At 30.1% G+C, this 276,159-nt stretch overlaps 5 protein-coding genes and 1 long non-coding RNA gene across 8 annotated transcripts; 5 read left to right on the top strand and 1 right to left on the bottom strand.

Annotated features, from left to right (window-relative positions):
* Window positions 1-328: 328 nt before the first annotated feature.
* Window positions 329-4,534, top strand: LOC136987599 (uncharacterized). Its single transcript, XR_010882631.1, has 3 exons — window positions 329-490; window positions 4,177-4,253; window positions 4,324-4,534. It is a non-coding gene; the product is annotated as an uncharacterized lncRNA (long non-coding RNA).
* Window positions 4,535-23,357: 18,823 nt separating this feature from the next.
* On the top strand, window positions 23,358-27,431 carry LOC136987583 (epidermal growth factor receptor-like). The gene is made up of 8 exons (XM_067285345.1): window positions 23,358-23,944; window positions 24,508-24,632; window positions 24,725-24,935; window positions 25,009-25,146; window positions 26,536-26,726; window positions 26,823-27,066; window positions 27,173-27,234; window positions 27,321-27,431. The coding sequence occupies exons 1-8, from the start codon at window positions 23,740-23,742 to the stop codon at window positions 27,429-27,431; spliced, it is 1,287 nt and encodes a 428-aa protein (XP_067141446.1). The 5' UTR covers window positions 23,358-23,739.
* An 8,045-nt stretch (window positions 27,432-35,476) lies between these two features.
* Window positions 35,477-62,570, top strand: LOC136987576 (DDB1- and CUL4-associated factor 7-like). Its single transcript, XM_067285334.1, is given in 8 exon segments — window positions 35,477-35,770; window positions 40,163-40,363; window positions 41,367-41,480; window positions 53,891-54,023; window positions 59,019-59,170; window positions 61,742-61,823; window positions 61,826-61,858; window positions 61,931-62,570. Coding segments are annotated over 8 exon segments (1,035 nt in total). The 5' UTR covers window positions 35,477-35,623; the 3' UTR covers window positions 62,104-62,570.
* A 3,558-nt stretch (window positions 62,571-66,128) lies between these two features.
* mRpL42 (mitochondrial ribosomal protein L42) lies at window positions 66,129-69,746 on the bottom strand. Its single transcript, XM_067285356.1, has 6 exons — window positions 69,589-69,746; window positions 69,445-69,517; window positions 69,295-69,379; window positions 66,518-66,550; window positions 66,324-66,445; window positions 66,129-66,256 (listed from the first exon to the last, which is right to left on the bottom strand). The coding sequence occupies exons 1-6, from the start codon at window positions 69,653-69,655 to the stop codon at window positions 66,202-66,204; spliced, it is 435 nt and encodes a 144-aa protein (XP_067141457.1). The 5' UTR covers window positions 69,656-69,746; the 3' UTR covers window positions 66,129-66,201.
* A 3,325-nt stretch (window positions 69,747-73,071) lies between these two features.
* On the top strand, window positions 73,072-222,444 carry Sec16 (Secretory 16). 3 transcript variants are annotated; one of them, XM_067285298.1, is made up of 35 exons: window positions 73,072-73,208; window positions 100,468-100,511; window positions 104,065-104,089; window positions 105,324-105,426; window positions 105,671-105,784; window positions 108,959-109,940; window positions 110,094-110,176; window positions 113,223-113,439; window positions 113,935-114,377; window positions 114,460-114,567; window positions 120,347-121,070; window positions 140,014-140,137; window positions 144,591-144,725; window positions 144,795-144,910; window positions 152,621-152,769; window positions 152,878-152,942; window positions 153,015-153,150; window positions 153,280-153,552; window positions 153,620-153,799; window positions 153,970-154,087; window positions 160,442-160,553; window positions 166,325-166,430; window positions 166,509-166,562; window positions 166,632-166,718; window positions 173,647-173,760; window positions 173,846-173,945; window positions 174,054-174,170; window positions 177,358-177,542; window positions 209,764-209,964; window positions 212,632-212,721; window positions 215,469-215,571; window positions 215,684-215,761; window positions 218,254-218,376; window positions 221,712-221,824; window positions 221,903-222,444. In XM_067285298.1, exons 2-35 carry the CDS (start codon window positions 100,472-100,474, stop codon window positions 222,014-222,016), a joined length of 5,832 nt encoding a protein of 1,943 aa, XP_067141399.1. In that variant the 5' UTR covers window positions 73,072-73,208; window positions 100,468-100,471; the 3' UTR covers window positions 222,017-222,444. The 3 variants fall into 3 exon arrangements, with proteins under 3 accessions (XP_067141399.1, XP_067141403.1, XP_067141411.1); XM_067285302.1 differs by lacking the exons at window positions 113,223-113,439; window positions 113,935-114,377; XM_067285310.1 differs by lacking the exons at window positions 209,764-209,964; window positions 212,632-212,721; window positions 215,469-215,571; ... (2 more) ...; window positions 221,712-221,824; window positions 221,903-222,444 and adding an exon at window positions 181,341-181,597.
* A 30,858-nt stretch (window positions 222,445-253,302) lies between these two features.
* Window positions 253,303-262,946, top strand: LOC136987568 (nose resistant to fluoxetine protein 6-like). The gene is made up of 15 exons (XM_067285321.1): window positions 253,303-253,960; window positions 257,289-257,521; window positions 257,598-257,712; window positions 257,814-257,904; window positions 257,985-258,091; window positions 258,167-258,337; window positions 258,410-258,503; window positions 258,576-258,662; window positions 258,769-258,937; window positions 259,394-259,470; window positions 261,547-261,669; window positions 261,801-261,921; window positions 261,995-262,181; window positions 262,256-262,398; window positions 262,462-262,946. Exons 1-15 carry the CDS (start codon window positions 253,693-253,695, stop codon window positions 262,747-262,749), a joined length of 2,274 nt encoding a protein of 757 aa, XP_067141422.1. The 5' UTR covers window positions 253,303-253,692; the 3' UTR covers window positions 262,750-262,946.
* The last annotated feature ends 13,213 nt before the right edge of the window (window positions 262,947-276,159 follow it).

Raw genomic sequence — 276,159 nt, 5'->3', positions numbered from 1 at the left:
AAAGTAGAGTATCGTCGAACTCGTCTCGGTCCCCTGAGTTCAGATATATACCCAAACACACGAAATTCCCATAGGGAGTAATCTATAGTATACCCAAAAAAATTTTTGATTTTTTCTGACGTTCGTCGTTATATCTCGAAAACTTACTAAAGGAGAATAATAATTTATATGTCACCGCATTCGGTACGATACTCTAATTGCAAAGGTAGCAAGGATTTCATTATAGATATGCAAATTTGTTTCGTAGACGCGATCGACCCCAGAAAAGCAGAGAAAAAGATATCCAGATTTTACTTCTTGTGGTAATCGTGGTCTGATAAAAAAATAACTGAATTGTATTAATTTTTAAGATTGATGAGTTTTTGATATTTGATTAACAGATTCTTATATTTCAGTCACGTTTCTGCTCCAATCTGGGACTTCCAGCCTCTGTACAGAGGGCAGCCACTCACATTGCTAGAAAAGCGATTGAAACAGACATCGTTCCAGGGTAAGTTATGTATTTATGTTTGGTCTCATTTTGCCTTTTTAATTAAATTTATTTACTATTACTTGCCCGCCATTCCAAAATCCATCCGTAACATTGCCTGTCGCCATTTCTTACGGAACTTACGACCAATTGGGAACTTTATTTGTATCGCAAAAATATCGTGGTTATAGAACCATAAGCGACTAACTATAAATTTTGCAGACTTTCAATAATAAAATAATCGTATTATATTGAACAATTTCTGCTTAAGCCCATAAGCAGATATTTAAAGTTTCAAATGTTTGGATAACATAGAAAATTAGTAGTGTGCAATAGCCAAATTTCCTATTTCTGGTTGGTCCAGTTTTTAAATTCCTATTTCTTGAAAGTTAGTTTTACAGCTACAGTTTATGCCATTATATTATTAGTTTGGTTTGCCCAAGCTGTCAATATGATTACTTTTTAGTTGATATTTTCATGTATTTCAGTTTAGTTTATTAATTCAAATGTAATCCTTGCTCTACCTCTGTTAGAAAATATAAAATGCAGTGTTACACATTGTTGTTCAATACATTATATCAAAGTAAATTTTTCTTGGGCTATTTGGTTACAGAAATAATGCATCTTACATTTTCATTTTAAGTTGTAATTTTTCTGCTAATGACAAATAAGCTGTAAAGTAAAATCAAATGAAAACATCATGTGTGATGTTTCTTTCCATTCATTTTTTTGTTTATACTAAGAAATAAAACGGTCGAACATTAAACTTGTTTTCCTGAATGCTGAAAGGTAAGCATAATATTGGCTGGGAGTGTAAAGCAGCATCAGCTAATAATAATCAATAAAGCTGATCTGGCAATTTATTGGCATACCAACTTTTTTAAAGAAAAATGTTAAGGCAGTGTGATTGCTGTCAGAATATTCAACACTGCTTATAAGATGTCTGACTAATTACCCATGCATAGATATGGATAATGGAAATTTAAATTAAAAATAATATATTATAAAATAATCATTAGCCAAACAATTGTTTTGTAAACACAGACTACCATTGTTAGAAAGATAGATGTTGTTACATTTACAATGTCAATCTTAAAAAGTCTCAGTAGTGTAATTTATGCTGTTTTGCTTTGCCACATCAGAATCGAAAATTTCTGATCTTTATTCCATCACCTTTGGCATTAAAACTGGTAGCACAGTGGACCCCCGATATAACGCGCATGTCGGGCGGGAAACAACACCCGCGTTATAAGGTGAACCACGTTATACTATGGCGACACAATAAATTTACTCAGAACGATTTGTGCTACATACTGCTGAAACATCCCATCAACTACGTTACGTACTGTACATATTATGTATTTTAATAAAAAACCAATTTATTTATTAAGTGCTTTATTAAAATTCACACAACATAGTTATACTTCTTAATAAGTACAGTACATACAGTATATGTATTATTTTATTTACGTACATAAGGTACGCTTGAAAATACAGTACTGTATGTAAAAACAAACACTATCTATAACTTGACTAAAATCTATGTATTCGACATCATTTCAATTAACAAAACATCACTTTAAAAACTGAGTAAATTTTGTTTGTTTGCGTTTTGATAACTTCTGTATCATTTCTCTTTTGAAAGATGCTAATTGAAACAATCTGACACTGTTAATATTTTCTTGTGATTCAGCCCATTTTATAACAGTTACCATGGCTGTTATTGCTTCTTTGGTTGGTGGCGGTATATCAGCTATCTCACTGGAACTTTCATCATCATCATCTGTTTCTTCTTGACAATCTTCGTCACTGAAAATGGATTCGATAATCATTTCATCAGTTATATTCTGACAAATATCTTCTCTAGCGTCCAAATCTAACCAATTAGTCAAAGAATCATTAGTTATGTCTGGCTCATTCAATATTTCCCGGATACGAGAAATTTCAGCCTCAGTGAAGATATTATCTGAAGCTGAATCTGAATGTGTTGTGGTTTGGTCGAGATCAACTTGATAATTAGATGTATTTAATTTTCTCCAACAGTTTCTAATTGTCTCTGATGTGGTTGCCTGCCAGGCAAGTCCAATACTGTAGGACACGTCTTTGAAATCCATTTTTTGTAAAAATATGTTGACGTCAATGTCTGATGCTAATAATGACTTCATCATTTCGCTTCGGTAATTTGTTTTGAAAGCACTAATAATGCCTTGATCTAAGGGTTGTATAAGAGCAGTAGTATTTTTAGAAGATACATTACTTTTATTTTACCATCGTCAGACACAAGGTTATCAGCAGGTGGATGAGCTGGGCAATTATCTAAGAGAAGCAAAGCTTTTGAATCTAGACTCAATCCTCTCAGAAATTTTCGCACAGACGGAACAAAGGAATTGTGAAACCAGTCATGAAATATTTTAGAAGTCATCCAAGCGTTTATGCTGTTTTTATAAACAACTAGCAGAGATTTTATATTGACTGACTTGAAACATTGTGGGTTTTGACTTTTACCTATGAGTGGCGTCAATTTGTTATTACCAGCTTTATTTACACAAAATAAAGCTGTTATCCTTTCCTTATTTAGTTTTAATCCAGATCCTTACCTTTCTTTGCTTAGTTTTAATGTCTTTTGTGGGTTACTTTTTAGATCTAAGGTTTTACTTGGCAACATTCTGTTATATAATGTAGTCTTATCAGTTATAAACTTGTGCATCAGTATACCCTTCTTTCTTAATGGAAATTGTGAACTGTTTGGAAAATTCTGCAGCGCCTTCAATATCACTAGACTTTGCTTCACCATAAATGGAAATTTGGAAGATGCCATGTCGTTTTTGCCAACGCCACAACCAACCGTCAGAAGCCTTAAAATCTCCTTCTGCTTTTAAGCATATATGAAATTTTTCAGCCTGCAACTTTAAAGCAGTTTCAGATACGGAAATACCTTCACTTCTTTTTGCACAAACCATGCATAGAGGCAATCGACAACATTTTGATTTTTTCCAAGTCTTGTCTTTTTTCGAGTAAGCCCAGCATCTTGGTCAAGCTTATCAACAAATGATTTGTTTTGTCTCCTCTGCCATCCAACCCCTTACAGTTGCTTCAGATATGCTTCAGATATGCTCTTCTTATGTTTGCTTTCGGAACTCCGCTCTTTACTTTAGCAATAATGTCAAGCTTTTCTTTCACACTGTAAGGTTTTCTTTTACTCATCATGCATACAATAATTAAACACTATTCAAAATATATGCAGGAACTCAATACATACACAATTACTCAGTACGCAGTAACAATAAAATGCGCTACTCACTAACGCCTCACGGACCTGTATAAACGTGTTTGAGCTTATGGCGTCGTGAACATCGCCCGCGCTATAACCGAGTGCGCGGTATAGCAAGCAGCGCTATAACGAGGGTCCACTTTAATTTTATATTTTAGTCTATAGTTTCGACGTAAGTACTTTAGTTTTTACTTAATAATCATCATCTTATATAAGACTTTTATATCAAGAAGTTTCTGTAACTTAACCAGGTCCTTAATTGCCAAAAGTCTGTAATTACTGTTTATAAATTTGGACTCATCTGATTCATTTAGAAATCACTCCAAATTTATCTATTATATTTAAAATTGTAAATATTATAAATATATTTATATTTGGAATTAAATTTATATCCAAACAAGCTTTCCTCTCAACAGTTGTGTGTGTGCTTTTTTAGACGCAGTCCCATTTCTGTAGCGGCGGCGGCCATCTACCTGGCCAGTCAGGCCTCTGGAGACAAGAAGACTCAAAAAGGTAATTATTTTTTTTTCTTTCAAATTAAGAAAAAGAAACAGAAACAACTTTTGTATTTTTTATTCTTTAGAAATTGGTGACGTTGCTGGAGTGGCTGCAATTACCATTCGTCAGTCTTACAAATTGATGTATCCTCGGGCTGCTGATCTCTTACCAAAAGACTTCAGATTTCATACACCCATTGAACAATTACCTAAAGCATGAGACTACGTGTATGATATATAGATATAATAATTAATAATAAATTTTTTTGAAGTATAAAAAACATATAATACCTTGCTTTACTGTTGAGCGTTTCTTGATTTTTACTTGATATATACTTACTGTAATTACAAAATAATGCGATATTTTAAATCTTACAGTCTGTGATATATATATATATATACATATAATATAATTTCTCTACAGTTTCGTTTTATTTGTTATTTTTTCAAAACAAAGAAAACATTTACGATTTTTTATTTTTTTAGTATTGTTTTAATTTTTGGTACACTACTCTTTTAAACATCAAATAAAATAATATCTTTTCAACATACTGAAGACTTTTATAATTTCAACAGAAAGTAACACTGCCGTTCTGCTAATTTTATGTCATATTAACAATTTTTTCTATAATAAATCATCATTATATAATTTTGTATTGTCTATTGTTTATATATAATATATAATTCAGCGTTTATTGCTACAATAAACAATATATTAATGTTCAATGATCCCAATATTTTATTATTAAATATATTGTGCAATTATATTAAACGAATGCACTGTACAGAACAGTGGCGTGCCGTGACATTTGATGATAGGAAAGCTGTGTTTCTGTAAAAAGCCGACATCCAGGGGCAATCACAGTTAATTGTGCGTTAGTAACGGTCTAGGGTCCATTCGTACGTGCGAGGTGGCGGAAGAGAAAGACAAGTATCTGACAAAAACCGTTTATTTTAATATAAAATAAACATGCACTATGTACAAAATAGTTTGCTTTAGGACAATCAGCCGTTCGGACGTCCTGGGCGTCGATGTAGTTATTTGATAGTCGATCGAAGGTGGCCCTGGGACATTGGCGTTGACAAGTCTGTAAGGCACGGGGAGATTTTTTCCATTGGCGTCGGGGACACGGTCTAAGTCCGAAGTGGCACGGGTTGCGGGTTGGCACAATAGACGAGAAATTGTTCTTTTATTGCGCGTTGACACACGGCGTTTTGGTTATTCGGAACGTTAAACGAGCGCCAGGCCTCCTCGATTGTCGGAGATTATATCAATCTCTGTTCTTTCTTTCATCCATTTTGATTGGTCGTTCTTTCTCAATCACGCTTCCCGAGTGGTTGGTCCCTGGTTACTAAACGTAAGGAGACACTTACTTGGAGCGCGAGAAAAGTCAAAATCGAAGACGAATTCGATTTTCCACCGATCATAGGACGACTTCCTTTCGCGATTTATGGTTTCTGCCCGGCAGTTTGATATAAACAATGGGTGTCCGACTACAAACGACTTTTACCTATGTTTTTTTAAAGTAGTAAATTTTTCTGTAAAATAACAGTTTTTTCGCGTTTTTCGTGACGGGTCAGACCTGTCCGGAACCTCACGTTTCCATAAAAGTTTTAAACAAATACTGGAAATAACAAAAATAAACAATTTATGTATTTTAGTTCTAAAATACAAATAATACATACATAATACAAATTGATATGATACAAACAATAATAGAAAAACTTGTTTTTTTAATTTTTTATAAACTAATTCTATTCGGCGAGTTTTTCCACAAAGTCGTTAGTTACTTTATCATAAAAGTCGCTGGTCGTCGACTCCATCAACGTATTTGAAAGCTCTTTTTCTATCGAAAGCAACGCTAGCGACCACAATTTTTCCTCTGACCGAGTGGACGTTCCTGGCCAATGTATGAATTTGCTTCGTGGTCGAAAAACTGCGCTCAGCAGACCCACTGGTAGATGGTACCGTAAAAATTAATGACATTAAATCATATAATTCTTTCAGTACGTCTTTGTTCGAATCGTCATTAATTATAATACTATTTATGTCTAAGAGTTACTTGTCAATATTGTCCGGACACGAATATAAATATTGCGATTCGCTACGTAATTTAGATAAATCAAAAAATTTCGCATAAAATTTATTTAATTTAAATAATTAAAACACGCTTGGAAAAATTGTTTTTCATAATATTAAAATCATTAACATATTATTACGAATTTAGTCTCTGTAATCCAAAAAGTTATTGGTAGACCAATCTCACAGCAATATCATTGGCAAATTGATTTTATTTAGAATTACATCATATGCATTTCGGGTTGGTCTAATTTATTCCAACCCCTCTTCAGTGCTAAAACAAGAAAATTTTTTAGAACACGACATCAATGTATGACGACAACTAGTTTTAAAAAGGAGAGAACTTACAATAAACGTTGGTGTAAATTACAACATTATATTTATATGGGTTGGAGGACACCCCTTCCTCACATTGACTGCTATCCTAAAATTACAACTTTTTGTATATATCTTATTAATGTATGGCTAATTTAAATAAAAATTGCAAACAACACCTATACTCACAAATTAAAAAATTGTTTTCACCACAGATGTATAATAAACACTCTAAAAACAACAAATGATTAAATAAACTGGCAAACAAATGTATAGGTATAATGCATTCACGAAGCATAAATTACTTTAACAAATTAACCACACTATTAGTTCATGTATACCACATTGAATTCTATTACAATAGTAATCACGTGACGACTTCCTATTACAGTAGAGCATCGATTATCCGACTTAATTGGGGACTGGGGTTGGTCGGATAACCGAAAAGTATGAAAAAATACATTATTAGTATAGTGTATTAGGCCTGGTTTAAATACTAGCCTCCCTTTCATGGTCGAGCCGTGTTGCCAGCTAAAACATGCAAAAATTTAACAAAAATAATATTAAAGTAGCCAAGACATAGCCAAATATTGTAGCGCCACATCACTAGCGGACATTTGAATTTGCCGACTAGAACGCGGTCGGTTAACCGATAAGTCGGTTAATCGGGGGTCGGATAATCGATGCTCTACTGTACTTATTAATTTATTTTAGCGCCATCTATTACATTGTACCAGTGGTAATCAATTTCTATACATTTCGAATTATTAATTAAATTATTATTTTTTTGATTTCTTATTTCTATATGTTCTTTGAATTTTCTTTTATACATGTCTTTTTCAACATGCAAAATTTTAATATTATTTCGATTAATGTTACAATTATTATTATTGTGGTTAAACCATGGAGAATTACTGTACTTGAGTCGGATGGCAGATTCATGTTCTTTGAATCTTACTTCTAACACACTCCAGGTTTCACCAATATACACACACGGATTATGACAATTACATTCAAGTTTATATACAACACCAGCTTTTTTTAAAAAAATCTAACTTATTATTACTACTATTATTAATATATCTACAAATATTTTGTGAAAGTTTATTAGTCAAGGATGAGGCCAAACAAATGTTATGATTATTAATACTATTATTACAATTCTCAAAAGATATTTTTAACATATGGAAACCTTTTATATGTTTTGTCAGCTTTAAACTTAGTATTATACCTATTCTTTAAATAATATGTTTTCCATTTTGTAAGAATGAATTTCGGATAATCGTTCATTATAAATATTAAACTCAAAGAATTGGAAACAAAATTTATGTTATAATCATCAGATATTCTTGTATATATGTTTTTTAATTCAATAAGGTAAGAATTCTTTTTAATGTAATCAGGGATATATGAATGATAATTAATAGTTTTGTTAACGTTACATGATTTTGTAAGTTATAAAATCAAATTTTTTAGGGTTGTTAACTATGGTAATATCTAAATAATTAATTTTCGTATTCGTTTCCTCTTCAATGTCAAACTGTATATCCCTGTATGTATTATTTATTGAATTATATATGGTTTCTTTATTAGTCAAGTTTCCATTATATACTATCAGATAGTCATCCACAAACCTCATTATTAACTTTATGCCCCAAATTTCACTAATTTGTGTATCGATATCAATCATGACCAATTCAGCTAATTTTGGCTCCATCTCTGACCCCATGTTGATACCATCTTTCTGTCTATAAAACATGCCATCAACCTCAAAATAATTATTTTTGTAAGCAAATTTTATTAAATTTATCAAATTCTTATGGATACTAAGATCTTTTAAACTGTTTTCTATCAAAATCCAATTTATGCTAAGATACATATTTTTTATGTCTAAACTCATTAATCTGAATTCTGAATTCTCCTTTTTTAATTTCCGTAATCTATTAATAACGGTATCCGTATTTTTTATACTGTAGACTGAATTATCAATATTATTTCAAAGCATCATTTTCGGCATATTTTGCTTTTTTATAACTAAAACATCAAAATATGCCGAAAAGGATGCTTTCGCTTTTCCATATTTGATGGGTCACCGAAAACAAACAATTCTACAGAATCAAACAAAATTTTTTACAAATAAGCCTTAAAATGTCAGCTGTCGAAGTATATAATGAAAATGTGGTTTAAAATAAAATTGGCTGGTAAAAATACATGTAATTCCTCTAGTAATAAAAAAACGAAATTGCTTTCCGAACAACCCAATACTTAGTTACTGTCTATTACAAAAACTATTGTTGTTACTTTAAATATGTAAGGGGTTATAAAGCGATTTTTAATCGTAATATGAGAATTCAGTGTTTTAGTTTTACACTTTTTAATCTTGTTTTATGGCGAATAATTTCATCTGCGTGATCGAACTCTGTCATAAAATACATACAGCGCATAATATCCTTGTGTACTTCAAGTAATACAGTATCGAATAATATTTCGAAACTGTCTTTTGATTGAATTTAGTTTAGAATGATTGATATATTAATAATTTATGAATTTTGTTATTACAATTGTTGAATATTTCTGTGGAATATGTTTATATTATTTTGTAAGATTATGTATACTTATGTTTCTGTTTTTTTGTTCTATCCCCACATCAGGGTCTTTTGTACCAGAATGCTAAATAAATAAATAAATATTTCAAAACTGTTTCACACTTGATCTCTTCTGGTTCCTTACAAAGCTTAATTTACTTCTGACGCCTGTGGGTAGCACTTTCTTAAATAATTTATAACGGTAACAAAAACATTGTTAGCGTGTTAAGGTTAAATATAAAAATTCCATAAAGTTCTCGAAGGATTTTGCACACTCACATTTTATATTAAATGGGTCGTGTCGAAACCATGTGTGCCGTTCAACATTAAATCGTTCACTTTATTCATCAAACAACAAAATTTATATTTTTAAATTAAATATTAATTCCGTACCAACAATGGCTGGGCAAGCGATCTTTGTCTAGTGACGCCGAAAGAATGAAATGTATAAATATTGAAAATAATTTACGTATTTAATTCTCAAGAAAACTCAAAACATATCTAATTTTTGCAGTGTCATTATGAACAGTAGAACAAGTACGAACGATGAATTTCCATCACTATTGTTAATTGTCTACTTGGACTTTACTTATTAACAGGACTTTATACTGGTGTTTAAAGGTTGGCACAGTAATGAAAGTAATGAGTCCGAAAAGAAAAATGAAATTATAACAGAATTAATACAAGGAGGTGGATATAAATTATTAGGAAATGACCCAAGAAAAAGTATGCAAAAGGACTTAAACAAAGAATTAGAAGATATAAAAAAACGCAATCTGATAACCGATGAAGAACTTAAAAAAATTAAAAGTGAAAACAATCGTATACCTAAATTTAATATTAGGGTAAAAACGCATAAAAATCCAGTTAAGTACAGACCGTTAACTGATGTTAAAAATTATGTGTATTACAATTTAAAAAAATTTTTAAAAAATAAGCTTGATACGTTAGAAATTTCTGATTATAGTTTTAAAAATGTTGATTTCTTATTAAATAGATTAAAACACGATAATATTATAATTAATAAACATAGGAAATTGTTATCTTTAGATGTAAAAAGTATGTACCCTAGTATAACAAAAAGGAACATTGAAAAATCTTTACAGAAAATTAACGCACCAAATTGGATTATAAAATTGTGTTTGTTAGTAATGGAAAACAATCATTTCAAGTATGGTGATAACTTTTATAGTCAAACTGAAGAGATACTAATAGGAACATGCATAGGCCCAAGACTTGCCGAAATCTTTATGATAGACATAGATAAAAAAAAAATTAAAGCTATAAAAGGAATAATATTTTATAATAGGTATGTAGACGATTGTATTATTTTATTTGACTAGTGAAGATATAATTTTAAAACAGGCAAACTCAATAGAAACAAACATACAATTTGAGGCCGAAAAAGAATGTAATAATAGTTTAAATTACTTAGATATAACCATCAATAGAACTGACAGTAAATTAGAATTCAAAAAATTTATAAAACCTATGCAAATTCCAAAAGAACTACATTACAAAACCATTGTTCCTTAAGCTATGAAATTTAACATTTTTAAAATGTACATAGAAAAAATTAAAAACAACTAGTAAATTAGAAAATCAAGAAATAGAAATAGAACAAGTCATTAAAATGTTCTTACTGAATAGTTACCCCCAAAAAAAACATTAGAAAAATGGTTAAACTGGACTACTAATAATGGTAATAAAAATAGAAATTTTGAAAAAGATAAAAAATGTGTAAATTTGATGTTGTACCTAAGATATTTGAAAGAGTTAAAAATATACTAAACGGAAAAGCGAATTTAATACCCGAAAAAAATAATTTATTTAAAAGATATTTATATCATAGGTCAGATAAAAAATTAGATTTAATGGAAGAAAAAGAAATTGTGTATTCATTCAATTGCAGTTGTGATCCGGCCAAAACTTATATAGGAGAAACAAAAAGAAAATTAAGCACAAGAATGAAAGCGCACATACGTGCAATAAGGAGTAATTATGCAAATTCTGCAGTCGCAGAACACTGCAATAGTTATGGGTGCCAAATCGACAAAAATACTATAAAAATTAAGAAAAAAGAATCGAATAATCACAAACGTCAATTATACGAACATTTAAACATAAAGAAAAAAAATAGAACAAACAATAATTTAGGTCGTATAAACCACCAATCCTGGAGCACCATACTCGGTGACGTTTATAAAAAAGCATAATGTGAAAATAGTTAATAGGCCACTCTTTAACTCCGACGGAAATACGGAGGCTCAACCGGGACAACATAGTGTTCATCCTCATGAAAGCCCTCCGGCTCAAGGGGAGGGACCACCTCCGTCCGTTTTCCCCTTGGCGTTACCATCTTGCCTCCTCGCGAAGCGCGGAGTCGCTACTGGCGAGGTTGACGACTAACACGGCTCCATTGCAATAATTTCTTCATTCTCGGAAATTAAACCTTTCACCGGACTGCCAGCATTGCGGTTCGGAGGAATCCCCCGAACTCTTTTGGCTGGCATGTCCAGAGTACGAAGAGGCCCGTAGGGAATTGGGCCACGCGCTTTCTTTGGATCTACAAGTGATCCGTAATCTAGACCAACTTTACTGGCCGAACGCAGGCATTAACCCTCGCATCCATATTTTATCCCTAGAGAGGTACTGTACATTCACAGAACTGGCCGCTTCGCCTAGTCGCTAGGCGGCGCGTCAGAGGAGAAGCCGACAACGGCCATAACCTCCAATATAAACCCAGGAAGAAGAAGAAGAAAAATAGTTAATTGACTCTTCTTATAATGCTTTTGAATGGTGACAAAGGAAGCCTTCATGTGAGTTTTTTTAATAAAATTTTACATGATATTGTTAGATTTTAATAATTACAGTCTTTATTTATTTTACTTATTTAATTTTTATTATACAGTGAAATGTTAAATAATTGTAAAGCAAGAAATATTATCTTGTACTCGGGATTGGAATATGTATTTACAGTAAGTTTTAAAATTGTATTTTACTGCTGAGAAATTTTAAGATATACAGTAACTTATTTGTTTTGTTATTGTTACTTTTTTACTGTTTGGTAGTAATACTGCTGATAAGGGGCATGCTAGCCCGAAACACGTATAATATGTGTACAGAAATTATTACTACAGGTGATATAATAAAGAAATTTTGTTTTTTCCTGAACTAACTTTCATTACTGTGCCAACATTTAAACACCAGTATAAAGTCCTATTAATAAGTAAAGTCCAAGTAGACAATTAACAATAATAATAGAATTAAGGACAAAGGCTTTTACAATTTCCATCATCTTCGCTATTCCGAAGCGAAGTTGGATATATATTAGGAAATATGATCGACGTAGTTCAACCTATCCTTCAATATTTAGGAGACGACGAGTGTATGTTTTGTGGAAGGATATAGTCAGACAGAACATGGCAAAAAGAGTGAGACTCGTTAATAACGTAAAATTATCAATAGGTGCATTCTTAAAGTAATTATTTGTATTTAATATTTAAAATGCCCGTTCTTATAATAAATTTTCCTGGAATGTGACTATGGACTCCATTCTTCATCCGTCCGTTTTGTATTCTCGAATTAAAATAAACAACGACGAACACCTCGTAGCAGAAATTCACAGGAAGGATATGCTAACATGTCATAGGTGTCTGAACGCAAGATATGAGTCTTGTAAATCAATGCGTGGTAAGTATACATCAATTAGGTACGAAGTTTTTCTATTTATTTATAAATTTTCTGAAAATTTTAATTATTGCTTTTTACAGGACGAGAGTATATAGAAAAAATATTTAAGTATTTGTATACATTCACAAGCGTAGCGATAATTCCACCCTATCGAGGCTTTCGATTGCATCGTGTTCAATTCAGTTCTATAGAACTTGAAAAGTACACAGCAAATGGAATGAAGAATTGGTCAGATATCATACATATATCTAAATATCAATTAAAGTGCGTTTTGTGGTTTGTGGAAGGGAGTGTGGAGAAATTCTGGAAAATTACGCGATCGTATGCTACAGCTGGAATATCTGGCTTTCGTACAAGCCCAGCAAAATACAAAGGATTGGCTTTTGCGGGGGACGGTGTCCATGCTCTGTCCTACGTGTTTTCGCGAAAGCCAAGTTTAACTAAAAATGCCTTAGCGGAGCAATCGGACAGAATTTTTATAACAATAAAACTGCACCACGAAATCGATCCAACCAAATGTTTGTTTCATGTTTTCTTCGCACTCGTGCAAATGTCACATGAAATAGATTTTGATAAAATTTAGAAAGTATTTTCCGAAGTTTCCTGTATTATTTAATTCTGACTTTTATTCTTTCGGTACAAAGTACGTCCATAAAGTATGCAAGGAATCACGCTACATTATCATGCCTTCTGGTTATTCGTAGCTGATAGGGACACTGGTAATAGTATGGTTTAACCGAAAAGAATAATTTGTATTTTGTGTATACAGTATAGTGATGTAAATTATGTATAAAGAATGAATTTTATTTAAAAAGTAGACGAGTCACTTATTTTTATTTTATCGAATGTAATTAAATTTACTTATAATTAACCATTGGCAAAGCTAAACTAATGTTCAACGTTATCCACTGAACATCTATTGTAGAATTTTCCCAGAGTTGAAACAATAGCACAACCACCTGCAGAGAAAAGCCTTTCTTGGACAGCAGTCTCAGAATCAATTTAACCACTTAGGACAATAAACAGGAACAGCTGGGGTAAATGGACCGAAAGAATCCCTGTCTGTTCTGTTGTGCCTACTGTCAGTCAATTCGATGGATGCCATCTGGTGACAACAGTCTAATTTACAGGACAATGTAAAGCTGGATGCACACATGCGGCGCGGCAAGGAAAAGCGGCAGAATGACGTCACTTTTTCTCGCCGCAGAGGTCTATTTCGTGCCGCTTTTCTCAGAATTCGACCAACTTCGCGGCATATCTTTCGCGGCGGCCGCCGCCAAGACGCGTTTCTATCAGCCAATAACAATTCGTCTGGCAGTCACGTGAGAAAATTGAATCACGGGAGAACACGTAGTGTTTTAATGGCGGATAGTTCAACACCGTACATTGTGAAAAATAGAAAGAGAGGAAATAAATATGGCATTCGACACGGAAGCTTTTATTCGAATGATCGAAAGTTATCCTTTTTTATATGATAAAAGTAGAAAGGAGTTTAAAGATGTTTCCTTTAAGCAATCGTGTGCTCGAAAGGCACTCCATGGCAGGCATCCTTATGATCTGGCCCAGGATTTTGTTGACAAAACTGCGTCAAACAGCTGGTTAGTTCGGGGATGCCGCTGGGGAGACCGAAGGATTCATGATCGCCATACAGGATCAGGTCATAAATACTAAAAACTACAGAAAATACATACTCAAAGATACAACACTCACAAATGACACATGCAGAAAATGTCACATCATGCCAGAAACTATACAACACATCACCTCTGGTTGCAAGCTCTTGGCACAGATAGATTATTTACACAGACATAATGAAGTAGCAAATATAATACACCAAGAGCTTGCAAAGAAACACAAATTAGTAGACATCCACGAACCATACTACAAATACATTCCATAGACAGTATTGGAAAACAACACGCACAAAATGTACTACGACAGAGCCATAATCACAGATAAAACAATTTACCACAACAGACCAGACATCACACTCATTGACAAACACAATAAAATCATATACATTATAGACATATCCATTCCAACACACAATATACAAAACGTATGCACTGAAAAAATTAGCAAGTACACAGAACTCACCCAGGAAATAAGGCATCTGTGAAGGATGGATAGGGTGCTTATTGTACCTGTTGTTCTCTCCTCTACAGGTGTCATACCACACACACTACACAAAAGCCTGGGCACACTACAATTGAATAGAAACACATACATCACACTACAGAAGGCCACTATATTGAATACATGTCATATTGTGAGAAAATTCCTGAATACAGACACACACACTGATACACTTCTTTAATTTCTGTTTTAGTTACTATGCCTTGACTTTGGTCCGGCATAGTACACAGCCACCGGTGTTAACCGAGTATATCTCACTTAACCCAACGTAATAATAATAATAATACTGTTCTTCTAAACATAGTTTTTAAATTATAATTATGTTAGAGTCTTATTTAGAAGTTTGTTCATAATAAAAATACGAGTAATCATGTAAAAATAATTAATATGTTGCCTTATAAATACAATAAGTAGCATGATGCATGATCACTAAAATCTATTACCCTCATTGATCAAAAAGAAAAAACATACACCAATGAGGCAGCATTGAAATCGAATGAAACTTCAGCACACAGACGTATGCTATGTGCAACAGATTTTCCCACAGATGTTGTAACTGCCGCTCCGGATTCCTCCCACTCGTAGACGGTTGAAGCTGGTGTCCTATCTGATCACATGAATGCTTGATGAGTGACAAATTTGGAAACGGCAGGCCAAAAAAGCTTGTAACTTGACGAAGATATCCCTGCAAAACCGTAGCTGTGTCAAGCCGAGTATTGTCTTTCTGGAAAATGACTGTTTGTAGCCTGTCATAAAAGTTAGCATATGCAGTGGTTCGCTTCTAAATATGGCTCCTTAGGTTCACAATATGCAGGTGTCTCCCAAACTAATACTTTCACTTTTGTACAAAATAATTCTATTTTATAATTTTAATTCTACAATACTTCAATACAATACAATTCTACAATACATTTCTACAAAAATCTATAAAAATACAAGTTCAGTAAGACCCCGCTTAACGCGGGGGATGCGTTCCTAGATGACAGAGCGCTAAACGAAACAGCGTTAAACAGGGTCATCTTAACATGTAAATAAGGGGGATACGTGAAACAGAACAGAGAATAAGAAAATTTATCAGTTTTCTTTTGTAACATTTATTGTTAAATACGTTTTTATTACATTAATTATAGACTTATTTATTGCTAATATCGAAATTTATTCATAAAACATTCATGAAAATAAAAAAAAAGTTCGAGTAAAGAAGTTATGTTTGTGATGAGGAAGGTTCTTCCTCATTTGACATCTTTTGTTTCTTTGTGAAGAAGTCATCTAACGTTTGCCGTTTCCTGTTTCGTTCAGCAAGCAGTTGTCGATAGCAAGACATCGCATCCGTGACACTTCGTCTTGCCTTTGAACTTCTATCAAAATTGAAATCATTTTGTATAAACTGATCCATAATATCCGTTACACTGGCTAATCTTTTTTTTAGAAAATCCGTCGAAAGTTCCTTTTGTTCCTCAACTTCAGAAACGCTAATTTCGTTATCTTCATGCACTTGTTGTTCTAATTCTTTTAGATCGTCGTTGGAAAAACTTTCTCCAGTTGTAACTTGCAATAATTCTTCAATATTCTGCGCATTTATATTATCCAACCCTGTTTCATTAGCTAGCTTGATAATTTCGTCGGCATCAACAATGGATTCCCTTGTGTCAACATCCTCGCTTAGCTCCGGCCATACATTCTTCCATACTCCTTTCAAACATTTCTCGGTCACCTCATTCCAGGAAAGATTGATGTTGTCTACAGCATCCATGATATTCTAGTTTTTCCAAAAATCTCTAATGGATTGTTTATCTGCTCCATCTGTTTTATCAATCAGTTGTCGGAATGTCCGCCGCAGATAATAGGCTTTAAAATTCGATATTACGCCTTGATCCCAAAACTGCGTGCGATGTCGGGGAATTTCAATACTACCGGGTAATACCGAAACAGCGTTAAGCGGGGTCTTACTGTATTGTACTTTTATAGATTTTTAAATATCCAAAGGACGCTATTAAAAATTCATCACTAGTAAATTAATGAAACCTGATTAACTCGAAATCATTTTCTTACCTTGATCGTCAACTTATGTAAATATAAATACACACATACAGATACGAGTTTATATCATCAATACTCTATAAAACTTATTAAAATATTTAAATATTAAAAATTCTGTACAATCAAACCTCGATATAGCGCCAATCCTCAAAAGCCTCAATGTAAGTGTAGCTTATATGAAATAAATATTAAGTAGAGAATTCTTTAGTAACTACGAATTACGATTTTTCATTGCTTATCACACACAAATCACGTCATAACAATGTCACTCATTAATAAAATAGCCTCTTATTGTTTGAGCTTCGGTTTAGCACCACACTCGATTTAGCGCCAATATCAGTGGCGCTAAATCGAAGTTTAACTAAATATAAAATTTTAACAATACATTTTAAAACAAATAAAAATAGTTCCGAATTTTATTTCAATAGAAAAATGTTATCTTTTACGAATAAAAATTAATTGAGCATGAAAACATATTTAACAGCGGACAAATATAATAGAGGATTAAATATTAAAATTAATAAAACTCAAGGAGAATTTATTTTAATTATACTAAAAATATTCGTTTAATAGTATTACAGTAATATTGTTTAATTATTTCATTTGAATTATATTGTAGACTCCGCAAGCACGTGGTTTGCAGGTTTGAAAGAAAGTGGAAATGAATAGTCGGTATAAGCGTATAGATAAACAAACAAAGGTTTATTAATTACACACACACACAAAAAAAAAAAAAAAAAAAATGGGATTGATCGCCTGATTTAAACAGGCAAACAGCGTTCTTAACAAAAATGAGGATGACAATAACACTATGATTACAACAGGAATTAATCCCGAGACTAAAACTAATACGCGATTAAATCTTAAAAAACTATACAAACATTTACAAGATGGCAGATACCGTCGCCGTATTTCGTGGGACACGTTGTTACAAAATGAGATTCTTCTCACTGGTTCTTGTCCCTCTCTTCCTGATCGGCTGCTCTGCTTCGAATCCTTTCTCTCGCCTCTTCACCGCTCCAGATCCCCGATCCAAGAAAAAGAATGCCCTGACACGTGGAAGTTACCCGTTTTTATCTCCCACCATCCGGGAGCTTTTTCATTTCCTCCTACGTGATCCTCCACATAGCCAATCAAAAACCGCGGCACAGCAATGACGACAACAGACGGTACGGTACACAACAAAATGGCTGTGCGTTACATCTAAAACCCGATACAAAAAAATATACGCGACGCGACATAAACGAAAAAACAAACATATAAAATAGGACAATCGAACAAAAAAAAAATTCATAAAATATACATATAGTTAATAGCGGCGAAGCGCTACAATATTCTTATTTGTAAATTTAAATTCTTTGCATAACAAATAGTTTTTTAATTATTAAAGAGTCTCATTAAAACTAATTATCGAGCAATTATCGGCAGAAATAATTGCTTCAAGATCAAAACAGTCGAAACACTAAAAGTTAAGCGTCAATATTAATCCCGCTTCAATGAGAATCACGTGACTACCCGAGAAATGTCTATCCTTATTTCTATCGGATAAAAATAATAATACGAAAATCGATGAAAACGTGTAAAATATGTAATAAAATTACCTAATAAATGTTAAAAGTTATTAAAAAACGAAAATATAATCCTTAACCGCTTATATAATTAGTTATAAGAAGTTTTAAAAAACGACCAATGAGAGAAGAGAAGACGCTCAACTGGTGTCCAGTCAACAGTTGTTTGGCAAGAGTGACAGTCGAAACGGCGTGTGGCTTTGATTCATTCGAGTGTGTAAGGGTTTACTAAGTTCATTTGTTGACAAGTTGGTGATGAGAAATTAACTTAAGATGAACTCGAACGTTTTTCCTTCGTTGTGTATTTTGTTACTGTTATGTGTTACCTGCAATGGTGTACGGGATGAGAAAGGTAAGATGTCTTCTATAGAACTTTCACGGTTCCTTGCGCACAATGTACTACCTACCTGAAAATTCCGAACTGAATGTAATACAAATTAATAAGTGCACAAACTGAATTGTAGGAGGATAATTTGGGTGTTTAAATTATTAAAAACGATAAGAAATTTACTAAATTTGATATATTCCGATTTACGATATTCATCTATTGTGTTTCGAATAATTTCATAATTATAGATTCGCGTTAATGTGTCCTAATAATCATCATCAGCGAATAGGGGGAAGGAAGAAGGTCGCTGCGACTACGTACGAATTCCTATTTGGAGACATATGATAATGGCAGAATAAAAATTAGTTAATTTCTTAGTTGAAGATAAATTAGTCTAACAGTTATGATCCATTTATTTGTATTGCGTTTTGATATGATCCATTTATTTGTATTGCGTTACATGAGCGTTTTGTATTATTGTTGCTAAACGTATCGAAAATATTCTATTCAATAACTATTTTTCTATTATAAATTAACGACCCTGTGAGTAATTAGTCTAAAAAAACTCTCGAAGATAGCGTGGTCTTTAATTTAATAGCACTTTCACAATTTTTTTTCCCCCTTTTTATTTAGGCCTGTTGACCATTGAATCCGCGATCTTTCGAACATCTGTTAAGAGCATTTATAATTTTCGACGGACAGATTAGTATTGACTATAACTAATAGCATAATTCATTTAATCATTGCTTATCTGAAGCTCAGTTAAGTTTTATTTTCATTACCGTATTCTAAAATAAATACAGATTACCGATTTCTCATTTATATAAGTATACACGCAATAATAATTAATTAATCTTTACTGTTTGGCATATTTTTGGAAGGAAGAATTAGGGCATTAGAAATAATGTAAAAGATCTATAGTAATCTTTTACATTATAATGTAAAAGATCAAAAAATTTAATTGTATTTTGCCGTTATTTGTAAGTCCTATATTTAACACCGTAAATACGATTTTAAAATCCATTAATAATAATCATAATTTAATGCATAGTAAATTTCGAACAGGTTTAGAGAGATTTCTGATAACAATACTTTAAAAAATTATGATAAAGAAGCAGGAAATACTGTATCTTATACCGTCACACAAGCGTGTATCTTAATTTCGTTAATACTAGTGTATGTAGACTACACTATGATTTGATTTTTCAATGTTATGTCAGAGTTCGATATTATTCGTGTAAATACTAGGCTAATCGATTAAAATTATTAATATTTTCTAAATTAAAAATTGTAAAAGATATCAATATTTATGCTTGAATGAATTAAAGTGGCTTGTTTTCTACCGAGTACATCGAAGAATAAACGTTAGAGATTCATTGTATGCTTTATCTTAATTGCCGTTAACGATTAGATGTTAAAACCGGAAACGTTACTCATTATTCAAAGTTATTAATAACTTATTATACTGTATTTCAACTCGAGGGAAAAAACGAGTTTCTGAAGGTGTATAAAGTACTATAAAATTTAAAAATCCATGCGTGAAATAAAAGTATTCGCTGCGAGTCGAGTTTAAGAAATCAGCCGTCATTTTTAAGATTTCAAAGCAGATGTGGAACGAATCATATCTCATCTTACGGAAATTCATTAGAAATCAAACCCCCACTGTTATAATGCCCATGCCTTCCACTGAGAGGAGTCGATTATGCTAAGATTAATCTCTAGTAGCGAGACAAACGGAGGTACAGTACGCGCACGGGTGAATGTACTCGTACGTAAGATTTTCGTAAAAGTTTTGTAATATTCCACGAAAACCGTGGAATATTACAAAACATATCGACCTTTTTTTTACTAGAAATCGTGTCGGGAAATTCGTCACAAATATCAGCCATTTTCTATTTGCCAGCTATGGGCGCTAAGCTGATGACCCGAAAACTGCTCGGAGCTAATTCTCCTCCATTTATCTTTACCTGGACTAAACAAGCGATAAACTGGTCGATTCTATTATAGATTTTCCTTTGAATTCTTTTAAATTTCTGCAGTTTTTTTGTTTCGTAAAACACCAAAACGCTTTATAATCTAGGAACAATAACAAAACTTCTTAAAACAATAAAGTAATTCGAAAAAAATTTAAAAATTTGCCGTTAAACCCGAAAGAAACTCTTTCGACACTGTTTGTTTGTTTGTTTTTCTTAGTACTAATGTATTTTGATAGCAAACCGAAACATCGAAAGTCGATCCTCTGTTTTACTAGTTAAAAATCGAGACAATAAAAATATGTCTGCGGAAAATTAAAATAATGGAATTGTAAATTATTTTTTTTTTTTTTCGGATGTTTCACCACACGCAATTTCTTTCTCCTTTGTAACACGACCAAGTCGAAGAATTGGCCGCGTAACAAATTTTCCTCCGAGGCGACTATTTCACACTCGTATGCTAACGAGACAAAATCTTCGAATACAGAAAACAATGAAGAATGATTAACATTCAAAACAGAACAATAGCGTATTGAGAAAAACTATAGAAAAGTTTTAACAGTGTGGCTGTAAGGCTTTCGCACGATAGCTCGTAAACATCCTAGTATCCCACGTTCGGAAAGGAGGTTCAAAAAACTGAACCGACCACTTGGTTTATATAATTATAACCTGACTGGATGTAGTCTAGTGAATCGCGGCCACTTCCCCAACACGCCATAGTCACTTCAACGGAAATTGTATTTTATTCGTTTACAACTGTTCGTTATAATAATGAAGAGAAGCCCTTTTGTTATGCCCTTCCGATAATCCAGTTTTAACACTTTTTAACAGTTTTAAACTTTTATGTTTTTAACTGTTTTTTTTTTTTTCTTCTTCTTCTTTTTCTTCCTCTTTTCTTTCGTTTTTGTAAGAAGTTCATTTAAAAATCACTCTTCTTTCTGGGAATTGCAATCCTTTATTCCAAAGTTTTTGAAAGGCGGGGACCATCTACGATATTAAATTAGTCGGGATGCGGAGGTTTCGTCACACAAAATTGCAATTACCCGTGCGATAAATGAGGAGTTAATTATCATTTTTGATTATACTTACACATTATAAGTAAAAACTTGTCCAGATAAAAATCTGATAATGAAGCTAATAATTTTTTGTAGAAAATTGCGCCTGTGCGTAGGTTATCTGTTCCTGATAAACTGCCCCAGAGCCGTTCTAATAGTTTAAAACACTCGAGTTGTTTTACGAGACGACGCACCTGAAGGAAAATTCCATTCCTTTACTTTCTTAAAACAATAAAATAGACCACTGGTTCTCAAACTTATTTCGACCACCGCCCACTTTGAGATTAAAAAAATTCCTAGTGCCCCCATATTTTTTAACTTGCCTTTTTACATTACCATCTGTTGCGTATCTTAAAAACAGTAGCAAATATAATGTTTAAACATGCATTATTATATGGATAGGATAGATAGATGTGATCTATATCCTATTTCTGAGATCAAAGAATGTTTCAATGAGAGGAAATAAAACTCATACTTAATCATATTTAGAAGTATTTTTATTAACATCAAAAGAAAGCTTTGAATTTAAAACTTATCTAATGTGAAAGATGAATCTGATGTATTTCGACCAGTTTGTTAATATCCGGGTCGAATTCACTTAAAATCAGCCGTAAGTCGCCGCGTTTAGTAACTTGCAGCCGATTTCTGTTTTTAGTTAGCAACGTTGCTACAGCACTAAATCCACGTTCACACAAATACGACGATGGGAATGCTATCAGAAAGCGTTGAACAACTGACCATAACTCAGGGTACAGTTGAGAGATTTGCTTCTGCAGCCAAAATTCTTGGTAGCCGTTCTTGAACTTTCATTTTTAGCATATTTATGCAATAATGTTACTCTAATAAGTTCATTCATGCTATAATATAAGTCAACGTGTTAGAAATATTCAGGTTGTGATCTTCAATAAAAATTTAAAAATATATAGGTTGTCAGCATTTTATATATATTTTAGTAAAATTTTTATAGATAGAATTTGTCTGCCATCGCCCCTCTAGATTTCCTTAATGCCCCTTAATTTCCTTTGACCCTTCTACTGCCCCCCTGAAAGCCTCCAGTACCCACAAGGGGGCGTTATCGCCCACTTTGAGAAACGCTGAAATAGACGAACTACTCTAATTTTGACTTCTCGGAAGCAACCACCTCTGTAATGAACTCGTCCGGGTTGAATAAATCCAAGTTAAATGATTGCATGTCTGAAATCTAAATGGATTACTTCATTAGTACTTCTTCATATGCCGTCTATTATTGCCGTTAATGATTTATCTAAAAAAATCTTGCCATTCTGGATTTATCGCGTAGAATTATCTCGCATATGTGGGAAGGGCTCCTAATTTTTTTTTTTTTTTTTTTTGTATAATAGTGTGTTACCATCAGTTACTTGTTTTCCTATTAGTTATCTGAATTCTAATGATATCCCCGCAGTTTTTCTTACTATGATTTCGCACGAACGATATCTTCTGTACCATTGCATCAATCATTAAGTTAGGCAGCATTTATATTTAACTTTTTTTTCTTTTTTACAGAACTCGTTAAATCCATATTTCCAAAGTGGATATTTTATTCTACCTCATGTCAAGAACTAACTCAGTAATATGTACTGTACATACATCGAAAAATTAAATATGACTGCATAAACTGTCAAAAATTTGTGTTATCGAATAGTTCTCCATGCGAAAGCTTTCCAGGATATATTCTGGACCTGTGGTGCTTACTTAGGTGGTACAAAACATGCAATTCTGTACATATTTACAAAGTGCCTTATACAATGTTTCCTCATTGTTTTTGTTCCTAAATCCTAAATTGTATATGCTGTACATGATGAAGATGTGGACTTCATTGTTACTTATACATCTGTTGTGTGTTAATGGTGCTCTTCCTATCCCCTACTCCAATAAAGTAGCGGAACAAGAAAAATATTTTCCGAGAGGAAAAAGTTAGTTTTCATTTTTTAATATTATCTTAAATGTGGATTTGCATTCCACACGAGGCAGCTGTACGTCGAAGATGATTTAATTATTTTTTTTATGATAATTTTTGGAATTCTTTTCTTATATATATATATATTTAATATATAAAATAATATTGTGACTACCGTCATAATATTTTCATAAACGTTTCATGTGTTTTTTTATTTGTTATGAATCTTTTAATGAGGTGTGAATTTTAAAAACATTACATTCGTTTATTGTCATTATTATTACTGTTATTCATATGGAAAATTGATAATGCAAATACAGTTAGAAAATACTTTGTTAAAATTATTAACTGTTAAATTACAGCCAACAAAATTCTCCAGCAAATATTATGATTCTAATAGAAAATTTTATCATGGAATGGATTCTTTTGCCTAAAAATTATATGTGAATTATTTGAAAAGTTTCTTCATTCTGCAGCAGATTTATATAAATTTTTTAAAGTAATTTATCTGAATTAAAAACAGAACAGTTTGCGTTAAGAAAAAAAATGGAATGCTTTTTTTTTATATTTTATTTTCAGTATGTATTGGTACAAATGGAAGAATGTCTGTTCCTTCGAATCGCGAACATCACTATCAAAATTTACGAGACAGATATACGAACTGTACATACGTGGACGGAAATTTAGAATTAACATGGATACAGGTAAATTTTGAATAAAAAAAAACTGCGGTGAATTTCTAATTATACATTGTATAGCTATATGTGTTTATTATATATCTGCATGTTAATCTTAGGATGAAAGCTTGGATTTGTCCTTCTTAAAAGAGATAAGAGAAGTTACTGGATATGTTTTAATATCGCATGTTAATATTAAAAGAATTATACTTCCGAAACTTATGATTATCAGGGGTCGTACCTTATTTAAATTGAATGTCAGAGAAGAACAGTTTGCTCTTTTGGTCACTCTCAGCACAATGGATAATTTAGAAATGCCTTCTTTAAGAGGTTTGTTTTTTAGACACAGTTTTATTGTCAATTTATTTTAAACTCGTCAATAAAATCTTTTATATCTTTTCAGATATTTTGTCGGGAAGCGTGGGATTTTTCAACAATTATAACCTTTGTCATATGAGAACAATAAATTGGGAAGAAATTCTTACTGGATTGGGAGCCAAAATTATTTATGTTTATAATTTCACTCAACCAGAAAGAGAATGTAAGTTAAAAAAATATATATATATATATTACTAAATTGTTAGAATGACTTAAAGTATGACTTTATGTAAAATTAGGGGAAGTTTTTAATATAAAAATATTAAATTTAGGTATTCTTGAAACCGTGTTTTCTTATATGTTGAGCATCAAACACAAGACCGTGTTATTTATTAAACACTTGGCACTTTTCCACTTCTATTAGTTGATCAACTAATAGAAGTGGAAAAGTGCCAAGTGTTTAATAAATAACACGGTCTTGTGTTTGATGCTCAAAATAAAAATATTAAATATTTCTTTGTCACAGTTAAATAGTTTAAAAGTATTTTTGCTAACTAATTTAAAAACTTAAATCTCGTTTAGTGTTCTTAAAAATATAAAGAGTGTATTTTTGTTTATATTACATAAGAAAGAATAGTTTATGTTTGTATCAAATTAAATAGAACAAAATCTATAGGTAACTAAACTTACGTAAAATAAAGTTTAAAAAAATTGAATAATTATAATAACTTTAAAAATTTCAGTTTAATTTGGCGAAAAATTATCTCCCTAATCATGCAACATTGTTTGCCAATTTTTCATAGACAGGTGTAAATTATTTCAAGAAAGATCAGCGAGATAATGACCGTATGCAACAATAGCATCTACTTTAAAATTAAAATTAATCAGCATAATGTTGAATCTGGCATGGATTTCTTAAACCTAAACTTAGGATTACTTCTACTTAGCTCTTTATTTTGTAATGGAAAAATTTTTAAATATTCGCGTAGAAAATTACTCTTACGAAAAGAAAGAAAGTTTTTAAGTTTTAATTCTTATTTCAAAATTGAAATTTAATTTGTAATAAATTTTTTTGCTAATCGTAAACAATTATTTTGATTAAGATTCCTAAAACCTTCTGTACATACATAGATAATTCTGTATGTTGTTACTTCCTTATAATGATTTATTAATACGTATTTAATAAATCATACATTATATATTAATTATAAAACTAGTGGACTCTTACTTCTGTGAGAAGTTAAATACAGTAGAGCATCGATTATCCGACCCCGATTAACCGACTTATCGGTTAACCGACCGCGTTCTAGTCGGCAAATTCAAATGTCCGCTAGTGATGTGGCGCTACAATATTTGGTTATGTCTTGGCTACTTTAATATTATTTTTGTTAAATTTTTGCATGTTTTAGCTGGCAGCACTGGCTCGACCATGAAAGGGAGGCTAGTATTTAAACCATGCCTAATACACTATACTAATAATGTATTTTTTCATACTTTTCAGTTATCCGACCAACCCCGTCCCCAATTAAGTCGGATAATCGATGCTCTACTGTAATTCAAAATAATATATTTGAGAAACATTATTAAATTACTATAATATTTATTTTTGTAGGTCCTCCTTGTGATCAGTCTTGTCCTCATAAATCTTGCTGGGGAGAAGGGTCAGAAAATTGTCAACAATTTTCAAAAATTAACTGTTCCGCTCAATGTCATCAAGGGCGTTGTTTTGGTCCAAAACCAGAAGAATGCTGTCATTTATTTTGTGCAGGTGGTTGCACTGGACCAACTATGAGTGACTGTTTGGTACATATTTCCAAACTGTTTATGTCGTTATTTTTCTTTTGTAGATTTTGATGTACTTCATATACAAAAACTAAATAAATTTACTGAAAATTTTAGGCTTGCCGGAATTTCTACGACGACAGTGTTTGCAAACAAGAATGCCCTCCGATGAGAAGATATAATCCAGCAACTTATTCCTGGGAGAGTAATCCCGACGGGAAATATGCTTATGGAGCAACGTGTGTTAAGACATGTCCAGAACATTTGTTGAGAGACAGTGGCGCTTGTGTTCGATCTTGTCCCCCAAACAAGAAAGCAGAAGATGGTGAATGTGTACCATGTGATGGTCCTTGTCCTAAAAGTTAGTAATTTATTCAAACAATAATATGGAAAAATGCCCATATTAATATATAACATGAAAATGCTTATGTAAATGTTTTATAAATAAAAAAAATAATAATTTTCAGATTGTCAAGGAGTTGACGTTGTTCATGCAGATAATATTGATAGTTTTAGAAAATGTACTATTGTATATTGTACTGCGAATTGTATATTCATTATCATTTACATAAACCTGATCTCTCTTACAATACCAATGATACATTAATCTGATAGCATTTGGATAGTGACAAAGTATACCACGATCATGCAAATCTAATACATACTCCAGAGCATTTGCCAAACAAATTGAATTTTCTTCGCATTGTTGTTCCAGCTGTTCGATGAAAGTTTTCCAACCTTCTTTGGTTTGTTCTAATAAGACAAAACTTCTAGTAAGTATAACAAATAAATTATACGTGCAATCAAAATTACTCAGTTCAAAACTGGGCACATGAAAAACTTCTCTAGTAATTAATTCTATCGAACCATAGTGGATAGGCATTGCATTATTACATGAATGAAATCTACTAACTATTTCTTTCGCAAATTCTACATCTCGAATACGTAACGCCAAAACTGTTGATTTACCATGAATTTCTCTGTCCACAGAATAAAAAGTTAAAACTCTTTTTCCTTTAGAATGAGCAACAGGCGGATATTTGATATCTAAGAAAAGTGAAGCAGAGTTTCTTTTTATATTTAAAATAATTCTTCGTATAGAACTATATTTTATTGCCAATAAAGTATTGTTCTTATCAAAAATGTTTACGCGGTATTTTATCTTTAATATTCGTATGTCATGATAGAAATTTGCTGAGAGCAATCCTTTTACATTTCTGTGAAATCTGTGAATTACATACTGTGTTTGAGAGATCGCTAACGCATTCTACCTGGATAATATGCTCGTCAAATGAAGGTTTATCATCTTGCGTATCTGTCTTTTCCATTTAAACTCACTCCAGCACAGAGAATCCCCATTCCTGAAGACGATTCTCTAATGTCTGTCTAGAGATGACGGTAGTCGAATAACCTGATAATCTTGTAATTAGAAATTTCAGTCTCATATCTGGTTATCTGAAATATTAATAATAACAATATACAAAATATGTCTAAAACATATTGAAATAAACAGGCTACTTCAAGAAATGTTTTTATATTCACATTATTAAAGCAATGTCAATTTAAATGAAACAATAAATGCGAGTATTTGAGATAATTAATTCACAACTTATTATTAGATACAGTGGAACCTCGCTCAACGAGCATAATTCGTTCCAGAGTCTTACTCGTAATGCGAAACACTCGTTAAGCGAAACAATTTTCCCATAGAAATTAATGTAAAATACGATAATGCATTCCATGCCGAAAAAATACTCAAATAATTTATGTATAACATTTATGCCGGGCCTTCAACCTCTGCCGGACCCTCCTCTCCTCAGGTTATATAGTATATTATGCATCAAAAAGACCACTCACATTCAGTCAGGTAAATAAGACTAATATATAAATATCTTGTATACAGGTAAAAATAAATTTAGATAAAACAAATAACTAATTTAAAATAATCAGTAATATATCCTCGGACTCATATACATTTACAGAAAACAATGTATCGTGAATTATAAGGTCACCATAGAATTATCATCACAAAATACGATCCTGACATTCATATCAAAAAATAAACTAAAAATAGAGGAAAGAGCAAAAATATCCTGAGGGCAAAATCTGTAATAAAATTTCGTTTTGTACATTTTGCAAGATTTTTACTCAGCATTCAGTTTCATTTATTCAGTTATTCATTCACTTGGATAGATAATGAATGAATCAAAAAACAGATATAAAGTTTGAAGACCGGCAACAAAATGGCTTTTCTGGAAGAGGAAGGAAGCATGTAGGAGGAGACAGATTTGGAGATTTCTACTTGTCTATATAGCTCAAGGGAGGTCAGTCCATTGACAAATGTACTGTTTCTTACAGCCTAAAATGGCTGATAGGAAACAAATATCTTTTGATTTGATCAGTTTTACATTATTTTTGTGGTCCTCAGGTATGCACTCTCACAAAAGAATTACATTATGCTTCCTTTCAAGTATCAAGGAAGAGATTAAAACAAAATACGCTGGATATTCAAACACAAAATACACTGATATAGAGGTTATGCTCAAAATAAAATTAAATGGACATTTCTATAAATCAGATTTAGGAAAATTCAAAAATTACCTTAAAACTGATCAAACAAATTTGCTCAGATAGCATAAATGTAAATCAATAATTCTCAAACAATTTATATAAAATATTTTAGAGATTTTAATTTAATTTTTACATTTAATTGTATTGTTTGTTTATTAATTTAGAAAATGATTGATCTATTAAGTTCCCATCAGCACAATTTAATCTATCTTCTATATCAGGGGAGTTCGAACTTCTTGCCTCAAGGGCCAGAGTGAATTTAAATACATTTACATTTGAATTAAAAAATCTCATCATGACTAAGGTAGCATTGAATTTTATTTTTTACAGTTAATTACAGATTCGCCAATACTAAACAAACATGGCTAAATTATACATAATTATAAAATTATTTCATGAAACTTCAGACAACAGAAAGCAATCCCGACACCAACTATAGGGATGTCACCATATACAATGCAATGCTTACTGAATTGGAGTTCGTTGACATAGTTTCTTATTTACACCAGTCAGTCTGAGTTTGCAGATGTAAAGAGGTTCATATCTAAGTCAAGACATATTGTGGTGCAACTGCATGCCAAAAAGCCTTTCATATCTGGAACATAAATGTACATTAAAGATACTGTCTTTAAAAGATACTTTAAGAAAGTTATGATAAATGACCTCAAGATTGTACATACCGTATTTTACGGACTATAAGACGCACCTTAATTTTTAAGCAATTTTTAAAAAAATACCTATAAGGCGCATCTGAATTTTGGAGGCAATTTTTCGAAGAAAAAAGATTGAACTGAGCTCTCTCAATCATCAGTCTGAAAGGCATTAAAGCAGCTGAGCATCAAGTATACAAAGTAGGTGCAACATATTCTGACTGTGTAGAACAATAATAAAAATAAATTTTAATTTTCAATTTATCTTATTATTTAAAAAATGATATGTTATCATTTTAAATCAAATATAGTTTTAAAAATAAAACAAAAAAATTTGTTGTTCAAAAGAAATGCATTCTACTAATCAACATATTTTACTTTATCACGTATATAAACAATTTTTAAATCATGCACCAAAGGAGAATTACATAATTACCTTAGAATAAAAATCACTTTCTTTAACTTTAAATAAAAACAAATAAGTTTTATTATGAAACTTTTCTTGATGAGGGGATATTTCCTGATTAGGAATGTAATTGTTTGCGTTGTCCCTTCTCCTGCACGATGTTGTATCCACTCATGTCCATTAGGGCCAGAAGAGTGGCTTCCTTGCTCCCGTGCATGGCTTTTCTCCTGACAATCATCGGGCCAAGACCCATCTCCTCCAGTAGCACAGACGGCTTCCTTGCTCTTCGGATGATCCGCGGCCATAACGTTGCCCTGGCAAAGTGTAAATCCGTTAAAATTTGTTCGTAAATGCTTACAAAATAATCTCTTTTTGAATACTTCCACATGTACAATATTTAATGTTAAATTATTGTATCCTATAAAATCAGATTTTAAATTAGTTGTTAATAAGAGCATTTCTCTCTTCGCTCCTTCCACTCATAGTTTCCTTGTTTAAATTTATTTTTTGTAATTTATTTGTAATGTCTAGGAAATTTCTTTCTGTGTTTGTCTCCTTTTCAACTTAAACAAATTAAATGATAATATTACATTTAATTTTTTCTTCTATTTCTTCCATTTTTATTATTTCTTGGTCACAAATTAAAAAGTGTGTGTAACTATAATATATCATTTCAGATTACATTTTAGAAAGTAATCCAGTTAACTCATGTAAGCTATTACTTTTTGTCTTAGAGATTTTAATTTAATTTTTACATTTAATTGAATTATTTGTTCATTAATTTATAAACTGATTGATCTATTAAGTTCCCATCAGCACAATTTAATGCCTAAATGGATCTCCATTAAAATAAATAATTATATAAAATAGAAGTGACTATCGCTATTTATAATGTACTGCCATCTAAATAATATGAATCTAATCTTTCGCTTAATTTATCTCTAAATTTGATTTTGACATCTAACATTTCTATATGTTCCACGAAAGTAGTATTTTCAGTTTGAACTTTCTTCATAAAAACACACAGCGCCATCTTTCGTTTAAAATAAATAATTATCTATATATATAACCCATTGAACGCGTGCCTGTCCGTCCACATAACGGTATGCCAAAAATGGGCACTAGAGGCGCCCCTATCGTGTGTCATATTAATGAACTATTGTAAAAATTTACTAAAATTAAAATTAACATAATTTACATTAAATTTAATAAACTAATACTTTCATATAACAAATAATTAATAGTATACTATCAAATAGTACATTGATTAGACTTAAAATTTAATTACATTAGATAAAATTTCAATTACTTTACAAATCATTAACGTAAACGAAAAAATACGAATTTATTTTAGAAATAATACAAAATATAAGCAAATAAATAATATACTAAATAAAAGTACACATTCTTCCATATTAAAATTCTTTGTTTTTATACTTTTAATACAAACATTTCAATTTATAAGAATTTTTTACATAATGTAAGTACATTTAGTCCAATGACCTTGAGATTTCCCTGAGTACGGCTACACAGCAAGTGCGAAAAGCAAAGGGTTAATTCAAACAAAGTTAACTCGAATGGAATTTTGACACGGTATTTTCATAAACATTCCGAAATTTTAATTTTCCGTTAAATAAAATAAATAATGTTCATCTATCGCATGAACTAGTCAGAAACCTTATATAAAGTGCGGGAACCACATACGACTAAAAATGAACAGCGTGCGGGGGTGGAGGCTTCCAGTGTGTGTGACCTAGAAACGAACTGCCATTCGCACCTGCATTTTTCGAACTTTTTTTTTATTTGATCACTGATGAATTTCTCCAAATGTCTGATGTAATGACGTCCTTATCTCGAACAGTTTTTAAATGTATCGTTATGTATCCTTTTCAAATGTTTCAGCCGAGGCAGTTCTATCACACGGTGTGGTGGTCACATATGACAGAGCCCTCTGTCCCATCTATAAGGAGATAGAACGATGTAGCAGTGGCGTGAAGTCATTGAAAGCGGTGGAAGCGCCGCATCCACCTTCCAATGACCTTCCCTTGTATTTTCTAAAATATTAATTTTCGTATTTTAACGTACTTTGAATTAATTAAAATTAATATTTTATTATAACTGCATTATCTATCTTATTAAAATATTCTATACTATATGTCAAAAAAACCGATAAAATCGCTATTGAATATTCAAATGTCAGTAACAGAATGGAAGCGCTTCCGAGACAGCTTTCACGGCGAGAATAACTAAATGGTGTAATGCAGCCAGAGGGCATTGGCGCATGCGTTTTACAGAGCAAAACCTCAACCAGTTTAACTGGTGAAAACTACACACATGTAACACTTCCAACGATTCTATCCCTTAGCCACTGGTAGGGAGCTATCTGACTAAGTGAATTGTTTAAGATTTAAAAAGTAAAGAGTATTCAATGTTATTTTTATGTACGTTTTTTTGCAAAGTTATATTTAATTACAGTATAATTAAAAGAAAATTATAATTATATTGACAGATTTTCAGACATAAAATCTTTAGAATTTTTATCACTTTTAGATGTTTTTCATAATATTAAAATTATTAACAATTTTTTCAAGCGTGTTTTAATTCTTTAAATGAAGTAAATTTTATGGGAAATTTTTTGATTTATCTAAATTACGTAGCGAATCGCAATATTTATATTCGTATCCGGACTATATTGACAAGTAACTCTTAAACATTAAAACATATTATAATTAATGTCGATCCGAACAAAGACGTACTAAAAGAATTATATAATTTAATATCATTAATATTTACGGTACCATCTACCAGTGGGTCTGTTGAGCGCAGTTTCTCGACCACGGAGAGAATTCATACATTGGCCAGGAACACTGGGTCGGAGGAAAAATTGTCGTCGCTAGCGTTGCTTTCGATAGAAAAAGAGCTTTTAAATACGTTGATGGAGTCGCGACCAGCGACTTTTATGATAATAAAGTAATTAACGACTTTGCGGAAAAAATCGCCGAATAGAATTAGTTTATAAAAAATTTTAAAAAAAAACAAGTTTTCGATCATTGTTTGTATCATATCAATTTGTATTATGCATGTATTATTTGTATTTTACAACTAAAATACATAAATTGTTTATTTTTGTCATTTCCAGTATTTGTTTAAAACTTTTATGGAAATGTCATGTACCGGACAGGTCTGACCCGTTACGAAAGAGGCGAGAAAAACGGTTAATTTAGAGAAGAATTTATTAGTTTAAAAAGGACATAGGTAAAAGACGTTTGTAGTGGGACACCCATTGTTTATATCAAACTGCCAGGCAGAAACTATAAACCGCGGAAGGAAGTCGTCCTATGATCGGTGAAAGATCGAATTCATCTTCTATTTTGACTTTTCTCCGGCTCCAGGTAAGAGTCTCGTTACGCTTAGTAACCAGGGACCACTCGGGAAGCGTGATTGAGGGAGAGTGACCAATCAAATGGACGAAAGAAAGAACGGAGATTGATATAATCTTCGACAATCCTACCACGCACGTACGAATGGACCCTAGATCATTACTGACGCGCAATTAACTGATTGCCCGTGAAAGTCGGCTTCTTACAGAAACACAGCTTCCCTATCACCAAACGTTACGGCACGCCACTGCGATGTAGTATGCACAGAATTCTAAGGAAAGAGAAAATTGTAGTGTTTTAGAAGAACCGAACAATTTGTTCATTCCTTAGAAATGAAAAAGACGCCATCGAGAGAAAATAGTGTCTCGGCCGAAATTACTTGAAAGGTTAGAAATCTACAAAGCCTTCGGGAGATGGTCGGTAGTTAACTTCAATGAGACAGACTCTATTTCGTCAGACTGCAGAGTGTATAAAAAGTTTTAAGTAAAGGTTTCTTCTTCGAATAGTGAGACTAGTAATATTTATCACGTCTCTCTTAATTATGCAAAATTAACAGAGACCGAGATTAAAATAGTTTTTTTTATTTCGCCTATTTAACAATGCATTTCGAAATGGTAATTTTCTAATCTCTCTTCGGGCTGACAGCTTCAATGTCTAAAGTTGTTGTCTACAACTTAACGAACAAAATGTTAGTTCGGCTTAATATACTTTTGTTATCCATAATGATGGATATAGTGCACAATTTGTACACATCCTAATGGTGTAGTTTCTACATATCAGTCTCTTGCACTTACTGGAATGTTTTTTTTTTTTTTTTTTTTTTTTTCTATTTTTGATGGGCAAATGCAACGCTTGTTTCATTTCTCACAACTATTAACTTCTTATTACCTCTTAGAAAGATTTTACCTTCAAAATTGTGGTTTATAACATGACAAAAGTCAAAATGTGGTTTTCACAGGTTAAAACCAAAGTTTTCACGAACAAACTGTAACTACGATTGCAATTATTTATTGTGACATCATCATAATGCCGGGCTGCAATTTTTAATTGTAAAATAAATCTTGTAAAAATTTGATTGGTTTGATTCTATTCAACGCGGCACATGGGCGATCTGCCGGGGGAATGTCTCCCGGGAGGTCTTTCACGGGAAACTGTTTCCTATTTAGATAACTAACGTGAAGAAAACCCAGAAAATTCCACGTGTCCCGCCCGTTGATGAGTGCGTAAAGATTGGATGTTTGTATTGTATTACTGTTTATTAAAATTTTCCTTGGATATTCTCTTATTTGGGTATCTTCTTTTAATATCCTCTTCAGTTAAACTTCAGTTACAAGTGCATTAATCGAGTCAGAAAACACTATTAGGTCCATGTTTTACGGAACCAAGTAAAAAAATATAAATGTGGGGTTTGTAGTGAATTTCGAGACACTAATAGTTGAGTATTAAGTACGGATCCTCGCGCGAATTGCAAATAAACTCGTTCACGAAACCGACTATAATAGGAAATAATGTAATAATTAATTTTTCAAAATTATTGAATGTCAAAGTTTATAATTATATTTGACATTTTGTAATGAAAGCGTGCAAAATATTCTGCCTGAATTACCTGCTCTACTATTGCTTACTATTGTCGAAACTTTCACCAAAATGATTAAATTAAAATTTCAAATTAACCAGATTTGGCAAAGGGAAAGGAAACAATTACACAAGAAGGCTGCGGTCAAGGTCCTTGGGCTGCGGTAAATTTCTGATTTCTGTGGAACACGCAAGGGGGCGCAATAAGTAAAATCATTATTGACGGATTAGTCCTGTTGCGCGAAGTAAAATCGTTTTGAAAGTTGTAAATACTTAAGTTATTTTTCTAATATTTACTTATATTAATAAAACTGCGTTTAAGTTTTTTATTTAACAATGGCTGTTCATTCGGCTCCACCGAAACGTAAAGAAATTTATAAGTATGAAGCTCCTTGGACTGTATATTCAATGAATTGGAGCGTTAGACCAGATAGAAGATTTCGTTTGGCATTGGGAAGTTTTATTGAGGAATATAACAATAAAGTAAATATCTAATGAATATTTTACTACTGCATTAAATCAATGACAATATATATATGTATTTAAGCTTATTTATATATACTTTATTGTGAATCATGATTACTTGTTTGATATAACTTTCAAAAATAATTACAGTAAAAAATGTTGCAATTCAAAGGTTGGTGGGTATTTGGCTTTATTACAGTATGGTGAAATGCATTGTTATAGATGTGCATAATATTATAATGGATCTTTGGATTTGCATATTTGGATGAAAATTAATGCAACATAACACATACTTGGCAGAAAGATTAATTTGTCACTAAACACCTTTGGTGCCGAGAAACATTTATTTGCTTATACCGTATTTACTCACATATAAGACAATCTCACGTATAGGATGAGGTGTGACTTTAAAGATCAAAATAAAATTAGATTTATTAATACAATTTTAATTTTATTTTGTTTAATTCGCAAATAAAATATTATCAAATGCACGTAAATGCACACATTGTCCCGCAAAAATTACTGGCATTTTAAGCTCTAAGGAAAAATCTTGTAAAATTGACAACATAATTTGTTTGTGTAGAGCTGGACGGTCGGGAACTTTTTTGCCAATTCTTAACGGTCGAATCCACACTTACGAGTTTCTCCGAATTCTGATTTCCGAATAATCGTCTATTTTCATGGGAATGGATTAACACTTATATTGGGTTCTCGTGTGATTTTGGAATTTCAATTCGGAATTCAATTTAAAAGCTTTGCTTTTCCTATTGCTATTCGTCTTTACTTCTGACAATACACAAGAATGATTTAAATAATTGAGTTAAAATAGTTTTGTTTTTAAACACCAAAGGGTGAGCATTCGGTAAAAAATGCAAATCACGGTTTGCAAAAATTATTGCAAAAATGCAAAGAATCTTTTGCTCGCAAGTATAAGATGACCTAGGTTTTTGAAGCAGTGAAAAACAAATAAAAACCTCGTCTTATACATGAGTAAATACGGTATATTGATGATTTCGACCTAATGTGTGGGCCGTCCTCGGGTGACCGAATTTTGGAACATCAGTTACAAACTTCCAAAATAGAATGCATCATATCGCTACTTTGGAAGAACATCGGCACAACCCAAAAAAGTGCAATTTTTTGATTATGTCATAATCAAAACGAAAATGTAGTAAATTTTGATGTGTAAAAGTGTCATAAAAGTAACTTGTGTATTCGGCCACTAGGAAGCAGTTATGTCAGTGTTGAATTATGAAAACCTACTTTGGTTAAATCTTTGAATGGGATTTTCTCAAAACTAGTAATTTTGAGTTGTGCCGGTGTTCTTCCAAAGTAGCGATATACAGAACATTAGAACATCAAATTGTAAATATTTGAATATAAAGAACATAAAATTAACATAAGAAATTCTAAAAATAACATAAAGGTGATGTAAAATAAAGTTAAATATAAAAATAGAATAAGAACTGTAAATTTTAAACTCAAAAATATATCTTAGCAAATGGTAGTAACTAGGCATTTCTATAAAGAAGCTTATTTTTTACAATGAACTTTCATGCTTATGGTAAAATGTATGCATCTCTTGCATTAATACATTTATCCTCCAACCTACTCATATATTTCAATTTTTTTAGTGTTCAGTGCCAATGTTGGGAGTGTAAAGTCTAACTCTCACCACCACATCCCATTTTACTGTAGAGTCTTCAGTTTGTGACATCCCGGATAGTACTGTTTCAAAAAAAAACTGGAATTTGATGATAATACTAATTTCACACTGATATCTTTACATGCAGTATACCTTTAATTATACTTTAGCATTTTCAGTCATTTTCGATGACCTTTAAAGACAAAAAATACATTCTACATATAGAACAGTGCCGTCAGAGTAGAACTTGTTAACTGTATATGAAAATTAATGTTTAGAACATAATTTTACAAATTCAAATGTCTGTTGTTCATATAAAAATACAATAACTATCAAAAATTTACAGTAAAACACAGTTAAATAAAATAAATACAATAAAAACAACAAAATAGTATTAAATATGAATAAATAAATAAATCTTATATTCCTCTACATCAGCGATCGGGGAACCGGGTTAAAAATGAAATTATTGGGGGTAATAAGGAATTTCTCCAAAACCTAAAGAGTAAAAGTTTTCAATGAAATTATTGTGTTCCAAAATGATAATTTTATTTGGTTTGTCTATTATTTATTATTTTCAGTGTAAAATGATTCAATAAATAGTGTTTAATTTAAATTTGTATCGATTTTCTCCTTTTCAAAATGAGGGGAGGGTAATGTCGACTTACACAAATATATTTTGGGGTAATGGCTAAAAAAGTTTCCCGCCCGCTGCTCTACATCACAGCGGTAGTTTCCTTGCTCTCAATATTGCAGTCTCTGCAATTGATTGGTTGCCCCTTTGAGTTGCTTTATAAAATTGCCAAGCTTTGTAGTGTTTTATTTGCTGCTTCTGTGTTTTCTGTATTATAACTTTGGTTCCATGGAATCAGCAAGCACATATGTTGTGATTGCTGTATTAGGGTTGACTTTATTGATGTTGTCTTTATGCTCTTTAATTCTTGCTGCTAGTGATCTAATTTTCAAATTGAGTTAAATTCTACAATGACTATGTTATTCCATATTTAAAATGTATTTTTCTTGTTTGAAGGAAGTTTTTAAAAATATCTATAAGCACATAAAGTATAAATAAAAGTATACTGCATTTAAATGACAGTACTGTATTATAAATGTCCTTTTTTACACTATATTGATGTTCTTTGACTCTCAATTTTCTTTTGGTGACTCCAATATAAGTCTTCTTTATTCTTAATTGCATGTTGTTTTCATAAGATATTTTGTACATTTCTTTCTCCTTTTTTTTATTTTTAATGTTTCATTTCTCAATATACTGTAAATATTTGATGCTGTTTTGAAAATTAGTTTAGGTTCTTTATGGTCCGTCATTTCTTTCATAATGTTCATTTCCTTAAAAAAGATTAACTTTATGATTCTATGGAGTTTGCTGTTTTGAGTCTTCAGTCTGTTTCCTTCATAGCTTCTAATCAGTCCTGTTGTTATGCTAGTTTTGTATCCTAGGGTTTTGGCCATTTCTTTAATTTTACTAAGTTCCTTCAGTCTGTACTGCAATACAAATATGCTCTTCTAACGAGCACCCAGAAATTTGCCAATTTGTATTGATAAGAGTCATTTGAATTAAATGGGATGTAGAGTGGGCTATGTGTTGGTTTAACTTATATGCTGATCGCTAAATTTCTTCTTTTAAATTCAATGTTTATGTCTAAAAAATAAATCTTTAACAAACTTTTGTTTTGTCTTCAGTTTCACCCCATTCTTGTTAGTATTAACCTTATCCAGAAATTCATTAATTCTTTTTTAATGTTATAAACATTGTCCATGTAAAAATATCTTCCAACTTGTCAATGAAAGCATTCCGATTTTGGAATTCAATCGTACTCTAAATTAAAATCCCATGAAAACAGATGAAGCTAACTTCTGATACTGAAGCTATATTGAGGTAGTATATCGGACTATTGATTGACTTATCTAAAATGTATAGGGTGTCCCTAAAGTCAAGTGAACAAGGAGATCACTCCACATAACCATGTCTATGCATGTGGTCACATGGATATGAATGATATGAAGAAGTACCAGTCCAATTCTTTCTTCTTTCAACAAAGTCATATTTAATCTGGTGAGAGAAAAATTATAGAGATTTCCTGTGTGTCCAGACTTTAGGGACATCCTGTACATTTGCAAGAGCAATTCCATCTTGCAACAAATTGTTCAATTGGTTATTAATGCATTCTGCACAATATACTAGTGTCATCAAGTTAGGAAGTTGAGGATATTAAAAGCCTCTTACCTTTGTAAGTGACATTTGTTACATCTTGCCCTACCCATACATTCATGCATCCCACCAAGCATTTGGAAGACAGCGAGACATGAAACCCAAATGCAAGATTGTCCCACCTAAATTGGAACATATGGCCACATTAGTATATCAGATAAATTGTGATATTTTCTATAAAAAGTTGGATAAATGTCTTAAAAGAAGTTTATTAATTATATTAATGAATCTGAAATAACAATTCTAGCATTTTTTTTAAAACATTTTTATTTAAATTATATTATAGATCAGTTTTAGTATAATCATTTACAGTGAAATTAAAAGAAACAACAATCAAATGATATTAACTTAAGAAATTAAACCTGTAATTTCTATCATTTAATTTTTTTTTTTACATAAACAAATGTTTTCAACAAATTTAAATAGGTATCATCAAGTTGCAACTACTTGAACTATCAAATTCTGGAAGATTGATTAAAAAATGTAATGAATGAAAGGAATTGGTTTTACATTTGTGTTTGCTTTTGTTTTGTAGGTTCAAATAGTTTCTTTAGATGAAGAAACATCAGAATTTACTGCAAAAAGCACTTTTGATCATCCATATCCAACTACCAAAATTGTGTGGATTCCAGATACTAAAGGCATGTATCCGGACCTTCTTGCGACAAGTGGTGATTATCTAAGAATTTGGAGAGCTGGAGAAACTGATACAAGATTAGAGTGTTTATTGAATAATGTAAGTTGTAATTGTGCAAACATTTTTTGATAATTTTAATAAAAATTCAAACTTTAAATGGTGACTGATAAAGTTTACATATTTTAGTTTCAAATATTATGTGAATTTTAAATAATTTTCAAATAAATCAAATAATTTTAAAATTTATATAAAATTTAAATCTAATGTTATGTTCAAAACAAAATATACATTTTATTTATTGAGTTATTATATCATGTGTTTATCACTTTAATTTCAAATGAATAAACCAAACCATTTTCCCAAAAAAATTTTTTATATAAAGCAGTATTGGAAAAAGTATTTGAACAACAACAATACATGTTGAGATTCAAAAATCCAATCATCAATAATCTGGTTCCTTCAGATTTCTGGCATGGATTTTGGAGTGCATTTTCAAATTTACCGTTTTGGCGCACCACTGTTTTCTGGAGGCACCTAACTAAAATTCTGTAGAACTGTTTTATTTAGTTGATGAACATTAAAATTTCATTTGCTTTTCATTTAGTGTTTAATTTTCTTTCTTTAAAGGATTATACAGGTAGTCATTATCTGTTAACTATATACAGCATATATAACTATAAAAAATCTGGCACTCCTCAGGTTCAGAGATTGCCAAATTTTTGAATGTCAACCTGTAATAGTAAAAGGATCACATACAAAATAACAGGAGTTAATATTTTGTTGGTCTTCCTCTTGATCTTATTACAGTTTTTATTTATCTTGGCATTGTCAAAATTAATTAATTGAAGATGTCTGAAAGTTACTTTACTCCAGCTGATTGTAATGGCATCTTTAAGTTTGTCTTTATTAATTGGTGCCCCTTTTATCAACCAGCATTTTCAACTTTGCCCATAAATTTTCTATATGATTTAAATCTGGGCTATTTGCAGGCCAGGTTAATGTTTTCAAGCTCTTAGACATCAAAAATTCATTTGATTTTATTAATAAGAAATTTAGCAAACTTTGCCCACTTGAATAACAAATTGATTTTTTTTATTTCTAGAATAAAAACTCGGATTTTTGTGCTCCACTTACTTCTTTTGATTGGAATGAAGTTGATCCAAATTTATTGGGTACATCAAGTATCGATACTACCTGCACCATCTGGGGCTTAGAAGTAAGTAAAAATTATTTTAATTTAGATTCTAAAATCTAGCTTCAATATAAATTGTGTGTTAACATACTTTTCTTGGAAAGAATAGAAGTCATAAAACATCAAATTTTTTGTGTACAGGGCTTGTTATTGAAAACAGTAACAATTTAGCAAAAACTAGATTGTTACTTTTTTTGGTATGAGTTACTAAAAGTTACTTTATAGATTTGGTTACTGCTGTTACTTTTTTTGGTATATTTCAGGAAAACTGAACTGTTTTGTTTGCTGAAATAGTAATCATGACAGTTAAAGTTGTATATGCTATACATATATATATATATATACAGTAGAGCATCGTTTATCCGAATCAATTGGGGACTGGGGTTGTTCAGATAACTTATTTTTCGGATAATCGATTACAAAAAAATATATTAACTTACTTATCCCATGTTGAAATTTTTCTTTGTTGTGTGTCGCTTCGCATTGAATTTCCGTCAATGTTAAGCCTAACGTAAATTTTTTAAAATAATAATTGTAGCTATTGTATCGTTATAAATTATTTCTTTATTTTGTACAAATAAAATAAATATGTTGAAAAATATAAAAACAAAAAAAAATTATACTTTAGAAGTTAATCTAGTTGCAAATTTTTTAATGGCATCACTGTTCTTTTTAATGTCTGATATTGTGGCAATTCCAACTCCATAGTTCCAAGCTAAGCTTGATCCACTAGCACCACACTTCAACTGATCTATTATTTTAAGTTTATCAGAAACACTGAGAACAACACGTTTACGTTTAGTCGCTATTACAAACGGTACAACAACCACTGCACAATCTGTTCCAAGTATAAAATTCACAGATCTAAAATTAATGTCCCCGATGGAAACGGATTTCCCAGGACACACGTCCCAACATACAGTCCTCAGAAAAACACCACACAAAAGTACCAGTGCTGCCAGCTAAAACACACCAACAAAAAAAAAAATATTGGAGTAGCCCAAGACATAGCCAAAGATTGCAGCACCACAGCACTAGTGGAAATTTAAATTTGCCGACTGGAACACTTTTGGTTAACTGACATCTCGGTTGATCGGCTTTTGGATAAATGATGCTCTACTGCAGTGGTTCCCAACCTTTTCTAGGATGCGGAACACTTTTGTGAGCAATTTTCTTTAGTGGAACACTTACTTAAGTTAATATGAAATACATAAGCTTGTCATCAGTTATTTTATTAGAATTGAGTAGTTATAATTCAAAATCTCTACTCATATTATTAACGCCAATTCTAAGACAGGAAAAAATATACCTAAATAACTTTAATGGGAAACTTGTGCCTGATGTTTTTTTATATATTTCATTCAGTTTTTTTCATTGCCTTTACCTTATTCGAAGCAGTAGTACACTCCATAAGTACGAGTCATACATATATATTTAAGTTTATGAAAATTTTATGATTTTAATTTTTTTATATTTGGCGGCTCGAATACGATTGTACACTTTCCGATTTGCGACTAAATCTGCGGAACACTTGGAAGATGCTTATGGAACACCAGTGTTCTGCGGAACACCGGTTGGGAACCACTGCTCTACTGTATATATATACACAATATGTGCCAACTCACATTTCACAATTAGTCAATCAAAACATATACAGTACCGTGTATTGTATATAAATTGCAAATGTGCAATTATTTATTGTGACATTGTCACAATGCCAGGCTGCAAGTTTTCATTAGTGTTCTCAATTTTTTTAGTGGTGTCTTGCCCCTGTACATACTTTTCCTATTAGTGATAGAGTCATGCTGATCATCTATCTAACTTCATTCAGGAAAAAGTTTTTTAATTGTAATAATCTGACATCTGGTACAAACTGGAAGCTTGTATATAGTTAATCAGGCCTCCTGCCCCTAAGCTTTCCATATCTGTCCAACTTTCATCTATCTAACACTGTTCTCGAGATTAAGAAAGGACAGTCAGAAAGACACGAGATAACAGTTGGAATTTATAAGTCTGCAATTCTTTCAAACTGCAGCCCAATTATACATGACAATTACATATTGCATTATAACAAATGAACTTCTTAGCAAATACTGGAGGAAATATAATTCATCACACAAAACCTTTGAAACTCCAGTGATACGTGTTTACAAAACAGCGAACATAGTGCATTGCTTTTAAACTTATAGTAGTAATGCATTTAAATTACAGTACAGTAGACCCCCCCTATAACACGGTAGATATGTTCCGTGTTGTACGAGTCACTTAAATACATGAGTCAATCACAGCCCAGCACATGTGCAGTTTAGGGGCTATGGCTGTTTGAAAGGTTTTCTTCCATAAAATTAATCGATTCTAGAGTAATTTGACTCAACATTTCCAAATAACATATCATTTTTGGGAATAATCCATACAAATTATGCTATAAACAAAATTTGTAGGATTACTTACCGAGTGGGCACCGTTTGACGACGCCGTTGCTTAAGCTTGGCTTGTTTTCATCGCAGAGTGGCTCATTGAACGGCGGACACATGTTTCCTGATCAGTGAATTTTTCACAGAAAAAATAACTTAACTTTGGAGACATCATTAATAAAAATATAATTTTTATGGTTGTTGAATAATAAATGTTTTTTAGTAGGTCCAGTGCTCATTTAAACTCAATGGTTTGTACAATATCCACTATTTTTCAGATTCGACCAATCCTGTCGCGACACAAGTCTGCAATGACATTTTACCGTGTTATACGAGTCTCTTTTAGCGTGTTATATGAACCCGTGTTATAGGGGGGTCTACTGTACTGTATTAATATTAACTATTCTGATGATATCTATATTATTTATCTTATTGCTTAATAATTTTGTGCATTCAATATAATTTGAAAGCATGTCATGTTTCAATCCAATAAAGGCAGCAATAAAAGAGAATTTTCTGTTATCTAATACAGTAGAGACTCATTAATCAGAACCCCGGTAATCGGAACGATTTTCAGTCGGACTGTGTCGTGCTGAATCGAACGTTTTTGATACTAAATTTACTTCTAAAGTATAATTTTCATGTTTTTATATTCTTCAATATATTTATTTTGTTTGTACAAAATGCAGAAATAATTTTTAACGATACGATAGCCTCGATTATTATCATAAAAATTTTTGTTAGGCTTAAAATCGACGAAAATTCAACACAAAGCGACACGCAATGGAGAAAAATTTGAACATCGGACAGGTTAATGTATTTTTTTTGTACATAATCGGTAATCGGAACAAATCACTAATCTGAACAACCCCAGTCCCCAATTGATTCCGATTTTCGGTTCTCTACTGTAATATAAATATTGTCTTTTCTAATTCTAAATTAAGTTCCTATATTTTTATACTTTTCTATTAGATATATTTCCTTCAGCATTCTCAAGAAACTTTTAAACATCTTAAAAGCATAATCCAAAAAAATTTTAGAAGCATACTACATGCTTTTAAGATTTTTCTGGATTATGAAAAAATTAAATTTAGAAAATATAACCGATTGTTATATTAATAATTTTATATTTAATACAAAGTTATTTAATTATTATTAATCAATGTATTTTTAATTTTTTTATATACAGCATCTCTAACAAGAAATGGTTTTTGAAAATAGCTGAAATGCAGAAAACTTCTCTAATTGAAATATTAATTTTGATTAGAGAAATTTGCTGAATTGTTATTTTTTTGATATTTTAGCCCTTGCTCTATTTTTTTATTTTTTATTTATAATAAAGATATAATTTATTATTTATAATATTTTTATAATAAATAATCCAAAAAAACTTAGTAGTGACTTTCTAATCCACAAGTTTCCAGAGAAGGTTCATGTATTTTCTCATACTGTAATGCCACTATCACACTGCTATTAAGATACTACAAGAACTACGGAACTGCAGAACTATAGAATTTAGAATACAATTGATTTTGATATTACAAAATTTGTTCATAATGCCTACCTTGTTAGTAATTGTAAGGGTTTTTATATATTAAATTATAAAGAGAGTATTTTCAATCATTTTTGTTTGTTTGTTTTGTTAAGTTATAGCAACACAACACTTTGAGCAATCTGTCTAGAGGGGATGCCTTTTTTTTAATGGTAATTGACCCCTATTCAGGTGTTACAGACATGGAGAAAACTCCACCTGGCCAGCCTGTCCGGCACAAACCCATGACCGAACTCCCAGTGTTCAGGGAACAGCTTGGCCACTGGTGGGCCATTCAATTATTTTTACATAAGTTTAAATGTTTCTAATATAAAGAAAAAAAAACATACTACATGCATTATGGGAAAATATCTTTTAAAACTGATAAAAATTTAAAGTAAAATTAAGAAAATCTGAATCCTTTTTTTTAAATTTTTTTGTTTCTAGAAAATAATTGGCAAAGTGGCTTCTGTAATTTTACTAATATTCCACTATTATTTTCTATCAGGAAATATTTATATTGCCATTTAATTCATAAAGTAGTCCAAAATATTCACAGAATATCATAGAATTAAGTCTAATGCAAAATTTTCAGATTTTTGCATTTTTTCTTCTACAAACTTGTATTTTTAATTTATTTTCATCAATTAGTAGTATAAAATTGTGGAGTAATGACAAGAATGCTGCCTTATTAAAAGTAAAGCCTATGATTACCAAAAAATGCTCAATTATAAGAGTTGTGACACGTACTGTATATTTAGTTTTCATATGGTAAAGTAGATGAAATTTTAATTAATTAATAAATTGGCACAAAGCACTTGCCCTTAAGACAAATGTAGAGCCATCACAAACCCTATTTGCAAGTAATCATTCTGTATGGACTTTTATATTTTATGATGGCAAAGTTATTTATGTAGCTGGATGTACAGTACACACATGGCTAGTTAGCCATTTTGTTCTTAAATTTTTATCATGTGGAAGTGAATGTAACTAGAACGGTTGAATATATGGACAGTCTCAATGCATTATGTTTTCGTGTACATCGCATACAGCTTCAAATCACTTATAAAGAACACACTGGCCATTTTGGCCACCAACCACTGCACAATATCTATTTGAACTGGTTTTATAAATCATGTTGTCAATGAAAAACTAAAAATTGCAGACTTACACTAACAATTAGCAGTATCTTTGACTGCCAAGACATACACCCTTGTGTGACAGAATTCAAAATTCAAAGGAAATTTATTTTTATATAAAATATATAAAAATAAATTTCCTTTGAATTTTGTCATATTTTTAGGAAATAATTGGTCTTAATTTATGTGAATTTTTGTTTGTGTAATTGTTCCAAGAGCACAAGTTGCATATTAATCACAACTAATCTAGTTCAGTTTCACAGAGAATAATAAGATTTAAACAGTTTTTAATGGCGGAACTAATGTATTTCCTGTATTAATTCTTGGAGGGTTTATTTTTAAAACATGTATCTACTGGAGTTTATTACCTTGCAACAGGAGATGAGAGAGTAAAAATTGAAAGAAATAACTTAATTGTACATTTTCCAAACTATCAAAACCATTTATTGACAATGTTTGAGTTACAGCTACAACATTTGAAATAATTTCTATTTTCATAGTTAACTTAATTCAGCATCTTCCAATTTGGTTATTACATTGTCATTTGTGTCTGCTTCAGTGTTACAAGAATCAAGATTGGCCTTTACACTATTTAGTAAAAGTCAATCTTGATTTCCTGAAGTCTGACTTTTAAACACTTTCCAAAAGAGATGACTGAGTTTAACCAGTTTTCCTAATTATGCTTTAACTGTTCTAGACTTATGAACTCTATTGTGACTTTCCCTAATACAGTCAAACCTGTTTTTATGCGCTCTTTTTATGTGCGATTTTTATTTGTGCGATTTTTTTAATGCAAATTTTTAATTTGTGCGATTTTTTATTTGTGCGGTATAGTTGGCGACTAGTCTCGTGCGATTCGTCATGTCTCACGTTGACTTATTATAGCTAAATAAACTTATTATAGCATAAATGCACTTATTATAGTAATATTATTGCATGAATATGCGAAAAATGAAATAATTTACTTTTTAAGTCAACAAAACACTACCTGGACAAAAATATGTAAAACAGACGATAGACCAGACGATGCAGTCAAGTGCTGACATCTGTTGTCAATAAATTCTATTTCGTACGGTTTTGAGTTATTTTCTATGTGAGACTCTTTTTATGCGGTCCCTATTGACCGCATAAAAAAATATTTTTTTAATTGTGTTGCAAAAACTATTTTTTATAGCCCCTCGTGAAGTTTCGTGCGATTTTTTTTTTTTTTTTATGTGTTTTTTTTAATGCAGTCTCTATCCCCCGCATAAAAACAGGTTTGACTGTATTCAACAAAATTTATAATTTTATTTAGTGATGGGATGATTAATTGGAATCAGGAATTGGAAAATCAGGCATTTTCTGGTAATCTGAATCAAGTAAATCTCTTCGTGATTTCTAACTCTCAAAACAATATTTCCATATTTAATAAGAAAATTAATTATGTGTCAGTCAACAATTAAAAATGTTTAAAATTACAATATTAACAATTAAGTATTAGTTTATTGGAAACTTTCGCATTGATGAAGCAGAGACTGCACAACACTTCATATACGAGATAATGTCTGTCATGGCAGATTTTTTTTTTGTGTAATCAGAATAAGAGATTACACTTGGTCAGTACTGACTGTTCTCATTTCAGGGGAGATAGGGTGATATTAGGGTTGCCACTTGGCTGGTATTGGTTGGCTTGACTGCAAATTTCAAATTTTGAAACTGAGCAGTCAACAAAAATATTTAAATGTTGACAAAACAGTTTAAAATATAAACAAAATTATGTTTTAATTAAAAAAATATCTAAAATTATTTTTAATATTTAGTATGTTTACTTATAATGATAAAATGCTTGAACAATGCCTTAAATATTTTTTAGCAACACTTTAATTTATTTAAATGAAAGTTTTCAACCCCTTTTCATAGGTTTATAATCTTGCACCCGAAATGCATAGTGAATAAAGAATAATGAAGATAACGCTCAGAAGTTTTTTGTCTCTGATGAAATGTAGTCCAGACAAAAAACATCGATTAACTTCTTCGGATTTAACCTATAAAGTCTCATCAATTTTTTTGAAGAAATATTTAAGGAATTGATTTTTAAAGCAATATAAAGAAAACTGCACCATTGATATAATACATATCTATTCTTATAGAAAATTTGAACTGTTTAAAAAGACAGTTTGAATCTTGTTAAATCTGACACGTAATAATATGAAAATGGGGTCAAAATTTTTAAAATCATTTAAATAAATTGAAATGTTGCTGAAAAAAATATTTAAGCGGATGTTCAAGCTAAATTAGTTTCAGCTTATATAGTAGTTGTTTTGTTATGATTCACAGATGATGCTGTGATACATTAAATATTCAAATGCAATTTGTGTGATTCTAAGTAAAAATAATTGTTTGTGTTAAGTCTATGGCCATTCTGAGTTTTAAAAATTAATTTTTCATGATGAGTTAGGCTAAGCATTTGTTTGATTTTTCTTTTCTTCAAAAAAGTTTATGCAATTGTACATTTAGGAAAATCTGGCTCAAGTGAATGAATTCAGAATATGGTTAACTCATGATGATGATGATATAGACGATACAGATGATATATTTGTTCAACACTGCATCATCAAACCTCATTTAACATTAAATATGGTGGAATTAAAGCATTTACAAGTCATACCAATTGCGAGAAGCATGAAAAAAGAAGGGCATGTTCTTGTTTACTTTCCTCCCTGTACATTGTTGTGTCAGCCAACAATGCAGTTTCTAAAGATGACAACTCTAAATGACATGATGGGATAGTTCTTTGAGTAAAAGGGAATTAACTGTAATTTCTTTGAGGGTCGTGTTGTAATATTAACTTTATCTGAAAAAGATAAAAATGTACTTTGTAGTACACAATAAAAGCATACATATCCACATGTAAATGGAGAATTTTCAGGCTTCTTTCAAAAGATTGATTCTGGATTTTCCATTCTTTAGATTGATATTTGTTAATTTTTGAATGTACAGTACCATGCTCATAATGTAAATCATTAATTTTTTTTAAACTAAAATAAACTTTCTAAAGTATTTAAAAGAATCTGAATTGGGAGAAATTTTGGTATCATCCCATCAAAATTTCAATTTAATTTCAAAAAATATTCTCATGACCTTTGGAATAGAAAGAATGCCTACTAACTCTAGACAATTTGAAGAGATAGAATTTTAGTTAAACTTGTCACTCTGAAGTACAGTACATTACCTACACACTATACAATGCAATCTTCGTGTCTCCCATCCTTTTCAACTCTGTGTTTATTTTTAACAATAACTTTATTCCCTGGGTTTTATTTTAAGCCCAGAGCTTATTTGGAATTTAATTTAGGTACATGCTGTGTTGTCTTTATTAGAAGGTAATATTTACTTAATTGTAGAATTCTTATAAAGAATAACAACAAAGTAACTTTAGCATTATTATTTTTATTTTTTATTATTATGCCTTTGTCCACTTTGGACTTTCTTGTGAACTAGTACTTGTTATACCAAGGGAAGACAATTACACAATTTCAAACTAAAACATCTTTAATGTAACATAATCCTGCATGCCACTATATTTTAGTATTTTGGATTAAAGCCCCTTCTTAGCAGATGTTACATTTTCTAATTACAATTTTTAAAATTTGTACAGTGGAACCTCGCTTAACAAGCATAATTCATTCCAGAGTCTTACTCATAATGCAAAACACTCATTAAGCAAAACAATTTTTCCCATAGAAATTAATGTAAAATACGATAATCATTCCATGCCAAAAAAATGCTCATATGTTTTATGTATAACATGTATTCAAAAAAAATTGTACAATATACACTGTTAAGGAGCGTGAATCATCATCATCATCATTTCTTCTAGTGCAGAATGAACCATCCTGGAATGAGAATTCAATTTGCAGAAACAAAAGAAATATCGCAGCTAATATGTTTGATAAACACTCCAAACGATATGCCAAATTCTTGGGTTATGTAAAGACTATCATTAAATATTAGAAATCAATTAATTTGACTAGAGGTAGGCAATTATGTTTCCATCTTGTATTAAATTTAATAATTATAAATAGTTAATCTTTAATTCAGACATTTCTAAAATTTAATTTGGAATCAGTCATTAAATTTAATGAATTAAATTTGGCATATTGTTTGGCGTGTTTATTATATAATGAGCTATGGTTGTTGATGTTTATAAGTAATATGTGTAAACACAAGTTTTGAAAAATATGTGATCACAAGCGACACTAAGACGCTAGCGGAACGAGTGCTAAACACAGACTGATGGAGCGTGCTGCATGCACACAATTCGGGACTTTCCCTTTCCTCATCACTCATTATGCAAAACATTGCTCATTAAGCGAGGCAAATATTTACAATTTGTTTTGCTTGTTGTGCAAGTTGCTTGTTAAGCGAGGTTCCACTATATTTACAAGTTTATATTTTAATATACCCATATATTCCTTTCAACATTTTCAGAACAAACTTTTAAACCACTATTTTTAAATTCTTTCTGTACCAAAAACAGATCTGTTTAATTCTAAATTACTGATATTATTTCCATACTAATTATAAATCATCCTATCAGTAAAATTTCTTGAATGTTTTTATGTTTCTTACAATGCAATTTCATTCATTTAAACAGCACTTATTCTTTACACAAATTACCAACACACTACCCAACAGGGAAATTACCTTTCTAACACCACTTCACTCTACAGCAGGGGTTCCCAACCTTGTGCCCACGGGCACACATGCGCCCGTGGAGCTATTTACATGCGCCCGCATCAAAGTGTTGAAATAATGAAAAAAATTTGAGCAAATCCTCTATCACACAGATTGTTTAAAACCCTTGTAGAAAAAGATGAATCTTCCCAAGCTGACCTTATCTTAAATGCAGATATAAGATGGTTAAGTAAACGCAAAGCACTTGGCCAATTTTTTGATGTTTTGGAAGAGAGAGGAAAAAAAGTCAAACATTTGAACAATTAGATAACCTACAATGGTTGATGGACTTGGCTTTTTTAACAGATGCATGTGAAAAATTGAACAGTTTAAACCTGGATATCCAGGGGAAAAATAAACATTTAGTTGAAATGATTAGCTCTATAAAAGCATTCAGAGCCAAAATATAGTTTTGGATAAATAATACGTTGAAAAATTCTCTTGTACACTGATGAAAAAGTGACTGGTGAAGATAATTTTGACCTAACATTATTTATTACTCATCTTGAAATACTTTTGAAACAATTTGAAAGTAGATTTCAGCAATTTACCATTATCGAACCTGCGGCTATATTTTTTGTAATCTTTTTACTACAAAAATGTAGACATTTCTGAAACTGCTAAATCTATAGCAGAACTTCTTTAAGAAGAGACATTGATAATTGAAGAAGGGGATTTTAGATTTTCAAAATGACATCATATTAAAATCTCATGATACAATGAAAACTTCTGGAATTTAGTTGATCATAAAAAGTATAATCTTTTGAAAAAAGGAGCCTTCAAAATCAAATCCAATTTTGATTCCACATATTTGTGCAAATCTTTAGTTTCCACCATGAATATTATAAAATCAAAAATCAGATCTCAACTTAATAATCTTGAAGATTGTTTACGATTGGGATTATCATCTTACATTCCCAACTGTGAGAAATTAGCAAATGAAATAAACTGTCAAAGATCCCACTAATTCAACTTTTATAATAAATATATGTTACTGCATGTTATAATGAAAAACATGATATTTAATTTTGTTTTTTTGAAATCTAATTTGCGCCCACCACTATTTTTTGCAATCTCGAATACGCCCACAACACAAAGGTTGGGAACCTCTACTCTACAGTGTTAACTCCTCTTTAAGGTTCTTAAGTGCCCTCTATATTTAACAGACTGTACCAGGATTTATTTATCATTCTGTCCAACTTTCATTTATTTTTTTTCATCTTTAAAATAAATTATTTCCAAATGTTCAAACAACTGTCTTTTGTAGGTATTTTCCTCTCTGTTTTTCTATTTTCACTGTATTTTGATTTATTTCACTCCCAAATTTATTGCAATGAGCCACTACTGCCGAATTAGGATAATTATACTTTGTTGCTCTGACATGTTTGGTTATCCTTTTTCTTAACTTTTTTTTTTTTGTTTCTCCAATGTATCTGTATTTTTCTAAATACCTACATCGGAAAGAGTATACGATATTTGTTTTATCAAATGTACCAGTTGGTATTTCTTCTTTATTCAACGTTAGTAATTTGTTAAGTGTGTTCTGGAATTAATGTAAGGCCTCATTTTTGACGATTGTCTTTTATCATTTTGAATATTTTAGGAATGTAAAGTAACTTAACTTATTTATTATTCCTCTCAATTTCTGATTTATTACTTGTGTTTTCATTTAACCATTTACTTAATAATGAGTATGGATATTGATTTAACTTGAACATATCTATTACTGATTTGATCGCTTCATCTTTCATTGGTGTCAGTCTCACTACACTGTTAAAGTCTAGACCCAAACTCAAAAGTTTTTAATTTTCAATGGTATTTCTAGGTCTGACATGTTAACTATTAAACTATTTATCCATTTGTTCTTTTCTTCTAATGATGAATATCTACATTTCTTATTTATTATTTTCTCATACTTATTATTAAAATATGTATTTGGAATATTTGGTTGACTTACGTTGTGGTTGTTTCTTCCAAGGATTGGAAGAACTGCAATGAAGGATTCATTGCAGTTTCTTTATTTTATACTTCTTATAGTTCATTGCTGATTTTAATATCATGTTGTAATTTTTGTCACATCATGCCACTGAATCACATCTTTTATGCTCTTTGGTTGTGACGTAGTAGGTAAATGAATTATTTCTCATTGGCATGTCCTTGTGTACCACAAGGACATGCCAATGAGAAGTCATTGAGATTTAAAATGGACTTGTGTACCACAAGTCCATTTTAAATCTCTGGCTTGCATGTCCTTGCTTTCCTCAGAATGTAGGCAGCTTTTAATTTCTCTTGTATAGGTGTTTTAATTTGAAATTGTATGATTTTCTTTCCTTGGTATGAGAAGTCCTAGTTCACAAGAAAATCCAAAGTGGACAAAGGCATAATATATAAGTAACTAAGAACAAGAAGTATGTATCAAAAAAATTTTTTTATGGTGTTTGCATGCTCTAACCATTGTAAATGTCATTTGAAGTTATGAAATTAATAAATTGAAAGTGTAAGTAGAATGAACTAATAGAATGCAGGTTATTTTTATTATTAAGTTTACTGTTATAAAGAAAAATTAATTACCGTATTATATAAGTTGTATATTTATAATTCAGGTTACGTGAATTATTATTATTTACTTGTTAGACTGGACAAGTAGTTGGAAGAATCAATCTTGTTTCTGGTCATGTTAAAACACAGCTTATTGCACATGACAAAGAAGTTTATGATATTGCTTTCAGCAGAGCTGGCGGGGGTAGAGATATGTTTGCAAGTGTTGGTAAGTGATTTTTATATATAGTTAAAAATAAAATAAATAAATAAATAAATTGCAGTTTGATGAAAATTTTATGTACAGAATAAAGTATTTTCTTTTCAGTTGACTTAGATGAGAGTTGCCAACAAGTGAATATATTTAAACTAATAGTGAAAGGTGTAAACACAAAAGGGATACTTGTATATGAAGTGCAAATTTATTTATTGAATCAGACTTCTCTCTATTTACAGTTTTTAGTGATTCACACTCCAGTTCTGATAATCTTGATTTCTTCTGCTGTTGAAGAAATTTACATCTAAGGGTAGGATATCCAAGTGGAGTCAGTTGGGAGCTGATGATTTTGTACACTTCATTGTTCCCTTTGAGACGATGCAAAGTGGTCAGATTGTGATCACAGTGCAAATTAATTTTAAGTACTGATGAAAGTATGGTAATTGGCAATTGATTGTAATTATTTTTAACTTTTAATGTCAGCCATAATAAATATAACAAAACCAACATAAAACATACGAAAACACAAGCAAGTAATAAGCAGCAAATTGAATACAGCTCAAGCAAACATCATACATAAACAGATTTTAAGCATTGCCATGTTGCAGTGGCCCAACTTAGTATATGTAATAAACTCTGAAATAGGTCCAATTGGGAAGTAAACATGAAAGTTGATGTTTTTAAAATTAATTTATGCTACAGTTATGATCTAGCCACTCTGTGGTGGCCTTTGTTTTGTTGATAATGCTGTCTTATTTACATACAAGGAATGATGACTTTTCAATCTTACTATATGCTTCTGCAATGTAAGGAAGTTTGATCTTTTTCTTAGCAAGTCTCATGTAATTTGCATTTCAATTAGACAAACAACTCATATTTTCTCTGTATTTAAATGATTGAGTTCATACATTCCTTTGCTAGTTGGCAGTAGATGTTGGTCCACGTTCTCTTGGGTCCACTGTAGTTCTGCACTTTTGGGTAATGGGCAGCCACCAGCTTCCAGACAAACCAAATCAGCAGAGCAAAAAAAATTCTCTATTATTCAGACATGTTAGGCTTAACTCTTTGAGGCACACGATTTTAAAGAAAAAAACCCTAGTTGCATAGAACTTTTTTTAATATAAAAAAAATAGAAAAAACATTTATTTCAATTATTTAACATAAAACATTACTCAAAATAAGAAAACAAATATTAACATTTCAATAAGTCCTTTATTTAAATAAAATATTAAACTGTATGACTATGAGTAACTTCAACTTTTCGAGGTGGGTTAAAATATGAGGGTGGATCCAAAAAAGGTTACAAGTGTAATAAAAAATTATTTATTAATAATAAACAGAAAATACAAAAGGGAATTAAGAGGCATACTTGCCAATCACTTTTCCACATAATCAGCAAATCTATTTAGGCATTTATCTGAACACAGGACCAACTTATATAACCTGGCTTGGTAGAAATCTTGTCCCTGCCCATTGAACCAGTTCTCGGCAGCTGTTTTCACATCACTGAAGAGAACCTTGTTCCAGGTAAATGTTCCTTCATTTTCGGAAAAAGGAAATATAGTCACTGGGTACCAGATCTGGGATGTATGGGGGGTGGCTCCAGACTTCCACTTGAACTTTTGCAGCAATTGTTGAGTTTTGCAAGCAGTATGGGGCCTGGCATTGTCATGCAGGAAGATGACACCATCACTCAACATGCCAGGATGTTTGCGTTAGATACCCATAAGAAACGAATCACAGTTTGCACTTCCAAGTGAGACCACTTTTCTAAATGTCTTGCCATTTCAATCACTCTGATGCGTCAGCAAACTTACACTACCTACCCACACAACTGCTGTAAGACAACTAGTACCATCTGACTCCACTCTGGGGAAAACATATATTCCCTCCACATTAATTACTTTTCAAATGCTGCTACTTGTAACCCTTTTTTTTTCTTTTTTGATCTACCTACGTATATCCCACTATGCATAAAAAGCTAAGCAAAAAATGGGACAGTTTTTAACCCACCTAACCCTAAAGAGTTAACTGTTATCATACTAATTAATTTAAAATTTTATTCAGTACCCATAAGATTAGTTCGATGATTTTGTTTAGTATTAATTTTATAATTACTGGATATTATCTATAAAATTATTATATTATTTTAAGACGTGTCAAAAACTTTATTTACTTTCATCTGGTTATCTAATTTGTGTAGCAGTTAAAGATTTTACCATATTAAAAGTATTGAATAAATATAATTATGGTAACTTCATACATAATTTCACTGTTTTAAGATTAGTGCTTGCATGGCTTTTCATTTGACAAATTCTTGTATGAGTTTGTCAAATGAAAAGACAATGAGCATTATAGCAACCATCCCTAGCAGGATAACAAAAAGCTTGTAATGCATGTTTAATATTGGCAACATATGTGATGTCACATGTGCACGACATGCATGTGACAATGAGCAATATTGGACAGGTGACATTGATAATAGGCACAGTCAGTCCTGTTACCATCTTAGTGAACTTGCTAAACCAAGAAGTGGAGTTTTAACTGGAAAATTTATCTACTGAAGAACTGTGTGCAGTGATACATTTCCTAATCACTGAATGCAACAATACAAGTTGATATTTACTGTAGATTGGTTGTCATGTAAAGAGTATATGCACTGGAAAATAATCTACAAATGATGTATATGATTCTGGAAAAGTGGTGAAAGCATGCCAGATGACACATGATCTGGTGAAGCAAACATTGTGATCACTCTAAAACTCATTGAACAAGTATTATACAAGGACTTGTGAAAGTAGATCATTGTGTTACAGAACTTGAACCTGGTGCCAGCCATGGGATCATTTGGATGATTGAACATGAAAGATTGGAATACAGAAAAGTGTGTATTCAGTGGGTGCTGAAGATGTTATCACAATGATCCAATGTTTCTCAAGAAGCTATTGATGGAAGATGAAAGTTGGTGCCATCATTTTGAGTTGGAATAATATATAAATAAAACTCACTTACTCAAGCCTTTTCACACCGGTTACAGCTTGAGTGAGTGAGTTTTATTTATATATTATACACACCCCGGCGTGCATGAGGAAGGTATATTGAGTTGGAAACTAAGAGGTCCAACATGCTTTGAAAACATCTGGCATTTCACATGCCAAAGAAATTTAAAGCTTCACAATTACAGAGAATATCTTATTAATTATCTTTTTGATGAACGAGGACAATTGCTCATTGATTTCCTTGAACACAACCACCAAAACTGCTGCATACTGTCAGATATTGCAATGCTACATAATGTGACCAAAACAAATGTCTAGGATTGTTAACCTATAATGATGTATTGTTACATGTTGATGTCTATTTACGTCAATGAAAAACTTGCTTCAGTTGAATAAATATCAAGGGAGTTGTATAATCCTAATGTATAACCCAGACCTTTCATTTTATGATTATTGTTTGTTTGGCCCATCAAAAGACATCTGATTCACATGATCAGATGTTGAGATCCAGAATAGTGTAACAGATAGGTTGCTCATAAAGCCCAAAGGTCTTCTTTGAGCAGAACATATTGCTTCCACAACAGTGGAATGACTGTCTTCAAACTCATTGCAATTACTTTTAACTGAAATGTGTGTGTTGACATCAGGAATGCTTGTCACCTTTTTGTTTGACCTCAATTTATATGTTTTTATCATTTATACATTTGCTTACACTGGTTTTTCTTTTTAGTTGCCATCTTGTTTTAATTTATATTGATAATTTTTTTTTTTTTTATAACTAAACTTATTATTTTTGTTTTATATTTCATATTACATTTATGATATATCATTTTCTTCTACTTGTACAGTACATTCTCATTATTTTAAGATTAATATTGGCATTTACAGTATCTAATTATTGATTTTGATCTTTAATCTATCCATTAAAGAATTATATAAAGTATTTCAAGTCATAACTTTGTGTGTGTGTGTGTTATGTGCATTTTGTTTGAATTACAGTCGAGTTCGCATAAGTTGACATCCAGATAACTCAACACCATCAGTTAAGTAGTCAGTTTTCTGTGGTCCCGGCCGACTTACATAGCCATTAATGTTAAAAAAACTCCAGTTTACTCGACACTGTTTAACTCATCACTGCTGGATAAGTCGACATACTTTTGCTGTCCCACACTCTGATAAGTCGTCACCCCCTCTTTAAAAAATGAATTCACTCTGCACGTGTGGTGCGAACTCATTTTTTTTTCAGGAGGGGGAGTCAATTTATTTATTAATAATTGATTTATTAATATATATATATATATATATATATATATATATATATTAATAAATCAATTATTAATAAATAAATAAATATATATATATATACACATATTAATAAAAATGCCTTAACAATTTTATGTATAAAATAGTAACAGATAAACAAAAAGAAAATATACAATCTACATCAACGTCACACCAGAATCCAATTTTGCATTTTTTCATGCTAGAGGCATTAAGAATCCTTAGACATTACTTGCCAACAATTGACAATTGCAAAGATGATGTTTTCAAGGCATTCATAATTGTTCAAAAAGAAAAGTTGAGACAGTTAAGTGCTCAAAACAAACAACACTAAACAAATTTTTCAGTTTTTCATCTACAGAGTAATTGTAAATGGAGAACACAATGTATTGTAAGCCTGTACTACTATATAATGCACTACTGTATTTTCCTAATTGTAGTTTTGTAGGTTTTTTTTTCAATTTTGCTTTAGTCATCACGTCAGATAACTCGACACATTTCCACTTCCCCTTGGGGTGTCGACTTATGTGGAGTCAACTGTATTTAGTTAATGTATTATTTTAAATTCAAATTGTTTATGTTAAAATTCTCATTACATATTATTGATTTCAAGTTATTGGCTGTCATGATTATTCTATAAATTTATTGATTTATTATAATTAATATTAAAGATGTAACTATCCTTATAAAATAATTTTATACTTACAAGTATAAATATTTATAATAGGTGCAGATGGTTCAGTCCGGATGTTTGACCTTAGGCATTTGGAACACTCCACAATTATTTATGAAGATCCACAACATCATCCTTTATTAAGACTTGCTTGGAACAAACAAGATCCAAATTATTTAGCAACATTTGCAATGGATGCTTGCGAAGTAATTATTCTTTTTTTCTTTTTTTACTTGACTAGACTACAGGAATCTTTTGCCAATTATAAAAAGTTCTTACTCACATTTAACAAAACTCTAGTTAATAAGATAAATGTCTTGTAGAAAATAAAGAATAATGATTATTGCCATGTTAAAATAAAAAATGTAAATGAAATTAAAATATAAAACTTATCATATATTGATGCTGTTGTAAACAATATCAAGAAAGCTTTTGCTTAAAATATGGAGAATAGTTACTTTGCTCATTTTATTTTTCAAATCCTTCAGTGTATATGCTAATGGAACACCCACAATCTTTTTGTTCTCTTAATGTTAGCTACATTCTGTAATCGTGCTTTTCTGCTTGTTCAGAGATTAATTTTTGAGAGTCACAAATTGATTTTTCTGTAATAATTTCTATGACTTCTGTCAGTGTGAATTTCTGCCATAGAATCTTGAGTTAAATTTAAGCATATTACAATTATTGTTATATTTCTTGATCTAAAAAATACATTTTTGTGTTTTAGCAAAATGGCATCAATATTTAGATGAATAAATTGGAAAATCTTAGAATGATCAGAATGTTGACAGAGAAGAAATTCGTATAAATGCCTTGGAAAATATCACTTTACTTCAGGAATGAAACTCTTGTTGAACTAGTCTTTTGACTAAAATCTCTAATAAACTTAGTGGAAAAATAATCCTTTATTTTTCACAGAATGGAAATTGAGTGATATAAACATGAATATAATATTGGTAAAGCAATTTTCACAAGCATTGCTTCATGTGAGATTGATCAATTTATTCTTACCTAATTTGATATTGGAACAATTTTTTCTTATCATTTGAAATAAAATTTCTTTAAAGGAATCTGATTGCAAAACCCTATTTTATCATGAAATTCTCTGTTTTAAATTTTCTGAAAAGAATATGTGAATCCTGAGTTTTTATAAGCAGATGCTCCTATTGCATTTTACTGTTTTTTTTTAAAAACTCAAACCATTCCTTAAGTGCTTTATTGGAACTAATAAAAACAACACAAATTTGCAGGGGAAAAAGGTTTTCTAAGCACTTTCAGACAATCAAGATATCTTCAGGGAAATTAATTGTTATAAATTTAGAGAAATTAGTTTGTAGAATATACATACAGTAGAGCAGTGTTTCCCAAACTTTTGACATCTGTGTACCCTTTGTATAATTTTCTTAATGCTGAGTACCCCTCGTCAAAAAATTTAAATCAAAAACCAAAGATAACGAGGATATTCCATTTCTATATGCTGCTGCACTTGAAAAATCGAAAAAGCCAAAATAGAAGACTATGTGGAAAATATTGTTCCTAGATATGGCGATATGGACTTTAGGTCTCATTTTCGTCTTTCTATAAGCACTGTCAAAGTAAGTCTCTGCTAAGAATTGTTAGTTGTAGTAACTAGCTACAGAAAAATTGGTTTATTTGGCAATTTTAGCTTTTTATTAATACTAAAGCACATAACAAACCTTTCCTGTTAGAAAAATCGCAGAAAAGCTAAAAATACACACGCGCACATTGTAACAATTCAATGTGTAGATACTGGAGGTTTTTGTGTGACACTGTTGTCTTGGCCATAAGGTGGAGGAATACACAGAATCACAGCACCCGGCGAAACCGCTAAGAAGTAACGAAGTTTTTTTATTATTTTTCTATGTTCGTAATCGAAAAAAAGTAAACTGCTTGTTGCACCAGGAACAGCCGAAGCACAGTGCAGCGTGTACCCCCACTAAACTCTTCTCGTACCCCTGGGGTACGCATACCACACTTTGGGAAACACTGCAGTAGAGCATCGATTATCCGACCCCCGATCAACCGTCACATCGGTTAACCGACCACATTCTAGTTGGCAAATTCAATTGTCCACTAGTGATGTGGCGCTACAATATTTGGCTATGTCTTGGCTACTTTAATATTATTTTTGTTAAATTTTTGCGTGTTTTAGCTGGCAACACTGGCTCGACCATGAAAGGGAGGCCAGTATTTAAACCATCTTAATTTTTTATTTTGTCTTTATTTTGTGGAAAATAAAGAAATCATTTTTAACGATACAATAGCGACGATTATTATTTTTAAAAAAATTTTGTTAGGCTTAACATCGATGAAAATTCAACGCGAAGTAAGGTAATAGTGATATACTAATATACAGATTACATGGGATATACTAATATACTAATAATGTATTTTTTCATACTTTTCAGTTATTCGTTTTTTCAGTTATCCGACCAACCCCAGTCCCCAATTGAGTCGGATAATTGATGCTCTACTGTTTTTAAATTTGTTAAATATATCATTAGGAATATAAGACTTGACATTATAATTAATATGATCATATATCTGTAGTTATTATATTGTTATATTATCTGAATATAATAATAATTGAGAAATCAGACACTGCACTTTTTACACATTAGGATTTTGCTATATGATATTTAAGGGGCAGATAACTACTGACATATATTTAAAACAAAATGTGCATTAATTTTCTAAAACTTTTAGTATAAAATTAAAATAATTATTATTTTAACAAAATTTTAAAATTTTATTAGGTTATAATCTTGGATGTCCGCGTTCCATGTACTCCAGTCGCACGTTTAAATAATCATAAAGCCTGTGTAAATGGTATTGCATGGCTCCTCATTCTTCATGCCATATTTGCACTGCAGGTAAGTTGTAATAATTTTAATAATAATTGTAATGTTTCTAAATATTTTTCTTAGTTTTACGTTTACTTTTAGCTGATGATCACCAGGCTTTAATATGGGATATTCAGCAGATGCCAAGAGCCATTGAAGATCCTATTCTAGCTTACACAGCTGAAGGGGAAATTAATCAAATTCAATGGGCCAGCACACAACCAGATTGGATAGCTATATGTTATAATTATTATTTAGAAATATTGAGAGTGTGACATTAGTGATGTGGGGAGAAACGTAATATCTCCTCTAGTGGTGAATGTGTGTGTGTTTGATTGAGAAAAGAATGCGAAGCATGGTGTGTATGATTAGAGAGTTTGAGTTATCCATTTAATTAAATCCCAAAGTTTGTGTCACATCAGTGAATTAGATGTGATTGTATATGTTATATTTTGTAGAAATTCTGATTTTATTAAAAATAAGTTAATTGGCAGGAAACTCTACACATTTATAGCATATAAATCTACATAATAATAAAACTATTTGTGTCATCTTCTAATAGAAAAAAATATATATTGATAAAATACTTTATTTGTAGAAATTAAATAAAAATTAAAAATTTATCTGTACCCTATGCCATTTTATATATAAATATATACATATATATTATTATTATTATTGTACTATATATATATAAATATACAAATGTTAAATTTTTGTTTTAACAAGTCATATAAGTAATTTTTTTTAACTTCAGAATTGTTTTAATTCTGTCACTTTGTAAAATACAATTTTATGTGATAGATTAAATTATATAATAATAATAAGATAAAAATCTTTTGAGAATTTTTTAAATTATTAATTTCAATAATTTAACTTATTTACAGTAAACAATATCATAACTTTTTAATGAAAGAATGTACAGAAATTTTTTTTATGTTAATTGTTTAATTTCCTCATGGTTCACTTAAAATGTTTTTAATCCCATAAATGTCTTTTCATTTATTTTATAATTTCTCATTATGTAATATATTTAATAAAGTTGATGTCAATAATTTTCATTAGGAAAAAATAATAATGTTCTAAAGCTTCTGAAGTTTTTTAGAGAACAATTTACAATAAAACACCATAGATGATGATGATGATGATGATAATTAAGCAGTGTAACATAGCATTTTTTCCCTCAGTTTACTAATCTAAATATGAATTCCAATGGTACTGTTAGACTCATTTGTGCTTTGGGGAAAAATTCTTAGTGAATAAAATTCAGTTCATAATTTGATTTCTTAAAGTCTGTTGGTAAATTTTTCAATTTTAATGGACATTATACTGCATATTATATGTAAACTTTGGTCTATTGAAACTCAAGCTGAAAAAGTAAAAATTTTAGTCTGGAACAACTAAAAACTGCAACAGTAGATAATCAAACACTCAAAACACCTTTGTATGTAGCAAAAATTTTTAATTACTGATGTTTTTGGTCCTGTTAAGGACCATCTTCAAGTAAAATACAAAAAAAAAGAACAACATAGTGTGAAATAAAATGTTTACATACTATATGAGAAAAGATATTCAGGAACATGGAATGCCAGATGATTTTAATTAAAAATGTAAGTGAAAAGAATTAAAAAAAAAAATAAAAACATAAATGATAAAAAATACAAAAATAAATATGTAGATATGTGATAAAAATACAGTCAAACCTGTTTTTATGCGCTCTTTTTATGTGCGAATTTTTAATTTGTGCGGTTTTTTATTTGTGCGGTATAGTTGACGACTAGTTTCGTGCGATTCGTCATGTCTCACGTTGACTTATTATAGCTAAATAAACTTATTATAGCATAAATGCACTTATTATAGTAATATTATTGCATGAATATGCGAAAAATGAAATTATTTACTTTTTAAGTCAACAAAACACCACCTGGACAAAAATATGTAAAACAGACGATAGACCAGACGATGCAGTCAAGTGCTGACATCTGTTGTCAATAAATTATATTTCGTATGGTTTTGAGTTATTTTCTATGTGAGACTTTTTTTATGCGGTCCCTATTGACTGCATAAAAAAAATATTTTTTTAATTGTGTTGCAAAAACTATTTTTTACAGCCATTCGTGAAGCTTCGTGCGATTTTTTTTTAATGCGGTCCCTATCCCCCACATAAAAACAGGTTTGACTGTACATAAAAATATGGAAATATGCATAATGGTAAACTAAAGTAAATATAACAGAAAAATATTACTTAATAAATATGTAACAATAGTAAATAAAGCAAAACAAAAGGCATTACCCCAAAGTTAGAGAAAGAAGCCTTTCTTGTTAGTGTTCAGCTCATAAAAAGTCAAAGTTGTCTTATCCCATTCTACTTACAACCAAGTGATGCAAGATTCATCTCTGCTACAAACTGTACAATGGCTTCTGACCATTTACAATCCAGAGTCAAACATGCTTTTTGCTCACTAGCTTTTCATAAATAACGCTCTTCTAGTGTGATGTGTTACAATGGTAACCTATTCTCTCTTACAGCATTAAAACCAATATTTTATTCAAAAGTGGCAATGTTTTTTTTACTGTTGCCTATTATGTTTTTATTTTATTTAAATATGAAAAATCTTATTTGATTTGAGTCTAATCAAATCAGCCTGAAGAGGATAGTAGTAAACTATCGAAAGTACTTGCAATTTTTGAATAAAGCATTGGTTTAAAGCTGTAAGACAGAATACATTACATTGTAACATTACACTAGATCAGTGTTTCTCAACCTCTAACGAATCATTGCCCCCTTCAATAAAACCATTACATAGTATTGCCCCCTTTACTTTGAAAAAAATTTGATGCCAATCAAGCTTCAAAATTCTGAGGCTAAAGCCAAATTCGTATTGCATTGAATAGACTAGTGACTAATATAATGTTATTTGTTTAATTATTGTACAATATAACAAATAAAATATCTAATTATTCTAAATATGATGTTTTACTGTATCGGCCAGAAAATTGTTTTTTGCCCCCCAAAATATTAATTGTTACTAATCGCCCCCAACATGAAAAAACATCCACATGGGGTGATATCGCCCCATTGAGAAACACTGCACTAGATCATTATTTGGTGAGAGATGCAATCAACTTTCTTATAATGCTGTTGTCCTCTCCTCTTCCGTGTCAAGGTTATTTGTATTTGTTAAAGTGCCTAAACTAGATAGAAACTTAAGATCTGTTCTAGACAAGAGCTGCATGTCTACCATCCTTGTGGAATGTATCCTCAACAAGTTTGTTATTCAGTGCCTTCCTACCTATGACTACATCATCACACAACTCTTAGTTCTTAAGAAGCTCCAAGACCTTGTTATGCTTGATAAAGTGTTTGACTTAGAGGCCTTATACCCTTTTATAAGGTTGGAATCCTGTTTTTGCCACCTCAGGAACTTTCTCCTTGACAAGTTTGACCACTCATTTATCCAGCATCCAGCTTTTGAATTGGCACACCTGGCCACATTTCCCTTCTCCTCCATATTTGATGACACCACTTACATACAGAATAAAGGTATCCCTATGAGCAGCCTCCTTTTGGGAGACACTGTGAATTTGATATTAAAGTTGTTGGACTCTTCAGTTTTGCATAAGTATGCATCTAACATCTGTCCATATGTCTAGTACATTGATATGTACAATAAAATTTGCATAAAGCAGAATTTCATGGTACCGAATATTTTTTTGGTTTTGAACAATTTTTTTTAACATAGAACTTTCTCCCATGTAGGCAAGTTTCCATCTTATTCAAGTTCTGTTTTGGACATGTTTTACTGTATTGATTATTTGGAGAACACATCCAAGAATTTATTTGTGATATTAACACCAACCTGTATGGTCTTTCTTTGAACCTAGAACAGAACAACTGACAGTGCACTTTTTGGATGTCTTCATCTCTCTCGGACTTAGTGTAATTAAGACCAGTATATTTAGAAAACCCACCTACAACCTGTTCATCTCTTGGGCTTTTGGGTCCACAGTTGACCCATCCTGCCTTTCAATCTCTAATTAGAAGGACCTGTACACATTGTCAGGAAGTCTGATAGAATGTCTTACTGAGAATTAAACTCTGTCCAAGTTTATGAAAGTCTGAATTAATCTTCACAACTCATTAGTCTGAGTTAGCAGGGGTTTGCTGTATTTTCAAAGAATTTGGAGTTGTTTCTCATTATTGATGCAAGTTTGACATTCTATATTTTTTTTAATGAAAAGTTGTTTAATAGAATATTTTATTATACTGTATATTAATCAAAATCAATCATTTTAAAAATTGAAATTGTATAATTTATTTTTATTTCTACTTTTGTAATTACAACAAATTCTTTACAATCATTATAAAATATTTATAATCCATCTCTGTCTATTGGTGGATTTGGATCATCATATTTTTTTTCAGGCCTAGAAATAAAAATATTGTAAATGAAATAGCATTTTTATATTAAAAACATATAAATTCTTCACTCACTTAGGATACCACCGATGTTTTGTAGTAAAAGTAAGAGCTTGGAGTTCTTCCATATTTGGTCCTTCTGGCCTATAACGATGATGATCTTCTAATCGATATTGTATTTTTAACAAAGAATCTCCCTATTTGAAACAATATTTTTAAAAAAGTGATTATAGTTAATGAAATATTTTTCTATTTTTAAAATTACTTACTTCTTTCAGTTCTGGTTCAATTTCAGGAAGAGGCTAAAATAAGTCAAAAATAACTTTTAGTTACAGCGAAAAATCACCATCATATTTCTTCAATACAGTAGAATGTCAATTATCTAAGATAATCAGCTGATAACAATTGATAGGGAAAGAATAGAAATATAAAACTTAAAATTAATATTTTTATTTTATCATTTATTTAAATCTGTATATAAATTAAATGTTCCATCCCCACCGAAAATGAAACCAACACTTTACAAAGAAACAGCGTGCAAGTAGTCACATGGGTCACAGGTGGGGTCTGCAATCCTTCGAACCACTCATTAACTTCCTCTGTGGATTTGCATGAATTTGTGAAAAGGGTCAAGAAAGGGGAAGGAAGGTAATTATGTAGAGATAGGAAACAAAAAGACTTCATTTTTGACTCAGCCATCTCTTCAACTCAAGTTTGCTTCCATAGCAACTATTCTTCAAGTTTCATTTTTTTAATAATAATCTTTGGTTATATACAGAATATAGTTATAGTTTTAGTTTTTATATTATTTTTTTAGTAATTTTTATCTGTATACAGTATATATTAAATGTTATATGTTATTTGTGTGTGGTGATGTAAATCAAATGAATTTTGAAAACTTCAAAACAACTCAACGCTATCTCCAACCTAATAACCGTAGGTTGGAGATAGCGTTGATTTATCATCCCGGGGTATCAGAAGGATTAGAAAGTATACTTCAAAACAACTTTTAAATAAATAAACAATAAATTAATAACTATTAAAAATAATTATAAAACTAAATTAATTAAAACTAAAATTAACAACATAATTAAAACTCTGGCCTTTACACTGAAACCAAATTAAAAATAAAATCAAAACTAACTAAAATCAATTGGTTGAAAATTAAAACGTTTTTAAAAACTGTTTAATTTTGCCATTTTTTAAACCCTTAATTATAAGTTTTTTAATTAATTGCAACTTTTTTTTTTCTTTTGTGACATAACCACTGAAATTGCTTCAGCATTGTTTAGCGCAAAAGATAATTTATTTTAATTTTTTAGTAATTTCATTAATTTTTGTTTTATAAATTTGCCTGCTTTTTAAAGTTTTTTTTAAAAACTTTACTTATAAATACTATTGAGATACCTAGTTTAGTATGATAGTAAAAAACAGTAAGGCATAGAAATTTAATATATATGTTACTGCTAAAGTATTGAATGCCATTATTCTGTAGAATACCTGCCAGGTTTAGGTAAAGTATGGAATGAACTAAAAATTACATAGTTTAACTAGTTATTCTAAGAATTAACCAACCAGTGTTAGTTAGAATATGAAATAAAAGTAATAAAATAAATGCATGTTAAACTTGTCAAATTATTATATGTAATATAATAATTAAATACTGTAAAACTATAATAATTTCTATTTATTAGAATAAGGAGTGCTGAAGTGGCATTTGGAATTGCAGAAAACATTATCTTTTTTAACAAGTGCTGTACATCTTTTGTTGTCACACTGTTTTTTTATGAACACTTTGATACCACAACAACTTTGGATTGTAGTGACAGACTGGAGTGTCCAGTATTTCATCAATTGATATTGATTTTTGTTCACAGACACTAAATTGATTCCTGCATTATAATTGTTTGAGACACCCATTTCTTGTTCCCAATCGATAAAATCCTTGACTAGTTTCTTCTGAACAACAGCAAGAATGGATCTGGCATCTCCTCATCCTCTGTCAACATCAGGCAGCAGGATACAAACCGTCATTCCTACAGATGCTTCAGAATGTGATTTTTCTGACAGTATTTTCATTTTCTTTGCTTGTATTTCCAAACATTCTTTGGTCTCTTCTCTTTCTTTCTGGACATTCAGTTTATTTAAACATAACCTGTGGATCTGTTCATCATCATCATCTGAAATGTAGCTTTCCAGATGTTCCTCAGAATCTCAGAATCCCTTGAGCGAATGTCACATAATATAGATGTGGTTTCTTCAACTAAAATGTTTTTATTTCGTGTTGCAGACAGAGCATCTTCATTATTCAATGAATCAAATGCTTCCCTCAGAATGGGTGTTGTTGACAATCCCACCTTTGCTGCACACCCAAACACAACTTCGTAAGGAGATCCCTTTATACCAGAGTGGAAAGCTCTACTTTTCATGAACTGAATAAATTTTAGACCATTACTCCATATAGTAGATTGATTACCTTGCATCCAAGTTGTCAGCATATTTTCAATGTCTTGGTTGGCCCCCCCTCTATGCTACCTTGACTCTGACTGTGCCTCGGTTTCCCATGTACAATTTTAAGTTCTGGAAAAGTTATTTTCAAGTCTTCTACGAGCTCATTGCAAAATTCACAGCCATTATTGAACTGGAGGATGCAGGGTGCACAGAGAAGCAGAAATATATCAAGTATGTACCAACTTCTTCGGCCCTCTTTGTTTGGAGGGGTCTTAAAACAACAAACTTAGTCAAATGATCTTGGTACACTAAAATAAACTTAGATTCTGTACATATATAGTTTTTTATTTCATAAAAATTACACAATACTACACTCCCGGCTAATGTATTTTATTATAATTTGTATTTGTTATATTGTACATTTTTATTCAATGTAGATAGTTATGAAGTACATGAAGTCACATTCTGTTTGCTATAACTTTAGTAGAAACAATGTTTGAATATTTGTAAATCATAGTTTATATTCAACTAATAAATATTAAATTTTAACTTTGATAATAAATCAATAAAATGTTTAAACATAATAAACACTTACCAAAGTATGTTCATATGGATGATGTTTTTCTGGATGCCAACACACTATTGTGTTTCCATTATCTGTCATCACTATCCATTGATCTCTGAATGGATTTATTATTAATTAATTAATTAATGTATTTAGCTATAGCATTATTAAAATACATACTTGTCACCGATCGAAGTGGAATAAAAGTGAGAACCTATGATTCTTCCATTATTTAACTTGGTATAATTACATTCTGAAATATAAAAATTATACTTTCAATATATATATTTCATATATTACGTTAACAATTCAAAAATAAAATACCGTTTATCCTATTTAAAATTGGAAAATTACGACTTTTAATTAATCTAACAATACGAAACATGTGCATGTTTTGAGATCTTGTTCTCTATTTCGCAGCTAGAGGCTCTGTAATCAGATTTTATTGACAAATGCTGTATTTTATATTACTGAAATGAAATTAATTTAATAATACTTTATAACAGATATTATTAATAATGCTTAATTTTAATAATTTTGCATATTATAATAAATTCGAAAAGAAATGATTATGATAAGTTAGAATCTGTTTCACCGGCCCTCATTATGCCCACATCCAGAAGACCGGGCGTCAAAGTGGCAGCCTACCGTTCTGGAGGACCCTGGATCGAATCTGAACGGGTCGAAAAATCCCCAGGAATTTTTCAGGGGATGGTCCGTGTGGATATGTCATCCCCGTCCCTCACCATCCGGCCGTCTCATTGTTGGATTGGCCGAATCCGTAATGGACATCCTAAAAGAAGTCCTTTTAGTGACCACAGGGAGAAAAGAGTAAAAAGAAAAATGTCTACTTCCACTTATCTGAATGCCATGTTTTTCTTTATTTATATTATAACCAAAGAAAAATAAAACATGATTAGAATAAAAATTAATGTTTTGTAAAAAAAGACGACTTTTGTTGAAATCCTTTCTTAATTTTATTTACAAATTATCGAGTTTTATTCAAATGTATGAAAAATGAGTTTGCAAGGTGTTGTTCGAATAAATCTTAACTGTGATAAAAATTGAAAATAAAGTAGCTGTAAATATTGTATATTTAATTATACGAGTATTTTTAGAACGAAAGAGAAAAAAATAATAGTAATTTGCGACATTATATACTAACTAAACTTCAAACCGTATAGTCACTATTAAAACAATGTTCCGCTCTTCCAGAATGAAAATTCTAGCGCAGGAATCCCGATTGACAGTGGTAAATTTGGATTCCGGATAATCGTCATGTTCTCTGCTAGAAGACAAATTTCTTCCATCAAAGTCTATTGACCCGGTTTATTGGGAAATAGTAATAATGAATACTGTTCTGACGATATTTTGAGCACATGTAGTTTTTCCTGAGAGCAAACGAAGTCTTTCAAGACGTTGTAATTGTTCCTCGTGGCTAAGGTTTTAATTATTTGTAAAATCCGAATGTACTGTCCTGCACATACTCATCACTTGGAATATACATGTTTCTATTCCAGCGGCTTTAGCGTGTGCCGCCAACACTCGAATTCATTCATACAGGTTCGTCTGGATTTCTTGTTGGAGATTCTCGAGGAAAGAATCAGGGTCTGGTTGTGTGTTTTTCAAAGGTCTTTTATCCTATACACGAGACGATATTTTACGGTGAACTCTGTCGTCATCTTCCGAACTCATTCCAGAAATTCTCTCTAGACTGATGTCATCTTCAAAACGGAGAGTCACACGGACAATGTGATATTGCCCATCGAGGAAGAAGTCAAAAAGGTTTCTTAGAAAACATATCTGGTCCGGTCCAATTTTACAACTTTGTGAAGAATTTTATTCTGAAGAGAAAAACAAAATGGAAAAAGGAACAGAAAAAATGGGGATACTATAGATTACTATCTATGGAATTTCGGGACTTTGAGTATATATCTGAACTGAGGGGACCGAGACGAGTTCAACGATACCCTACTTTTGGACCGGAGACGAAAAATAATAAAGTTATCATACTTTTTTCCAGCGATCGCGCGATGACAGGGAGTCGCGTCGCTCTCACCGCTAAGTCGGCCTCGCTATCGCGATCGAGAGTCGCGTCGCTTGCCGTTAAAATTGCCTTTAGTAGACGTTTCCCCTTTTTTTTTTTTTACTTTGTTCAATAACTACCGTGAATCAATAACTAGTGACGTTTAGCACATGGCGGCCTGCCGGCGGCTCCCCTCCGGGAGGTCAGTCGAGAAGCACGAAAAAGTGGGTAACGACCGCCACGTTCGCTGCCATAAGTAACATTAACCGAAATGGCGATCGCACGATGATCGGAAGTCGCGTCGCTCTCTCCGCTCTCGTATCGCGTGTTTAACCCTACTGGAGATGACCGTAGTCCGACGTCATGGTTTGCAGACTTTACCGCAAGATGGCAGTACTAGCAACTATGGTGCCGTCTTCATGAGAGCATTAAAAAAGTATGGTAAGTGAAAAAGTATGATAACTTTTTTATTTTTCGTCTCCGGTCCAAAAATAGGGTACCGTTGAACTCGTCTCGGTCCCCTGAGTTCCAATATATAATCAATGTCCTGAAATTCCATAGATAGTAATCTATAGTACACCCGAAAAAATAATGTTAGTGACTCGGATATAGATTTGACACTAAATTACGCTGACAGGAAATGTATACATTGTATCTAGAATTACACCAGGAACGTATATACAAAAATATAGCAAAATGCTGACGGAAATACAGTATAAAACATAACAGAAATTTCGTAAAATATTTTTGAAACTGAATAGAAGACCAAATAGAAAGTTTCTACCTTTAGGCACTGAAAAATTTTCTGCTAATATCCAACCAATAAAAGTTGTCGTAACTAACACTAGATCTGCAATTTAGCTAAAAATTTTTTATTAATTTGAAAATATTAACGAGAATCGAATCAACCTTAAACAATTTTATTTTTTGTTAGTAAAAATAACATTAATTTTCTTTGGAACTGGGAAAAAATTCTTAGCTTCCCTTCTTGAATTGTTAATCGTATCGTATACCGGCACTAATTGAACTTTGATATAAAATATTCCAAATTTATACGTCTATTAAGTTTAGTTTATTGGCATATAACAAAAAAACGATATATTCTTATGTAAATAGTATTTATTTCAAAGATTTCATAAATTATCGACTGTTAAAAACACTTTATGAATGATTTTCTTATATTCTGCTATCAATTATTCTTTCGATTTGATTAAAAAAAAGGTTAACAGGAAAAGGAAGTAAAATTATGTTTGTGTAATTTCCTGTAGTGTTAGACAAATAAAAAGACTTTTAATGTTTTATTTAAAAAAAAAATTAAAGAGAATAAATGGTCTTAATTTCGCTAATTATTATATAATCCGCAATGAAAGAGCGACGCGTCATGTTATGTACAGTACTTCATTAACACACGTCATTATAAAACGATAACGCGTGTTGAATAAGAAGCAATTTTTACACGTATTTAATTACATTATTTTAATATCATATTAAATGATTCGGGAAAATAACTTTATTAAATAATTTCGTTTTTGATAAATTTCATAATTTTCGTCGAATTTCATACTAAAATACATTTCGCCAAACGATTAATATTTATAAAATTAACAGTTCGAATTAAATACAATAAACGAAAATTAAAGAAAAAAAAACTTTAAAAAAGTATTCATTTTATAAATAGGCTTATAAATAAAATAATTATATATAATAAAACTACAATGAAATTTTCGAAAGATTAATTTTTTATTATTTGAAATTATACGATTTATACGAACGAGAAGGTGGCGTTGTAATGATCACAACGAAATCGAGTCAATTCGTATTGAACCTGGAGCTAAAGAAAGTCGAGATTTGATTCGTAACATTTGTAGAAGTTGATTGCGTCGAATCACTTGTTGAAGAACTTCAGTAGTAATAAGAGGTAAGTACTACAATCGCTGAAATTGATATATATATTGTAAGTGAATGAATTTATCGACCGACATATTGCAGTGAAAGGTATACCTTTAAGAAAAGTCGATTGGACACGTCAACGTCATAGATCGCATGACCTTTTTATATATATTATTTAATATTGTTTATATAAACGATGTGTTTTATTGCCAGACGTAAAAAAAAAAAAAATTATTAATAATTCTAAATCAATAACCTTTCTGGAAGTGATTTTTGAATCAATTTTTAATATGATAAATTTCACGACGAATTTTTCCTTAGCAAGTTGATGAAAATGTTGGCAAATAAGCCAAATTAATGTATTGTTTTTGTATGTTTGGCTGAATATTTCTTAACAATCATTTTGCTTTGTATATACTGTAGCTTTCTGTTAGCAAGTTTACGTTGTATTTATCTAAAGACCTATTCAGTATATGAGTGCTTCACTTTCAAATGCTTTGTTTAAATATAAACATACTCAATTATTGTTAAAAAATGTATAAATTGTATATATTTTACACTGTGTTTGTAATTATGTGTTCTATGCTTCTTAATGTTCGTGATTCTGTTTTAATTTTGCAGATTCGTATTAAAATATGTGGCATAATTTTCTTTTAGGTCATTTATTTATATATGTATACATATACAAATTATCTAAGGGTATATATATGTCTATAAACATCTCGGTGAGTAGTAGTAGTAGTAGTATCTCCAATGCTAGGTAGCGTACCGGGTAGCAATTATCTTCCGTCGATTTCGATCGTGGGGCTTCCTCCAGAGTCGTATCGAACATTTTCGGATCTTAAAAAGTTTTATGCCGAGTATTCCTGGGGCATCCTCGTGATTGTTTGGCACCGGGGAAACCTGTTTCGTGGCTGTCTTAAAGATCTTATTGTTCTCTGTACGAAAAATGTGGCCGGCCGATTGAACTCTTCTACGGGCGACGATGTTATGAAGTTTGCACGTCATAACATAAAGCCAAATGATTAAATTTTATAAGACGTAGTGCCTGATGCCTAATTCCAATAACAAATTACTTAGAATTTAATTTTTAATAGCGATAAAGTAGCCCGATTCAATACTGTGATCATTTACCTAAGTGTAACTTCTGCCTTATGTTTTTTGTAATTGTTAGGAGAAATTAAGAAAACAATCAAATACTTTTAATGAAATTAAAATTTGCAGTTTTTTAAAATGAAGTACCTTCAGTTTGTGTACAATGTAATCAACTTTTTTTTAATTTTCAAAACAGGTCTTTAAAATTTAAATTTGTATGAATTGTTTTCATAGTCAAATTGTCTTTCCTTTAAATCCATTTTTAGCTTTAAACATAGAAATAGTCACTAGGAGCAAGAACTAGAGAATAAGGTTAAATCCTAAAACTGGTAAGTGCCACTTTTGAATTTGTGGCAAGCATGATATTATTGGCATACCTTTCTGTAGTTGTGTTACTAAGATGAATGATTTTCTTTTCTGGATTATTTTTCTGGTTGCAAAGCCTTTTTTTATTATTTCATAAATTCAAGTAAATGTGTGTATTAGTTACTAGAAATATTTCCTTAACACTAAAGGAAAAAAGTCATCATAGTCGAGATATTTGATTTTATTGTCGCTTTCTTCACTTTTGGTTTAACTCATTTTATCCATAAAGTAAACAGAAAATATCAAACTGAACTGTGTTTATTTTGTGGATTATGTGCTTGTTACTAGTTACTAACATTTATGTCTATTCTAGTTTTCAACACTAGTTTGTTGATGTAATTTTCATAAATGACCATGATAAGTTAGTTAATGTTGGCTGAGTTTATCAGAAAAAATTTCAATCAAATTTTACATATCTTACTTTTAATGTTTAATATATTTCTAATGATAAATCACTTTGAAGATAAGTCTTTATATATAGTATATTAGATTACCTTTAAAGAAAGTTTGATTTCTGTGGAGGACTTATCACACACTATTGATGTCAGAGTAAACAAATAGAAATGGGTGAACATAAGTTTATTATAATGACAGTATGCATTTTGGACAGTCTGTCCCTCTTCAACCAAAATTGTTACAATTAGGTGGGTTTACAGGAGTATAAAATACAGTGGTTTATCCTTACAAACGTTGATTAATAATTATAATAGCGTAAAGGTACATTTTATACATAAATAGTAAATTCTATTTGTTGCCAAAAATGTGGATGTCTTTATTTGAGTGTTTCTTATACTGTAAATAATACATCTGTAAGACCTAACCTTTAACTTATCATTACAAACATTGATTAATAATTATAATAAACCACTTGTATTTTAGACTCCTGTAAACCCATCTAATTGTAACAAGCATGGCTGAAGAGGGACAGACTGTCTGAAATGCAAACTGCCATTATAATAAACCTGTGGTCATCCATTGTTTCGTCACTCAAAGTTTGATTTATCAGACTCTTTGTTATAGAACTTCTAATATTATCTTCTTTAATAATTCATTTTTAAATCATTAAAAGTACTGAAAAATTGAATTAGTAATGCATAGTTATTAAAAAGCATTTTTTAATAACTATGCATATTTTGAATTACATTATTTTATTTCTCTAAAATATGATAATTGCTTAGAAAAAAAAATCTTTAAAATTACTTTTAATTGATTTCGGATTGTTCTAAATTTATCTAAATATTATAATTTTGTATGGATAACCAGTTGTGACAAGGGATTGCAATATCAGTTTTATCAATACTAGTATCTCAGAAAAGAAATTGTTCAATATTAGAATACTGGTGTTAAAACCTATATTCAGGTTGTAGTGCATAGTGTAGATGTTCAGATGTACAAAATACATTGAAAGATAACCAACCCATCTTTAGCTATTATATGAGCCAGCATTGCAGGCAAAGAAACCCACTTTTTGGAAGAAAAATACCTAGTCACTTGATTTTAAAAGTAGTTTTTTTTTTTGTTGTTGTTCAGTTCTGATTCTGGTCATCTATTATGTAGGTTGACATTATACACTTTCTGTAAATAAGTATGCATATCACTAATCTATTCTCTTGAAGTTTTAATTGTTTAGTTACAAGAGCCCCTTTTTCTCTTAGGAAAAAATGCAAACTGAATTAAGTATGAATTATGTTATGATTTTCTTCGAATTTCATTTTTTACAATTTCAAATACAGAATTACTTCATACATACACCATATTCTGTATATTTATATTTAGACTTTCACTGATATTTTACAAAAACTTAAAAGTTTACATATTTATGGTATCATTTGTAAGTTGTGTTTTTTATTGTTTCTTATAATTTGTTAATAATTGTGATGATATAGACAGAATAATTTTTTTCAATTAAAAAATATAGGTTAATCAGCACAAACAAACATGCTAAATTTGTTAGAACAATATGATTTTTGAAGAAGTTTATTTATAAATTTTCTACTTCGTTTTGAATTTTACTGCACAAATTAAGGACTAGAAAATTATTTGAGTAAGGCAGAGATTAAATCATGTTTTTAGACAGTTTAAATATATTAAATATAGTATTTTGAACATTATTCAAGATACAAGAAACAAAAAACTTACTGATTGGTAAATGGAGGCATATGGGGAAAGTCTGTGTGAATCCCTGGTACTTACAGGATTAAAACTGAAAAGTTAGAGATGACTTTGTTAATAAAAATACTGAATTAATTAAATTTTAACAATTTGTATTTAATGTTTTGTGTAATTGCTATATTCTTACCTTTTAAAACTTAAGTATTATTCAATTTTTTTTTTTAAAGTTAGCAAAATACTGAAAAACAGGTATAGTATCAGTATAATATTGGTATTGCAATCATTGGTGGTGGCATTGTAGCGATTTTATGCAGGGTATACACTGCATAAAATCGCTACAATGGAAATTAAACTTTTCATAACCTTCTCTGTCATATATTGTATTCCTTTGGAGCAGTCATTGAAAGTATGACACTTGTATGAAATTTAGAAAATATCATCTTAAATATTAAAATGTTATTTTTCTATTACATTTCATAATAGACAGATGAAGTAATTATAAAATTTGAAACAAAAAACTAGCATACTGAGAAAGAACTCTTGAAACTGTGTCAAATATACAAATGCCTACCTACTAAACAACAAATTTTTTTTATCATATTACTTCATTTCTATTTTATTTATGAAATAAAATTAATAGAATATAAAATAATAATTATAATAATAGTACATGTTAAAAAAAACTCAGAAAAAATTAAATAGAAAATAATTTTAATGTCTGTAATATCAAATGACAGATTTAAGAGCTGATCACTCAGCTTTATTCATTTCAGAGAAACTTTAAACTTAATTTAGATAGACATTTACTAATGAAAGCAAAAGCAGAATGTGAGATGATGGCTGATAATAGAAAACTGTATAACCCACACTACTTTCAAGCATAGATAACCTGAAGGTTATTTGTATGAAATTACATTAAGTACATGTATTCATTGCAATAATGATAGATTTGTAGTTGTTAATACAGGAAAGATTTAAATATTTTATATTTATTAAATTAACACACTATTCACTATTATTTTATATCAGATGAAAATATGTATATATGTCTTTTACTGTTTTCAAATATTAAAAGAAAAATTTGAAAAGCTATTTTATTAAAATTTTAGCTTTATCTAGCATTTAAAGATAATTCTGATTAATTTCTAGCAAGATCTAGAGTAAAATAAACGAACTATTTATTAAAGTATAAGTTTTTTGTCTATTTTTATGAATAGTATAATTACAAAGGTTGATCAGATTACAATATTCATACATATTGGATTGACCAAAAAGTTGACGCTACTAGTAGTGATTAATAGCAGTTTATATTCAATTGTTTCTGTCAATTTCAATGTAATATTCTGTAATGTATATTACAGATAAGAGTTAAGTTCTGTTGTTATTCCATTCAAATTTTTTGACTTAAAAATGAAGGATCTTAAGTTGTGTTTTCATCATCATATTCTTTTCTACTTCAATAAAAAGAAAAATGTTACAACTGCACAAAAGATCTGTGCTGTTTATGGGGAAGCTGCTATCAAAGGCTGTACATGTTAAATGTGTTTTAAAAGGTTCCACGTGAGGAATTTTTCTTTAGATGATGATGTACCATGATCCTTAGCTGTTGATGATGATAATTGAAAGTTATCCCTTTAAAGAAGGAAACAGGTGAAACTTGCTTAGTTTAGATCTGTAATGTATGGTACTGTACATTGTCCAACAGTTCTTAATCAAATGCAAAATAGAACATATTTTTGTTCTAATTTGCAATACTCAACTGAAGAAGACCTATCAAATTAGATTGAAAATGTTTCTGTTTCAAATTAATAACACTAAAACCTGGCAACTATCAGGCACACTAAAAATGGGCATTATCAGGTAAACTCTGCTGTTTTCCTGATCCATTCACGGGCGAAAACGTTTGCACTTTTTTAAAAAAAACAGCTGGATTATAGGTTTTAGTGGTATTAATTTAAATTATAACCAGTTTTAGCTGGCAGTATTTCATTTTTGTTTCATTAAACTTTTTGTTGGAGTTGATTTCTAAGGTGTGAATTTATATTCTGACATTCTCTCTAGTTTTTATATTTTGTTACATCAAACTACTGCAGAATATTTTGATTTTTTGTGCCATATGTGACACAGTATTGTTATAAAAATGGATCATGATATCATTCAAAAGACTACATTACTCCCTCCTTGTGGCCTTATATAATTTTCTTACAGCACATAGACAACTAAGTATTAAGAGTTAGAGTTAACAAATTACCATTATCTTTATATTTAGTACATGAATACTTATTGGTTAAATTCTAATTTTTGTTCTTTGGTTGTGAATATGGACAATAGAGTAGCACAACTACTGTGTTGCCATGATTCAGGAATTCAATCAGTAATATGCCAATTATGTCCTATACGATGGTACTTTGCCACTTGAGAACATGACTAGACTATATGATAGTAAAAACTGTACTAGTTATGAACATGTTTTACAATTTTGAACAGGTTTGCATGCATATGTAATAAACCATATAATGTTTTTTCTGATCATAGCTGTAATTGCTTTATTGGAGTCTACAAATATATATGAATTATCACAAACTAAAATAAATACTAATTTTTAAAAATATTTTTGACTAACATCCATCTTCAGGGAAACTTTTTTTTTTTTTTTTTTTTTACAAATTTAAACATTTTTAAAAACACAGTCTAGTTCTAGTTTGAATGCTTCTATAATTAAATTTTTAAAATTCAGATAAAACTTGATCATTTGTTGTTTGCATTCTTTACTGAAATGAGTTAATCTCATACTAATTAATTTCCATCCAAAAAATAAGATGTTATGAATATAATTGAATTTGAGTTTGTAAGCTTTAATTCTGATCTTCCTATATATTCCTATATTTTTCTTATATATCATGAGAGTGTATATATGAACTGAATGTGTTTTCAGAGTAAAAAAAAAATAGTGAAAATTAAAGATAATTAAATGGAAAAACAGGAATCTATTGTTAAAGTATGAATCTTGTGATATTTATTCAGAACTCTAACATTAATTCATATTTTTAGAATAGTAATTTAAAAAAATTTCTGTGGTATTACTTTCAGAGTGATGCCATAATTTTGAGAAATAAGATATTTACTAGTCATGCACTAAAGATCAAATATAATTTTATATATTAAATAACACAATATATTTATTTGACTTTTGTAGATGAAAAATGTTTTGATATTTAGATAAACTTAAAACTCTAATTTGATATTACTAGGTTTTTTTCATCTTTTAATCTCTTCATTTTCTTTCATTAATCTCTTTCAAGAAATGCATACATTCTAGTGTAGTCTAATTGAAAATATTGATTTGAAGTACATTAGAGCATCGATTATCTGATCCCCGATCAACCGTCACATCGATTAACCAACGGCAAATTCAAATGTCCGCTAGTGATATGGCACTACAATATTTGGCTATGTCTTGGCTACTTTAATATTATTTTTGTTAAATTTTTGCATGTTTTAGCTGGCAACACTGGCTCGACCATGAAAGGGAGGCCAGTATTTAAACCAGGCTTAATTTTCTATTTTTCTTTATTTTTGTATTTATTTTGTGCAAAATAAAGAAAAAATTTTTAACGATCATCGCATCACTTTCTCTCTCAAGCTTACACAATATTTTTCCAAACATTTACAAAGTATACAAAATGATAAATAATTTAAATGGTATTATTTATGATTTTTCATTTTAATAATTTTGATTGAGTAACAAAACAATTTTTGATTTTTTTCAGTTTATTAATAATTTATAAAGTTCAAGAAATTTATTGAGAGAGAAATTTAATAAATATATACTTTTGTACATGAATAATATAGAATTTGTTAATGAATAATAATAAATGTTTTTTTTTTTCCAAAGCCATGCAGATTTATGGTTGTTGATTAATAACAGAATTTTAATAATACATTTTATTTTTCATTTTAATAAGTAGGCAATTATAAAAAATATATAACTGTTAATTAGAAAAAATAACTAACTAAAACATTGGAGAAGCAAAACACATGTGCATAGGAAGTCAAATGCTGTTTTATTTTGTCAATGTGCCATACTGGAATGACTCGAGGATTGGAATTTGCACAAAGTTGGACAGGGTGGTCGGGAAAAATCATGGAAATTAAAACAAATTTGAGTAGGAACTCTGTATAAACTCTGGATCTAAGGTTGGAATAAATGAAATTTATAAAGAAAAATAAATTAAATATCAACAAATAGTATACAATTAATATTTCAAAATATGATTTGAAATAGGGTCAGTTATACATGGCTCTTGAGCTTCTAATTGCCTTTCTAAGGCAGATGAAATGCAGATCTGATTTGAAATATTAAATAGTATTTAAGCGAGTATAATTTATATTTTTCTTTGAAGTTTACATTGAAATAAATACTGTACTGAAATGAATAATTTCAGAATTCAGATAAGAAACATGATTGTTACAATCAATATTTGCTAATTTTTCCCAGCATAAATTGATTATTATAATTATCTTAATGAAATTATAATGGGAATATTAGTGATAAAGAACTTGAATGATAATTATATTAATAACAATAAATATATAATTGACCCAATTATATTAAAATAGTGAACGTCTAAAGTCAGCATTTTAGAAAAGTTTTGAGTTCATTATTGATCAATGAATAATTTTATTAATTTGTAGTAATTTATTTCATTAAAATTTTTATCTAAGAATAATAATATTTAATTCTATAAAGTTAATGTACAGTACTTAATATTGTTCATAAAAAATTTATATTTAGGATTGAAGTATAAAATGTTTATTGAAGATCAAGTAAAACTTTATCATTTATTTATTTTATTTACAGAAGTTTTGAAAATTTGAAAATATTTGCATGTTTTAGATTTGCTGTAATTTTATAAATTATTTACTAAGTTTTTGATTTAAAATATTATAAATATTTTAATATCTCAACTATGACTTTTAAAACTATCTTCACTTAAGCAGTGCCGTCTTTAGGGGAGGGCCTACGGGGCCCGGGCCCAGGGCCCCAAGGTCATAGGGACCCCTGAATCCGAAAGTAATAAAGTTACAAAGAAAACAAATAGGTTACTTGAAATGAAGAAACCATTAATAATACGATTGAAATTACTCCTCCAACACATAGTGTGAAGTGTTGAGTACAGGGTGAAAAATCTGACTGGCTAAAAAAAGAAGGGAAAAAAACAAAAAAGTCAACAGACTTTCTGGGATATGTTAAAAGGGTGATAGCATGATATCCGTAACCGGTCTCGCCCGTGCTAGCTACACCAGCGACCCCTAGGTCTGTAATCTAGTATTAATTCTGTTTCTTCATGGAGGGGTTCCCCAATAATATTCTGGCCCAGGGCCCCTTACGTTCTAAAGACGGCACTGCACTTAAGCTATTTGTGCTGTAACATATAAAAATATCTCCTCTGATTTGTGAAATAATTTTTATATAACACTCATGTTGATAAGAAAATTCATTAATGTAGTTATTGAAAAATTATCAATTTGAACTTTTAATTTTTTAAAATTTAAATTGTTTCTGAAATTAAAATTTCAATAATATGCTAATAAAATTAGATGATTAATTGATAGATTATGAAATGGACATTGATAGTAAATATTACCAACTTTGTTTTAAATTCTATGCTGATTAGTAAAACATTGTTAAGAAATATTTAGTTAGTAATGGTACAAATAAAAATGTGAAAAAAATTAATTGGAATGTAATGTACAGTATGATCTGTAAAGTTGCTTTGCAGTGGGCCATGCTCATGTAGTCTGACTTTATTACTTGGTTCCTGGAAGCTTCTCCTGTTTCCGTGCTTACTGCAGAGTGACTTTAGAATTCCACTGTGTTTGCTGGGGATGTATTATCTCATAAAATAGATTTTTATTTTATTATGAAAGTAATAAAATGGCATAAAATTTAGCAATATTTAAAACTTATCATCCAGAATAATTTTAATTAATTGAACAAGATATTAAATTTGCATTACCATTTTATATATCAGAGATGTAACCAGAAATTTCTGAGTGTGGGTTTCCTGCATAGCTGATGGCTTGTGTAGATCTAGCATAAATAGATAGCAATCATAAGAAGTAGATAGTGAAAGCCCAAAACCATTAGCAACACATGATTGCACATGGAACTACCGTTTTGGTGTGGTAGCACCTTGCATGTCATATTCAAACCAGTGATACACATTACCATGCTCAATTTAAAAAACTGGCTGAACAAGAACAAATATTAAATTTTATTCTTCTTTATCTTGTGGTTGTTCATGTAGCCTTCTGTTTGAGTCTGATGTGTGTGTTTTCTGTTTTATCAACTGCTTATGCCTTTTTTTTTTTTTTTACAGTTTACTTTTAAACTTGTGTGGGGTGGCAATAGGCTTGGAAGAAAGTGAGGACAGAAGAACTTTAGTGTGAAAAGCATTGCTCCTTGCTGTCCCACATGGCTACATCCTTGATCAAATCAAATTATCACAAACTTTCTTCTTTATGGGATTATATTTTTAGATTAAATAGAAATTACTATTTTATACAGATCTTTTTATTATTATGAATTTAGTCTCTGTAATCCAAAAACCATTGGTAGACCAATCTCACAGCAATATCATTGGCAAATTGATTTTATTTAGAATTACATCATATGCGTTTCGGGTTGGTCTAATTTATTCCAACCCCTCTTCAGTGCTAAAACAAAAAAAAATTTTTTTAGAACACGACGTCAATGTATAACATTAACAAGTTTAAAAAAGGGGGAGAGAACTTACAATATACATTGGTGTAAATTACAACATTACATTATATGGGTGGGAGGTAAACCTTCCTCACATTGACTGGTATCCTAAAATTACAACTTTTTGTATACATCTTATTAATATATGGCTAAATTTAAATAAAACTTGCAAACAACACTTATACTCACAAATTAAAAAATTGTTTTCACCACAGATGTATAATAAACACTCTAAAAACATCAAATGATTAAATAAGATGACAAACAAATGTATAGATATAATGCATTCACGAAGCATAAATTACATTAACAAATTAACAACACTATTAGTTCATGTATACCACGTTGAATTCTATTACAATGGTAATCACATGATGACTGCCTATTACTTATTAATTTATTTTAGCGCCATCTATTAGATTGTACCAGCAGTAATCAATTTCTATACCTTTCGAATTATTAATTAAAATATTATTTTTTTGATTTCTTATTTCTATATGTTCTTTGAATTTTCATTTATACATATCTTTTTCAACATGCAAAATTTTAATATTATTTTGAGTAATGTTACAATTATTATTATTAGTGTGGTTAAACCAGGGGGAATTACTGTACTTGAGTCGGATGGCAGCTTCATGTTCTTTGACTCTTACTTCTAACACACGCCCGGTTTCACCAATATACACATACGGGTTATGACAATTACATTCCAGTTTATATACAACACCAGCTTTTTTTAGAGGATCTAACTTATTATTACTACTTTTATTAATATATCTACAAATATTTTGTGAAAGTTTATTGGTCAAGGATGAGGCCAAACAAATGTTATGATTATTAATACTACTATTACAATGCTCAAAGATATAAAAGGTTTCCATATGTTAAAAATATGTTTTGTCAGCTTTAAACTTAGTACTATACCTTTTCTTTAAATAATATGTTTTCCATTTTGTAAGAATGAATTTCGGATAATCGTTCATTATAAATTTTGTTTCCAATTCTTTGAGTTTAATATTTGTTATAATCATCAGATATTCTTGTATATTTGTTTTTTAATTCAATAAGGTAAGAATTCTTTTTAATGTAATCAGGGATATATGAATGGTAATTAATAGTTTTGTTAACATTACATGATTTTTTGTAAGTTATAAAATCAAATTTTTTAGGGTTGTTAACTATGGTAATACAGTAGAGCATCGATTATCCGACTTAATTGGGGACTGGGGTTGGTCAGATAACCGAAAAGTATGAAAAAATACATTATTAGTATAGTGTATTAGGCCTGGTTTAAATACTAGCCTCTCATTTATGAACAGCCAGTGCTGCCAGCTAAAACATGCAAAAATTTAACAAAAATAATATTAAAGTAGCCAAGACATAACCAAATATTGTAGCGCCACATCACTAGCAGACATTTGAATTTGCCGACTAGAACGTGGTCGGTTAACCGATAAGTCGGTTAATCGGGGGTTGGATAAGCGATGCTCTACTGTATCTAAATAATTAATTTTCTTATTCATTTCCTCTTTAATATCAAACTGTATATCCCTGTCTATATTATTTATTGAATTATATATGGTTTCTTTATTAGTCAAGTTTCTATTAAATACTATCAGATAGTCATCCACATATTTCATTATTAACTTTATGCCCTGAATTTCACTAATTTGTTTATCGATATCAATCATGACCAATTCAGCTAATTTTGGCCCCATCTTTGACCCCATACTGATACCATCACTCTGTCTATAAAACATGCCATCAACTTCAAAAAGTTTCGTAAGCAAATTCTATTAAATTTATCAAATTCTTATGGATACTAAGATCTTTTAAACTGTTTTCTATCAAAATCCAATTTATGCTAGGATTCATATTTTTTATGTGTAAACTCATTAAGCAATCTGAATTCTCCTTTTTTAATTTCCGTAATCTATTAATAACGGTATTCACATTTTTTATACTGTAGACTGAATTATCAATATCTTTTAATTGTTGTTTTATGTATTGTTCTAGATTGTAAAGGATAGAAAATTTAAAATCTACAATGGGTCTAAATTTTTCTTCTATTTTATGAGTTTTTAATTTAATAAGTTTTGGAGTTCTATTATTTTTAGGGTCCAGAATAAAATTTTTATCTATATTGCTTATATTATTATTAGTATAACTCTTAAATTAATTTAGTTATTTGTTTATTTATATTTTCATAAGGGTCATTATTTAATTTAATATAAATGTTGCTATTAATTTGTTCACAAGGTCATCGTTCTCTATTATTACTAATTGTCTAGTTTTATCGGCTTTTACTATTTTAAGATTATAAGATTTTTTAAAAGAAATAATGTACTTTATACTATTTTTATATTTTCTAATTTTATGTTTATTTTTTGGATTAATGCCTTTTTTTTTAATTTTTGAATTATACTACTCAATAAATTACTTTTCTCATCTTTTTTAATTGCTAAATCTTTTATATTTTTATCAATAGTTGCTATCATATCTGTTGTAATATCTGTGACCAGCACATTGTAATCTAAACCGAATGCCAAAAAATGTTTAACATGACTTGGTATTATAGTCCTGGGATTATTTACTATTAGGTCATTAATCCATTTTTTCTTTTCTTTTAGCTTCTGGTAGGAAAACAACTCTTGTAGTTTGATTTCTTTTCTATATCTATACTCGTCTACCAAGCCTTTATATGGGTTTTCTTTATAGTTAAGGTTATGCATTAATCTTTGTATTTGATATTTAAGGTTATTCAATTTTTTATATTTAAATCTAATAACTGATTTAATAATCTTACGTTCAATCTTCCAAATCACATGTTTAGGTATAGTATCGCGTATCACTGTTTTAATTTCATGGTATTCGGAGTACATTCTTCCCTTAGAAAACACTTTAAATAATTCATGTCATGCTCTAACATTTCTGCCTTCTTTGTAACTTTCGCCAATCTGTTGTCCATTTTCAATTTTTTTTCAATTCTTTCATTTAATATAAATGTTTTGCTGTATAGTAGATATTGTTACGAATTTAGTCTCTGTAATCCAAAAACTATTGGTAGATCAATCTCACAGCAATATCATTGGCAAATTGATTTTATTTAGAATTACATCATATGCATTTAATAAAATCAATTTGCCAATGATATTGCTGTGAGATTAGTCTACCAATAGTTTTTGGATTACAGAGACTAAATTTGTAACAATATCTACTATACAGCAAAACATTTATATTAAATTACAGATCTTTTTATCAAAATAGTTTCCAATTAATTTTAAATTAGTTCTAATCACCATATTGAACTACTAATAATTTTATTATCAGTAGAAACTTTTTCTGTTTTGAGATTCTTCTGATAAATTTCTTTTTAGCTTAAAACTATGTAACTGTACAGGAAATTTAGCACTGTATGGTTATTTAGTGTATATCATTATTGATTGATTTTGGTTAATATATTGTTTATATGTTGAACAAGACTTCTAGACATTATCAGTTTTTCTAGGGTTGTAGGAATTGTTAAGATTGTCAGCCTACCAATCTGGGATCTGGAAATGAATCCAGATGGATCAGGAAAACCCCAAGAATTTTGTGGAGAATGGTCTGTCCTGGATATGTTGAGCTCTATCCCTTACCACCTGGCCACCCCCATTGGGGCCTGGTTGAACTTATCATGGGCTTGATTAAATAAAAAATGGCTTTTAGTGTTCATAGAGTGGAAAAAGGGAAAAAACTTGGACTGTAGGCTATTCTTACATAAGCAAAACAATCCAAAAATGAATCTTCTGAATAAGTATGAAAATTAATAAGAATTTAGTTAAGAGAACTAGAACAATGTCTAAAAATTATTCAATGTTTTTCTTTTTACATGACAGGACTAAAAATTATATTTATTACTGATTTGGAGTTATGCTTTGATACATATTTAGATATATTATATTGTTATGGCCATGATGTATATTATAGTAAAATTTGACTACTGCATTCCTCAACTCTAAGATATTTGTCCATTTTTACTTGTCTGAAATTGACATGTATACATATTACAATTAATATGATAATATTTTACATTTGTAGACCAAAACAATAATGAGCAGGCATTATCAGTAAATAAAGCATTTTTGTTCTCTGTCAGGCTATCTGAAACAAGCAAAAAAATGTTAATGAAGATGGCTTGACAATAGGGGATGAAAATGGCAGTTCAGTAAATGAATTTGGTTCTCAAGAAGTTCAGAAAAACTTTTCTCTTTTTACAAACATGGTACCAAGCTTTATAAACTTTCACAATAGATAGGATTTTCACAAAATTACATTACTATGCAATAAAATTAAACCTATTTTTTAACATTAACAAAATTTTATTTACTCTAAAATACAGTAGACTCATTCATTTGAACTTATATATATACTCCAAATTTCCTCTTAATTTGAACTGAATGCTATTCCCCATTTGGTTCCTATTTAAATTAATGTAAAATTCTCTTGGTAATTCAAATCAAGAGTGTGTGTTAGCAGATTAACATTATCATCCCATTTTTGAAATTTAAAGATTGAATTTAAAATTAATATATTAATTTAAAAAATTATACCTTAATTAAATTTATTTTTATTAAAATTTAAAAACATTTCAAATCAGTTGGTACACAGAGTGGCAAATCTGTTGATGATTAGCCACTCTGGTTGTCCTGTGGTGCTGTGGTATGGTTGTCCTGTGGTGCTTGCTCATTACTTCTTGTGATTTTTTTTTTCACTTCCTTGAATGCACCACTGTACCTTTTGTTTTGTATTTCTCATTGATTAAACATTATCTTGCTTGCTATGTGATGTTAATGTGTTGTTAAAAATTTTTTTTTTCTATAGCATCTACAGACTATCTTCTTTCAATTTGAACTGTTTAGGCTATTCCTTTGAGGCCTTTGAATTAACAAGAGTCTATTGTATATTATTATGACATTATTATGCTGTAAAATCAAAACTGTTCACGTTTTTCCAGCAAATGGGTTTAATGAACAAACATTTTAGGTTTATAAAGGGAAATTTCTAGTATGAAACTTGGCAGGTTTATAAATAAACCTAAATTGTTTGTTTGTTAAACTCATTTGCTGCAAAAGGGTGAATGGTTTTGATTTACAAGTTATCAGTTCCAGTTTTAATTTTGCAATTTGACATGAAGAAATAAATTATAGAATAGATTTGAAGTTCTTTGTTTTAAACTTGTAAATATTTTGTATATATGAATTGTTTGGGACCATTTAATTTATGTAGTAAAATTATTGATTATATTTTTTTAATTATAAAATTAAATTAGTTTTTTCTTAGTTGCACATTTCTTGCTTGACATTTTTTAAATGATTTAGCCATATTTTTGGAATCAGAAATGAAGGTGAAGCTAAATTATTTTTAAAATTTTAAATATGAAACGTTAGGATTCTTATAAAATTATCAAGATCAAAGTAAATCTTTGTGTTGTCCTCACTTTTAATTGCCATTCTAAACTAAGGTTACCAGACTTTAACATTGGTGAAGCGGGATAAAATTACGGGGGGTTGTCTTGTTGAAAAATATTGTTCTAGAGAAACGAAATTTGATCATCAAAGAATGCAAAAATTGTATTGTGTTATATTTTTTTAGAATTTTAACATATGTAAAATTTACATATATAATAAATATACATACTATTATAAATCTTTAAAAACTCTTTATTCTTTCACATATTTCTCATTTGAGTGAATTTTTTTAGTAGATTGCTGTTATTGTTTAAAATGTCGTGAAATTTTTTGCAAGAATTTGTTAAATTATATTTCACACATAATATGGCTTTCAAAGTCTCAACACTTAATTGTGATTTATCAGATGTCCACACTTTATTTACCGTAGAAAAAAACATATTCAGTTGCGGCATTAGTTCTTGGTAAGGACAGCACATATTCTGCAATTTTTATATTCTGCACCATATTCTCTGTTACATAACATGCAACGAACAAATTGTCTCTTGTTTGGACAGCCTGTGAACACATGCTGCTCCATTGCTGCAGCTGCACACCCCAAACCATTTTCTGTTGGTCTTTGCCATAAACACAAAGAGTTTTATTAGCACAGCATTCTTTATTTCTTATGCTCATGCATACCTTGGTAATGATACATATGATACAAAATGATCTTTATGAATCTTAAACATAAAACATAAGTTTATGACAAATAATTGACAAAAAGTTAATCTTTCCAAAACTTTAGACTTTTTTAAAATGCCGCGAGACGTGGGACAAATTGTTAAAAATAGGGACTGACCTATCAAAAGCAGGTTATCTGGTCACCTTATTCTAAACTACCACTATTTAAATTGTATTCAGAGTATCGTCATTATAACATGTAGAAATAAATTAAAATAATAAATAAATACTGTTGCTAAAAGAACGAAGTATAAAAATTTAAATATTGATTTAATCTATTATATCAATTGTCAATAAAAACTATATTACAATGCTATTACTTTTGTGTATGGCTCTGAAATAAAAATTAGTTTTATTTAGTGGTATACCACTAAATAATCAGTAATAAACTAAATCAGTAGTACAGGTGTGACAAATGTTTGAGTTGTCAGAAATATTAATTTTTTTTCATCATTAATTTTATGATCAATAATGAGAACTTTTAGTTTTGAATCTATTATTTTTAGTTATGTCATCTTTAAACTCCAAGTAATTTTCTTATAATTACTTTGGTAACTTTTATTGGTAATTGTTTCTTCAATTTTATTATTAATAAAATTGTCAGAATAACATTACTGATAATAAAATTGCAGTATTTTGTGGTCAACCATTATTTATAAATCTGTTTGAGATATAATTGAAAGTTATAAACAAGATCAGTTATCAAAAATTAAGATACTATTTAACATAGATTATATTTTATATATAATAAAACTTTGCTAATTCAGATTTCACTAATTTGGATTTTGTATTTTTATTATTTTTTTAATAATACATTTTTTGATTCTAATCTTGGGTTTAACAACTATTAGCTCACTCTTAAGAGCACCTTTCTTTAGAGGCTACTCAGCCATCCAATATTAAAAAAAGTTCTTTAAAAACAAGGTTAATCCAATTAAAATTATAAAAATACATTCTTAAATTGTGAAATTCTTACATTCCTTTTCTTAATGCCATTGGTGTAAAAGGATTCGCCAAGGAGTCAGGAGTTTGATGGATTAAGGCCGAACTCCCGAATGGACGATGGATGTAAGAAAGGACGTCTAAATCCCATTCCCAATTTTTAATAATAAGAATTTTAAGTTTTGAATGTATTATTTTTGGAGTTATGTCATCTTTAAACTCCAAGTAATTTTCTTATAATTACTTTGGTAACTTTTATTGGTAATTGTTTCTTCAATTTTATTATTAATAAAATTGTCAGAATAACATTACTGATAATAAAATTGCAGTATTTTGTGGTCAACCATTATTTATAAATCTGTTTGAGATATAATTGAAAGTTATAAACAAGATCAGTTATCAAAAATTAAGATACTATTTAACATAGATTATATTTTATATATAATAAAACTTTGCTAATTCAGATTTCACTAATTTGGATTTTGTATTTTTATTATTTTTTTAATAATACATTTTTTGATTCTAATCTTGGGTTTAACAACTATTAGCTCACTCTTAAACAATTGTGCAAGTCAGAACAACTAGAAAGGAATCTTAAAAAAAAAAAAGAAAAGAAAAAGAATTAACTACTTTATTAAGCCTAAATTAGTAAATGTTGGCAATGACAAAAATGTTGCTACTTCTATTAATGCATTGTGAAAGTTTATCAAACTATTGTACTTGTTCATTTAAAATGCGCAATAAAATTTGACTTTAAATAGAGTGTACTTTTCAGATCATACAGTATGTATTTGAGTAAAAACTTTGCTAATTAGGACTTTCACTAATTCAGACAAGGCTTTCTCCCAATTATTCTGAATTATTGAGTTTTGTTGTGTGTAAATTAATGTAAAGTAGAATTTATATATATCAAATCTTTTAAAATAATTTTTATCAGACAATTTACCAAATGATTCCTATATATGCTAATATGGGTGAGAACATATTTTAATGTCAGTTTTGATCATATCACTGAATTATTAAACAGCTACCAGAGCAAAAAATAAAGAATGTAACTTTGAAGTAGGAATATACTACAAATCTACATAAATGTAGATAAAATTATAGTTTGTAATGTTATCACAACATAAAAATAAATAATTTAAACACAATTTAAATTTATTTACAAATATTTTGGATAAATTAAAATTACTGAAAGTATGTGTTAAGATGATAAAATCAAATTTATATGAAACAAATCAGTTGAAAATGTTATCAGTAAATAAGTCTATGTAGATAAATCAATTATCATTTATATTTTCATAGTTTATTCATTGTTTTTTTGTGTATTAGTATTGTGCTAAAAATTAGATGATAATATTTTTTTAAGAATTGAAAAACAAATTTTAAAAATTTTATTTTAAAATTTTTTACCAATTTAAAAGATTTTTTTTACCAATACGTAATATTTAGCTTTCAAAAAAAATGAAATTTTCTAATATATAGCTATCAGGAAATTAAACATATAAATATCAAATTTTTAAAAATATTTAAAACTATCAAAAAAATGAAAACTAGGCCCTATTTGATAACTTACGAATGCAGTTCGTAATCCCATATCTTTCATTTATTTCTAGTTATGAATTATGAAGGTAAGCAGTTTTTTCAAATATGTTAAAATAAAAAGGACTATTAATTGAAATACATAATGATTTCCAAAGTGTGTTTGTGTGTGTATATAAAACACTTAAAATTGTCACAACACGTTTTTCCATCACAATAAAAAAAAAATGGTGGCACCAGGAATTAATAAATTATCACAAAATTTTTCTTATGAATAATATATAGTGGAAAGAAATGGCTAAAAGCCTTTGGGATAAGAAAGTGAAGCAAGTGGGGAGTTGGGCTACTATAGCAGTTATCAAAAATATAGAAATAGAAGCACTGGGAATCAGTGAATCATCACACAATTTTGAACAAATGGGCAAAGCCCGTTGGGTGAAAGAGCAAAGCAAGCAGAAGCAAAGCAAGAGTAAAACCTTACAGTATGTATGTAATACATCGTTATTTCATATATTTGTTATTTTTTAAATGTCTCACCTCTTGCTTCAGTCAATTTTCAGTGATGCTCTTGTTGCTCAGTATAAATCTTGAGAATGTCTGTTTATGGTATTGTCTGCTTTAGTTTTTCATTTTAATTCAGGTAAAAAAAAAATGGATTGAAAATTCAAGGGGTTATAGTGAATGATTTACTGAAAGGTAAAAAATGTATAACCAAAATTTTAATTTGATAACAGACACCTGAAAATTACTTGGCAGTTTGTCTTTTACACTGAAAAGTAATGGGGAGTGTGTGACATGTCAAAATAATGTGATACATTAGTGATAAGATTAGGAATGGTAGGTGCTGCAGCATCCACACGGCAAAATTTATCAAACAGGTACAGCTTAAATCTGACAAAATCTTCAGATAAACCAAAAAGTCATATCTAGACATTGAAGATGTGTATGTCCAGCTTTCACATAATCCTAAATGAAGACTTGGGACTAAAGATTTATCAAATGGACTACAGGCATTGTCTCACCAAAGCTCTAAAAAATAGCTGAAAATCAGAAATGCAAGCAGTTCCTTAAGAAGTATGCAAAGTCAAAACTTTCAAAAAATGGTTATTTTTAACCAGAAATACCTTGTTATTACATAATACAGCAATTGAAAAAATAACAATTTCAGCTAAAAGGTTCTTCTGGAAAATAAAAAGATTTCATATCTAGCTCACAATCAGAAAGTTCATGTTTAGTAGGCTGTCTTATCATAGGATGGGACATAAGAATGGACAAAAAACAAGATTGCTAAAATTTACCAGGAAGAAATTTTAGTTAATTACCTAAAGATGATTGATTGCTGGGGATTTAATCAGTCATGGGAATTCCAGCTAGATTTAGCTCCTACTAACAAAGCCAAGAATACCTAGACATGGCTCAAAGTAAATGAAGTTCCATTGTTTCTCTACAGGAAATGTCTTTCAAGTTCAGACTTCAATCCACTTGACTTGGAACTATGCGAGAAAGTGATGTGTGTGTGCTTTAATTGTACAATAAATTTAAATCTGATCATAGCCCTGAAGAAATCTGTATTAAATTTCCCATTAACTACATTCATTTCATGATACAGGTATTCCCAGAAACTTTGTGCTTTTATCAAGGTGAAAGATGGATCATTTACAGAATAAATGAGAATAACAAAACTAGATTAAGGAACTTCAATTTTTAAGGAGTCAATTTTACAGTTTTTACTTGACTGTTTTTGTAAAACAAAATTTAAAAAGTGTAATAAAATAAATGAAATAATAGAGTAAATATCTTAGAATATACAAAATATACTTCAATAATAAGTCATCATCATAAACCAATGTTGGTTTTTGTTTATTTTAATAGTAAACAAAAACAAACATTTACATTGAGATAAATTCTTTACTTAGAAAAGCAATTCTTAACACAGATTAATAGTTTAATTGTGAAGGCACTATTAAGAATACTTATGTCAGTTCCAAAAAGATGAAACATATTCTAATAAATTATATATAGTTTGCTATAAAATTAATTTAATTAATATCAATATTTAAAACTGCTCTGTAACAGATGTTTTCATTTTCTTTTGGTAAACATAACTTACTTACAGTTATATTTTTATGCAGAATAGTTATTAAATTTTTGTAATTAAAAATTTATGTTGAATAAATTTATAACTATAAAAATAAAAATTGTTATTTTATGTGCAATACACAAATTACTTAAATCAACAACTTAGATCAAAAGTTTGATAAGTCATTTTTAAGCTAAAAAGAAATGAATCAGAATACATATACTATGCAGTTTTATTTTTACAATTACTAAAAATGCATATAAACATTACTTGAAAATAAAAACTTAAGTTGTTTTTTATTCATAGCATTTGTTGTTTCTACTTCTCAAATAGTTATTTTAAAAAATTTCGTACAAATGAAAAAATTTTGACTGTTGTCTAAATTGGTTACTAAATAAGTTTTTACTTGGTGCAATTTTTTTATATCTCAGATGTTTTTGTTGAATTTAGAATATTCTGGAAAATAGAAATAGAAATTAAAGTAGCTCTCTGGCTATTTGTTTGGTATTTAAATGGATCATTGGGTTGGTTATATATTTACTTAAACAATTTTTTTTATATTATCTTATCATTTTACAAATTATATATTAAAACATATCAAGATATGTGCTGATCACTAATTTTCCTCCCTGCTTTCTTTTAAGGATATATTTGTAAGGATATACTTTAATATTTTTTCAAATTGTATTGATGTAATACCTAATATCTTTTCCAATAACTTTATCAAGTATTGATGAATTACAGAAATAAATTCAGAATAAGCTATTCTAAATTTAGAAATGCTATTTAGATAATTCAGATAAGATCCATAATTTTTGTCATTGCCAATAATAATTAACCATGATCAGTTCATTTTTAAGATTACGTTGTAAAGGGATCTTAATCTGGATTCCATTTCTGAATTTCAGTTTTTATTCAAAATAAATTTGTAAACAGGAGTGAGTTTTATTTTCTTGGAAATTGCCTAATTGAGGATTTATGACATGATATATATATTTTAAACATGTTGCATAATGTTAAAGTCAGTTCTTTCAAATGCTTTATTTATAGATAAGTCTAAGATAATGACCTAATAATTTAATAATGTTAATTATATGTAGTAGACTGCACTTAGGAATAAATGTGTTTTTTTTTTTTTTTAAAGTAAATAGCATGTTATCCATTAGACTTAACAAAGCTTGCATGTTTTACTTTGATAACAGCATAATGCATAAAATCATCAGAACACTTAGTCAATAAAAACAAAGTAAAAATAAATGTATGCGGTGGTGGATCAAGCAGTTGGATAGCCCCAAGGGCAACCTTGTTTTCAGCCCTCTTGAGAACAACAGGGCCTCAAAACTAGTAAAATTTTATTATGTAACTATCAGATTAATTTATTACTTAATAAAAAAAAAAGTATTGATCAATCAATCATTTTCTTAAAAATAAAAATTTATTTTTATCTTTTGTAGTCAGATATGATCATAACTCATTACTGTTTATTGTGACATTTAAAATATAATACAGTAAGAGCCAACTTAATGCTGCCTCGCGTAATGCTGATTCCGTTATAACGCGGTCTATTCAAAACCTAAAAAAGACTCAAAATTTACACCGATTCAAATTATCACGGCATTTCATTGATTCGTATATAATACAATTATTTATGAACACAAATCAATAAGCAAAAGGTGGCAAAAAGGTATACTTTCTTTAAATCTATATTTGTTTGGAAAAAATATAACATCATGGATGCCATAGGCAATATCGACTTTGCTTGGAAAGAATTAACTGATAAATGCATGAATGAAGTGTGGAAGAAATTATGGCCGGAGGTATCCAAGAATTCTCAACGAGAAGAGCCTATCACTGTATCATTAGGTTGACCAAACTCATCCTAATTGATTCAGCCGGACTAGGCGATGTAGACGAGCAGGATATTGAGGAGTTAGTGCAGGTTTCTGGTGAGAGCCTTACCAACGACGACCTCCAAGAACTGCAGAACAAGGAATTCATGTAGAACTGGAAAATAGAGATTCTGAAAACAAAAAACCCAAAAAATTTCTCTACAGATTTCCTTAGTAAAAGTGTGATAATGATAACGGAAATCGTTGATCAAATTGTATCAAACAATCCAGATTTTGAAGCAAAACGAAACGTTTTGGATGCGATCTCCCGCTACTGACATTTGCTTAAGGAAAGGGAAAAAAGTGACAAATAAAACTTCACGACTTTATTGCAAAAAACAAAAATTTCAGAAGAGTCAGGACCTTTGTCACAAACAATGAACTTTATATTTCTGTGTGCATATGTTTATGTATTATTTAACATGTATTATTATACAAATTAATGTAAAAATAACTTAAAATTAAAGTAAAATCTGTTTATTTTTGGTTGCAGGTTCCTTTTTCCCTATTTACTCTGTTAAAATGACCCTCATTTAACACTGTTTTGTTTAGTGCTTTGTCGTCTAGGAACGCATCCACTGCATTAAGCAGTGTCTTACTGTATTAATTCTTCATCAGATGGTTGAAGAATCCAACTCTAGGCATGCATATATAATCTTTTGTGAGATCTGGAAATCCCCTTGAACGTAAAGTTTTAATAAATTATATCCGAATTAATAATTACCCCTTTCTTATATCCGGATATAATCCGAATATAATTCGAATTATAATAAATTGTTCCCTATATTGAATCGAAAATTTTCCTATTATAAACATCCTGCCTAAAAACGGTCCTGGACAAGAAAATATGCGTCCCCGGCTGTATAACTGTCAACTATCCATTGTTCTTACGCTGAGTACAGATCATCTTGCAACTTAAGTTTATAGTTAGCGCCCGAATTCGCCGTATTGTTTCCAATCCCGGGAACACCTATGGCCTAAGCACATGCACGTGACCAACTTTCCCAGCAAAAAGCTATATAAGATGCTTCCTCCCCCCCTCTGGGGAGTCAACCATTGATTTAATCGAGTTGCGATCTCATCTGTTTTTGTCCTTTGTGCCTAAGGGAATATTTTACGTTGTGCCTCAAGAGTTACCGATCCTTCCCTTTAAAGGAATTATTCATCCTTGTGACTGACAGATATTGGAAATACTGATTGTCTAAGAGGTATGGAACCCATTTATGTGAACTCTCTCTCTCTCCCTTCGTGTGGTAGGGATATATAGCTTATTTTATATGTCACCCCCTTTTATGTCAGATTTTTGTAACGTATATTTTGTTTTCCATTAAATCGTTGTTATCCTGTTAAATGTTGTCTTGTTTGCTCGAATATTCGCTTATCGCCTTACCACGACTCCACCTTCCCTCCTACACTCGACCGGATGAAACGTAGTCCCATCCCTACGGGATTCCTATTGTCAAATAAGCCTTCCCTGACACGTGGGCAAGTCCCTCCGACTTGTTAGCCGAAATTAGACAGAGGGCTGACCTCGTTGTCCCTCCTTGGTACCCACACTTTTAACATTTTTCTTTTAATGTTCTACAATTTATTTAATATGTTCAACACCTTAAAAAGGAACAAAAGCCAACAGAAGAGGGGTATAGACTCGAAACACGTATCAGCAATAAAAAAGAAATAAAGAATGTAAAGAACGCCTTGTGTCATATGTAAATTATACTTCATTGAGTCAAAAAATACATATATATTAATTATTTGCAAGAGTTACATCTATACAATCTTCTAATTTTTTTTCATTTGTGAGGAAGTGTGTGGCATCACTAAGATGACAGCATTTTTTTTTCTCAAAAGATATTTGTACAGTAAAAAAGTTTACAATCCTCTGATTGAAAAGTTAGGAACCAAGTTTTGCAAGTTTCATGTAAAAGTAGACTTTATTAGAAGAGTCGTCGTATGTGAGATGCTGTGTGACACCTGGAGAGTTAAGTAATAAAAACTTTTACTGTGACATTTGTCATTTGATAAATGGCTAATTGTCCAGATGAAGATGATGGGTGTATAAAATAAAATGTTACTCACAAAAAAGGCTTATAGTACTTCTTCATCCATCAATTCTAGGGATGAGCTAACTCTTTCCTTGGCTTGGCAGGCCCTGATGCATACAAAGCTTTAACATTATCTTTTACATAAAAGATGGTTTGTGGAGGAGCTGGGGAAGCATTTACGATTTGTTTCCCGGGATGCCTTGTGGCATCGATATTTTTAAAATAACATTCGACCTTATGTTAGGGATTTGACGATTTCCTTCCCATCATGCCTTGTGACATTGGTATTTCAAAAATAACATTTGGCCACACGTAAAATTTCCACGTTCAATGCTGTTCGGCATAATGCTGTTCGGTGATTTGGTTCCTTTTTTCATCTTCAAAAATCATTCCAGTCAATTTTTTACCTGAAGAAGAACCCAGGAGGGGTTTTGAAAACGTTTGTAGTGACTGATATTGTATGTTATGCACCAGTTACAGGTTTTTCGTGAGTAACATTTGATGGTATATGTGCTTGAGGTTTGCAGAATGTGTCTTTTTGAAGCTGCTAACTTTTAGAGACCCAAGCATATGCTTCTTGCACTTGTGCAATGGTTGAAAATTTTAAATGCTAATTCTTCATATTTATAGTTACACTATATAATTATTTTAGTTTGTCTTATATGAATTTAAATTGGGTAGAAATGCAAAATTAAAAAATCAATATTAAATAGGACTGAAGACTTTTCTGTAATGATTAATAAAAATGTTTCAAATGAATAAACTATGATTTTAAAGAAAATTAAGTTATTTAATTTAATAATTAAATAATTTATTGTATAATTATTTTACTCAAGCAAAAGTATTGCTAAACATTTCAAGAATCATACTTATTTATTTTAATTAAATATTTTCAAGATATTTTACATATAAGATCAAATAGATCAAATTTTGTTTGAATAATAATGGTATTGGTAGATACAATAAAGATAATTATTTTACATTGTCATTGACTAACAGTATTAGAAGAAAATTGTTATGAATTTATAATTGATATTTAACTTTTAGAACAATTAACTTTAAAACAATTTAGAATTTAAAATTTTTAAATATAAATGTAATTAGAACTGTTTATACAACAGTTATAATAAACATTGTAGCTTTGACTTATCAAAAAATTTCATGTGATAAATTCATGAAATTTGACATATCGTCAATGATACAAATATATAAAAGTGAAGAAAAATTTTTAAAAATATAAATAAGTACTTATTAGACGGGCTGTTCTGCATTTACTTATTCGCATTTTTCACCGGATGCTCGCCCTCTGGTGTTTAAAAGCAAAACTATTCTATTTGGGTCATTTGATTCATTCTTGTGTATTATCAGCAGTAAAGATGAATAGCAATAGAAAAAGCAAAGCTTTCTGTTGCGTTCCAAATTGCAATTTCAAAGCCTGAGCCTGATAAGTTTTCGTCTATTCCCACACGAAAAACAGATGAATATTCGGAAATCGGTCGATTATATTTATGAGCTTCTCTGAATTCTGAAAGAGTGGATTAGACTGTTAAGAATGGGCGGTTTTCCCTATTGTCCAGCTTTACATAAACAAGTTATGCTGTCAATTTTAAAATATATTTTTTTTAAAGTTTAAAATGCCAGTAATTTTGTGTGGGACAAGGCTCAACATATCCAGACAGACAACCTGTCTGGATTTGATCCTGGGTCCTCCAGAGCAGCAGGCTGCCACTTGACTGCTCAGCCATCACAGTGTTTATTGCTTGTTGCATGTAATTGGATGAAAAAAGTTACAGCTTTCAAATTATTTATTGTCTTGAGCTACAAGTAAAATATTTTTGAATAAATGGTAATTAACCTCTATCTACAAGTCAAACTCTTTCGGATTAAGATTTATATTTAATTAAAAAAATTTGATTTGTGTTGTAAATGAATTGTCCAAGATAGTTTTTTAGTTTATATGCTGAATATAACTTAAATATTTCTATTGATTGTATCATTTTATACCTGAGGAAGTTCTGAAAACATTCAAGAATAAGTTTTTATTAACATCTATGTAAATGCTGGGCATTATGCATTATTTTGAAATTATTTTAAGATTTATCTTTAGACATTAAATTTTAGGAAAAAAAATATTTTTCCTGTTTTTAATTTGATATTGTTTTACTTTCCTGTTATATAATTAGTTGATAGCTTTTGATTACTTTTAGATTTGTTTTGGTATTGTTTGTGAAATTACTAATATTTTTTTATCTCATAAGTTTTCTTTTCTTTTTTTAGAAAAATGAATAATCCAATCTCTCAGAGGAGGAGATACTCAAAAGGTAAAATATATAAAATAATTTCTTTCTAAAAGAAAAAATTTTATGTATATAATCAGCAATCAATCTTTATTAGCAATAGGAAGAATCTTGTTGCATAGAGACAGTTACATAATTTAAGTAACATTCAATACTTCAATTATATATATAATTGAATTTTGATTTTTACTAAACAATTAGTAAATGCCAGTTGAATTTACATGTACAATAGAACTCAGTTAAGTTTCTGCATTAGTTTTCCCATGTAAGAAGTTTAATTTTAAAGGTTTCAGTTTTTCTCCCATAAGAGAAATGTATTTTTTCTGTATGAAGTGTTCCTGTTTAAGAAAATTTCCTGTTTAAGTAGACTGAAATCTTTGCCCACAATTGAAAAATGTATAAAATTAGACAGGATATATTTTTCAACTATAGCCTATCAAATTTTATACATTTAATTGCATATGCCAGTGATTCCCAACCAGGAATATAAACTTATTGGTTTAGGGGTATGCATGGGTCGCTCTGGAAAATTTATAAATATTGCTACCATTTCTCCAGTTTTTAATTTTTTTCACTACTTTAAATTATTTATCTCTACCAGTTTTACTTACTAATTAATGCAGGTGCTGATAGCCTTATCAGGTTGTCATTGAAAGCAAAAGTAAAGTAAAGTAAAAGTAACATATTAAACTGTCGCTTACAAAGAGACGGTCAACATTCGGGTCTCCAATTCGAACGAAACTTAGTGAGCACGTAGCCTTAAGCACAAACAGCTTCTTGTCCAAATAATAGGACCCCCTTTTCAAGAGTTTTCAAAAAATGGGCCTCTGGAAATTGAGTGTTTAGCTTATGTCTTTGAAAGTTTCACATTCAAGAGTGACAATAGCAGAGCAAATAAGACACTAGGCACTAGGGCTAGATGATGTAAGTTCAATTCTTCGAAATTTTAATTTAGTTTTATTTTACGCGTAACATTTTTATTTTACCAAGTTGTTATTACTTATTAGTATTGTTATTACTATTATTATTTCTCACATTTAAAGCTTATAAAATGAGAGATCATAAATATTGTGACATCTTTTCTGTTTACAGAAAATGAGTCTTGGTAGATTTAGCTAGTTGACTGGCATGACTATTGCTAATAGGAAAACTATGATGTACAGGTGTAAGACACTAGTAATTTGAGGTGGAGAGCATATATTTTAAATTAAATAAATTAAAAATTGCAGCCCAGCATTGTGACAATGTCATAATAAATAATTGCTCATTGTTGTAATGCTGTATGTAGTGGTTGTATAGCAATGTAAATGCTGGTTTATTTAAGTATTCTATTTCATTTTATTAGCTGCTTTTATGTGTATTTTAATCATAACATCTTGTTGAATTAAAGAACTTGGAAAGATGTGTGATAAGTCTGATAAACAATAAGACCAGCAGGTTCATATGGTTATTTACTACTAAGGTATTCAAGAAATTAATAGGCTAAAAGCATATATCAAACCCAAATGGATGGCTTAAAAAATTTTGAAAGTGACATAACATCAGAGTCAAAGCTATTTATGAGGAATTGATTGTAATACAGTAGCACAGTGGGATGATAAACTTTCTTATATTAATATTATCACCAGTATTCTCCATAAAATATTTTGAATACAGGCAAAACAGGACTGTTCCATTAAGCTCTTCCAGATAAAGTTTGTGCTTCAGGGATGAATTATGTTCAGTAGCAAAAGAACCATTAATAATTTTGTTATATACAAAATTATAAGTGATGAATGCTAAAAAAGTTGGTAATTGGAAAGGCTGCCAAACCAAGATGTTTCAAGAATGTAGCCATATGAAACTTGAAATTGATGGAAATCAAACAAAAAGACCTGGATAATGAAATAAATTATGACAGACTGGCTGGAACAATAGAATAGGAAATACAGTGTATTGGTCAAATTTGGGTCAGACAAAATTCAAATTTTTACTGGTGATAGGAGACAAATGTCTCCTCTTGTAATGTCAAAGTTATTTAAAAAAATAAATAGACAAAACAGTATAAAGTCAAGTATTCAAGGGGGAAAAATATTTTTTGGCACAGCAATTTCTGCTGTGCCAAAAAATATTTTTGTTTCTGACAATGCTGCATTACATTCAGATATCCAACTTAAAAATATTGAGATATTTCTATATTTCTACTGAATTTTTTCTTCATTGTTTCAATCTTTCTATCAAGGTATAATTCAAAGTCCAGTACAGACAAATGTTATGAACAAAGCATGTAATTGTAAATCTAGATTATGGAGCATTGCCCAAAACATTGACAAAGCAATGCAATGTCATCCAAGCCATTTCATAGATTTAAAGTGCTTGAAGACAGGTTTTACCATCAACAATTCAGAGTTGTTTCTTCAAAACAAGATTTCCTTCCAGTAATGAGAACACTTACAATTTTGTAGCAGTTATTGCAAATGTTATGGAGATGATAAATGCAACAAGATTTACCATTACTGTAAACTGTTACCTCAGTGTATATTCTGACATATCTCCTGAGTGCACAAGCCAAGGTATAAACAACAATCCTTCAATTACTTTTATATTCAAAAAAGGAAGAATAAAGATATCGATGCTGATTGTTTCATATCCAAAATTACACTACAGAGCTACCAATAGCATCAAACTGAAACAGTTTTACATTAGTGGAAAAGATGTAGATGGTATAAAGCTAGCACAAAACTTATGCATAGTGAGAGGCAGATTGCTGCAATCAACTATAAAAATCAAACATAACTGAATTAAAACAAAATGAGTACTAACTCTCTTACAGTAATTCATCACTTATTGTAATGTGTCATGTTACTAGTTTTTACTTGGTATGTTTATAATGTTTGTAAATAAAAATAGTGCAGGCTACATTTAAAGGTAATTTTCACAAAACCCTTCTTGGGCAGATACTCTATAACAAGGTTGTTTTTTGTCCTTTAAGTGCCCATTATAGAGAGGTTTCACTGTATAATCTATTTAAAATTTCCAATATTTTTACAAAAAATTTGAGATGATAAAAAAAATAATACTTGACTTTATACTGTTTTGTCTATTTATTTTTTTAAATAACTTTGACATTACAAGAGGAGACATTTGTCTCCTATCACCAGTAAAAATTTGAATTTTGTCTGACCCAAATTTGACCAAATACTCATTAGAGACTGCAAGAAAAATTTAATTGACTGTTTAAAACTATCTATATCCTAATTATGCTTTTCATACAAGTTGATTTTCATTAATCATCTGGAAATTTATAATATTAAAATATACAGAAAGTAAATGTTTTGAGAAAACTTATGAACAAGTAATTACAACTGATCATGAAACTAGATACTAACTGCTAAAGAGAAAAATTTAACTTTAATGCATTTCAGTTTATTAGGCTGAGATGAATAGGAAGTTCAAAGTGTTCTCTACTGATGTGCAAATTTTATTATTAAATAACTTTTTTTCTATATTTTCATATTAGTAAAGTATTTGTATTTATAATTAAAATTAATATTTTAGAAATATTTTAATATACCATTTTTTAAAATTATCTTTTCAGAACATGAACATGCTGAGAATTTAATGTAAGTTGATTATCTTATAAATATAGTTGATTATTTTATAAATATAAATTTATTTCTCGTTAGTACATAATTGGTGTTCATATTATATTTAACAGATTTTAGTGGTCAGGAACAGATTAATCCATTTTATATTGTTTTTTATGGGAAAATTTGTTTCGGTTTTAGAACAACTTCGAGGAATAAATTAAAATGAATCGCCAGTTATTCTACTTGGACAGAAGTCCAAGTAGTGTAACTGGCAACGCATCTGCTTGATAAGCTGCAGTTGCCAGTTCAAGTCCTATGCTGGACCGATTCTTTCTTCCAGAACCTTCTAAATGAATTAATAAACATTAATTTAATTATAGTTATTAAATTTAATATGATATGGTGCCTAATGCCTACCTCTAGGCTAAATTTAGTATTTAATTGTTAATAGTAGGAGTAATATAGTCAGATGTAATCCAGCAATTGTTTGGCTTTAAAAATATAGTTTCAATTAAAATGGCTTATATATACACATTAAAAAGATTTTTTCAAATATTTTTAATGTGTATACTATCAGTCATTTTAATTGAAACTATGTATTAAAGATAAAGTTTAAAACATATTAAAATAAAAACTTGTAATTGTATTTATTAAAATTTGAAAAATTTATAATAAAACTAATTTTTTGTTAAGGTGATACAAATTTGTATGAACTAATAAATTAATTTTGGTTAATTTGCATTTTAAAAGATATGTTTTCAAAAATTTTATTTGTTCAAATAGAATTTTTTGAATAAATAAACTTAAAATATGCAGCAAGAAGCTTATCATAAATGAAAAAAATAATTAAAAAGTATATACATTAGAAGACATGTATTGTCTGTGTTTAAAAATAATACAGATACATGCTATTTATAAAATATGTTTTAAAAAATATTAAAACGAACAAAGAAATGAGTTTATATTAATGTTTTACTGCATTCTCAGTAAGAATGCAGAAAATATTTTATGATATATTAAATAAAGATTTAATGCATAGCTAATAAATTCAATATCATTTTTAAATATGTTGTTAAAAGTTTGATGAGAAATTTCATCGTCATTGAGAACCTTTCAAATGAGAAATTTTCCTCTTGTATCTGTAGAAAAATGTTTATTTTTATTAAAGTTTTTAGTTTTTTTAGTATATTATAGATACCAATTATTTTTAAGTATTTCAAAACAAAATTATCTCTCTAATTTTTCAATATTTATTAACTGAAACCAGGTCTTCTCCACAATGGCCATCAAATCAAACTGGTGCAACATATTCTGAACCTAGTGCAACAACTGGAAATGTGAAAATGTACAACATTCAACAAACACAACCAGTAAGTTATGAATTTCATTGAATAAGTAAACTTTATTTATTTAAATGAAACTTTATTGGCTTAAAAGGATTGTATAAATATACAATATACAATCCTAATTTAGCTAATGTCTTTATCAGAACTTTGTAAAAGAAATTTAATATTATTATTTAAGATAGATAAAAAATACATATCTATTAACAATTAAAAAAGTACTAAAATATAAAATAAGAAAGATTTTACTATTAAATGATTTCTTTTTTAGCATAATTTACCAGGAACCATATCACAATGGGATCAGCCATCTCAGGGAAATAATACTTTATTACAGTCCGTACCAGCTCAAACTCCAATATCACATCAATCAGACTCTTGGCAGGTAATACAGTATCTTTAAAGGAGTATCAATTATTAACTAATGATGAATGATGATTTGAATTTCTTACATAAATGGTTGTTTTTAATTATATGATAAGAATATTAACTAGAATTAGTATCAATGCTAAGTTTAAAATTAAGAAATAAATAAAATATGAAAATAGAAATATATATTGAACTTATTACAAATCAGAATTTATTATACTGTATTTACAATTTACAGTAATAGTTAGAGATTACATCACCTATGATATGATATACACTGTATATCAAAAAGTATTCAACAGATATGCAAAATAGCACATGTAAGCTATGATTGTGAGCTTAGTAACTGGTAACTGCTTTTTCTACAACTAACATGGGGTTTTCCATTAGATTTGGTGCAAAATAAATTTGGATTTGTTCAAAAAAATAGCAATCTTATATGTCAATGTACCTATCTATATTCTGTTTATCCAGATAAGTTGCTGTCATTTTATTTATCATCAGTAATAGCTTTTCACTTGAACAGCAGGTTTATAAACCATATTACACACGAAGTCATACAGTTTAAGCATTTACTTTTAACCCTATCTGCTCTTCTCACTATCTTCAGCTTGGAAGAACTAGCAGTGTGCTAGTTCTTCCAAACTGTGTTCTTGTAGGCTGGGATGCTTCAACATCTTATCCTCGTATGGCATAATCCTCGTATGATCCAGTCTTTTCATGTTCTTGTCTGCTTTATAACAAATACACATAGTTGATTGATGATTATGCATGTACTGTACTATTTCATGAAAGGATAAACCTTCACCATTCAAAGTAACAATTTTGCACTTTTATGTGGTGTTAACTGTTAAAAATTTTCCATTTTGTTTATAAAAGTGCACCACCTTTACACAGCTTTTTATACCAGTGATGATATAATCACTGAAAACATTGCTGCAGTAAACTTTGCCAGCTAATGAAAATTATTTTTATTTTTATAATATCATGGAAAATGCAGTCATCAGTTTCTTTAGGGTCTGCAACAAAATAATACTTTAATTTTTGGGTGCTATTTGAAAAAAAATTGTTGACCTATAAATTTCCACTGTTGTCCATCCAGCTGAGAATCCAAGTGTCTCAATCATAATGTGCATTGAACCATATCACAAGTCTAACTCAGGTTATTACAGCATTGTGCATCACTTCTATATGCTTATCTTTCCCATATTAACTTACATATGATAACAGCACTAGCCTATCTGGCTAATTCATTTTCACTTTTACTGTTGTTAGGTGACTTAGTTTAACAATATGTATATTTGATATACACTTGGGAGCACTGTGTTGGCTTCTTTATTTCTAGACTTATTACACTGTCTTTGAACACAAGGTCAGTCTTAGAGACTCAATTTATTTTCCCAAAAAAAGTATGCATTTTGGGACTAAAGTTCCTCATCAGTTTTTTACAAATATTTATGAAATTGACACATCCACATCTACAAATTGCACAATAAAATCTCAACATTTGGTAAAATTCCAATTACAGATCCAATCATTATGTATATAATTAAACGTGTTGATACATTGTTTAGAGCAATATAAATATATACAACTTCAAAATGTACAATGAAATCTCAACAATTGGTAAATCATTGATTACAGATCCAAGCATTAGGTGTTTAATTAAATGTGCTGATATGATATTTAGAGCAATATAATTAAAACAAACAGTACACAACATTACAAGCCGGTCAACTGTTATAATTAATACGAAATATAAGACACCATTAAAATAATAAAATGATTTACAGTGGTACCTCGTATAACGGACGCTGCGAACAACGGACTTTCTGTTTGGCCGTTACGTGACTCGAGCAACGGACTGGCTGCGAACAACGGACTTTCCGGCATAATTGGTGACTGCTCCATGGGTGCGTTCTTTAATGCGTCTCCGCTACTACGGGAGTGAGCGGCTGTTTGTAGGCATTTAGAAACGACGGTGTGAAAGAAAGATGGCGGCGCCCGCACTATCGATAGTATGGTGATGGAGGAATCTATAATTCTAAAATATGAACTTTAAAAGGCAAAAGAAGGGATCCCAATTGTAAAATTTAACCATAAAATGGATTATTTGTTGAAAGAGCATTCAAAATAGCCTTAAAAAAAAATTCATAAAGTCACTTACATCACCGCGTGCGCTAACTCGCGCTTTAACAATTTCTAAATTCTCATTCATAAAACCACGTAATGGACCCGGAAACGAAACTATCTGAGCCATGGAGGACGCCATGTTGCTTTCCACCGCAAACTACTGCTACAAGCGACCGTTTTTGCCGTTCAACGGCGTGCACTCCCACCGGAATTTAGGAACGCGTTCCGCAGGAATTTTTAAATGAATGTCGCTCGCGCAGAGTTACGCGGAGGAATAAAAAGAACGCACCCATGTTCATTTTTATGATACAGTACGGTTATTTTATGCTGCGGAACGAATTAGATGTTTTAACATGTATTTCTATGGGAAAATGCGTTTCGTATAACGGACGTTTCACTTAACGGACATGCACCTGGAACGGATTAAGTACGTTATATGAGGCACCATTGTACTGTATATTTAGCCTATCAACACATTTATTTATATACATAATAATTGTCCTTTGTAAAGTTCTATGGTAGTTCTTGAGGGCTCTTTTGAGAACTGAAATGTATTATATGTAAATTTAGTTACTTGTACTAAAATATTTATTCACTATTCATGGATTGAAGTTCCACTTTGGATTACTGCTTTTGTAATGTATTTAAATTTTATTTCCTTCAAGTTAACAAATTATTAATATACCAATAGATAACATGTCTAACTAAATCTTTATTCCTAAACTTATTATGCCATCAAGATAGAATTGAGCTAGTTTTTGTATTTAAGTGAATAAGACTGCAATGTTCTTATATTTATAAAAAATACAAACTTTTACAACAATATATGAGTTAGCTATGTCAGAAATATAATTTTAATTATTATATGTTATTATTTAATAAATAATTATCATGATTTTTCATTATATTGAATATTTTGTTATACATAAAATACAAAATATCAGGAAATATCTTATAAATAGCTTATTCAAAAATTTTAATGTTAAATTAAAATGAATATTAATATGATGATGATGATGATGCTATAGTTATTCATTGAATTTTTTTTTTCTTTTAGTGTATAACATCTCAGTCTTCTAATGTTGATCCTTGGAATTGGGATATAGAAGGAAGCCAAGGAAATCCAGCTGTTCAGTCTAGTTTTATTCCATCAGTTCAGAATTGGCAACAGCATACATTTCATCATCAGCCACAACAGGTTACTAGTCAAGCACAACTGCAGACAACAACCACAACAAATTCTTGGACAGAAATGAATCAGTCATTAGAAAATGTAAATCAACAACATGAGTGGAATTATCCACAGCATTATTTTACAGAAAATACAAGCAATAATAACTCATACAACTGGCAAGTTGAACAACCTTACAATACAAATGAATATCAATGGTATGGTCATCAAAAACCATTTGTTCATAATCAAAGTGAAAAGTTAGAAAATAGTAATCAGTTTGCAGAAAATACTACTTGGAATTGGGAAAAACACTGGACTGATGTACCAAATTTAGAAAGTTCTCAGCAAGCTGCCAATCAGTCTTCTCAAGTGATTCCACAAAGTCAATCAGATTCAGGAAATGCTTCTATCACAAATTCTATAAGTAGTGAATTTAGAAGTGAAGTACAAAATTTTGATAGTTCTGTAAATATTAGTTCTGAAGTTTCTGAAAATAACAATGTAAAAAATTTAGATTCATCTGACTGTAATAAAGGTCTTTCAGTATTTTTCAACAATGATAATACAAATGTAGATTACTTAGTGCCAACAACAGAAACTCCAATTACTAGTGAAAATAAAGATAATTCATCACAAGAAACAAATCAAAATAATGCGAGTGGTGATAAATTGCAAGAAACTATTCTAAAAGAAGATACCGAAGGAAATTCTCAATTAATAAATGACAATGGATCAAGTATAAAAGAATTTGATTCATCCTCAAGAGATGATGTGAATATTGATGAAATGAATAACATCAGTGAAGGAATAGAAAGTCTTACATTAAATTCTTCTATAAAAGAGACAGAAACTTTTCCAATAGAAGGTAGAAAACAATGTAAAAATAAATTTAAACTCTTAGAAATGTTTTTGAAGATTTTATTTAAAAAAAAATTTTTTTTTATTTAAAATAATTTTTGAAATAGTTTTTGTTTTTAAATATTTTTTTGTAATTTAATTAATACAAATTTTAATATAGAACCCATTAATCAAGAAGTTCCAGAACCATCTGCTGATATATCACAAATAGAATCAAATTCATCTCAACGACAAAGAGGAGTTGTAAGTGATTTTTAAAATTTAACTATTATATATTTTAGTGAAACAAATCAAGTTTGTAGTTATAATATAGATTATAATTGTATTAGATAATAAAAAATTATCTTTTATGATTATTCTATTATTTTTAAATGAATTGTTACAATTATCAAAATATCTTTTGGTTAGGGCAGTGATTCCCAAAGTGTGCGCCGCGGCTCCCCGGGGCGCCGAGATGCCGTCATAAGGGCGCCGCGAAATATTCAATTAAACAATTCGGCAATTTTCTTGGAATTTCCAATTCTCGAATTTTTGCGCCAACAATCGTGTATGCTGACAAAATTCCAAGAATTTAGCAACTTTCGAGTCTTTCATTGTTTTCTTTCCCCACCCATGCTTTAGTGGTTTAGTCACTAAAGCTTGGGTGTGGAGCTAGCCGCTAATTGTGGGTAGCGCAGTAGCAAGTTGGATTTCTGTTCATTCGTTGTCACCATCTTAGTGTTCGCATTAGTTTTTGTTTGTTGGACTAACGACTAACTTAATAGTGTGGTGGTTAAGTTAATTTTCAAAAGTTATTTTTCTGATCACCCTAAAAATGGACAAATTCTTATTAAACTCGAATAATAAAGATAGTGCTGAATCTAGAGAGGATGTTCCAGAAACAAGTGGCAAGGGTTTCGAGAGGCGAAAACGTCGTAAATATGACGACAGTTATTTGGATTTTGGCTTTACATCAATAAACGAAAATGATAAGGAGAGACCACAGTGTGTGTTGTGTATGAAAGTTTTGGCACCAGAATGTATGCTTCCAAGTAAGTTAAAACGACATTTAGAAACCAACCATTCTAACTTTGTTGGTAGACCTCGCGACTTTTTTACCAAAAAGTTAATTGAATTAAAACAACAAAAAGGCAGCATTTTTAAACATATGTCAATACCAAATAATGCTTTGCTAGCATCATACAAAGTTGCATATAGAGTTGCTAAGTGTAAAAAGAACCATACCATCGCAGAGCAACTCATTCTACCGGCTGCTGTAGATTTAGTGAACATTATGATTGGCGAGTCGGCGGGAAAACTGCTTTCAAAAGTCCCTTTGTCTAACAATACCATTAGTCGCAGAATTCAGCACATGGGGAGGATCTCAATATACAATTAATTGAAAAATTAAAAGGAAGTGAATTTGGATTGCAACTCGATGAGGCCACAGATAATAATAAGGACGCACACTTGATTTGTTACGTACGGTTCTTAGATGGTAATTCAATCGTTGAGGACCTTCTCTTTTGTAAAAGTATTACTGGAAGTACAAAGGCTCAGGATTTGTTCGAGATCCTGAATATATTTATGGTTGAAAATAATTTAGAATGGACAAAGTGCGTTGGTGTTTGTACTGACGGTGGTCGTTCAATGTCCGGCTCTTATGGAGGATTGCAGGCGCTTATTCGAAACAAAGCTCCAGATTCAGTTTGGACCCATTGCATCATTCACAGAGAAGCACTTGCATCAAAGTATATGAGTCCTCCACTAAATATAGTTTTAGAACGTGTAGTAAATATAGTAAACTATATAAAAATTCGGCCACTGAAAGCAAGATTTTTTTAAAAAATGTGTGAAGATATGGGAGCCGAATACACATCTTTGTTGTACTACTGCCACTCACGATGGCTCTCTCGCGGGGGTGTATTGTCTCGTACGTTCCAATTACGGCAAGAAATATACGCTTTCCTTGAAGAAGAAAAACATGAGTATGCCAAACACTTTGTGGAAACAGACTTTTTGATTAAACTCGCATACCTATGTGATATTTTTGAAAAGTTGAATTCGTTGAATCTCTCCTTACAAGGACGCAATATGCACATTTTAAAGCAAACAGAAAAGATTTCAGCTTTCAGAAAAAAATTACAGCTATGGAAAATAAAAATTAATAAAGAGTGTATCAGTGATTGTTTTCCCTTGTTGCACCAGTTTGTAACCTCCAATGAAATTAATTTGTCTTGCAATATAAAATCCATTTTTGTTGATCACCTATCAGAGCTTATAAAAAAGTTCGAAAAATACTTTGAAGCAGATATTGATAAATTTACATGGATTCAAGACCCATTTAGAGCCAAGACTCCATCTGAATTTACTTCTTTAGAAGAAGAATCTCTTATTGACTTGTCTTGCGATAATACTTTAAAGTTAAAATTTGGTAGCATGGAACTTTCTGATTTTTGGATATCAGTAAAAGAGGAATATCCACTGCTTAGTGGTAAAGCTCTACGAATATTAATTCCGTTTGCAACATCCTATTTGTGCGAAGCTGGGTTTTCGGCAGTCGCAGTAATAAAAAGTAAATATCGCTCGAAAATTAACGTTGAACAAGAAATGAGGGTCGCCATATCCAATTTTATTCCGAGATTTGAGAAGTTGTGTAGTGAACATCAAGCCCATCCATCCCATTAATAATTTTAATAATGTTAATCAACAATGAACGTTCAATAAATTGTTTGTGAATTTGAAATTCGTGTTTAATTTATTTTTCAACTAACCTAACCACGGTGTGTCCAGTCTCAATATAGATATTACCGAAACAGTTGAAATTAGATATTTTATATTATCCCAAGGAAAATAGTAAGTATCTGTTTTTAATTTTTCGCTGTTAAATGGATAATCGCTTTTGAAAAGGAAAGTTTTCCAATTTTTCAAGAAAGTCAAAAATTTAGAAAAAAATCTGATGTATTAAGGGCGCCGCGAAAAAATCCGATTATTTAGGGAGCCGCAAACCGAAAAAGATTGGGAACCTCTGGGTTAGGGGAAGCTGTAAATTTAGTTATAATTTCAAAATGGTGATTTGATTTTACTGTTTCTATCCTATTAAAATTACTATTTGTATTCTATTAAAATTGTTTAATAAAACTATTGTTTTAAATAACATACTCTTAATATTATAAAAGTAGTAACTTTATATTGTAAATTTAATCAAAAATAGAACATAAATTGTTCATAAGTATTATAAAATTGAAACTCCATAGTTCTCTGCAAAAATGGGAAGTGTCCTGAGAATAAATAAAGATTGTAATTTCAGGGAGATGAAAATAAAACTGATAGCACCAAAACATATCGGAATGCAGATGAACCAATCAATCAACAAATACCGGACATTGTTCCTGTCTTTCCATCACAAAGTAATAGTGATATTTGTAGAAATAATTCAGCTGATGTAATACAACAAGAAAGAGGTACTGTTATTAAACCCCGTGAAGGAAGTCCATTTAAACCTCCAAGTAAATTATTTTTATCAGGTAATTTACATTCTGTTAAAACACCTGAAATATCAGTGTGTTCAGCAGGAAAAATACAATAGATACAATGTCATGCCAAGTAAGCTTCATTTTCTATTTCTTCTTTACCCTTTGATACAAAAATTAGAAAAGTGCTATAAAAATTGAAGTAACTTTACTAACTGTACTGTTTCTACTGAAATAATAAAAGGATTATCTTTCTGATAATAGCATGAATTCATATCTTTTGTTTTTATTCATTATTACAATTCTGCTAATACAATAGTAACATTATTTTAATTCCTATATATAACTCCTTTACTTCATTCTGCATCATAAAAAGACAAAATTAAACTGAAAAGTTTATGAAATTTTTAAGTAAAAAATAAAATATCCTGCTTTATGCACTAAATAAAAATATTTTACACTCGGTTATTATTATTTTTTCTGTTATCATTCTGGATCTGTTTAAAGATTTAATTATAATATTTAGCATTATGTTCATTTCAAATATAGGTAATATCATACAACAAGAAATTGAACAAAATACATTACAAGATTCTGTTCCAATTAGCACTGCTCAAGAAGTTAATTTAGAAACTGTACCAGAAAATTTAGAGCATCCTCCAGATGGGGAAATACTTTCTCATCAGTCATCTTGGCATGCTTCTCTTCATCGTCATCACAATCATCAGCGATGCAGTAATTCACCTAGTACAACTTTATGGGATAATCCAGATCTGCCTAGTGTTACATTTGTTCCTGCAGCACCGTTACTTTCAGAGACTATAGCTGAAAAAGAAACTAATGTTAAACAGAATGTAGAAACAGACTCTTTGGAATGTAATGTTAATAATGTTTCAAGGCAAAGTCCTTTGGGATGGGAAGGATATCAAACTGATGTGAAAAAACAGGCATCAGTTCCTATTTCAGCAGCAGAACAAGTTGTTTCAGATGTGGTTAGTTATGTTTTCTTTATGTAATTTAATCATTTAAAATTTTGTGTTCCCTTAGCTTTAAATAAAAATTAATTTTTTTTAGAAAAGTAATGATCAGTTATCTACACTTGGTCCTCCTCCACCACCACCTGTATTAACAATGGAATTATTACATAGAACATCTCCCCAAGGCGCTGGACATATTCAACAGGTACATATTATTTAAATTCTAATTTTAAATTTTGCAGAATCTGTTTATTTTGAATGAAATTTTTATATTTATAAATATAATGTTAGTTTTTACTTTCTGGCTGTTATGTGTACATAAGAAGGGAAAGTATAGGAATTGTGTAAAATTTGATTCTCCAACTTTTTTGCAGATTTCCACGTTTTGAGATCCCCTGAATTCAAAAAGGTAAAAAAAAAAAAAAAAAAAAAGCAATAAGATTCAGTGTGTATGTTGGCATATATTTTGCTTAATTTTTACCCCATCCTCAGATATTAAGAAATGAAATTTGGCATGTTGGCTTGTATGAGAGGCATTGATGCTAATAAATTTTAGTGGTGAAAGGTTGAGAGGGGGTAAGGTATCTTGAGAGGGCTAAGACTTAGCGATTTTATTTATTAACATTTACACTTTTTTATAAAACACCTCTACCTTCAAAATTAAGCTTTTTGCCACTTTTTAGTAATTAAAAATATCAGAGTTTGTTTTAAAAAAAACTTTTTATAACAGATGGTGCCAAACAAAATTTTAGTTTTTTTGCTTAATAATGTAAAAGTTTTTTAAATAAAAAGTCATAACAGCCAGGAAAGTTATGTAATGCTTGTAGCTAGATTTTTGTTAATTGAAAATAAATAACTACTATCAAATACAAAAACTGTATTTAAAAATTTTTTCCTTACTAAATTAAAACTTTTTATAAACTAAATTTTTATTTAATACAGATTTGACTCATATAAACTAAAAGTCTTTAAAATTTATACATTATGCAGATATCATCCATATAACACAATTCCAAAAAATGCCATGTTATGTGAATCCATGCTATACAAAACAAAGGACTAGTACAAAACACAGGGTTAGGTTCCAAAAGTTAGCAAAACTATATTATTCTTTTTTGTAATTAAGAGAAAATGTTTATTAAAGCAATTAATAATTAACTAACAATCACAATCAAAAAATATTGCATGTTAATATTAATTTTTTTCTTTACTGCTAAACACTAAAGAAGGATGTTTTCTATTGGCAAAAATCTTCTCTAAATTTCTTTGTAAAACATCCCAGCATACATGATCCTGTATTCAGATATGTTACAATTACAGTGTTACTCAAACTGATATTTTTGATCTTTAAAAGTCAACATGTGTTATAATCTATGAGGCAGATTCAATAAATAAGGCTAGTAGCACTACTAAAGAAAAAATAATGTAGCACACAAGGTTGAGACTAATAATATTGAAAGAGTATACAGTAATTCAAAAGACAATATTTTTTATTATTACTATTGAATTTTTAAGGAAAACAATATTTTTATCTCAGGTGGCATTTGTGTCCACTCTGTGGTTTACAAGAAAGTGTCACTCATATTCAACTGCACCAGAATTGAACAACGAGCTGTTGTTTGATTTTTGACAGCCAAATGCATTAGGCTGAGTGGGATAAAATGGAAGTTGTGCATGTATAGAGAAAGTTTACAAGTGGTTCGAAAGTTCAAGGAAAACTGAACAAACATAGATGATGATCTACATAGAATTTTGAATCTACTTGCAAGCTTTTTGTAGAGAATGTATAACTCCATGTTGTGCATACATCCTGCAGTGGACTTCATAATGCTTTTGGCAGTCAAAAATCAAATAACAGCTTACTGTTCAATTCTGGTTCAGTTTAATATGGACAATGTCTTTTTTTTTTTTCTTTAAACCATATAGTGGATACAAATGCTAACTGGCAGAGAACAAGTATTGATACAAGACTGCATTACTGTATACTCTTTCTATTTTATTTATCTCAACCTTGTACACAGTGATTTTTCTTTAACAGAGCTACTAACATTATTTATTGATTTTTACCTTGTATAATGTGTGTGTGTGTGGATCAATGTATATAAACATAGAATAAGGTAAGAGCATTATGGACCATCCTATATGATTGTTATTTTTATTTGATGATTTCTTTAGGAATGTTAGGCTTTTCAAAAATGAAATCTGTTATTATTCTTGTTAAGTTTATGATATAGTATTTATAAAATTTTGACTTTTACCGTAAGTAAATAAACAATAGCTTTCTGATTGGAAAAAACACATTTTACATGAGTGTAATAAAAAGTTTTAAATTAATTCTTATCTTTTATGAAAAGATGACAAAAAAAAAAAGAAAGACACTATGCATCTATGCATATGTATCCCTCATACAACATGGTTTACTCTAACATAATTTGCAATTTGGAGCCATTCTCATACAAAATGTCACAAATTTTTAAAAGCAAACATATACATTGATCCACAGACACAGACATACAGACATATTATACAAGGTATATTTAATAAATAAGATTAGTAGGTCTGTTAAAGAAAAATCACTGTGTACAAGGTTGAGATAAATAAAATTGAAAGAGTATACAGTAATGCACCGTCATTCAATATTTTTTTTATTTAAGCAAGAATGCATGTTGTTTTATATTTTTTCCATGGATTTTAGAATATTGAAATTTAAAATGTATTCTGCTTTTGCCTGATTTCTTTGATGAGAACTGATTGTACAATTTTTCTTCATTCTTGCCTTAGTTTCCTATTCTAGCTTTTCTATAAACCAGGTGTTCCTGTCATAGGCAATAATACTCTAAATGATCCTGAAAGACTGTTATCATGTTTTGTTTTCATAGATTAAATTAATAATTACTACATAAAAAATAAATTTTTTATGTAGTAATTATTGTATGTCTAAGATTACCTTAAGATTACATAGATATGCCTTAGATCTATGTAAAAATAAATTTTTACATAGATCTAAGGCAAACACAAGCAAATGAAAATATCAGATTTTATGAAAAAGTACAGAAAAATCAGATGATAATACCAGGTCTTTCAACAAGAGGTGTCATTTTAAATTTTGCGCCATTTTTCAACTGTCAACATACATCTGTCATTGCGGTGACATTTGACAAGTAAAAACTAGGTTTTCAAATATGGATTGATACAGTCGCACAATGCATTGAAGTAGTGAAAATTCACTACAAAAACGGTGAAAATATTGCAGAGATGGGTCATAAAGTTCATACTACTTTTGGTCCTCATCAAGTGCTTTCTTGCGACAGTTATAGTGAATTTAATCAATAAATTTGAATGTCTCAGACAAGTTAGTGATGTGAAGACTCCAACTTGTGCTAGTCCGGCCAAATCACCTGGAAATATCGCAGCTGTAGCTGAGAATGTGGCTGAAAACTGAGTTGACTGACTGACTGAGTTGAAATCATGTTGATTGACTTTTTTGGCCTAAAATTGATGCTATAGATGCAGATGATATTTATTTTCAACAGGACAGCAGGCACCACCTGCCACACAGCTTGTGAAACAATGGCTCTATTGCATGAAAAATTTCCTGCACATGTGATTTCTCGAAATGGAGACTTCAATTGGCTGCCAAGATCAAGCAATTTAACATCATTAGACTTTTTTCTTTGGGGCTACGTTAAAGGTAAAGTCTACACCAATGCTCCAGCAATGATTCAAGCACTCAAAGACAATATTACAGCTGCTGTTGGCGAAATACAGCCACTATTATGTGAAAACGCGATGAAAAATTTCATCAAAAGAATGACCATTTGTAAGAAGAACTGAGGAGGACATTTGGCAGATATTGTGTTCCATTACTAACCTCAGAGTTTGTACTTTGGATTAAAATAAAAATATCACCACTTTTCACAAAAATATTGCATTTTTCTGTTGATTTAAAATGACACCTCTGGTTGAAAGACCCTATACTTTAGGTTAAGGTTAACAGGAAAGCTCAGAAGATGACAATATTTTACTAAAAAGTAAATTTCTGCATTTAATAGTGTTTAGCAGTGAAGAGAAAATTAATATTAACATGCAATAAATTTGATTGTAATTGTTAGTTAATTATTGATCGCATTAATAAACCTATTTCTCTTAATTACAAGAAGTTTACTTTTGCAAACTTTTGGAATTTAACTCTGTTTTTACTAGTCATTATAGCATGGATTTATATAAGGTATTTTTTCAGAATGTAACTACCATGTTATACAGAGATACAGTGAAAACTGCTTAGGTGATCACCTCCATTCGATGGGCACCTGTCAAAACAGGCAAAAAATTTCTGGCATGGAATAGTTTATACATAGTCTTCATATAAGTTACCCGTATTAAATGACCAACTGTGTAACACGACTGCAGGCATCAATTTTTGGTCCGAAAACAACATACAACAACTGTAATAAACGACTACTTCCGCAAATATATCTGATCTAAACTATTGTTCGAACCCATCTCAACAACATTTCCTCCTTCAAATATAATGAATTAGTCTAAACTCGTGTTCTATCCCACCTCGGGCACTTCTCTTGCCCTTGAAATCAGGTGCAGGTGTTAATGAATTAGTCTAGCAACAAAGGAAATTCATTTCAGTTTGTTTGAAATTGCCCAAAAAAGAAAAGAAATGCAAAGTGCTGTCATTAGAAGATTGTGTTCAGGTTATCAGAGAAAGTGAAAATGGTTTATCCCAATGGCAATTGGCAGCAAAGTTTAACTGTGGGAAAACGAAATTTATTTTACCGTAGACCTACAGTATTTTCCTTAGGGGTATAAAATATTGCATATGATACAATTAGTTGGCTGGTCTCATCGTTTGATAAAATTTATTTTATTTATTTATTTTTTTGATGCTCATATACAGTACATGTGTGATAAATAATTTCTGTATCAACCTACCTTATTTCCACGATACTTTTAGAAAAATAATATCCAAGTAATTTTCACATGTAAAATATTCAAAAAACAATAAACGAAACGCATTAACGCAAAAATCAGTTTAACAGGCAACCATCCTTTTTCGATTCGATTTCGAATGACAATTGTGGAATGTAATGAAATCGTATTATGAGAAAAAAATAATAATTGTTTTATTATTAATTAATAATTTTTGTTATTCTACTTAAGAAAATATTAAATATTAAAAAAATACAGTATTTTTAAAGTTAAAATAAGATCAAACTAATGAAAACCAAAACCAAAGTAATGGAGAGATACGACACACTTGTATATCGATGACGTAATACACGTAACTGAGGAGCAAACAAAAAGAACCAAGTTGAACTAATTAAGTCAGAAAAAAGAAAGTGTGAATTATAATTGAGAAAATGCAAATACTGTATTAATATTGGTATTAAATATGTCTTATAAAATCACCATGACTCCTGTAAATTGAGTTATCTGATAAGAATAAAATACAGTACTGATATAGCTCTATTGTTGAAAAAATTTGCTTATTTTTGCTTGCCTCGAGTTTTGCTTAGTTTAAATGGCTAAAAAGTGCGCAAAATACGTACAAAAATGTGGTATTACAGCACCACCTATATTGGACAACCACCTGTCTAAAAGACTACTTTTTAAAAGAACTGTGTGGTCACCATAGACAGGTTTTACGGTATCTGTAATCTACAACTCTCAAGTTAATGATGACTTTCAAACATTTCAAAGAAAAAATTATGCAAAAAAAAAAATTTACTTAAATATAATACACAAAATACAAATGTTTTATTGTTACAGCTCTAAATTAGAAAAAAAGTATTAAAAATGGCTGATACAAATTAATTCAAAGCAGATTGAAAAGTTTTTTTTATATTATTGAGTTTTTCATTTGATAATCAGTTTTAAAAATTAAAATTTATTAATCTGATTAGTATGCTATAAAATCTATTTAACAATTATTATTAAAATTTAAATAATTTAAGTTTTCATTTTATTTCCAGCAAGTTAAAACACCTGCAGAAAAATCTGCTTCAGAAGTACCTTATTCGCATCATGATGATAGAATTAATTCTCAGTTAGCTGGAGATGGAGGAAAATCAAGATATGATGACTTATCATCAGAAAGAATTCCAAGGCAAGATACTGAACGGTTTTCTACACAGAGAGTAGTTTCAGGTCATGGATCAGTGAGTGACAGAGAAATATTACGTGATAGAAAAGAAGAATTATCACAAAGTAGAGATTCTCTTCCCAATCAGTCAACAGCAAATGAAGAACAAATTGGAAGATGGGATAGGAGTTATGGAAATAGAAGACCTGAAGAAGACAGACGACGAGGTCATTATCCTCCAGAAATGGATCGTTCAAATAGAAATGAAACGTGGGATAGACGTTCTGATTCTAGACATTATGCTGATGATAAAAGATATAGTAGTTTAGATGAAAGAGATTATTATTCAGAACGTGATCGTTCAAGACCTTCTAGTAGAACATCTTTAAATGAATCTATTGATGGACAAGAAAGATATTACAGAGATCGTGATTATAGAAGAATATATTATCAGGATAGAATAAGGACTCCAACTAGTGAATCAGAGAGAGGCAATTGGTCAAGTGATAGAAAATATTATAGAAATAGTGGATATGATCGTGATCCAGTGTATAATGACAGATATAGTGCTTATAGAAGGAATGATGATCCTTATCGATCTGGAGTGTACCGAGGTAAGTGCTTTTTTTTTTTTATGATAATCAATTAATTTTGTTTGTCATTTATATTATTTCCTAGTTACATTGAAGAATTGATTTTATGATATATACTGTATTTTTTGATGCATATATTTATCCATTTTTCAAAATAGAAGTACATCTTACAATCAATAACATACATTTACAGTCCAAAACAACTATCAGAATTTGTCATGAATAGATGTAGTGCAGTAGTTCCCAACATGCTTTAATTTTTTTCACCTTGTTAAATAAAACAGAAAATCAAAAATAATTAATTTAACATAAAAAAAATAATGGAAAAACAAGTATAATTAATTCAAACTGGTAATTAATGTGAAGGAGTAATTTTTGCAGATAATTTTATTTGCATCTGTGGTGGGAGCTCCACATAGTGGGAGAATTGAACACATTTGATTTTTTTGCCTGAATCACTAACTGAACAATCAAGTATTCAAATGTTACTATCTCTAGGTAACAGGTTTTACCAATAGGAATGAGACTTTAGTTTTCTAATACAAAGAATTAAAAACATGATTTGATTCTCCCACCAATATACTCAATGGATTTCATTTTCCACAAATGTTAGCTTTATAGTGTGTGCATAGGTTCCCTTTTCCTATAAAATATTATTAATTTTTGAAACTGAAATATGTATGAAAAACTAATTTAAATAAACTATTCATTAAAGTTCAAAACTAACTTGGAATTCTGCAATGAAACTAATTTTATTAACAAAATCTTAGTTCTGCAGAATACAAGTTAAAAACCACTGATTTATTGTAGTGTTATGCACTAATAATAGTGTGGCTATAGTTTTAGGATTGATTCTTTGTAGCATCAAAAAACAATGCCATATATGAATTATTGATAAAATTTTATTTAACTGACCTTTTTTAACAGTTTCAGCAATTTTCATCAGTATTGGTTTAGTGCAGTTCTTATATTGACGTGTTTTGTGTGATGTGTTAGAACATTCTTGTTATGCAGGCATCAAAAGAACAATGGTATATAATTAAATTTTGTGTTCATTTAGGCAAAACATCAACAGAATTGTTTGATATGATCCAGAAAGCATTTGGAGAGGCTTCTTAGACTTGTTCTAACATTTTTCATGATGTTCTAATGTTTCATGGAATCATGATGAGTCATAACATTATGACCTTTCTCCCATCACGGAATCATGATGAGTCATAACATTATGACTCATCATGATTCCGTGATGGGAGAAAGGAAGTTGAAGATGACCCAAGGAGTGGCCATTCAGCATCAAGCAGAAATGAGGAAGAACACCAAATTGTTTTGGCAATTGTTAGTTTCCGACTAATGTGTTATCATTTGGATCATTGCAGAGCAGTGAAACAAAGAAACAGCTCTTTTGATTATTGTCAAAGATTTGAAGAAAAAAATTTTGTGTATTCTTTATTTTACTCGTGCTCTCAACAGAATAAAAACAAGCACAGTGATACATTATTGGACCTGCTTCAGATGATAGAAAGTGATCCAGATTTCTTCAACAAGATTTTCATTGGAGATGAAACATGGTTTTTTTCCTATGACCTGGAAACAAAATACCACAGTGCTGAATAGGTTGGAAAAGATTCACCAAGAGTGAAGAAAGTCTGATTTCAGAAGTCAAAAGTGAAGACTACATTGAATGCTTTTATTGAGGCTTAAGAGTCCATAGAGAGTTCATTCCAGAGGGAGAATAGTAAATGCTGTATTTTACAAGGGAATTATTGAAAGATTACTTGCAAGGATTGGCCATATGTGAACTGGAATGAGGACCAACAGTAACTGGTTCCTGCGACCAGCCCATAATACAATAGTCATGCATCATTTTTTGACCTCCAGAAATGTCACCATGTTGCACTACGTTCTATATTCTCTTGATTTGGTCCCAACTGACTATTTTCTCTTTCTTAAATTGAAATGAAGCCAAAGGGGAACTACTGCAATGATGTGAAGCAAATCAAAACTAAAGTGACAAGGAAATTGAAAAGAATTGCAGTTCCAGACTTTCAGAATACCTTAAACAGTCTGGAGGACCATGAGAAACACTGTGGAGCTGGGAGAAATGTGTCTTGAATATTGAATATGTGTCAAGAATAAGTTATGATATTGATGAAATAAAAGCTTTTTGTATTTTTTTAAAGGCAGTCTTAAACCTTTTAGCCACACTGTGTAGAATGTGTTTTTAGCTATACTGCTAAAGTCTCATCAGTTGAAATAAACTGCTGGTAATGAGCATTTACTTTAAATTCCATTTAAATATTTAAAATATCTTTAGGATAATATAATGGTACAACATTTAAAGTAATTATATATACATAAAAGCATGAAAATAAGTATTGAACATTATCCTGTTTGTCATTTATATTATTTTTAATTTATTTTTACTTAACATAACATAATGAAATGAATTGTCTTAAAATTTTTCTATCCATAAAGAAACCTTGAAATTCAATTTTAAACTTGTGCATCTTAGCTATTTTTTAAATGGAATGCTTTTCTCACTTCAGTCAAAAAAAAATTGTTTTACAAATAAATACAATAAAATAGAATGAGTTCAAATGGAAGCATCCTAGGAATCTCTGAACAAAAGTTCATTATTATGTTATGTTATATACAAGTATTTTACAATATAGATTTAAAAAATAATCATGTTTGTTATGCTTTTCTATGTTCAATTTTATTTTATTTTTTGGTACTGATTGGTTGATGTATACAACTTGGAATGAATTTCATTCACTTATAAAAACGTAAAATAATTTATAGTACAATGCATAGATGTTTTTGTAACAAAAAAGTAATTTATTATAAAAATAGTGATCTTACAAACATATGATCTTACAGATTTTAGGAAAATATCTTTTTATTAAAATATATAATTTATCTGCAGATTCTTTGCAACACATTTCTTTGAACTTCATTCAACGTGTTAAGATTCTCTAATCACTATAGAATAGCATCACCTTTTCACTTAGAGTTGCAAGGCATTGAGCCATGGAAGATACAAATTGTTGCAGCAACTACATAGGAGTTTCTTTCTGTTCTTTGCTTAAATACATACGTAACTGTTCTAATGTGTGAGGACAGCATTGCCTTTTACCCCAAAAATTTCTGTACATTTTCATTTACAGGTTCAGGCTTGATGTAGGCCAGGGGAATACAGTACATATATATGATTAGACTGCAGCCTGGCTTAGGTTTTCATGGCATTGTGTGAATGGACATTGTCATGCTGGAAAGTGCAGACTTATCTTTGGAAAAGTTTACATTTTGATTTGTGTAGATGTTGCTGAAGGATTAGAATATAACCTTCAAAGTTCACAGTATCATCATCAAAATGCAAATTTCCAACACTCTCCAACACTCCAACACTGTGCTCATACATCTCCAAACCATTAAAAACTGTGGCTCTGGACTTGTTAATAATCTAGCATGTTATTCAAGACTTCATTTTTAGTACAAATGAGTTTCCTGCTTATATCTCTATTTTTTTATATGAAATGTTGATTCATCTGACCATAATATTTTCTTTCAGTGTTTGTTTACTTCAAATAAGTTCTGACCAAAGCTAAACGTCTGTATTTGCATGATTCATTTATGAAAGTTTTTCTCTTGGATTTGCACAGTCTGTATTTGCATCATCAGATATATCTTTACACTGTGCATTCAGATATTGGGATATTAAAGTATACCCTTTCTCACTTTGTCAAATCTCCTATGGAAACTTGCCTGTTTGGGAAATATAGTTTCAAAAGGAACATAGTTGTCTAGAACTGAGTTGTATTCTTCTTCCTAAAGCTTTTCCTGGACAAGACTCCTTTTTCTTGAAAACATTTGATGATTTCCTGAACTTTGTACTGAGATATCTGCACATCCTGTGTGATATTGTGTTGAGAGACTTCTGCTATATAATTCTGGATAATAATTTTCCTGATTGATTCCAGAACTACCTTATCTCTCACCATTTTTCAGACAATATGAACCACTAAAGGTGATCTGCCTTTTATATGCTAGACATGTTACATAAGAAAAACTACAAGAAATTCCAGAAAATTCTCCAAGAGTCCTTTGTTGCAATATGTTGCCAGGCAGTTGTAAGATTTGCATAGCTATGTATTCCAAACTAATGAAATCCAAGGTAGTAACTTATTGGAATGAACTTGTGTATTTACAAAAGGAATTATTTATAGTACTTGGTTTAATATTTACACAAGTTTATGTAAATTTCTGAAAGTTTAAATGGTGAACAAAGTTCATTGCAAGCAAGGTTGTACAAAATCTTTAAAAATTGTTTAATGTCAATAAAGCTATAAGATTCTTTGAATTGTTTAGTTTTGTGTTCAATGGACCAGGATAATCTGGAAATCCCAGGGAATTTAATATTAAGCCTGGAAAAGAAAAACAATTATTATTGAAGAGTTTATAATACATCATAAAATGGAAAAGGAAACATAAACCAACATCTACAAACCTGATACACATATGTAATAAGCCAACAACTACTGATGGAATCTGGTAGAAAAGAGAACAACAAATGATTTGAATGTGCACACTGTTGTGTCACATGATATTCATGATAATTAAATTTAAGTATAATAATTACTAATATTTACTCCAATGTTTTAAGAAAGTACAAAATTTGAATTATATGACTTTGAATTGTTTTGAAAAGCTAGCTTTTTCAATCATAAATAGCTTATTTTTAAGTCTTGCAGGATTTACTGAAAAGCAGTTGGCAATCCTAGCTAGCAGTCAGTTTTCTTTGGAAATGAAGTTGTAGAGGTGGTCTGATTACAACAGTTTCAAAGCTTTCACTAAGTAAATGGTATATAGAAGCCATCAGCAATGCTTGCAGGATTTGGAATCTGTCATCGTTTCAACTAAAAGTCAATTTTTTTTTTCATTTGTCACTATTTTTGCAAAATGTCATTAAAAGTCCCTTTTGGAAGGATATACCATATTCTATTTTAATGTGACTCTTTTCGACTTTTTGAGAAGCTGAGAAAAGAATTGTGCATTGAATTCAAAGTATAAATGAGGTGCTTGGAATCAAGACGTGTTAAGTGACATTAGTATCATTTCCACTATTATAGAATATTAACCCTTAGCCTGCCGTTTGCCACGCCCCCTTATTTTGTAAAACGGCCAAGGTCAAAATAGGTGAATCAGGCAATATTATTTTAAAAATTCACTAAAAATTAAATTATTATTTTATTCATATGAAAAAAATCACATATATTTATCAATATAGTTAGTTTTAAATACGACATATTTCGATAAAGTTTGTTTGAAAAATTTATGAGAAAAAAATATATATATATGATAGCTGACATTCAGACTTGAAAATTTGTTACTATTTGTCAAAATTAACATTGTCTGGTTACTTCATTCTTATTGTCACTGAGCCAATATGACGTACAATATTGTTCTGTACAATTTGATATAACATTTATGCATGTACGTTTATTCGTTGTGAAATAATTGCACATTATATCAAACATGTTTGAAATCTGAACTTTATTCTGCTTTCAACTAATATAATGAACTAATATACTTTATTCATTTTATATCAAACAAGATTATTTATTTTCGTAATAAACATATGATTACCAGTAGCAATAGATGTAACATTTGCTGATATTTTAGATTTAAAAAATAATTAAAAATTAAAAAAATATATAAAATATCAGAACTGAAGGTCATAACTTGAATATTTATGATGCATTAACATATTATAGCTGAATAAACTTATTATAGCATTAATGAACTTATTATAGTAATACTAGCTGACCCGGCCACGCGTTGCTGTGGCTCAAAATGTATCTATTATAAATGTATAACACTTCCCCCGTGGAGGGAATTTCAAAAAATCCCTTCTTAGTGTACATTCTCTTGACGTACCCTATTAAAACGCAATCAAAAACCGCATGTAAAATAGTATAAATAGAAGCCGAGTTCTTCACAGTAAGCCTTAATCCCGTCACTTTTCCCGCTGGGGAATATCGAAAAATCCCTTTTTAGTGTATATTCTGTTGACGTAACCTATTAAAACTCAATTGAAAACGCAAAAAATCGCATGTAAAATAGTATAATGGAAGCCGAGTTCTTCACGGTAAGCCTTAATCCCGTCCATCTCCCCCACTGGGGGGAATTTCGACATGTATATTATATAAAAACACGTGCGTATTCAAATGCAACGTTGTGTCAAAATTTCAAAGGAATCGGTAGGAACAAACGAACGTTATATTTTATTTATATAGATAGATAGAAAATGATCTGCTTCAATCCATTCTCACAGAAAAGCAAACTTAGGTTGTCGGAAGTTAGCGCCATCTGTTGGACATAAATGCCTTAATCCATATATAAATATATTTTTGAAAGGGGGGAAATGGTGTAGGGGTATGAAAAATAGATAGTAGCCGAATCTCAGACCTACTGAATATGCATATGAAATTTTGTAAAAATCGGTAAAGCCGTTTCGGAGGAGTAAGGTAACTAACATTGTGACACGAGAATTTTATATATAAGATTATTGCATGAATATGCTAAAAATGAAATAAAAAATTATCAGAAAATGAAAAATTAAGGAAAAAACATTGATAATTAAAATTTTTTACATCGACAAAACACCATCTGGACAAAAATATGTGAAACAGACGATAAACAAGACGATACCGTCAAGTGCTGACATCTGTTGTCGATAAATTTTATAAAAATCGATTTTTAACAGGGTAACGATGAATCAGTATCCTGGCCGTTTTGCAAAACAATTAGGGTAACGATAGATCGGTACCCTGGCCGGGAAAGGGTTAAACCTGTTAACTGTAATTTGAACAGATTTCACTATAATTATTGATTTCACCTCATTTGAGTATCACCCATCTATTGAAATTTTGCTGATTTTAATAGTGAAATATACTTAAAAATTTTTAGCATTTAATCATTTAATTTAGTTATTTATTGGACAATAAAAATTAATTTCATTTTTTTAATAAAAACAGTAGTTTGATCAATAATACGTTCATATAAATTATATGTAATATCAGGACTAAAATAAATTCTATTTAATGTAAAGATCTGAGATGTATTTTGGTGAATGCATTCCTATGCCTCCATTTCTTTTAATAGTAATATGAAATTAATGGTCACTTTTGTTCACTAATTTCATGACACTTGTCACTTTTTTTAACTATTTCCTTAATAAAAGTATGTTCCAACCTTGTGATTGTAAATTGCAGGTAGTAAATTAAAACATTCTCTGAGTTCTATTACTGATGTGGATCTCAGCAAAGCAGAGAATCTCTGGACAGTACATACAGTAGACCAGTGTTTTTCAATCGTGGCGCCGTGGCACCCTAAGGTGCCATGGTGCCACAATTGGGGTGTCACAAAGTTTAACACCTTTCGGCATTTTCTTGGAAATTTACTTAAATGTAGTTCAAGATAACTCATTGTCAGTATTTCGACAAAATTCAATGGACTTAAATTTTGATTTTGAACACAGAAACATTATTTTTGCATTAAAATGCTACTTAAAACTGTTAATTTTTAAAATTTTTCTTTCCACAGAGTGTCCCCTCCCTGGATCCCACCCCAGCATTGCGCATAATATTCGTTTTCACAAAAGATTCATCTGTCCCCCCATTAAAGCCCTCCTTTTCAGATTCTAGATCCACCATCGGTCAAGGGTGTTGCAATTTTTTATTTTTCAACCAGGGGTGCCATTCATTGAAAAGTTGAAAAACACTGCAGTAGACCTTTGATATGCCACCAAAGATTGGAAAATTGGGAAAGTTAGAATGAAGGGAGTAACTACAGAGTGATATTATAATTTTGAAAAGACTATGCAAACTACTTATGTGTTGTAACCACCAAATTGATAATAAAGTTGCCACTGAAATACAAATACAAAGGGAAAGCCTAAATCCAGCTTATATAAGCAACAGAGAAAAAAGCACAAAAAGACAAGATCTTTGTAGCTTACAGGAAAGTACAGTATTTGATATAGTCATGTCAGTTAGTGGATTAGATAAATTAGTTATGTCAAAACAGTTGATCCATACAACTTGAAATGCAACCCAGAGATACAAGGAAGCTATGGTAGCTTATAAACAGAAAGAAATAAGAGAAAGAGTGGAATGAGAAGTTGATGGCTGCATAAATGGTGAAAGAGCTAAATAAAAAGATGATGATGATTCTTGCAGAAGCTAATAAGGAGATTGGTGACATTAATGAGCAATTGGTTGACAAAAAAAGTGAAATCTAACTAATGAAATCCAAGGTAGTAACTTATTGGAATGAACTTGTGTATTTACAAAAGGAATTATTTATAGTACTTGGTTTAATATTTACACAAGTTTATGTAAATTTCTGAAAGTTTAAATGGTGAACAAAGTTCATTGCAAGCAAGGTTGTACAAAATCTTTAAAAATTGTTTAATGTCAATAAAGCTATAAGATTCTTTGAATTGTTTAGTTTTGTGTTCAATGGACCAGGATAATCTGGAAATCCCAGGGAATTTAATATTAAGCCTGGAAAAGAAAAACAATTATTATTGAAGAGTTTATAATACATCATAAAATGGAAAAGGAAACATAAACCAACATCTACAAACCTGATACACATATGTAATAAGCCAACAACTACTGATGGAATCTGGTAGAAAAGAGAACAACAAATGATTTGAATGTGCACACTGTTGTGTCACATGATATTCATGATAATTAAATTTAAGTATAATAATTACTAATATTTACTCCAATGTTTTAAGAAAGTACAAAATTTGAATTATATGACTTTGAATTGTTTTGAAAAGCTAGCTTTTTCAATCATAAATAGCTTATTTTTAAGTCTTGCAGGATTTACTGAAAAGCAGTTGGCAATCCTAGCTAGCAGTCAGTTTTCTTTGGAAATGAAGTTGTAGAGGTGGTCTGATTACAACAGTTTCAAAGCTTTCACTAAGTAAATGGTATATAGAAGCCATCAGCAATGCTTGCAGGATTTGGAATCTGTCATCGTTTCAACTAAAAGTCAATTTTTTTTTTCATTTGTCACTATTTTTGCAAAATGTCATTAAAAGTCCCTTTTGGAAGGATATACCATATTCTATTTTAATGTGACTCTTTTCGACTTTTTGAGAAGCTGAGAAAAGAATTGTGCATTGAATTCAAAGTATAAATGAGGTGCTTGGAATCAAGACGTGTTAAGTGACATTAGTATCATTTCCACTATTATAGAATATTAACCCTTAGCCTGCCGTTTGCCACGCCCCCTTATTTTGTAAAACGGCCAAGGTCAAAATAGGTGAATCAGGCAATATTATTTTAAAAATTCACTAAAAATTAAATTATTATTTTATTCATATGAAAAAAATCACATATATTTATCAATATAGTTAGTTTTAAATACGACATATTTCGATAAAGTTTGTTTGAAAAATTTATGAGAAAAAAATATATATATATGATAGCTGACATTCAGACTTGAAAATTTGTTACTATTTGTCAAAATTAACATTGTCTGGTTACTTCATTCTTATTGTCACTGAGCCAATATGACGTACAATATTGTTCTGTACAATTTGATATAACATTTATGCATGTACGTTTATTCGTTGTGAAATAATTGCACATTATATCAAACATGTTTGAAATCTGAACTTTATTCTGCTTTCAACTAATATAATGAACTAATATACTTTATTCATTTTATATCAAACAAGATTATTTATTTTCGTAATAAACATATGATTACCAGTAGCAATAGATGTAACATTTGCTGATATTTTAGATTTAAAAAATAATTAAAAATTAAAAAAATATATAAAATATCAGAACTGAAGGTCATAACTTGAATATTTATGATGCATTAACATATTATAGCTGAATAAACTTATTATAGCATTAATGAACTTATTATAGTAATACTAGCTGACCCGGCCACGCGTTGCTGTGGCTCAAAATGTATCTATTATAAATGTATAACACTTCCCCCGTGGAGGGAATTTCAAAAAATCCCTTCTTAGTGTACATTCTCTTGACGTACCCTATTAAAACGCAATCAAAACCGCATGTAAAATAGTATAAATAGAAGCCGAGTTCTTCACAGTAAGCCTTAATCCCGTCACTTTTCCCGCTGGGGAATATCGAAAAATCCCTTTTTAGTGTATATTCTGTTGACGTAACCTATTAAAACTCAATTGAAAACGCAAAAAATCGCATGTAAAATAGTATAATGGAAGCCGAGTTCTTCACGGTAAGCCTTAATCCCGTCCATCTCCCCCCACTGGGGGGAATTTCGACATGTATATTATATAAAAACACGTGCGTATTCAAATGCAACGTTGTGTCAAAATTTCAAAGGAATCGGTAGGAACAAACGAACGTTATATTTTATTTATATAGATAGATAGAAAATGATCTGCTTCAATCCATTCTCACAGAAAAGCAAACTTAGGTTGTCGGAAGTTAGCGCCATCTGTTGGACATAAATGCCTTAATCCATATATAAATATATTTTTGAAAGGGGGGAAATGGTGTAGGGGTATGAAAAATAGATAGTAGCCGAATCTCAGACCTACTGAATATGCATATGAAATTTTGTAAAAATCGGTAAAGCCGTTTCGGAGGAGTAAGGTAACTAACATTGCGACACGAGAATTTTATATATAAGATTATTGCATGAATATGCTAAAAATGAAATAAAAAATTATCAGAAAATGAAAAATTAAGGAAAAAACATTGATAATTAAAATTTTTTACATCGACAAAACACCATCTGGACAAAAATATGTGAAACAGACGATAAACAAGACGATACCGTCAAGTGCTGACATCTGTTGTCGATAAATTTTATAAAAATCGATTTTTAACAGGGTAACGATGAATCAGTATCCTGGCCGTTTTGCAAAACAATTAGGGTAACGATAGATCGGTACCCTGGCCGGGAAAGGGTTAAACCTGTTAACTGTAATTTGAACAGATTTCACTATAATTATTGATTTCACCTCATTTGAGTATCACCCATCTATTGAAATTTTGCTGATTTTAATAGTGAAATATACTTAAAAATTTTTAGCATTTAATCATTTAATTTAGTTATTTATTGGACAATAAAAATTAATTTCATTTTTTTAATAAAAACAGTAGTTTGATCAATAATACGTTCATATAAATTATATGTAATATCAGGACTAAAATAAATTCTATTTAATGTAAAGATCTGAGATGTATTTTGGTGAATGCATTCCTATGCCTCCATTTCTTTTAATAGTAATATGAAATTAATGGTCACTTTTGTTCACTAATTTCATGACACTTGTCACTTTTTTTAACTATTTCCTTAATAAAAGTATGTTCCAACCTTGTGATTGTAAATTGCAGGTAGTAAATTAAAACATTCTCTGAGTTCTATTACTGATGTGGATCTCAGCAAAGCAGAGAATCTCTGGACAGTACATACAGTAGACCAGTGTTTTTCAATCGTGGCGCCGTGGCACCCTAAGGTGCCATGGTGCCACAATTGGGGTGTCACAAAGTTTAACACCTTTCGGCATTTTCTTGGAAATTTACTTAAATGTAGTTCAAGATAACTCATTGTCAGTATTTCGACAAAATTCAATGGACTTAAATTTTGATTTTGAACACAGAAACATTATTTTTGCATTAAAATGCTACTTAAAACTGTTAATTTTTAAAATTTTTCTTTCCACAGAGTGTCCCCTCCCTGGATCCCACCCCAGCATTGCGCATAATATTCGTTTTCACAAAAGATTCATCTGTCCCCCCATTAAAGCCCTCCTTTTCAGATTCTAGATCCACCATCGGTCAAGGGTGTTGCAATTTTTTATTTTTCAACCAGGGGTGCCATTCATTGAAAAGTTGAAAAACACTGCAGTAGACCTTTGATATGCCACCAAAGATTGGAAAATTGGGAAAGTTAGAATGAAGGGAGTAACTACAGAGTGATATTATAATTTTGAAAAGACTATGCAAACTACTTATGTGTTGTAACCACCAAATTGATAATAAAGTTGCCACTGAAATACAAATACAAAGGGAAAGCCTAAATCCAGCTTATATAAGCAACAGAGAAAAAAGCACAAAAAGACAAGATCTTTGTAGCTTACAGGAAAGTACAGTATTTGATATAGTCATGTCAGTTAGTGGATTAGATAAATTAGTTATGTCAAAACAGTTGATCCATACAACTTGAAATGCAACCCAGAGATACAAGGAAGCTATGGTAGCTTATAAACAGAAAGAAATAAGAGAAAGAGTGGAATGAGAAGTTGATGGCTGCATAAATGGTGAAAGAGCTAAATAAAAAGATGATGATGATTCTTGCAGAAGCTAATAAGGAGATTGGTGACATTAATGAGCAATTGGTTGACAAAAAAAGTTGTTATTTTGTACTTAATAGAGAGTATGATTATTTCGTTTACTTTGTAATATTTACTCACTGTGAATTGCATATTTTGGAAAACACATATTGGATTTATATTACATAGGCTGGTTTTTTTTAAGCTCTGATGATCCATTAAAAAAAAGACAAGTGTAAATAACAAAATGAATTTATTACCAAAAGTTAGGTGTAAACATAGTTACTTTTCGACATAATCACTATGAAGATTGGGGAATTTGTCACATTTGTGGACGAGCTTTTCCATCCCCTCTTCATAGAATATTGCCGCCAATGACTTGAGATGGGCCCTAATGTTGTTTTGAAGATTGTCATTAGTCTCAAACCTTTGCCCTGCTAGCCACTTTTTATGTTCAGGAAAGAGGTGGAAATTGCTCGGGACTATATGCTGGGTGTTTAAAGGTAGTGAAGACTTCCAACCAACTTTGAACTTTTTAATGTGTGAAGACTTCCACCTCTTTGTATCTAACTTTTGGTAATAAATTCATTTTATTTACAATTGTTTTACGGACCATCAGAGCTTGAAAAAAAACTGCCTTCATGTAAGGTTGACAGTATCAATTTGAATTTCTGTTTTTTAATGAAAAAGTTAATCATATTTTCTAATAAAGGAATTGAACTGCCTTACAATTGTGAGTTTTATTTGGTAACATCATATAAACTGTGAATTGTTTTTAATTTCTGCAGTGAGTTGTTTTTAGTTAGTCAGGGGAAAATGCAGGTTTTTATCCTGAAAAACCTGGAAATCTCAAGGAAATTGAGAATTGGAAATTGTTGTACATCCTATTTAGTATTTTTTTGTTTATTTCCAATATTATTTATACTATATATATAAGTTTATTTTAAAAAATATAAGAAATTTTAGTTGTTGAATATGCTATTCAGTTTGAATGTATTTTCTATTTCAAACTAAACTCAAATCATTGGTTGGCCTTAATTTGGTATATTAAACATTGGAATTTTGTCTGCTATATTGTTTATGAATGATGTCTTATTTAAATTTATATTATTGATATCTGGCATTAGTATTAATGGTAACATTCAGAAAATATATTTTGCATTTATTTGTTGGTAATTTAAATTCAGTTTGTTACAGCATTGTTTTTGTGATTTAGTTTTGTTTATTCTGATATCAAATTATTGTGAATCTTTTAATTGATTTATGTTTATTGAGTCATTGAAAAATTGATCATTTAAAGAGTTACATTGATCTGATTATTGATGATTATGTTAACAATTTTTTTTTGTGAAATGATTGCAAATTGTTTATTAGAAAACTTTGAAAACAGAGTGAGCACTGTTAGCTATCAATAGTTAATAAAGTTATTTTTATTGTAATTCAAACTTTTATAGTTTTGAATTTGTCTTTACTCTAGATCATTCATATAGAAAATTATAGAAGTTTACATGAAGGATACTTTCCAATCTAATATTTTTTTTTTTAATAGAAATCAATCTTGAAAGCTTTATTTGTTTAATTATTAATATAAATGGAATAAAATTGTGCTGGTGATTATGAAAGTGGCCAAAGTTGGGACCAGATGTTCATGATTTCTGGGTACTGTCCCTGGTTTACCTGTTTTTAACATTTGATTGTAGGATCAATCTTTGAAAAGAACAATTTTATTAATATGTCAATATAATATAACCAATTTGTAGATGGTTATTTTTAAAAATTTATGTATTTATTAAAGTTCAATCAGTTTTAGACCCTATTTTTGTTGATTTGAAATGTGTTCTCTTTTGAATTGTAAATGATGGGGTTCACTTACCTAATTCATTTTTCATTTAGAGCGATATTTTGACCTTTGTAAAAATTAAAAAATATATTTTTTTGATTATAAAAAAAGAACACATCATTACATAAAACTATGGATATTATGTGTTGTTAATACTTAATTTATTTGAGGAAAATTAATATTAAATAATTCAATTTTAGAAAGTCATGTACAATAATTGAGCTTTCTTCAGTCATAAAACCTATTAGTACAGTAATACCTCGATTTTTGTTGACTTTGATTATCATCAGTTTCAGTTTTCATCGATTTTTTTTCATGAAAAATTTGTCTCGTTTTTTGTTGATTGCCTCAGATTTTGTCGGCATGCTCAAGTGACCTCGCTGCTAATTTTGCGAAAACAAAGGGTGACCCATGCGTTTTCCTGTGCAATGTGGTGTTATTTCTCCATACTGCACCGGAAAATGAGAAATAACACCACACTGCACAGGAAAACGCATGGGTCACCCTTTGTTTTCGCAAAATTAGCAGCGAGGTCACTTGAGCATGCCGACAAAATCCGAGGCAATCAACAAAAAACGAGACAAATTTTTTGCGAAAAAAATTGATGAAAACCAAAACATGATGATCGAAGTGAACAAAAACAGAGGTATTACTGTACTAATAGGTTTTATGACTGAGGAAAGCTCAATTATTGTACATGCAGGGTTCCTACGCACCTGGAAAGTCAAGGATTTTCATTATTTTCGGGAAAAGTCAGGGAATTTGTCTCCTTAATTGCCTCATTGATTTCATTTGCTGAATATGGCTGACCAAGTGTAGCCATCTGCAGGTGGCAAGAAGTAATGCTGCAATCTTTAATAAGAAAATATACTAGAATCCATTTTGAATCTGAAATGGCTTTTTTCACCATTCTGAAGCCATATAATTTTACAGTTGTGGATTAATAACAGAATAAACTACTATTACGTAATAGTGTTTAATTTTTAATTTTAATAATTCAGCGATTATAAAAAGATGAATTTGTTAATTAGAATAAAAAATAACTAACTAAAAATTAGTTTACAAACTTTTAAAACTTGAAATTGTAATTTATTAGATTGTTCACTTCAAAATAGCTAAATAGATCAGTAAAAATCCGTAATTTAATTGTTTTTTACGTTTAAAACATTACTATATGACATAAAAAATTATAAATAGCTACCCGACATTTACAGTAAAATGCTGGCACTGACTAGTAGTTTTTTACATTTGTTGTTACGATTTTCCTTGAAAGAACTGTACTGCAAGCGTATTTTTCCCCCTCTCCTGTTAATTTCCACAACTTTGATACATAGTTTAATAATTAGTTTAACAGAAATGATGTTGGGTAACAAATATCCACTGATTTTGGCAAATTTTGGATCATACCTGTAATAGATATACTGTAGTTATCGTTTTGAAAATCAACTAAGTAATCCGATAGTTTAACCAATGTTAACTTGCTTATAATTAATTATAAATGTAAAAAGCTGATAAATTTTTAAAAAATTAATTAAATTACTAAAAAATTAAAATAAATTTATCTTTTGTGCGAAACAACACCAAAACAATTTTTATAGTTATGTTGCAAAAGAAAGAGATTTGTAGTTACGATTCTATGCGCTGAACTTCTATATTTTATTAACATATAATTGTAATTTCGTTTGATGTTTATTTCTGTGTTTATTTTATTTTATTTAAATTCTTTACATTTTAAGAATCCTAATTTTCGTAATACTATGACGTCATAGGAATACAAGTCTGAGGTTCTGGAATTGTCCCAGAACTCACTAAAATAGAAAAACATAAAATTATTAGATGAAAAAAGAAATGAACAAAAAATTTTTATAGAAACTTTAGAAATAGTCAAGATGGTGCAGCTCTCAAGATTGATCATTTGGATTGGAGTCAATTTTCCATTGTTTGAAAAGACAATGAATACTTCTGCAAACTCCAATTCTTCAATTGACGTAAATAAATCGGAGAATCCATTTGATCCCCATCATAAAATGTGGGTGACGGTCTGAAACCAACCCAGGGAACAATCAAGGGACAGGAAGGTGATAAAAGCCAGTGTCTCAAAGACACGGGGTGTCGAGTCATCTCTTAAGTAGCCATCGCCACCAATCACCTCCAGTCGTTTGCCTTTTTCTCCCCACTTTATCTCTGCTATTTCGCAGCCGCTGCTGCCTTTTCTTTCCACAAATTAACAGTTGCCTTTCAAAAGAAGGACATTTCTAACTCAGGAAAAACACGAGTGATTTACGTTAGTGCTAGACATTGAACAGAAATCAAATGAACTTTCCTTTCCGGATCATTCACTGAACATTGCTCCGGATTCCACTACTGCTACTACGAACTTAAGACGAAAAACGAAGACAATTTTAGCTATATTGTAAGCATATTTTTACAATAAATGGGTTAAATGGTAAAGAGGTGTCTTCGTCCGTCTCTACCACGTTTCCCACATACTTATTAGTCCCTCGACTTTCCTGACGTTGGGAGAATTAACTTTACACCCTTTATTTTCCCAAAGGGAAAGAGTCGTCATATCTCACACAAGCGAAACGCAAAGTTTCAAATGTTCTAATTGATGTTTGAAATTATGTTAAACCTGAGGAAGGCTATTTAAGATTGCTGAAAACATTAGTTCGTTTATTAAAATTTGCTATAAAAGTGAGAAAGATGGTTTGTGATATGATTTGCAATAATTATAAGATTTGTAATTAAGGGTTAAAATAGATAAATTTTGCCTGCATTCTTAAGAAAATTTTATGCAAAGACGAAATTTAATGCAAAATTAAATAAATAATAAATAAAAATTATTAAAAATAATTATTAAAACTCTGGCCTTTACACCGAAACCAAAATCAAAATGGCGACAACGGAACATTTTTTTCTTTTAATGAGTTGCCAATTCAGCTAATTTTTTGCTAGATTTAGTGGATTTGTTAGAGAAGCTATAGTATAAACTTACACCTATCCCACTTTATATACAATATATTTTTACGCAATTTTGAAATAATGTGGTTGACAAAAGAAAACTAATTCTTTTTTAACATGATCAATTTTTTTATGAGGGAAAAAATGCTTTATTTAAAAATTTTTAAATTTAACTTTTTGTTAAAATTATGTTACTGTTTAAAAAAAGTTACTTATTTTGTTGAAAGATTTTAAAATTACGTGCTTCTAAGTCAAGAGTTCATTTTAAGCACAGTACAGTACTATTTGTATATCAAAGAATACTGTTTGTTGATTTTATGCTATCTTATATTTACTAGATTTACATACAAATAATAATGATAAATGATGATAAAATAAAAAGCTCATGTTTCGTTTGTAAAGTGCTTATTTTTTAATTACATTGAAGTTGTGGATTCTATCATACATTTTTCTACAGGATGTATGCATACTGTGTTTTTTTAATATGGCAGTCTTTGAAAAATAAAACTATGCAAAAAAGAGGGAAAGATATACTCAATGTTCACAGTAAATAAAATGCTGTTTTATTATGTCGATATTCTACACCGTAAGAAATGGTCAGGGAATTTGGACAAAGTTGGTCAGGGAAAATCAGGGAATTCAAAACAAAAATTTGAATAGGAACCCTGTACATGACTTTCTAATATTGAATTATTTAATAGTAATTGTCCTCAAATGAATTAAGTATTAACAATATATCATTACATAAAATTATGGATATTAAGTTACATACATTGAGTCTTAGTAATTTTTTTATAAAAATTTAATCAAATTTTTATGAAAAAATTGAAAATAAAAAGTAATGAATTTTGTAAACGGAATACACTCAAACCTGTTTTTGTGCGATTTTTTTATTTGTGCTACTTTTTTTGTGCGGTATATGAAAATTTCAATCAAATTGGAACATAATTGACTTCTGTAAAATTTTTTAAAACTCTATTGGATGTTTTCTATGACATCATCAAGTTTTTTTTCATTTTTTATTCAGTAAAATTTTTTTCTCATACTTTTTTTTTGGTCTGGTATTTTAATAGCATAAAAATCAGAAATATTGTGTTATATTTGAACAGATGCAGTAAGTTAGCTCCCCTCCAGCTTTAGACTGCAGGTGTGAAATTTTCATGCCTTGTTAAATGAAAGAATAACACTTCCTGCAGCTATATTTATCAAATAAAATCATTTTATAACTATTATTTTTAACTTTTTAATGTTATATTTGTATTTAAGTGGAAATAATTAATTAATATAAAAAATAAAATTCTTAGAGTATTTTTTTTTTTCCATTAGGGATTACAGAAAAAGGCCCAAGGAGTTAAAAAAGCAATTCCTAGTTATTTCATATGGTTTTGAGTTATTTTCTACGTCAGACTTTTTTTTATGCGGTCCCTATTCACCGCATTAAAAAAAAAATACTTTTTAATTGTGTTGTGAAAACTATTTTGTATAGCTACTCGTGAAGTTTTGTGCAATTTTTTTTTTATGCGTTCCCTATCCACTGCACAAAAACAGGTTTGAGTGTATAAGTTATTGTAAAATATACATACAGATTTCTTTAATGATTTATCAAGGATATATTAAAAAGTCTTAAAAATACTTTTTAGTATTAGGATCAAATTTTCATTTCTGCATACAGTACATACTGATAACATAAATCAATTTAAATGTGAATTTTGTAAGCTTAATATATTTAAGTATTTCCAAATTAAACATTATTTATAATAGTATTATAATAAAAATGAGATTTATTCAAAGTTGATTTTTTTTTTCAGGATATAATTATGATATGTACAGACAAGATCCTCATGCCTATTATCGTTATTATGATCTATATAGATACGGATATAATAATTATAATTTTGGATATTATGATGAATTGTACAGAAATGATCCAAGGTTTGTATTATTTTAGTTTAATAATAATAATAATAATACTAAATTATATATTTAATAATAAAACAATAGTTTTTTATGTTTGAATAATTTCTTAGTTTCTGTTTAAATATTTTTAAAAGAAAATAATAAGTAAACATTATCAGCTTCAATGAACTTTTTAATCTATTATAAAGTTATGTAGGATTGGATTTTTCTTATAAAGATTAATTTGATCTATATGAAAAGTAACCCGTTGATGCATTAAATATTTTTAGTGTTAATTTCATGGTATATTTGAAATACAAACTGTCTTAAAATGTTTATTTATTGTATCAGCCAGAGTAAAATTTATTAATAAGAAGTGTATACACATAAACACAGTAGTCATATTTTAAGTTAAAAGATGAAATAAGCTGATAAACTTGATGATAGCAAGAAATTATTAAAAAGGTTGCGGCACAGCAAGTAGAAGTACATGGTTTACGTTTTAACTCCAAGAAAAAATTGTTGCAGCGCATGTTCACAACATCACATGACTCTGTGAACATCACACATTGACTCACGGGAAATTTGTTGAAAAAATGGCGGATACATTTAACATTGAGGGTTACCAGTGAAGGTAAATAAACAAATTAACTATTTTAAAGTATTTATAGGATGTTTAATAACAATAAATAATTATTTTTAATTAGCGTCGTATCTCCTACCATACAATCGGACAATAGGACTACCTCATACTTTTGTCGAGGGAAGTAGTGGCTTATGTAAATTTGAAAGCAGCTTGGAAAATTAACTTTTAGAAAATTTACAAATGTATTATGCTGTTGATGGTAGATGCTGTGAAAGAACAGACCTACCTTAAGATAAGCTATTATGAAGGCAAATACAGTCAAACCTGTTTTTATGCAGTGGATAGGGACCGCATAAAAAAAACGCATAAAAAATCGCACGAAACTTCATGAGTGGCTATCAAAAATAGTTTTTGCAACACAATTAAAAAAAATTTTTTTTTTATGCAGTCAATAGGGACCGCATTAAAAAAGTCTCACATAGAAAATAACTCAAGACCGTACGAAATAGAATTTATTGACAACGGATGTCAGCACTTGACTGCATCGTCTTGTCTATCGTCTGTTTTACATATTTTTGTCCAGGTGGTGTTTTGTTGACTTAAAAAATAAATTATTTCATTTTTCGCATATTTATGCAATAATATTACTATAATAAGTTTATTTAGCTATAATAAGTCAACGTGAGACATGACAAATCGCACGAGACTAGTCGCCAACTATACTGCACAAAAAAAAATCACATAAGAAAATCGCACAAATAAAAAATCGCACAAAAACAGACCGCATAAAAACAGGTTTGACTGTATATGTAAATTCCATTGGCACTTCACATCACTTGTTAAAAAATTGAATAATTAAATAATTTCTAGATTAAAATTGTCTGTTTCTTTACAATATTATTCATAAATGCTTAAATAATTATTATTTTAATAAAATAGGTCATAATTTTAACCCCACACACACACACACACACACACATACACACACACAAAAAAAAAGAAGTTTAAACCGATCTTCTAATCACCATGCTGACGTAGCGAACACCATTATCGATCGTCTAGAATTGCCAGATGGTGGCACTCGACGGTCCGCTGTTCATGTTTTGGGCTGAATACAACAACCACAACCTCTCTACTATATAAAGACGATTTTTGTTTCTTCAATATAGTTTTTGACAATTGCATTTGATTTGGAAAGAAAACTGTTTCTGAATTTTTTATTGCAATAGTGTTAGTCAAGGGTTACTTGTAAGCTGTTGCATGTTTTTCTTTAATATGATGATTAGTAAATTTTGAATAAAACTTATATAAGTTTTATTTACAGAAATACCAGCATTTTGTAAGTCTAGTTCATATTTGTTATGTGCTGTTCTCTTAATTTTTTTCATTCTGATATTAATAGTTAATCTAAACAATTAATTTCACTTTTTCTTAAGTTTTCATAAACACAATTTTAATTTCTCTAGTAGATTTAATAGTACTACTAACATATTAAATAGAAAAATAGAATGGATTACTTAGAAATTATGATTTGATCTTTTATTCTTTATATACGTCTTTACAGAATTATTGAATTATGTTTGCAAAATTTCCCTGTCATTGCCTGGCAGAGAGAGATATTAATTGGTTATTAAGAAGATAGAAAAATAATTTTTTCTAATTTATTTATAAAACATTTTAAGATTTATTTGGTAATTGCTAACTTACTGATTATAAGGAGATAAAAATCAGGCTTTTTTATCTGAATAATTTATTATAAGAATATTTTAAAATTGTGGAGTTTAATGCATTTAAGTAATTAATAAAAGTATTTATGTAATTTAAGCATTTAATTAATGATTAATGGATTAAAGATGGCTATGCCAGCCAAAATGAATTGGAAACTTCTTGTCATGATTTGAAAGAGCGAAGCAAAGCTGGGTTTTCTGTTGGAGTGCCGGGAAAAAACATTTAATTAAAAACATTGTGTCTAATTAAGGAATATTTTTAGCAATTTTGTCAAACATATGCCCAATGATATTAAAACTGCATTAGTGAGAAATTGATTTAAAAAAAGATTTTCTTAAATTTATGATTTTTTTTGTCCTCCTACAATGGAGACTTCTTAACTTTCTAGTTTGTAAATACCAATTAGAAAGGAGTTGAAAATTGTCTGTTCAATTCATTTAATTTCATTTTGAAAATTTAAACATGCATTAATATATAATTTATCAGGTAACCAAAAAAGTTCTGTCGTTTTTTGTTGAAAGAAAACAAACATAAAAATGTATAGGAAATAACATAATTTATTCATGAAAATAACCACCCTCACATTCTATAACCTTTTCCCAACGGGAAACAAGCTTATAAATTCCATTTTTATAAAAGTCACGATCTTTAGAGTTGAAAAACTTCTCTAACTCCATTTCCATAGCCTCTCTATTTCTGAACTGTCGATTTTGCAGATGATTATCTAGGCTTAAAAATAGGTGATAGTCAGAAGGGCTAATGTCAGGGGAATAAGGAGGGTGCAAAAGAAGTTTTCATCCAAGGGTCTGAATTGTGTCAGAGGTCACATGCACGACATAAGGCCTATAGCATTATTGTGTAGGAAAAGAATGCCTTTACGGTTCACTAAAGCTGGCTGTTTTTTCAAAAGTGATTGGTGAGCTCGACGGAGTTGGTCACTGTAGACGTTAGCACTAATAGTCTGGTCAGATGGTATAAGTTCATAGTGAACAATTTCATTTGCAGTCCACCATACGCACAATATTGGCAAGTGTCAATTGATGAGGTATCCATTTGCTAAGCTTGTAAACTTTCCCAAGACTATGCAAATGTTAATGGACAGTTTCATCATTTATGGAGAACCTTTGTGCTAACATCAGACAAGTTTGAGCAGAATCTTCGATTGCAGCCTGTAATTCATCATCATTAATGACATAAGGCTGCCCTTCTCGTGGCACATCTTTAAGCGACTCATTGCCAGAAGAAAATTTTCTAAACCACCTTTGGGTGGTTCGAGTGCTGACAGAACCTTGTCCGAAAGCCTGGCATATTTTTTGAGCCGTTTGCACAGCATTTGTTCCAAGTTTAAACTCATACAACGTACAAGCACGAATTGTAGAGCTTGGAGTACTCATCTTCCGGTCAATTTTTATAATATTAAGAGATAACCTTTCCGCTTCTCTTTATATAAGATGAGTCAGCATTAAATCTTGATTAACATATTGCTGGAATTTTAGTGCCGTCTATTGTGTATTGCGTGTAACATTCTTTAAACTTTGTAGTTTCACAAAAAAATGACAGAACTTTTTGGGTTATCTGATATAATGATGATGATGATGATTTTAGAGTGGATTAATTACCTATCCTTTTTATTCTTGCTAAAATAAAATTTGATAAAAATTGCTCTTGGATGTTTTTGAGATGAATAAATAATTTTGATTTCATCTTGTAGTGATTCAAAATTTTTCTCTATTGCTGAAGTTGTTTGTATAATTTGTCATCTTGTTGATTATATTGCAATAACAGTCTTAGTTTGTTTTGAGTGTTTTTTTAGTTAAACTTATATAGTATAGGGTTGTGGAATGTTTCTTGAACAAGATGCACTTTTGAATTTTCAGTTTCTATCTATTCCTATCATTATAATAAAGGTATTAGAAATTTACATTCTCTTACATATCATTTATGATGAATTATACTTGGATTTGTCATTGTTCGGAGCTTGACTGTTACTTAAATTGTTTTATTCAATCTGAACAAGTTACCATTTGAAATGATTTGCTTTAATTAAAATTATTTTTTAATTAGAAATAAGTTTATATAATAATATATATATATATATACTACTGATTAATTCAATTAAAAATTAATTTATATAAAATTAAATTTCATGTTTTATTGTCTATTTTCTAAAAATAGATATCAAGCACAATTAGATGAACGTTATCAAGAATATTATGCTCAGATGTCAAGAGAGACAGATTATGAACGTCTTAGTGTCCATTCTGGTAGAAGTTCGGTAAATGATGAATTGCAAAAAGATAGACAAAACAGGTAATTTCTTTTCATAGTTAATAATTAAAAATATTAAGTTTGTGTTTGAGATTTCAGAATTATTTACAGATATGCTGGTGACTTAGATCAGAGTTCTGTAGGTGGATCAGATTATTCAAATTATCATCAATATGATAGTAATTATGGAGTTGATTATACAAATTCCACAACACTAACTGAAAGAGGTTTGTATTATTTCATTTTTATTGAAGATTTTTAAATGTAATGTTTATTAAGTTACTTAAAATCCAATATTTATAATGGAAATTTAAGCTATACTATGAATAAACTATTCTGTATTTTCAATTTCAGTACTTTTTTACATTTTTTTAAGGTTTACATTATTTTTGGAATAATTTTAAATCTGTTACTAAAATTACAGGAAGAAAGCTATAAATTGATTTCAAGATGAAAGAACACTTACATAATTAATTTTAAAATTTAAAATTTTTTGTTTCTAAAATTTTAAAATATTTTTTATAGACTAACATTAAAAACACTTTTCTTAAATTTAATTTGCAATCACATGCAGTTTGTTTTTTCAGGATCACATGCAGTTTGTTTTTTCAGGATCACATGCGTAAGGTGACAATTTTTCACAGGTAATTATGCTGCATGCAGTTGCCATTCTTCAAATTTGATGATTCTGAGAGATCTTGTAATGCGTCCTCTCTGCAAATGCAAAATTTCAATGTTGTTTAGTTTACAAGATATCGTTTCTTTACAGAACAATATTCTTGACTGGAGTCCCATAGGGGGCCCCTTTAAACAGTAGTGTAAACTAATGTAAGATAAGGTCAGCTGGAAATATATGACAGGAGGGCTGAGGTGTTTCTCAGAAGGATCAGAAAATTATTATTATTGTTTTTTGCATGAAATAAATCCATGAAAATGTTTAAATTGTTGAAGGTCATAGCATTCCAGGCTATCTTATGGAGACAAATATTCAGTCATAGCAAATTGCAGACTGCCATATCATTACATCATGCATAGCTGACAAATATCCATATCATAACTACCTATTGCAGTAATCATGTAAGACTTTAATGCAGTGGGTGATTGGTTAACGAACAAATCGAATAACGAACACTTCACTGAACAAACACAATAAGAAGTGATGTAAAATAATGAATACCAATTGGTCTTCCCTTGTCTTCAGGCAACTTTTCAGAGCACGGGAGACATTGACATTGATGCTCAATCCGATATATACTGATAGTATTCCTCAGAACTTTGAAACTCTCCCTTGTAATTCCAGCCTTTTATTTTCCTGACAGTAACAATTCTTTTATAGTATTCACGAGACTGTCGGGCAGGTCCTTGTTAAGTTTTGCATGGGTTTTTATTTTTGAAAGGTGAGAGTATAATAGCAAAGGTAGAGAGTGGGCAGAAGATGTCTGATGTTGCTGGGCAGTATGGCTTAAACAGGTCTGCAGTAGGTTATGTTCAATCTTATCTACAAGAAGACTCAAGCAGCTAAAGGAGTAACAAAATCACATCTGAGAAATAAAGAACATTGAAGAGCTCATAATGAAACCTGAAACAGATCTGATGACAGAAAAATGCCAAGAAACACGGTGAGATATGTTTCCTTCTGAAAAAGAGGATTAATGCCGATAACTGCTATTAAAGATCTTTTGAAGTGGGGGATGTCAGATCAACGGTCTTAAAATGGCATACAAACCAGGTTGAGATTAATAAGCTTGGGTATATCTACAATTACAATGCTATTAATTAATTCTGAAAAATCCTGAAGAAGCGAGAAAAGCAATCGACTTTATTATATCGATTCTTTAACCCCCACAAACAGAAAAAACATGATTTAATAAAAATGTAAGATTATGTATGTATGTATTTTTCATATAAATAAACATAGTAAGAAAGTATATTTTTTTATTTTTTTATTTTTGGGGGTCTTCAGAATGAAATATTCAAATTCTCATAAAAACTTATGGTAAATTGATAATCAGTTAATGAACAATTCAGATAGCAAACAAAGTCGTGGAATGGATTATGTTCATTAACCAATTACCCACTGTGATGTCATTTTTGGTGTCAAAAATGACATTAATGAGGTCTTACATGTCACCAAAAATGATGTTGGAGTGGAAAATCACCATCTTATGCATGTGATTATGTGAAAATAAAGAAAAATTGTACTTGATTGCATGCATAATTTTCTTCAGAAGTTTTTGAGGGTCTGTGATATGTGGGAAAAATTTTTTTCAATGAAAATTTTAACACACGTGGATATCATGGAAGCACAGCTAAATACATCAATTTAGTGAGAAATACTCATGAAAAAAACTATTATGTGGAAAATTGCCACTATTACATATGATCATGGGTTAATAGTGTTAACTTTTTGTGACTAATATATACTTAAAATATCTAATTATCATGATCTATATGCTAGTTTTTGGAAATGTTTCCTATTTTATGTTATCTCTCTACTTTCTTGACCCAGTCTTACATCTCAAGGTTTTTTGATTCCACTTATTAATATTATCATATTGATTATCAGTTTTTCTATTAACCACTCAGCAGTGAGGGACATATATATATGTTGAGGGCAGTGGTGAGGGATGTATATATCTGCTAAATTCTTTTGGGGTATTTTTGGTAGAAACTAGCCAAAAATTACTGCAAAAAAAAAATTCACATGAAAAATGAATTATGTAACAATAAAAAAAGACTTTTCTTTACTAGACATCTAACTGTTTACAAATACTTTTTCTTAAACAGAAATGAGAAAAATTGCGTGAAAAAATACTTTAAAAATTTTCCAGATATTCTCCACTACTAAGGGATAGAACCATACCTGACTCTCCCACTGCTGAAAGGTTAAGTTCTTTTAATCATATATTTTAATCTGTCTTAACATCTGTTCTTTTATTTTACAATTTTGGTGCAAATAGTTTGCAATTGGTTGTATGACAATATACTTTGTATGCTTGTTAATTTGAGATTTATGGTGAATGAAATTGCCAACCAATATTTGTATCCAAACAGTTGAATGGCTGAAAGATTGGAGATAATGTATATGGGTGGAGATGGGTCTGAGGCAAGACTGTTTACATATTAAACTATTTATTGATTGAAGAATTGCTCACAAAATTCCATGGCTTGACAATGTCTGTACAATCAGTCTTTAGGTTTTCTAAAAGGCCCTAGGTCACTAGTTTACATCAGCAAATTGTCCCTTGATGGTTCATTGGTTCTTGGGTGGTGTCTTCAGTGGCACTAGTGGTAGTTGGCAGGAGTTGGATGCTCTTGAATAATGGGATAGGCTGCAATCTGATAATTGGAGACAAGGTGAGAAGCTTGGTACTTAGGATGCCTCGAAGAAGTCTGCCCTGTGAAAAGGATAGTGGATCTTGGGAAAGAACCTCATGTTCTTGAGACATGGGTCTGCCCTGTCCCATGTCTCAAGAACGTGAGGTTCTTTTCCAAGATCTACTGGTTTGTCCCCAAATTAGAAATTTGATTGATCTCGGATTACCTCTCATTGCTTTCTGATTGTTTTGTCATCTGTTTCTAAGGGAAACTTTAGACCAGATTGGGCCATGAGAAAGATCAGCACCAATGTTCAATTTGAGACTCATCTCATCACTGGCTGGATGATGATTAACAAACTTTGGAACATTTGCTTGTGTTTTCTGACATTAGGAAACTCATTACTTTCACATGATTGTTTTTAAACAAGGTATTTTATTATTTTGTCATTTCTATGATCATAAAGGTGAAAGTTTGATTTCCTGGTCAAATACTTATTAAAGTTTTGACATGTAGTTCAAGTCTCACTTGAGACATCACATGTTCTTATTAGAATACAGTACTACCTATATGTAATTACTTAGTTTCATCTGTTTCTAAGACATATGTTGTTGCTTTCAAATTTGTTTTTGATTTTAATTATATTGAGAAAAACTAATGATTTTCTGACTATTATCTGTCATACTATAATTCAATAATTTTTTATCTATGAGCCATTTAATTGAAACATAGTGAATTGCAACTCATTATATACTTTATTCAAATATATTGTTCTCATAAATATCACTTGGTACTTGTATCAAATATTTCATCTTGTAAATTGCAAAGAGAGGACAGAGGAAACAGGTCATTATTAAATTCTTATATATTACTCATTAATAAGGGTCACACTATATAAACATATGATCAATGTTGAAGTTTTACTTGTTTATCTTGAAATTATTAAATACCTTTTTGTATCATAATTTTACTAATTAATGTCTGTCGAAATTAAACATTTGTCCATTAGTTTTTGGATAATATACCTGTGCTAGAAAATCTTAAATTATAAAATGAAAGTTAAAAGAATAAACAATATTAAATCCTTTTTTTCTCCTGATATATAGTAAGTAATGCAGTAATATTTATTATATTATATTTATTTGATAAAAAAATCTCAATAATATAATTTTATTACAAAATACATTCAATTAGTCATAATAATAATTTATTTAGTTAAATATTGGAACACATTGAAATCATGAATGAAAGGAAATACAGATATAGTTTAATTTTTAAAAATATTTTAATATCAAATATATTATTACATAGATTTTGCATAGTGATCATAAGTCAGTTCTTATGCTTTAAATTAGCTTTTTACATTTCAAAAATAATTTCTTTGCATTTTGTTTTTTGTGATTCATTGTGTTGAGGTTTTTTTTAAATTCTTGAAAATATGAAAAATTTTTTTGACAATATTATTTTACTAATTTGAAACCATGTCATTCTATGTCTTTGTTTCACAAGCATGATAAAAGTGCATTCAATTAGACACTAAGCAGCTTTAAATAAAAGGATGAAAAGCTGCCTAGTATCTGATTGAATGCACTTTATCATGCTTGTGAAACAAAAAATATTATTTTAGTTTTTCAAATTTACATTATAAACTATTTAAACATAATTAATGCATATATACAGTGATACTTTGTACTTCAAATGCTAAATTTGACAAAAATTTACCTTGGAGTTTGAACTACATGCACAGTAAAAAATGCACTGGAAGCATAAATGCAATCTGTTGTGTGTCCAAGTTGTCTCTTGCTCTTGTATTATACTTGTATGTTTTCAGTTTCTTTTTTCACTTTATTTTTGGTATTTGGTTATATATATTGTACGTTGTTCATTGATTTTCAAGTTTCTTCCTACAATTTTTTTTTTGCCAACAACTTTTGGAAGTCCCATACAGTGGCATAGCTAGGATTCTTCGGACCCGGTGCAAAACCAGATTTGTGGGCCCCCGAAAAAATTTTTCGGGTCTTTTTCGTGATTTTGGGGCCCCATGGGCTTATCATTTTCCAGGTGCCCAGTGCGGACCACACCTACCACAGCCCCTAGCTATGCCATTGGTCCCATACATTCTTTATTCTTTCCTTTAGTTCAAAATTTCTCAAATGGAACTTTTTAAACCAATATGACACATTTGAAGTTTTGGAACATCTTCCTCATACACATTGCAAAATTTTTTTTTGCTGTTGGTACAGCATTTTATCCTTCCCAAAAATTGTAAGCATAATATGCCCAATGAGCATTTTATCTGAAGTCATTACAATTTGATTTTATTGAAAAAAACTTAATGTAAAAAGTTTAAAATAAGCTTCTAAATAAAGAATATAATCTCACATTAGCAATAATGTGCTAAATTTCACAACTGTTATAATTAAATCACACATCTATATTAAATAAACCTGTTAAAAAAATACACAAAACTCTGTTCCATCCAGTATAAAGGTTACATATTATTATGGCTTCCAACAAATTCTAAGAAGGTTATATATTGATGATTGAGGTGAAAAAGGAACTTATCTCAAAGCATGAAAGTGGTGAATCTGGTGGCCATATTTAAGATGCTGAAGTCAATGGTGTGCAACCAGTAAATGCAATTTTTATTTTATTATACAGTAATTACATATTTTATTTACTGTTTTTGTGTTTTATTATTGGAACATTTAATTGTTATTTTTATCTTAAATTATATACAGTAAAAACTGCTTAGGTGACCACCTGCATTCGACAGGCACCTGTCAAAATGGGCAAAAATTTCTGGCAAGGAATAGTTTGTACATAATCTTCATTCAAGTTACCCGTATTTAACGATCACCTGTGTAGCATGACCACATGCATCAATTTTTGGTCCAAAACAACATACAACTGTAATAAGTGACCACTTCCACGAATATATCTGGTCTAAACTCTTGTTGGAACCCATCTCAGACACTTCTCCCACCCCTAAAATTAGGTGCAGGTGTTAATGAATTAGTCTAGCAACAAAAGAAATTCATTTCAGTTTATTTGAAATTGTCCCAAAAGTAAAGAAATGGGAAGTGCTGTCGTTAGACTATTGGGTTAAAGTTATCAGAAAAAGTGAAAATGGTTTATCACAATGGCAATTAGCCGCAAAGTTTAACTGTGGGAAAACGAAATTTATTTTACTGCAGACCTACGGTATTTTCCTTAGGGGTATAAAATAGTGTATACAATACAATTAATCGGCTGGTCTCGTCATTTGAGAAAATTTATTTTATTTATTTATTTTTTTTGAAGCTCATTTACAGTACATGTGCAATAAATAGTTTCTGTATCAACTTACCTTATTTCTGCAATATTTTTATAAAAACAATATTCAAGTAATTTTTGTAGGCAAACAATAAACACATTAACAGAGCATTACAGGCAACCTTTTTTTTTCGATTCCGCGATTGTCATTGATGTAATGAAATTGTATTAGGAGAAAAAATAATAAAATCATTTTATTATTAATTAATAATTTTTTATTGTACTTAAGAAAATATTAAATATTTAAAAATACAGTATTTTTAAAGTTAAAATAAGATTAAACTAACGAAAACCAAAGCCAAAGTGGTGGAGAGATACCATGTGCTTTTATATCAATGACGTAATACACGTAACTGAGGAGCAAACGAAGAGAACCAACTTGAATTAATTATTTTGGAAAAAAGAAAGTGTGCATTTTAATCGAGAAAATGTGAATACTGTATTAATCTTTAAAATACTGGTATTAAATCTGTCTTATAAAATCATGACGACTCCGGTAAATTAAGCTATCCGATAAGAATAAAATACAGTCCCAATGTAGCGCTATTGTTGAAAAAATTCTCTTATTTTTGCTCACCTCGAATTTTGCTTAGTGTATACAGCTTTTGACTATACCTGTGCGCAAAATACATGCGGAAATACAGTATTGGACAACCACTTGTCTAAAAGATCACTTTTTGAAGGAACCGTAAGTGGTCACCATAGACAGGATTTACTATATTTGCTGTTTTTGGTTTATTGAAATGGGTATTGTTTAGGGTTTGGGAATGAATTCACTTTCCATTAATTTTAAGGGAAAAGATTGATTCCTTCAAATGATTGAGTGTAAACTGCCTCCTGGAATGAATTCAATTTAAAGAATGCGGCACCACTGTATATGAAAGATACAACATCCAGTTATGTTTTGATAGAGATAAGAACATGAAAATTTAAACCAAGTAATAATAAGACAATTTTTCCATTACATTTTGTTCAAACTGTTTTATTCTTTTTAACTTTTATTTTTCTGAAGTTTCTCATCAATTCTTCAACAGTAGTTAAATTAACAGCAACATTATCCACTTATTTTATGGCATTCTAAACTTGACTAAAAATATTAGTTCTCCTTATTTTTGTTTGTAGAATTTTTATATTTAATATGGCAAATTAAAAGTAATAACTAATAAAAGCAGAAAATAAAAAAGCATATTGGAAAAATATCTTTTTAAATAAATAAGCTAAATTGAGTGTAGAATGAACAAAATGTTTTTATAGATATGAACATTTTACAAACTTTTTAATATTTATCAAAAATTTAATTACAGAGCAATCATCAACAGCAAGGTTAACACCAACAAAATTTTCCTGTCCGCATCCAGTATCGTGTTTTAGTCCAGGAGGTTTATTTATTACAGTTTTTACAAATTTATCTGAAACAGTTAGATCATCTAATGTACAAATACATAGCATGCAGGTGAGTAACAATAAACAGAAAAAGTATTTTTTTAAAATTTGAACAATGAAAAATAATGTAATTATATTAAATTATAATATATAAATATCAATAAAATGCAATTTTTAGGAATTATTTCCTGTAGAAGATGAATGTGTTAAAGAGCTACAAATATTTCCTGGTCCTCTTCAAAGGCATGTCTTTTACAAAATAATAATAATTAATAATAATAGTAATTTTGTTATAACATTATTATTTTTTAATAGAGGTAAAACCCATAAAAATGATGTAATACAGTTCTGTCAGAAGAAAATTCAACAGTTAAAAACTAAACAAGTTACAGATCGGGAGTCATGCATTTTATTATGGGAATTAATGATTAGGCTTCTACGACAAAATGGGGTAAAATTTTTATCATATCTTAAATTCTTGTAAGAAGTTGATAAATTATTTCTAAAAATGTTAAAATATAATGATATGTAATTTCATTATAAGCAGATCTAGTTTATTTATTTAATAATAATTTTCCAGTGTGTAGCAGGAACTGATGTAGCGGAATTATTATTAAACAATCATGAAATTTTAAATCCAGTATCCAAACGCTCAGCCGATGTAACACATACAGATGGTACCCTATCAGATATAGGAGAATCTACAAAACAAATTTCAACTGCAGATACACCATCTCCAGATGAAGGAATAGTAGTAACACATGATAGAACAATTTTAAATTCATCAGAATCCATGAATATAGAAAAAGTTACACAAAAATTTAGAGAATTTCTTTTATTTGGTGGAAAACAGGTTAGATTTAATCTTTTATAGTTAGAATATTGATTTCTATTTGTGTTTATAAATCTCTCACTTACAGGATGCTTTAGAATGGGCTATGAAGCATAATTTATGGGGTCATGCTTTGTTTCTTGCATCAAAAATGGATCCACATAATTATGCAAATGTTATGAAGAGATTTGCAAATTCTTTAGCACCTAATGATCCTTTACAAACATTATATCAGTTAATGTCTGGTCGACAGCCAGCTTCTGTTACGGTAATAATAAATTTTAAAAAATCTCACTTAGTATGTTTAGATTTAAATTTTCAGGAAAAAAATATATGTAATTTAGATGCTTGTTTAATTGTTCTTTTAATTATAATTGTAAAGATGTAAGCAACCTTTTGAAAGTTTCTTTACTTATTTATGCAATTTTATATTTCTAGCGAATAGTAGATGAAAAATGGGGAGATTGGAGGCCACATTTGGCTATGATACTTTCCAATCCTTCTTCTAGAACTGAAGTAGATTTGAGAAGTATAACAACTTTGGGTGATACCTTAGGTAAGTTTTACAAATTCTGCAAACTTTTATTTTTCTGTTTTAAATTTAAAGATCAATAAAGTTTTTTTAATTCAATTCTTCTAGTATTAAGAATAAAAGAAAAATTTAAATCAAAACAGTTTTTATTCTTTATTTTATGTTATATCATATGAAATAATTCAAGAAAAATATAAGTACTGTGTTGTTAATTATAGCAATTATACAAACATATCAAAATGTAGTTTGAAAATTTATAGATAAAAAATATTGATATCATGTAAGATTTTATATTTGAACATACTCTAAAACCTAATTTATAGTTAAAGCCAAATAAACTGCATTTATTATAATTATTAAACCTAGCACAAGATGGCAGCATTTACCTCTAGACAAATTATTTAGTATTTAATTAATTACATAGCCATATTAAAGCCTGGTAATTCAGCAGTTTATTTTACTTCAGAAATTAATGTTAAGGAGAGACGTTTCAAATCATGATACCAAAGAAAATTGTTAAAAAATAATAATAAGACAAAGGACAAGGTAGTAGAAGGGAAAAGAGTGAAAGATCAGTGAGGAGAAAAGAAAATAAGATTAAACATTGATAACATGAGAATGTATATTATGAAAAGATGTGTCAAAGGGGGACAGATGTAGTTTACAAGATGTTCACTTAAACATCTATCCAGGGGCAAAAATAATTCTTCCAGAATTACACAGAATTACAGAATTCATTCCAGAATTACTGGAATTATACAGAATTCCAGTATGCATGTGGTGCATGATAGTTTCAATGCTAAAACAATCAAGGGGAATCAATTTAAGATGAATAACTTAACAAATAAATAATTTCTGACTGTAAGGAATAAAGACAACATTACAGAAATTATTGAAATGTCAATTTCTGTAATGTTTTATTTTGTTAGTGTTAAAATAACCATATTCAGTGGCAATACAAAGGTGTAGATGTTGAACATAGCATTCCTGGTGTTTCTATTTCAAAGGTCTATTGTACTCCTCTCCAGTTCTGTATGATGTTGGCTTTATATACCAATACTTTTAGATGACCCCACAGGAAAAAATCCACTGGGGATCAAGCCTGGGAAATGTAGTGGCCATGGAATGGGATTGTGTTATCTTATTCAGCAGTTGCCATACATTCCTGCACCTGTGAAGTCTAGTGATGATTCATACACAACCAACCTGAATAATACTCTCAATGAACTCTTTAACTATCACTTTCCTTTTGACGACCCTGGCAGTGATACAGAAGCCCAGAGTGAATTACGTAACAGGACCGCTCAACCCACTAACCAAGACGATGATCGCCCCTTCACGTATAATGATGTCAATCATGCAATAAAACTGATCAACAACAGGAAGGCCCCTGGCCTAGATCAAATCACAGGCAAGATGATTAAAGAGGCATTCATAACTATTCCAACAACATTTATTACTTTGTTCAACCGTTGCCTCTCTTTGGGATACTTCCCAAAAGACTGGAAAGTTGCATCGGTCAAGTTTATTAGGAAACGCTCTAACGAGACACCGAAATATGCAAAGGATTATAGGCCTATCTGCCTGCTTCCGGTTATTGGCAAGGTTCTCGACAGACTTGTTATTACTAGAATCCTTTCCTTCCTTAGGAAGAACGATCTCCTTAGCCCACACCAGCATGGCTTTACGCCCGGAAGGTCTACATCAACTGCTCTAACAAAAATCATCGATTATATTAAACAAGCCAAAGCGGAGGGTAAACACACACTCCTTGCCTCAATTGACTTTCGTGGGGCTTTTGATAACCTGTGGTGGCCTGCTATTCTGTATCAACTCCAAATCCATCGCTGCCCAAGGAACTTATATGGTCTCATAAAAAGCTTTATCAGTGATAGAAAAGCTGGCCTTTATATTAATAACGTCAACTACACCCACCACGTTACCATGGGTTGCCCGCAGGGCTCTATAGCGGGGCCTGGCCTCTGGACCATTGTACATAATGATTTGCTCACTAGTATCAACAGCACCAATAATAACAACAACCACCTTTTACAAGGTTACGCAGATGATACGGTCATCCTCGTATCGGACAAAAACAGTGATAATCTACCTATTCTCTGTAATAGCCTCCTCACCAAGATCTCGAACTGGAGTGCCAAAGTTAAATTACCTATTAACTATTCGAAATGCTCCTACATAATTTTCTCAAAAGCCACCCCGCTTCAGAGGAGTCCACGTATAGAAATTGATGGTATCCGTATCTCTCGGGTCAGAGAATTCACCTACCTTGGAGTCAGACTAGAGCAACGGCTGCAGTGGACCAGCCACATTGATATGATGGTTGCTAGGGCCACAAAAGCATCAAACGCCCTCACCAGCATTGCTAAAAATACCTGGGGCATCGGCTTTAAAGCGGCCAAACATATCTACCTTGGGGCCATCGAGCCAATTCTATTATATGCAGCCCCTGTCTGGGCTGATGCCACGTCAAAGATGTATATCCAAAGAAAACTTCTGAAGGCCCAGAGAGTTGCTGCTCTTAGAATATGCAGAGCGTATCGGACAGCTCCGACCTCTGCTCTATTGGTTATTGCTGGCCTGATCCCTATTCACATTAAGGCCAGAATGATGTTGAGAAACTGGAAGGCCAATAACCTCTTTCTTGATGATTGCCCTATCAACAATATTGGTAACAGTGACATCCTCTCAGAACTACCTAATAACCTCAAGGAAGACATTTTCTTCTATGGAACAGAACTAAAGAGCACTGCCTCAAACATTCTCCAGGATTATCCTTCAACCATCAATGAATTATCTGACCATAATGATACCAACGATATATCCATTTTCACTGATGGATCTAAAAACAATGACAAGGTGGGTGCTGCTTTTGTTCTCTACGACCACCAGACAGGGAAGACTCACCGCTCTGCCTTCAAACTTGGCCCACATTGTTCTGTTCCTCAAGCAGAGATCCTTGCCATCACTAAGGCAATGGATCATGTTTTTGCCGACTGGTTCCCACATTCTAAATCCATCACAATCTATTCGGACTGCATGACTGCAATTTGCTCCATTACTGGCCTAGGAAAAAGGGGAGATAATGTTCTTCGTATTCATCGTTACCTCACGCACAATACTCATGGACATAACATACATTTTAAGTGGGTGCGTGGGCACTCAGGTGTCATTGGTAACGAAGCCGCTGACCACCTTGCAAAATCTGCAGCCATCTCCTCACTCCCCTCCTGCTACAATAAAATTCCTTTCTCCAAGATCAAGTACTGGAACTATCAAATTGCCATTCAACAGTGGCAAGAGGAATGGAATAGCAGCAATACTGGTAGACTGACTTTTGATTTTATTCCCAGCATCACTCGCCGTCTGGAATGGAAACACTTTTCACCATCCTTTGCCATGACCCAGCTCCTCACTGGCCATGGCAATTTTCATGCATATCTGAAACGCTTCCGCATTCGTGATGATGATGTGTGCACTTGTGACAATTCATCTGTCCAAGACAGTAAACATCTTCTTTTTGACTGTTGCCTATTTGACAGCAAAAGAAACAATCTCCTTGGAAGTGTTCTCCATGCTGGTTACAACTGGCCTTGCCCTCTCAAGGTTCTCATTGAAAACAAAGACATCTACCATAATCTTAGCGACTTCTTGTTGGCAACAGAAGCACTAAACCCATCGAGGCATCTGCCCAACACCGATGGTAGGCGTGACACTGCATGAATGATCTGTTTTTTTTTTTTTGGTAGTGTGTCTGCCTCGTGCTGTATGTGTTCCCCATGCCTCTTTGCATAACCCTTGGTTGTGTTTACACTCATGCTGTGTCAAGTACCTCCTGTTGTTTTCATGCTCTTAAGAGGTATTCTTCTGTATCTTACTGCTGTAACATAATTTAACCCTTATGTTTGTACTACCTCCCATGTGTTTTCGCGTTTGGCAAATCTTGCCGTCCTTTACTATTGTAATCCTAATTACTGTCGGTTCCTCCTATGTATATTGTGCTCGCTGTGTATCTTGTTTATGCTTGTCGCGCCATCTTGTTCATAGTTTTATATTTTATTCTGTTTTTATCCTTATACTCCTTTTGTATTCATGATATATTTTGTATTTTTGTTATTTTGATAAATGCGTTGCAGGCGCCCTGAGCTCTCACCTGTACCCTGACCTTATCTTCATCCACTTCTCTTCACCACTCTCCCATCCTTCTTTCACCACCTTTCTTACCTCCAGGTCGTACCTCTGAGTGAAACCTGGAGTCCCCCTTTTCCAATTATTATTATTATTATTACCAGTGTGAGTCACTGATGCACATTTGTCAGGGAATGAGCCATCATGCAGTTATATTGGCCCTATATAATAACTCTTTCTATTTTCATTGCATTTATTCCTAATGTCTTAGATCTGAAATCTTATCTTCTTTATTTCTTACTCTGAAAAATATAGTAGAGCATCGTTTATCCGAATCAATTGGGGACTGGGGTTGTTCGTATAACTGATTTTTTCGGATAACCAATTATGTACGAAAAAATATATTAACCTATCCGATGTTGAATTTTTCTCTGTTGTGTGTCACTTCGTGTTGAATTTTCGTCGATTTTAAGCCCAATGAAAATTTTTATAATAATAATCGAGGCTATTGTATCGTTAAAAATTATTTCTTTATTTTGTATAAACAAAATAAATATATTGAAAAATATAAAAACAAAAAAATTATATTTTAGAAGTTAATCTAGTATCAAAAACATTTGATTCAGCACGACACAGTCCGACCGGAAAGCTTTCGGTTGACCGGCTTTCGGATAAACGATGCTCTACTGTATATTTATTTACCTATACAAGGTATTCAATTAAAAAGTGCCAATGGCAAGTTATCAAGCCATTCATCTACTGTTTTGTTTAAAATGCTCAGATATTGATTTATTTACAGTACAATTAATGAATATGAAACCAAGAAGTTGCTCAACTTAAATTCCACACCAAATGTTTAGAGTAAAACACACTTGGTGTTGCATATGTTGCATGCATCATGCGGCACAGTCTGCCCATTCATGCACATTGTGAGTTATACACTTTATTCTGGAAACAGTGTCTTGTCAGTTCATAAACTGTTCTGAAGGAGTTATGGAGTTATGATTGGTCATGCTGTAAATTTAACATCATGCGTGTTGTACCACTCAAATTACTGTGTGGCATCCTTTGCACATTGTGTCAGTAGAAACTATACATGTTATGGCAATATAATTTTTGATGTCTGTGTTCTACTGCAGTCTACAATCTAACCTAACCTAACCTAACAAATGCTAGAAAGATCTCTTTACTTTTGAATAGATTTTTAATTGGATACCTTGTATAGTAAAAGGAATAACATATTTTTCAGGGTTAGAAATGAAAGATAAGATTTCAGATCTAAGACAATCAGAAATGAATGCATTGAAAAATAGAGAGAGTTACTACTATATAGGGCCAATGATTAGAACATTAAAATTAAAAAGAGGATAGAGAAACATTGAAATGATATGAAGAAGAAGGTAAGATCAAGGCTAACAAGGGATTTAAAAATGAATTGGAAGCTAACTAGACTGTTGTATAAGCAAGAGGATACTACAAGTATAAGAATAGTGGAGCAAATATGCCTTTGTCTTTATGTGGCAAGCTGAAATTATGAAGTGATGAACAAGAATGATATGGATGAATTGTGTGTGGCACATAGAGGATTTTTTACAATTTTTAATGACAGCTTTTGGTTTACCTAAACTTACTATTGGATGAATTCATATTTGCAATTTAAAATCTAGTAGTGCATAACTTGCATTTTTTTTTCCTAAGTTAACTTTAAAACACAAATAAACTGTAGATTACGCACTGAAAATTATGATACATAAAATGGCTAAAATTGTAGACATTACACAACTTTATTATGTATTAAATAATAAGAAAATGTTGTTTTATATATATATATACAGGGTGGGCCAACGAAAACAAAACGGCAGAGTGTTCGTGTTCGTCCAAGCAAATCGCTCGGACAGGTCGATTTTATTTTCGAGGGGACATCTTATGCAATAAAGTTTTTACGAATCTGAATATTAACTAAACAAACATTTTTTTTTTTGAAACAAATGTTTGTTTAGATAATACAAAATAAATGAGTTTTTAAAATTTTTGTTGTCTGTTGTATTCAGAATCGCAAAAACTTTATTGCAAAAGATGTCCCCTCAAGAATAAAATCGACCTGTCCGAGCGATTTGCTTGGACGAACACGAACACTCTGCCGTTTTGTTTTTGTTGGCCCACCCTGTGTGTGTGTGTATATATATATATATAAATTAATTATTATATTTAATTGATATACTTTTATTGTAGCATCTCTTGGATGTTTATCTGCTGCTCATTTTTGTTACTTAATGGCTCAGCTGGATTTTGGATCTTACTCCAGTAAATCAAGCAAACTTGTATTATTAGGATCAAGTAATTTGTATGTATTACTGATAAATTATATTTATAATTATTGATACATTTTTATTGTATTTTATGTTTATTAGTCTGTTATTTTTTGTGAATACTTTTAGTGTTATTGTTGATGTTTTTTGTTCTAATATGAATTTTTATTTAATATATTGAAAAACAGAATATTCTATTTTGTTAGGTTATCAAATATATTGTGTATTGTAATTGCTTTGATAAAATTGTTTGCAAATGTACTGTCATATTAACAAACTTCAAAATTATTAGGCAGGTTTAAGATTTCATATAATGTTAAAAATGTGTAATATATTAAAATAAATTCTGTTAAAACAAACATAAATTTCCACTCATGTTTGTCTCTCCATCCTTAATCTTGAGCAGTGGTTCTTAACCTGGGATGCATGCACCCTCGGGTGCGAGAGAAATTTCAAAAATTTTTAAAAAAATAGCTAATGCACATATGGAAATAGAATTTGAAAAACTAGACTAAGAACAGTTTTTGTGTAAACAGTTAGAAGCTTATCCACAACTGGCAAAAGCAGCACTAGAAACACTTTTACCATTTGCCATACCTACCATTGTGAAATGGGATTTTCAGCACTTTTGCATATCAAAACAAAAGCCAGAAATCGCTTAAATGCATCTGATGACTTACATGTGGCTCTTTGAAAAAAAGAGCCTCATTTTAATAGAATTATTATAAATAAACAACAACCACCTAGCCATTAAAATTTAAATATTGCTTTTTATGTTTTACAGTAAAATATATTGTAAATAAACATGGCATTTGTTTTTTAAGCAATAAATGTTTTTTCTTAAATAAAAAATATACACACATTTTTTAAGGAGGATGCAAGAACTTATTTTCAGATTCAAGGGGGTGCTGACCACTAAAAAGGTTAAGAACCACTGATCTTGAGAATGGAGTTAGATGAAAATTGAGACCAGATATGGAAATATTGGGAGCTGTAGGCCCCAATTATCTATGTAAGAACTCTTCATCTAGACTGGAAGTCACATGATTTAAATTCAAAAATTTTCCCCAGAATGAAGTTAGATAGATCAGTGTTTCTCAAACTTTTTGGTCCCCCCCCCCTTTTTGCACTTAAAAATTTCAAAGGACCCCCAAAGAATGACTGTGTAGGAAAGCATCCTGGAGGGAGGGGGTTAAGTACCCCCTCATGGTGCTCACTCGCTCCAGTGCTGCCAGCTAAAAATGATAATAAAATAATATTGGAGTAGCCCAAGACATAGCCAAATATTGCAGCACCACAGCATTAGCGGAAATTTAAATTTGCTGACTGAAAAGCTTTCGGTTGATCAGTTTTTGGATAATTGATGCCCTACTGTATTTCTAACTCGACTTGCCTACAGACCCAACGCTGCTAGCGAACACCGTTCCAAATGACAATGTTGTTCTATCATAGTATAGGCTAAGAGTGGAACTCAGGGGATTCCCCAATAGCGCACAAATTTATGAATATTAGGCTCATATTAAAATATTTATATTTTTTTTATTATTTATATGTGCAATTTATTTAAGTAAAAATTATTTTATATATTTTTTATTTCTATTATTTCTAAACATGAATCCATAGTAAATTTGTAAAATATTTGAAAAAAATTGATCTGGCATCAATTTTTCAGTGACCCCCCAAATATTTTTTGCGACCCCCACTTTGAGAATCACTGAAATAGATGATCAGCATGACTCTCTTGTTAGCAGGAAAAATATGATGTATAGGGGCAAGACACTACTTAAATCCAGAGCACATATTTTAAATTAATTAAATTAAAAATTGCAGCCTAGCATTGTGATGATGTCACAATAAATAATTGCTCATATGTGTAAGCATATAAAAATAAAGATATAAAATAAATGTATTTACTGGAAACAAAGGTGATGTGAATATACAACTTTAAAAAAATATTATCATCATTTATTATATTGATCACCTGCAATATATTGATATTAATTGCTATATGTTAAAAATCACTAGCTTTTTCAATAATGACCTTTTACTCATATTAATTTTCTTAAGACTTTAATAGCACTGAAATGAATTCTATTGTACTTCAATGTATTTCATACTTCCTTTACAATTGTTATGAATTAATATACTTATAGTAATTCATAAAAATTTATAAATATTTAACAAGCATTATTTTATGGGTGCCAGATAAAATATCTAGGACCCAGCTTATTCTGACCTCTAGAGTTGTTTGGATGGTTTTACTGTTACATGCTACTTTGTAGGAAGTATGAAGTATTGGTCCATATTATTTTTCAGATAAAAGTCCTACATATACCCAATATTCTATGCATTAGTTTCAATGCAATATATTAAAAACACTTGAAACTAATATATTTGTTTAGTTAAAATTATTATATTATCTATTACTATTGAGATTATGACTACAGTGGGGTCAATACAACAAAATTTCATTTAGTGGTATTTTATTTTTTTGAAATATAAATGCATGCTAACAAAAAATTAAAAATCTTAGTTTTATTATAATAAATTACATCCTAAGAAAATTATAAGTCAATGTGCTTTTACAAAAAGAGGGATCATCTCTTTAAAAAGTTTCAAAATTACTGACTTAAAGTAATTACATCATGTACTGTACAATATTGTTTAGATTACTGTAAACTTCAGGATTTATGAATTGGCAGTAAACTCTATATAGGTAGCAATATAAAATAGCATATAGAATTAGAATAAAGAAAATTTTTTGATTTATTAAAATTTAAAAATGTAAAATTAAAGCAGCTTGCTTTCATTTAAAAAAATACACAACAAAAAACTATATGTAATTTTGATATAAAATATATTTTTTTCAGCAATAAAAATTTTACACTACTACTAACTAAAGGTGGAATTTTTGTGTTAAACTAGGTATCATAACTATTGAATATAGGAAATACCATTGTTTAACAAATTTGTTATATTCTAATTGGCTCTAGAGTATTTGATGATTTTTTTTGTGTGGTTTTTTTTGTATAAATAAAATCAATAGATTATGCAAATTAATTAATTAAAAATTAGAAAAAAATATAAGTTTACTTGTTTTTCTTAAAATTTTCATATAATTTAAACTATTTAATATTATAGATGATAAATTAAAACAAAAAAAAATTGTTAAGGATATAGAAAACTGCATATTGTTTCATTAGATATATAAGTACCGACAGGAAGTTGAACAGCAATCTTGTTTCTTAAAATAAATAAAAATCACTGTCTTATAATCAGTCAAACTATGTTTATTGTGTAATGGGTTCAATAAGACTTAATTTAGGAGATAACATTACTTGTTACCATTACTTGGAGTAATGACAACAGTGTACTGTCAGGCTAATTTTATGCAGTGGTGTAGCGTGGGTGTCAGCCGTCTGGGGCAGAGGAAAATTCCACCCCCTTAAATAAAATACGGGGAATCCCTACAAGTCAGTACAGACAGTATTGTCAGTCGCTACAATGAGCAAGATGTCATTATTATACATTCATTTAAAGAAAGAGGATTCCCCAGTTTCGTCACAGAATAAGTAATGAAAAATTCCATGCTAATTTCAATCGGTCCGAATCGTAGGTGCGACAAAAATATGAAATGAAATGGTTCAAATTTTTACAAGATATTATTATTTATTGTGAAAAAATGCCGCCCCTAAAAGTGCCACCCCTGCCGCCCCACTATGCTACGCCACTGATTTTATGACATTACTATTATGCAATTTGTTTAAATAATGGGCAACACTGGATAGCACAATCTTTGATTGGTTATATGACATGCAATGTGCATGTCCAATCAATCAGAGGATATTTTACATATAACCAATTATTCAATATGCCTGATTAGTTATAAGGTAGCCTGTGAAGTATTTAAGTAGGTATATTAGCTGTCATACAGTGTTTTGAAAAATTATAACCTCATTACTAAAATGAGAATTTGACTATAACAATAACTTAGGAAGTAGAAACTAAGATAAAGTTTTATAAAAACTAATCATACCCCTTGTTATATCATTGAATGCATACAGGGTGCTTGAAAAGCTCCTGTCAATTTTTTGAAATACTTCAGCAGTATAAAAATACTGTACAAATAAATAAATTCACGAAACTAAACAAACAATAAGTTTTATTTAACGAATAACAATAAGCAAAAAAGTTCACAACAAATGCTCAAAATTGCCTCCTTGGGCTTCAGTACATTTACATAGTTGCTTGCGAAAAGTTCCAACGATGGTCATGCATTCTTCCACTGAAATTTCATCCCAGGCACGCGTAAACACTGCTTTCAGTAGGTCCACGGTGGCATATTGTATTCCCGAGATTTTTTGCCCCAGGATCGACCACACTGAGTGAGTAGTCCAGCAGATTAAGATCCAGCGAGATAGGCGGCCAAATGTCTTTGCCCCAAAAGCCCAGAAACAGCTCTTTACAGACAGTAATTGTCGATTGGGCTAAATGCGCCGGTACCCAGTCTTGCTGAAGCATGAATCCTTCTGGGCTGAAGTGCTGTGATGCCCATGGCTCCAATACATTGTGTAGGACCCGTTGCTGGTAGATGGCAGCGTTGATCTTGATAGTCTGCTCAATGAAGACCAGTGGCATCTTCCCAGTGGTGCAGATGCTGGCCCACACCATGATTGAGGCTGAAAAATGGTTGTAACCAATGGTTTTTTCAGCAGCAGTCTTCTTGTTGACTCTTCTTGAACAGCTGTTGATGGTTTTGGCAATTTTGAAGCGGCTCGAGGGTAAAAATCTACTTGTCAGTGAAGAGCACCTTGTTCAAGTGACCAGCGCCGACCAGCTGACACATTCGGCGAGCTTTCTCGAGCCTTTTTGCCTTTATCACTTCATTTAAGAAATGGACGCAGGTGATCTTGTAGCTGCGAAATCTCAGCTTCATCTTGATGATATTACGAACTTGCTCCTCACTGATTTGGAGCTTCCTTAGCCGTTTTGCGCATGGACACCTCCAGATTGCATCGAATCCAGCATCTCACTTTGTTGATGTTCTCTAGAGTGGTTGCAGTGGTTGGAAGACCGCTCCGAGGATGGTCCACAGTCCCTCCAGTCTCCTTGAAACATTTCACGATCCTGTAGACAGTCCTCTGTTGGAAACCAGTCGCGCGAACAATGTCGGCTGTCTTCATTCCCAACTTGTGCAACTTGATGACGATGATACGTTCATTTTCACGAGACATAATGTTAGCACAACTAAAAATAAAAAAATGATTAGAGCACTTTCTTGATCAATTTTTATGTTAAATTCTTGTCTGGTTGGTGTTGACATCTGTAGAAACCTGAACTAATCATACTAAATGTAATTAACTTAAATTACCATGTCTTTTTTTTTTTGTTGGTCTTAAATTTTGTCAGTAGTGTATAATGATGTAAAACAAATGAAATATAAAACTTTAATATAAAAGAATATTTCTTAGATTTCATATGGCTTCATAATATCAAAGTTGTTTTAATAATTGTAATAGCATTTTTATAAATTGTTCCATATTCAGCATTCTACTTAATTTTATAATGAAAAGAATTTTTTAAATATTTTAATAGTGTAGTAAATTTGACTTTTTACAAATGTTATATGATATAAATAGTTTAAAGAAAAAAAATAAGTGTAAAAACTTAATAAAGTGATCTGAAATTTTATTGAAACGTAAAAAAATTATCACAGATCTATGAATATTGTGATCACTCTGAACATTATATATTTATTTTCACAATAGTGTTATAGAAAATGAAATATAATTTCTTTTATGTTTAGATTACCATTTCAACAGTTTGCATCTAATGAAGCTATACAGTGTACAGAAATTTATGAATATGCCCAAACATTAGCAAATCCAGAATATGTTCTTCCTCATTTACAAGTATGTACATAAATTTACTTTCTATTTTAAATAATTTATTTTGTATAAATCTAATTTATTAATTAATATTATCTACAGGCATATAAATTTATATATGCTACTAGACTTGTTGAATATGGCTTTCCTCAAGAGGTATGTGATACTTTAAAACAGTTCATTTTGATATTGACTATATTTTAAAATTTTATATATAAATTTCAGGCACTTCATTACTGTGAAATGATATCACAAACATTTCATAAATTAAATGGATGCATATCTTTAGATTTAATAAATCAAGTATACAATGTAAGTACACTGTTAAAATTTTCTAGATTTTTATTTACATAAATATTTTAACAATTTTACTAATTCAAAAAGAAATATCCAATATTTAAATATTTTTTTTTATATCTGATATTAAATAAAAAGATTTTCTTTAAAAAGCATCATACTTTGTACTAGATGAATATAATTTGAACGGTGTATTTTAAATTTGTAAAGTATAAATATTGACTTTTCAAAAATTCAGTTAAACTATACTGTATAATGCAGTGGTTCCCAGCCTTTTCTAGTCCATGTACTTTTATAAAAATGGATAATTTCACATACTCCTAGATATCTCTAAACTGAAAACAGTTTAATAACGTTGCCAAATAGTTTTCAACAGTTGCTCCATAATCTTTGATTTTTAATCATTAATTTGCAATTTAAAATACTGTGACCTTCATTTTAGTAATATAGACACAAAGTTTATTAATAGAAAGCAAAGATTAAGATTAAAATAACTGAACTTGGACCTTCAGAAATGTATAAAATACTTTAAACTTTTTTTTACAAACCTTAAAGTTAGCACTTTTATGGTCTAAGTGATTCAATATCTTCCAGACCCAAGTATAAACGTCTTTTAAATTTTAAAACGGCCAATTTAAAATTATTGTGTGGTAGCAACTAGTTTTTCTGTTAGGTACCTTCTGAAAGCACTTTGGATATCTCATGTTGGGAAATACTGATATAATAAATATAATGCTTGATTCTGATTTGAAAGGATAATTTAAATCCAAATTCTAATTTTCTTTATTTTAAATAAATATTAGGTTTAACATATAAATAATTTGGTATATTTTATTACAAAAAATTTTCCAGACTGGATATAGACATTAAACAGAAATTTATAGTGTCATCAATACAATATTGTTTTAGAATTTTGTATTATTTTAATATTACTTTCTTTGCCATAAAATTATTTTATCTCATCTTTAGAAATCTTTTATGAGCAATGTTGGGTGTTTTCATCAGTTTTTATAGTTAAACTTCTTAAGCTAAATTACACAAATATTTTTTTGTTTAAATCATAGAAATTTTATTATAAATATCATGTTGATTCAAAAGTTTTCAGAGACAGATGCAAGATACAAAACGTTATTGATATTAAAATGCAGAGACTGTCTTTCCTTGAAATAAAGGTGATTGTTTGCAATGATCTTGACCCATCTTTTTTGCAAACTGGCGGATTCCACCAGCAATACCACTTGGCTGGTTTCAATGCCAAAACTCATGAACTCTGTTTTTGACATCATGCACTGCATTGAAGGAATGTCCTTGCAAAAAATGTGCCAACAATTGGAAGAGGTGAAAATCTGGAGCAAAGTTAGAATTGTATGATGGGTAAGACAAAACTTTGATCCCCTTCAGCTCTTCTAACTTATATTGGACCATACTGAAATGGTGTCCCAGAACATTATTGTGCTATAGCAGTGTGTGGTGTGCGCTTTCAATTAAGCAATGTTGGATAATGAGTGTGCAGGACTTCGAACATTCTTCCCAGTTGCTCAGCATAGCGGTTTCCATCCACAGCCCAGTCATTAGGAACCCTGTTTCCAATGTACTGGATTATCCAGTTCCACCAGTAGTTGTCTAGACCAAGGCTTGTCTACGAGGCTTGTATTCCCAGAATTGAAGTGGTAGAACCATTCAGCTGCAGTTGTCTTGTTTGTCAGGCCTGGGCTTTTAATTTTGCAAATCTTTTCTGCTGCTACTCTTGCACTGAACCATTGTCTCCAGTAATGATACAACGTGCCTTGAATATGATGAGTTTTTGTCAGTCATTTTTTGTTGTGGAAAATAAAATTCACCAAAGGAATGAACTTATCAGCTCTATAAAACAATAGTACATGTTTTGATGGTGATGCAAATACCAGCTCATTTGCATTCACAGCAATTTTGCCAGTTGCTAGAGAACTTTTTCAGAAAAGTGTTGTTAGTATCCAGAAACTTTTGATTCATTCTGATATCATTAGCCTCAATAAAAATCTGTTAAGAATGAGAAAATAATCATAATTACATTTAATATACTATATAATAAAAATAATCACAAACTAATTTTGATAAAATTTACACTAAAAAAGAAATTATTAAATATTGAATTTAGTAAATCTGTTTTTTGAAATTTCAACAAAATGTTGAATATTTGAGACATTAAGACACATACATACATACATATATATATGATTTCAAAATACAAATAATGTCAAATGATTGCATATACTATCAAGCTTAAATACAGAATGACTTCAACAAAGTCATTCTGTATTTAAGGTTGATTCAAACTGTTCTCCATGCAATAAAATTTTCAATGATTCACTAATCAGACCATCAATAATGTAATTAATTACATTTTCATCACTGAACTTTAAGCTGAGAGGAATATCTTTCAGAATTAAGGTTTTTGATTCACTCAGAAAGTAGTAATTTGCAATTAAACAATAGCATATTTTATTTGAAAATCGTTTCATGTGTTTCAAATAAAATATGCTATTTTACGGAAATAGCTGCATTCATACACCACACCATTTAGTTTTATAGTTAAGACAAGTGGTAGCTTCATTCCAATTAGACTGAATGATGATTTGATCAAGCATTTAGAGAAACTGTCTAATATTTTATGATAAACCATGAAATGTTTATATTAATGCATCATGCGTGATAAATAAATTTTTTGTTGAATGCTTTGTTCTAGTAAGTTGAAATTATTATAATTAATATATTAATTGTCATATTTCCTATGCCTGTTGTATGAGTTCTATCATCTTACAGATACAAACTGTTTACTAACAGATTCATTATGATTATTCAAAGCATAATATTGCATTTGCGCATTATTGTCAGTTGTAACTTTGTTATACTCATCGTCAAAATATTTCCTGTCCGTCTGAAACTGCTTCTTGTCTGATTGTTCAATATTATATGTATCTTATTGTACTGATCTTTCGTTGTTATTGTCTAGACCAGGAATGTTTAACCTGTACAACTGTGGCCCACTTAATATTTTTGTGCGGCCCACTGCACACTAAATTTTTTAAGGCATATTTTCATTTATTTTGGTAAAGTATGTTGTAAAAATTATTCTCATTTAACTGGATACACTTTCATGTCATTTTGATATGAAACGATACTATAAAAGGAAGGCAATGTCAAAAATTGCATTGAATTTACAGTAGAGCGTCGATAAGTGGAACGTCGGTAAGTGGAATGGCCGGAAAGTGGAACGATTTTCAGTCGGACTGTGTCGTGCTGAATCGAATGTTTTTGATACTAAATTTACTTCTAAAGTATAATTTTCATGTTTTTTATATTCTTTAATATATTTATTTTGTTTGTACAAAATGCAGAAATAATTTTTAACGATATGATAGCCTCGATGATTATTATAAAAATTTTCGTTAGGCTTAAAATCGACGAAAATTCAACACGAAGCGACACGCAACAGAGAAAAATTCAACACGAAGCGATACGCAACGGAGAAAAATTTGAACATTGGACAGGTTAATGTATTTTTTCGTACAAAGTTGGAAACTGGAACAAATCATTAACTGGAAGGACCCCAGTCCCCAATTGGTTCCACTTATTGACGCTCTACTGTATTTTTATTTTGTGAATATAATTTCTTTTTATACTGTCAATAAATAATACAGTATTTTTTTGTAATTCTATATATTTGTTATTAAAATTTGATATTCACATTTTGAACTTTTTAAAAAGAATCTATTTATATAAGGTACTGTACCTTTGTGGCCCTCTGAATATATGTAAATTTCTAATTTGGTCCATTAGTAAAAAGGGTTGGCTAACCCTGGTCTAGACACTTGACTTGGAAAACATTCTTATTGGACTGCAATTTGAGAAAATTATAGCCCTATAAATTCCTGCTGTTGTTTGTCCATTTGTCTGTCTTGTCTTTCCTTAATCTCGAGAATGTAATTAGATAGACAAAAGATGAGATCAGATATGGAAACCTTTGGGCAGGAGGGCTCAATTAAGTATATAAGAACTTCCGATAAAAATTGAAAGTCATGTTATTTCAATTCAAAAATTTTTCCCGTAGTATGCTAGATAGATAGATGACTGGCACAACTCTAATCTTAAAGGAAAAGAATGATATACAGGGGCAAGCTACTATTAATTTGAAGTGGAGAGCATATATTTTAAATTAAATACATTAAAAATGTGATTAAAAATTGAAGTCAGCATTGTGACTGTCACAATAAGTAATTGCTCATTCTTTAACTAGATGTTATCCAACTAAGGCAACCACTTGCTTTCTAAATTTCAAATTTCTAGGTTTCAATTTTCCAGTGTTTTGTCTGATGATAATGCAAATTTTCGAATTAACAGATTTGAAAAAAACCAATGTAAGAAGAATCTTATATATGGAAAATAACAAATGTTCAGTTATGACTTTGAAAATATAAAATGCATTTAGAAATAAAGTTTCCTAATAGAATGTAGGCTAAATTAAAAACATATGACACTTGTTTAATTTCTTTACACTTCTACTGTAAACTGTTTATAAAGGTGCCAAATTTTTCATACTTGTGGTGGTGTTGCCAATTGAGGTTTATACAAGTGCTTATCAAAACATTGCCAAAAAAAAAAAAAATACTGTTATGTTGCAACAATTTTTTAGGTGTACTTTTAATTAACAGGTTAACAACACCTGTTAATTAAAAGTACACCTAATGTCAGAATTATGTAGATAAGAAATAAATATTTTTAATAAGCACAATAAGTTGTGACATTGACATAAAACTACAAATTTCTTCAAAATTACCCCAGTTAGCAGCAGATTGCAGGATTTGGCAACTCTGTCTTGCGTCTATTTAAAACTATCCATAATTATTAAAGATAATAATGCTCATAGTTGGAGCTAGCATCCTCAACTTCTTCTCAAACAAATATTTTGATATAGTGTGCTGTAACATAAATGGCAGGAATTTAAAATAAAGGGCATTTTACCAGACTATTTTGGAAGTTGTTCATTATCTGGCATTTTAATTTCCATATGTTTATATACTGCATTTGCTGGGGATTGTCAGTTGTTCAATATAGAGAGAGGTTTATTATAGGAAGAAATTGAAATTAGAGAATTTTCTGTAATGTGTCCAAATTTACTTCCTTGGGTGATATTTTGTTAATTTTTTTTTATATTATAATGAACATAAATATTTAACCATCATTACCAATGTTAATTAAAATATTGGGATGTTTGGAAAGTAATTTCTTTATTTTTATTTCACAAAAAAAAAACAATTATAATATATAAATATTTTATTGAATTATATATTGACCATTTTGGTCAAATACCTGTTGCCATCTTTCTGGTAGTAGCATGACTCCACATTCATAAAAGTTTTGATCTTTGCTTACAAAAAACTGATCCAAATGATTTTTGACATCCTAATTTAAAGTAAATGTTTTACCATTTAAAAAGTTTTGTAAAGACCAAAACAAGTAATGATCAGAGAGTGCCAAATCTAGCAAATATGGTGGGTGTGATGATAGCACATCCCATCCAGCTGTACAAACTTTTCTGTTTGATGGTATCACTCAATTTACCCAATTGACAGCATTACACTTCCAAATCAATTGTGGAATTGTCTGGTAGAAGCTTGAAAAAAGAATTTCCTTAAAACCCACTAAAGAGAGCATCTCTTTCTTTAAGAACATGTGGAACCCATATATTGAGCTTTGAAATGAAACTAAGTTGTTTCAAGTGATCATAAACAGTTGAATTTGACAAATTTAATCTCTTAGCAATTTCTCGTGTTGTTATTCGGCGGTTTGCTTTAATCAATATCTTCATTTTGTCTTCTTCAGCTTCAACTGGCCTTCTAGAACATGGTGCATCTTCAATATTGAAATTGCAAAAATGAAATTTTGTGAACCAGTTTTGGCACTGTTGTTCTGTCAACACATCTTCCACATATACATCACACAATTTTTTCTTGCTTGAATAGCATTTTTATTTTTTTGTTAATAAAAAAGCATAATATGCTGAAAATGCTACTTTTGATTCTCCACATTTGATGGGACACCAAAAAAAAATCAATTGTACAGATATAAACAATTTTTTACAAGTAAGCCTTAAAATGTCAGTTGTCAATATATATTATAACAATATGGTTTAAAGTGAAATTGACAGGTAAAAATACAACTAATTCCTCTGGTGATATAAAAACAAAATTACTTTCCAAACAACCCAATAGTTTGAGAAAAATGTATCAGATTTATTTACTTACTATATATTATTGTTTTCCAGTCCTGTCATCTGCATTATGTAAGCTTTCTTTCATGAACTTGAGCTAATGACAAGAAACAAAAACACTTTCATCTAAATGTCTATTTTATCATCCATAATTCCATAGGAATCAAAATATAACATAATGTCTCCAGGCATTAACAAAGTAACAACTTTGTATAATGCTATTCCTTACAGTGTGTACCAAATATTTAAATACAAGTAACTGTTTTTAAAAATACAATTAAGAATAAACCAAACTGTCTTTTGGCATTAAAGTTGTTTAGTTTGAAAAGTTTTAAATGAAACAAGTACTTTCAATGTTTCAAAATGTTATCTTCAGATTGAGCATATATAACATTTGAATTTTTAAAAAGTATGTTAAAAGATTTCAAATGTGCAGTTCATAGCAAATGTGAAATCTTAGCATGTAGTTTTTACAGAAAATCAAACAGATGTGACATAAATATTGTTATAATTTTAATGTATGTATCTAAAAAATATAAATAAATAAATTATAAACAAGTTCAATTATAACATTTGTCATGTCTGTTCAAATATTTCTGTAAAACTACAGACTAGATTTAAACCATGCATTTGAAATCTTTTAATGTACTTTTTTAAAAAAATTTTATTTTAATACCTAAAATTATTTTCCAGTTAGCTGATAAATTAAAATATCATGATCCTCACTTCACCCAAGGTCAAGGTGAATTAGAAGAACTAGGTGATCCAATTTGGTTAATTAATTTAAAGAAGTTATGTAGTTATACAGTGAGTATTTTCTAAAAAAAAATTATTATTATTATTATTATTATTATTTGTTGTTTTTATAACACCAAGAATTTTAACATTATAGGATGATTATTCATTAAATTCTAATGTGAACAATGCTGATAACATTTCAAATGTTGTTGATTCATCAATTGATACATCTCAATTTGTAAAGAATAATTCAGGTTAGTGTATTATTAACTTTATAAGCTTTTAAGTTAATAAAACACACTAATAACTTAGTTAGAAAATAATACTTATATAAATTTGTTTTTTTTTTTTTTTGTAAATAGAAGTAGAACAAATTTCTAGTCCATTCTCTGAAACTCAAAATTTTTCACAACAACAGTATCAGATGTGGAGAAATGAAAATAATCAATTTGAACTTCAGACTTCTACTAATATTCAGGGTAAGATAGTTTTAATAATACAGCAAATACTCTCAATAATTCAGACTTCATATAAATTGAACAAATTTTTTAAAAATAGTAATTTAAAATTTATCAACAATAGAAAAATAAGAAATTTTGTTGAGAAAACTTCTGTATATTGTTTTCAATATCCAGAAGTCTTTATGATTCTGTGCATTATGTTACTGTAGTCAGTAAGTTACTAAAGACTGTACATGGCCCTATTTTGTACTGTCATGAAATTTTTTAGATCATTTCCTGTAATAATAAATTTAGTAGTATAACCTCAACTCAGTAAAATTTGTGTAGAGCTGATCATAATAAATTACTCTATTGTTTATTCATGTTGTTGGAAAAGACACTTCACTAACTTGGATTTTCATAAACTCAAAACAACTTTCCCTTCCTATTAGTCCAAGTTAGTAGGGGTTTACTGTGTAACAAGCAGGCTGTAGAGTCGGTAAAAAAAGAACACTCGACTCCTGATAATTTTAGTAGGCCGACTCTGACTCCTGACTCTGGCAAAATTAAATACCAAGTCATTTTATGAGAGGCAGAGGCACTCATAGGGGGTATCCTACTCTGAAAGGAGCCCCAAGCATTTACCCAAATACTTTTATAGTTAGTAATTTTTAATATTTAACTTACATTAATTATTTGTATAAAAAAAAATTTATTTTTAACAAATATTTAATGAGAAGAAAGGGGACGATAAAATTCTACATCTACATATATTCGACAGCATTTGCACTTCAATTTCGTTCTTCCAGAAGAGTTTGTCCAACTAAAAAGTGTGTAAACTAGCTATTTCAGTTCTTTGTTCAGAAAAGAAAAATATATACTCTGATCAATTAGTCTGGCTCATTCAGAAAAATAGAGTACTTATTTAGAGCAGGGATAATAAAGGAATGATTCAAAAATATTCAAATTTAATTGGGTCAAAATAATTTAACTACTAAACACAAATACTACAAACAATAGCACATATTTAATAAATTAAATAGATGCATTTTGTATTTAAAATAAATAAATTATAACAAAATACAAATAGATTTTAAAAAATTAATAAATATCATATATAATAAATTTTCTTTCATTTACATAAAAAAAAAAACTAAACTAAATTTAAAATGCGGGAGTCAGAGTCAACACATTTTTTCTGACACTGACTCTTTTGGCTAGAAATTCCTCCCAATTCCGACTCCACGGCCCTGATAAGTTTTGGAAATTGAATAGTTGAACTTTGTTAAAAGAGTAAGAATTAGTAACAGTTTTAACAAATAATACTAAGAAAGTCTATCAAATGTTCTAATTAGACCTTAAAGTTTTTTTTTTTTAATTATATGTTAAAATTATGACAAAGACTATTATATTAATAAGTAGTCATATATTAGGGCGACCAGAAAGTAATGTCGTTTTTTTACATTAAAATCAAACAAATAAATTTTTAACTTGTTATCCTTTTTAATCAATGATGTAATCACCCTCATTATCAACAACCTTTTGCCATCTAGTGGGCAAATTTTCAATGCTAAATCGATAAAAATCAGTTGTTTTTTAAAAATTAAAAATAAGTATTGACATGTGCGGAAACAGCATTACTTTCCGGTTTACCTAATATATGCATGTTATGGCAAAAATTTTAATAAAATAGATCAAAAATATTGTGTAGAGATAGATACTTTTAAGTTTCCTTAGAAAAGTTGTAGCAAATTGTGAAAATAGAAAGTATGGTTTTGACACTTCCAAAGTTTTTATTTATTAGATAGTATTTTTGTTAAGCTTATTAAAATCTATCAATACAACTATATGATGTATAATCATAACATTTAAAAGTGACCATTATTCATTTGTAATTCTTCAGTATGAGTTTTTGATTATGATATCAAAAAGAACAAGAAAATAAATTATTTTAAGAGGAACGATAATTTATTTCAAATTAAGAAATAATAAATTTTTTTTTCTAATTATAATTAAAAGAATTCTTAAGTTATTTTATTGAATTTGGACAAAAGTGAAACTTTAGCTAAGTTGGCATTAAGATTCATGCTTTTTGATACTAGCATTAAAGAGTATAATAGAATGATCTACAGTTTTAGATTAGTAAAAATAATGAGAAGTTATAGCAGGTAATGCTTAAAATAAATTAAAAGATTGTGTGAGGATAGGGGAGGATACAAGAATTGCATCACACTGTGAATTTTTTAGATAATTATTTTATTGGTGAAATTATTATTTTTCTTGCTAAGAATAAAATTTTAAGTTTCTTAAGTCAAATATTTTAAATACTTAGTTTTACAATACTTATATAATTATCATTTTTTTCCTGTAAGCTAAATACAATAATTTTGAAAATGTTTTATAGTATTAAATTTGCATATTTCTGAAACTAATAGTTATTTCTTGTAAACTTATTGCTCTAGGTCAGTGGTCGGCAACCTTTCTGACCTCATGGATCACTAAACTTACAATTTTGATTCCCACAGACCACTATTGTGAAATTTTTTAAGTGATACAAAGTCTGTAGTATAATAATGATCATAAAAGTTAAATTTTACTGTATTAATATGAAACTTGCATGTTTAATTATAACAAATTAATGCAAGCCTAAAGTTCATTGCTACTTGTTTGAAACAAGTTTATGGATTCTTAGCCCTTTTCCACGAAGGACAATTGCACTCATAATATTGTTTATTGTTCATTATTTATTGATAGCAGTCGCTTTGTATTTGGTTTTAGATTCGAATAAAAAGCCCCCAATAAGTGAAAAAGTAACAAAGCATTTTTCATTTTTTTCTTAATACTTTGCGTAACCTTCAGTTGAACAATGTCCAAATTTCTCCACGGACTATCCAAATTTTCTCGCAGACCACCAATTGCCAACTGTTGCTCTAGATGATATTGTATATGCAGTGTTATATGATATAGGTTATCAAATCTGAAAAATAGCCATGTCATATATGGTTTTATTCTCTACACATAATTAAATCCTGTTGGTTTCCAAAATATATAACAATATTCGTATATAATTTTTTAATATTATATTAGAAACTTATTCAGTAAAGTACTCAATTGAAAAAGAGTTTATATGTAATGTAATTTAACTGTAAAATACCTGCTTAAGAATGATTGATTTTTAAAATAAATAATAATTCTAGATTTTCTGATGATTTATTCTACATTGTAGATTATAATGCCCATCAAATAAATAGTGAACAACAATACCAAATTAATTATTCACAATGGAATCCAGAAAAACCAAATATTGAAGAAAAGTCACCATTAGTTGATTCTGTAGAAACAAATACTACTGAAATACCTTCTCAACAAAATATTACAAATATTGATTATTATAGTGCTAGTCTTCAACAGGTAAGACTGTTTTAATTGTTCTAATAAATTTTCTGTTGATTAGGGTTGGATGAATTAGTAGAAGTTAGATTTAGTTTCTCAATTAAGATAGACAAACATGAGGTAACTAAATTTTGAAAAGCCAACTCATTTCTGGTATGTGTGTGTATGTATGTATATATATATATATATATTATATTATGTGTGTGTGAATTTTTTTCTTTTTTAATAATAATCGATGTTTTCACTGATTCTTTTTTTTATGCTTTGTAAATTAGATTAAACAATATCATACTTTATGTAAACAGTACTGATTTTGTTGTTGTTATTTATTTATTTATTTTTTCAATCTTAGCTTGAATTTATAGAGAACTATAAAATAAATTGTATATGTTTTATTTTTTCTTCATTTTTTAGAATTGTAAAATTTAAAGACTGTTCTGTATATTGTTCTTTCTAGATAATATGATACAAAAGTTATATAGTTTAATTAAAGTTTTGTTTTTTATAATGATTGAAAGGTGAGATTGTTCCATAATTTCTAGTTTCAAATAAATCCTTTCATTGAAAGTTATTTTCATTTGTTCCCCCCCCTCACTTTATTGCTCAAGAATCTGAACTGTTCTGTGAGTGAAAGTTTTGAAATGTTACAGTAAACCCTCTTTAACATTAAATTTAAGAAAATAACTGAAATAACATACTTTTAACAATTAAGACATAGCATCATATCTTGCTTCTGAAGTCACAAATTTGCATATGAGAACAAGTCTAAATCACAATTCATATTATCATCATCTAATGTAAAAATATTTATAATAAATTTTTAAAAAGAAATAATTATATAGCTTCATAGTTTAATACAAATTAAGAATATTTTATGTTAAATGAATGAGAGAAGAAAATTTTAATTGATCTCTGAATGGAAATTATATTGTGTATAATAAAAAATTATTAAAATAAATTTAAATTGTAAAATGAGAAGCCATAAATTTAATAAAATTGAGAGAGATGATCTATTTCAATCATTTACATTTCTTCTCCCTTGTATCTAGTAAATCATAGTGAAGCATTTAGTAAGTGAAAAGATATATCTAAGCAGGATCACATTATTAACAAACTGAAGAAGAAAGTTGAATCTGTATATGTTCCTTTACAATCTGTTTTTCTGATTTACTAAAATAATGTAGTAAAATCCTTGTGTGTCTGATCAAAATATTCATATAATGATTCAAATATAGAACAGCTCCATGTGGAACAATTATTAGCATTTCATGTAGAAGTATTAGAATCAAAAGATCAACTCAGAACAAATTGAATGATTCAGATAACCTGTTTAGACAATAGATTTTCACAAGAACTATTGAATTACATACTTTAATAACAGGTTAATGTGAGCCTAGGTGGCACTTCCGGTCGCCATCTTGTTTGCACATGCAAATGTGCAAACAAGATGGCGACCGTCGACAATAACATAAACGCGCCTATATTTAATCTTTTTTAAAACTAAAACATTTTTAAAACGTAAATTTGCTACTTACTTTTTTCCCTGCTTTTGGTTACTTTTCCTACTCTTGGACCAGAAATGAAAAATAAAAAAGTCATCATACTACCTATAAATTCAATTGATGCATGGACGAAGTGAATTATGAGATTCTATACATCAGTGGTTCGAACAAAATTTACCTGTATTGTACATATATATAAAAACGAATGTATGTCTGTCTGTGTGTGTGTCTGTGTGTCTGTCTGTCCTTCATGCATTACCACACCATTTATCCGATTGCCATGAAACTTCGGGAAGTTGTTTAATACACTCCCGCGAAGGTTTGTGGCATATGTGAAGACCACCATTTCCCCCCTTTCAAAAATATATTTATATATGGATTAAGCCTTTCATGTCCAACAGATGGCGCTAACTTCCGACGACTTAAGTTTGCTTTTCTGTGAGAATGGACTAAAGCAGATCATTTTCTATCTATCTATATAAATAAAATATAACGTTTGTTTGTTCCTACCGATTCCTTTGAAATTTTGACACCACGTTGCATTCGAATACACACGTGTTTTTATATAATATACATGTCGAAATTCCCCCCACTGGGGAGGAGAGGGACAGGATTAAGGCTTACTGTGAAGAACTCGGCTTCTATTTTGCTGCGGTTTTTGCGTTTTTAATAGGTTACGTCAACGGAATATACACTAAAAAGGGATTTTTCGATATTCCCCAGCGGGGAAAGGGACAGGATTAAGGCTTACCGTGAAAAACTCGGCTTCTATTTATACTATTTTACATGCGGTTTTTTGCGTTTTTAATTGCGCTTTAATAGGTTACGTCAACAGAATATACACTAAAAATGGATTTTTCGATATTTCCTTGCGGGGGAGAGGGACAGGATTAAGGCTTACTGTGAAGAACTCGACTTTTATTATACTATTTTAGATGCGTGTTTGATTGCGTTTTAATAGGGTACGTCAAGAGAATGTACACTAAGAAGGGATTTTTTGAAATTCCCCCCACGGGGAGGCGTTATACATTTATAATAGATACATTTTGAGCCACAGCAACGCGTGGCCGGGTCTGCTAGTTGTACATAAATTTTACTCCTCTTAAAAACTGCAGTCTTACGATTCATATCTCTCGACTTTTCATCTACAATAGGCAGCGTCTCCATAGAGGTTAGCACCTGCGATCCACGGCCACCTAGCCTTCCATGTGTCATTCACGTTGTCTTTCGTGTCGGAAATCACTATTACATATCCTTGGTTATGACAAATTTAACACGTTGAACACACATTTGCACACTATAAATGCACATTTAAACCACGTTTAAACACATTTATCTCACATTTGCACACTTTAAACGCAAATTTGAACCACATATAAACCCTTTACAAAGATTTTTACCTCACACAATGTTAACACACCTTTAATACACTTTTATGACATTAATGACACATTTATCATGTTAATTACCATTGACAAACTTTCCTCCTCGATAACTTTAGACTTCAAGTAAATTGTACAAACTTTGAAAAAAACACACACTTTTAAAAAATTAACAACATACTGTACATAATCCGTCTACATCGTAACCAAAATTCGAAATTCACATTATTCCTCATGTTTCCCGAACGGAATTTTTTGATGGATATTTGCATACGAAGGCATCATTACTATCAGCGCCATCTACATTTCTTTTCTAAAAACACTTGCCATCGAGGTTACCGGAAGCGCCGCCATTTTGTATACCTAGGCACATTAACCTAATAACATTTTAAATCCAAATTAAGAATGCAATCATTAATTATTGGTTCTATACATTTAATATTTTATATATTTATACAGTTGGGCTTTTGATTGTGATCTGTTTATCTTAATACTGGATTCTGATAAAGCAATTATTGTGGATTGTATTTCAAAAACTGAGTAGTTAATATGAAAATTACTAATAACAGTTTAAAAGTTGATTTTTTATATATATATATATTTTTTTTTGTTTTTAAGAATAGTTTTAAGCAAGTTGACTTTTCAAAATGTTCTGTTTGAAATACCTCAGAAATTGAAGTTCAACAGAATGAAGCTTATTAATGAAAAAAATATTCAAATTCAATCCTAATCTAGATACAGATTTAATAAAATTAAAAATATATATGTATTAAAACTATTGATTAAATAATATATTAGAACTTGTTTGTATATGTGCCAATATCAGAGATGTTTGATTTATTTTGTTATCATGCATAATAATTGAAAGTGCATTAATTTTTGCAAAATATTGAGAATGTTCAAATGCTATAATTTCCATTATTTTTTTTTAGGATTTATGTCTGTGATCTACTTTCTTTTAGTATTGAGATGGATGAAATATGAAATAATAATTAATTGGCTGCACATTGCTTGTTACTTTGGTAGTAGAAAGCATAATGTGTGTGGAGTAAGCATTACAGACAGCTGAAAATAAATTTATGAATATATTAACTTGTTAAACAAGAATTGATATAAATTATGATAAAGTTTGCATGTTTGTTATGCATGTTAAGTAACACTACTGTATTATTTAAGTTTGTCAATGCTTTTTTTAAATATTTTATTTGTAGAACTGTCACAATATTTTAAAATGTTTAAGAATTAATTAATGCAATTATTTTAAAAAAAACAAATATAGCACCATTCATACAAATTTAAGTACAAAAAATTTCAATAGAAATGATTTTTAGATTTATTATCAATTCATTGCATTAGAATTTTTTTTGACAGATAGTTTTAAAATATTTTTGATAAAATAACAGAATTTAAATATGAAGTTTTTGTAAAGTTATATTTATTAATAATTTTCATTAAAAGCATATCAAAGTATAATTCATTTCAGCTAGCTTATAATACTAATTTGCAACTGCACTACAAGTTTACAAAATCAATGTATTGATTTTCTAAAGTTGCTCAGTTTTCAAAGTTAAAAAAGGTACAGTAAAACCTCAATATTTTGAAACTTGAGGGACCAAAAAAATACAACTTTGATTTGGAAAAAATTTCAGATAATTTGAAGGTTTTGTTATGCTTGAATAAAATTATGACATTATCTTATATAATTTTACCCATTCATTTATGTATGAGTTATAACTTAGTTTTTGAAATAGAGTAAATTACTGACAGTTGGCATGTATTTAATGAAAACATAACCAACTTAGATTCAAAGCAAGACCATGTTATTTTCAATGTATTGTTATTTTCAATGTATGTTTTCATGTTATTTTCAATAACATGCAAAAGAAGCTTAAGTGATTCAATAAAAATTACTATAAATTTCATCTTGAGTTCAAAATTACAAAAATCATTTGATCTGATGAAAACAAGCTGTATTAATGGCTAAATCTATAAGTACAGTACATATTCTGTCATGAATATGCATGTGTATTTAATGGACTTTGGAATTTTTGGAAAAATGTCCAAAATAATTAAATGCTAAACAGATTTCTTCTATAAAAAATTAAGACATTTTTTCTTTGTTGGCAACATGTACAATGTCTGAATGACCTTGAATGGATGTCTAATAAATCAATGTATAATTGGTGAAACCAAAACTGCCACTTGGGCATGGAAAGTTTCTTATAAACATGTAATATGATGGAAGATTTTGAATTAAACAATATTTTTGCAGGTCACAGGACTAAATAATGACTTTGAGTTTCATTGTATACATATTTCAAATTATCTGAACTAAAATATATTCAAAATCCTATTCTCTTGGCCAGGGACTAGACTCAACTTTGAATACTTCGAATTATTTGATATCAAAAAAGCTAGATTTTACTGTATTAGTGTGCCTTTTTTAATCTTGTACATATTTTGAAACAATATAACAGAAAAAGTAATTGATCCAAAATGATACAATCTGTGGCAGTAGAATTTGCATGTTGATTCAATCTTTGTTATTGAGTATGTCTGTACTGATAGAATAACATCATCAATGTTTTCTTCTTTCAGAATAACTAAATTGGGGGTTAGTGTTGTGTAGACAAAATCTTTAACATAACCTCACAAAAAAAAGATGCAGAGGTGTAATTTTCAGTTATTGGGGTGCCCATGGAATAGGCCTAGCTATGGGATGTTTTTCCTGGATAAATGTCCATCTGTTTGGGAAAACTTTATTCCAGTTGGCATGAATATCTAAATCCCAATGAGGGGGGGCACCATCATGTTGTAATATGACATGAAGTTGCTATTCCTGAATTTGTGAAAGTCCATTAAATCCAAATAAACATTTTCATTGGCTGTTTTTATGAAAATAAAGTTAATGATTTTGTTGTGAAGCAATCCACATCAAACATTTACCTTTGGACTCATAAATGTGTTAATATACAGTACCATGAAAGAATTTTTAGATCCTCTATTCAAATGCTGTGTTGATTAACTTTAATGAAGCAGTCTTTCATCTAAATGGCTGAGAAACAAGCTGTAGTGTAGTTAGGTATTGATTATCCTCATCAGTACATGAAAGCATGAAGTGTGCAAATTCACTTCATCATGGTTTATCATTTGGCTGAATGGCCTGGAAAATTTGTATTTGTATGCATGCAACTTCAGTTGTTTGTACAGAATTTTCAGTACAGTTGCTTTTGAAATATGCGATTCTAATGATGCATATCAACTTGATTTTCCCAGGGCTGCATTGGTAGGCTTCATGCACTTACTCTACAGTCTCAAACAACATAGGTTTTGTTACTGACTGCCTCACTGTGGCCTACTGTCTGTCTTTTTAAAATTTCACACACATTTCTTAATGGAGGTAATGTGTGAAGGATCATTTTTTCCACATTCTGTCTTGTATTATTTCTGGATGACAGTCACTGATTTTGTCGTGGACAGCCATATCTTACACTGCCTTTTCCTGTAATGTCATCATTTTGGATTGTCTTGTGGTTACTTAACCTCAAAAACTATTTGAGTTGTTGTTTTATTGCTGTAAATTGTGTTGTCTTAGGTCCATTACCTTTTCTATCATATTGTTTCAAAATGTTTGCAGAACTTTGTGACCCCATGCATACAGGATGAAGACACAAACATTGCAATAGACTGTATCTTATATCTGCTATGTAATAACTGAATATATTCATTTCCAATACTAGTAAAGCATATACTTTTGAACTTGATCTCTGACTCAATTTCATCACTTAATCTACAAGGTATGATGAGTCTGTGCATTAGCCAACTTTGGGTTACATCAGGAAGGATAACTAAATACAATTGCACTGGCATATAGGTAGTAGTGGACTATTCATTGGTTTGGAAATAATGTATCCCCAACTCCTCTTCATGTGGGGATAAATCCTATGTCAGGTCCTATGAAAGATATCAGCATAGTTTAAATTAGTCATAAAGCATCCCAAAACCAATAAGGGTGACACAATGTGAGGTTTCTCTCACATGGTGATTTTGAAGAATTTTATCCATTATATCCTTACATAAGCTGCAACTTTTTTCATAATTTATAGGTTATTTCACTTTTCAGGATAACTTATTATCTGTATCTAGCATTACAGTTATTTTATAGTTCTTCAATCATCTCAGGAATTTTTTCTTTAGGCTGCTAAAAGATAGATAATTATATTTCTGAAGTTCACATTGTTTTTCTTTTAATATATTCAAATTACAAAAATTAATGAATAAAATTACTGCACCTTTAATTCAGTTAGTAGATTCTTTTGACTGAATTTTCTGATGGCTAGATGGCTGAGGCATTTAAGGCATCAGTCTTCTGCTCTGGGGACCCAGGATCTAATTTGGGTAATCAATCCCAGGAATTTTTTTGGGAATGATAAGTTCCAGATGTGTTGGGTTCCCATCCTTTACTACTGGGTCTCTCCATTGTGGGTTTAGAAGAAAGGCTCTCTTAGTGCCCATAGAATGAAAAATAAAAAAACAAAAAACTGAAGTTTTCTTATAACTGTTTGAAAATCTACTATACTTTTGCCAATCTGAACTAATTATTGTAAGGAGTTGTTAGAATTGAAGAGACCTGGATTTAGCAGGGTTATATATAAAGAAAGGAATATAAAAAAAAGAACCACAAATAAATAAATTTATAATTATTATACATATAAAACTTTAAGGAATTTTAATTTATGTACCATGTACAGTGTGTTTTAAAATTTGTAGTAAATACCATTTTTTTAAAAATGCAAAAATGAAGAAATCAGAATGCAAAAAATTTTATTGTTCACATGCTGTGTTGCAACTACTAGAAATAGTTTTTATTGTTTTGTTTAAAACTAAAAAAATATTACAAAAACAAATTTAATGCTTTTTTTTTTAAATAAGTTTGATTGTTTTATTTAAAATGTTGTACTGTATATTTCATTCATAGTAAGTATTTTACTAATTAAACATAACTCAAAATCAAACAAAATTTATTAACTTGGCAAAATAGTGGAAAAAAAAAGTAATAAAATTGATTCAGATTAAAGCAGGTTTGGATTAGTGGGAGTGCACTGTGTTTTGATTGAGAGATGTATTTGTTTAAATACTGATTCAATAAATACAATTACAACATTATCCTGAATTTTTGGGAAAATCCTTATATATTTATTTTGTGAATTCATTAATTTGTAATTAATAATTGTTAATCTACAGTTTGTGGTTGCTAGCTTTTTTGCAATATCCCAAGTTAAGATGATTGTGAAATAAGTTCACTGCCATATGAAAAATAGTATTGTAATCATAGGAAAATTAAAGACAAAAACTAGTTTGTTTTTGCATATATATATGATGTTTTTATTTCAACCATTTAGAGTTTAATTATTTGTTTTATAGTTTATCATATATCCTTTTTATAAATAATAATGTTATTGTAATAACTTAGTATACATATTATGGTAGAGTCCTGTAAACTCGACTTAATGTGGACTGAGAAAGTGACGAGTTACCGAAAATGAAGAGTGTTATGGATTCTCGATGGGTTGTTCACGACTCATAATACATTGCTATAAATTAACCTATTAAAAATCTTTTAACGCATTCAGAGCCAAAGAAAATCTACATACTATCTAACATAAAATAATTACTGTACTATAAAAGATATGAAAACTTATGCTGAATTAACAAATTTATGAAATGTACATCAGCATAGCAATGATACTAGTTTAAATAGCAGAATTTTCATAAAGGTATTAAATGTGCAAATTAATATATGTATTAACTATGTACCAAGATAGAGTATTTCTATTTGTAATTAAATTTTAATTTAAAAAAATATTGATCATTCAGTTGCAATTTTCAAGTTGGTAACATTCATGTGATGGCGTTTTGCAGCGACACCTTGGGAAAAGTGTTATATTCTCTGTTAACACATGGACTTGATGCTATTGTTTAGTGCTACCAGTGAAGAATAATAACTTAAATGATCTTAGTGTTAAGATAAAAATTAGATTGGATGTATTTATTTTGAACAACATGATGAGTTTTTTTTAATGAAATGTTGAGTTTCCAGGACTGTACTGTATTTATTGATGATAACTATTTTTTTTATAATGCAAAAGAAAAAAATTAATTTTTAATAACATTTTTAGAACTTGTATTAAATTTAAATAACATGTAATTATGTAAATTATCATACATTTTCATTCATTAAATAAAGCATTAAGAAAGTGCTATATTAACTTATTTTCTTTGATTTATATTTCATGAGAATTAAAACAAATACTATTTAATCTGTCCCTGATTACTGCCAGCTGATATACAAAGAAAAAATTAATTATCTATTATCATACTTAACACATTATTTACTTAGATTAATTCTGATACAGTTCATAAACACTATCAAATCATCTAATTAAATTATTTTCTGAATATTAAATAAGCTTAGTTATTATATCGTGATTTTACTTTTCAAAATTTTATCAGATTAACTGTTTAAATTGTTAAAAATAAATAATCAATGCAAGGTACATAAATTTTACAGATACCAAAGGTCATATTACACAACATGAAATTTATGAGCCACTCACTTGTCAAATCGATTAACTCCACAAAACAAAGTATAAAAATTGATAATATAAATTATTTTTTAAAATTCCCTTTAAAGGTTAAATTTAAATAAACATTGCAGAATGTATTCTCATATATCGTTATATTGAACCTATGCTTTATTACATACATAAAATTAGTTATGCAAAAAATTTGAAAATAATAACGACTATATTAAGGATTTACAAGTGCAGTTAATTGATTTGGCCTGTAAATGGCTCATATGATGCAACAAACAGCATTTGATTTTGATGCTTGTATTCTTTAATTTTATTATTGTTTTTATTACACGGAATAAATCATATTGTTCATATCAATATATTTTTCATGAATATATTTAGCAAATAATTATGAAATGTATTATTTATTATTCACTTCAGTATTCTTTCTGAAATTAGATATTTGACTTAAAGTATTTTATTGTCCTCTAAAAATCACATTATCTAGTTAGTGAAAGTTTAATGTTTATTCACAAGGCAATTTTAACACCGAACAACTACTGTATATCAAAAGTATTGCTGTAAGGAAAAATTTGAGAAATATTTTAATATTTCATTCTTGAAATGCTTTGTTTTCATTTGAATATATTTTTTTTTAAATGTTTTATATGTAAATATGTTCTCATTAGTTTGCTTTCAATAATTTAAGGTTGAAGAATTTTTGCAATATAGTTCTCATTCTTTACTAAAATGTGTTTAACGTATTGGTGACCAAATATCACTGATGATAGTTCACTCTTCATTTATATTTTATTAACATTATAAGATTAAATAAATTTTTATTTTTAGAATATCAATAAATTAAATTACAATGAACAATTAAAAAATATTTGCACACAAATATTCAAAGAATTGTGTGTGATTAATCAGAAGTAAATAAGGGAAATATGATTAATATCATATATATGTATTAATAATTAATAATGCTATAAATGATATTACCAGAAACAGTCAAAATTTTAACTGTTTGATATCATTTTGACAAGTGAATAGTTTACAGATAAATTTTGCTATTTGTACATAGTGTATGTACTTTCACTGCACACTGTTGCAGAAATATGTTGTTGCAATTTGTTTATAGTTACTTGGAAATAAGTTATCTATTTCTAGTTTTTGTGTGTTTAATTGAAAACATTCTAAATGAAAAAGAGAATATAAATGTGGAAATCAAATTACAATATAGAAAATATCTTAGAGAAAATAAGAAAAGAAATATAACTTAAGTAACTGTTGTCAATTTAACATTAAAAAAAATCAGAAAAATGATTGAAAACTGCATAAAAACTATTTTCACATTAGAAAGTGTGCATTGTTTTATTTTATGTTTCCTTTAATACTTGTTAATGATTTTGTTTTGGAATTTTTCTGTCATCAATTTTCTCTAACTTTTGTGTTCTAGATTTTTTTTTTTTTAAATAACTTTTGAAGGTATGTTTAGATTATATTCTGAGGTGGTAATTATTTATTCTTTCTTGATTCATTTAAAAATTAATTATTAATAAAATTTATTAATAATTTACGTTGCTGATGTGCGGCATTATGCATTAAGCCTAATAAAAACTGATATCTTGATTTTTTACCAATAATTGTGAATCAGAAATCAATGAGAAATCTTGTTACAAAAACCAGTTTTGATGAAATAGTAAATAACTTGTTTGATAGTGAAATTGGAGTGGATTTTTATATGGCTTTGAAGGATAACAAAATTTTCATTTTATTGTTATCCTTTGCAGGAGAATTATTAGTGTTTCACTATCTCAGATAATTGAATTTGCTGTAAAATATACAATTACTACTAATGTCACATCTTAGATAGTAAAATTCACTAGGCATGTAGTTAGTGTCTCTGTACAAACTTGTTGCACAGGTTAACAGTTCTGAAGTACATTTGATTCAAAGTAAATGTTTGGTTATTTAATTATGTTTCATTTACTATAAGTTTTTGAAGAATTCCATTAAATGTTACTGATTTTGTTTTTTTTAAATTTTATTTTACATTTATGAATAGATCTATTGCTTATTAATTAGAACAAAGGAATAGATCCACCAATAACTTGTTATTTTTAAATTTTCTCTTTTAACAACATATAAGTAGTAATCTACACTAAAATAAAAGTAATTGCAAATCAGTTCTATGCAAACAAATAAAATCAATTGTTAAAATATTTATTCTACAAAATATCGATGCAGCCTTTCAACAATAATTAGTATGAATTGTATGAATGAATACATTTTTTGTTGTTGTTACTGAATGAGGTGTAGATTAAAAGAACCTATGCGCGATCATTCTATAACTTTTATATTAAACATAAGACAACTTGTAAATCTTTAAATGTAAAATTTATAAAATTAGTTAGTGAATTGGTCACCAGTATGTTAATTATTTCTCTAACTTTTCATTAATTTAAATTTTTATTTAATGCTTAATATAATGTGACAGTTCTATTTTAGAAATTGATTGAATATGTATATTTAAATATATGTATATTTCAATAAATATTCTTATTTAAGAATATTCTGATCATTTTCAAATATTTAAAATCAATAATAAATAGTGGGTGAGTCAATAAGAAGGTTTCACTATGTATGTAATTCACATATTTAGCAATGTGTTCTTATTGACTCAGCCTATATTGAACCATATAGAGTATTTCTTAATTTATGATTTGCATGTTTTTTTATATTTTCCTAATACCTCACTCCTTCTGATACCCACTCTCCTCTGTGTTCTTTATTGCTGCTGATGTTCAGGAGTATCCTCTCATGTCTTCAGTCTCACAGTTACAACTAGAGGCTACTCCAAGTCAAGGTCAGGTAAATAATAATCCATCCTCTTCTGAAGAACATGAAAATTTAATTAAGAAAGAAGAGTCAGAAAGTGATACTGCCTTATGTTCTTCAGCTCATAGTACACCTTCTCATACTTATTTACTTTCTAAGTATGATTTTAATATGGATGAAAAACAGACTTTAGTACCAAGTCATCATAAATCAAATAGTAAAGTTTTAAACTCTTGTTTGAAAACTAATAAGCAAAGTTTCAAAGGAAAAAATAAAAAATGTATTAAATTTGATATGACAAATATAAATTTTAAACAAGGATCATCTGAAAAAGGTAAACTACGACAAGCAGTTTTGCGCAGAAGAAGAATGATAACAAGAAGCCCGTTGAAAGGAAATAGTACTGATAGTAGCACGGAAGGAAGTCCTAATTTGACAGTTACTAAAAAGAAATCGTCTCTTTTATCTGCTTTGGGTTTAATAAAAAGTAATTTACAAGAAAAAAAATATTCTGAACGTAAATCAAAAAAGAAAGGACTTGAATTATTTTTAAAAGGTAATCAAGGAACAAAAACATTTGCTATTGATGAACCTTGTGATCCAGGAAAAAGTGAAGTAAAAACAAAGAGAAAAATATGGCACCATAAAAGTGATCTTTCATCAGTGCTTAGAAATAAATTTGCTTCTTATTCTGATAAAAGTTCAGATACAGAAAGGTCTTCTGATATTCCAATTGATACTAATACACTAAAAAAGAAAAAGAGACCTCCCTTAGTTTTTGGAGGTACCTTCCCTATAGATGAACCATGTAATGCTACAAAAGACAACATTTCTAAAAATGAAATATGTTCTCAGAATAAATTGGTATCCTCGACAAGAAAGCCTCGTGCAAAGTCATCTAGAGTTCGAAATCGACAGACTTACCCAATAGATGCTCCGTGTTGCTCCAAATCAAATCTCTGCCCCGATCATGCAAATCTAGTTTATGAAAAATATACAAAATCACACAGTGGTTCTTGTTCAAGTGTTCAAAGTGATGATACCCTGAATATGTCATCACCAATTCATACAACAAGAAAATGCAAAAATAGTCAGATTCATCAAAAATCCACAATACAACATTCCATTTCCTTACAAAAAAGTATGAAACAACCAAAACATTTAGGAAAAATTGAAGTTAAAAATGACAATAACATTGCTCAAATTACATCTGTTAAGAAAGATGAAAAGAAGTCTCTAACAGTAAGTATAAACTAAAATCAAAGAATATTTAAAGAAAAGCTGTATAAAAGTAATGCAATCTTCACATACCATTATGCATATTTAAAAAAAATTATAAAAATGTGTAAAATTAAATATCATTTAATTAAAAGAATGACAGTTCTTTTAATTATTATTTAATTGCCATTTGGATCTGAAATCTATAATATATGGCAGCATTAGCCGATAGAATTGTTCAGAACAATAATATGAAAACATGATGTATCCATAAAATAAATAATCAGCCTAATCAAAAAAATTTACTTTAAGAAAAACTAAATAATGAAAATACTAATTAAAAATTTTAGAAATATATTTTTAGAAGTATTTAAGTATGTATATTTAACTTGTACAATTTAGGCTGATCAGTTTTGTTTTATGAATATGGTAATTAGTAATTTAAAAATACAAACACTGAAAAGTATTAATATTTAAATATTTCCTGTGTACTCTTGTTAATCTGAACTAAAGTCATTCAGATTAAGGGAATTACATATAAAGAGTAGGAAATCATAAAGGACTACAGACAAATACAGTGTAAAAATTTTTTTTAGATATGTGTATTTGATATATATGTTTTATGTTAAAATAATAATGTATATTAATTTTTCAAATTTATTATATATTAAAAATCTATGATATTGTTTTTTGCTGGATTATTTAGTGGAAAACAAACAAAATTAGTTTGAATTAAGCAGTGTTCGGGTTAGCAAGAGTGCACTCTATTTTAATTGTAAAATGACTAGCCTCTTCAATTATCTGTAGATTTTTGTATTTACTTTTAATCTTAAGTGAAGCTAATAAAATTTGCATGGTTTTGTTTCACATTGAATTGATGCAAATAATTTTTGTAATTTATAACAATTATTTAAAATTAAATAACTTTTATTATGTCATAATTATTAATGTATAATTATAAATATAAATTGTAAAATTTTGAATTAGTGGGCATCATAATTTCAGTATCCTGATTATAATCTGTATTTTGATAATTTTTTTTATCATAAATGAGTAATTTCAATTTTTTATTTTTGTTTATTGATGCTGAATAGTGATAATTTTCAATTAGCTGAATAAAGAATTATTAATTTTAAATTTAGTTGTTTAATTATAAACTGTTTTAATTTTTGCAAGAAGACATTTTTAATTTTGAAAAAATATACTTAAATTTGTAAAAGATTATGAATAAGTACATAAAATGTAAATTAAAATATTAGAATAAATATGAAATGCTATGAAACTTAATTACTTTTTCTTAAACAACAAAAGTTAACAGAGAACAGATGTGTTTTAAATTAGCAGTAATTTATTATGATATTTGAAAATATGAAAATAAATGTTTATTTCCAAAGATAATTATTTACATTTAAAACAATTTTAGATATAAATAATTAGCAGTTTTAAATTAAAATTATTACATTGTTCTTAAGGACTTAATTAAGGTTTGTAAGAAGCTTATTATTTGTGTTATGGTATGCCAATTTTTATTTTATTATATAGTATTTTTATTTGTATCAAAAACAAATTACTTTCAATTATCATTCATTGAAATTAAACAACAGTTATCAATAATTAACACTCAGTTTACCTCATTAAATGCAAGAACAATCTTTCCCAATTCACAAAATAGGTTGAAGAAAAAATGATAATAGTGTATAGAAAATTGTTTTTCAATAGAAATTCAAAAAAAATTATAATTTATATATATATAGTTAATTCTACATTACATTACATTATATGCTAAAAAAACATTGTTTCAATAATTAACTGTAAATTAATAAAATATTTTAAAACAATCAATAAATATCATCAGAATTTACATTTTTTTTAATAACTTTAAAAATATAGTGAAAATTTTTTGGTCACATTTACTAAAAACATATATCTGAAGTGAAAATTCAATAAAAAGTAATAGAAATACAAAGTGTAGCCAAATGAAAATGGCCACTAATTATAGCATTTGACAGAAACTAAAATCACTACAGTCCATTTGCATATAAGGTAGGAGGTTTTTCAATATTTTGTATTTCATACATATTAAACCTCAAATTTGTTTTAGTCAAAAATCCATTGAAGAACCGAAGATCTGCAATTAGAGAAAACACATATCATTCAAGATAAGTACAAATGTTAATGAGCTTGTATGAGTTAATTAATAAATAATATACAATTTCTGAACGTTTATTTTCTGAGTACATTAACTTTGCGGTCATGTCGGGATGATGATGATATAATACTTGTCTTGGCTGCAACTTGGTTTCCATGGACTTTTGATAAAAGTAGTGATATAGTAGTAGTTGTGATCATCATACAAAATGATGAGAATATTAGATTATACTGAAGTGCATTAAAACGATTATTTAAATGTTTTTGAGTGAGAACAGTGATCTTTAGATGTGTTACAAAGTTAAACACAGTTAGCTTCATTTCACTGATTTTCAATGACCAATTCACAATTTTTTTTTAATATAAACTATATTTTAAAAAATTAATATAATAAAGTATTATTACATTTTGGCAGGAATATATTCTATCCAATTTCCAAGTAGGCTCTAATGTTTTCATCTGTCAAATGTTACTGCCAATGACCAGTTTTCATATGATTGACCTTACAGTTAAAATTGTAGTTGTTAAATATTTTAGAAGTTTATTATACTAATCTTAAATAATTACTGACCATTTATATTTTTATAATTTATAATGATTTAATGCAATTGAACTTCTGTGTAATGAATTCCTTCTGAGAAACAGAGAGCAATTCATTAAACAGAAAATTTTTTTTTAAAATAGAAAATGCATCAGTAGTGAATATAAGAGAGAGAGATTTTCAACATTCCACATAAAAAATTTTTGAGAAGAGAGATTTGTTATATACAGTCAGACTTTTCTGTTACAAAGTCCTATATAATAATAATGGAATCATTAATTGATCTAAATTTAGCACAGTAATAACAATGGACTGGTAATTGTTAGGCTGAGACTCCACTAGCGTAAAAATGGGCGTAAAACCGCTTGCCATAAAAGCCTTTAATTATGTGACCATGATATTATTTTCGCCTGAGCAAGTCGTAAAAGCGAGTTGAGCAGTGTTCAACTTTTGATGTGAATACGGCCGTAAAACGGTACCATCCACCAATCAGAAGTCAGTGAAATCTAGGTCATTGTGACAGTGTGAAAATGGCAGAAAACAAGCTTTTGTGTATGTTCTCTCGTGGCTACTCTAGAATAGATCTGGAAAGATTTATTGAAAACACCCGAAAATTTTCATGTATCTATGACAAGAGGTATTCCGATTATAATAATGGATGCCTAAAACATGTGGAAAGCCAAAGGAAAATCCTTCAATTTTGAGGAGTATATAATAATAAAGCCAAGCTTATAAGTGTTGTATATTATCTTAATAATATGGTAATAAAAGTTAATATATAAAAGTGAAGATATTATTTTTACTACATTTGTAATTATAGTACAGAGAAAACTCGTAGAATATAATCATTGTCTTTATATTGATATATCACATATACATAAATAAACAACAACTAACCCGTTACGTATAAAGATCAACAACTGCCGATAATTCGGCAGTTGTTGATCTAGTAGCAAATTAACTTTAATTATTGATATTACTATAGCCATTTGCTAGCCCGATAATTCGGCAGTTGTTGATCTTTATCACATATACAACCGTACAGGTGTAACTTCGACAGCACCGTCACCGTAAAAAGTTTGCTAGCCGGACCTCCACCACAATCTGAGCGCGAACGCAAATAGGTCACGTGATTAAAAGTTTTATGCCCGTTTTTACACTACTGGAGTCTTGGCCTTACTGTCACATTAATGTGTATTTACGCAACTAAAATGTTTATTTAGTAATTATTGCAATTTATCATCAGCTAATTACCATTAAGAATTTGTGCGTTAGATAGCATTACTCTCTGCATAATCTAACAGATATATGCAGTATATGTTATTCTGAATTGTGTGTCTAGTAGATATTGGAGTGCTCTGAGTAACTGGTAACATGTCCATGTTGCAGATATTGTAGACTCAGTCATATTTTATATTAATTTTTATAGATAATTTTAAATTATCATCTAAATTAATATATAAATTATTTAACTATTAAATTCATTAAAAGATGCCAATTCTACTAACTTCTAATGCCAAATTTAATCAATCATTAATTTTTCTAATTAATGTAAAAATAGCCTGGTAAGTTTTGATTTTTTTGTTTGATGTAATAATTTAACTAAGCTTTTATTGGTGTTTGTATTCAATAAATTGAAAATTATTATGATTTATTTTTAATAAATTAATTATTAAATTTATGATACATTTCAGATAATAAATATATGTTGAAGATGAAGCACAATGCTTTCATCTTCAACATAATAATAATTTTTAACAAAACATAAAATTGTGCATTTTTATTAAAAATGTTATGTAGATGAAATAAAAATATAATTAAGTGCCATAAAAACTTCTACTGTTATGATATTTAATTTTTAAAAATAAAATATATTGATTTATCTTTGTTATATATCTTTATTTTAATGAGATTACAATACCAACAATTTAGTTAGACTTTAATAAAATAACTGTACGAATAATTGACATTACATCATTTAAAAATTAAAAATTTTGAAATAAGCTATTTAAACATAAACTGCTCTGCTGTACCATATGCAGTTCAAGACTTAAAACACATGTAAGAATTATTCCAAAGGAGAGCCATTGAAATTTTTATTTTTGAATTAGATTTTGATATATCAGTTAGCTGGAGTAATATTACATCTGAGGATAAGTTGACCAAATTTGTACAAGATTTTAGAATCTTTCCTTAAAATTTATTTTTCCTGTTTATAGTTAGATACTATCAGGTTGTAATAGTGAAGTTTACGAGTTAGACATTTTGGAAAAAAAACTTTATTTGTGATTAACTCAACAACACTTACAGTTCAGCTTGGTGGCTAACCACTATTAATAACAATAACATCTTGTCACCTTTCCTGCAATCTTTCAATCTCATGAACATAACAGAATGACTAGGAAGTCTTGAGGATTGGGTATTATCATTGAACTGTATATTGGCAATATTGTTCTGCAGGGCAGGGTTCTATTTATAGCCGATAGTAAGTTGGCACTTAGTCTGGGCTGCAAGGTGGATGAGGCAGAACCATCCACCCCAGACTGGCCTGTTCTCTAAGGTTATCTTTGCTCTATGTGCTGGTGCTTTGTTGTGGCAGTATTGGACTTTGTTAATTTTTGTATGAAGATCTTTGATCTTCATGTTTAAATGATCCAGTTGTTCACAGTAGAGTTCTTTTGTGACAGAAATGTTGGTTGGAAGCAGCTCCATCTTGATGATGCCAAACAGATGCAGATCATCACCTTCTTCTACACTATCAGCCTTTAACATTGCAATAGCTAGTTGACTTTTGTTCACTTATGAACACTTTACAGATGTGATTGTGAACACTTTTGAAGTGATAGAACAGCATATAGAATAAGTCTTTCAAAAGTACACTGAGAACAGTGTTCTCTTGAAAGACATTACTGATGCATCTATTTACAATGAAATATGTGATAAAACACGCTCCCATTACTCTCCTTATACCCAGATAAAACATTCTAGAACATTTTTTTTCAGTTATATCTAGAAAAAACTGAAATATCTAAATTTCAACATTACAGATTATATTTTCATTGTAGATAGTAATTACTGACATTTTGTATACAATTAATAAAAACATTTTTTTCAGAAACATTTTTATTTTCTAATAATTTTAAAAATAGCTATCAATAAAGTTTATATTTCAATATGGTTTTTATAAGTTTTTATATATTTAGCATGTTTCTCAACATATCAAATGCAAACCAGACTTAAAGTATAGGATAACTGTACCAAGAATTAACATTACATTTTATCATTTTTTAGATACATAAAGGTAAAAAAAAATAACAAAATATTGACAATATTAGTGAAAAAAAATGTTTCACAAGTTTGTTGTATAACAGCATGTAAAAGCATTCATTACTACTTTCTCAGTAATGTTTCAATGCAATTGATTGCCTTGAAAGCGTCTTGTTTTATGAATGAAGTAGTTTCTTCAGTCTCTAAAAAGCCTGCATTTTCATGGATTTCCTACATGTATGGGAGCAGGATATTTATCCTGTGTGAACCGTCTTTGTAAGCCAAAGACAGGAGATTGGTTTAATTTTCCAACCCCTCTTCAAAAAGGAAGAGGGGTTGGAAAATAAACCAACCCGAAATGCATACGAATAAATAAACTAAGTTTCCCTAACCGTATGCTGTTGGAGCGTCTACCAATTTCATTACTTGGCTTACAAAGACGGTTCACACAGGATTAATATTCACAGCATCCACACCTACTATGTTAGGATATTTATCCTTGATTGGAATTTCTTTCTTTCTCATCTATATCACTTGTTTCTTATCAAGTGAAAGTTTTTGTTTAATGTCTGTGACATGAATATATATACTGGAAAAGAAAGTGTTCACAGATGTGTGAACACTCTTTTCCAGTATATATTTAAGAATAAACTTATTTTTTGTTTGTATAGAACTATAGCCTCAAATGTTTTCAATAGTTTCCAGTAGAGTTTTCAGTCATTTAGTACAATCCACCTCTCACTACTGCAGTTTCACTACAGATTTTATTAAAAACTATTCTTTACTACTGTTTCTTAAATTTATCTGGCTGCCTGCTGCTTGCTTTGAATTTGGTGTCTTAACCATTGTCTAAATTGTTAATCTTTTCTCTAAGGAGTTTCTCTTAAAATCATCAACTTCATCAATGTTAAATCCAAACAATCACTATAGAAATTTAAAGATTTAACCTATTTTATTGTTGATTAAATGGTTTTTTGATACCATTTCATCTTATTATCAGATTAAATACTTAACAAATTTGAAAACAGAAAAAACTAAGAAATTTTCAAATGGAATTAATGGATTTGGCTTATTCTGTGTTTGAATTTGTTAAGTGTTTGATCTGATGCTGAAGCAAAACAGTTTCAAAAACTATTTAATTGGAAATAAATTAATTGGTGATTTACATTCAAACAATTTTTCAGAAATTTAAGAAATTTCCCATCAGCAGGAATATTCTTGCTTCTATACTAAAAACTAATTCAGCATGTGCTTTTCGACATCTGAATACTCAATTTATGCATGATTTTGTTGTTAATTGAAACTTCTGAAAAACAAGGAGAGCATTTTGAAATGTGTAGAGAGAATACGCAATGGCATGTCAAATTCTTTCATAACTTCAGTTTTTTTTAGTTTGCTTTCCTTCACAATGTTTGAGGGATTTTTTTTCCGGCTATAAACAAAATCTTTAGTTTTCTCTTGTTTGCCATTTCTGTCTACTTCAAGATGAAAATGTCAATATGCATTTCAAACTTTACAGTGAATTTTATATAGTATGAATGTTTAATTCCAAATAAGTAGATATGTACAGATGAACTCAACTTTGATGGCCCAATAATGCAGCAAGTTGTCAAATCACAGGTGTGTTTGTTGCATTTTTTAAATCTGAAATGAATAATAACAATTTTAGAACAAGCTGCATGAGTAACCATTTAAACTAAGTATAACTAATACGACTATCTATGGAATAAATTTAACCTTGTTGCAAATCTAAAAAAGATGGTATGCTCGTTGCATGAGTTACTTTGATTTAGTAGATAGATATCAGCCAGTTATCTGAAAAATTCTTACTGTGCAATTGTTACCAGAAGCAATGGTAAACAGGATGGAGGAGCAAAAAATGAGTAAACAAAACCATGAGACTGACTGGAGTGTAGACAAAAATACAGATTTAGTATATTTTTAGATGTCTACAATATATTGAAAAATGATTAATGACTTTGCTATATGAAATAAGATTTACTTAATCCTGACAATTAACATAAAATTGTAGCTTTTTAAATTGAAATTGACTTGTAAAATTTTAAATTTTTGTGAATGTAACATTAGAATAAAATTATCAATCATTATATTAGTAGCATAACATTAATTAAATTTAGATGCTAGTTTTTAATTATTTGACTACCATTATCAATATTCTAATTTAACTAGTGTTCAATTCTCATTGTATGTAGTTTTAATTAAAATTTAACATCTTTTTGATTACATTATTCTATATTCGAATTTGTTTAATAAATCAGAAATACTTAAATGTGTCAGTTTTGGAAATTCTTGTTTATAAAATGTTCAGTGGAAGAAACAAGTATTTTGGCCCAGATGGTATCTACTGTCTCATCTGGATCTCTGTAATAAAAATACGACAACTTTAGCAAAAAACAAAAAAGGATGTGGTTCAACGAAGGTTAATATAATTGTTATTTGAATCTTAGATTCTTTGAACAGACTTTTGATTTATAAATACAGTTTTTACTTTAGGTATTTATTTTAGTCATTCAGTTATTATGCAAATTGTATTTTATAATTTAAACATTCACTGAACATCTTTCATGTCTTATCAGCACCTAGTTTGAGACTGTTATGAACAATTTAATTTGTATCATAATTTTGCTTACAAATTATTATTCCAAATTCATAAGAAATTCAAATAAAATTATTGTTCATTAGGCATAAAGCCTAAGATCTTCAACATTCAGCCTGATTTTTCATACAAGCTGTGACATTCAATTATCACCAAAAACTGAAAGATAGATCTGTAGACAGAAATAGACACACACTTCTCGTTAAAAAAAAAAATGTTTTTTGATAATTTTTCATCAGTGCTGATTTCACCATCACTATTACCACAGTATCTCATTTTGATGTCATATTCTTTACCTGTTCTCTTTATATCAGCCTTCAACAAAATCAACCAATAGTGATTGTTTTTATCTCATTTATTCACATATTATGAAATCAAATTAGCTGAAACATAAATTCACAGCATTACATGACATATATCTTTGGCTTGAACTATTGAATGGTCCAATTAAAGGATAAAATATGAGAAGGATAAATTTTTTTACAATTTTTTGGCAAAAAATAATCTCTAAGAAGTTTGATAATCATTACTATTAAGTACCATTGTAAACTGATTTCTTATCCAAATTACTAAATAAATCAAAGAAGAGGTTTCACTTCTAATAATTAATAATTCTGCTAATGTATTATAGCTGATAAATTCAAATAAAATTATGAAATGCATATACTGAATGAACAAACAAAAAGAGGACATGTGAGAATTTTGATGATGCTGGGAACCAGACTTAGTAACAAGCACAGCTGGCTGATTATTACTGTTTTGTGTGTTGTGAGAAACACAAAACTTTAGGCATTAAGTGCTCAAAATTTGAGATTTGCCTTTAATTTTGTATGAATATCTAGAAGATTTGTTTAAAAAAAAAAAGGTTATTTGATAAACTCTCTTTTTTTTCTTACATACAAATTCTATAGGATGCCACTTATTAAAAAGTCTATAAATAAATTTTGTAAGAATAATGATTTGGAATATTTTAGAAATCAATTATTACCTCACTTTTTGGTAACTTGTGTTCTTTATGTAACTTTCCAGTATGAATATTTTTAATGTAAGACACTTTCAGTTATTAAAACACTTAATTTAAATAATGATGATGAGCTAACACTATATATGTTCTCATATAGTTAACCAAATACTAATTGTATGGCTATATTGTATTTCATCACTTTTGGTTTATATTATTTCTCAAAGCATGCTTTATCCATTAGCAAATGACATAATCAACAACCTATTAATTTCTTTGGTAAAGTTATTAAATATCTGAACATGTTACAGGTTTCAGTTATAAGTAGCAAATCTGAAAGATGAGAGTGCACAAAAATACTACAATAGAAGTTGTTTTGTTAAATGAAAACTAGTTTACACACAAAAATATACCTTATGCATGGAAGTTGATGACACAAGATGAGTCGTTGTGCTAATTCTTCTTTTTTTGTTCATCCAGTATAGCTGCATGAAATAGTTATAATTTATTTTATTATATTTTTAATTACTATTATATTTTAAAGAATTTTTAATTCTTTACGTAAAAATTCATGTATTCGTTTTACTATTAGAATTAAATAATCATATATACACTATATGTAGTCTTTGGTTTATGATGAAGTTCTGTTCTATACCAGGACTATCATCAGTTAAGTATTAAAAACAGGTAATAAAATGGTATGGTTCCTAATGCTGTGTATGAGCCTATACATTATTACTTATGCGTGTATATTATAATCAAATGATGACTCATTTTTACACTTGCTAACCATATTAATTAAGTTATTAACACAAAGATGGCATTTTAATTATGGTGTTTTATTAATACAAAAATTTATGGAAATACACATGATGATTCATATTCAAAGTCAGCAAAAATTATACCAAGGAAGAAATGCAATCTTTGTTTGGAATAATGATGATGAGCTAATGGATTTGATTTCTATCAATTTTAAATTATTGTTATATAGAATTGTTTAGTATCTAGTTCAGTGTTATGTTTAACAGTAACTGCTGTACCATGTTGTTAGAAGTATGATTGATGGGACTAAAATAATCTTTTTTTTAGTATACAACAATAGTTTCAGCTATCATAAATTAGGAACTGACTATAAGTTAGTAGATTTGTTAATTAAAGAAAACATAATTAAAATTTGCAGAATAAAATGAAATGTGTTACTTTTGCTGATAGCAGTGTTTAGCTAGTGTTAGTTGCTATAATCACCAGTAGAGGAAGTGTGCTATAGGTACTGGTAATGAGGCCTTGGACCATTTGGGGACCTAGTTTTTTATATATATTCACACACACACACACACACACACACGTATGTGTGTGTGTGTGTATATATATATATATAAACTAGGTTTTCAATGGTCAAAAACTTCAGTGAATTCATTCTCAATACCCAGCTAGATCTGGCACTGTTTTACCTTACAAAATACACTTTTTGTACCTAAAATTTATATAAAATATGTCCTATAAGCTGAATGAATCTTATATTTATATTCTACTTATACACATCTATCCCTCTTTTTACATTGCAAAGAATGCTGCATAAAACAAAAGTTGTGTAAAATAGTATAGTGCATGCATCCTGTAGCAAATGCTTGATAGGATCCAGAACTTCAATAGAATGAAAAAATAAATAATTTATAAAAAGAATAAAAAAAAAACCCATGTTTCATCATCATTAAATTCCTGCTATTAGTTCACACTCTCCCTATATATATTTATATATCTTGTTCAAATTTTCAATCGTTAATAAAATACTTTTTATTCATCCATTCGAGTTCAAAAACATTTTTTTAAACTTGTAGTGGATGACACTTGATGTTAATACAGTTTTTTCAAATATTAATTCTTTAATTAAATTTAATTAATTAATTTTAGTTTTATATAAAAGAAATTTTTTCTCCCATATAAGATATTTAGCATATGTATGTACATATTTATATTAATTGTAATTATTCAATAAAAAGTAACTAGAATAAAATTTTTCTTTGTTGACCTAAGTAGGAATTGACTTTAAAAATTTTTTTTTATATTACTTGTTTATTGTTAACATTATTTGTATGTAAATATAGTAAACACAAAGCAACATAGAAAACAAAATCAACATGTATTCTCTGATGTACAGTACAGTACATATTGCACTGTGCTTAAAAAAGATAAATGAACTCTTGATTTCAACAAAAAGATCATTTTTTTTAACAGTGACACAATATTAACAAAAATTTAAATAGAAAAACAGTTTGGTTTTTTTACATTTAAAAATTTTGAAATAATCACATAAAAAGAGGATTAGTTTTCTTTTTCAACCATTCTATTTCAAAATAGTGTAAAAAGAGGGATAGGTGTATTATGTATACAGAATATTTTTCTTCCAAAAAAATAGATGAAAATGTGATTTGCCCATTATCAGAACCCCTGCTCCAAAGCTGAGGTTTGTAGCAGGGGTTCTGATCATGGCATTCTTTAGCTCTGTTTTAATTGTTTGAGACAGAAGTATATTATTCAAAAAATTTTATTTTGTTAATTTATTTACAATCTATTTCTGTTGCTTTGTAAAAAAAGTAGAAATAAATCTTTTCATTACATATAACAAACAATATGTAATTTTAGCATCAGTCTGAGATATATCAAAATGTAAAGAAAGGAAATCATTGGAAAGAGAAAGAGATACCAATAAATAATTAACTAATAACTATTATTTATCATCATTGAACCATTTTTCAACCAGGTGCAGTAGTAGTATATTTTTACAATTGCCAGCTTATTTTAGAATAGTTATAACACTATTCAACATATAAACAAAATGAATATTGTAACATTTATTATTTAAAATATGCTAAAATATTGACCATATTATTGCATTATTGATTATAATTGATATAGATTAATTTTGTTTAATTCTGAAAAATAAACAGGGTTTAAGCTGTTAGAGAATTTTTGGTTAGATTTGCAAATTTTTAAAAATACAGTTGAACCTATATCTTGAATCTCAAGGGAATGAGGAAAAAAAAATTGAGATAAGTTTTGAGATATGGAGATTTCTCAAAGTAAACAGTAATAGATTTGATTGGAGGTGTGGTATTCTATTATTACAATAGCATGTACAGTTCATACATGAATTAGGTATAAATAAAACATTTTTGACATGCCTTAATAGAAATAGTTTGTCAATAGTTTCTGATTCCTGACTTTCTTCAACCAATAAGATACAAGCCAAACTTGTAGCCAGAGAAAAGGAATATTACAGAATAGTAATTACTCTGTAATACTCTGTAAACATCGCTTGAGATAGTTATTACAACTATCTCAAGCGATGTTTTTCAACTACAATTTATGCTGTCAAAATGTAGTTGCTGAGCTTTGAATTTGTAATTGACACTTTAGTCCATACTTTGAGATATATGGGTTTTGGAAGAAAATGAGTAATTATTTATTGTGACATTGTCTCAATGCCAGGCTGCAATTTTTAACCATATTTTTAATTTATGTAATTTAAAATATATGCTCACCACCTCAAATTAGTAGTGGCTTTGCCCCTGTACATTGTACTTTTCCTTTAACAATAGAGTTGTGCTGTCATCTGTTAACTCCTTTCAGTTTTGAATTGAAATAACATGACTTCCAGTTTACATCTCAAGTTCATATATAGTTAATTGGGGCCTCCTGTTCCTGCTCTTGTCTTTCATCTAATTCCATTCTTGAGATTAAATTAAGGAAAGACAGATGAAACAGATGGACAACAGTGGGAATTTATATGCCTACAATTTTTTCAAATTGCAGCCCAATTATTTGAGATAAATGTGAAAAATATATTGAATTTAAGATGAAAATGTGAAGAAAAAACAAATTTTTAGATACAGGTTATAGAGATAGACAAGTTCAACTGTATTTTTAAAGTGAAATCTTAAAACTTTCTAGCAAATGGCTGAAGAAATTAATACCTAAGTTAAAAAAGAAAGTAGAGCTAGAGCCAAGATATTTCTAAGGAATATATGGCTCCAGCCAATAACAGCTAGCAACTCTGCTTGAAGTACAGTGGGAAGCTTAAACTTATCCAGTGGGACAAAAAAAGCACCTACCAGACTGTCCCCTAGAAATGCCAGCACCTGTGCAGCTACCAATTTTGAATTCTTCTGTAAACTAGAGTGTATCCTACGAACAAAAGGTCATCCTTTCATATCCCAGTCAAAGGTGAATTGGAAAAGAGACCAGAAAAAGTCTGTCAAACATAAACTATCTTTTCGATGAATTTTGTAGAATGTTGTCTTTCTTCATTATGTCCCTCCGTAGAGCTAAATGTCCAACATTACTTGATCTAAAAATAAGTTGACCAAAGAAAATAGACTTGAGCCTATAAAAGATATTCTCCACCTCTGCCTGAATGAACAGCCAATAAAAACTCGCAAGAACTAATTAGAAAAGCCTTACTGTCCTTAAAATTTATTATTATTTAAAGTCGTCTACGTGGACGTTATTTATTAATAGGACCTTGTACTGGTGTATTGGCACAGTAATGAGAGTTAATTCAGGAAAATTTCTTTATTTTATCACCTGTAGTAGCAATATCCGTACACATTTTACACGTGTTTCGGGCTAGCATGCCCCTCATCAGCAGTATTACCACTATGCTTATGAATACATATCTCAATTCCGAGTATGAATAGATGTTTCTCGTTTTACAATTACAGATATTGTGTAAATACGTACTCCAACTTAAATTGACAATTTCCTTTCTATCATTAAACAACATGCTGTATAATTAAAGGTAAAACATAATAAATAACCAAAGATAAACGGATAAATTAATACAATACAACTTGTAAGAACGAAACCTTACATGTAAGTTTCGTTCTTACAAGTTGTATTGTATTAATTTATCCGTTTATCTTTGGTTATTTATTATGTTTTACCTTTAATTATACAGCATGTTGTTTAATGATAGAAAGGAAATTGTCAATTTAAGTTGGAGTACGTATTTACACAATATCTGTAATTGTAAAACGAGAAACATCTATTCATACTCGGAATTGAGATATGTATTCATAAGCATAGTGGTAATACTGCTGATGAGGGGCATGCTAGCCCGAAACACGTGTAAAATGTGTACGGATATTGCTACTACAGGTGATAAAATAAAGAAATTTTCCTGAATTAACTCTCATTACTGTGCCAATACACCAGTACAAGGTCCTATTAATAAATAACGTCCACGTAGACGACTTTAAATAACTCACAAGAACTATCTGGGATCATAGATATTGTGCCAGTTTTAAAGTATTAAGTAATAGGTATATTTGTTTCAAGAAAAATATGTTCTGTTCATATAAACATGGATTGTTTCTCAGACTATTTTATTATTTTGAAATCTATATATTGAAAGATTCATATCTGAATAAATTCTTACAGAAATTTTGTAAGACAGCATCACAAACTTATAGAATATTACATCCAACATTCATAGAAACTGTGATTTATTGATCTAAGACACCTAAATAATAATTTCAACTTTAAAAATTAGGTATACTTTCATTTAATATACTTCGATACTTTTCCAATAGGTATACTTTCATATGTAATTAGCATCATTAACCAGATGACTATAACTATCATATTATTTCATGAAGAACAACTGACATTTGCTAAAGATTTTTTTAATAATTCAATATTTTAGTGGATGTATGTCAAATGATACTGATGCTGAATCTCTAATTGAGATTTGTATTAGCAAATTGTTTCTTGTAGCTTAATGTAGAATCAAATGGAACAATTTATGATAATGCATCTTAATGTGTTTTTTACATCAAATGATGCTGTTGTCATTATTATGAATTATGATTTGGAGACAAAAGAAACATGGTTATAGTGAGCTTATTCTCCTTTTATCTGAAGACAGCAAAACAAGTCTAATCTTATATCAAAATGTTAGTATTTTCTTAAATTTTAAAATTGATCTTTCATGAATGATAATTTGGCTATGCAAAAAATTCAATCAGTATTATAAAAATATTGACTGTAATTGTTTTTCAATGACTTCAGGATTCAGTTTATTAAGAATGGAACTATCTAATAGTATTGTTATTTTTTTAATTGATAATCTACTGTAAATATATGTAATGGATTTTCGTATTCCTTTAGTGCAATTAAGGAGATCAGTCAAGGATATGCATTACTTAATTTTGGGGGTGGGTGTATGCAATGTGTTATGGGACATTAAGGAAGGGTTGAGTAGTACACTCAAACCTGTTTTTGTGCAGTCTTTTTTTTGTGTGATTTTTTTATGTGTGCAATGTGTTTTGTGCAGTATACCAATTTGATTGAAATTCATATACTGCACACAAAAATCGCACAAAAACAGGTTTGAGTGTATTTGAAAAGTATGAATGTAGTGTTACATAATTTATGGATGACTATATATACTGATTCCTAAAGATCCTTATAATTATCCAACTGCAACAAAAGCAAATATATTGAAACATAACAGGAATTTAATATAGATTATATGCTGTATATATTAGTGGAATGATTGCACCATGCACATGCTACTACATTTAAAAGTAAACACTGTCTTCATAAATATCTGAATTCTGTAACCATGCTATATAGAAGCATTTCTCAACCTGGGGATTGTGACCCCCCCAAGGGGGTCGTGGTGATATTAAGGTTTGTGAAACAATAATGAAATCATTTTATGAGAAAAAATCATTTATTATAAACTTATAAACATTTTACTTACAATAAGTACACATGTAAAGAAAAGAAATTAATGTGATGGTTGCATTCGTTTTTCATTTAAAATTTTCTTCATGCTTGAATCTACGTTAGAAACACACAAAAGCAAATTGTTTTCGAGTGATAAAAGACAATTCCTGTATTTAGCTTTTAGCGCAACCATAGACGAAAAACCCTTTTCACAGAGATAAGACGTGGCGAAAAGGATTAATATTTTCAATGCTTCTGTGACTAAATTTCCATATTCAAATTGACGAGCAAGCCAAAACATATTTAAATCTTCAGATGTAAGTTGCAGTTATAGCGTTTTGTCGGCAGATATTTCAATGAGTCGGTCATGAATCTCAACTGGTAACTTAGCAGTGGCAACAACGTTTTCACTAAACGGATTCAGTACCCATGTCTTCGAGAAATCATTTTTCAATTAGTAATAGTAAGACTTATTGTTATTCCTTTGGGTGGGGGTCGTAAAATATTAATTTTATTTATATTTACTATTTGGGGGGTTGCGGAGCTAAGAAGGTTGAGAATTGCTGCTGTATAGGATAGCAAGGAATTTTTGATTAAGCACAAAACTTTACCTCTTTACTCAGCAGATTAAGCATATAACTTCCTTAGTCTGAAAAATATTCTGTAGAGAAAGAGAAATTTTCAGATACCATAAAAATACTACTAAATATGATACGGACATTCTCAAATAGGACCACTCAAAATTTTGTGAAATTGAAGTCATAGAATGGTGTAATTTAGATGATCTTAATTTGAAAGAGTGAATTTGGACTGACTTTTAAATGCTTTGGTTTTACAATAATAAATTGTATTATCAGATATTTTTGATCAATCTCATTTCTTTGGTCGCATTTATATATGTTTGCTTTTCCTGTGAGTTGTCAATGACTGCCTATGTTGTACAAGATTAAAACAAAGTTTTCTCCATATGAAAAATATATGTATTTGTTTCAAAATATTTATACTAATTTTAAAATAGCTCATTCATATCAATGTTTTAGGAATCTATATGTAATATTTCTAAAATGTAGCATTTTAATTATATATAAAGGTATATTGGCTTCCCTCACTTGGCACCAACATGAAATGTTTAAGTGAATGTTTCTGAAAAAGTAAATGGTCAATCAACGCAATCTCTAACCTATTGACTGGAGTAAAAAATTTTTTCTAAAAATTCTCTAACGTTTTCGTCGCCCCTTCCGGGCACTTCCTCAGGCTTTCGATAAAAATATTTTTACTCTGGTCAATAGGTTAGAGATTGCGTTGATTTAGCATCCCAGGGTATCGGAAGGATTAGAAAGTAGAAAAGTAAATGGTCCATTGGAAAGAAGTTTTGCGTATGTTACCAGAAAAGTGTGTATAAATTCACTACTGTTTGTATTAAGGAAAGAAGAAAAATCTTACTTTTCAAAATTTTTCTTCTTTCCTTAATACAAAAGGTATACTAATGAAATAAAGTAGAATTTTAATCAGTCTAGTTATCAGCCAGTTACTGATTTATGTTTTGGAACATGATAATTAGGATAAATATATTTTAACTTATCGTAACCATCAGGTAAACAGGCATTTTTAAGCTGTCTTGAGTTTGTGTACATTACAAACTGTACTGTACATTATCAACCATGTATTGAGAATTAACACATGGTTGATAATCTAGAGTTGTTGTTATCATTTTTAATCAATCCTATAAATGGTAATTGTTCTAATAATTCTTTAAATTCCTGGCATTTCTTACTTTATTTATCTATATATGCTAGTTGTTAAAGATAATACTGCAAAAAAAGGCATTAAAAAGGATATGTCAAAACAATTAAAAACTGTATAACTTTAATTTACCCACTGTTATTTCCCCCCGAAGCCAAAATAAAGCCAAAATTTTTACTAATGCAGTCTTATTCACTTATTCCACTTCATGTTATCAGTTAGTTGTTAGTCCAAAGTTATAACAAATTCTGCAGTACTATATTTAAATAATACAGTAGAGCATCGATTATCCGACTGCGTTCTAGTCGGCAAATTCAAATGTCTGCTAGTGATGTGGCGCTACAATATTTGGTTATGTCTGGGCTACTTTAATATTATTTTTGTTAAATTTTTGCATGTTTTAGCTGGCAGCACTGGCTCGACCATGAAAGGGAGGCTAGTATTTAAACCAGACCTAATACACTATACTAATAATGTATTTTTTCATACTTTTCAGTTATCTGACCAACCCCAGTCCCCAATTGAGTCGGATAATCGATGCTCTACTGTAATGAAAATATGAACAGTTGTTGAGATTTAAGAATTATATAATACATTGATTAATGATATAATTAAAACTTTCAAAGTATAACATAATTTACATGAATTTTACTTCTTCTAATGTTTTAAAATTATTTACTAAATTTTTTCAATTAAATTATTTTATATCTAGGTGCCTACACCCAATTCCTTAGCATCTAGACAACTTACTAACAATTTGAATAATAGGTGGGAAAGAAGAGATAGCAATGTAAGTAATCATAGTGTAGGATACCAAACAAAACCAGCTACAAATCAGTATCAACCTGCAAGTAAAGCATCAAGTGGTGATAATAAGAAAACGGAAAAGAAAGAGGGTAAAGAAAAAACTCAGGTAAATATATTACAGAACATAAATTTTTAAATATTTTTTGTACTTTATACTTTGTTCTATTAATTTAATTGAAAGTCATAAATCTAAACTGTAAGATGTCTTTGTCTTCTCGGAGTAAATTTTTGTCTAAAATGTCTGGTAATTTTTATTGATATTATGTATTTATAGATTCTGGATTTGTGGTGGTGATTTTATATGCTTTATTGTTCAATTTCATTAAAGGAGAATGTTTTAAAAGCAATTATTATTTTCTCTTAATTTTTTTTTTTTTTTAAATCAAAACTTAAAATCTGTACAAAAACTAGTGTTTTAAATATTTCTTTTATATAGATTATCATTTGCAGGCTTTACATTTATATTAATACAAATATAAAATAGATAGTATAAGTGAAAATTGCTGAATATATTCAAAGTCAAAAAAAATAATTGATATGTTTTCTTATTGTATTAAAATTTAGGTAAAATACGTGTTTTTTCACATTCAGAATAAATTACATATTATGAAATAAAATAAATATTTTAAACACCTCTCAGACAACCTAATTTCCAGGGTCAGAAAAAATTGCACTTCGTGCACATTTTTGGGCTCCTTTAGAGCTCTGTTTCAGGTGAACATTGCCCTTACATTGACGGAACACACAATTAAAATTTGAATGCTTGTAACAAGTAAATCATATCACTATCTGTTGAGAATAGGACAGATTTAAAACAAACAGAAGACATTAGAGCGTCTGCCTAAACATTATGAAAGATGGAATAAACTCTTTGTGTCACTCCACGCATGCAGAAGAGGTTCTATGATAACTAAATATTTATAGTGTCAATTCTTAAATGGCCTGTCAAGCTGCCAACAGAGAAAGTTCCCCTTCGTGGTTGATATACGTGTTTAAACTTGCTTTAAAAATTTGTAAAGCTTCTAAATATCTAAGAAGGTCACAGTGCACTGGAACAAACAATGCATGACATTTATTCCATTTTTCATAATGTTTAGGCAGACATTCCAGTGCCTTCTGTTTGTTTTAAATCCGTTCCATTTTCAACGGATAGTGATATGATTTACTTGTTATAAACATTCAAATTTTAATTTTGTGTTCTGTCAACAAAAGGGCAATGTTTGCCTGAAGCAAGGTTCCAGAGAAGCCCAAAAACATTTGTGAAGTGCAATTTTTTCTGACACTGGAAATTAGGTTCACTGTGAGAAGTGTTTAACATTTGGTGTAAAGTATTCTTTTGTTTCATAAATATTTTATTACTCATAATATGAAAATGAGTATTCTAGTAATATACTTGTGCTGTTTTAATTTTTGGGGATCATAAGTCTTAACTTTTCATTAAAAAAATAATAAGACAGAAGTTCAATGATATAATTGTTGAACTAGATGTTTATTAAGATGTTGACATTCATTGGATTGTAGAAAGTAGCTCATCTTTTCTCACATAAATCACGTTGTAAATGACATGAATGTTAATCATATTATCCATATCTGCTAATTTATCATTTTCAACTGTAGTAAGAGTGCAGCCCAAAAATAAATTTACAAGATATACATGCATTTTAGATCATTTACTTTTATTCTAATGGAAGATCAGTATGATTTTATAATGTAAATTAATAAATTATCATTTAATATATATATAATCAAGATGCGTTTATGATAATAATAATAATAAGTGCAGAACCCAAATGGTTAGGAGTTGAAATTTGGTACACTGTTACAGTTAGGGTATGTCACAAGAACATACACAAAGAAGGGATTTTTTGAAATTCCCCCGTGGGGGAAGTGTCAACAATGGAAGCATTAAGAGAAAGCAATGTGCAAGATTTACAGGTGCAGATGCAGTTTTTTGAGTTTTTGCAGGAAATCAAACATATGTTTAGCCCATCTAAAAATACTCTGGTTAGTCTGGAAACGGGGACTTAATTCTTGCATTCTGTGAAAATGGGTAAAAATGGCTATAATGTAATAATCTTAATCTTTGCTATTGTTACTTTTTGCCCTAGCAACGCCGGGCTTATCTGCTAGTTACATCACTAATAACTAATTAATAATTATAATCAATTTATGGTTAAATGATTGAATGAAAACTAATTTAAAATTCATCTCCATGTCTTCATACATTTAGAAAAAAAACTGATGACAGTTTCCCAAATGACTGACAATGCTTTTATTCACTAGTGTCTCCACAAAGTTTCTCTTAAAAAATTTGATCACTACTCTTCTGTGTTTGAAACCTCATTCACAATGCACATCAAAGCTTAATTGCATCACTCACTACTTGTTGATGACAACCATTGAAACTATTTGAATAAACATGGGAACTTTGAATAATAATGCTGCAAATAAAATTTTTTCCCACTAAATTTGGCTAAGAAAAACGTTGTATTGCATTATTTATTGGACAACTAAATTTAACTATTAACATCCAATTATATAAGATTTATATCTTCACAGAGAGAGTAATTAGTAATCATTTAATTAAGAATAGAAGGAAACTTTTCTTGGATGCTGTTTTTTTTATTTCATATTAAGTTTATTTGCATTATCCATTACAGTTAGTTTTATAAAAATTTTAAAACAGTTTCTTATAACTTTATAAAAATGAATTTAAAATAAAATTTATTGTCCTATTTTCAGTTTTAAAAGTAAATACTATATTTATATTTAGGTGGGTAGAAGTTGGCTAGGGGGTATCTTTAGTAAATTTCTACCTAAAGCCCCAAATCAAATGATTCTACCAGATGATAAAAATCCTGCTGTAAGTATTTTATTTTTATTTTCCCTGTCTACATATATAATTTTAGAATAATTTTTAAAAACTTTTGTATTAATAATATAAATATTACTGGAATGATCATGAATAAAAATTGCTTGCATTATTAATGGAAAGAATAAGAAACAAATTATAAATAGAAATTTTATACCTATGAAATTCTATTATAATAACTACACAGTATATTATTATAAAAAATGTTACTTAACAGCGAACAATTCAAAAGTTTACTGAATCTAAATATTCTTCATGAGAGAATAGGAAAATGTATATATATTAATACAATAAATAACAATAAAAGGTCTTTTGTTATTGTTTTCTGTCTCTATCAAACATTATATGAAAGCTTACAGATATAATTCTTTTATTAAGGCACAAATACCAAACACAAAATTTTAATTTTAATTAATGTGTCATATGAGCAAAGTGTATGATGTACTGATGATGATATGCATCAATTAAGGTCTGCAATACTGTCGAATTTTGTGCAATTAATTTCCATTTATCTATATGGTTGAATCACTTTCAACTAATATAGGCCTGGCTGCATAATTCTATAATTAACTGGTGTGTTGTGAGAATTGAATGTGTTCTATTTAATACCTGAAACATTTACGTTCAATTCTCAACATACTGGTTAATTACAGAACTATTTATCTGGGCATACATTAGTTGAAAGTGATCCAATCATGCTGATCACTCATATGAATTTTGTGCAATTAATTTCCATTTGACAGTATTGCAGACCTGAAATGAATCTATATATCATGATCATATAATCAGTATATTATACACTTGACTCTGAAGCTTTGCTTACAATCTCCTATGGTGTCTCTCTTTGGGTATAATGGGATATAGTGTTTTTCGTAGCACTGTATATCTCATTACAGAAGGATTCTGGATTATGCTTACGGAACTATTTGGTGACAATCTGATATTTCATCATTCATCTGAAATTGTGAGCTGTCTGGATGATGCTTCAAAGGATCAGAAAAATAGTAATCACTGAATGTAAGATTAGGAATGTACAGAGGATGTTCCAACAGTTACCACTCTATTGCATAAATTGTTACAACAATATTTAATTTGCCATTTTTTGTTAACACAGAAAAAGTTTCATTAATTTATATTATATTGTTTAACTTTTTTAAATCTTACTGTTTAACAGTTTGAATTCTTACCTGATTGGGTTTTAAAATAGCATCATACATTTTGTTTTATATTCCTCATTTTTAACTAAAAGTTATTGTTTGCACTTAATCAATAGACAATAGTATTACAAAATAATGAATTCATGTATAAAATTAATTTTTGACCTTAATTAATGCACTAAAACTCTAAGGAAGAGTTAGTAATACTTCAATATTTGACATACTTTATTCAAATCATACATTTGTGTTGTCTTCAGCAATTTAATCTTTATTTTTGTTAATCAAATTAAGATAACTAAATACACTCAAACCTGTTTTTGTGCTGTCTATTTTTGTGCGATTTGTTTTGTGTGATTTTTTGTGTGCGGTATATGAATTTCAATCAAATTGGTATACTGCACAAAAATAATTGCACAAAACACATTGCACGTATAAAAAATTGCACAAAAAAAGACCGCACAAAAACAGGTTTGAGTGTAGTAATGAAAAGAATAAAAACATAAAAAAAGCGTTAAGAATTACAACAGATTACATAAACAAAGACATTATATATTTGTATTTTTATAAAAATATAAATAGAAGAATATACCATTTGATCTAAGAAAGGAATATTTTTTCTGTTTATTGTTGATGCCAGTAGAGTATTGTCTAAATGATATTAAACATTAAGACTTATCACTGATGTTTATTTTCATTACTGTTTCGTAACAAATAAAAAGATGCATTTACTTTAAAGCATCCACAGAAATTCAATACAAATGATATTGATTTTTCATTTACTTCCCTTATCTATAATAATTTTTCTCCATGTAACAATATGTGAAAGATTTGTTAGTTACATGTTAATTGAATTTATAACATATAATTTAGGTAAACTAAACTGCATATAATTTTCATTCAATCAAGAAAATCATTAACATGTAAAATATTTGTTGTAAATTTAAAAAAAAAAGCAAAGAAACTTCTTAAATACAAGTAAAATTAGATTAAGATGTCAAGATTTTATTATTTTCCAGTTAATTTTGGAACTCAAGAAAATATTTAGTTAAGATTTTCAGAAAACAGTTTTAAACTGAGTAATGTGCTGTTTTTCCTTATATTTATATGATGATACTTACCGTATTTTACGGACTATAAGAAGCACTTTTTTCTTCGAAAAATTGCCTCCAAAATTCAGGTGCGTCTTATAGGTATTTTTTTAAAAATTGCTTAAAAATTAAGGCACGTCTTATAGTCCGTAAAATACGGTATTTACAATTATTGCATTAATGATAACATAATTTGAATTCTAATAGATTAAAGTTAAAATATTTTCATACAAAGAGATTCAAAATTCATAGATATTTAATAACAAATTTTATTTTCTATATAAATTTGAAACTGACTTTATACAAGACTGTCCAATCTGTCAAATATTGCAGTTTTATGCATATTTTATACATTAAGTAAGATTATGATGATTATAAAAAATTTTCAGTCAAAAAGTATTTATACACATTTTAAAATTTATCATATTATAAATATATATATATTTATTGATAATTTCTAATTTTTATACATATACATATATTTTAATTCTAGATTGTTTGGGATTCCAATAAGAATTGTTGGGTTAATACAGATGAAACAGATGATAATGAAAATGAAAAACTTGCTCCTCCACCAAAGGATTCAGATCTAATAAGTATGTGTTCTAACTCATTCCGTTAATATGAAATAATTTTAAATGTACAGTATTAACAGTACAGTAGAGTACAAATTAAATTAATTAAAATGCGAATATTATTTTCATGAAGAAAAAAAAGAAGAATCAAGTGGAAAAGTATTTATGCTTCCACCTGGTCAAAACAAATTTCAAAGACCAAAAGTGCGAGGTAATAAACAGGAGGATGAATTTACTTAATTTATTTGTAATCTTTAAGTAAAATAAACTATAGAATAATAATACTTCTATCATTTAATGTGGAACAGTGATTCTCATCCTTTTTTAGCTGGTGGTACAATTTTTATTCAACACTAACGTATTAATTAGCTTTTATACATATATATATGAAATGAGATGTTGTGACTTCAATTTAAAATGTGTTTACTTTTTTATATTATATACTTTTTATTAAGCATAAAAAGTATATTACATATATAAACAATTTGCACTTTTATATTACTTTTCAAAAATGTGCCATAAATTCCAAAAAGTTTGACACATTGAGAACCACTGATCTGGAACATTAATAATTATTAATAAATTAAGTTATCATGTTTATTATTATTTATAAATGTCATTTAACATTAAGAAACAATATTAATTAATATTGTATTAATTATATGATAGATCTATAACAAAAGTTTGAAATGATAACTTTTTTGTTTGTATATTATGAATTTCATTAAAACAGTTCTAGACCAAATATCTTGCAAACTTGGGACTGGAAATGATCTGGATTTCTGGATACAGGCTAAATATAAAATAAACAAAATCAAACTATTTTCAACACACCAAATGCCTGAAACTGGTATTGTGCAATTCATGTGTTATGGAAACCAAAACAAAGTGAACATGCAGCCAACTACAGCCTGCCAGATTCAAAACTAGCCAAATTTCTGGTAATTCTAGATTTCTGGATGCCAGATATTTAGTCCAGTACTGTGTTTATAATGTTATTTTAAAAAAATGCCTTTCACAAAAGCTTTTTCCCAGCTAATTGATTTGATCCAGGTGACCTGGCATTACAACAACATATTTTGTGATGAACTGATAATTTACAAACTAACAGATGTATAATATTTTTAAATTTGAAAGATGAGAAGAAACATGCAGAATTATGTGCAGGTGTCTGTGTACAAGAATGTGAATATATAGGTATTTAAACTCATCTTATGAAATGAGAAAAATATGCATATTATAGATTTTCATTAAAACAGTTTAAATAATCTTTTTTTAAAAAGAATAACTTCTCAGTTCTTCTAAAAATTTTCAGAATTAAATATTCCATTTTCAAAGGAGCTTTCTTAAATTTCATAATTTTAATCATGTTAAAATAAATTCTTACAGAATTTGCATTTGAAAAATAGAAACCTGTCAAATGTAACCAAATAAGTTTACTGCCTTTATAAATTTCAAAAGGTAATATAGACATATTCATATGATAAATTTTACCTTTATTTAATGATAAAATATTTTATTTAGTGAAATAGGTAAGCAAGTACCAAAATGTACACATGTACATTAATGTACTTTTCAATCCACTTGGTGTATGTATAGAATAATTTTATATTCCTTTGTTAGTGCATGGAATATTTATATTCTATATTTTGAGCCATACGAGCTACATTTGTCAGCGACATGTCTGCTGCCTTGGTAATGCATGCGCAAAATTGAAAAGTTTCAAAAACGTTCTAAAGTTTTATATGTACAACGGTTATTCGAATCTCGACTGTATAACCTGAAGAAGACAGTAAACGGTCAAAAACGTTTGTTTCAATTAAATATATTGCTGGATAATCAAAGATTGCTGTGAGTTTGATTTTACAAGTAACAAAAGAAGGAATTTTAAAGAAATTTTTACTATATTGTTATATCTAGTAATTTTTTTTCAATATATATTACATATATAATTAATAAATATGAACAAATAAAACAAACATGCATATTTTAAAAATAAACGTTAAACTCCTTAAAGATTGCATTTAATGAAAGTCACAAAGCTAATCTTAATTTATTTAGTAATTTTGAAGTGTCTATATGAATTGAAGGTTTTTGTCACATCTTGTTTATAATGTGTTTAGTACTTATATGGTAGATACACCATTCTGAATTAAAAACCTTAGTAAACATGGATTGAAAATTCAACTATTTGAGAATAGTAATTTGGCAAAGATCTAAAATTTGAGAGTTTTTGACTCTAAGATGATGACACATGAAACACATTCCATAAACACCAAGGTAAAGATTTGGCAAAATTTCTTTTTTATATTACATGCAACATACTTTTGAACTTCTGAAGTCATGATACTGTATCATTTCTGAGGTATTAACAATTTTGTATGTTAGATCTACATTTGCTATTTTTATTCTGTATAGTATTTACTATCTACCATGTAAATGCTGAATGCTTTAATATCCTATACACTTCAGAATCTACTTCATACAAAATTAAAATTAATAATTTGACAGAATCAATGATTTTTCATGAAATAAATATGGTTTGTTTTTAAAATATGCTAAATGTTTTTTTAAATTTAATTTTTTTAAAAAAACAGTAATTTGAAGAATTTTAACAAAATGTTTGGTGTACAATTTATAATTAAAGTGCTCTTATTTAATTTTAACTAATGGTGCTGGGTATTATTTTTTCTTATCTTTTAGGTATGAGACAGAATTATGTAGATGTTCTAAATCCTAGTTCAAATAGAAATAATTCAATGCAAAGTGATACACTGTCAAAAGGTGAAGAAAAACCCATGCCAACATTTTTTGTTCCTCAACAAGGTAATTATGAAACATGATGAATACTTTATGGTAGTGGTAGTAGTAGTAGTAAAATCTACATGCATTTTGTATGTTTTTTATTTGATAAAAAATAAATGTTAAGTAAAATAATCCACAAGATTAATCCACCTAATAAAAAAATGTATCTATATTGATATTTTACATCATTACAATTACATTTTGTAATTATGATTTCAACTTCTTTCTATCACTATCATCAGAGTTGATAGATATACTGGTCCTTGCACTGCCAATAACTCTAATACTACAATACTGGTGTAATAAATATTTCTGCCACTTCATGTCTAGGTGTAAGTTTAGCTTCAGCATAGGGGGAGTCAGCTGTAAACATTTGAAATTCTTTTAATATATGAAATTTTCTTGTTTTTAACTCAGATATTGCTTTTGTCTTTTTTAAAGGACTGCTTATAAATACTATTTTAGTTTGGTTTTGAATATTATTTTTTCATAAATGTCATTAATATTTATATTTCTGTTAACTGTTTTAGACTTTAAATTGATAAATTGTAAGCAAAAAACAGTAGAGTTCATTTTTTAAATATTTTGGGTGGTTTTCATTAAGGGCAAGAAAATGTAGTCAAAAAATTTATAGTTAAGCCTGTATATACATTATTAATATGGGATGTCTTTGGGATTCCCAAGAACTCTCTGAATCAGGAAGAAAAGGGAATGATGAAAATTATATATATTTAATTATGGAAATGTATAGAAATCTTAGACCATGTGGATGGCTTTGGAGTTTATCAAGATTAAGCCCATATTTTTGTTATTAATATTAGGTGAATTATTGCAGTTTGCAGTGAGAAAAGAGCTATGATATATGTTGTTCACAATTTAAATTGTGTTTATTAATGAGATAGAAAGAGATTAAAATTGGGCCAAAAAAAGTTAGGAGCAGGTTAGAGAAGGGGATTAAAACTCAGTAGATTTAGTTCTTGGATTTCAAATATAGGCTGTTAGAGGAAAAAGAGGAAATTCCAACTATTTAGACAACATATTCAACATATTTACAGGCACATAATAACTTACAGATGAGTTAGAGGTTGATAAAATAGGTAAATGTAGGATGGCAATAGTTCGAACAGTATTATTATATATTGACGGTACTAGTGATTAGTAATGACATGGAGGCTAAAAGAAAGACATGTTTGTTTATTTAGGTCTAAAATATCACTAAGGACAGGTATCGTAGGCCATCAATAAATCTTCATTCATAATGCAGAATACTATATAAATTATCAAAATATGTAGAGCCAATGTGAGTGTCATAGAAATGTAATTTCTCATTTCAAAAATACAAAACTATTTCATCCCAAATACTATTTCTCATTATACTAAATCAAGTAAAATTGTACAGCACATTTTGTGGTATTACAGTAAAGACAAACTATTTTTTATATAATTATTAATCTGGATTAAATTTTTATAACTATTTAAATGTATCATAGGATAAGCTATGGTTTTCCTAATTATATTGTCATACATATGTAATAAAAGAAAACAGTAAAATGCTTCTAAGTATAATATATCTGTTTAATAAATAGATATATTATACTCAGAACATTATGTACAAAACTTTCACAATATGTAGCAATATAACAGTTTTAAACATTATAAAGAGCTTCTTGTCTTGAAAATTGTTGAAACTAATATCTCAAATACTATAGTAGAGATAACAGAGACTTATCACAATGCTACTGGTAACATTAAAATGATAGAAGCATCATTTTTATAAATCAAATATACTTTTTCTTTCTTTATACATGATATAAAATTTAAAAAATGTAATTACAAAATTACAAATAAGATTTTTTTGACAGAATAGTAGAAAAAAAGTTACAAAAATGCTTGAAAACAGTAACTCTACCTACTAACCAAATAGATAAACCAACTTTTTCTTGCCTAAGTACAACTAATGCCAGCTATCGGCAACCTGACACATTAACTGTACTTTAGAACATAGCGCAAGGACCAGTACATCTATCAACTCCATTATAATCCATAGACAATTTTTCTTAAGAAAATAAAAATCAAAATTTTTAAAAGAATTAAGCACAAACAACAATAGAGAAATGTTGATTTTAAAAATTATTAAAATTAATTAATACTGCCATTATTTTTGAAGTCAAAACAAATTTGAATAAAAAAGTTCTAATAAAATTTCAACATCAGAAGTTAATTTGCTGAGAAACTATTTTTGAAAAATATAGCCAGTAAAACATAACATGTGATTAATTTGTAATACATCATTAAATTTACAATGGTTCAAGACAATGAATTTTTATTCTGCTGTGACACTTGAATGCAGAGCAATATCATTCTTTACATAAACTAAGTTTTGAAATCAGAATTATGCCACTCTAAAATCAATTGTAAAAATTCTTCTGAGGCTGAGCAAAAAGAAAACAAGAATGTGTTCTAAAAAATTGAAAGAATAATATAAGTATATTTATCAATAGTTTCTTGAATCAGTAAGTTAAATGGAATATTACAGATTAACATTTAATAAACTACCATATTTACTCGCGTATAAGACGAGGTTTTTATTCACTTATCACAGCTTCAAAATCCTAGGTCGTCCTATACACACGAGCAAAAGATTCTTTACGTTTTTGCAGATAATTTTTGTGAACCGTGTATTCGCATTTTTTACTGGATGCTTACCCGCTTGTATTTAAAAACGAGTATTTTATCTGGGTCATTTGAATCTTTCTTGTATATTGTTGGGAATAAAGATGAATAGCAATAGGAAAAGCAAAGCTTTTGAATTGAATTCCAGATTGAAATTTCAAAATCATATAAGTTTTAATCCATTCCCACGTGAAAACACGATTATTCAAAAATCAGAAGAATTCAGAGAAACTCATAAGTGTAATCAACGGAGAGTGGATTCGACTGTTACGAATTGGCAAAAAAGGTTTCCAATTGTCCAGCTTTACACGAACAAATTATGTTGTAGATTTTACAAGATTTTTCCTTAAAGTTTAAAATGCCAGTAATGTTTGCGGGACAATGTGTGCATTTACGTTCATTTGATGTTTTACGTGTGATTAAACGAAATAAAATTAGAATTGTATTAATAAAACTAATTTTCTTTATTTTGATCTTTAAAGTCACACCTCATCATATATTCGAGTAAATACGGTATATACTAGTCTGTTTTTTGTTGCTAAATGTTTTCAAATCATAAGGAATTTGAGTTTTATTAAATTAGTTTTGATTTTTAAAAACAAGGCTGCAATTAATTTGCTTACTCAATTAAAATTATATTTTTTAACAGAGAATACTGTAGAATTTAATTTTCATTATTTCAGTTGCTCTTCCCGAAAGCGAAATGCCCGATTTTACGTTGCAGACACAGCCCTCTGCAGTTCCATCTCCACCACCCTTACCCGAAGATCCATATCAAACCGAAAAATCTGCCGAGGTAATGAGTAAGAAATAACAATAGTATTAACAACTAAAAATATTTTCTTGTCATACAAAATTTTATTTTCTTATTCAGAGTAATAATTTTTCGCCAATGATGTTTGATCCGGCAGAATTTACGAGCAGAAACGGAAGTAACATACAAAGACCCGGAATGGAAAGATTAGCACGGAGAGCATTTTTAACATGATAATTTTTATTAATTCCTATTTTTGTGATTTTGTAAATTGACATTATAAGCAAATGAATCAACTTTGATGCCGCTTGTTTCATCTCAAAAATGGGTTGTTGAGTTGTACACGTAAATTCCGACTAAATATTTCAATGACGTTAAAGGTCGGAAAGTTTTTAATTTTCTGGAAGATGGGAATTACTTGTTATTTCACAAGGTGCACTTATTTTGATATAGTTACTTGAAGTAATATATTTAAATTTAAGATTAAAATAGGTTCTTTAAAAAAAAAAAAAAAGTTGTAGTAAAGATGACAACTGCTAATTGCATAAGTAGGGACAAGAAAAACTTGTCTCAATTGTATTCATTTACTGTAAAGATAACATTTCTGATATTAGTTTTTCTAATGGATGTGGTATATATTTGAATAAAATGTTTGACGGGGATTTTTTTTTTCTCTCCTAATTAATGTTTAATCAAACAATGATGTACAGTTGCAGTTTCCTATTGAAAATTCAAACTATTTTCAGACTGTAAAGATATTTTAGAAAAGGATACATAAAAAGAAAATACATATATTTTTCTGTAATTGAATTAGTACAATTTTTCGTAATTCTATTCTATAGAAGTAATAGCTTTTTTTCTCTGTAGTTTTCAAATAAATATTTGTCTTAAATAGAACTAATGAAATTCATCTGTCCAAAAAACTTATTAAATTTCAACATTATCAAATACCTCTTAAATCCAATAATTAATTTTAAAGTTCATACATGAAAGCAAATGAAACTGCCTCATTGTAATTCAAATCCATCCTTGGAGTGGTTAGACTTTCAGATGCATTAGTAATAGTGGTAATATAAATTTAAAATATACTAAATATCAAATAATTTTTCAATAAAGCATCTTCTAACAGAATAAATGAAATAACATTGTATAAAGTATGAAAGATTATAAATTAAATTTAAAATATGTATGACATTTTATTAAAATGTTTTAATGACTTTGATTAAATTATCGTTTGGTCTCTCTATTAAAAAACTAAATATTTATATGAAAAATTTAAATTGTGTACAGTTTTATATTATTAGTTATAAAGAATAGGGAAGTAATTACAAGAAATTTCAGAACGTTCTTATTACTACACTATAGATTTTTATAGTTTTTAAATACAGAAATAGATGATTACTTAGATAAACATGAAGTAAACATTAAATACAATTAAAATATTTTAAAAAGTCATTATGTTTTTGATTGATTAACAATTTATTGCAGTAATATTAATTGACATTTGTTTACGAAAAGGGAAGGTCACATTTAAAATGTCCTCCTTGTTGTCAGTACACAATAAAAATCTTGATTCTTGTTTTAATAAGGTCGATTTTATTTTCCTTATAGGCAGCAATTATTTCATGCAATTTAATCTCTTATATAAACGATAAAAATGATTATCATTAAATCTTAGTTTATAAATGCCAAAAGGTTGACACTCGAATGTCGAAAATTTTGTCTAAATTATAGCTTATTAGAAATGTTGTGAAGTTATAAAAATATAACGTTTCAACTTCAAGTATATATTCCTTTCGGCGTATATATCTGAAGTTTTGTAACGTTGTAAATAATCTGCCATTTATCAAAATGGCAAAAATTATTTATTTGAATATAGTTCATGCAGCAATAATTTAATTTATCCAATTTTTGTTAAGTTATTTTAAACTACGTTAATTTCCCGAGAATAGTCCGCAGGTTGTTCTCCTTTAAAACGGAAGGAGATAGAACCAGACAGTTTTTTGCGTCAGTTTTCGAGAATTTTTGGAAAAGGATTTTCCCATAGAAAAAGCATTAAATTTTTAACGCCATCAGCCCTAATGTTTGACCGCGCCTTTGATATGAGCATTATTTAAATTTTCATACAAGTTCTATTCGCTGTTCGAACGTTTATCGAATTTATCATGTAAGGTAAGATGCTGCAGTCCTTGTTTTGTTAGATAGACAGAAAGTAGGAAGAAAACGTGAGAGAATTGTGCGGATTTTTCTGAAAGGGATGAAATCTTAATCTGGGAACGTTTACAAGAAACTTAGTATAGCGTACTATTAACAGATACGAGGAAACTAATAGTATCGAAGACGACCAAAAAGTGGTCATCCGGGGAGAGAAGAACTTTTAAGAAATTTGCGGGATTTCCCGGGTTAAAAAAAAACCTGGATCCCGAGATCCCGTTTGACAAACCCTGTTGATGGTATAAGGCAAAGCAACGCAACACAAAAATGCTCTGTCAAGGGGAGGTGCCACCTGGGAGGACTTAAGGGAAATAAGACTCCTACCTAGTATTTGACAAAAGAAGAAAATCTGAAAAACTCCACGTGGCCTGCCGCTCTTTGATGAAGCGCCGGGGTATAAAAGGACTCCAGGAATACTTAATGTTTTGGCATCAGCAAGGCTTTATTATTCGGCTCTTCAAAGAAAACGCCGTACAGATGAACGTATCAAGACAAGCCATTCATCTAGTAATGAGAAAGGACCTCAAGCTTGAGGTTTTAAAGTGTGATATTTATGTGAAAAAAACACTTGAAAAGAATGTGCCCAAAACGAACAGTTGGAGAACTTCTGTTTTGTATCGACCAGAGTTAAAGTGAAAGACAGATTCTCCGAGTAGTAGAATTATTGAATAGAACTACTGAAAAGTCCAATTTGATTTTTTAACAGACTCAGCTCTGGTCCACAGTGCCAAAACCAAGCAGGATTGGCTAAAAGAGGAAGTTCCAGATTTTATTTCGAAGGAAGAATATCATACGACTTCTCTTGGCTTGAACTTATTAGACTACTCCATATTGTCAAAATTTGAACCAAGACCAGATAGCTGAACGGTTAAGATTAGTGATGCCACGAATAGCGATTTTGCCGAATACCGAATATTCGGCTACGCTCTCGGCCGAAGCGCCAAATATTCGGCGGCCGAATGTTCTGCAAAATATGCGTACATTTCGCGGGTGACAGGTTACGACCTGTCTCATTGCGATGGGTGCGGTAGCAACGCCGCGGGCGCATTTGTTTTATTTGCTAGTAGATCGTGTCACGACGCGCATTATGTTCATTGTTGCATCAAATTGTGTTACTAATAGTCATAAGGACTATTAGTAACACAATTTGAGCTTGAAACACGGTTTAACTTTGATGAGAATGACAAATATCTAGTTGTCACTTTTCTTGACCCGGGATTCAAAACCATTTTCCTGGAATTAGTTCAAACGCAAAGAGCAAAACAAAAAGTTCTTTTAGAAGCTCTGAAAAGTAGATGTGATGAGTCTACTAATTCCGATGATGATTCTTCTCCACTTCGTAAGAAAAGAAATATCAATGAAAATGATAAAACCATTGAAATACCCGACAGTTTCTGGAACTATTTTGAGGAAATCGCTACAGAAAATGTGCAAAATGATGAGGATGTGGAGAAGAAAAGTGCTATTGCAAATGAGATTGATTTTTATATGAAAACTGTTCACCTAGATCGGACGACAGACCTTTACAAGTGATGATCAGCAAACGCAAAACAGTATCCAAGCCTGGACGGCCGGATGGCCGAGCTGTCAAGGTGGCAGCCTACCGCTCTGGGGACCCGGGATCGAATCCGAACGGGTCGAATAATCCCCAGGAATTTTTCGGGGGGTGGTCCGTTCGGATATGTCGGGCCCCATCCCTCACCACCCGGTCGCCCCATTGTGGGCCTGGCCGAACCCATAATGGGCCTTCTAAAAGAGGCTTTCTTAGTGCCCACAGGGCGGAAAGAGTTAAAAAAAATACCCAAGCCTGACAGAAATCGCTAAGATCTATGTATCGTCTCCCGGCAGTAGTGTATATAGTGAGGGGCTATTTTCAGAAGCGGGTATAGTTTATGAAGAAAAGCGCAATCGTTTGCTATCAACAAATGTTGAAAAAATTGTTTTCATTCATCACAACTTACCACTGATAGCTTTTAAGTATTAAATGTAATAATTTGTAATTAAAATAAATACAGTTTTGAGTAATATGTGCGTTTTTTCCCATGATTTGGTATTCGGTATTCGGCCGAATGTTGCGTACTATTCGGCCGAGTACCGAATATTAAAAAGAGTAGCCGAATATTCGTGGCATCACTAGTTAAGATGTCCGTCTTTTTCCCCGTATTCAAAAATGTGAAGAAAATTGCAATTCAGAGTTGAACGAGATTTAACCAGATAACCGTAATAATAAATAAGAGAACGTATTCCGAGAAATCGAAAATACCACGAATTTTTCGGAAGATGGTCCTTCCCTTACACTCTGGTTACCGCAGTGCGGGTTCTGCCAGGCCACAATGGATTTGATAAAAGGCCCTCTTAGTCTCCACAGACCGGAAAGAGTAAAAGAATTTCAGCCGAAGGTCTATGCTAAATCCCACACAAATTTCGAAATTCAAGAAATTCCTTCTTTAAAAATAGCCTTTCTCAGGTATGCATCCATATTTCCATAGAAAAGTGGAGAGCAAAGACGAAGACCTATATTTGATGGACATTTAAATAACATTCATTTATAATGTTCAACCTACTTATTATTTTAAAAAAAAACATTATCACTGTCTGGTTCGATTCCAGTACCACTTGACCATCCGGCCCAGTCACTTGCTTTGCAAGCGACTGGCCGGATGGTCAAGCAGTCAAGATGGCATACCGTTCTGGAGGACCCGAAATCGAATCTAGACGGGTCGAAAAAGCCCCAGGAATTTTTGGGGGTGGTCTGTCCGGATATGACGGGCCCCGTCTCTCACCACCCGGCCGCCCCCCATTGTGGGCCTGGCCGAACCCATAATGGGCTAGCTGAAAGTTTTATTTTTATTAAGTTATGGCAACGAAACACTTGGGCGATCTGCCTAGGAAGATGCCTTCCGGGAGGTCTTTTTAAGGGTAACTGGCCCATATTCAGGCGTTACAAACGTGGAGAAAACCCAGAAAACTCCACGTGGCCAGCCCGTCTTGGCCAAGCACGAACCCACGACCGAACTCCCATTGTTCAGGAAACGTAACCGCTTGGCCACTGGTGGGTTTCTTGCTGAAAGAGATCATCTTAGTGCCCACAGGACAGAAAGAGTTTAAAAAAAGCACTCGCCTGGATGGAATCGAAAATGTTACAATGTGAAAACTATAGAAGTATTTGGTTTTCCACTTCAACTCCGGTACGAGTTTGTTAAAATAGTGTCGTGTTTCTTTATGTAGCGTGTAGCGAAAATGACGCCAAGAGCAGCTGTCTCTGCATTATAGTTTAGAAACGCTTTGCGCTGGAGCTAAACACGGACGCCGTAATCTATTCTTTAACGAAAACATTACTTTCGGCTGTAATTGGAATTAAAGAACTACAATATAACAAAAAAGAGATATAAAGACTTGAGCATTTCTCTTTCCGAAAATGTGAACAAAGTAAAGAGAAAGAAGATAGCTTATTATCCTATTTTCCTATTCTATTATCCTATTCCTTATCCTATCCTATTCAGAGTAATTTATCAACAGTCATTCCGGCGTTTTTTATTTTCACAGCTTAATATCGTATTATACACACAAATGTCCATTTTACTTCGCATGTGTAGCGGACTAAAGTGGCTAGAAAATATAGTGTCAAAAATGCTTACATTTCTCCATTATAACCGTTGGGTCCATACATCGAGGTTAGTGACGTCACAGAAAAGGTGGCGCTGATGTCAATCGTAGTGCTACTTTCGTTATGGTGAAAATATAATATCCTTTCATACAACAACATTGAAAACGATTAAATTTGTGTTTGTAAAGTAACTAAATCCATAGGAAATGTTAATGAAATAATAGCTGAACAAGAACCAAACACCCGAAAATCAAAATCAGGTACAGTATGTGTTTTGTTCCATTGTGTAAAAACAGGGTACAGATCCTGCACAGCAGTGGCGTGCCGTGACATTTGATGACAGGGAAGCTGTGTTTCTGTAAGAAGCCGACTTCCAGGGGCAATCAGTTAATTGCGCGTCAGTGATGGTCTAGGGCAGTGGTTCTTAACCTTTTTATACTCGCGGCCCACCAAATATTTCATAATTTTTTGTGACCCCCATTTTTTAATAATAATTTATATTTGATAATTTATCTATAATAAATTGATTTTTTATTATTGCTTTATTTTTTATATAATAAATGTAAATCATAACTTTATTATTTCATTATCTATTTAAATAACATTCAAACTTCACAATTAAACATGAAAACTCATTAATTTTTAACAGAAAATAAAATAAGAAACATGTCGATAAATCGATCCAATGTCGATGCTAAAACTAAACTAAAACTAAAACGCCCACTTGTGGTAAGGATTTTGCATAACTTTTGCAAAAATATTTAAATTTTCAAAGCCTACTATTTTTCGTAATTATTTTTAAAATTCCAAGCATTAATAGTTTCTTAAAATTGCTTTGGAATAAAAGAAGTAAATACTGCGGTGTAAGTAGCATATTTACAGTACGTTTATTTCTTCTGTACTAACAAAGTTGTATGTAGGAAGAAATACAAAATAAATAAATAAAAACTAAATAGGAAAACTTTATCTTTGTTATTTCACTTTTCAATACGATATTCGGATTATACATCAATTTTCTTTTTATTATATTCTGAAGGAAATTTTGCATAATTTGGCGGCCCCCGGCAAACTTCTTATGGACCCCCAGGGGCCGCGGCCCCCTGTTAAGAATCACTGGTCTAGGGTCCATTCGTATTCATTTGTTTGATAAGCCAGTAAAAACTGTAGACTTCTCTAAATGTATTTTCAATATCACAATTACATTCTGAATCGCTAGCCACGATATAAGGGCTAAAATTAAAAATAAATTATAAAAACTTACTCGGTGAAATAAAATGTGCGGTGGATATACATACCTGGTACAATGTATTGTTCGATTGTATTAATATACTTTTAAAGAAAATTATAATTAAAATATAGCTTTGTAAAGAAACGTACATAAAAATAACATAAAATATTCTTTACTTTTTAAATCTTAAAACAATCCACTTAGTCAAATATCTTGATACGAGTAGCTAATGGATGGAACTAGTGACGGTCCAGGTAGGTGTGTAGTGAGTGTGTGCGTGCCAAATCCCGAGGGTGCCGATACCGGTCAATGTCAAATGCCTCTTTTGTCGCATCACTAGTATATCTCAAAGGACGCCACAGGGCTGTTGTAAATTTTAAACGTTTCTCACCGTAGCTGTAAAAATCTAACTATGTTAAACTTAATAGTCATTCGTTTTAATACCAGGTGTACACGGAAATCAGTTTCCCACTGTACTGAGCGAGTGATTGGTTCTGTTAAGCTTTTGTTGAAGTAAAATTCTGGCTCTTTCAACAGGGTTTTATTTATGTCCCCATTCCCTACTCTCTTAATTATTTAGTCACTTCTTAAGTAGAAATAAGTCGAAACCAGTTACGTTGTACCTGAATATCTGTAGTCTTGGGAAAACAGTGGAAAGACAAATTTTTATGACAACGGATATATAAATCGTAAATTTAAAGAAAATAAATTCTAGAGCTTTTTTTTGTACCATTGTATGTACTGTACGTCTCATTCATTAAATTTGGTTGTAAATGATGCTGCCAAAGTAACAGTTAATTTTTAACACTGTACTAGAATTGTACACGTTTTTTCTGCATCCTCTTACAGATGGGACATACTAAATCGTAATATCACCGGTTTAACATTGAAATCCGTAAGTAATATAAGATGGGAGAGCGGAATAAACGCAGAATAAATATATCAAATATTTTAATGGAGTTTTTTTAAACTCCTGTCAACTCTACAGAACTATCATAAAAACGTGCCAGTAAACTCCTATCGGTTGGGTTGTTATAAATCTAGTCTAGGGTGGGCAACCCTTTTTATAACATGGGCCAGAATAAATTTTACGTTTTTTTCCGCGCCGTAGTAGTTAATTGACGCCTTCTTGTGACTCGTAATTTTTTTAGTCTGCAAATATGAAATAAATAAATAAAAAGTTAATTACTACATTTATTTCTCTTATCGTTTTCGAAAATTACAAAGAATTGGAAAAATAACTATTAATTAGTTATTTTTCCAATTTAATAATCTATTAAAGATCTCGCGGGCCGGATAGAAACTTTTCGCCAGCCGTAGCTGGCCCGCGGGTTGCCCGTCGTTGATCTAGTCTGCTCGTGATTCACATAATCGGGCGAGAATGGCCGAATATCTAGCAGGCGGCTAACAGCCCACAACCGCTCCGGGGTATAAAGTCGCGTACTCTTTACGCGTGTGTCGCTTCTACCAGCTAAACCGTGACGTTGGTGCTCTGTAAAGCGCATGCGCCAATGCCTATAATCTGGCTGCTTGGAAGTTGACAGACAGGTGGCTAACAGCCCACAACCGCTCCGGGATTTAAAGCTGTACTCTTTACGAGTGTGTCGCTTCTACCAGGTAAACCGGGTGAGGTTGGTGCACTTTAAACCGCATGTGCTAATGCCTATATAATCTGGCTGATTAGAAACTGACCCGGTTTCGACATTCCTTCCGCCACCGAATTATTCGAATATACAATAGCAATCTTATCGTTTTTTTCACATGTTGTATAGAAATTTGTAAAAGATACATAATGCAGTTATAATAAAATATTAATTTTAATTAATTCAAAGTACGTTAAAATATGAAAATTTATATTTTATAAAATTCAAGGGAAGGTCATTGGAAGGTGGAATCGGCGCTTCCATCGCTTCCAATGACGGCACGCCACTGCTGCACAGAAAAAAATCTCTCTTCTTGGCGCCAAAAGATGACAATCGTCGAAAAGCTTGGGAAAAGTTAATCAAATTCAGTGACTTAACTTTGGAGCCCTGGCATAGGGTTTGTGAATTACCCTATGTGGAACTAGATATCGAGCCAGAATTGTCCTCAGCATCTTGCTCATCTTCACCCTTTCAGCTTAAAGAATTTGAAAAGCTAAAAGTGCCGGATTTCTGAATAAGGTGCCCTTTAAAAAATGAATCTAATTTAATTGTGTATGCAGAAAACGAGCTAAAGTTAGAGGACATTAGTGCTAGTCTAAATGCACTAAAGTTAGTGACTTTTGCCCAATATGAAGATATATTTCCATGCAAAGTATATATCAAGGGTGTTCAATTTGAAAATATTTCACCAATTTCTTCTTTGCAGCGAGCTGAGGATATTATTGAAAATATAGATAAGTTGAAAATATGCAATGGTGCTGCAACGGAGACAGAATTAGAATCAAACATTTTGTTTAACTTTAAAAATATGAAAAATTTATTTGGCTGTATCCACAGTTCAAAATGTTTGGGTATTGCTAACAATGGTAAATCCTGCACTCCCTGCAAATGTATAGTACAAGGCATTTACTCATAAACCGTAAATCTAGACAGAGAAAAACTAAAGTTAAAACATCAAAAACTGGGCCAAAGCCTCAACGTACTGTACTTACAGAGCTTGTGTCATTAAGTGCTTGAGAAACAATCTTTTGAAATGTCCATTTAAAACCCCCGAGGGGAGGTGTGTATTAAACATATGAAAGAGGCATGTAAAAAATGGATGATACTCCAGAAACCCCGAAATTTATGCCACGTTTTCAGCTATTAATCCAAATAATTATGAAAAAATGAGAATTATGCATCAGATTATTCAGTAATGAAATGCTAAAAGGTTTGTTTGCCTATCAACACAAAATTGAGCAGGGTTTTGGGAGTATATCAGCTACACAAAATTTTGTTAGGCAAGTTAGTGATTTGATTAATATTATGACCTCACGTGTTCCATCTAACGGGTTGAGATTAGATTCGGATAAATGTCAGTTTTTCGTGACATTTTTAAATTACATAGATGAATGGGAGAAATCTGCTGGTAGTAGTAATGGTAAAGGATTTTTAAGCAAAAGCACAGCTACAGGGCTCAGAGTGAGCATTAACAGTACTCTTTTGTTACTCCAATACATAACTCAACAGTTCAAATATAGCTACATCCCGTTTAAGCCAGGACAAAATAGAAAATTTGTTCGGTATTGTCCGGCAGCCTGCAGGTTTCAATGCAAGTCAGTTCCTCACAATTATTAATTGCCTGAGCTTCTATAATTTGTCTAGGTCACCAACAACAGGTAATGTGCAAGAAAATATATTAAATTCTCTTATCTCTGTACCAAACTTATCACAACTTGATAAAACAAATATTCAGAAAAAATTGATGAGCTACTCGATACCGGAGACGTAGATGCTGCAGATAAGTATTTCTGATAGCAATTGGGCGGTAAAAAATCATTAGGCCTACTCATATATCAGAAAAGAGTGACTTACGTTTAATTTATATATCTGGTTATGTTGCTCGAAAATGTATTTCAACAGTTTGTTCGAGTTGTAAAAATTGTTTTAACATATTGCTTCAGTCTGATGTTCCTAACTCCGAAAATACACTAGCAGAATTTACAATGAAATTTGATAAAGGTGGTCTATCATATCCCACCAAAGAACTGCAGCTCTTAATGATGAAACTAGAAGATAACTATACTATGTCACATAATACTGTAAATGAACAGTATTATACAGTATTATGTATATGAACAGTAGTATACAGTATTATGTAGCTGAAGGCATTTACCTAATAAGTTCTATTCTAAGCCCTCACAGTGGAAGAGGTTTACAAAGCCATATAAAAGTTACATTTTATTATTAAAAATAATGTAAATTCTGTATTTTTTAGTAAATTTGTTATTACAAACAAGGTTTATTCATGAGTAAATTACTCTTGTACTCAAATAATACTTGTTTGTACAGTACTCAACAGTTGTAATGTAAAAATAGACAATACAGTGTAGGCTATTTGATTTAAAAATAATCTTAATTAGCATTAATAAAATCGAATTCCTTCATGTATAAACGCTAATAAAATAAAATAATACTATATAATAATCGATTGCTTGTGATATGATTTATTATCGAACTAAATTCTTTTATTTAGCTATAGCACATTGCTCCGCTTAAAAATCCCACTTAAAACCAATATAAACATAGGATGATACAACCAGTGTATCACAACGATTGACAGCAGCGCATCTTGCGGCAACATCCAATAAAGGGACAGAAAATAAGCTCGATTTTGACACTATTTGCTAGCCACTTTATAGCCGACGAAAAAGCTGCTGCAGCGACCCCTTGTAGCAAACACAACAAAGCGTTTCGTTTAGAAACGATTTGTCGTGTAGCGCTGCATAAAGAAATGCGACGAAGTGGAATTCTGATAATGTTCTTAAAATGGGTTTTACCACATATTTTTGTTTGTTGGTTGGTTTTATCAAGTTATAGCAAGGCAACACTTGGGCGATCTGCCTAGGCCGTAGGGGATACCTTTCGGGAGGTTTTTAAGGGTAACTGGCTTTTATTCAGGCGTTAGACGTGGAGGAAACCCGGAAAACTCCACCTGACCAGCCCGTCCGAGCCAGGCGCGAACCCACGACCGAACTCCCACCCAGCGTTCAGGGAAAGAACCGCTTGGCCACTGGTGGGCGACATTTTTTTTTTTTTTTTACAACTAATAATGCCGGGTGTAACAATTATTCTAACGGGTACTTTATAAACTCGGGCTACGCCTGGTGTAACAAGCAACTAATAATATAAAATAAAATAATCTTTTAAAATGAATATTGAAGATAATCAGTAAACATAGTTTAGTGTTTCCTTAAACATATACATAGAAAATATCAGATAATTGTAATGGACTCTGAATATTACGTAGTTTGTCTTCTTATCAAATATTTGACATGTCAGAATTTTTAGATAAAGACTAAATTCTGAAGAAAATATGTTACTAATATAATTTACAAGTAAAAGCAATTTTGCTTTTACTTATAGCCTAGTGTAGCGTGCAATAAGTCATGATTTGGATTCGTGTAACTTATACTCTAAGTAGCCAAGGTATATTTCCGGCTTCGCTCAGGGAAATGATATATTGAATAAAAATAATATAGTCACATAAAAATGTATATACGTAATAAGAATATGTACTCGTAATAAACTTATAATAGATCTAACAAAAAAACATTTTACATTGAAATTACCTCCAAATGCCTTCCTCGTGGCAATACATATTCGTGGTTGTTATAAACGTTAAGAAAACTGGACTCGTTTGCATTTGAAACGAAGCTCGTTTAATAAATTTATTGCTTCCGATTTTTTGTAGGCAATAAATTTATGCAAACACAGCATTCGCATACAATTACCACCTCATGGATCCTCCCTTTGCAGCAAACACGTCGGCAACTCTCCTAGGCTTTGATGTGACATAGGCACGGTAAAGATCTTGTGGAATTTTGGTCCTTGCGTTTTCGTACCTCTTTCTTGAGTACACGTCAAAGGTCCTCGATTGAATTCAGATCGGGCGAGTTTGGAACCTAGTCCGGGACTTGAACTCGATTTTGGCGAAGCCAAACACTAGTAGAACGGAACGTGCAGTATGTGGCTTGGTGAGATCTTGCTGGAAGATAGCCCATCTTTGGTAGCAGAGAGATGCTATGGAAAGCAGTAAATTCCGTTGGAAAATTACTTGGTAGCATTGCTCATTGATCGTCCCGTTGTATGGAACCAAATCGCCAATACCAGGAGTACCCTTAAACATCCCACATCCCCATACTTGAACCGTGCTTAAAAACTTGAAAACTTCGTGCCTAACAAACTTTTGGATGAATCTTTCATTTGGCCGGCAGAGGAATTACGTCTAATATTTCCATATAGGACTGGAAAGAAAGACTCGTCAGTCCAAATCACCCTCCCTCATTGATCTTCCGTCCGAGAGAGATAGTCACTAGCCTATGCAAACCGCTTCTTTTGCTGAAGCATCAACATAGGCTTTTGCTTACTTTTGTACAAACCGTAAACTATATTATGGAATCTGTTGCTTGCAGTTCGACGAGATACAGATCGGCCTATTCGTTCGTTTTACATTACTGCAGCTTCCACGAACGTACCAAGTCGGTACTTCGTGACAAGCCGATGCAACATTTGATCTTCCCTGACAGTAGTCGTTGACGATCTGACTACTGCATCCAGGCGAGATATAACTGGTTTCTTCATAGTGTCTGAAGAAGGTTCTGACAGTAGACCCGTTTAACACAATTCATGAGTAATCTGTCTTATAGCTGTTCCATTTGTCGTTTCTGGAGGATCCTATAGAGTACTTTCAGTCCTAGACTCTGTTGCCATTTTTCGCATCTGCGTGAAAATTGGCAAAACAGAAGATGCATAAGATTTTATAGTTTCTTTCGTTTACATATTGCCGACTGAGCAATATACAAAACAGCAAAAAATTTGCATGTCCACCCGAGCAATGTCTGCCGAATGCTGGGTGCTCATAAATTTATTGCCTCCGATGTTTCGGAGGAATAACTTTCAGGCACGTATGGAGATGCCTCTTGATTGAGCCAACTTTTTGTAAACCACAGCTTTAGCAGAGTACTTTATTTATAAACGAGTTTCGTTTCAAATACAAACGGGTCCAGTTTTCTTATCGTTTATAACAACCACAAATAGGGTGCGCGTATATTTATTGCCACGGGGAAGATAATTAAAAAATTATTTATTTAATGATATATAATAATAATTTGAGCAAAATGCCACACTTCGACACGTTAAAAACTTTGGTTTTAATCTTCGAAATTTCTGTATTAATTTTATATTTGTTTATTGAGTTCATTGGGTAGTCCACAACAGTTCATAAGTTTGATAAGTTAGATATTCTCTTATCTCCCTATGCTAGTGATTTGTATCTAATTGCCATTAAAGACCGAAACTAAATAATTCGTTTCTTTTTTTTATTCTTTCCTCTATGGTCGCTAAAAGTGCCTTTTATCACAATCACATCACGATCAAGACCATGATGGTGCAGGCCGGATGATGGAAGCCGTATGACAGAGTCCAATATATTCGATTACTTATGAATTCCACCTACTTATTTAATATATTCAAACTATCTAAAAAAATTCACTATTTCGTTCGAATGGGATTTCCTGGAGCGACAGACCGACGTCTTTATTGCTTCCGCTATCCGGTCGTCCATGAAAAGAACTACGTAACAGATAATTGCAGATACCATTTTTCCAATTTGGAACAAATATTACAGTCTTAACTAAATGCTCCCACAGTACCTGATAAAAGAAATTTCTGGTCCTAATCAAAATGTTGCAATGGGGCTTTCGAAAGAGTCAATAATTTTATTTATTATATTTACCATTGGACATATTGAAAATGCTGCGAATGTTACTACGTTTACATTGCCTACTATACAGTTAAAATTTTATTTACATATAAATTTATAAGTCCATTTATCTGTCCCTTTAGATTCGAGCCCCAGGCAATTGCCCAGTAGGCCTAGGTCAAAGTTAGGATCTGTGCTCCTGTATTCTACATTAAATTGGCCGATAACCGAATGGTAAGGAATTTTATCATCATTCGATCATTTTCAATTATAATTTCTAAAAGTTAGAAAAAATAAACAAAGCCAAAGCCTTAATTTGGGTGTAGGAAGAATTTTTTTTTTAAATTCGAGTAAAAATGTGACCCTACTCGAATATGACCTCCTACTTCCTCTATATCCCCTTGACTTATAATCTCCAAAATATAATAGTATCAATGCCCCCCATATATATATATAGAAGTATTCCTGACAATTTTGAACATTTTTGATCGGGGTCTTGAGTTACAATGCAAAACACAGGCCAAAACAAACACAGAAAAAGGAAACAATGTCAAGAAATTGAAAACACGAGAATTATTTTTCCGTAAAAAAAAATAATAAATGAGTTATTTAAAATGTACGTTTATCGTTCATTCTAAGTCTTCAACGCACAATTATACGTACATAAATGTCAGATAATTTACTTTTCAATGTTAAATGGCAAACAGTAAATAATAAATAGTTTAATTATTTGACAGTTTTCCCCGATCGATAATATCTAAATGCTTTTGATCTGGCCTTGTCAATCGAAATGACAAAGTTGTCTTTAATTTGCATATTTGATATATATAGAAGGTTTAAAATTGTATTGTAAAAAAAATAAAAGCTTAATTGACGTAACATCTTTCTAGAAAATAAGTTCAGTTAATGACGTAGGGACATATTTTCACCTTGGATAAGTCAGTCGCTGACGTAATACGCGAATGAAAAAAATATGTACACTGGACCCTCGATTTAACGCAATAGAGTGTGTTCGCTATTGCCGAAAATCCGTTAAATCCAATGCATATAAATCAAATAATGAGAACTTAAAACGTGCAACACGTGTTAAAATATTATTACGACGTATAAATATGAATGAAATAACGTTATAATTGAGTAATTTATATTCATCGGCCCACTATTTCAACCTTTTAGCACCCTGTATTTGCGAACAAAAAAAAGTTTTAAATTTTTCATCAGTTAGATCCGAAGTTCGTTAAATCGGGGTCTGTTAAATCGAAGGTCTGTTATCGATTAATAGCTTTAAAAAATAAAAGAAAAACAAGTTTTTTTAAAGTAGATAAAAGAGAATTCTTACGTGTTTATCGTATCCAACCGAGTTTTATAAATAGTTTTCGCAATTAAAAGTCGTAAAATTAATTAACTTTGAAAATTTAAACACTTTCCCTTGTTATTTTTCTCTGCTGGATAATTTCAAGCTAATTTCTATCGCTAGATATTTATTCGGCAATTGCGAAAAACGCTATTTTTATATCCGCGAAAAATCTTTCAAAATGTTTGTTTTTGGGGTGAAAATTTAAATTAAAAAGAAAAAGAATCTATGATACAGAAAAATAAAAGAAGTACTCCTGTTAGAAATATACAGAAATTCTTCTTTAGGACGTCGACACACACAAGTATTTGACGTCATAAAGATGAGTTCGGAGAGAAATGACGTCATACGTGAAGTTCATTTCTCCCTAAAGGGTAGATGTACCAGTTTTGGCCAGTGTAGTACCAGTTCTGGCCAGAAAACAAATTTAACTTAAAAATATAATCACAAATGAAACAAACTTGTATTGTTAACTGTGTGAACAGTTAACAATAAAAGTTTGTTTCATTGGACAGATTTGAATATGTGGTGATTATATTTTTAAGTTAAATTTGTTTTCTGGCCAGAACTGGTACACTGGCCAAAACTGGTACATCTACCCTATAACGCCCCTTGATAGAATGTCGGCTTCGATGTTTTATGTATTTATACTGTGAAGCAATTAGAATTTCGAATTAATATTCATTTAAAAATACAGCATTTAAATTTTATCAGTATGATTATGCATACACATTCATATTTTTCACGTGCATTTTGATTTCGTAAAATCTCTGCCAAGTAACTTCTGATAAAGATTAAAATATAAGAAGTACATAATATATCTGGCGATTAAGAAATATTTCCATCTAAAACGATATTTGATTGCTTACTTCTTTTGTATAAACCCAGAGTTAGTGAAATTGAATGAAAGATTAAGCCTTTCAATTAACTATAGTCAGGAATTAAGTTAAGTAGTCTCTAATAAATAGACATATATATGTCTATTATATGTGTTTTATTAACACAAATGGCACACCAGTGATCTAGTGAATAAAACCGCTGAACACTGGTAGTTTTGAAACTAGACGGAAAACAGGATGAATGATTCTCATTCTCCGTTCAAATCCTTTGTGCCATCCTTTCTGAAGAGTCCTTTCAAGGCCTTGAGTCTCTCTCTCTCTAATGTGTTCCACATTCTCGGCTCAAATGCTGGCCTTCGTCGTCTTCCACGCTGTGTAACATCAATCTACATCGTTTGAAAATGGTATCACGAGAACAGTTCAGACGGACAAAGCACTTCACGTGGATATATCTTTTTATTTTTGCAAATAATTCTGAGTTCGGAATTATCTCGCAAGTGCCTTTCCTTTTATTCCAGTTTATTATTTATATGGCAAACACAACAATGTGTCATTATGTTTACAATAAAGTACATTTCCTTGGCAATAAAACCCATTAGTAGTTATTACTTTAAAATATCATCATCGGGCTGTGTGGAGATTTTCGGTAATTATTCGCAATTATCTCAACTTTCCCTATATAATTTCATCGTTAAGGTCGTCATCGTTATTAGATAGAAACTTATAAATATACTGTATTTAACAACGTGATCGAAATAATATAATCATAGAAAGAGAATGTGGTTAAAAAGGTTTTCGAGTGTATCTTAACGTATTAGGCCTAGAACATACATGCATATTTAAATATGCAAAGAATATACCCTATATTTTTAGTTACGTGAACTGGAGTGGAATTTCTATGAAAAATAAATCGACAGATTCGTTTTTTTATAAACAAGAGATCGAATGGATAGGATAAGGAATAAATCTAAAACTGTAAATTCTGACAATGGAGTAGGTTGTCGAGTAGCCTGTTTATCTTCCAGAAATTGATAATTAATCTCAAAAACATTCTAATTTCTTAATTTTAGAATTAATTTCTTATCTTTATCAAAACTTCCTTAAAAAGACAAATTCTATTTATCTTTTCCCGCTTGATTAATTTGTTGCTAGCGAGCATGCTACATTTTTCGAATTACCAACGATACTGGCTTAAAGAATACGTAACGACCTGTTTTGAATTTTATTTGTAAGATTACCATAAAATAGTTAAATTCTTTAAGGCTGGATATTAAGCATATTTAAAGAGTTAAAACATTTAAATTGCTTTAAAATATAATATAATATATATAAACATGAAAATGAATGCCTACAACTGTTTTAATTATTATTATATAAATTACATTTTAATATTTTATTTCATTCTCTGAACTTAAAAGGAATTTTATTCTTACGCCTTATTGAAAGGTTATTTTAGTTCAATAATAAAAAATATGTTACTATTTTCGTATTCTTATTTTCATTATCGGATTCAAAATGTATTTATTTGAGGTTTAGTGTGTTTATATAACCATTAATAAGTTAATTTTCGAATTTAAACCGTACAATTTCGAAATTCGCGACTTTTAAAGAAAATACAGTTGTCCCTTGATAGTCCGACGTTTGTAATCCGACACGCTCAGTAGTCCGACGCACCTCCCGTCAAGGTCACCGTAGTCCCCGTCTTCAAAGTGTGAGCACAGTATGTACTGTACTGTACATAATTAATCTACCTACGTTGTAGCATTTAGTTATAATGTTTATAAATTATTGTACGTACTGTATTATTTATGCCTATACATACTGTATGTAGTACATTTATTGGCTTCCATATTTCTTTTAATAAACATGTTTTAGTTAACCGAAATGGGTGTTTCATTTCCATATTCACCTAAGCAGCATTTTACTCATAACATTTAGGAATATTATAGGCTACTGCTAGCAAAACAATGCCAAATATGTAATCACTTTCGGTAATCCGGACACTTTTGGTAATCCGACCCCCCCTTTGGTCCCATACCTGTCGGATTATCAAGGGACAACAACTGTATTCGCTACAAATGTTTGAATCAAATAAAGAACTGTCGTTAACTTACCGGAGTTGGTACCAAATAGTTCAATCTCTACACCTTTAAATTCTGTAAATATAAACAAAAATTCTATATTTGTAATTCCCACATGAAATTGTAAAAATATACTCTTTAATCTTCTGATTTTCCCTAACAATAAATAATATATTTTTTAAAAAATCATAACACCTTCAGTATACACAATACAGGATTAAGACTTTCCGGGGCACTTCTACATAATTTTACGGCATTATAAACTAATAACGTCTAATTATAGCTATAGAATTATTTATAAATAAATATGATATACTTCAAATTAAAAGTGTGCGCTTGATAATTATCAAAATATAATTTGTTTACAACAAAAAAAAAATACATTTAAATATAAAATACTAGCAAGTAGGCCCGGCATTGCTTGGGCAAAAGTAACGATAGCGAAGATTAAGATTATTACATTATAGTCACAAAAAAAAGTAATTTCATCAACGAACTAAGTTTTTCTAAAGAAAGGTCGGATTTGAAAATCGAATGTTTTAAAGAAGAAAGGTCGAGAAAAACCGAACTAATCTGTTTAAATTTGAAAATCGAATATGTTCCAACATATTACTCTTTTTCTTTTTTCTTTTTTTTTTTTTTTCCAGCGCCCGTAAATCTTGCACGTCGCTTTCTCTTGTTCTCCATTGTTACTTAACACTTTGGAACTTATATCTGGTACCCTAACTGTGCACCAAATTTCAACTTTCAACTCCTAACCGTTTTAGCGAATATTAAGATTATTACGTTATAGTCAACCTTACCCGTTTTCACAGAATGCAAGAATTGGGTCCTCCCTGTTTCCAGACTAATTACAGAATTTTTAGATAGGTCTAAAAATATGTTCGATTTCGAAAAAAACTGCATCTGCGTCTTGCACTTCGCTTTCTCTTAACACTTCCATCGTTAATGGAAGTGTTAATACTTAATCCTGTCCCTCTCCCCCGTGGGAAGGAATTTCGAAAAATCCCTTCTTAGTGTGCGTTCTCGTGACGTACCCTAACTGTGTACCAAATTTCAACTTTCAACTCCTAACCGTTTGTGCTCTTAACATTTCCATTGTTACGTAATACTTCCATTGTTGACTCTTCCATTCTTAACGCTTCCATTGTTGACACTTCCATTGTTACTTAACATTTCCATTGTTGATGGAAGTGTTAAGACTTAATCCTGTCCCTCTCCCCGTGGGAAGGAATTTCGAAAAATCCCTTCTTAGTGTGCGTTCTCGTGACGTACCCTAACTGTGTACCAAATTTCAACTTTCAACTCCTAACCGTTTGTGCTCTTAACATTTCCATTGTTACGTAATACTTCCATTGTTGACTCTTCCATTCTTAACGCTTCCATTGTTGACACTTCCATTGTTACTTAACATTTCCATTGTTGATGGAAGTGTTAAGACTTAATCCTGTCCCTCTCCCCCGTGGGAAGGAATTTCGAAAAATCCCTTCTTAGTGTGCGTTCTCGTGACGTACCCTAACTGTGTACCAAATTTCAACTTTCAACTCCTAACCGTTTGTGCTCTTAACATTTCCATTGTTACGTAATACTTCCATTGTTGACTCTTCCATTCTTAACGCTTCCATTGTTGACACTTCCATTGTTACTTAACATTTCCATTGTTGATGGAAGTGTTAAGACTTAATCCTGTCCCTCTCCCCCGTGGGAAGGAATTTCGAAAAATCCCTTCTTAGTGTGCGTTCTCGTGACGTACCCTAACTGTGTACCAAATTTCAACTTTCAACTCCTAACCGTTTGTGCTCTTAACATTTCCATTGTTACGTAAATACTTCCATTGTTGACTCTTCCATTCTTAACGCTTCCATTGTTGACACTTCCATTGTTACTTAACATTTCCATTGTTGATGGAAGTGTTAAGACTTAATCCTGTCCCTCTCCCCCGTGGGAAGGAATTTCGAAAAATCCCTTCTTAGTGTGCGTTCTCGTGACGTACCCTAACTGTGTACCAAATTTCAACTTTCAACTCCTAACCGTTTGTGCTCTTAACATTTCCATTGTTACGTAATACTTCCATTGTTGACTCTTCCATTCTTAACGCTTCCATTGTTGACACTTCCATTGTTACTTAACATTTCCATTGTTGATGGAAGTGTTAAGACTTAATCCTGTCCCTCTCCCCCGTGGGAAGGAATTTCGAAAAATCCCTTCTTAGTGTGCGTTCTCGTGACGTACCCTAACTGTGTACCAAATTTCAACTTTCAACTCCTAACCGTTTGTGCTCTTAACATTTCCATTGTTACGTAATACTTCCATTGTTGACTCTTCCATTCTTAACGCTTCCATTGTTGACACTTCCATTGTTACTTAACATTTCCATTGTTGATGGAAGTGTTAAGACTTAATCCTGTCCCTCTCCCCCGTGGGAAGGAATTTCGAAAAATCCCTTCGTAGTGTGCGTTCTCGTGACGTACCCTAACTGTGTACCAAATTTCAACTTTCAACTCCTAACCGTTTGTGCTCTTAACATTTCCATTGTTACGTAATACTTCCATTGTTGACTCTTCCATTCTTAACGCTTCCATTGTTGACACTTCCATTGTTACTTAACATTTCCATTGTTGATGGAAGTGTTAAGACTTAATCCTGTCCCTCTCCCCCGTGGGGAGGAATTTCGAAAAATCCCTTCTTAGTGTGCGTTCTCGTGACGTACCCTAACTGTGTACCAAATTTCAACTTTCAACTCCTAACCGTTTGTGCTCTTAACATTTCCATTGTTACGTAATACTTCCATTGTTGACTCTTCCATTCTTAACGCTTCCATTGTTGACACTTCCATTGTTACTTAACATTTCCATTGTTGATGGAAGTGTTAAGACTTAATCCTGTCCCTCTCCCCGTGGGAAGGAATTTCGAAAAATCCCTTCTTAGTGTGCGTTCTCGTGACGTACCCTAACTGTGTACCAAATTTCAACTTTCAACTCCTAACCGTTTGTGCTCTTAACATTTCCATTGTTACGTAATACTTCCATTGTTGACTCTTCCATTCTTAACGCTTCCATTGTTGACACTTCCATTGTTACTTAACATTTCCATTGTTGATGGAAGTGTTAAGACTTAATCCTGTCCCTCTCCCCCGTGGGAAGGAATTTCGAAAAATCCCTTCTTAGTGTGCGTTCTCGTGACGTACCCTAACTGTGTACCAAATTTCAACTTTCAACTCCTAACCGTTTGTGCTCTTAACATTTCCATTGTTACGTAATACTTCCATTGTTGACTCTTCCATTCTTAACGCTTCCATTGTTGACACTTCCATTGTTACTTAACATTTCCATTGTTGATGGAAGTGTTAAGACTTAATCCTGTCCCTCTCCCCCGTGGGGAGGAATTTCGAAAAATCCCTTCTTAGTGTGCGTTTTCGTGACGTACCCTGTGTACCAAATTTCAATTTTTAACTCCTAACCGTTTGGGCTCTGCGCTGATTATTATTATTATTATTATTATTATTATTATTAACTCATCTCGATTATATATGTAGATATTACGTGATGGCCTTCAAACTTTATTTTGATTAAAGCCCGAGATCTCAAATAAAACTTTTTAAATACTTCAATACCGAAATTTGTTTGGGTCGGCAACGCAACACGTGGGTGGTCTGTTTTCCGCGAAAATTTAGGTGCTAGACATGCGAAAAAACCCGGGAAATTCCCACGTGGCCAACCCGCGACCAGTGTCCGGGGCATTAACGAAATTGATTTCAAACTCTAATAATATTAACTTGATTTTTTTTTCGAAAGAAACTACAAATTTTAAATCAATTGTTCATTATAAAATATGCAAAAAATCGGATTTATCATTTATCATAACACGTACACTGTACGTAAATTACAATTCTGTAGGAATAATAATAATTATTATTTCATAATCACATTTAAATAAATGCTAAATCAAAAAACCAATTATTTAGCTTTATTTTATGCCTTTCCTTTCCAGTTTAATGTCATAAAAAAAGAATAAATACGATACAATAAATGTTCAGCTTACATTTCGCTGCTGAATCTAGATCAAAAACATTGAATAATGATAGAAATTTTGAAAATAAATATCGTTTCCATTGGTAAAAAATAAATATGTTAGATAGAAAAGGTGATAAGAATAGAAAAAAATAGATATAAAAGATAAAATTTACATGTTTTAATGAACAGAATTTTTAATGGGAGAATTGTTAATAAAATTTGATTCTTTTCTTACATTGATAAAGAAAAAATACACGCATTGATATTCATTTATTACTAATCGTTAATACACCATATAGGCCTATAATAACTAACAATAGTGTTTGAGTATACAACATAAGTATAACAATACTATGATATATTTCCTAAAATGTCAGTTGTTCTCGATTACTCCAAGGAAATATATGTAAAATAGTAATAATACTAGTCGATTTTCATTAACTATTTAATTACTAGGACAGAATTAAAACATGCAAATCTACATTTACTCCTATACAATTGCGGATGGTAGCGCAAGCACTGTGGATGAAGAATAAACTCAGATATGTGGTGGTGTGTGTGTGTGTGTGTGTGTGTGTGGTGTGTGTGTGTAAGTGACTTTCACATTTGAATCTTTTTCGTCTACTTCTCTGATTTTTTAAATTTTTTAATTAATATTTATTTATTTATAAAGCAAGGAAGCCCTGCCTTTCCTCCTGGTTACACTACTGAGACCCACTGTTGTTCTATGGTCCACGACAATAAACTCAGTCGATCCAATTCAGTCCTTAATCTAATATTTAACGTTAACTAAAGGAAAATAATGTTCCTGCTTAATTTAATTAAAATTGTGATGTTTACGTAATTAGTACTTTGTGATTGACATGTTAAAATTTACTTCACTGTATCTTATTTCAATTTTTTCATTGTAGAACGTATTCAAGTTGCTGTTAAAATCTTTGAAAGTTAATCTTCATCAAAGTCTGATAGAACCTGCATTTAATCCATAATTATCCATGAAATTCATTGTTGAATGCTTCGATATAACAATGTAGGCCTACCATTATGATAAAGTATTAAAGTGTAACTTAAACTCGTGCTTATTGATATTAAAATATAATTATTTCAAGGATATTTTGTAGCGCATTAGTAACATTCGTCGTATAACGTCGCGTGAATTTGTCTTTTTAAAACCTCAAATTTCTTGCGAAAATGTCGAAAATTTCAAATATATTACGATAGTTTAAACACACAATATATATTAGAACATATATTTGAAAATTATGTTCTACTTTGTAATAAACACGAAAGAATTTCCCTTCTCGTGTATAAGACTAATGAACACCCGCTCCGTTTCTACTCTTGGATAGAGTTGTATTTCAATATCATTTGCTTCAGTCAATATGATTTATTTGAATATTAAAAATAGGGAAATATTTCACCAAAGAAAGTAAGACAAAACTCCATATTTTTTTTCTCGATTTTTGCTCTAATTCCTAATCTTGTCTAATGTTTCTTTCATTGAAAAGTATTTCGGAAAAATCAATAATTAATAACGATTTCATTTGCTGATGAAGAAACGATAAATACAACATAAAAAGAAGATACAAGATTGAAATATCGTGATATCAAAGACTCTAAAATAGTATAACGCCTAAAATAATGTACTAAATAATAAAATAGCGCAGTTTTAATTGCATTAATAAAGCTTATTTACTTTTCTCCAGACGTGTTTAAAGTGTAAATTACTGAGCATGGAGTTCTGCCGATGAACGTAGACTAGTGATACGTAACGGTAGGAATAATTCACAATGCAGGGCAGCAAACACTTGGTATACCTATTTAGTGATACGTAAAATGAATTTGACACTGATTTTGACTACGTTCGTTCATAAAAACAGTATTTAGCAAGTTGCAAAACCGCTTTCTGCGTTAAATGAACTGTTTTATGTTTCGTAATCATTACCGGAAAATATAACTAATAAGTCCATGACCGTGGACCTGCGAGTTACATTCTCCCATAATAAATACAAAATAAAAAAAAAATTGAAGCCTTTTTCTACGAAAAACAGTTAAAAAAAGAATGCATTTGTGAAAACCTTTGTGTTCATTTCCGGTAGAGAATATCCTCTAATTGTTTTTGAATATTTTAAGGTGTTTGGTTCGTTTTAACTTATTAATTAATCCAAATTTTATTTTTAGAAACAATTCTTTAAAAAATATTTATCTACCGTTACTTTAAATAATTCAAACAATAAAAATCTGTAAAAATATGATAATAAGTCTTTGATAAAAGGAAACAAAATAACTGAAATTCTAAAGATAGAAATTAAATGTCAGAACTAACAATGAAACTTTATCCTATGCCTGTAAGCGTAGGACTCTTCTTTAAAGGATCCGGATTCGAATCCCTTACCCAAATATGCTGATCCATTCATTTCTTAACGGACATAATTATGAACGGCTGTATACCACAGCATAAATTAATGAATCAACCATATTAAATTCTATATTTTAATTACACGTGAAATCCCAAAGCAAACTAACTATAAAGACCCGTCTGCCTCTTCTTATCACAGATAAAAATATATCTAGGTTTATATAGTAAAATACACTAAACAAGAGTAAAATAACCATTAAAATCCCCGAAAAGGCAAACTTGTAAATTTCTTACTTTATACTAGCGTAATTTAAAAGATTATTTCATTCTTATGGAAATTTTGTGTTTATTCTTATCTTAAACTTATAATGCATAGAAATACAATAGATTTAATTCTTTATCTGTAACTATAGGATGTTGTTATCAAGAACAATATACAATTTCATATTAATTCCATTCTCGATGTTCTTTTAAACACAATTAGAACTAATAATTAATAATTTCACACACACTACTTTCGTTTTCAGTAAGAAAAGTATGGATTTTTCTTGTCTCATTTTGTCTAAGATCAGTGAAATAATGAAAAACAACGACTTACATTCATGTTTAGATTGATTATTTTTTAGGACGCCCGGATCTTGACACCGTTAAGTTGATTTAAAGCGGATGACCTTAACTATTGCAGGATTATATATAAATCCAGTCGTAATGTCATTTGCATTGTGACTACAGTTTTGTAAACAACATTTTAGTAAAATAAAGTTAGCTAAATATATTCTAAATCGATTCGGAACCGACCGTTTATGCATAATTTGGATCACGATGCCATTCTTCACGCCCTTTGCTTGTGTTAGCCGATCTCCTTGAGGATCTCGTAATGGTAAATTAAAATCGAAACGCAATGATATTCATTAGATAAATTTAATCTGTTAAATCATTTATATTTAATGAATCTGTAAAGCTTAAATTTACATTTAAGGACTTCGTATACATGTAAAAATATAAATAATTGGATCAAAATACTTCGTTTATCTTTATGTTTTAGAAGTACAGTACGTGTATTTATAATAATAAAATTGCGTTTATTATTATAAATACACGTACTTCTACGCTTTAAATAACAAAGGAGTAATTGTTACTGTTATACTATACTGTATACATATTAATAAAAATGTAAAGGAAAATATTTGTTTTTCCTGTATGATATAGTTTTTACATATAATTTTATGCTTTCTTTTATAACAATGGGTAAAAAGACAAATTCACGCGACCTTATACGACGAATGTTACTAATGCTCTACAAAATATCCTTGAAAAACACTAAAAGATTTGAAATATTTTTCATACATAAATTATAACGTATCGATCGACCTACTGCCGAATTACGATCACAGTATAGTCTATAGAAGTATTTAATTCAACAGTAGTTGTGACTAAAGTACAGCTCAAGTTCGGATTAAAGTCGTCTCAATCGTGACATTAAATAAGCGTGTGGTCTTTATTTCCTCCACATTTTAAACCTCTTTCGTTATGATTATTATTTATAAAACAATTGAATGCTGAAATTATGTTTAAGAAAACATTAAAATTCACCCGACATGCCTGTTAGAATCAGCTTCGGGCACCAAATCTGTTAATCCGGTCCTACCGCAATTCACCTTTACCTCTAATTATTTTGGCACAATCAGAATGACCTTCAACTCGAATATCTTTACTTTAAATTATAGTTACGCTAAAAATTCACACACAATTAGCGAAAAAAAAAAAACATACAATAAGATGTGAATTATATAATATATTTATATATTAATCTAGAAGATGATTTTCAAACGACTTTAAAAATAGATTTATTAAGAAACTGTGTAATGCATGCAACATTGTAATGTTATATAATACCGCATTGCATAGTTAATTTTCTTTCACGTATGTTATTATTTTTAGTGAATTAAATAGGATAAAATCAACCATCTTCAACTAGACCTTGACAGAATTTCGATCGAACTGTTGATGCATTATAATTGATAGTTACTTCACTGTGAATGCTCTCTACTGTCAACATAGAAGTGGACAGTGAATATAAATGAACGATGTCTGTCGATAAAACTTCCGATTATCTGAAATACAGTAAGAAGTGTTCAGTGGTTTTTATTCATTCTGCTACTTGTGGGCTAAAATTAACTATATTCATATTGATTATTCGTACAAAATTACAAATCTTAGCTATGGTTTCTTTACAACTGGCATTGTTCGTAAATTGCACAGATGTGACTATAAACTCATCAAGTAAACAGAATTTGTTTTTCAATTATTCAATTAATTATATATATATATATATATAGTCTAAAACATTTTCAGAAATATCAATACTTTGAAGTGTTTATTACATAAAGTAAAAGCCATTAATTTATTTTACTTCATTAATAAAATATGAATAGCTTATCAATAATTAGAGAAGTTATTTATATTCTGTAGTATAAATAGCAGGCATATTTGAATATAGTGTAAACAAGTACAGCATTAACTAATAACTTGACTAAATATACATCTTTAATTCTTATTTTATATAAATTTATTTCAAATATTATATCGCAATTTATATTTTAAAAACATTTTTTTTTTTGTAATTGATTAAACAAGTTTCCATTTTATGTTATTGAATTCATGTTTATTACAATACAAACGTTTATGTCCGACTTACAATTGTACTGAATTATATTATAATTTAATGAATTTCCCCGTCATTTTTAGTCCTTGAAAATAGAAATTCGATGGCGGCTTTATTATTTACAAATTAAGTTCAAGTACGCCGAGGTATCTAAAAAAGTCGTTACATTTATCTACAAGGAAAAATCGAATGAAAATTTCTTTATAAATTGAATAAATTTTCATAATTTATTTCTTATACTCATACCATAAAACGTATACATGTTTCATGGTACGAATATAAGAAATGAATTATGTGTAGGCCTATATATTATAAACAAGAATATACTTTTAGAAATAAAGATACAAAAGAAAAAAAAAATCGAATATGGTCTTGCAGCATGTACGAATATATAATTTGTTCGGAAATTTAATGGTAAAATTTTCTATACCCCGCAAAGTTGTGAGTTTTGCAACTCAATTAAAGCAAGCATATCATGACAGATCCTCAGAGGACACATCTTAGGTCAAGGTTGTTAGGCAAACGGCAAATACTACAGGTATGTAACTCAAGAAGGCATCGGGATGACAAACCTACGTCATTCATTAAAAACCTCCGTCATCTTTTTTTTTGACACACTTAAAAAAAATTTCACAAAAAACTCTCACTAAGTTCACTGTAAATAGACATTTTTTTTGCTTTCATTTTAGAAGTTGTTTTTGATTTTCTTTTTTTCGATGTTTAAAGAATATTATAATCAATTTTATCACTTTATAAATTATAAAAATAAAACAACTTAAAAGTATAAAACAACGTAGCAGAATGTAGAAAATAAAAAATAATTATAATAATATCAATTTCACTATCGATTACCGAATTTCTTACTAATATCTCTTTGAAAGGAATACCGAATGCGTGAAATAATAATAGGAAAATTGACGTTTGAATGGAAACTTTCCTTATAAACTTGGATGAATAAAAAAAAAATTATGAATGTAATTTAAATAATTTTAAAGTAAGAGTATAGTCATGCATTTATAATTAACTATTGTTTATCTCCTAAATAGTATCTGTCATTGTAAATTAAATTTAATTATAGGTTAGTTCGAACAAACTCGTAATACATATGAATTAACGGGACCCCAAAAAAAATGTAGAAAAATTTAACTAATTTACGTCAGTAACGTAAACAGATCTGACTTAAATTTAATACAAATCATTACACATTTTAATAATTTTTATCGATTTTAATACTAAGAATTATGTGAATTAACTAAGAAATTAAATTATATTTAGCATTTTTATTACGAAGAGGGACGACCCTCCCTAGTTATGTCAGTGATTAGCACGCGCGTAACTGTATGTTATACGGGAAATTTAATACTTGCCCTAAAAATAAATATTTATATATTCCGCTGTTGTTTTAAAATATATGAAAATAAATAAAAAGATTTTGAATATATGTTATTTATATAATAAATTGATGTAACTGCGAGAGCTAATAGGGAACTTTAAAAAAAAAAAAAATCATTAAGAGATTATACAGCCAGGATAAATAGGAAAATGTAACTTATACAAATAGGTTTCCGTCATTATAAGTATTATTAGACAAGGGGGGAAATGCAGGAAATCGTATAAAAAAACAAATATATAACTTCTGTTGAAGTCAATGTGTTTATATTCAACACGAATGCGTCAATTCGGAAATGTTGACTCATTAATTAAAATTAATTTTTACGAGTGTTAGTTTATAATAATTATAATTATTGATCTACGTTTTAGCTACCTAATTTAATGGTTTTTTCTTTCAAACTTTTTTAAAGAGATGCCGGATTTTTGCTTGGTGTTCGTGCGCCGTGCACTTTTCGTAAAAAGCGAGTTTTATTCTAATAAAACTAAAGTTTTTCTTGCAATTTTTTTGATAATATACAATTATTTTTCGAACAAAACAAAACTAAAGCAGTACCCAAAGATATTTACGACTAAATGAAGTCAAATTTCGGTGATGTAACGACTACATCGTAGTCGTGACCGTAATCATAACGAAATAAATACGCGTGTTGGAGAGTTTATAATGCTATGTTGCATTGAAATGATGGATAGAATAATCTAGTAGGTGCGAGAATTGCACTGGAAAATAAATAAATAATTATAATGATTTCTTCGCCCCTAAAAAGTGCGCTCCGTATTTTAGCGCCCGCTGATCTAATTGATAAAATGAGTTAATCCGCTCCTTATGAGTAAAATCCTTTAAAGATTAAAATAAATAACTGTCGTAAATTAATAGGCTGTTTATCTGATCGATAATTAAAACTAATTAGAGCATATACTACAGTATTAAGTCGAACTAGTTGTAACGTTATTCTATCTGTGAATGATTATGATATAGGTTATGTGAAATTCTCATTGTTTGGTTTAGTGTCGCCAATTTTTCAAATTTAACATAGATTGGATCATTCTATTATTTTTCCTGTGTTGGCTGTCACATAATGAGAGTTTTATATATATATATATAATATACATCACATCAATCATACGTAATTTCGAGTATAAGATACTTAGGCTACTAGAAATGTAGAGTTCCTGATGCGTGATATTTCCGAAAAGTAATTTTCTATTTCAAATATAAAATTAAAGAAGATTACTCGAATATTATGACTTATAACTCGAAAGGAGGGTAAGAAGTGTATGTGTAGTCTATATTTAAACAAGTAAAAGTGAAGTTCATTACTAGAACAAAAGTGTTTTCTCTGTTCTTCAGAGACCTTGTTAGCGAGTTTTTATAGAGTTAAGTAACAGATTTATAAGTGAATCTTACATTTTAAGTGTAATATATATTATTTTAACGTTTTTTTTTAGTGTTGTAGATATAATTTAGTTACATGCCCGCCACTTTTCAATTGTTTTGTCGGAAGCAAATACTTTTTGTATAAGTTGTAATAATTCCTCATATACAAAAAGTATTAGAACATTAGTTCCAGTTCACTAATTGGATCATTCTATTATTGAAACTAAAATATTTGCTTGTATAAGTCGGTAATTCGAATTACTACGTTCTTCAATTCATCAGCCACAATGGTTGCTTAACCAAATAAAAACATGTCTAGTAAAAATAAGTACGTCAAAGGCCTACTTACAAGTTATTAAAGGTAAAGAAAATTAGTCCTACTTAAGAATTTACTCTTTATGTATTTATATTATAAACAAACACGTACACTTTACTCACATAAACACACTTTTGCCATAGCTTAATGATATAATGTAAAGAACTTTAAACTTACTTCACACCTTTTAGAATATGAATTAATATTTAGAAAATTTTTTTATATATTATATAGTTTTTTAATTTTATATTTTAATTATTATTTTGGTTTAAAAATTCTTTATTTTTATTGAAAAATAATCATTCAAGATCTACGATTTAAACAAAGAAAAATATTAAAAGAATTCCGGCAATCGTTCATTTTTAATTAAAAAAATAATAATAATAATTGAAAACTCGGTTGGGAGTAATTGTTAGAAGTATGAAAAGATGTTAAATAAGGTTTTAAAAACATTTACATTATTAATTTTTTTTAAATAATGAACCGAGGAGGAAAAAAGAATTGAGTTTTTGAGCGACGCCATTTTCAATTTTAAAAGATTTACTATTGTTTAACTAATAATAAATGGATAAAAATTTAATAATAGTAGTAATATGGCTTAATTTTATTATGTTATGGAAAAAATTTGGATTAATTAAAGTGTACTTTAAAGGTTTGATTAAGCCAGGAACCCTTTTTTTCTTGTTGTAAAACTTTCCACCAATCGAGTCTAACCCGGCTATTTCAACTTTAAACTGATTTTATAGTAGTTATTAGCAATCTAGGTAACTATTACGTGTTCTATTAACACGGTATAAGCTTGCAGTCTGCACTTAAATGATTCAAAATTTACATCGTATCGAGTAGAAAAAGGGTCATATATATAGAGAAAGCAGAAGACTTAACAGACGAAAAATTCTCTTTCATACTGATAACCGGATTGGTTAAAACACCAATGAGAGATTGTTAAATAACTAATAACATGCTATGACGTATATCCGTCCTTGAAAATATCCAGTAAAAAAGGTTGACGGGCAAGCATAGTGTCTGTTATTTAATTGAGAAATCCTTTGAGAGGATTTCAGTTTTCCATGGCATCAACATGAAAATTTTTTCCCTTTATTTCTGTCTGTTTTTCGGAGGATATTTCGCCGTATCGAGCTACAGCCAGAATTATTCGGCAGAAGAAACGGTGAAACAATGGGAAAAATTGGAAAAAATTGCAAGGAAATACGTTGATTTAGCGTTAAAGCAAGCTCTTCCTGCTTTAGTTAAAGCTAATTCCGAAGCGAAAATATCTCCAAAATGCTCTAACAGTGTTATGAAACTGATCATCGGTCTAAGAAGAATGAAAACATGGGCATTCGAAAGTAAGTTTTAATTATTATTATTATTAAGTAGAAAAAATATTTAAAACCATTTAATATTTACATTACGCGTAGAAAAATTAGTACAAGCCCTGACAGTTTATTATAAATCTAGTTGTGTTCTTTTTATTTCAAATGTTACCCACTTTACGAGGTAGAAAATGATTTTGTAATCCCTTCAATCATAGAATGAAAACATGAATACAATTGCTACTTTCCTTTTAAACAAAATTCCTTTCCAAGCAGCTTTATCAAATGTGATAAAATTCTGTGATCGAGATATTTAAATACCGTATTGCCAGAATACGTGCCCTTAATATGTATTCTAATTATTTTTTTTGTTCCATATACCTTATTTGGAATTTATATTTAACTAAATGGAATGGAAATGTAAAATACAAAGCTTATAATTAATATAAAAATCTATAAAAATCGATTTATTATTCTGAATATAAAACAAATTGCATTATATTTACCTATCAAACTTTAACAGAAATTTAAATTTTTACACACATTTATAGGATGAAGACGTTAAATATATTAATGGAAACTTCTTAAAAATTAATTAAGAATTATTTTATAGGAAATAGTTTTAAAGTGTATGTACAATTTTAATATATACAGAAAAAATAAGTAAATAAAATTAATAACTGTTGACGCTAAATCGTAATATTTTATCAATAATGAGTTATAAAAACAAACAAGTGCGGAAAAAGTGAATAAATATGGACAATCTCGGAAGGGCCACTTTCATCGAGTATTGTTCTTTATTAGTTCATTGAAAAAATACCCACGTATGTGGGTTACGGAGTATGCTCTGCGGGTAAGGGTTAATAGCCCATACTACATTCAACAATAGAAAACAGGACAGTATTATCAAGTTATAAACATACAAACGCTCTAGTAGAAATGAATTTTCGATCATCATGACACGATTCTCGCAGTGTAATTTACTTAAACCGATTACACAAGCATTGTTACGGAGCTATTAATAACCAATCTAAAAAGCGAAACTGATCACCTTTGCGATTTGCTAACAATACTTGAATACTTTATTCGAGTCGCGGTTAAACTATTTTCTGATTTTTCTCCTACTTAAAGCGTGTTTTCTATATTTACAAGTACAATTCCACGGAATACGTTTATAGTGTTACATATAATTCGTATAACGTACCCAATAGTAAGAAACTGCTTATCAATTGAAGTAAATCTATTCAGAATTTTTGGATTTAAACGATTGATTTATATCGGTACTGTATAGGGACTAATTAATGATTAATAGAACTGATAGTTGTATCTTGTCATGGAAAACTTGCTTATACTGTAATGTAATCAAATTTGGGACACTGGCCTAGGAATTACATATAAAATAATTTTTCTGTCTAGACATTTAAATAATAATACTGTAGTTAATAGAAGGATAAAACAATTACGTACTTATTTATTTATTTTCTTTCATAATAAAATTTTTTACTAAATATGTATAAATTTAAATGGAATTTAAAAGATTTTTCTAATAAATTTTATTGCCAAACAGTGTTTACATATGATGCAAGAGCATTTTTAACTTTAATAAATGCGTTAAAAGAGTTTGTATCGAAGTTATAACTTCTTGTAATTAAAATGTAACTAAATAATACAATTTATATATAAAAATAATGACAAAAATAACCTAAAATGTCTCCACAAAATATTGTTTTGTTTTTAATTAAAAACATAACCACAATAATTGTAAAATAATTCATATTTTCAAATCTATTCTTTCTGAAAATCATAAAATGTATCTATATATTAAATTCAATGTATAATCCGGTTAACTTTTAGCTAGGATAAATTGTGTTATTACATATAACTTTGACGGAAATAATATGGTATTAGAAGTAGATTTCTTGTGTAGGCAACATAGATTTGTAATAATACAATAGAATTACCATAAATCTGACATGAAATTATATAAGTAATAAAAATTACAGGAAAGAAAAACAATGTAGCTATCAATTAAATTTTTGAATATTGAATGGTATTTCACAGTGGTGATGTAAGTATTTATACAAGGGAAGGGGAGAGAAAAAAGTGAAATTTTCATTGCCTCTTCGATATATTTGATCTTTACACTTCTAAATTACGATAAAATTATTTACCTTAATTTATTATTCTTGCGTTACAATAATAATAAATTAATTATGCAAATTTTTTGCTTAGCAGATGTAAATAAGGTCAAGCGAATTACATAATCTGTGCCTTATTTATCTAAGAAGTGAGACGTATTACGTGTTGATGTAGCCTAATAATCGTAATTTATATCTTAACGAACATAATCAACTTAAATCGTCAAATATTAAGAAGGTCCATAGTAAGGTTTTAAGTAATTAAAACGTTATTTGCTCGAAATAAACTTTCGTTGGCACCAATATTTAAGTGCGACGTAGAAGGTTGAATCGGTAATCATTGTTCTATTGTTAACGAGAAAAATAAAAGATATTTTTCATGTAATTGCTTGACAACGTGTTATAAGGGAGATCTTTTTATAGACTTGTGTAAATACTTCCAAGTTTGACAGAATACACCGTTTATAATCAACGTTATATTTTGCTTATAGTCACAGCAAGCATAAAAAGTAATGGTTTATAAAGTTTTACTTCAATTGTATCGTTTTACGTAATTAATTCCTATATTTTGATCTGAAAAATTATTTTCTATTAAATGTAAAATAATTAATTATTTAAATTATACTTGTAAGCATTGTAAAAGTAAGAGGTTATAAAAGAAAATCATTTGAAAAAGGGAAAGGGCACGTCACTGTTTTACAAAGCCACTTAGCGTGATGATGTGAGCGTGTTACCTTTCTTGATTAATAATATGAAAACAAATATGAAATACATAATTTTATTACATTAAAACATTTCTATTGCTTACGCTCCGTCTATAATTCATTTCAAAAGTTGTTCAAATTTGTCCTTGACATACACTAGAATATATTCTATCTTTTCCTTCTAGAAACTGTTTATAAAAAGAAAGATATTATAAATCAAAGCTATTGAAGTAGGAAAAGATGGCGTTAATGTCTTCTACATTTTCATAAGCGCCAACTTTCCTTGAACTTTTAAACTTTTGGGTCTTTCACTACTTGATATTTTGGAACTTTTTTCCGGAATTTATTTTTTACTTAGAACTCATCGACTTAAAACAATGAGTCTTTTATTTTAGATATTATAAAAACCTGTTTTAAAATATGACGATTAATCACCTTATTCTAAATTAAATAACTTTATTTTAGTCCATCTTCAGAAATTTTTAAAGAAAACTTCAATATTTATTACAATTATTATAGTGTTGGATGCTGCTGGTAAACCTGGAGGTGGAATAATGGAAGGTACATTAATAGCATTCGGTTCTTACGATCAATGTTTAAGCATAGAAGCAAAAGATAAACCTAATGACAAAGAATATTTTCGAGGAAAATACTGTACGGTCAGCATACAACCACCTGTACCACCGAAACCCGAATTTTACACCATGCATCACAAATTTGCATCGTTTGTCAACTTTACTTCTTCAAAAACGGTTAGTTTACTTTAAAACCATGTTTATATATATACATAATAATCTTAAAATAGTACTTATAATAAGTTGTTTTTAGTTTATCCGCACTTTTTCGAAAGATCTCCACTTCTTTTTATTTCTTACATACCGTCTCGGAATCTGCATTCCATCTACTTGCAATGGCGACGATTTGCAAAGCGTTTTAAATATGAGTAAGTTAAAAAAGAAATGAATAAATAAGTAATTTTTTTTTATTCTTCTTTACTCTTAAATATAAACGTAATTTATAATTCATTTTCCCTGTATTCTTCAGTTTTAAAAGACTTGGAAGGTGTTTCAGCCAATATTGTCGGATGCGAAATCAAGGAACCAATTGTGTTAAATAAGTTGCAAATAATTATAATGTAAGTAAAAACATGTGTGGTTATCTGTTCATAATAAGAAAAACGTCCATTGGCACGTTATTAAATAAATATTTTTACAGAACATTGGTGTGTGCATTAGTTGGATTGATAATATTAGCTACAATAATCCACCTCGTTTACAGAAGTAGTAAACCAGATCATCTCATTTCGCTCCCTTCTAATCAAGGTAAATATCCTTCCCTCATTTATTTATTTATTTACACTTATTTCTTTCGTATTAATTGATAAATCTTATTTACAGGACATTTATTATCGATATTTCTGGCATTTTCGCTTCATAGAAGCATGAAAAGATTAACAAGAATAGAAACAACTTTGAGGCAATCCAAGGCCATCCACGGATTGAGGGCTTTAAGTTTCTTTTGGATTATATTTGGAAATATTTTCCTGTATTCAAATTATCAAGTTATTCGTAAGTATTAAAAATTGCATAATAAATTTAATTAACTTTTCTCTGAATCGGTTTAATTTCTTTTTTATAAAGGTCAGTTGAAGATGGCCGTCGTTTACTCTTGCACAATTCTCTTTCAAGTTTTAGTTAGTTCTCCTCTTGGATTTGACACTTTCTTCTTCATAAGGTAAAATATTAAGTACAATTACATATTTTAACGAATATTTGAAAGATTTTTTTAAAATATAAAATTTTTCAGTGGTTATATATTAGCCTATGGCGTTGCTCAGACCTCGGGAAATATAAAATTATTGTACGTACGACACTTATTTCACTATCTGATTAGGTAAGTATAATTCTCCAAAATTTAAATTTATCATCATTATTATTATTATTACACTCTCGAGGAATAGTAATAAATGTTAAATAATGTCAATTTGTTTTCTTTCAAGAATAATACCAGGATATCTACTGGTTATTGCATTCGTTTTTATAGTGCCTATTACCAATAGTGGTCCAAGTTGGCACGAAAATCTTGACCCTATGGTTGAAGGCTGTCGTAATAATTGGTGGACTAACTTACTTTTTATCAATAACTTTAATATAACTGGAACAGAAAAGGTAAACTTAATGCTAATACCATACTTTTTTATTTAAACTATTTGCTGAATATAGTTAATGGTAAAATAATAATAATGTATCGAATAAAATAAAATTTAAAAAATTAAGAAAAAATGTATTTCTTAACAGAGAGTAATAAAAATATTACATAGCTCATTTCATCACTTGTAAAATAATTGTATAATGTATACTTTAAGAAATTTCTTTCATTGATATACATCGATTGAATGTTTATGGGTTATTGTGTAATGTGTATCTGAGCTAAACATAAATTACTTTTATAAATGAATACGTAACGATCGATTTAATAGTTCTTCAATAGTAGGTTACGATTGAGGAAAGTGAAGAAATATTACGAATGATTTTACATTCAAACTATTTCATCATTATATTTTTAAATATTTCGCTTGTAAAGATTGAAATAATTAATTATACATTTAATTATTTTGTATTTAGTGCTTGCATCACTCTTGGTACATTGCCTGCGATTTCCAATTATTTATAATTGGCCTTATAGTAACTTCATTAATGGCGTAAGTTGTTTAATATTATTCTTTACATAAAATTCATTCTATTCTTTAGGAACGTAAAATTAATATGTATAAGGAAAATATATAAGCCTACAGTAAGAAATAATATTACATTATTCAGTGTATTCTAAATATCACTTTAATATTTAACAAAACAATTGTCTATAAATAAACTTAAAATTATTATAAATCCTTCATTTATTTTAGTATTTGCAATTACAAAATGCGGTTAATGTTACCTATGGTTCCAAGATGGCGGCTCGTCTCTGATTCCAACAAATAGAAGAAAGTTTTTAATTTAATGTTGTTTTTATAAATTACCATAATTATTACCAACATAATTATTAGAATAGGTTAGGTTAGAACGTGCGAGCCCACTGTTTCGTTTCCTTTATTTGCTGGAATCAGAGACGAGCCGCCATCTTGGAACCATAGGTAACATTAACCCAAAATGCTAATAAATAAGCTTTCTTCTTAGTATTTTAATTATACCAAGAAATAATAATGATGAGCCTGGATAAATTCTAATGTAATAACTAAATACTAAGCTAAATGAATTTTTTTTTATCTAACTCGGAATAATTTTATATTAAATCGATTGATAATTATGTAAAATTAAAAAAAATGCAAATTAAAATACAATCGAACTTCCAATAACGGCCACCTCTAAACGGCGGCCAATATTTCCACAAACTTTATTTGAAAAAACCCGCATAAAAATAGAAAATGGCCGTTATTTGGAGGTTATGTTCACGTCATTGACATATAGATCTGTCTACTCAATACATTTATAGTAAAATTATGTACAAATTACGTACAGGTGACAAATTCATTGAAACTTTTTCAAACATCACATTTATCTATTTAAAAAGTACCTCAAAAATTAATTAAAACGTGAATAATTTATTAAAATATCTATACAGAATTAAAATGGTGATAGTTAAGGTTTGATTTTATATCCTTTTCTATCGATGATCGTCTTCGTAAATATTACGGGGAAAATATTTTTCAGTTAATTGCTAAATTTTTTGTGGAATTAAAAACGATTTCTTATATTGTAACTCGTTTCGGCGTGATACTCTACATATTTCAATAATTCTTATTAAAAATTATGAAAAATAAAAAAAATATTCTTCTAGATTGTGAAGCAGCGAGGACCTTTTTATAAAGGATTTTTGATGTAATAAATAGTAAAGTGATACAATTATTCCTAAAAAGTATTATGCTAGTCCAGGGGTCGGCAACCTGTGGCACGCGGCGCTCTGAATAGAAATGTGGTAAAAATTATAATTTTAATTATTAATTACACATTTAAAAATGGAAGCCACAGTTCAGTGTAGGCAGTCGTACGTAAAAACGAATCTATTGCTTGTACATTTATATTACAACGAATGCGTTTACGCTTCGTGTCACCATCTAAGTGTTGTGCATGAGCTTCACGTGTAAGAACGTAATTAACAACTTAACTTCAAGTCCATTATAACCGGACCAATGTTAATAATATATATATAACAAAATTGATAGAATCCTGTTGGCACCCGAAATAACACTATAACTTAGATTCGGCATAACACCGCAGAAAAGTTGCCTACCCTTGTGCTAATCTATTATAAGATACTAAATTAATAATGTATATTCTTGGAGGGAAATTATTACTGTATTCGAAGATTGATTTATAAATTGTTTTCCAAAATAAGTTATTGGTACTTTTTAAATTTACGAAATGTTATTTACAATTAGTATTTATTACTACTATACAAGAATTTTATGTTCCATAATTAAAAGATAATTCTGTATCATCTGTAATTAATATTTATTTATAATTGTTTCTTACGTAACGAAGTTTCATATCATGTAAATCCTAAATGTAGTAAGCTACTTATTGATATTTTCCTTATATATATTCAAAGATTGACATTGATTATATATTTTTTTAACTCCTTCCTCCCTGCGATCATTAAGAGGGGCCTTTATATCAAGCCCATTGTGGATTAATATAAAACCTAATCCACAATGGGCTTGGTATAAGAATATCTTTATATTTAGATTTAAATTTTATTCATTTTCTTGTTTAAATAGATGGTCACGAGTGGGCTTAATCATTAATTTAATGCTGATTATACTGTCCGTCTCAATTACTGGAATTATGATTTCATACTTGAAACTTCCTCCAACAATCCTGTTTTCGCAGGTGGATGTCGTGTAAGTAGCAAAATTTGTTTAAAAAATGTCTTTCAAAGAATTGTCAACTAAATCTTAAATACTTTTCTTTACTAAATCTACGAAATGCTATGAAATTTACATAAAATGGAATTTTTCATCTATTTTTAAAGGCAACGGCAAGGAGTAGAGAACCTTTTGTTTAACAGACCGTATCCACACTTGGGCTCTTTTTGTTTAGGCTTAGCCTTAGGACATATTTTAGCTCATAGATCAACCTTCAAGTTAAAAAATGTAAGAAATGTTTAAATTATCGCACGTGTTTCCTAATTCATTTTTAAAATATAATATTTATGTATATTTTCAGTTTACGAAATTATTGGGCTGGTGCCTAGCTATAATATGTATGTTATCGGTCACATTTGGAGTTTACGAATGGAATTTCCACGAGCAAATAGCGACAACCGCGACAACTCTATATGGAGCCGCTCATCGATTGGCTTGGACACTGGGAATTGCTTGGGTGATGTTTCTCTGTGCAACTCGAAACGCGGGTAAACAAACGTTTTATTTTCTGTTGAAATACAATACGAATAATATAAATTTAAAATATAATCTTAACTGCTAGGTGTTGTGAATACTGTGCTGTCTTGGACACCATTGCGTGCTATAAGTCGATTATCATTAATGGCGTATCTCTTTCATCCCATTATCTTGACTACATTGACAAGTCATTTAAGAGAACGAATACAAATCACTCCTTACGTCATAGTAAGTATATTACTTTATAAATATGTATTTAATCTAAATAATATACTAATTGTTTCTTTATAGATATTTGTTATGTGCGGCTTGTCCTGCCTTTCGTTAACTTTATCATTTTTCTCTTACGTCCTGCTAACGGCGCCCATTATGGAGATAGAAGAAATGTATTTCGGGAAAAAAGTGGTAGAGAAAAAGAGGATTTACGAGAAATCGGATCGGATTTCAAAAAAATTGAAAGAGCTCGAAGCAAAGAGTTATTCGGACAGCGAAAAACATGGAACGGATATTTTCAGGAAAATCGACATACACGAGTTGGAAAAGAATAAAGTAAACGGGATTGTAATTTTACATTTGTAATATTTACATTATCGTGAAAGAATTATAAGTGATTTTCACTTATAATTATTACTTTAAATCTTGATTATAGTCAAGAAATATCTTCAACATTAATGAATATGTTAATTTCGTTTTCGTTTCTTTTCCTCAAAGAAAATCAGGAGTAAATGTCCTTTTTTTTCATTTTTTACGAAAAAGTAAACAAACAATCGAACTAATTGCGAAATTGCTGTGTGACATTTGGGTTAATGCAAAGTTCGAAGTTACCAAACCGGGAGAAACCAAACTTGTTCTTAAATACTCAAACCAGCTTCCTTCATTATTCTTCATACAGTCAATTTTTTTTTTTTTTTTTCCTTTTTATTTTTGTCAAATTTTTAAAATTCGCAGAAATTTAGTACAAATGACATAATTTGACGTTTTTGTTTATATTCTTTCCGCATGTGAGCGCTACGAGGGCCTATTTAATAAAGCCCATCGTGGGTTAGACCAGGTGGTGAGGTTCGGTACCCAACATACCAGACCGATCACCCCCGAAAAATTTCCTGGAGTTTTTTTCGACCGATCCAGATTCGATTTCGGGTCCCCAGAACGGTAGGCTAACAACTTAATTCGTTCGGTTATTTGGCCCTATAATTTGATGTTTTACAAACATAGAAATTTATTTTGGTGTATATAGCATATTTTCATTATTATTCTGATGAATATATATGTATAATTCATTTCACCATAATAATAAATAGGGTAGATGTACCAGTTTTGGCCAGTGTACCAGTTCTGGCCAGAAAACAAATTTAACTTAAAAATATAATCACCACATATTCAAATCTGTCCAATGAAACAAACTTTTATTGTTAACTGTTCACACAGTTAACAATAAAAGTTTGTTTCATTTGTGATTATATTTTTAAGTTAAATTTGTTTTCTGGCCAGAACTGGTACACTGGCCAAAACTGGTACATCTACCCTACAAACTGTTAGTTGTTAGTATCCGTAAATCTACCGTAGTCATTAGTTTATAATCTGATATATTATCAATTAACAATTAACAATAATAACTATAAGTTTTTATCTATTATTAAGGTTTTTAATTATTTTATTCTTAATTTGCCCATTTACTTCAATTAGTATATTCGAGATAATTCATATTAAAAAATTATTTAATGGATCAAAATGGTATTTCAATTAGAAGATTCTCAAGTAAAACAAATTTATATATTCAATCGTTAATAAATTAAATTTTTTAAAATCATAATTACTAAACTTTCTGCAAATTTATTTAAGTTTAATCTGTCTTACAGCAATATTAAGTCGTAAATTGGCCACGTGTCAAATAACATTATAAATTTGGGATGCACAACATATGGATTGTTCGTTGTTTTACTGTGGCCCACCGCCTAATTTAAGTAAAAATGTGTTGCGTTGATAGACCGACTTAAATGTTCATAAATGCATTAGCATGATTTTAAATACATATAATGTATTTAAATTTAACACACTTTTTATTTCTGGATTCGCGCACATTTTCATTTTTTGTCATTTTTGAATCTCCTTATAGGCACAAAGATTGCTTTTTCTCCATGCCCATCGCGGGTTTGGCCAGGCCCACAATGAGTCAGCCGGATGTTGAGAGACGTGACGTAACACATCCGGAATAGACCATGAAAAATTCCCCGGAGAGACCACTTTGATTAGATCCCAGAATGGCAGGCGAACACCTTTACTGCTTCTGCTATCGGGCAGCGCGCACAAATATTTGTTTAATTTTCATACGAGTACATTTTATACATAATACTTCAGCCCGTTTAAAAACAATTTCACCTAATGCGGCCGAGATAATACTTTGGTTGTGCATTCCAATAGCAAAATAGATAGCCAGGTTTAACTTTTGTCCATTACAAGAAATCAAATATGCATTGGGCCGGCTATTTTGGATTTGAAAACGGAGGAACAGTATCTCGATCCTTAATGAATTATTAAAGTTTCTGTATGGGATTCGAACCGGAATCCTGTACACAAGTAGGCTGTTCCGTTATTATAATTAACGTGAATAAAGTGTAGAAAAAATCACGAAAATCCCGATCCAAATTATCTAAAGTTACGAACATCCAGGTCGGAATCGAACAAGATCAATTACGAAATTATACTTCTTACCTATCTTTTTAAAAAAAGATAGTATAATGAAAAATGCTGAAATAAGTATCATTAAAGTATAAAAAACATAAGAATGTCAGAAGCTTTTAAAAAAAATTTTTAAAGTGTACAATTGAATTTTGTGAACAATATCTTCAATAATGTTAAAATGCTTATAATTTCAGAAGTATTGTTATTGAATGTTTTCGGATATTTTATAAACGAAATGAATTTTTTAACGCATTTTTAAATATAAAATTACCATTTATGACTGGATTACAGATAATAAACGTTTCAACTAAATAAATATTAGCCAAGTGTCTGAATGAATAATTTGTGTCGGAATTATTAAAATAATTTATATTGTTAATTTAAATGTTTGAAATATGACACACGATACAGGGCGCCTCTAGTGCCCGTTTTCGACATAACGTTACACGACGGAAACGCGTTCAATGGGTTATAAACGTTACTGTGAAAGACCAAAATTAGAGAATGTCGACACATACGACAGCCCATTGGTGAAAGACCAAATATTTGGTGATGATATTAATGTTACGTTATGTTAGTATAGGTTTAGGTTAGGTAAAAAATGTACTTCAGACAAGCAGCTGCAACTAATTCGAGAAATGGAAGGAAAGGCTATACATGCTGTAATTGCAAAAAAAAAATTGTTCTACAACTAAATGCTAGGAACAATATTTTTATTCAACGTTCACATCAGTGCACGCTGAATGTCCGTGTAAGTGAGAAATAATATTTAAAAAATATTTCGTACATGCACGAAACGACTGTGTGAATGCCGACATTCACCGGAGAATGTTGACATTCGCAGGATTTCGGATATATAGATTCCATTATCGTTACTTGTTATAAAATAGTTTATTCAAAAATATTAAAAATTATTTCATAAGATATTAAAATAGTTTTAAGATTCATTCATTTAACAGATAAACTAAAAATAAAATTAAAAATTACAGATTTTATGCCATTCGGTTTCCGGTACATCCAGATCTATTCGATTTAAAAATAGGTTGTTCAATTAACGCGAGAAATCAGCATATTTTAGTGCAATTATGCTGGTTGATTGGATTGGATTGATGGTATAACGAGTAGAGTTGCTGTATGTCTCGATTTTTCGGCGAATAAATTCTATCGAAAATTTTTTCCAGAATATCTCGATCTGTATTAAAAACAGTCAAATAAGAATTGTAGGCGATAGGTGCCATGTCTGTATAAGTCATTTCTCCTCAAACGCCTACGTCCTCAATAATTTATGGTGCGCGTCGGGTTCTGTTAGCCCTGTGTAGTTTTCTGTGTTGCTTCGAAACTATTGATGGTTTCGTGCAATCATAATCGATGAGTCAATAGTTACGTCTGGCCACAGTCTAGCATTTTTTTTACGTCTTCTGCCCTATGGGCATTGAAAGGATCTTTACTTTTAATCAGTGCATCGTGGGTTCAGCATGTGTAAAATAAGAACAGCTGGATTTTTCTAACAAAAACTTAGTTGAAATATGTACTCTACAGTAAATCAAACAAGTACAATTGGTTAAACAAATAAATGTTCAATAAAAATTAGTTTAATTAGAATTATTCAATTATTTTCCAGAGTAGCTACTGTTTACCCAACGATAGATAGGCCTGTCCATCAAATTTTACCACAATGCTACCAAACTTGCAACGTCTCGATTTCTGGTTTCGAATTTATGGAGCTATTCCCGAGAGGTCTTTCATTGGAAACAGGCTCCTATTCAGGTGTTATCCTAACGCGTGGTGCGCTGTCCAATGACCGTCATTTCGTTTATTATCCACATTTCATTACACGTTTTTCATAAACTAAACATGTATAACAGACAACTCCACTACTTTCGATGTGTAAGGGAATTAAAGCCCAAAATGACATACTTGGGTATAATGACTGATTATATAGTTTCCCTAATAATTGGGAGGTAATTAATGCTGTATAGAAAGTTGCATCAACTCGTTTGGTGTGTAAGCTTTCGTTACAAGTATCTCAACCATTTACATATCTCCGAAAGGGCGGTAAACATTGTTTTCATCAAAATCTCACGCACTAAAAGGATCTTTACTTTTAATCAGTGCATCGTGGGTTCAGTCATGTCTACAATAAGAACAGCCGGATTTTCTAACAAAAACTTAGTTACACTAATGTTTACAGCATTGTACTGTACCTGCAGCATAATACTACTGAACTATTTCTGCAGGAAAAGAGAACGCTTCCGTCAGAGAACAAACTTTCTTCTTGTATAAAATGCGTCTATAATACGAAAAATCGTACCAAAAGTAGGAAAAAAAAGGAATCCATCGTTATAGCGACATACATTAATATCTATATCCGAATTTTTTCGACTATTAACAATAATCTAGAATTTTATTCAAAACAAAACTGAAAAAATTTACATCGTGCTTAAAATTACATGAATGTTATTATATTATCCATTGTAGTTATCAGAAAGCAATATAAGTTGCATAGCATACGGACAAAGAATTATCTTGACTATAGCACAAGTATTAACGTGGTGGAGATTAAATCTTCGGTCGCTCACGCGAATTGTCTTCGTCTTATGATATCAAATAATATATAAGAGCTTCTTGTCTCACTAACTGTTGATGAATGAAATCTCAAAACACTGTACAGAAGATAGTAGCAGTGTGATAAGTGATAAGTCTGTTGAGGACATCAAAATGTCACTTCTATCATCAGAATGTAACTCGTGCCTGCTTTGAGCTAATTTACTACGAAATTATTATAATCGGACAATTGCTCTAATAATTCTTAGAGTTCATTGCGTTTTTGTGTAAATCTAAAAACAGGTCTGTTTATAATAAAAATTCTAATTGATGAGCATTGCTCTTTGGTGCAGATCTATAACAGAAAACTATATATTCATGTATTTCTGATGAAGGTCTTCAGTACGATATCGAAATACAAACCAGTGATAAAAGTTGCATTCTGACGATAGAAGCATCATTTTGATGTCCTCAGTAGCAATGTGAAAAGTCTTTTACCTCTACTATACACTGTTTGAGATTCATTCAAATCAAATAAATCACTTGTCAATTTCATTTTACATCTAGTTATAGTCTACATAAAACGAATAATAGATAATTAGCATTTCTATATATGACATCCTACTTAAAGGTTTAATAAAAGAAAAGAGTATAAATTTAAAATTTATCATAATTTAATGAAAAAGTTGTTGTTTTATAGTGTAAAAGACGGGCAGATTTTTTTACACTCAAACACTTCAATACCTGCACCAACGGGATGCACGCATTGAAATGTTTGAGCGTACGGGATGCTCGTAGCGCATGTCCAACTTTTATTCCATTTCAATCACGCATTCAATAGCTTGTGAGGTGAAACATTGTCAGTAGCCTTGTAATGCACCGTTCAACAACCCGGAACTAAACCTAAAGATGCGACTATGCAGACGCAAGCGAGCGAATTTTCCGAGCGAACAAGAATATGTGGCGAGAAGAAATGACGACGTTTCAAGCTCTGTTCCTCGCTTTCGTTTATTACGACCACACAGACGAGAGCGAGAAACAGACAGCGTAAAACGTCATCATCTTTTCTCGCCACATTCTCGCTCGTTCGGGTCTGCGTAGTCGTACATTACATAAACAACGAAACACTAGGGTAGGTTGGTTGCCAGGCCGGGACTTCTAAAATGGGCAAACGGATTGGTTACATTAATCCTGTTTCGAATTAATGTCCCGAATTATGCTTCAAAAAACAAAATTATTACGAGCGAACGAACTATTTACAAGAGATTAGAAAAAACACCACGAAAACGCGTTAATTATAATAAACTACACAAAAAAATATAAAATTTAGAACTATCGAAAAATCCAATCAAAGACAAAACCAAAACAAACGTTAACAAAACATTCTGACAATTGCAGAACTTAACTCAAACTTAAAATTTAACTCTCCACAAAACCCGACAAAATAAAGCTGAAACTCGATTAACAACAAAAAAAAAAAAAAAAAAATATTTACAGTCACACTAAAAGTCAGGAAATCCTTTTCTAGAACTCTCCGTTTGCTCTCAAGCTTCACCTCGTTGTCTTCATTGCTGGGTTGTCATACTCCTTGTGTGACAATTAGTTATGCCACTCTAACTTATTTACATACATATGCACTAATAATTATTTTTTTTCTTCTCAATCTTTCAGTTAAACTAGTCTGTCCTATTCTTTTCAAAGAAATTCGGACTTGACTTCTTACAGCCTGACAGATTGGCTATGGTACTGTCAGCAGAGTCAACAATTTTAACTGAGCAAAGGGTGTTTCGATCGGTAGCTGTTACGTAGTTACATCTGCTGAACGACGAGTGACATATTATTAGAACAAGAAGTAGCCATCATTGGGTCAGTTAAAGCTAGCGATAGGTAGAGTAAATGAAAGACTCTACTAAATGCGACGTCAAAATATCAAACATGTTTCGAAACAGCGATACTGTAGAGGGCGTTCAACAGAAAAATACTCAACCATAAAGGGTTCACTAGGGAAATTCAAGGTAATTTTGTAGACATTAGCGACCCTATTGGCGGCTAACTGAATTAATCGAAACTGCCGGATATTACGTGAAGATCACGTGCAAAGTCTTGGATCACGTGATTTAACGTTCATGCAGAACAGTCTAGACCTGAAAATCCGTTCTTGTTTTAACTTTCAAGGTAGAAAATAATGAATCGCAAACGATAAAGGACAAAATATAATTGCAAGTGTCAAGTGTAAGAGTAATATTAGCTGAACTATACTAAATTTGGTATAGAAATAATTACCCCTTCTATAATCGCCTGGCTTCTGTGAGAAGCCCTGTGGTGATTTTCGTGGCATTTTTCCTGAAATTTTTCAAAAACATTTCAAAAAATTTAAGTTTTCCAATCTTTTCGAACTGCAAAAAATGCAATAAATAACATTTTTATTGCGCGCCGAGTTTACTCAGAAAAAAATTCCAAAAAGTTCTGGCTTCTAACAAGCTTCCACGCGACTATGCGAGGTAGTAAAAAATCGGGAAAAAAACGAGTTCGCGATAATCGCTATCGTCCATCGCGACCATCTTTTTCGCTATCAATTCTTTTCTCTCAACAATTTTATTTTTTTTCACTAAAAATATTCATTTTAGCCTGATTTTGAACCGAGATATCGAGATTTATTACTAAACCCAGCGATGTCTTATTATACTCTGCGAGAAATCGCATTTGTCCGCGCGAGAAATAACAGCGACAAAAATTTTCAAAATTAATATCTTTAATACAAATTGCGTTAATTAAACAATTTTTTTTCTTGCGTAAGAATTTCATATAGGTATTGTTGCAAATGCATTTTTTGATAAAATTTCGATAATATTTTTAGTTATAAATAGATGAATTTACGCATTTGATATGTCGTAAATTGCCTAATTTTCGATGGTCGACACATTATTTTTTTGATTGCTTCATTTCATGCACAGAAAACATTTATATCTATACTATCAACAAAGAATTTTGATGGATTGAATAATATCTTGAACGATGTCAAGTTTTATATTAGATGATCGAGTTTTAAGCCTAACACACGACTATATCATATTCAAAATTAAAAATAAAATTCATGTGTAGAAATATAAAGAAAATATCTGTTAAATCTTAAATACAACATTTATATGAGTAAAACAAAATAATAACTTTGTCAATTGGTTGATTTAAAAGTCAGGAAGAAGCATTTGAAAATAGGGTCATAAAACAATCAACGTTTATTGACTTTTGCGATAGGGGGTATAGCGAGGTATATTGACAAATTTTTTCGCAGTAGTACGAAATTTTTACTGACTTCACTTGAAAGTGTCATATTTCTTCCACATTTACAAACAAACCCTATGGCGATCGGTGAAACATGAGAAAAATTACGACGAGTTGAAATTTGATATGTTTATTTTTTGCGTTTTACGTATCAAATTACATTAAATTCGACACAAGTAAAGCATTTGTGTCAATAAGAAAATATTTTACACTGTTTAAAAGTAGAAAAAATAAAGAAAACAAAGATGTAATAATAATTTTTGAAGCGAAGCCAAAAATTTTACAATTTAAAGATAAAAAATGGATTCTGTTAGACGCCGCGCGATAAAGGGGGGTGGCATAATCACGCGACTATAGCACTGTTAATATTATTGTTAACTTTGTTGTTATTATTAAAAATTAAGGTAAATGTGTCGTTATGTAAACCGTATGCTGCACTTCCGGTCGCCATCTTGTTTGTGGACGTCACATTCACAAACAAGGAGACCGGCGCTACTACTAACTACCAGTGGCGTAGCGTGGGTGTCAGCCGCCCGGGGCGGAGGAAAATTCGCCGCCCCTTATTTAGGTATTTCAATTTATAAGACTAAAATATACAGTAATTCTAAAGAACTTTTCAGCAAGAATAATCATCATTTTTGTGTACTGTATAGGTGTATTGTATTATTATTTATTGTGAAATTTTGCCGCCCCTTAAAAGTGCCGCCCGGGGCGGGCCGCCCCTGCCGCCCCCACTACGCTATGCCACTGCTAACTACACCTACATTTAAATAAAACAAATTTCACTCACCGTGACATATTTCTAATTTCTTTTCTTCAATTTCGTCGGTAAAGAATAGAGTTCGGCTGATTCTCTCGTAAATTCATTTTCCTTCGTAGGTATTTTTTCCAGAAAGGGGTAAGATTCAAGCTCTAATTGAGGAGTTTCACACCACCGCTGAATTGTTGACCCTTCGCCTGATATTCGTTTCCGCTCGTCAGTTTACGTACACGTATCAGTCTACCACGTATTCTACATGATTCGCATGTAGGCGTGCGGGTACAATTCTAGATCTGTGTGAGGGGATTGGGACCTTAACAGGGATGTAGAGCATATTAATAAGAACAAAAAAAGTCTAATAAACCATGGGTTTATTAGACCTATTAACACGCTACCTAAAATGTAAAATGGTTCGAATCCAATCTAGAATACGTGACGTAATAGTTTAAGCCGACTGCGACATCTATTAAAACTATTCTAATACACGTGTTGTCGAGATTCCGGAAGTGCCGCCATACGGTTTACTTAACTACATATCAATCAAAATAATTATTGCTATTATTAAAAGTAACTTTATCAGGTTTATTTTGTTAATAAAGAAACAGTCTATAAATAGTTTTTATAACGCATTATAACCGATCGTGATTCGTCATATTTTATTTAATATTTTAAATAAAAATTAATTTTTTACGAACATTCTAAGGAATTAATATATGTAAAAAAAACTGTTTATTTTTTAAATTTGTATTTGTAATACACAAATACTTGATTTATTATATATTCCACACCAAATTTTGAAGATTTTTAAAAATATGTAAATTTATAAAGTTTGCTATCACTGTAATAAAATATGTTTACGAAATTCCTCAATTTATTTTAAAAGTCATACTATTTTTCAAAAGTAATTAAATCAATTTGTTAACCATTAATAATAATCGTACTCACGTGATTTGTTAGAAGGCACGTGTAAAAGACGACAAATGTAATGACGGTGCACAGTAACGCCACCCTTGGGAGAAAGATGCTAATTAGCTGCTTAGGGAAAACGTCACGAATGAAATTACCATTAAATGAATGAGGAGTGAACCATGTTGGTGTTTGTACGATTATTTTAAGAGCCGTACGTTCCTAAAATGATCGTACAAACACCAACATGGTTCACTCCTCATTCATCTGCCTGTACGATAATTAGAAATACGCCTTACTCTCAAAATAACCGTTGCGAATTAAATTTTTTCAATAGTACTCTACTGTACTGTACGTATCGCCTTCTCATTAATATTTCGTATCTTTTTTCTCCGCTAGAGGGCTACTAAATTTTTGGAACTTTTTGCATAGATACCACTATGTTCTCCATTATATGGCGCACGTTTTTTCATACTTTTTGATGCCGGTAACTGCTATACTTTCAGACCGACTGATAAAATGCTCAAATTAATGTACAAAGAAAATTTATACAAATAAATGTTCTGTTGAAATGCCATTATACTTTTTATTACAGAGTAGTTTCCATCTAATAAGCAGTCTAGAACCGAGCCCTTTTTTTTTTTTTTTTTTTTTTTGACATAGAGCAGCGTTTCTTAAAAATATTTAGTAATAATTATTTGTTAATGTTTGATATGTTAAAATTGAAAAAAAAACGGTATAATTATGTTATGCCATTCAGAGGTTTGTTTTGCACAATATATTATAAGGGAAAATCGTAAAAAATTATTCATTGTAAATGAGTTTAAAAATTTTTTGTTGTAAGAGGGGATCTTAGAAAAAAATTCTGATCTAGAGGAACCTAGTTAATACTTCTATAGATAGAGGGCGTATGTGGGCCGGATGGCCGAGCGGTAAAGGTGGCAGCCTACCGCTCAGTTTTAAATTTGTTTAGTTAAGTTACCACAACACAACACTTGTGCGATCTGCCTAGGGGAACGCCTTCCGGGAGGTCTTTCAAGAGTAACTGATCCTTATTCAGGCGTTACAGCCGTGGAGAAAACTGGAAAACTTCTCGTGGCCAGCTCGTCTTGGCGAGGCGCGAACCCACAACTGAATTCCCAGTGTTTAAGGAAAGGAACCGCTTGGCCCCTGGTGGGTCGTAATTTTAAATGAAATACAATAATTTCAAGGGGCAAATACAATAATTTTCTCTCATAAGATTGGCAACCTTGGAGTGTACCCTCCAGACTTACTCTATGAACTCAATAGCTCCGGAACTGTTGAGTCTGCTGAATGCAGCCATTGTGTTTTAGGTTATTCAAATTATGCACAGATGTACAATATACCTGATTATTCACAAAATCTTACAGAAGAAACTTCAGTGGAATAAGAACTAATCTACCGTCTGATAAACTTCATTCAGAAACTATTTTATCCAGTAGCGTGCCGTCATTGGAAGCGGTGGAAGCGCCTCTTCTACCTTCCAATGACCTTCCAATGACCCTTGTATTTTCTAAAATATAAATTTTTATATTTTAACGTACTTTGAATTAATTAAAATTAATATTTTATTATAACCGCATTATGTATCTTATTACAAATTTCTATACTACATGTGAAAAAAACGATAAGATTGCTATTGTATATTCGAATATCAGTGCGGAATGGAAGCGCTTCCGAGACAGCTTCCACGGCGAGAATAATTGAATGGTGTAATGCAGCCAGAGGGCATTGGCGCATGCGCTTTACAGAGCACCAACCTCCCCCGGCTTAGCTGGTGGAAGCTATACACGTGTAACGCTTCCAACGATTCTATCCCTTAGCCACTGTCTGACTAAGTGAATTGTTTAAGATTTAAAAAGTAAAGAGTATTCATTGTTATTTTTATGTACGTTTCTTCGCAAAGTTATATTTAATTATAATTTTCTTTTAATTATACTGTAATTATATTGACATAAAGTCTTTAGAATTTTTATCACTTTTAGATGTTAATAATTTTAAAATTATGAAAAACAATTTTTCCAAGCGTGTTTTAATTCTTTAAATTAAGTAAATTTTATGGGAAATTTTTTTGATTTATCTAAATTACGTAACGAATCGCAATAGTTATATTCGTGTCCGGACTATATTGACAAGTAACTCTTAAACATAAAACATTTTATAATTAATGTCGATCCGAACAAAGACGTACTGAAAGAATTATATGATTTAATATCATTAATTTTTACGGTACCATCTACCAGTGGGTCTGTTCAGCGCAGTTTTTCGACCACGTCGCAAATTCATACATTGGCCAGGAACACTCGGTCGGAGGAAGATTGTCGTCGCTAGCGTTGCTTTCGGTAGAAAAAGAGCTTTTAAATACGTTGATGGAGTCGACGACCAGCGACTTTTATGTTAAAGTAATTAACGACTTTGCCGAAAAAAATCGCCGAATAGAATTAGTTTATAAAAAATAAAAAACAAGTTTTTCTCTCATTGTTTGCATCATGACAATTTGTATTACGTATGTATTAATTGTATTTTAGAACTAAAATACATAAATTGTTTATTTTTGTCATTTCCAGTATTTCTTTAAAACTTTTATGGAAATGTGAAGTTACGGACAGGTCTGACCCGTCACGAAAAACGCGAAAAAACGGTTAATTTAGAGAAAAATTTATTAGTTTAAAAAAACATAGGTAAGTCGTTTGTAGTCGGACACACGTTGTTTATATCAAACTGCCAGGCAGAAACCATAAATCGTGGAAGGAAGTCGTCGTATGATCGGTGGAACATCGAATTTATCTTCGATTTTGACTTTTCTCCCGCTCCAGGTAAGAGTCTCGTTACGATTTAGTAACGAGGGACCAACCACTCGGGAAGCGTGATTGAGGGAGAACGACCAATCAAAATGGACGAAAGAAAGAATGGAGATTGATATAATCTCCGACAATCGAAGACATCTGGCACTCGATTAACGTTCCGAATAACCAAAACGCCGTGTGTCAACGCGAAGAAAAAAATAACAGTTTCTCGTCTATTGTGCCAACCTGTAACCCGTACCACTTCGGACATAGACCGTGTCCCCGACGCCAACAGAGGAAGTTTCCCCGTGCCCTACAGACTTGTCAAAGCCACTGTCTCGGGGCCACCTTCGATCGACCATCGAAGAACCACATCGACGCCTAGGATGTTCGAACGGCTGATTGTCTTAAAGCAAACTAATTTGTACATAGTATATGTTTATTTTATGTTTCTTTTTTGTCGGTTTTTGTCAGGTACGTCTCTTCCGCCACCACGCACGTACGAATGGACCCTAGACCATAACTGACGCGCAATTAACTGATTGCCCCTGGAAGTCGGCTTCTTACAGAAACACAGCTTCCCTATCATCAAATGTCACGGCACGCCACTGGTGGATACTGAGCAGCAATGCAGACTACTGTCTGTTGGGATACAATGATAAAAAGTGTTAACTGAAAAATAAGTAATAAATTTTCTGTGGGATATTATAACGTGTTATTAACTATTACCGGTAAATACGACACAAAAGTCAATGCAAATAATTAATATAACGATTATTCGTTATTTACAGTGAACAATGCAAGAAGTCTTGATCAAATTTTGTTAATTATCTGTGTTAAATGTATTGTATTCGTTAAGTATTAAGTATAGTATATTGTTATTTATATAGAGGAATTAAACGATTCGACACAATCAAAAATCGAATAATAGAATCAATAAAAGGAAACACTTGAAATAATTTTATTAATAATTTATATCAATACAAGTGTTTCAGTTTTTAAATGAAA

Source organism: Centruroides vittatus, unplaced genomic scaffold (assembly GCF_030686945.1).
Source record: "Centruroides vittatus isolate TY-2023 unplaced genomic scaffold, ASM3068694v2 contig_1224, whole genome shotgun sequence".
NCBI classification, from domain to species: Eukaryota; Metazoa; Arthropoda; class Arachnida; order Scorpiones; family Buthidae; genus Centruroides; species Centruroides vittatus.
The sequence above is the reverse complement of the archived record's forward strand: the minus strand, read 5'-3'. Positions and strand labels throughout refer to the sequence as shown.

Bases quoted from the DNA above. Each gene is read 5' to 3' on its own strand.
- Sec16 (XM_067285298.1), top strand. From the start codon at position 100,472: ATGAATAATCCAATCTCTCAGAGGAGGAGATACTCAAAAG. The intron at 177,543-209,763 runs GTAAGACTGTTT...TTTTATATCTAG, and splicing joins ATAGTGCTAGTCTTCAACAG to GTGCCTACACCCAATTCCTT. The intron at 215,762-218,253 runs GTAATAAACAGG...CTTATCTTTTAG, and splicing joins TCAAAGACCAAAAGTGCGAG to GTATGAGACAGAATTATGTA.
- LOC136987583 (XM_067285345.1), top strand. From the start codon at position 23,740: ATGCAATTCTGTACATATTTACAAAGTGCCTTATACAATGTTTCCTCA. The intron at 24,633-24,724 runs GTAAATTTTGAA...TGTTAATCTTAG, and splicing joins TAGAATTAACATGGATACAG to GATGAAAGCTTGGATTTGTC. The intron at 24,936-25,008 runs GTTTGTTTTTTA...ATATCTTTTCAG, and splicing joins AGAAATGCCTTCTTTAAGAG to ATATTTTGTCGGGAAGCGTG.
- mRpL42 (XM_067285356.1), bottom strand. From the start codon at position 69,655: ATGCACATGTTTCGTATTGTTAGATTAATTAAAAGTCGTAATTTTCCA. The intron at 66,551-69,294 runs GTAAGTGTTTAT...GACTTATTTTAG, and splicing joins ATCCATATGAACATACTTTG to CCTCTTCCTGAAATTGAACC. The intron at 66,446-66,517 runs GTAAGTAATTTT...TGTTTCAAATAG, and splicing joins TTGAACCAGAACTGAAAGAA to GGAGATTCTTTGTTAAAAAT.
- LOC136987568 (XM_067285321.1), top strand. From the start codon at position 253,693: ATGAAAATTTTTTCCCTTTATTTCTGTCTGTTTTTCGGAGGATATTTC. The intron at 259,471-261,546 runs GTAAGTTGTTTA...TTGTTTAAATAG, and splicing joins ATAGTAACTTCATTAATGGC to ATGGTCACGAGTGGGCTTAA. The intron at 262,182-262,255 runs GTAAACAAACGT...CTTAACTGCTAG, and splicing joins CTGTGCAACTCGAAACGCGG to GTGTTGTGAATACTGTGCTG.